Here is a 288,358-nt window from a genome sequence, read left to right on the forward strand (position 1 = left end):
AATATCTCATCAATGTGTCACTTAAGGTCTGGACAGGAAATTCTCACACTCTGGCTATTTTGAAATCAGTTCATCTCAGCACACACCTCCAGAATACAGGGGACTTTGGGCTCCAACTGAAAGGACAAACAGACTTCTAAGTGTGTCATTTAGATTGCCCATTTTTAAATGCTTCTGAGAAATTGTTTTCATATTCTACAGATATGGGGAAACAGAAGCTTAACCACCCATGCAGTTAATTTGTTTCCATCTCAATCACAAACACTGCAAATTTATGTCTGTTAAGTGTCTTAACTATTACTTTTAGAACTAGGTTACTAAATGTTGGCGTTAAATACTTCTTTTCATATTTTTACTTGTATTCATATTATTGCATTTGTATTACCGTGGAAATAAAATTCTGCAAATCACAATCCTACTATCAACAGATATTTAATAATATTACTCACTAATTACTCTGATAAATTACTATATTCCTAACTATATTGTACCTGGCACAAAGTCCATCGTTTACAAAATTGCATACCTATTTGTCTGTTCTAGTACTTGCCTTCAATTTTATTCTTTTTAAATAACTAATTTAATCTGCAGACTTCCTCTGATAAAAATAAATATCCCTAGGATAAAATGTATATAATATTGAACTATGCCTGACATGGAAATATTAAATAACTACTCATAATATTATTCAGTAATTCATCTTCCAATCATGACTAGTTGTCTATATTCACTAGGAATATTCGGTGTAAATGACAAACCCCATGTCAAACTATGTGGCACAAGATGATGTAATGCAGTAGCATGTAGTCCTTCATAGTATTGTACAATCCTTCGTATTTCTGTGGTATTTGTGGTAACTTCTCCTCTTTCATTTCTGATTTTGTTTATTGTGTCTTTTCTCTTTTTATCTTAAAGTGAGTCTAGCCAAGGGTTTGTCAATTTTATTATTTTCAAAGAACCAGGTCTTTGTGGCATTAATTTTTCTATTGTCTTTTTGTTCTCTGTTTCATTTAGTTCTGCTCTGATTTTTATTACTTCCTTCCTTCTGCTGACTTTGGGTTTCATTTGTCTTCTTTTTCTAATTTTTTAAGGTGTAATATTAGATTGTTTATCTGGGATTTTTTTTCTTTTGAGATAGGCCTGTAATAATATAAATTTCCCTCTTATTACTACTTTTGCAGCTTCCCAATAATTTTGATAGGCTGTATTTTCATTTTCATTTGTTTCAATGTTCTTTTGATTTCTCCTTTTTTTCTTTATTGACCCACTCGTTCTTTAATAGTCATTCATTTAATCTCCACATATTTGTGTTTTTCCTGCTTTCTTTTTCAGGTTGGTATCCAATTTCAAAGGCTTGTGATTAGAGAATATGTTATTCAATAGCTGATTGGATAAAGAAGATGTGGTATATAAACATAATGGAGTACTACTCTGCCATAAGAAAACATAAAATACTGCCATTTGTGATAACATGGATGGATCTTGAGATTATCACGCTAAGTGAAAGGAGTTGACAGAAAAAGTTGAGAACCATACGACTTCACTCATATGTGGGATATAAAACTGAAAGCAACAGAGGAACAAGACAAATAAAGATACAAAAACTCATAGATACAGAAAACCATTTAGTGGTTACCAGAGGGTAAGTGGGGAGGGTGGGTGGTAGATGAGGGCAAAGGGGGTCAAATAAATGGTGATGGAAGGAGAATTAACTCTGGCTGGTGGGCACAAATGTGATATATAAATGATGTATTACAGAATTGTATACTTGAAATCTACGTAATTTTATTAACCACTGTCACCCCAATAAAGTTAATTAAAAAAAGAAAAGGTAATTTAAAAAATATGTTGCCTAATGTGGAAAGCCAAAACAAAAGACTTGAACCACAAGATAAATGACAAGGGAACCTCAAAAAACAAATTTTTAAATTCAAAATATCTATAGTGTAGAAAAAGTAATTTTTAAATCATTCCTCATCTTGTATCAAGAAAAGGGAGAATGTTTATTCCCCATCATTACTAAGGATATTCACTGCCATGCAGCCTTTGCCTAGTGTTCTGCAAATTATTAGCTCTATATAATCCTAAAATGTGCTCCCTTTGCTTGTAAACCGCAAGACTAAATACACCTAGAAAACAATGGCCATTTAAATAAAAATATGCCATGCAAATAAAAATACTGATTCCTAAATTCCATATGAACATTAATACTCATTAATCAATCTATCAGTCAATCAATTTATTAGTCTATAGGGAAGTAAAACACATTTTTCTTTATGTTGATATAATAAACAATTGTCACAAATTTTACCAAAGAAATACGGGTATGTTTGCCTAGTTTTAACCTATACATATAAGAATAAGACATGTTTCTATGAAAAAGGACATTGCACTGAAATTGGAGAAAAGTAAGAATTAATTTTTTGAAACATGTGAGACATTAAAGGTTTTCCACTCAGCGAGGCAACAAGTATAAAGGCTCCTATGTGACAGCAAACTTGGTGTATTCATGGAATTGATATTATAGTCAGACTGAACTTAGAGAGCAAAGAAGGGAGTAGAGGTGGATAGATGAGCAAGAGTCATATCCTGTAGGACTACGGAGCGATTTTTTTCTATTTTAAGGCCAATAGGAAAACTTTCCAAAGACTTACTTTTAAAAGCCATGATTGTTTTGCTTGCAACATGAAGAAAAGATTGAAAAAGGTCTAGAGTGGTAGATGAGAGACCTTCTGGGAGTCTCTTGCAGTAATCTGAAGAAAACAGATGGATCTCAATTAAAAAGTACATAAAAATAGCTTTGCAATAAGCAATGCTATCACAATAGCCAAGACATGGAAACAACCAAAATGCCCATTAGTAGACAACTGGATTAAGAAACAGTGGTACAGTTATACAATGGAATCTTACTCGGCCATAAAGAAGCAGGAACTCTTACCATTTGCAACGATATGGGTGGACCTAGAGAACATTATGCTAAGTGAAATAAGTCAGATGGAGAAAGACAAATACCAGATGATCTCACTTACATGTGGAATCTAAAGAACAGAATAAATGAGCAAACTAATCAGAAACAGTCTCAGAGACCTAGAGAAAAAACTGAGGGTTTGCTAGATGGGAGGGGATGAGGATGAGGGAGAAGAATAGGGTATTAGAAAGCACAATTGGTAACCACAATATTGCCACAAGGACACGAAAGACAGTTTAGGGAATATAATCAATAATGTTGTAAAGATTTGGTAGGGTGTCACATGGGCACTTGTCTTATTAGGGAGACCACTTCATGGACGATATAGATGAGTGACCACTACAGTGTACACCTGAAACTAAAGTTGAATAATACTGAATGTCAACTATAATTTAACATATATATATATAGTCACAGGATATGGAGTACAGCATAGGGAATAAAGTCAAATGGAATTGTAACAGCTATATACGATGTCAGAGGAGGAGTAGATTGGGGGAAGGGGGTTATCACTTTGTGAGGGGAGTAAATGTCTAACTATTACATTGTTTTGTACACCTGAAACTAATAATAAAAAAAAGACAGAGAAAGTTGGTTAGAACATGTTATGCTTGTCGATTATTTGAATATGTTAAAATGGGAAAGCATGAGGATTTAAACTTTACCTTCAGATTTTAAGATTTGACAATGTGGCTAAACACTAGCATGTTCAATCTTTTTCATTTTGGTCAACATACTTCTGCCCAAAGTTCCTCTTTGACTATAAAAAATACATAGATAGATAGGTATAGGTATAGATATAGATATGAGTATGACTATAGGTATAGATAGATGATATAGATGTAGACATAGATATAAATATAGATAGATACAGACATAGAGATGGATATAGACATATGAGGCCTGACAATTAAGTTCGTGAACTCATCCTAGAAAAAAATGCTACATACCTCATTGCTGAATATCACTATGGTCACCTTTGAAGTGCTCCCCTTGGGAAGCTATGCACCAATATTAGGGCCTAGTCCACCCTTCAAAGAAATTTTGGAACTCTTTCTCTGGAATGGCCATCAGAACTGTCGTCATATTACTCTTGATGTCCTAAATGTCACCAAAATATCTTCCTTTCAATATTTCTTTAACTTTGGGTAAAGAAAGAAGCAGATCAGGTTACTAGAGAGGGTGTTCCAATACACTTATGTTTACTGGTTAAACACTCCCTCACAGTCAGTGAGTGCCTTGATAGCTGGTGCATTGCCGTGATGCAAAAGCCATGAATTGTTGGCAAAAATTCAGGTCATTTTCATCTAACTTTATCATACAGCCTTTTCAGCACTTCCAAATAGTAAACTTGGTTAATTTTTTGTCCAAATGGTACAAATTCATAATGAATAATCCTTCTGATATCAAAAATGGTTATCAACATCATTTTAACTCTTGTTCTGGACTAATGAAACTTTTTTGGTCGTGGAGAATTGGCTGACTTCCGTTGTGCACTTTGACGCTCTGTTTCAGGGCCTTAGTCCTGTTTCATTACCAGTGATAACATGGTCCAAAACATCATCTTGCCTCGCCAAAATGTTTTGGCAAACTTCAACCCTCCTTTGCTTTTGTTCTTTGGAGAATTCTTTCGGGAACATTTTTGCACACACCTTTCTCATGCCAAGATTTTCAATTAAGATTTTCCTGTTTCTCTATTGATGTTTACTTGGCCTGCTATGCTTCTCAAGATTTTGACATGCAATTTGGTGAATTTTGCTATGTTTTGGTCAGTTCTGCTCATTACTGGCCGCCCTGATCTCTCTCATCAGTGATGCGTTCTCTCCCTTCAGAAAAACGTTTAATCAGTTTTACACTCTCATTTTCTTTATGGGATGATCTCCATAAACTTGGACTAACATGTCCCTGATTTCACTTGGACTAACATGTCCCTGATTTCACTTCCACTCTTGCCAAGTTTAACAAAAATTTAATGTTTGTTCGGTGCTCTAATTCACGCTCAGACATTCTTGCGACGGCACAAAAAACACGCAACAGTAATGACTGCCACTCAGTGAGACACCACCACACGTCGACATGAACACAGCTGTAGAGACACTGATGCACCAAGGTTATGAAACCTTACTGAGCTGTTTGTGCAGTGCTGCCAATGTAAGCACAAGGTGGCAAGTTTGTGGACTTAATTGTCAGACCTCATATACCTGAGTATGAGCTAATTATTCCCAAATAATTATCATTACTCTCTATGAAAAATAGTTTGTTTTTATTGTGATATTTTAAAGTCTAAAGAGTGTTTAAAGATTTGGAATGTCATGTCGATATGAGTACTAAGTGAACTGTTGCTTCTCATTTTATGCCAGGATGATTTCTTCCCCTCTTTTCTAAGATTTTCACATCACTCTGCCAACCTTTAATTTATATATGGTTGGAATCAAGTTTTCACAAACATCAAACCAAATACTATTCCCAATTACAACGATACAAAAGAGGGATACTTAGATACAAAGAGAGAGACACACAAGGAGAGCAATGTGATGACAGAGGCAGAGCTTGGAGTAATGTGTCTGTAAGCCAAGGCCTGGGGGCTACACCAAAAGTTCAGAGAAAGGCATGGACCATAGTCTATCCTAGAGTCTTCAAAGTGAGGACAGCCCTGTTGGCACCGTCATTTCAGACTTCTAGCCTCCAGAATAGTGATAGAAAATTGGTTGTTTAAACCAGAAAAAAATGAAATATGTAATATGTTAAAAGGCAAAACAAATGTTCTATAAAAGCATTTAAAACAGAGTAAGTGGAATTGGGAGTGTCATTTGTGAGGGGGAACTGAAATTCCATTAGGATTCTTTGGGAATGTAGTGTTTGGACAAAAACATAAATTTGGTGAGAAAATTAGAATAGCAGATAAATGGAGAAGACCTTTTGAAATTGAGCAAACAACTGATGAAATTTCCTATTGAAGAAACATGTCTGAATATTTGAGGATCAGCGAGGAGGCTGACATAGCTGGAGCAGAGTGCGTGAAGGGAGCAGCCTTAGCTCATGCATTCCCAACAGGGGTGATCGTGTCAACAAGTGGACAAAAACTGATTTTTAACAGTAGTGAAAAAAACTCACTTTATGTATAAAGTGCAGATACACATAAAGTATATAAAGAAAAGTGTAATACATTGGTCGTTTTGAATTTTCAGGGAGATGGACCAAAAAAGCATATCTGTGAAAGCTCCTTAGTACTTGAGGGAGAAAATGGAAAAAAGTGTGTGTGGGGGGGGGGGGTGTTGAGAAACACTCTATTAGAGGATAAGATGCAAGAGGTAACAGGGCTCAGATCATCCAGGTTTTGTAAGGCTCAAGCTTCTTCATATTGAAGCATGGAGAGCGGCACCTAGATTTAAAAAGAAGTGGAGTTGTGTGATTTCTTTATATATTTTGGATATTAGCCCAAAATAATTGCAGGTATTGTTTGCAAACATCTTCTCCCATTCCATCGGATGCCTTTTTGTTCTGTTGGTTTCTTTTGCTGTGCAGAAGCTTTTAGGTTTGATATATGGTATCGTCATTTATTTTTGCTTTTACTTCCCTGCCTTTGAGGTCAAATTCATAAAATCCTCTCTCTTGAGGTCAAATTCATAAAACCCATAAATTTGGTACCTATACTTTCTTGTATACAATTTATTGTTTCAGGTCTTATGTTTGGACTTTGATCCATTTTGTGTCAATTTTGGTATATGGTGACAGACAGCAGTCTACTTTCATTCTTTTGCACATGGCCTTCCAATTTTCCCAGCACCATTTATTGATGAGTCTTTCTTTCCTCCATTTTATGTTTTTGGATCTTTTGTTGAAAATTATCTGCCCATATGTATGTGGGTGTATTTCTGGGTTCTCAATTCTTTCCATTGGTCTGTGTGTCTTTTTTTCACCCATATCCATGCTGCTTCGATTATTGACACTTTGTAGTGTAAATTGAGGTAAAGGATTGTTATATTTCTTGACTTGTTCTATTTTTTTTTAGGATCCTTTGGACTATTCAGGTAATTTGTGATTCCATACACATTTGATGATTTCCCCTCTCCTGAATATACACCCTCCAAATCTGAAAACATTTATCCATAAAGATATATGTACTCCATGTTCATTGCAGCATTATTTACGGTGGCCAAGACATGGAAACAACCAAAGTGTCCTTTGATAGATGATTAGATAAAGGAGATGTGGTATGTATAACAATGGAATGATACCCTGCCATAAGAAAAGATGAAATAATGCAATTTGCAACAACTTGGATCAATCTTAAAATTATTATGGTAACAAAATAAGTCATACAGAGAAAGTGGACAATCATATGACTTCACTGATGTGTGGGATATAAAACTGGAAGCAATGAAGGAACAAGACAAACAAATAAAGAAACAAAAACTCATAGACACAGACAACAGTTTAGTGGTTACCAGAGGGTAAGGGGAGTGGGGGTAGAAGAGGGTAAAGGGGATCAAATATAAGGTGATAGAAGGAGAATTGACTCTGGGTGGTGAGCACAAATTGTGATATCTATGATGTATTATAAAATTACATTAAATCAATAGAATGCTTTGGGAAATGGGCAATTTTTTTTTTAATTTTATTTTATTAAATCTATTGGGGTGACAATTTTAACTATGTTGATTATTCCAATCCATGAAGACACAATATCTTTCCTTTGTGTCTTCTTCAATTTCTTTTAATAATGTCTTACAGTTTTAAGTATATAGGTCCTTCACAACCTTTGCTATGTTTATTCCTAGGTATTTTATTCTTTTTTATTGCAATTTCAAAAGAAATGTGTGTTGCTTTTTCTCTTCTTTTTGTCTGAAATTTCATTGTTAGCATGTAGGAATGCATGGATTTTTGTACATTGACTTTGTATGCTGCATCTTTACCGTATTTGTTTATTGCTTCTAATAATTTTTTGGTGGTGTCCTTAGGGTTTACTGTATAAAGAATTATGTCATGCACCAACTTTGTAATTCTTGTACAGTAATCTCGAGGATCAATCAACAATTTATTAATCTCAGCTCCAAATCTGTGCTTCATTGCCCTCTCTGAGATTATGGAGCTAGATCCTATAACTTTTTCTTCATTATCAACTCGCATGATGTTGTTTTGCCAGAAAAAGTCACTGAAGAGATACTGCCAGGGAAAGAACTTTTGTCCCTGGTTTCACGGTGCTTTCTCCCCATTGGCTCTGTGGTGAGGTTGCCAGTTGCATGTATGCAGGACGTCCTGTGGTGTTCACCCTCCAGCAGTTTTTGTGGCCAGTCCCAGTCATAGTTCCCTCTTTTCCAACCTCTACTTGAGGACACTGTGGCAGGGAGGTGTTCCTGCTTGCTAGTCATAGCTTGAGAGTTGTCCTCACCAATAACAGCCAGCGGACTGTTGAGATGCTCGATCCAGGGCAACCCAGTGAACGTGTCAGCCATCAGAATGTCTGCAGCCACATTGTGTTCAGTGAAGTCTGAAACCCATCCTGAGAGAGTAGACCTGGCTTCCAAGTCATTCCACCTTTGGGTACTTATCTTTAACCCTAGGATATTCTGTATATTTTGTTTTATCTCCTGTTTGTAGGCTATCTCCCCTGCAAAAACTTAATAATTCGTTAAACCAAATTTTCTTTCTTTTTTGTCTTTTAACTCCACTATGACTTACACACTATGCCAGCCTGTGTTGTTGAATCCTCATTTTCAACATCGAGGGCTTTGACAAATGAACTACTTTGAAAATATAAATGGAATTATTCACCATATTGAGGACTAAGAAATAACAGCTCTTGATATTAAAAAATGTAATTTACACTTGATTTTATTTTAATAAGTAGCAAAAGCTTAAGAAACATATAACATGTACTTGGATATATTTTTTTTTAATTAATGAAAATATAGATTTAAAAATAATTCTACAAGACCAAGGTGAAGCCTCACATAAACTGTGGATTTAAGTGATTATGATGCATTGATGTAGAATCACTCTCAGTAGCAAATGTATCATTTTGGTGAGTGATGTTGACCATGGGGGAAGCTCTGCATGTGTAGGGATGGGGGGAATATGGGAAATCTCAGTATCTGTCTTAATTTTGTTGTGAATGTAAAGCTGTCCTCAAAATTGTATCATAAGAAATAATTCAAAGAAAATTATTGTGTGGTCTTTAAATAAATTAAAAATATGTTCTCTAGCATTACACCAACTTTAGATAAGCCTAAGTTTCTGGTGCTTACAAACATACTGTTTTGTTTGCAAACAGGATTCAGATAAAAGCTGGTGTGATTCAAACAGCACAAATGTACAATTCTTGCTCATCTCTGAAGATATTGGGAACCTGAAATACAGAGAATAATATATCATTAATCTGGTAATACATGACCTAATACTTTGATTAATAAATAATTTACTTAGTCTAATACTTATATACCTATATCTGAACAGTCCTTGTATTATTTTGTATGGAAATACTTAAATAATAGTCTTCATATAATTGTTCACATATAGCTTTTTCTTTCTAAGATTAATTACTTCAAGGCATAAAATATAAGAGTTCTCATGAAACTTACAGTTTGGAAGAGAAAGTTGAGCCATTTTGCCTCACCCATAAACTATTATTGGTACTGTTTGAGAGTCCAATCCATGAAAGAAAACGAAAGGAGCTCAAAAAATTCTAGTAGGAAACAAATTTTATGAGATGTCAGATAAAAGTTTTTATAGCAACATGAATTTTTAATGGAATATTGAGTTAATTCTTTCTATTTCACACTGTCTTTAAATTTACATTATATACTTACATTCTGAACACATTAGGAAAATGTATCATTATTACTGAAGAGGACAGTTGACACAAATAATTTCAAGGCTGCAACAATTTACCAAAGACTAACAATAACTTGTGACTTATTATTGGAAAAGCTCCTAGAAATTCAAGTAAGAATGGAGTAAATTTGTAGTCTTCTTGCCTAGGACTGCTCCCGTGTCACCCCCCACCCCCACCTCAATTCAGTGAGTAAGAACAATTGTCGTTTTTGTAATTTGGAGCAGGCTGCACAAATCACTGGTGTTGTTGTCACATGAGGAAACTTGATTAGCAATAGGAAAGGTGGCACTAAATTACTCACAACTTTTTCAGCTCTGAAGTGCTGAATTTACAAGGTTAAAAAGAGCAAAACCCACCCTTTTTCTAGTGCGAGCTTTTAGTCTCCTTTGTGTGCAGCGCAGTGCCAGCCACAATAATAATGGAGAGGAAATAAAAGGGAGAGTTCACTAGAAGAGAAGACATTAGCTCTCTACATGTTCTTGGCTAATGAAACAAATATGCACTTGTGCACAGGAGATAAAGATGATCCCAGTAAAAAATAAAGCCAAAGTGGACTTGAAAACGAATTGCAAAGTTATGAACTCTCCCCAGTACACACATACACAAACAAGCACATCAAATAACAGAGGGTGGAAGCGCCACTGACTGGCGGTATTTGAATACATTAAAAATATATAATTGTTTGTTGTCAACTGAGTTATGCATGCACAAGGGGGATCCCTAGGAAGCCAGGCTAAAAAAAAATAAACAATAAGAGTTTTAACTGTTGAGAAGAGATATAAGCAAGCACGCTCTAAAGAAAAGATTCTGCAGTAAAAGTTTTGCAACTTTCAAAAAAATAATAAATCGAAAACACAGGAAACAGAATCCCTGTTTACTACACGATATTATCAAACATGTCTAATCACAAAAGATTAGAAAACATACAAAAAAATGCCTTCTCTACTCAGGGAAAATAATCAGTCAAAGAATCTTTTATTGAGATAAGATGTTAGATTTATTAGAAAAAAATATTTTAGAGTAATTACTATAAACATATGCTCAGATAACTATATCTGAATATGATAGCAGTGAAAAAACATGTACCAAACAGAGAAATAAAAACTACATAAATGAATCTAATAGAAATTACAAATTGAAAAACATACCTAAAATGCAAAATTTACTAAATTTACATAAAATATGAGACACAGAGAGAGAATTAAAGAAATTGAACATGGTGTTTAAAGGATTATTTGGGCAGGTCCAGTGGCTCAGGCAGTTGGAGCTCCGTGCTTCTAACTCCGAAGGCTGCCAGTTCGATTCCCACATGGGCCAGTGGGCTCTCAACCACAAGGTTGCAGGTTCAACTCCTCGACTCCCACAAGGGATGTTGGGCTGCGCCCCCTGCAACTAGCAACAGCAACTGGACCTGGAGCTGAGCTGCACCCTCCACAACTAAGACTGAAAGGACAACAACTTGACTTGGAAAAAATCCTGGAAGTAGACACTGTTCCAATCAAGTCCTGTTCCCCTTCCCCAATAAAATCTTAAAAAAAAAAAAAAAAAAAAAAAGGATTATTTACCCTAAAATATAGAGAGAAAGATAAGCAGGTCCTCAAAACCTTTCAAGCAGTACCAAGAAAACGAACGTAGATGTAAATGTATAGTGAGAATATGAATAGAGACAGAGACAAAAAAAACAATTTTGAGAAATAATGAACAACTTTCTAAATTTAATTTTTAAAATATTGTATGCATATGAAGCTTAACAAACTACAAAGAAAATCAGCACAGGGAAATCCACTTATCAAAACATTATAATCAAATGACTAAAAAACATTGAAGACAGACACGAAGAAATAATCCTGAGGGAAAATCAGGAGTATGACAGATTGGGTCAGAAGGAAAATGTGAAAATGAGGGAATAGGTGAGATATTTCCCTCCTCCAGCAGCACGTAGACCCAATTATCTCATCCAGAATCTGCATTTGTTCTGAACACTATTCCAGATGAGGGAGATGAGTAGCCAATAGGGGTATACAGAAAATCTCTGTCTTGTCTCAATTTTGCTGTAAACCTAAACTGCTCTAAGAAAATCAAGTCTGTGTCTTTTTTTTTAATTGGTAATGGTGAATTTTATCTTAACTGTTTTACCGCAATGAAAAATGTGAAATAGAAACCAAACAAATAAAAATAAAAATTAGGTAACGAAATAAGCAAAAGAAAACTTACCCATTACATATAAGAAAATAACAATATGATTAATAGATGAATTCTTATCAAAAATAATGAAGAATAGAAAGCAGAAGTGACATATTTAAAGAGCTGAGAGTACTGGGGTGGGGGAAAAACACAACAAAACCTGTCAAACAAGAATTCTAAATTCAGCAAAACAATCCTTTTAAAAAGAAGTTGCAATAAGGACCTTACAACATACACAAAAACAGAGAATTTCTTTTTTTTTTTTTTTTTTAATTTTTTTTTTTTTAAATTTATTGGGGTGACAATTGTTAGTAAAATTACATAGAGAATTTCTTGTTATCAGAACTGCCCTCCAAAAATATTCTTCAACCTAAAAGTAAATGACATTGGATGGTAACTCATAGCCGCAGGAAGGAAGGAAGAGCAGCGGGAATGGTAAATATAGGAGTAAACTTAAGCATCTGTGTTTCTCATGTGATTTCTTTGAAAAATGAGATATTTAAGGCAATAATTATAACACTGCATGGTTGGGTCTATATCATATCTGGATGCAACTTTGTGCTGGTAAATAGGAACCTTGTTCTGGGGAAGAAAACCTTATCTGTTAACATTTGTTTATTTTTGTGGCATAGAAATCCCTAGAATGATTCATTTCAAGTCATCCTTGTGTAAAACATGAATGTCAGGTCACAAAAGGTGTGTATTATTGTTGTTTGGTCACAAACCAGTGCTGGCTGGCTCAGTACAACATTGTTAGAAGGAATAGTAAGACCCCAAAAGGGGGGGGGAGGGCGGAATGGAACTATGTTGGTGCTCAGTTTCTATATTTCACTGGAATATAGTCAGAATTAACTTGAACTAGACAGTGATGAGTTGAGGATATATTTGTAATATCTACAGCAACTACTAAGAAAATAAAAAAAACAAAAGAAAACCATCAACAGAGAATTAAAATGGAACACTATAATAATATGTGTTTAACAAAGATGCAGGAAATATGGAAGAAAAATACCGAAAGGCATGCACATAGAACGAAGAACAAAACAGCAGACCTAAATCCAACTATACCAATAATTATATTAAATATGAATAAAATAAATATTTTAGTCAAAAGATATAAATTGTCACACTGAGTGAAAATATAAGATCCATCTAGATCTTGTCTATCTTAAATACACTTTATATTCAAAGGTACGAAAAATGAAAGTAAACAGATGAAAAATGATATACCCTATAAACTGTAACCATAAGGGGGCTGAAAAGGCCATTCTAACATCAGACAAAATAGCTGTTAAAACAAAAAATATGATTAGAAATAAAAATAAACATTTCAAAATATTAACCGTGACATTATAAGAAGATAAAATAATTATAAACATACGTCCACCTAACAGCAGAACTCTCAAACATATGAAGTAGTAACTGACAAAATTAAAGGGAGATATAAATAATTCAATGATTATAGTTGGAGATTTAAATGCTCCAATGTCACTCCAATATCACCCCAATATAAAAATAAAAATTTTTGTTTCTTCATTTATTGTCCTGTTGCTTTGTTATTTTCAGTTTTATATACCATATGTCATTGATCATATGGTTCTCAACTTTTTCTGTCTGACTTATTTCGCGTAGCACAATAATCTCAAGATCCATCCATGTTTTCCCAAATAGCACTATTTCATCTTTTCTTATGGCTGAATAGTATTCCATCGTATATACATATATTGGGGATATATATATATATATATATCTCACATCTTCTCTATCCAATCATCTATTAGTGGGAATGCAGATTGGTGCAGCCCTATGGAAGGCAGTGTGAAGATTCCTCAAAAAATTTAAAATAGAATTATCATATGACCTAGCAATCCCTTTTCTGGGTATCAACCAAAAAAAAATCTGAAAACATTTATCCGTAAAGATATATGTGCACCTATGTTCAATAAAAATTTTTTAAAAGATATAAAGGTGACAAACAAGTACATGAAAAGATTATCAAGACAATTAGTCTTAAAATTAAATTAAAGCTGCTACAGATCAGACTTCTTGTTCTGGAAAGATGGAGTTGGATGCTCTTTATTTCTCCCTCTAAATACTCATAGAACTATCATCCCTTCTACATAAAAAAATTCAAAAAGGTGATAAGAAAGATGACAAAACTAGGAACTCAGGACCTGATGAATGAGATGGCAGTAACCTCTCTGGAATTTCTTTTTACCTTGTTTATCTCAGACTGGATGCTGGTGACGCCAGCAAACCACAAACACCCATGGGTACAAACAAAAGTCCCGAGAAAAGCCTTTCTCTCTAGTCAAAGGACCAAGAATGGAGCTGGCTAGAAAGACAGAAAACTTTTAGACACTAACTGCCTCATTCCAACCAAAAACCATAGAAAAGTCCAGCGAATATACCGCTCAAGAACGAAGGGGAAATCAAGACATTTTCAGAAAAAGAAAAACTAAGAAAACACGTCACCACCAGGCCCACTCTAATAAAACAGCTAAAGGAAATATTCTAAGCAGAAATTAAATGATAAAAGAGGGACTCTCAGATCATCAGGAAGGAAAATAAAACAAAGAATAAAAACTTACTAGACATATAGACTATGCATCTCCTCTTCTGTTTTGTAAATTGAGAGTTGAGGCAAAATTATAAGTTGAAGCAAATTGTAACAGAGTGTCATGTGATTCTCAATTTACATTGATAAAATATTTTAGACAATTATATTATAAATGGATACAGTAAAGGGACAAAAAAGGAGATAAGGTATCTCCATGTTACATAAACTGCTGTAGGCTGTGTAGACTGTGATTTACACACAGTAGTGCCCTCTTATCTGTGGTTTCCATTACCTGCTGTTTCAGATACCCACAGTCAGTCATTCTCCCAAAATATTAACAGGAAAATTCCAAAATTAAAAAATTGAAGTGTAAGTTCTGTGCAATTCTAAGTAACGTGATGAAACTCCCAGTCCCACTCCCTTCTGCGCTGGATATGAAGCATCTCTTGTCATCATATCTACGCTGTATATGCTCCCCATCCCTTAATGTTATCACATGGTTGTCAGATCCACTGATGCAGCATCTCAGAGCTTGTGTTCAAGTCACCTTTATTTTACTTAATAATGGTCCTAAATATGAGACTAATTTTACTGGCAATCAAATTGCCGAAGAGAGGCTATAAAGTGTTTCCTTTAAGTGAAATGATGAAAGTTCGCAATTTAATAAGGAAAGACAAAAAATCTTCTTCAGAAATCACTAAAATCTACAGTAAGAAATAATGCTGCATCTGTGAAATTGTGAAGGAAGAAGAATCTGTGCTAGTTTTGCTGTCATACCTCAAACTTGACGGGTATAGTAAAATAATGTATTTTGAGAGAGAAATGAGACAGACCACATTTACATAACTTTCATTACAGTATATTTTTATAATTTTCTATTTTATTATTAGTTAGTGTTCTGAATCTCTCACTGTGCCTAACTTATAAATTAAACTTTATCGTAGGTATTAATGTATAAGACAAAACATTGTATATATAAGGTTCAGTACTATCAGTGATTTCAGGCATCCACTGGGGTCTTTGAACATACCCCCCACAGAGAAGGGGAAAACTACTGTGTGTGTGTGTGTGTGTGTATGTATATGTACATATAATATTATATACATTATCATCTATATAAACATATATAATACATATTATCTATATAAAGTATATTTGTGCATATATGTATATAGAGAATTATACATGCATATATAGTTATTTATGAAAAGATAATCTTTGCTATAAATTATGATCCATTAGTTAGACAATAATAAAGGAAAACAATAAAACAGAGAGAGTAATGTAAGAGATTATCTTCATGAACCTTGACTGATTTCACAAGTAGGTCCAAAGTGATCACTAAAACCCAAAATGATATAGTAGACCCTGCTAACATTAATAAATTCTGGTCATTAAAAGACTCCAACATGAGAAAAAGCTATTTGTATCTCCTAAATTCAAAAACGAGCTTATATCCAAAATATAACAAGTACTGCTAGGAAGGAAAATGACAGGCAACATATAGGAGAAATGGGCAAGAGACATGACAGGTACTTGTCATTCTCACAGAAGAGAATGTCATGAGTAGTATTCTAGAAGGATATGTTCAATCTAATAGTAATCAAGAAAAGACCTATTAATGTCATCATGATACTTTTCTATAATGACAAGAAATTATAACATTAAAATTCCTCGTAGTACTAAGTTTTAGATCAAAGGCCTATTTGGTAAAATGTGTCTTTACTCAATAAACCAAAAAGGTGCTATAATAATTCAATATATTTGACATACACATACATTTATGACCCTGCAATTTTATTCTGAGACATACAAGACAATATATTATAATTACATCATATACAATTATAATAATAGAATTTTATTTATAAACACCTTTATAAACAGTACATGTTATGTAGAATATATTGTATTTACATAAATATTTACATAAATACAATATATTCCACATAACATGCATATATAATATATAAATTATAAATATATTATAATATTTGGAAAAATATGTACACAAAGATTTTCATAAAATATTATTTATAACACCCACATTTAAAAAACTATATTCTGAATACTATAGATTAAAAATGTTATGTACATAGAATACAGCAGCAAAAATTACTACAGATAAATGCAACAGTGTGGATGAATTGCAAAAATATCATACGGGAATGAAAGGAGACACATAAAATGCATCCTGAATGATCCCTGTCACATGGAGCTCGAATTTAAGCAAAGATAATTTGGAATATTGAAAATCAGAATAGTGGTTAAGTGGGGGGGAGGGAAGGTTGTGAGAGAATACAAAGGAGTGAGCTATTATGAACTGAAAATTTATTTCATGATCTGATTTGTGATTACATGGGTCCTTTCACTTTATATCAATCTGCACAATCCTGATATGTTTATTTTCCTTGCTACAATTTAAAATTATATAGCAAAATTAAATAGCAAAACTTATTTTAGACAAAAAGCATGTATACATGCATGGTAGCCTATGAAAAATAAGAACTGGAAACTATTAAATATACATTAATGGCATGAAATATAAATAACATATTAAAGAGTTAAACAATAGAATATTAACAAACTTTAAAATAAACTACAAATGTATGTAAAAATGTGAATGACTACTACAAATCTAATGCAGACCAAAATAATCTTTCAATAAAATGTTGGAAACATTTAAAATCTTACCATTTCTTCTTCATTATCTATATAAAACAGACTAGAGTTCTTGGAAGCACAGGCCGTCTGACTCTCAGTCCATGTTATTCTTTCGGTGCTAATGTAATAGCAGTTGCTGGAATATGTAAACCATTCCTTTGGACAACCACCACGACAACATGCTGAGGAAATTATTATTCAAAAACAATTTGAATTATAAAAGTTAAGAAAAAATTTACATATTTGCAATTAAAATACATAATTTACATAACTGTAAACATATATGCACATAAAATGTCTATGCACCCGAACTGACTGGTACATATCAAACAAAACACAATCACACACACTCACAGGAAGGGTCAGCCTCTCATCCTCTAATTTATGTGCCCAAATAAATAAAACACACAAACATAAATATCCACTTTAACATACATCATGAAAGTCAATGAACAAAACCACGCTTTTGGAATAGTAAAATTGTTTGTCTCATAGTATAGCAGGGGGAAATGTAAGCAAATTGGAAAAGAAAGGGTATTGTGATTTAAAATGACCATTTCTTCATATTCTTCCACAAGAAGGAGCATTCTCCTAAAATTATTATTTTTGAACATTTATTGCCCAATGTTATAATTTATATACTCAAAAAAAACCCTATTATTATTTTTGCCTACCCTCAGTTACAAACTATAAACTGTACTAATATCAGAACTCTGAAAATCATCCTGTACCTTCTTGGATCCTTGTTGTCAAGGGGGAATTATTCTGCTCTGGTTTTTCAGCTAGAAAAAAAAAAGTGATTCTTATTAAAAAGTTAATATTGATCTAAATAAGTCATAATACTTTCTGTTTCTTACTTTGAAATTTTGTGTAATGTTTAGGATTAGAATAATCTGAAATAAAATTAAATATACAGGAAAAATTAATGAATTAAAAGATTTGAGGAAAAATATTATAAAAGGCTAAAGTATCAAACTGCACTATTGTATTTGATTTAACCAATCTCAAGAATTAGTTTGTATTTCTCAATAAACTCTTTTACTCTCTTTTTTTTATTTTATTAAATTTATTGGGGTGACAATTGTTAGTAAAATTACATAGATTTCAGGTGTACAATTCTGTATTACATCATCTATAAATCCCATTGTGTGTTCATCACCCTCTTAAAGTATGGCTTTGAGTTATGAAATCAGGGTTTATATGTACATATATTTGTAAAATGCTCTCTATAATCATCCTGATATTTAGTCTTCGACAAATTCAGTCAACTCTTTCACCTTTAATCTAAATTCATATGTTAAAATTAGAGGCCTGTTCCATAATATTATGAAACATTTAGAGGCACTGAAAAATCAATCATCGAAGTGAAAAGTTCCCTTATAATCTTTCAAAACTTGACTTACAGGTAGTAACAGCTATCGTTACCACAGTGGACAGCAAGACAACACTGATGACTCCCAACATCCCTGCAAAGAGCTTCTCTGGACATGATGGAAAATCTACAGGGAGAGAAAGGGAAACACTGAGGAATGAGGTGGAGATAATTGTTTACACAGTTTACACACAGAGAACGTTCCTGAACAGAGAATCATATACATAAACTTGGACCCCAGACCCATATCTGCCATTGCAATCTTCCTCTCAGAATGTACCATTGCATTGTACTCCATGGAAATACAATGCTCCATGAGTTGCTGGTCAAAGACTACACACTACAATGATGCCTGAGTAACAGTAGTCCTCAGATTTCACATTAGAATGCTGTATTCCAACTTCAAACTCTGATCCCCACAAATAAAAAGTGTTTCTCCACATATTTCCTACTGTTCCCCACATCTGCACCCTAACTGCACGTTCTAGAACAGTTATCCTGTGTATCTATTAAATATTTTACCTTTGCAGTGGTAGCTCTTGTCATTCCCTTGAAGATCCTGAGAAGCATTTTGAAGATTTAATTCTGCATAGGTTATTTCCTGCTCAATTGCTGAAATGGAACTCTTAGTGCCCTTAGGTTTTACTTGCTGTCTCCTGGAGTCCTTAGCCCGACTCAGTTCTGCATAGGTTACTCTTTCGTTATTCATCTCTGCAGCTGAGTGGTGTCAGAGACCATGCTCTAAGTGTACTTAAGAAAGAATGGTATTAATATATGCGATGATGAGATCTCTTACAGTAAAAGTGGGTGGGGTAGAGGGTGAGCTAGGCTCATTTTCAGTAGAAGAATCTAAAGGTCTTGTTTTAAATACTTTACAGCATTAAATAAGTGTCTCATGGTTAAATACATTTTTAAGATATTCTATATTTGAAAATGTATTTTTGGTTGGAGCAATGAAAAGTGATAAATTAGTGAGGAAAAAAGAAGTTCATAAATAAAAATATCTTCCATTTAAGTGAGATGACAGAGAATTATTTTTAACACTATTATAATTTCTGTATTAAAAATTAAAATTATGTATTAGAAAAAAGTGACTCATAATATTTATGACAATTTTGAAATACAATAAGGTTAAAGACTGAGTGCTGAAAGATGGCGAATTAGTAGTGTTGGCATTTATAGTAATTCCCTGCACTAAATTAATTTCATTTAGTCATTTACATTTATTTATTAAAGGTAATTAGTTGTTATCAAATGATCTGTTATTTGAATGATTGTGAAGTTATGAGAAATTATTACCATTTTAAAGAAATATTTCCATCACCTTATATTTGATCCCGCAGAATTGTACACTTAAGACCTATAAAACTTTACTAACCATTGTTACCCCAATAAACTTTAATTTAATTTAAAAAAAATAAAAAAAAATATTTCATATGTTGAAAACTGTTAGACTAAACTTATTCAAAACCTAAAAGATATTGAGAACAAAATAACAACAATTTTTTAAAATACTTATGTAACACAATAAATTGTGATTTAATGGTAAAGATATACAATTATAAAATGATAAATACATGTCTGGATCATTTATAGAAGAACACTGCTGTTTTAAACTTCAAAAAAATTCCTATAACTGTGAAAGTCAATAAAAGTAGCTTTAGTTTTGAAAGCAAAGAAATGAATCAAATTATGTAATTGAAAAATTCAGTTAATGGGCTCTGTGGTCAGTAAATTCTAGAATTAAATTTGCCTCAAAATTTATGATATATGACCTTTAAATAGTTCCTTAGTGTCTAGCAACCTAGATTACTAATGGAAATTAGATATACAAATATTTAGATACTTTGCAGGTGAAACACTCGACATTCAATCTGGCTTCATAAATTCTCAAGAATATGTTACTTATGCTAATTATTTTAACAGATTTAACATGTTATTATTTCTAATTTATGTCAGTTAGACCCTAACATAATTCATTAGACAACCATCTCTTTATCAATGTGATGTCTTTTCTTGCAATGTTTCATTTAATTTTTTAAAAAATATTTTCGTTGTTTATAATTAAGCTTAATTTAGCATTTCACAAGAGCTACCTCATCTATATTTTTATTAAAAGCCAACTGCTTTTATTTAATCTAAGTAAGTTTATGAAGAATTATGTTTAACTTTTACAATTCAAAGAATTCATTTTAAGAAATTTTAAAGGCTGGCTTAAATACCAAATATAACATATAATTATATCTACATATATTAATTACAAAAATCCAAAAATAACTGTTCCTTGTCGTGATTTTCATGGGATTTTACTTTAAATTGTATTGATTTTCAAATCCAAATATGAATGAGTATACGCACTTGAGTAATTCTCCACAAGAAACAATTTGAGAAGTTTAAGAAATCCTCCAACGTATTTCATATTTTATTCTTGATTTTTGCAATGAATTACTGAAACAAAGATAGCAATGTTCTTTTTTATTTGCTTATTAATTATACCTCAGTTGCATCACATCTAGCATCTGTAATCTCCCACTAAATAAGATGGGCCAGTAGAGAGACAGGAGAGTAGAGACAAATAACCTTCTTTAGGCCAGGAAGGTGAGCATACTTCTGTGGGAGACCACATTACTCTTGTAAACAAACAATATCTGTGGTCTTCACAGGTTGCCCAGTGAAAGCTCAGAGTGAAACAAGGTGGAAAAAGCAGATTTCTCATTAATGTGTAACTTAAAGTTTGAACAGGAAATCCTTACACTTGGGGTATTTTGAAGACGGTTTATCTCATCACACACCTCCAGAATATAGGATTCTTTGGGTTGTTAGTGTCTCATTTAGCTTCCCCATTGGCAAGTGCCTCTGAGAAATTATTTTCTTATTTTAAAAGATTTCTAGGGACAAAAGTCTTGACCACCCATGCTGTTAACTTGCTGCAGTCTTAATCACAAACATTGAAATTTAGGCCTTATTGAGAGTAACTGAGATGTTTAATCTGGTCGTCTACCAATGGGCATTTCGGTTGTCTCCATGTGGCTATTGTGTATAGTGCTGCAATAAACATAGCGGTGGATAAATTTTTTTAATTAAGAGTTTCGGATTTCTCTGGGTAGATATCTAGGAGCGAAATTGCTGGGTCATAAGGTAGTTCCATTTTCAGATTTTCCATACTGTTTCCATAGTGTGCGATGTCAGAGGGGTAGTGGATGGGGGAGGGGGATTGTCACTGTGTGAGGGATATAAATGGTAAATGTCTAACTATTACATTGTTTTGTTCACATGAAACTAATTTTTTTTAAAAAGTAACTGAGATGTTTCAATTCTGCTCTTACGAGGGGCTGCTAAATTCTGGTTTTACACACTTTTTCTTAAATTCTCATTACGTCATTTCCATTATAACGAAAAAAATCTAAAATCATAATCCCATCAACAATAGGTATTTAATGATATTTGTCACTAATATTCTGAAGAATTACTATGTTTTCAACTTATGGTGACTGTCACAATGATCTTCAGTTCCCAAAATTATCTTCTCAATTTCTCTGCCCTAGTTCTTAAAATTCCTTCATTCCTTTTATTATTCTTACATAAGTTATTTATATTTCTTCTGATAAAGATAATATCTCTGTGAAGGATAAAACATGAAACAATATTGAACTATATCACCATGGCAGATATTGAAGTATTATATACCTACTAATTATATTTTTTGTTGATTCATCTTCCAATCATAACAGTCTTTCTTTTAATAGAAATATTTGTTGTAAATGACAGAATTCCAAGTCTTATTATGTAGGAGTAAGATAAAGGCAATTAAAAAATTTTCCCTTACCAAAAAAAATGGGAAGGGCAGAAAAAGTAGTTATCTATCTATCTATTTATTTATTTATTTATTTACTTATTTATTTATTTTTTTTTTCAATTACAGTTGACATTCAATACTATATTAGTTTCAAGTGTACAGCATAGTGTTTAGACATTTATGTAACTTACAAAGTGATCTCCCAATAAGCTAGTACCCTCTTGACACCATACACAGTTATTAAAATATTATTAACTATGTTCCTTATGCTATACCCTACATCCCCATGACTGCTGTGTAACAACCAATTTGTACTTCTTAATCCCTTCCCCTTTTTTGCCCACCCCAAACCCCCTCACATGTGGCAACCATCAAAATGTTCTCTGTATCTGTGAGATTTTCTGCTTTGTTTATTTTTCAGATTCCACATATAAGTCAAATTGTATGGTATTTGTCTTTTCTGTCTGACTTTTTTGAAAAATAGTAGACTTTAAGAATAAAATTAAATGACACATGAGCAACAAAATAAACTAAACTTTACAACGTCATGGTTTGATTCACAGGTATTCTGAAATGATTATGACTATAGGTTCAGCTAACATCCACCTTCTCATATAGGTATATTAAAAAGAAAATACAGATGAAAAGAGTAAAGGAATAAAAATTCTCCTTGTGAGAGAACTCTTAGGATTTACTCTCTTTACAACTTTACAATACAGTAGTTCCTCCTTATCCACAGCTTTGCTTTCCGTGGTTTCAGTTAAAAACAATCAACTGCAGTCCCAAAGTATTAAACGAAAAATTCTAGAAGTAGATAATTTATTAGTTTTAAATTGTGTGTGTTCTGCCATACACGATGAAATCTCACACCATCCTGCTCACTTGGGCCCAGGACTCGAATCGACCCTTTTTCCATATGTGTTTCCACACTGTGTTGGCTACCTGCCTGTTTGTCATATAGTAGGCGTTTTGGTTATGAGAGAGACTGCTGTGGTTTGCAGTGCTTGTGTTCAATAACCCTTATTTTATAACAATCATGGAATAAGATAACCAGATGGAATGCAGCATTCAAGTCACCTGTCTTTTATATTCAGTGCTTCAAATATAGTTTGTATTTAAAGATTTTAAAGTACCAAAACTAAAACTAAGTACAGTGGAGGTTTCTGGTATGTTGTTAATATTATACAGTGAAATGTGTAAAATGTGGTCAATTTGATTATTGACACATATAACCTGTTTACAAACAAAGTGTGGTGTTGATCTAATAAAAAAAATCCTTAGATGGTTTAAAATTTAGTAATATATTTGTAAATAACATATGGGCCCATGAAATTATCACAATGATCAACCACAATTTTTATGTGAATTACAGGGAAAACATAACAGCAAAACTGTCATGTGAAATATTAATTGCCTTAGTACATATCTAACAAATAAAGTATAAATAAATAAAATCATGCATATCAAAAAATTTAAACTAAAAAGATAAAATTATGTGAAATTAAATCCAAATGAAGAAGAAAAAAAATACAAAATTAAGACAAAGAATAAATTCCAGTAGAGAGGATCAACAGGTCAAAGTTATTGTCATTGAAAATACTTAATAAAATTGATAAATAGCTATTGAAAAAAGTGAGAAGATACAGATCTTTAATACCTGGAATAAACTCAGGAATAGCATTATCATTTTTACAGATACTATGGAGATAATTAAGACATATTATGAATACATTTTAAAATCTATATGAAATAGAAAATCATGAAAATGCAGTACAACAAATAGAAAATTCAGTAAAACTTGCATGTATTAAAGAAATTGAGTTCATTTTACAAACTTTCCTACAAAAAATTTCTTCATATTCAGATTGGATCAGTAGTAAAAAATGACATTAAAAATATGACAGTTCTCTTATACAAAGGCTTCCAGGTAATAGAAAAAGAGGAATAAATCCTGATTAGCCTTGATATTAAAACCTGTCATAACATAAGTAAAAATTCATTATAATCTCTTTGTCAATATGGATGAAGAAAAACAACTTAATCTATGTGCAATACATTCACTGATTTTTAAAGAGGGACAATACAGAATGATGTATTACAGAACTGTGAACCTGAAACCAATGTCACTTTAAGAACAATTGTCACCCCAATAAACCTTAATTGGAAAAAAAGAAATGCAAGATTGGTTTAACATCTGAAAGAAATAAAGGTAGTTTACTGCATAAACGTTATACAGAGGAAACATTTATCACTCCGATTGATACAAAAATAATAAAAATGAAACAATGATTAATTATAAACTCTGTCAGAAATATAGCAATATTATGGAATTGCATTTATATGGGGAAGGTATGATGCAAAAAACTTTAAAACGAACCTCATACTTATGGATGAAACATTTAAATATTTTCTCCCAAAATAGGGAAGGATAACATAGAACATTTACGGTCCTTTCTATTCAACACTGGAAATAAAACCCTAGCATGTGAAAATAAGTCAAGGAAAAAAGTAACTGCACCAGGGAAAAATAAATGAAAGTGTGATTATTTACAAATGAAATAACTGTTTAAAAATTCAGAAGAATATATATTTGAAATGATAGAATGACTACAAAAAATCAGTGAAGACATTGGATATAAGATCAATATGTAAACCTCAATTGCATTTCTGCGTAAGCAGCAAAAATTACTAAAGAAAATTCACATATAAGAATGCTACTTACAAAATCAGGACTGTGAAATACCCATGTTTGTGTAAGACTTCCATATAGAAAAATAAAAAATATAGTAGTGAAACTAAAGAAAACCTAATACAAGGAAGGGTAAAGCATGGTATTGATTGAAAGAGTCAATATTGCAAAATGATTAATCTTTATAAATAAAGTATAGTTAAAATGCAGCCCCAAACGTAAAGCCAGGTGGTTGTTTTTTAACAGTTTTATTAACTTTCTTTGAACCCAAGGTCCATAAGTTTAGTACCTACATTTTCTAAAGTTGTGATATATATATATACACAATGGAACACTATTCTGCCATAAGAAAAGGTGAAATAGTGCCATTTGCAACAAAATGGATAGATCTTGAGATTATTATGCTGAGTGAAATAAATCAGACAGAAAAAGTCGAGAACCATTTGATTTCATTGATATGTAGGATATGAAACTGAAAACAACAAAGGAACAAGACAAACAAATAAAGAAACAAAAACTGATAAAGACAATAGTTTAGTGGTTACCAGAGTTTGGGGGAGGGGGAAGGTAGATGAGAAAAGGGGTCAAATACATGGTGATGGAAGGAGAACTGACTCTGGGTGGTGAACACCCAATGTGATAATATAGATGATGTATTACAGAATTGTACACCTGGAACCTATGTAACTTCACTAACAATAGTCACCACAATAAGCTTTAATTTTTTAAAAAAAAAACAGTTTTATTGAGGTATAGTTTATATACAATTTATCCATTTACAGTGTAAAAATCAGTAATTTTTAGTATATTCACAGAGTTTGCAATCATCACCTCTATCAAAATTTAGAAAGATTTCCCGAGGATAAATGGGTGACGGGGTGGTAAAAGATGATAAAGGGGGTCAAATATATGGTGATGGAGGCAGAACTGACTCTGGGTGGTGAACACACAATACAATCTACAGATGATGTATTGTAGAATTGTAAACTTGAAGTCTATGTAATTTTAATATCCAATGTTATCCCAATGAATTTAATAAAAATATTTTTTAATTAACAAATTTTTAAAAAGTGGAAAAAAAAGAGAATGTTTTCCTCCCCCAAATGAAACAGTGTACCAATTAGCAATCATTTACTGTGACCAACACCCTCAGCCCTTGGGAACCATGAATCCACTTTCTCCTTCTACAGGTTTGCCTATTCTTGGTATTTACTATAAATTAACTCATACAACATGATCTTTTCGAAAGATTGAATGCCGTAAACATAACATTGAACAATAAAAGCCATACACTAAGAGTAACGATAGCTGTACTTTTGCATATGTATATAATTTTCCAATAATTATTACAAAAACTCTTTTCATTATTAGAACAAATAATATAATAAATTTTAAGTGTATGCAATCATAATATTATTTCCATTTCTTGAAAAATTAAGTAACACAACTGAAGTATTTTAACTCTGAAGCTTATGCTTGCAAAGATACATTTTTGAAGATCCACAATCACTTGATATGAGGCCAGGTGAGGATAGCATAGCACAGTCATCATTGACTGATGATAGTTCTGTTATCCTGTAATGGAGAAAAATGAATATTCTTTTGTTGTATCATATGGGCGCAATCCATGAAACAACATCATTTTCCATGTAACTGTAATAGAACAATATTTTCAAAATGGGTAATGACATTTTTCATATAATTAAAAAGAGTTGGTTATTAGGAAAACTGGATAGTCGTTTTTCAATATTTATATCAACATTTCATTACCATTGACCATTATTCCTCATGTTTATAATTCAACTTAAACAAATGCATTAATACCACTCTTCTGAAGTTTTCTTTTTTACATTTTTCTTCAAATAGCACTTAGAAAACAACTTACTTTAGTTTGAAAGATGAACCATTTATCAACATCCATTTATGATCACTGCTGTTACGGAAGACTCCAATCCATGATCCAGGTGATATGGAATTCAGAAATTGCTACCCAAAATAAATAAATTTTATTTGAATAATCACTAAGAAAGTTTATATTATTTTCTAAATGCAAATAGCGTATTCTTTCATAGGATCCTTAATTGCAGAACAAATTAAGAGTGTTGAATCCTAATCTAACACTAACCATATGTGTTAAAGACAAAAACCACATTTTACACTTGAAATTAAGTCTTAAACATTTAGGCTTAATAGTTCTGTTAATAAGGAAAATTCTGATTTATGTAATTTAGTAGTTACCCATGTTGGAAAAACTAACATAACAAGGCTTGCAATAAGTTTCCAAATACTTATTGAATGTATTTGATACTGTGACAAAATCAATGTAGTTTTCTATGTTTCTCAGAGTTCAGGTTTTAGAAAAAAATGAAGGGATTAAAATTAATGAAATAAATGACATGGTAGCCAAAATTTGGGTTTCTGTGCCCATACCTTTCTTTAACCTGATAAGCACCACATCAACCTATTTCTGTGTTGGTGGAATCCAATGGTCCATACAAGGTGTCAGAGACTCATTTCCTGCCACTCCCTCCTAAGTACAACTATAAATTCTAGAACTAATGAAAGATACAAGTAAAGAAGAACTCTGAAAGGTGGAAGAAGAAAAGGGAAATGTTCCCAGGATTGGGACCAACAGAGTGACAGAATATCTTCTATCCTCTCCCAACAGAAGAAAGTGCCCTAGGCCTGCTGGTGCCCAACACCCAACCTAGCGATAGGGGAGGCTCAAGGAAGGCATTCCTCCTCTGCTTTGGAGAGAGAATCCTGTCCAGCAACTTTCTCAGGCAACTCTGCACTGTGATCCATCAGGCACCTGCTAAGAGAAGCAGCCAGAGGAAGTGCTTCTCCTTCCTCCACCAGGGGAGGGGGCTTGGAGGTGGGACCAGCAAAGGGGTTCCTATGACTAAAGTACTGGGCCCAGGAAGCCTGTTTATCCTTGAGGGCATAAGACTCGTATCCCCCCCATCCAGAGACATCAGAGAAAATGGATTTTAAAATGTTGCTTTTACATAATCAGCAGTAGATATGAACACAGTGCGAATAAGTACAATAGTATGGATAAACTGCAAAATTGTCATTTGGAATTGAAAAAGACAGGATGATTAAAAAAGGGTGGGGGGTGGGAGATGAGGGTAAGGGGGATCGAATATATGGTGATGGAAGGAGAACTGACTCTGGGTGATGAACACACAATGGGATTTATAGATGATGTAATACAGAATTGTACACCTGAAATCTATGTAATTTTACTAACAATTGTCACCCCAATAAATTTAATAAAATAAAATTAAAAAAAAAAAAAGCATACTGTATGATTCCATTTATATGAAGTTCAAAAACAAACCGACATCCCATCATATGAAAAGTCAGGACAGTGGTTGAATAAGAAGGCAGGAAACGTAATAAGAGAATGAACAGGAGGAGCAGGGCTGCTGAGGGCTGGAAACTTCTATTTGTAATCTGATTAATAATTATGTGATTCTATTTACTTCATAATCAATCTGCACAATTATGATATGTTTAGTGGCTTTGATGTATGATAAAACTAAATAGCAAAGTTTATTTCAGAAAAAAAGATTTGTGAAAATCTGGTTTCCTATGAAAAGCATGAACTGGAAATTATGAGATGTGCATTAGTGATATAAAATATAAATAAAATATTACAGAGTCAATGAACTACTAATGGACTTTAAAATCAAAACTAAAAATATGTACAAAACTGTATGAACTCTGGTAATACAACATCAAATAAACAAGCTTTTGATAAATTTTTTAAAACATTTAAAATGTTACCTCTTCTTCTTCATTATCTATAAGAAGCAGAGTAGAGTACTTGGAAGCACAGGCCATCTCACTCTCAGTCCATGTTTTAAGTTCGTTACTAATGTAATAGCAATTGTTGGAATATGTAAACCACTCCTTTGGACAACGACCACAATGATGGACTGAGAAAGATTATGAATTATTTTCCAATAAGAATTAGAATTTTTAAAAAGCAAACATTCATCTACATATGCACATAGTTATAAACATATATGTGCATATCGTATCCATGCACCCTCAAAGGCTGGCACATATAAAACAAAACACACTAACACACTCACAGATAAGGGTCACCTTGCCTTCCCTAATTTACGTGCTCATCTAGAGCAAACGCATAAGCAAATATATCCATCTTTAATGTCCTGAGCGTCAATGAATTAGTCTACTTTTTTAGAATAGCAATGATATTTGTCTCATCTTATTAAAGCAGCAGGAAATTTGAGCCAATTGGCAATAATCAGTATGGTGATTCTAAATGAAGATTTCTTCATGTTGTTGCATAAGAAGAAATACTTATAATCATTATTTATGAACATTTGTTGCCAAAGTTTATAATTGTATTCTCCCCAAAAAATATATTTTGCATTCTTTGAGATAGAGAAAAATGTAAACTGTACCAATATCAGAACTTTGAAAATCATAATGTACCTTTCTCATTTCCTGTTACTGGGGATGAATTGCTCTGTTCTGATATTCCAGGAGCTAGAAAAAAATAATTCTTATAAAAAACTTAATTTTGATAAAAATAAATCATAATAATTTTAGGTTGTTAGTTTGAAGTTTGGTGTATTGTTTAAGTTGAGAAACATTTGAAATAAAATTGATTTTACCAACAAATAAAATAATGAAGATTTGGGGGAAGTCTATTTCAAAAGATTATAGACTCAAACCTCACCATTTCTTCCAGTATTGGTTTAACCGATCTCAAGAATTAGTCTGTATTTCTCAATAAGTTCTTTTAGTCTCTTAAAGAATGTCTTTGAGTTATGAAATCTGAATATATATATATATATATATATATATATATATATATATATAACCATTGTCTTTATACCTTTGACAAATTCTGTAAAACATCCACGTTTAGTCTAAATGATACTTAAAATGAGAGTACTAGTCCATAATATTATGAAATGTTTAGAGGCACTGATGATCATGAAATAAAAGGCTTCCTTATAATCTTTCAAAAACTGACTTACGGGGATTAACAGCTATCTTTACCACAGTGGACAGCAAGACAACACAGGTGACTCCTAGAATCCCAGCAGTGAGCTTCTCTGGACATGATGGAAAATCTACAGGGAGAGAAAGGGAAACACTGAGGAATGAGATGGAAACAGTTTTTTAGACAGTTTACACACAGAGAACCTTCCTGAACAGGGAATCATATACATAAACTTGGATCCCAGACCCATACCTACCATTGCAGTCTTCCTCTCAGAATGTACCATTGCATTGTACTCAATGGAAATACAATGCTCCATGAGTCGTGGGTCAAAGACTACACAATACAATGATGCCCGAGTAAAATCAATCCTCAGATTTCACATTAGAATGCTGTATTCTAACTTCAAACTCTGATCCCCACAATTAAAAAGTGTTTCTCCACATATTTCCTACTGTTCCCCACATCTGCACCCTAACTGCGCGTTCTAGAACAGTTATACTGTGTATATATTAAATATTTTACCTTTGCAGTGGTAGCTCTTGTCATTCCCTTGAAGATCCTGAGAAGCATTTTGAAGATTTAATTCTGCATAGGTTATTTCCTGCTCAGTTACTGAAATGGAACTCTTAGTGCCCTTAGGTTTTATTTGCTGTCTCCTTGAGTCCTTAGCCAGATTCAGTTCTGCATAGGTTACTCTTTGGTTATTCATCTCTGCAGTGAGTGGTGTCAGAGACTGTGCTCTAAGGTAAGGGTACTGAAGAATAATGGCACATGCAAATGACGAGATCCTTGCAGTAAAAGAGGGGTGGGGTAGAGGGTGAGTTGGGCTCATTTCCCTGTAGAAGAATCTAAAGGTCTTGTTTTAAATGCTGTAATGTTTTAGAACTGTAAATAGGTGTTATGGTTAAATAGATTTTTAATATATTCTACATTTGTCGATATATTATTTGTTGCAGCAGAATTAGTAAGGAACATAGTTCTTGAACAATAACACCCTCATTAATTTAAAGTCAGAGTCCACAGAAATATTTTAACACCATTACAATGATTGTAATAAAAATTTAAATGTTTTATTAGAAAAAGGAGACATGATGTTTATGATAGTTTTGAAATCCAAAGGTAAAAACTAAGTGCTCCAAAGATGGGTAATAGTAGTGTTGGTTTATATAGTAATTTCCTGCACTAAATTCAATTTATTTACTGAGCTACCTTTATTTATTGAAGCGGTTACCAAATGGTCCTTTATTTTGAATGGTTGAGGCGTTCTGAGAAATAAGTAAAAATTTAAAGAAATATTTTATATGTTGGAAAATGTTTCACAACACACTATAACTTTTTCATAACTCAAACAATATTGAACATAAAACAACAAAAATTGTTATTAAAAAGTTAACAAGAAAGTATTAAAAAGTTATGTTACAAAATAATAATTGATATAATGAGTGTGATATGAACATATAAAATGATAAATAAAGTATAGGTCATTATGGAAGAACACTGTTGATTCAAGCTTTCAGAAACAATCTTCGGTTGTCAAAGTCAGTGATGACCTCTTTAGTTGTGTAAGCATTTGTAATAATCCAGAAAATGTAATTTAATAATTCAGTCAATGGGCTCTCTAGTCAGAGAGGAATAACTTTGGACTTTAAATTTACAATGTGTGGTCTTTAAAAAGTTACTTACTGTCAGGTAACCTACTGAAGTAATTTAAAATGGAAATAATAATATGCAAGATCTGATGCATGTAAAACTCTTAACACTCAACCTGGCACTTACAAGCTCTCGATAAATATTAGATATTTTAATTATTATTTTAGTGACAATTTCCATGGTTTTTTTCTGATTCATATGAGTTATACCTTGTAAAAAAAAAAGTCATTAAGCAGGAGTATAATCAGTATAGTGCATCTTTTTTGTAACTTTGTTCAGTTTTTTAAAAGATCTTTTTTGTTTATAATGAAGTTTAGTTTAGCATTTTACAGAAGCTACCTCATCCTGAATTTTATTTAAAATCCAGCTGCTTTTACTCCATCTAAATAAGAATGTAAAGAATTGTGTTTGGCCTTCATCATGCAATGAATTATTTTTTAAGAATCTATACATAAAAGTTGGGCAAAATATAAATTAACATTTATTGTAAAACAAAACACCTTGCACTGATTCTAAAATCCAAAAGTAATTATTCCTTGTCTTGATATCTGTGGGTTTCAGTCTAAATTATATTGATATACAAACCCAAATAGGATGTGTATATGCACTTGATTATTTCCTGCAGGCAATAACTTGAATGTTTTAAGAAATCTTTCAACATATTTCATATTTTAACGTTGCTTTTTACTCTGAATTATTCAAATGAAAACAGCAATGTTCCACTTTGACTTTGATATATATTAATTGTACCTCAGATGCTTCACATACAGTCTTTGGAATCTCCCACTACCTGAGATGGGCTAGTAGAGACAGGAGAGTAGTGACACATACCTTCTGTAGGCCAGAAAGTCGAGCATCCTTTAGTGGGAGACTAGGTGACTCTCATAAAAGAGGCCTGCTATAGCTGGGTCATAAAAGAAGAAATTTAAAAACAGAAATTCAGGACCAAGTACAAACAACATCTGTGACCTTCATAGACTGCCCTGTGAAGACTCAGAGTGAAGCCAGAGTGGAAAAAGTAAATATTTCATCAATGTGTCACTTAAGGTCTGAACAGGAAATTCTCACACTCTGGCTATTTTGAAATCAGTTCATCTCATCACACACCTCCAGAATATAGGAAACTTTGGCTATAGCTGAAAGAACAAATAGACTTCTAAGTGTGTCATTTAAATTGCCCATTTTCAAATGCTTCTGAGAAATTGTTTTCATGTTCTACAGATATAGGGAAACAGAGCTTAACTACCCATGCAGTTAATTTGTTTCCATTTCAATCACAAACACTGCAAATTTATGCCTGTTAAATATCTCAACCATTACTTTTAGAACTAGGTTGCTAAATGTTGGCATTAAATACTTCTTTTCATATTATTATTTATATTCATATTATTTTATTTGTATTATTGTGGAAAAAAATCTGCAAGTCATAATCACATTATCAACAAGTATTTAATAATATTACTCAATAATTATTCTGATAAATTACTATATTCCTAACTATATTGTACCTGGCACAAAGTCCATCATTCCCAAAATTGCATACCTATTTGCCTGTTCTAGTACTTGCCTTAAATTTTATTCTTTTTAAATAACTAATTTAATCTGCAGACTTCCTCTGATAAAAATAAATATCCCTTGGAAGGATAAAATGTATATAATATTGAACTATGCCTGACATGGAAATACTAAATAACTACTCATAATATTATTCATTAATTCATCTTCCAATCATGACTATTTGTCTGTATTTTACTAGGAATATTTGGCGTAAATGACAAATCCCAAGTCAAACTATGTAGCACAAGAAGATGTAATTTAGTAGCATATAGTCCATCATAGTATTGTTGTATAATCCCTGTATTTCTGTGGTATTCGTGGTAACTTCTCCTCTCTCATTTCTGATTTTGTTTATTTGTTTTCACTCTCTTTATCTTAGTGAGTCTAGCCAAGGGTTTGTCAATTTTATTAATCTTTTCATAGAACCAGCTCTTTGTGGTATTAATTTTTTCTATTGCCTTTTTCTTCTCTATTTCATTTGGTTTTGCTCTGCTTTTTATTATTTCCTTCCTTCTGCTGACTTTGGGTTTCATTTGTTCTTCTTTTTCTAGTTCTTTAAGGTGTAATGCTAGATTGTCTATCTGGGATTTTTTTTGTTTGTTTGAGATAGGCCTGTAATTATATAAATTTCCCTCTTACTACTGCTTTTGCTGCATCCCAATAATTTTGATAGGATGTATTTTCATTCTCATTTGTTTCTATGGATCTTTTGATCTCTCCTTTTATTTCTTTTTTGATCCAGTTGTTCTTTAATAGACCGTTGTTTAATCTCCACATATTTGTGGTTTTTCCAGCTTTCTTTTTTCAGTGGATACCCAATTTAAAAGCCTTGTGTTTAGAGAATATGTCCTTCAATAGATGATTGGATAAAGAAGATGTGGTATACATACACAATGGAATATTACTTTGCCATGAGAAGTATAAAATACTGCCATTTGCAACAACAAGAATGGATCTTGAGATTATTATGCTAAGTAAAATAAGTCAGAGAAAGTCAAGAACCATATGATTTCACTCATATGTGGGATATAAAACTAAAAGCAACAAAGGAATATGACAATCTAAGAAACAAAAACTCATAGACACATACAACCATTTAGTGGTTACCAGAGGATGAGGGGGGGGATGGTAGAAAAGGGTAAAGAGAGTCAAATATATGGTAATGGAAGGAGAACTGACTCTGGCTGGTGGGCACACAATATGATATATAGATGATGTATTATAGAGCTATACACCTGAAACCTACATAATTTTACTAACCATTGTCACCCCAATAAATTTAATTTAAAAAGAGAAAAGGTAATTAAGGGGAAAAAAAGTCACTTAACTAATGTGAAGGGCCAAAAAAGAAGACTTGAATCACAAGATAAATGACACAGGGACATCAAATACAAATTTTTTAATTCAAAATATCTATAGTGTATAAAATGTAATTTTTAAATCATTTTTCATCTTGTGTCAAGAAAGGGTAGAATGTTTATTCCCCATCATTCCTAAGAATATTCACGTCCATGCAGCCTGTAAGAAATTGAGTTGAGATTCAAAACCAAATATTAAGTTATCTTACATCTAGAAAAATGGCATTTAAAGCCTTAGTTCTGTCTCTGGAATCAAAACTAATATTCGTGACATTAATAACAGTTGCTAAGGCTAGCTTGCTATATGTGTACATCTATTAATTATGTTTTATTATTTTTCATAAACTAAATAATCATATGTATGTATGGTTGTATGCATTTCTATTTATTAGAAATAATTGTATTTTCCATTTATTATATTTTCATGAAGTAAATTAATAATATTCTTGCTCTACTGTTGCTATTACACAAATTAGAGAATTAATACAATGAAATCATTTCTTGACAATGCCAAATAACGTGAGGCTCGCTATTGCTCTCTTAAAATTGAAGATACTTATGTCCACTATTTCTACAGACATCCACTTTGATATTTTGATTTAAATAATGATATACATCATACACTTGATTATATGCAATAATATGGGTTGATTCTTCTGGCATTTACACTTAATGACAATGATGATCAGACAATATAAAGACACAACAAAAATATCTCAAAGTCAATTGAAAATCATATAATTTCCCTTGAGATGTACAGAGGGTGCCAAAAAATGTATATACATTTTATGAAAGGAAAAAACTGTGTTAAAATGTAATACTCAATATACCGATAAGAAAAGATGAATACAAGTCATGTGTATACAGTTTCTTGGTACCTCGGGTATGTATGACTAAAGATAAAAACCACCAAAAACATGGAGTAGTTGGAATTTATTTTACATGATATAACTCTCTGTATATAATTCTCTCTCTCTTAAATTGATAGTATAATATTAATATAATTACCAGGGGTGCCAAAAAAATGTATACACATGACTTGTATTCATCATTTGTTATCGGTATATATTGAGTATTACAATTTAAATGCAGTTTTTTTTCCTTTCTTAAAATGTGCATACATTATTTTGGCACCCTCTATATTATAATGACATATAAATATATTATTAAGAAATATTAACAATATATTTAGTATATATAGCATGAACATATATGACTGACTATTGCTTATAATAGCAGAATCCAGTGTCCTGGGAGAAATGGCTAAAACAGAATTTAATATCTAGTCAAAATATCCTTCCAATATGATGGGAAAATAAAGTCATCTTTAAGGAATAAATTAAAAAGAGAATTTGTTACTAAGTGTCTTTAAGGAAATATTAAAGGATTTTCTTCAAACAGAAGAAAAACTTGGCCAGATGAAAGCTTGGAGACACAGAATGATGGAAAGAGTTAAAGAAAATAAAATTGAGGATAGATAGATAGATAGATAGATAGATAGATAGATAGATAGATAGATAGATAGATACATAGATCTATATATATGTACATATATATAAATGTATGTAACTAGTTAAAATATTAATGATAAAGATTCCAGTTGAAAAACATATTGTAAAATAAGCAAACGGGCTAACAAGCAGAATATAACAAAAGAGGATAGTAAGATATTTCTGCTGTTTGAGAATTGGTAAAAGTAGTAATTTGTTATATTTAATAAGAAAAGAATATAATGAAATATACAGAACTACTGAAAGTATACTTAAGGCGTATTGAATTAACAACCTTTTATAGCGGGAAGTAGAAAAATAAAAAATATTTAATCCTAAAGATGATAAAAGAAAAAAATGTATATTTGTAGTTACAAATAGAAGAAAATACTAAATGATAGACCCAAACAAGTAATTATATTAAATATAAATAAAATAATCTTAAATGCAAATATGAAACATGCCTTCCAGTGTCATCCATGTTGTTGCAAATGACAGGATTTCTTTGTTTTTTAAGGCAGTATGTTATTCCATTACATGCATACATATATATGTATGTATGCATATATATGTAATATATGTGTGTATGTATGCATGTAATGGAATAACATTACATATATATGTAATGGAATGACATTATATATATATATATATATATATATTATTTAATGGAATAATATATATATATATATCACATTTTTATTCATTCATATTTCCGAGACACAACTTTAATATAAACATAAAGGAAAATAATTGTAAAAAGAAAATGTATTTCACGTAATACAAACCAGTAGAAAATTGCTACACTAAAGTTATATTAATTTTAAGTCATTAAAAATAAATACAATTTAAAAATTGATTCCTTGGTTATATTAGCCATATTTTAGCAATTGATGTAGACCCTTTTTATCATCACAACAAATTATCTAACCGCAGTGTACATTAAATAAAAATCACTAAAAGTTTCTAGAAAATCCTTATATGATTTTAACTCAGTAATATACTGATAAAAAAATATGGACAGATTAGAAATCGTAATGCATGTTCATAATTTTATATGAATTACAATGAAAATGCAACATCATATGAATTCATTGTAAAATTTATTTTCTTAAATATATATATATATATATATATATATATATATATATATATATATGAGGGGGAAAAAGGAGAATATCAATACCTGAGCACGCATCATGAGAAATGAAAACTGAAGAGCAAATTAAAACAAAATAAAGTACATGGAAGAAAACAGTAAGAGTGGGACTCAGCAACCCCTCTTCAGGGTATCAACCCAAAAATTCTGAAAATATGTGCTTGCTTCGGGAGCACATATACTAAAAATTCTGAAAACATTTATTTGTTAAGATATACACACCCTTATGTTCATTGCAGCATTATTCATGGTGGCCAAGACATGGAAACAACCAAAGTTTTCTTCGAGAGATTATTGGATAAAGAAGAGGTGGTACATACATACAATGGAATATTACTCAGTGATAAGAAAAGATGAAATACTGCCATTGCAACAACCTGGATGGATCTTGAGATTATCATGCTAAGTGAAATAAGTTAGACAGATCCTCTTCTACCTCCTTCCAAAAGAAAAAAAAAAGTCAGACAGAAAAAATCGAGAACCATGTGATTTCATTCATATGTGGGATATAAAACTGAAAGCTACAAATGAACAGGACAAAGAAACAAACAAAAATTCATAGACACAGACAACAGTTTAGTGGTTACCAGCAGATAAGGGGAAAGGAAAGGTAGAAAAAGGTAACGGAGGTCAAACATAAGTTGATGGAAGGAGAACTGACCCAGGGTGGTGGGCACACAATGTGATATATAGATGATGCATTACAGAATTGTACACTTGAAACCTATGAAATTTTATTAACCACTGTCACCCTATATATTTAATAAAAATTAAAATAAATAAATAATTACCTATAATTATACAGTTCATATACTTTCCTCCTTGTCCCTCAATTTTTTAATCATCAGAGCACATAATGATTGATACTATTCTGTCATCCTATCCCCATGATTTAATCTTAGTTCTTTTGTCAAACATATTCAATGTCCACCAATAGTCCTACTAAAACTTTTCCAGTTTTTTGTTAAGACTAAAGAAGGACTTAAAGGAACAAATTCCAAGTTCTGACATATTTTAAGAGTATTTATGTAGCCTTTATTTGTCAGTTTAGCTAGCAGAAAATCCGTGGCTAGCAGATTTTTTTCTATCTTAAATGTGTTATTTTATTACCTTCTAGCATAAAATGCTTCTCTCAAATAAGTCTAATGCCAGTCTAATTTTTATTCTCTTATAATTAACTTGATATTTTTGCCTGAATGCTCAAAACTTTTTTTTCTCTAAAATCCAACGTTTTTATTAGAATATGACTCAATATTGGCTATTCTGGGTTGATTGTCACATTTACATAGAGAGTACTTTTAATACATCAGCTTAAGTCTTATTTGAGAAAAGTTTTCTTGAATTATAGTTTTTAATATTTGTTTAATTTATTTTTTTCTTACTGTATTTCTTTTAGATCTTCCTTGATTCTTATATATATGTGTAAGTGTGACTCTCATTCATTTATATTTCCTTCTTCATTTCTGTTTGATTTTTTTTTCACTTTTCCCTTTTGTATCTTGTTTTCCTTAGAATGCTTTCCATGTTAATCTCTTTCTGAAATATTTGTTTCTTTGATTCCTAATTTTCTCCAGAGTTCTTTAAGAATTTTTGTATGCCTTTTATTTCTAGCCATCTCATCTACGAGCTTTCCTAAGTCTGATTTACTATGTCTTTTATAGTTTACATACTTTTGAATTTCCTATAGTTCATTTTGAAATATTAGATTATAGTTTTCATCTGCTTTATGGCCATATTTTTCTGATATGTATGTCATTTTCTATAAGTATCAAATCTGTATGTCATTTTCTCCAGTAGTCAAATCACTATTCTATTATAGTCCCTTACAATATCCTGAATGAGGTTTTACCATAATCCTACTCTGTGTGATAGGTTTTATTGGACTTTTAAAGGAAGATTTGTGAGGCAAGGATAACTTAACTTCATGGCTCTAGGGTTTCCTTTTTCATTGCTGCCATGACATTTAAAAATGTGGGCTCTGTGTTTTAGTTACTCCTCTCTCATTTTTTCTATATGTGTATCCTGTGGTACATCCTTCCTTAATATCTGATTCTTTGTCCTTTACCCAAAGAGTGCTTGCCAGATCAATTCATGTCCTGTTCCTGCTAGTTCTGTGTATAGGCTCTATGCTGTCTGGGTGCTTCTGAGAGCCTTGAGGACTCAGATAACCTCAACATTTTCCGATCTTATCTCAGCCCCCTTGTCCTCAACAACAGATTGGAGCCTGTAAAGCCCCTCCCAGTTTAGACAATTTCTCCACTCTGAGTGAGGTGTCCACATCATAAGTACTTGTTGACTTCAGGGTCCACAGCCATATAAATCCCCTCTAGTTCTCAAAGCTGTGATGATCTGGCTACACCCACTGACATTCTAGGATTGTAGATATATTTTCTTATCTAGAGTTGTTTAAAATGTTTCTTTCCTAGTTACTCTATATAATTTTGTCAGGAAATTTGGGGAAATTCAAAAACTATGCCACCTCTGAAGCTATCCTCCCTCTTTTTTGACAATCTTTTTATTTTCCTTTTAAATAAACATTATTTTTTAAAGCAGTTTTAGATTCACAGGAGAAACTGAACTAAAAGTACAGAGCTCCAATCTTCATGTACCCCCCTCCTCTAACCCCCTTACTGTCAATATCCCACACCAGACAGGTACATTTGTTACAAATGATAAACCTACATTGATGCATAATTATCACTCACATCCATATAGTGTTGTGTTCAATCTTAGTGTTATACAATTTATGGGTTTTGACAAATGTATTGTATAATGACATACATCCCCAACTATAGCAAGATACGGAATAGTTTTATTGCCTTAAAAACACTCTGGGCTCTCCCTATTCAATCTCCCTATTCCCAAACACCGGGCAAATCTTGATCTTTTTACCACATCCATAATTTGGCCTTTTCCAGAATGTAATGTATTTGGAATCATAAAATATGTAGCCTTTTCAGATTGGCTTCTTTCACTTAGTACTACGCATTTAAAGTTTCTCTATCTCTGTTCATGGCTTAACAGCTCATTAACTTTTAGCTCTGAATAGTATTTCATTGTCTAGATGTACAACAGTTTATCCATTTACCTTCTAAAGGACACCTTGGTTGCTTCCAAGTTTGGGCAATTATGAGTAAAGCTGCTATGAACATCTGTGAGCAGTATTTGTGTGGACATAATTTCCAACTTATTTGAATAAATACCAAAGGTGCAGTTGCTGGATGATATGGTAAGCGTATGTTTAATTTTGTAGGAAACTGCCAAACTGTCTTCCAGTACTGTACTGATTTGCATTTTGCTTTGACATACCATATCTTCACCAGCATTAATGTTATGAGTCTGATTTGGGCCATTTTAACAGGTGTATGATAATTTGTTGCTTTATTTTGCATTTCCCTGATGGCAATATGATGTGGAGCATCTTTTCATTTGTTTACTTGCCATATGTATATCTTCTTTGATGAGGTGTCTGTTAAGATCTTTGGCCCATTTTTTATTCAGGTTGTTTGTTTTCTTATTGTTGACTTTTAGGAGTTATTTGTATATATTGGATAATAGTCATTTATCAGACCTGCTTTTTGCCAATAATTTCTCCCTGTCTGTGTCTTTTAATTCTCTTAACAGTATATTTTGCAAAATGCAAATTATTAATTTTAATGAAATCCAGCTTATTAATTATGTCTTTCCTGGATTATGCCTTTGGTGTTATATTTTAAAAAGTAGTTACCATACCCAAGGTCATTTAAATGTTCTCCTGTGTTATTTTCTAGGAGTTTTATAGTATTGCATTTTACATTTAGGTATATGATCCATTTTGAGTTAACATTTGTGAAGGATATAAGGACTGTATCTAAATTAATGTTTTTTGTATGTAGATGTCCATTTGTTTCATTCAGCACCACTTGTTTTAAAAAAAAAATAACTATATTTTCTTCATATACTGCCTTTGCTCAGTTGAATATATTTCTGTGAATTTATTTCTGGGCTGTCAATTTTATTCCATTGATCTAATTGTCTATTCTTTCACATTGTTCTAATAACTATAACTTGATAGTAAGTCTTGAAGTTGAGTTGTATTAGTTCTCTATGTTCTTCTCCTTCAATATTGTGTTGGCTATTCTGAGTCTTTTGCCTCTTCATATAAACTTTAGAATCAGTTTGTTAATATCCATAAAATAACACTAGTATTATGAGTGTAATCATATTAAATCCATAAATCAAGTTGGAAAGAACTAACACCTCAACAATATTGAGTCTTCCTGTCCATGAACATGTAATGTCTCTCCATTTATTTAGTTCTTTAATATCTTTCATCAGAGTTTCATAGTTTTCCTTATGTAGAATTTGTACATATTTTATGAGATTTATACCTAAGTATTTCATTTTTTACATTGCTAACATAAGTGGTATTGTGTTTTTAATTTCAAATTCCACTTGTATCTTGCTGACATATGGGTAAGCAATCGACTTTTGTGTATTAACCTTCATCCTACAGCCTTGCTATAATCACTTATTATTTTCAGGATTACTTTCTGGCCATTTCTTTCAGATTTTCTACATATATGATCATGCTATCTACTAACAAAGACAGTTTTATTTATTCCTTTCCAATTGGTATACATTTTTTTTTTTCTTGTCTTGTCTTATTTCATTAGCCAGGGTTTCCAGTATGATGTGAAAGAAAATAGTAGTGAGAGGAAACATTCTTGCATTATTCTTAATATTAGAAGGAAAGCTAGTTTTTCACCATTAAGTATGATGTTAGTTATAGAAGGTTTTTTTTTGTAAATGTTCATTATTAAGTTAAAGAAGTTCTCCTCTATTCCTAGTTTGCTATCATGAATGGATGCTATCATGAATAAGAGTTATTATCATGAATGGATGTTGGCTTTTGCCCAAGGTATGTCACCTGAACCACCCTCACCATCATCTTTGAGCAAAAGTTGTCTAGGGTTCTGCAAACTATTAGCTCTACATAATCCGAAAATATATTCTGCTGGCTAGTAAACTGCAAAACTAAATACACCTAAAGAAAAAATTGTCATTTAAATAAAAATATGCCATGCAAATAAAAATATTGATTTCTAAATTCCACGTGAATATTAATATTCATTAATCAATCAATCAATTTGTTAGTCAAGGGGGAAGTAAAATACATTTTTCTCTATGTTGAGATAATAATTGTCATAAATTTTACCAAAGAAATACAGGTATGTTTGCCAAGTTTTAACCTATATCTACAAGAATAGGACATGTTTCTATTAAAAAAGATATTGCACTGCAAGTTGGAGAAAAGTAAGAATTAATTATTTTTTGAAACGTGAGAGACTTTTGAGGGAGTCTTCAACTCACAGAGGCAGCAACTGTAAAGGCTCCTAGGTGACAGTAAACTTGATGTATTCATGGAACTGAAATTATAGTCAGACTGAACTCAGAGAGCAAAGAAGAGAGTGGAGGTGGATGGATAGGCAAGAGTCATATCTTGTAAGACTACAGGACTATTTTAAGACAAATAGGAAAACTTTCCAGGGACTTATTTTAAAAAGCCATGATCGTTTTTCTTGAAACATAAATAAAAGATTGAAAAAGGTCTAGAGCAGTAGATGAGAGACCTTTTGGGACTCTCTTGCAGTAATCTTGAAGAAAACAGATGGACCTCAATCAAAAAGGAGAGAAGAAGGTTGGTTTGAATGTATGATGCTTTGCGATTATTTAAATGTGTTAAAATGAGAAAGCATGAGGATTTAAACTTTACCTTCAAGTTTTAAGATTTGACAGCGAGGTGGCTAAACATTAACATGTTCAATCTTCTTCATTTTGGTCAATTTCTTCCCAAAGTGCCTCCTTGACTAGATGGATATGGATATGGATCTGGATCTGGATATGGATATGGATATAGGTATGGATATAGGTATAGATATATACATAGATACAGATGATATAGATATAGATATAGATAATATAGATATAGATATAGATCAAGCCTCTCTGAGTCTCTAGTCAAACATCAAGATAGACATTTCTTCTTTTACCAGTGAAGGTGAGACCATGAATTCCCTTAACTTGCCCACACCCATACCTGCATATTTATACATGTTATTCATGTATTTATACCTCAATGTCATTACTTTCCTTTTGTTTCAATGGATGAGCAATTTCTCTGTGGCCAAAGTCAAAACCTTTTTTTTATGTTCTCTTTATTCCACGCCACCTAGTCTCCTCTAAAATATTTATTTATTCCCTACAAGGAAATTTCTGCCTTATTGCCAGTATCTTCATCATCGCTTTCTATAAGCTTTATCATATTAGTCTATACATGGGCTCAAATCTCACAAAATTTAATATAATCCCTTGTTTTGCTTCATGGTGTTCTGCTTTTTATTGACAATTTTCCTATGTTACTGTTTTCAGCCAAAATTGTGAAAAATTTTCTGGACTCATTTTATCCCATGCTACAGTTTTTTCACCACCTTAACTCTTAGTTGTAACTTATAGTGCCTTTCTCCCTAATCAAACAAAAATCCCAATTGCTAAATCTGAGGATATAATTTTCCACTTGCACTTTACTAGACTACTATTTTTTTAATTTTTATAACATTTATTGGGGTGACATGGGTTAGTAAAATTATATAGGTTTCAAGTGTACAATTCTATAATACATCATCTACATGTGCATTGCATTTTGTGTTTTTAATTTGACAGTTTCTTTTTCTCCTTCTCTCTAGACATGTATTCACGTATACCTTTCTTTGGTCTTTCTCTATTCATAGAGAAATAAACTTTCTCTACGATAGAATTGTCACCCACATCATCTCCATAAGCAGCCTTACCTACTCACAAAAGTCCTGCACAACCTTTTCCAACCTCTCCCTGTACATCCATCCTTCTAAATCCAATTTTGTTACAGTCATTTTGCTCTGAGCTATCAAGATACAATTCAAATGATGTATAAGATCGGACTTTTACTGGGTTAATCATTATTTTTCTTAAGATGGGTAAGATGACTAACCACCCAAACACTTAAGCTAGAGAATTGTACACCTGAAATCTATGTAATTTTACTAACAATTGTCACCCCATTAAATTTAAAAAATAAATTTAAAAAAAAAGAAACCTTTTTTGTAATATTCTATTCATTTTCCAACTTTACCTCCAACATTCAATTACTCATGAAGTATTATAAGTTTTACCTCTGAAATACTCTTAATTTTTTTCTATAACCTGTCTTTGCTCTAACAAATTCTGTAAATTCTTTGAAGCTAAGTAGTTATTGCTTCTTCATCTTTACATGTCCTATAACTCCAGAGCAGGCCCATAAAAAATATCTGTGGGACTGAGTAGGACTGAACTGAATTAAAGGCTAACATCAAGAATTATTATCAAATAATTTAAAAATAACATGGAAAAGAAGTCTCTGTAGTTCTTACAAGTAATGAAATTTTGTAGAAGAATTATAAGTTTGAAACAATGTAAAATTGTGGCTGACTAGAATTAATGCTGTTATACAGTGGATAATCTCATTGAAGAACTTCCAGGCAAGATTTTAGATAAAAAATAATCCAATAATGACTTATGACATTTTGTTAATTAAAGCATGCGTGGAAAACTACAAAGAAAGTTCTTATGTAACTACTATTTGTCATTTGCCTCCCCCACAAAATACCATCAGGGAGTGAAAAATGTTGCTTTAGTATGCCGTAACCTTTCATATTTTGAAAACTATTAGATACATTACAGAGCTTTCAATTTTTTTTCAATTTACCTCCAACTTTACGTTCCACTTCTACTCAGTATAGGCCGTTGGCTATAGTCAGGATAGTTGTCCATTGTCATGCAAACACATTTTATTAATAACTACCTTTTTTCATTGGCGCATATATTTTCTTCCTGCCTCAGGTTTCTTCCTTTCTACTACAAACTGATCAAATAAGACTGACTCAAATATCACTTCCTCCGCTCCTGTTTTTCTCATGGAGATCCTTCTCATCCTCTGAGAATTGGTTTATAGCCTTCTTTTCAATGCTGTATCCCTAGTACCTAGCAGACTACCTGTCATGTAAATGGTGCTTAACACATATTTGTTGAATGGATTCAGGAGTAGATCCTGGATCATTCTTCTTATTCACTGTTTGTCTAGCACATATTACATGCTCAGTAAACATCTGAGTGCCTTTGAATCGATTAATTTATTTTTTTAATTTTTATTAAATTAATTGGGGTGATATTGGATAGTAAAATTACATAGTTTTAAAGTGTACATTTCTATAATACATCATCTGTATATCACATTGTGTGCTCACCACCCAGAGTCAGTTCTCCTTCCATCACCATATGTTTGACCACTTTTCCCTCTTCTACCATCCTCCCTCCTAACCTTCTAGTAACCACTAAACTGTTGTCTGTGTCTATGAGTTTTTGCTTGTTTGTTTTTCTTGCTTGTTTGTTACTTTTAGTTTTATATCACACATATGAGTGAAGTCAATATGGTTCTCGACTTTTTCTGTCTGACTAATTTTGCTTAGCTTGATAATCTCAAGATCCATCTATGTTGTTGCAAATGGCAATATTTCATTTTTCCTTATGGCTGAGTAATATTCCATTGTACAATTATGTATGTACCACATCCTCTTTATCCAATCATCTATTGAGGGTCACTTTGGTTGTTTCCATGTCTTGAGCACTATGAATAATGCTGCAATGAACATAGGGGTACATGTATCTTTACAAATAAGTGTTTTCAGATTTTTGGGGTAGATACCCACAAGAGGGGTTGCTGGGTCATATGGTAATTCTAGTCTTAATTTTTTAAGGAACTTCCATACTGTTTTCATAGTGACTGCACTAATTTACATTCCCACCAGCAGTGTATGAAGGTTACTTTTCCTCCACAGCCTCTCCAACAATTGTTATTATTTGTCTTGTTGAGAACTTTCAACTTAATATGTATGAGAAAACTATTAAATTTAAAGACTTCTTAATGGGAATACCCCCAATCAAGTCTGAGGCCTTAAAGGAAAAGGAAACTAAACCAAATTGCATACTGTATAAGACATTATATGGAACAAGAGTACCATAGGATAAATAGAAAAGTATATAGATTTGTCAGAATAGAAATTATATTTTTGGCTTTACTTATGGCTAAATTATGGTAAATAATTCTTAGTGATAGTTGATATCACAATCCATAGCATGATGTTTACATTTTGTTTATTATAGCCTATAATATAGTATAATACAATCTGCTATGTTATAATAAATAACTATATAATTTGACTTCACTAGTCATCAGCTTGTGAGTATAAAGTCATTTTACTATAAATGTCCAGGTTTGTCTCTCTTGTTAGTGTGTACCTAATAATTCAAAACCATAGTACTGATAGCACCTCCTCAAACCTCTCCCACTTATATATGAGTCCCATTAAAGTTCATTTCCACCTTCTCACTGTCATCTATATCCTCCCCAGCAGCCTTCTTATTCACCAGTGACGATCAATCACAACTTTCCAATGCATCAACCATCCTCCCACATCTTGGCCACTCAGTCTCTTTGCCTCTGCATCTCCAAGTGACTTCTCCACTCTGCCTCAGCAAACCATTCCCATGGGAACACTTTGGTCTTTGTCATACTTTTAAATGTTTCCTCTCAAAAATGTGTTATTAAAGCCTACTACCCTCCACAAACACCCTGACCTTTCTAGCTTGCTCATTCATCTCTTTCCAACATGAAAATGCTTTGATCACATTAGCCTCTCTAGCCCTGTCTCCAACTCTACTTTGTCTTATCGGTCCATCTGTTTCCTCCTTCAGCTTTCTCCGTGTCTGGCTTGATTCCATATGTTTCTGCCAATGCACGAACTCCCTTGAACCTCTTTTGGTCCCAATGTTTAACAAAATTATTTTCCTATACATGAAATTAATTTTCTGTTTCTTTCTGTCAGTGTCTGAGAAGCCAAGTGCTTTTAGAACAGTTCAGATGTATTGCAATATAAATTCATTGTCACCAACACGAAATAGATTTCATGCTGCTAGGAGCCCTGTTACTTTTTTCAGCTCACCACTCTTTCACATTCTCTAAAATTAATCTTATCACACATTATCTATTCTTAACAAATCTCTGACTCTTCCACATCCCCTCTTCTTCTCAGAAGATGACCTACATCACAGAGAAATAAAAGCCACCAGCTTATCAAACTGAAAATCTCTCAGCTTTCTCCCTATATATACATGCATCTTCTCTTCTGTTAGAAAGATGTGCTCTTCTTCCTCTTCCATAAGGCCAATGTCATCTGTATTAGTCATACACTCCTGCCACCCAAGATTCATACACTATTAATCACTCCTCTTTCCTTTTGAATACTCAGTGTTTTCTTAGTAATATCCTTCCCAGCAGCTTATACTGTCCTCACTCTCTATCACTCTTGTAAAAGGAAAAGTTAACAAAGTGCTGTCTGCATTTCATCTCCATTTCTTACATTTTACCCTCACTACTCAAGCCATTACAACCTGGCCCCTTCCCCAATGACTCCATGGCATCGACTCTCTTTTTGGTCATAGTGATTTCACTTCACTAAGTAGACCTTTTAATTTCTCTTTTAATTGTGCTCTTAATAGCATGCAACACTGTATGTCACTCCCTTCTTCTTAAACACCTCTTTCTTTATTCTATATTTTCTTGGCCTCTTTGCACTCATTTTTCAATTACCATCTATAACAAATATATATATATATATATATATATATATATATATATTTATATATATGCAATATATATTTATATAACATATATATACTTATATATATGATATATATGTGTGTGTATATATATATATATATATATATATATATATATATATATCTCCAGGTGTCAGCTCATTTATTTCCTTGTAAATTAACATTTCTTAATACCCCATATATTAACAACTACATAAAAATATAAAACTCCATACCTCCAAAATAAAAAAAGTAAGCAACATAATCTTTCCAAACATGCTCTTATATTAGTAAAAGTCACTATTTTTTTCATGGTGTAAAAGAGAAAGAAATCTGAAGTTCTACTTATCTCATTCTCTGCACATCTATGTCAATTACAAGTTCTATCCTATTTTAAATAAAAAATGATCCTAAAGCTGCCTCTGTTCTGGCCCTGTCTTCTCAGCTGCACCTGACACTACACTCGCCCCCATCTCTTTGCTCTGGCCACATCATTCTTCTTTAATTGAATGGGTCATTCTTACTAACATCAGAGCCAACCTTCACAAAGGGCAAAAAGTGTGAATAAACATAACACTAACACACACACACACACACCATACACACACACACACATACACACACACACACACAAATTGATTAAAATGTGAAAAAATGCTAAATTCTCACTGATAATAAGTGAAATGCAATTTAAGTAAGCTTTGGCCATTGTATTGGCAAAATTAATGTGCTCATATGATAAGATTGGCAAATGTGTGTTTTAAGGGTTATTTACAAAGGTTTGAGTGTACAAATCCACAGATTTGTTCTGTGCATAAATTTCTCATACCAAAGTCAAAAGTCCATAATAAGATTTTCAGATGTCAGTGATTGATGTCTTTCAAAGGGAAATGTTTAAATATGCATTGCGTACCACAGAATATTATAGTCATTAAAAGCAATAAAAATAATGTATATTCAATGGCTTTAAAATAATTCCTCTATATATATTTCTAAGAAAAAGCCATTTATTTACCAATATAGCTCATTCTGTGTTAGTGAGATACATATAATTAGGTTTATGGGGGAAAATGCCCTTTATTTATTAAAATATGAAAAATATAAATTACATAATTTGTTATATATATAAAACATACGATGAAGTCTGATAGTAATAAAATCAATTTTTTTCTAGAATTGTTAATTAAGAGTCTTTCCCACCAAAGGTTTTTAAATAATATGTTTGCTGTTATTTACTTTCAGTTGTCTCAGAATTGGAGCTGAAAGATGTGAAATACTACTCTGAGAAATAACCGAAACTAGGTATGGCAAAAAGAGATGGGGGGTGTGGAGGAGGACAAAGAGGAGGGGAGGAAAGAGGAGGGTCCATTGTGAGGGAGGAGGGACCACAGGAGCTGGGGCCTAGGATTGCATCGTGTGCTCACCACCCAGTCAGTTCTCCTTCCATCACCATGTATTTGACTTAGCTCTTAAAGTCTCCAAATAAAGAAGACCTGGACTCCAGCTTGGAATCTGTTCTGTTCAGTTCTGTTTCTAGACAAAGAAAACAAATCTTCATCGCTTCTTATCTTCTAAGTCTGTCTCAGAACAGAGATAAAGGTTCTAAGTTAGAATACTTGCTAAATACAACAGTATAAATTAAATTAATTAAATATAGCAATGAACACATTACTTTCAAATATACCCCAATTAAAATCTTGCTAAACTCCTTGAAATATTTCATGATTAAAAATAGCAAACAGAAAATTCCACAAAAGTTCTTCGATCTATGAGCATGTAAATTAATATAACATGTAGTTAGGTCTATAAATTCCAAGTCCTATAACAAATATATTTCAACAATTAAGATTTTCTTTTTCAAATAAATGTCAGCAAGTGACTAAATTTCCCAATAATAAGACTATATCCAATTGAAATACCAGTAGAGTTCAAATTGAACTTTATATTGAACTAAATTGCCTACTTTACTGTGTTCTAACACAATCATTCAAAGGTATGCAAAAATTTACCCTTAATTGATTAGAAAATAGAACACTTTGCATTTTTACTCTGAACTTATGAAAGCATACCCTATTCTTTTATAATATTTTTTGCATCTTTTATTATTACTCCTTTAAAAGTCTAAAGATTTTTTCCAAACTTCCCAAATTTATACACACCTAAGAATTGAAAAGCAAAATTCTACAACCATGTGTTAGAAAATTTTCTAGAATTTAGCTAGATTTTAAGCTACATGTTTAAGAAAATCTTGCCAGCCAGAGCTTTTAGGAACTTGGTCTTGTAGTTCCCCTTTGTTTCTCAATGAATCTGAGTTGATTTTGTATCTGGTACACACTCACTTCTGCTAGGCTAAAGGAATTTAGAAAAATCTATTTTACAAAAATGGAAAGTAAAATCAAAAAGCTTAACATTAAACACAGCATTAAATACAAACATTTAGTAGAGTAAATAGTTTTTTTATATTAATTCCCCATAAATCTCATCTCTGTGCACAGGAAATTTCAAGTTTGTAAAGCATAACTCTTTGGGTCTATAATTGAAATGCTAATTAACAAGACAAATTACTTTCAAAGCAAATCACTTTCAACCAGAAAAAGAGAGAGAGAGATAAAAACAAATGTCTTTTTTAACTTATTAAATTTATTGGGGTGGCAATGGTTAGTAAAATTATATGTTTCAAGTGTACTTCTATAATACATCATCTATATATCACATTGTGTGTTCACCACCCAGACCAGCTCTCCTTCCATCACCATATATTTGACCCCCTTTTTCCTCTTCTACTACCCCTCCCGCCCCCCTTACTCTCTGGTAACCACTAAACAGTATGGAGGTTCCTTAAAAAATTAAGAATAGAATTACCATATAACCCAGCAATTTTTCTCCTGGGTATCTACCCAAAAAGATCTGAAAACATTTATCCAATTTTCACTGCAGCATTATCTACAGTGGCCAAGACATGGAAAGACATGGAAACAAATTTATTTTTAACATTATTTTTTATATTTTAATATTATTTCTAAAATGAATATGAAAAAGTATAAAATATTATATACACAGGAAAACCCACAATCTCTACACACATACACCATTATACAATTAAGTGTTTTTTTTAAGAAAACATCATTCCTTAGTGGAATGAGATATTAATATTTGCAATAGATTTGTAAAGTCTCTTTCAGTCACTGACACACAATCATAGATTTAAATTTGTTTCTGGCAAATTCATTTTACAATACTAAATTTCATATTTGTATTATTGTGCTGGTAAATGTAATCAATGTTAATCGATTAATTCATAGATATTAGGTTGGTGCAAAAGTAATAGTGATTTAAAATAATTGCAAAAACTGCAGTTTCTTTTGCACCAACCTAATATTAATATCATTTAATTTTTGTATGTCATATACATAATCCCTAAGCTTCCAGATTCCTCTCCACTTACGTGTGCATGGGTAAACTTTGTATGTTAAGTATGAAAGTTTAGTCTTCTCTCTTTCTCTTTTCTAAAATATCTGTGAATATTTTTAAATCAATCTCATTTTCTCTGCTAGTGTCTTATTCACTTTATTGTTCTGAAAAGTTCCCCAATTTATCTTCCTTGTAGTATTTCTGTTGTCAAGACACATATTTACAGAAATAGCTTGATTTCAAACTTTTCCGTTAAGCAATTCACACATAATGTAGGCCATTCTTTCAGCCAAATTGTAAACAGCACCTCTGACCATGTTGACGTCATGGGCCAAGCTACACATCCCCTGGAAGCCACAGAGAGTCTGCCACAGGCACTGCTGGTGTTTGGTGTAAATCTACAGGTGTGAACGGAGACACCTGCTGCACACACCTACTCACAATGATTTTTCTATTTATTTTTCAATTGTATATATATTCAGCTTTTGTATAAATTCAATTGTATTGGTCATATTTCACTTGTAACTGCTTCCTGAGTGTAGGAGTTACACCACCTCCTTCTTCAACTCCTGAGAGTCAAATATATTTTATCTTGTTGTTGTTATTCAATAGGGCATTGGAAAAACACTGAGACAGAAAGAACTTAATCTTGAAGGCTTTCTGAGGAGATAGTGTAGGGGCCAAGAGGGAAAGCCAAAAGGGAAGCAGTGGCTAGGCACCCAGCTCCCAGTCTGAATTCCAGCCCAGGTCTCTCCAGTTCAGGAACAAACTCTGGCTTGGTAGCCCACCCATCCCAGCTGAGCGATCGGCACCAACCAATGGCACTGACGCCTCTCTAAGCTCATTACCCCTGAGCAAGTCAGTTTGAGTGTTAAGCTGAGGTTGAGAAGGGTATGTTTAATAGGCCAACGTGAAATACAGCAGGTCTGGTCATTTTTCTGGGTTAAGTGAGCAAAAAGAAAGACCGGGTTCTGTGGTGTTCCCTGAACAGCTATGCCAAGAGCTGGGATCACTTCTCTGCTGTGACAACATGGCTGAAGTCTGACCTTTTCACTATTCATTAGTCAACGCCTGCTCACAGGGAGTAGAGGGCTTCCTGTCAGACCTGGAGGGAGGGCCTGCCTCTTGCTCCCACACAATGGGGCCCTTATTTGCTTCCTTGAACCAGGAATTCCTGAGACCGACAGCCCCAGAGAGGATGTGGGTCTCGTGTCAGGTGCTCGAATCTTCTTGCTCATTAAGTATACTCTGCTGGAGCTAAGCTCAGGAGTTTCCTGCCCCTGCACATGTGCTGAATTTGTGCTTGTTTGTGGAATGGGGGGACCATCCTCATGAGGCATGTAGAAGCTCTGTTGCTGGGTCAGGCTCCAGCAGACAAGGCCTTATTCACAAAATTAACTTTCTTCCTCCTAGTTTTAATTCAATCCTTCAGGTTTGAGTTCTTTATTCTGTCATAAATATTGTGCTGTCTGCCCCTTCAGGAGTACAGTACTAACTCTCAAAGACGTTAGAAATGCTGAAACGTGACAGCTCCTTGATCTCAGCCCAAAGACATTGTCCCCAGTTTAAGACATGTGCCTCAACCAAAATCATTACCCTTCCTGTGGGGCCACCTGCATCTCACGCCTGGGTAATACAAAGATGCAGCACACGCCCCAATTTGAGATTGTTCTGAAGGACCTTCCCAGCTCCAGAAATCTTTGTGAAGTTGGCTGAAGTTCAGTAATGAGTTCACAGCTTATTCTGTCCCATCCTGTCCCTCTTTCCCACAAAGTGTTGATCCCAAGAGGATTTTTTTAATAAAACAACCTCTGTCTCAAATACTATTTCCCTACGAACCTGACTTACCATGTATTCAAAAAAAAAAACAAGTTGAGACTTCTGCAGTATATTGAGATATATTTCTAGGCCTAAAATCCACTAGAATGCCTGCTCTGATTCACGAATCTTAGCTGTGTCCTTTATATGTGCTTCCCAGAGAACATGTTCTTTAATTGTCACTGCAATTCTACTGCAAAACTGCAAAAGCCCGAATAGTTTTCTGAATTCCTCACTGTTTTGTACTAAATATGGAATCATTAAAATTTTTTGTTCATTGTTTGCTAAGGCTTCCAAGTATAATCTTACATGCCATTAAGTGGCATATTATACTTATACTGGATGCTTCCCTTAGTAGCTGTACGAGGAAAAGTATACATGGTAATGTGGTTCCGGAGATGGGTGTTAATATTAAGATGTCTGAGTTCAAATGCTAGCTCCACTACTAACAACTACTACAATGCTAGAAAAGTTAACCACTTCTCTCTTCTATAAAATATTGCAATCTACCTTCTAGTGGCATCTTGAGAATCAAATTGATTAACACATGCAAATCACTTGTAATAGGACTTGGCACAGAGTAAATTTTAAATATATGCTAACTATTATTTCATTTACTGTTTCTTAAAATTTCTAGGCTTTCTTGAGGAATGTATTTGATTTGTGACACCTTTTATTTGTAGAGGAAAAATTAGAGCATAATTGTAGTGGGCATCTATGCTATTGTCAGACAGCATACATCCTGAGAACGTAGCTCTCGCTGAGGTGGCCACATTGCGTAAGGCTTTGCTCTCCCTTAACACAGTATCACTTATTATTTTTTCAAGCGAAACTAAATGAGAAAAATTTCTCTCATGAAAGAAGCTATAAGATAGGAGGCCTGAGAGCAGTGATTATCTGTGTTTCCTATTAAATGGAAAGAATTCATCTTTATACAAAAAATAATAAATAAAAAATAAAAATAACCAACACTGAGAGAAATAGGCAGAGAAAAGTAACAGAGTGCTGGTAGAGTTCAAGTCCTTAGCCCCAGTTTTCCCTGTGGCTAAGCTGTATCACTACCTTTCTTATGGTTTGTTTATTCAAAGTTTTGTTCACTATATGTAATAACCACGCATAATTCCCAAAGCTTTCCCATTATGCCCAAGCTAGATTGAACCCTGTTTTTGTCACTTGTAATCAATAAAGTCTACCTGACATGCAGAATAGGTAAAACCTGAGAACAAAATTGACATAATCGATTATCAAAATGTTGAAATATTAATAAGATTGGCACAGAATGTTGAAACAGCTTATATATACCTGGGGTGCCAAAAAAATGTATACAAGTGGACACTTTAGTCAACGTTGCTCAAACAGTAGTTCGTCATGATCAGAAGTGTCTGGACGCTGATGGTAACCCCTCTGAGCACCTCTTGTAATTGCAGAAGTCAAACATGACTTGTATTCATCCTTTGTTATCAGTATATATTGAGCATTACAATTTTAATAGTTTTTTTTTCTTTCTTAAAATGTATATACATTTTTTGGCACCCTCTGTATATATAGTTATAGTTGTCTAATGCAATGTTTCTGGATAGCAATTTAGCAATATGTACTTGAAACCATAAAAAGGCCCAAATTCTTTGACTGAGGAATAAAAATTCTGAACTTCTTCCCAATAAAATACCAGAGATGTCCCCAAATTCATATATAATGAGATCTTCCCCACATTATATTTATTATGTGAAATAGTAATCAGAGCACCTAATATTAGAGGCATTTCATACAAATTGTGAATTAACTGGCTTTATAATTTATGAAATTGCTGCCAGTACAATATGAAATAACAAAAGCAAGAAATAAAAAGGTCTCAATTCTGTCTCAAGTAGTCATCTCTATTTTCTTCATTTCTTTAAGCAAAAGACATTGAAAAAGGAATAAGGAATTGAATTACATACTAGAAACTTACAGGCCAGGAGAAGGAGAGGGGCCACACTCCCACTTCCATTCATTGTCCTCTTGTTTATAAGACAGGCCAAGCCAAGTACGGTTTACTGCAAGTAACTTCATGATATTCTGCATGGAACCAAAATACACCAGGGTATTAAAGCAAAGGTGCATCAGAGAAGAGAAATATGGATTTTATGTCAAATGAGAAGTAAAAAAATATATAAAAATAAAAATAATGCAGTCTATATATGCCCACTGATAAATAAAACATCAAAAAAATTTCAGTACTGCAGTGTCTGTACATTTCTCAAACCAGGAATTAAATAAAAAGAAACAAAATAGTTAATAGAAAATCATTTATTCAACTCTGTACCTATTCTTCAAGCTTGTATTTATAAATGAACGGTATGTATAAAGGTGACAAGTGCTATAAAAAATTAACGCAGGGTAAGAAGGACTAAGGGTACAGAGGAGGGTGTCTGGGGGACACTGAGACACAGATTGCAATTTTAAATAGGACTGTCGGGTCAGGTCTCCTTAAGAGGGTGACAACTAAATAAATACTTGAAGGATTTGAAGCAGTTAGCCATGCTTCTATCCGAAAGTAGAACAATGCAGCCGGGAGGACACAAATGCAAGGTTTCTACAGTGAAGGCATGCGTGGTGTGGTGAAAAAGAAAAGTGTGCCCCAGTGGAGCACACGAGGAAAGACGTGCAACAAATTAAGCAAGAGAGTGTCTTTTTCCCTGATTTTGGATCTGCAGCTGAACCTTTCCTTTGAGTGGTGCCTGCTTTTTGTTCATATCCCAGAAGGAAAGAATGAATACAATCTCACCATTAATCTATTCCTTTCTGTCTTTAAAAATGTAGCATTCAAAGAGACACAAAGATGAGAACCGTTTAACCGAGAAACCATTTCCACACTTTGGTGGTAGCAGTGGTCTCTGTGTTGTACCCAGTGATGCAGAAGAGGTCCACACCAGTCTCCTAGGAAAGAAAATATTTATTACTCAGAGACCACAGAACCTCACAAACAAGGCCTTATTGCTTCATAGCTTTTCTCACTTAAAAGAATGAAGCTGTTACTAAGAATTATTATCAAGTCAGAATTATCTCACTTCCAAATAACCTTGTTTCACGTTTAGTTCTTGTAAAGCCTTAAGGAGATACTCATTCTGATTTTGGAGCACTCTAGGTTTTCCATATAGAACAGCAAGACTTAACAGTAGATGAGAATACATATCACATCTAATTTTTTCACTATTTCCAGAGCCATAATAATGATAACAATTAAGAGACAAAATACACAAATAATTTCAGTCCAGTTCCCTTCCCTACTGAATTAGTTTCATCTCTGACGGAAATAATCAGTTGCTTACAAACCAGTCCTTACTTTCTTCGTAAGTTGTAATTTTCAAAACAATACAAATAATCAATCATGACTATTAATATCTTGTGCAGTATTGCAACAAGTGGCTAGAAATAAATATTGTACATAAACAAAAATAGACATATAACTCATTGGGGTTGTATAACCTCATATGTATACTAATATACTGACGTATATTTGAGCCAGTGTGGTTGAAACCCACAAGATATTACAGATATAGGCAGTTCTCACAAGTTTTCTATCCTTTTATGTCCAGTTCAGATCAAAATGTCTTATAAGTAATTGTAAAACTATATCACATTTTTGTCTTTTAATATATGAAATATAAGGTTGGTTGACTAAAAAGAATGTTATGACACTACTGTTCACTCAAAGAGCTCAGTAAATTCAGGTAAGGAAAGCAGGGGTTTAATAAATATCTTACATTGATTTTTCGTGTGTATTGTAAATAATTTTTATTTTGTTTAGTTTCTGATTCTATATTTAAAATCTGATTACATTAAATTGGGTCAGGATTCAGATAAGTATAAGTAGATAGAAGGAAAAAGTATTAATCATTAATGTTTGAATATCACTTATAATAAACAATTATTTTAAAATATTATATGGACATATACAGTATCCTATTATGGCTCCATCCTTTTTATTAGAATGAAATAAACTTACTGTACCGTAGCCTTGTTATATGATTAACCATTTCTCCACTTGGGGAGTTATATACCTATGCATTTTAGAGAGAACTCTTTAAAGAATGAGCTAGAAGGAAAGGCTTTTTCACAACAGGTTTGCTGCCAGAGCACAAGTGTAGTGAAAACCACTGCTGAATCTAACCCAAAATGAGAAAGGAAAAGACGCACATCAACATCATCGTTGGACACGTAGATTCCAGCAAGTCTACCACTACTGGTCATCTGATCTACAAATGCGGCGGGATCGACAAAAAAGGCACATCTCAGGCTGACTGTGCTGTCCTGATTGTTGCTGCTGATGTTGGTGAATTTGAAGCAGGTGTCTCCAAAAATGGACAGACCCATGAGCATGCCCTTCTGGCTTACACGCTGAGTGTGAAACAACTAATTGTTGGTATTAACAAAATGGATTCCACCAAACCACCTTACAGCCAGAAGAGATACAGGAAATTGTTAAGAAAGTCAGTGCCTACAATAAGAAAATTGGCTACAGCCCCGACACAGTAGCTTTTGCGCCAGTCTCTATTTGGAATGGTGACAACATGCTGGAGCCAAGTGCTAACATGCCTGGGTTCAAGTGATGGAAAGTCTCCATAAAGATGGCAGTGCCAGTGGAACCATGCTGCTTGAAGCCCTGGATTGCATCCTGTCAACAACTCATCCAACTGACAAGGCTTTGTGTCTGTCCCTCCAGAATATCTAGAAAATTGGTGGTATTGGTCCTGTCCCTGTGGGCCGAGTGGAGATTGGTGCTCTCAGACCTGGCATGCAGGTCACTTTTGCTCCAGTCAACGTTACAACTGAAGTAAAATCTGTTCAATATGCACCATGAAGCTTTGAGTGAGGCTTTACCTGGGGACAGTGTTGCCTTCAATGTCAAGAATGTGTCTGTCAAAGATGTTCGTTTTGGCAATGTGGCTGGTGACAAATTCTGTAGGTAAGAACACTGTTCAGCCAGAGACTCTCTCTGAAAGACCCAAGGCCATTGTTACGACTGCATTGAGAAATCTTGTGCAAATAAACTATAGTAATATGGAGCAGTTCTTCCTGAAGAAAGCAATTCATCCAAGTCAATATGTGGGAATGGTATTCATTTCAAGGGCTCTATATTGGGGAAAATTCATCCCACAAGCATAAAATACTCCAACAATCAAATCTATATGACAATATAAAAGAGACTTTTTTTTTAAGAGCCTTGATTTTAGAGCTTGGTTTGTGTGATAATGCCATCTGGTGTCCACAGTGCAAAAGTACATACCCTCATAAAGTAGCAGTTTATGAGAATATATGTATTATTTTATTCTTACCAGCAAAAGTACATAATCAGAAGTGAGAAAGATCCCTTAAAAACTCTAGTAAGCAAAATTAAACATATAAAGTGGCCGCAAATATCACAAGTCTTATAAATTTTCAAAAAGGACTCTTGCTATTTGGATTTCTGAAAATCTCAGTAACTATATAAAATAAAGCTTATAATGTATTTCAAAGGATACTCATTAATTCATCTATTCAACCTGAATTTCTGGACCACCTTCCAAATGGTGACTGTCCTATCAAGTGCTGAAGACCAATACGAGTCACAGAAGACGACCTCAAGGAATGTATCGTTTAATATGGATACATGAAAGCAAACTGATCATTGCAAACCTGACATAAGGTTTTTGCAAATGGAAAATAATATTTACTCATATTCCTAATTTGAATCCTTATTTTATAAAATGCATTAATATCTAAGTGTGTAGGCAGCCTCTAAAACGGTTCCCAAACATCATCCCCCCCTCCTGCTATTCATGCCATGTTGCAATCCTCTTCCCAAGCCCCTGAGCTGGTTTCTATATCTTTGTCTCTATCTCTCCCACACACCCACAGGAAACAACTGCTATGATGTGAATGAAGCCCTTGGAGAGTCCATTGATGTCTCCAGTGGGTAGCCAGTGAGGACCTGAAGCCAGCCAACAGCCACAACAGAGTGCTTGCAAACAGATCCTAACCAGGCCTTGAGATGAGACCCCCAGCCAGAGCCCACACCCTGAGGGTAGCTATGAGAAGCCCTGAGTCTGTCACTCCTCTGAGCCAAGCCTAGCTGCTGACCCACAAAAAGTGTGAGATAAGTTGTACAGTAATTTATTACACAGAAATAGCTAATTCACTAACAGAGAATTTAAAGCGTACTTAAACATTTGAACACCAATTTCCATTTAATTACGCAAATTAAGTACCACACAAAACTTAAAATGCAGTTAAAGAGTTAGTCGAGCAAACTCTTTTAAACACCTCAAGAGCCTTACGTAGCAAACATACACAAAATTATTACGAAACCTATTGCTATTCTTATACTTAAACCTATCCTAAAATATAAGTTTTTAGATTTCATTTGTTTGCTATTCTTATGATTTTTTTTTACTTCTCTAAGACTATAATTGTACTTTCCAGTAGTTGCATTGCTATGTCCTTTTATAACTTCCTGGGCCTGCCCTCATATCCCTAGAGCAAAGAGCAAAATATTTCACAAAACAGTTTATCAAACAACCGGTTTTTAGTCAGAGTTTGGAACCAGTTTGCTTTTCCCACAGTGATTTAACTAAAGTTGCAGGCCATTAAGTTAGCTCTTATTTTAGAGTTAAACTTCATTAGTTACAAAAATAAGGCATTTTAAATTCTCACCCTTCACATAGGTTTTGGATTTTTATAACCTAATGTCTCCATTACAAATGATATTAGTTTTAAGTCTCACTTAGCCAACATTTCTTTTATATTATTCTATCATTATTATATATTTATATTATAGGTTATCACTACTACACATTATGTATGCTTTCTGGTATTGTGGATGAAAAAGAGGTTTCGCAATCAATCTGATAAGTCCAGTGACTGAAAGTAACCTCACAGGGTGACCTGGCCATGGTGGGTAGTCACTCCTCAGACACACAACTTCTTTAATAATAGGTTTATCTTTGCTGTAAGTAAGCCCTGCCCATTGTTTCTTTTTACAGTTGACATTCAATATTATTTTATATTAGTTTCAGATGTACAGCACAGGGTTAGAAATTTATATAATTTACAAAGTGATCCCCCAACTAGTCTAGTACCCATCTGACACCATACGTAGTTATTACAATATTATTGACTACATTCCCTATTCTGTACTTTACATCCCTATGACTATTTTGTAACTATCAATTTATATTTCTTCATTCATCTTTTTTCACTCATCCCTTTTTCACCCCAACCCTCCTCCCATCTGGCAACCATCTCTGTATATACAAGTCCGGTTTTGTTTTGTTTGTTTTGTTCTTTAGATTCCACATGTGAGATCATATGGTATTTGTCTTTCTCTGACACACCTTTGAAATGCCTTCTTTCAGACCCCTCCTTCTAAGACATAACCACCCTCAAGAAAGCACATAATCTTATCAACTATCCTGTAATCCAATCCCACCTTGTTTTCTCCCACCTTCATGTAATCTATCTTACCTTCCTTCCTTAATTCCAAATGTATAAAAGAAACTGCAAAACTGTCATTCTCAGTCCCATATGAGATCTTGCTTCCTGGCATTGTCATCAGTTTAGATCAAATGAACTCATAAAAAGTTTTTGCAGGTTTGGACAGTATTATTTAACTTTTAAGGCCATTAGGAATTCTATATATCCTATGAAAAAAAAGAATCACAGTTTTGAAAACAAGCAACTCAATTTAAAAATGAGTCAAAGTTCTGAAAATAAGCAAATGTAAAGACACTCAACATCATGTGTTATTAGGAAATTGCAAATTAATGCAAAAATAAGATACCACTACATACCTATTAGATGGCAAATATCCGAAACACTGAAAACATCAAATGCTGACAAGGATATTGAGCAACAGCAGCTTTCATTCATTGCTGATGGGACTGCAAGATGGTACAGCCACTTTGCAAGAGTTTGGCACTTGCTTAAAAACGAAACATACTCTTGCTAGATGATCTAGCAATCATGCTCCTTGCCATTTACCCAAATGAGTTGAAAACTTACATCCACAGAAAAATCTGCACATGAATGTTTATAGCAATTTTCTTTATAATTCCCAAAACTTGGAAGCAACCAAGATGTCCTTGAATAGGTGAATGGATAAGTAAACTGTGATATATTCATACAATAGAATAGTATTCAGCTATAAAAGAAATGAGCTTAATAAGCTACAAAGAGGCATAGAGGAAACTTAAATGCATATTGGTAAGTGAATAAAAGCCAGTCTGGAAAGTCAATACTGCATGATTCCACCTATATGACATTCTGGAAAAGGGAAACAATGGAGACAGTCAAAAGATCAGTGTTTGCCAGGGACTTAGAGAGAGAGGGAGGGAAGGACAAATAGGTAGAGAAAAGGGGATTTTTAGGGCATTTTGAAATTATTCTGCATCTGTATAGTGCAATGGTAGATACATGTTATTATACATTTGCCAAAGTCCATGGAAGGTAAAACACAGAGTGAAACTAACGTAAACTATGGACTCCAGTTAATAATAATGTCAGTATTAGCTCATCAATTATCATAAATATACCACACTAATGCAAGATAATAATAAGAGAAACCATGGAAGGGGGAGTTAACATGGGAACCCTGAACTTTTCACTCAATTTTTCTGTAAAACTAAAACTGCTCCAAAAAATTAAAATCTAATATTTTTTTTAATTCTAAGGAAATCATGACCTACCTATTAGTAGGGCTAAAATTAAAAAAGAAAAGTAATGCAAAACCAAATGAAGTCCAGGATGCAGATAAAATGAATACTCATACATTGTCGGTGAGTATGTAAAATGTTATAGCAACTCTGAAAAAGTTTGGCCTATTCTTATAAATCTAAAAATGTAGCTACCATAGGATCCAGAAGTTGCACTCTTGGGCATTTATCCCAGAGAAATGAAATGTGTTATAGCCACACAAAAACCTCTACACCTGTTAGAGCAGCTTTATTTATAAAAGTAAAAAAAACAAACAAAAAAATGCTGGGGGAAAAAAACTGTCCCTCAATAAGTGAATGGTGAATGGTTGATCAAACTTCGGTGCATCCATATGCTGGGATACTACACAGCAATAAAAAAGAATAAACTTGATACCTGCAACACGTATGAATCTCTTGGGAACCGCACTGAATAAAAAGGCCAACCCCAACAATCACATACTATATGATCTCATGTACATAACTGTCCTGAAATGATAAAATTATAGACACTGAGAAGGAGTTATGGATGAGAGGTGGGGAGAGGGAAGCAGGTGTGGCTATAAAAGGACAACAAAAAGGATCCTTATGGTAATGGAACTGTTTCGTATCTTGCTTGACTCTATAAATGTCAATATCCAAGTTGTGACATTATACTATAGAGTTACAAGATGTCACCAATGTGGGAAGCTGGTTTGCGTACAAGAGGTCTCTCTGTATTATTTCATACAACTCATGTGAATCCACCATTATCTCAAAATAAAAATTTAACTTAAAAAAAATTCTAAGAGGAAGAGGAATAAAGCTTCTGGGTGGTCCTAAAGTAGAGAAGAAAACTCAGAGTGATCGAAACTAATAGTATCTAAGCTTTACAATTGAAGAGAAATGTAAACAAGGCAAATCTGACTTTGACTATTAAACAGGGTGTCTGGAATAGCTCTGCCCAATTTAGATTAAATTCTAATTTTTAAAGCTCCCCATCTTACAGCAGTGTTTCTCCAAATGTAATCCTGGATTGACAACATTCATGTCACCAGTGAGCTTTTAAGGAATGAAATTCTTGAGCGCCAGCCCACACCAACTCCTACTAGATTCCTCGGGCTGCTATAAACAAAGGACCACAAACTGGGTGGCTTAAAACAACAGAAATTTATTCTCTCACTGTTCTGGACCAGAAGTCCAAAATCAAGATATCAGCAGGGTTGGTTCCTTCTGGAGCTCTGAGGGAGGAAATTTGCTCCACGCCTCTCTCCTAGCTTCTGGTGGCTACCAGCAGCCCTTGGGTGTTCCTTGGCCTGTGGCTGCATAACTCTAATCTCTGGTCCTCTCTTTACATGACTGTCCCCTCTGGGTCTTTTCCTATCTTATAAGAACACTTATCATTGGAGTTAGGGCCCATCATAATCCAGCAAGATCTCAAAATCCTTACCTTCATTGCTTCTGCAAAGACTGTTTTTCTAATTACGGTCACATACACAGGTACCAGGGTTTAGGACTTGGAAGACTTGGGCATATCTTTTGGGGAAGAACAATTCAATCTGCTGCCCTACTGAATTAGAAACTCTGGAAGTGAGTCCCAAAAAGCTGTGCTTTGACAAGCCCTCTAGGTGATTCTGATGTTCCCTGCAGTTTGAGATCCATGACATAGACCATTGGATACCCTGGATTCTTCGCAGGCTTGCCTGACTGCATGAACCCACTCCTGCCACCAGAGCAGCATCCCAATTCTACTCTTTCACATTTATGTGTAACTTTTTAAGCCAGTTTTTATGCTTCACCCTTTCCTGCTTCGTGCTGAGATGAGCAATCATTATCACATTCTACTTCCTCTATCCAAATAAGATAATCTAAGCTTAAGTTTAAAAGGTACAAAAACTTTTTATTAGTTGTAAAATATCACTTCTATGGACACTGAAAAGAAGCTATCCCATACATACCAAGAAAGTGATATTTTAGTAGCCAGGAGCATGCCGTGATATAATTCATTCATTCATCATTCATTGAACAAATACTTATTTAGTGTCTACACTAAGGGAATGACTCTTTATGGCACTGTGGATACAACAAAGGAAAACAAAGATATTTTTTAAGGTCTAATAAAACATCTAGACTAGTGGATGAGACAGAACAGAACTTTAAACTACATGAACCATAAGGTAACATAACTAAAAAAAAAAAAAAAGTAGACAAGTCACAATCATATTTGGACATTTCAAAGCCATTCTCTAAATAATTGATAATTAGACCAAAAAACATTAGGGCAATAGAAGATATGAACAAGTATACTAATCACCTTGACCCTATTGACATTTATAGAACATTATATTGCAACATTTCAAAATGCATATTGTTTTCAAGTGCACATGGAATATTCATCATGATAGACCATATAATAAGACATATAACACGTTCCAACAAATTTTAAAGAATTAAAATTATGAAGCATATTCTCTGACCACACAGAAATTCAATTAGCTATCAGTAACAAAAAAAAGGTATCTGGAAAATCCCCAAATATTTAAAAATTAACATAATTTTCAAACATGGGTCAAAGAAAAAATTACAGAACAAAATTTGTGGGATGTATGAAAATAATGCTTGGAGGGAAATTTATAGCTTTAAATGTTTACATATACAAAAAGAAAGATAAAATAGATTTCACTTATGAAGCCAGGAAAATAAAAGCAGTTAAACTCAAAATAGAAGGAAGAAAATCATAAAGATAAAAGATAAAATAAATAAGATGGAAAATGGACAAACACAAAAAAATCAATGAAATGAAAATGTAGTTCATCTACAAGATCAATAAAATTGATATAAACCTCTAGCTAAACTGGTCAAGAAAGAAACATACAATATATCAGAAATACAATATCAGAAAAGAAAGAACATGATTATAGATCCTACAAAAAGTAAACAGAAAATAATGGAATATTATTATTATGGGTTGAATTGTAGCTTCCAAAAAGATATATTTAAATCCTAATCCCTGCACCTATGAATGGGATCTTCTTTGGAAATAGAGACTAATCCAGTATTACTGGTATCCTTGTATGAAAAGGAAACTGCATGTAAACACAGAGATACACCGGGAGATGCCATGTGATGACAGAGGCAAAAATTGGGGGATTCAGCTGCAAGCCAAAAAACATCAATAATCAACAGCCAGCAATGGAAACCAGTAGGAGGCAAGGAAAGATTCCAACCAGAGTCTCCGAAGAAGCATACTGGCACCAGGAGTTTGGATTTCTGTCATCTAAAACAGTGAAAGAATAAATTTTGGTTGCTTTAAGCCACCAAGTTTGTGGTACTTTGTTATAGTAGCCCTTGAAACTCATACATCAATGAAAAACAATATGATAATGACATTTAAACAAAATGGACAAATTTCTCGAAAGATAAAAATTATCAAAATTGACAAGACACAGAAAGTCTAAGTAGCCAAGTCTATTAAAGATGGTATACCTAATTAAATAACTCCTCCCAAAGAAAACTTCAGACCCAGATTATTTTACTGGTAAATTCAATCAAACATTTAAGGAATGAAAATACAAACTCTACCCACCCCCCTCCCCACAAAAGATAAAAGAATAGATGGATATTAAAAATATCACAAATGAATATATAAGGCCAGTATTTCCCCAACACCATAAAAAAAGATTTAAATAAAAGAAAATAACAGACCAATATCCCTCATGAATATATATACAAAAATCCTTAACAAAAAATTACCCAAGCAAATCCAGCAATGATAAAAAAGGATAATAAATACATCGTGACCAAATGGGATTTATCCAAGTAGTGCAAGTTCTATTTAACATTCGAAAACCAATTGATGCAATTCACCATATGAAGTGACTAAAAGAGAAAATCAATATAATCATCATAATAGACCCAGAGAAATTATACAACAAAATTTAACTCCCTTTCATAAAACTCTCAATAGACAACTATAGAAGGGAACTTTCTAAACATGATAAAGAGGATCTACCAAAAAAAAAAAAAAAACCAATCTACAGCTAACTTCATATATGACAGTGAAACACTAAATACTTTTCTTTGTAAGATTGGGAACAAGGCAAGGATGCCTGCTATCATCACTTGTCTTCAACATTATACTGGAGGTCCTAACCAGCACCAAAAAAGCATAGAAAAAAAAATCTACAAAAAAAAAAAGTACTGGAAATAAGTAAATTAGTAAGATGATAGCATATCACGTCAATTTACCAAAAAAAATGTGGGCAAAATATTGAATAGATGCTTCAGATTAGAAGCTATCTGAATGGCAATAAACACATGAAAAGATGCTCAATGTCATTAGTCTTTAGGGAAAGGCAAATTAAAAAGCACAATGAGATACCATTACACACCCACCATTATAGCTAAAATTTAAAGACTGACAATATCAAAGAATGGCAATGATGTGGAGAAACTGGAACTCTCATATGTTGCTATTCAAAGAGTAAATGATGCAACCACATTGGAAAACAATCTAGAAGTTTATTATAAAATTAAACATGCACTTACCACAGGACTCAGCAATCAAACTCTTAGGAATTTAATAAAAAGAAATGAAAGCACATGTTCACACAGTGGCTTGCATTTAAATGTTCACAGCAGGTTTATTCATAATAGCCAAAAATTGGGAATACATCAAGTGTCCATAGGGGAATGAATAAACAAATTGTGGTGGATCCATGCAATGAAATACTACTCAATAACAAAAAGAATGACATACTGATACACCAAACAACATGGATTAACTTCAGAAATATCCTGAGCAAAAGGAAACCAAATACAAAAGAGAGCATGACATGAAATTCTTGGCAAAACTAATTTGTAGTGACAGAAAGCATATCACTGGTAGCCTGGGCCAAGTGGGTGGAGAGACAGAAAGGAAGTTTTGGAGATGAAGCAAATGTTCTGTATCTGGATTTAAGAGGTGTATACATTTGTTACAGACCCATTCACTTCCTGACTTAAAATGATGCATTTTATTGCATGCAAAGTATAATTGAATAAAGTTGATTTTTTAAATGTTAAGGTAAAGATAGATAAAGAAAGCCTGAAGAATTGTCCCAGATTAAAGAAAACTAAAAAGACATCACAACTAAGTGAATCACATTGAACACGGAGGAAAAACACCTATAAAGGACATTATTGAGACAGTTGACAAAATTTAAGCATGGACTATGGATGAAAGCACAGCACTGTATCAATGCTAAATTTCTTGATTTGATAATTGCACTATGGTTATACAAGACAAAGACTTTGCTCTTGTAAAATGTTTAGACAAAGGCACATAATGTTCCCAATTTGTTATCAAATGGATCAGGGGAGGGAGGGAGAGAAAAAGAGAGAGAGAGAGAGAGAGAGAGAGAGAGAGAGAGAGAGAGAGAGAGAGACTATAAAGCACAGATAGAGCAACATATAAACAAATGGTAACTACAGGTAAAGGTTATATAACAATTCCTTGTACTACTATTTCAACTACACAGTAAGTTTGAAATCATAGCAAAATATTTTTTTTTAAATATGAAAGGTAAAGATGGGGGCAAAGATAACTATTTTTTTTATTTCTTAATTATGCTATCTCTCAAAACCAGAGGATATTGAAATGATTGAGCCTATAGATAAGGACAAGATCCAAGTATTTATGAGTTCTCTAGTTGGCTCTGCGTGTAGTACAGGAAAATACAGAGAATAATTCTTCAGGCCCATTAAAGAGAGGGGTAACTGCTCTCCAAAGAAATCATTGTCCCCTCTTCCCCAAGAAGACAGATGGTATCTGATCTCTCATATCATAATCCAAAAGATAATTTTCTTCCTCTTCCAGCTTATCTTTGTTTCCACAATTGACTAAGGCCTGCAGTCAAAAACATTATTTTGTAAGTAACCACAAATTATTACAGGAAACAAACAAACAAAAAAAGACAAAATTCCATTTTCACCTTTTCTCCTTAGTCTTTATAAACCAGACACAATGCAATCAATTCTCTTCTCACAGATACAATTGTATCTTTTACTGCATTCAATACGTGTTAGTCTTGTTGAGCTTAAAAATGCACATTTTCCTCTCCCAGAAAACAGATTCCATAATTTAACATCACTGTAAAACAGAAAGTATACATGGTCAACTGTTCAATTCTGAAGCTTACAATAACATAAAACATAAGTTTTTAAGTCTGTTGTCTAAAGAACTGGAATATGGAAATGTTAATCATAACTTCATCACTAAAAAATTTCTTTCACTCTTAGCCCATTAACTACTAGAATCACAGTCTTTGGCTCACACACATAATCTCCCATTTTATTCCATAGTGGGAATTTTGATCAGAAGCAAAATTACCTTGTATATAAAATTACCTTGTAGATACCTTGTAATATTGATATGGGATTGTGATATGGCAAACCTGCTTTCTTACGTTAGTTTTTTTCCAAAAATGTGACAAATTAAAAAGAAGTGAATTTCTGTCACAGAAAACCAGGTCTCATGTGTGTATATTTTAAGGAGAAAAAAAGCAGAATTGGAACATAGTCAGAAGTGAGGTTAATTGATGTTTTTGTTTTGTTTCTTTTCCTTCCCTATCCCGTAACTAAGTTATTAGCTAAGACATAACAATACATTGAAAAATACCTAAAAGCAGGACTCCTATTTCAGCAAAGTGGTGGATTAGGTGCCAGAACTATCTTCTATTGAAAATAAATGTAAATGCTAATTTAAGAAAAAATTTAAACTTTCTTGAATAAATTTATGAACTGGCAAGAAGCAAATTCGTGACTTGAGCTGAGTGTTAAATAGAGGTGGGAACACAGGAAGGTAAGTAAAACACTGAAGCCACTTTTCCCCTTCATTGATGTAGTAGGCTGCATAAGAAGTCCTACCCACGATTCTAAATAGAAGACAAGCTGTGTGCTCTGTGTACAGAGTTGTGAGGCCAAAAGGATACATCTTCACCATAAACTACCTAAGAACTGTCTTGAACCTTGGATTTAAGCATATACCGCCCAAGAATCCAAAATCACAAGCCATCCCTCATGTAATTTGCATTTGCTGTATTATGTAAGAATATTCAAATCTGCTACAGGGAAAAAAACAGAAACAAACAAATCAGGAAGATAAATGAACTAAGTGGCTTTCGAGGCATCTGCAGAAAGCATAAAATATGTTAAGTATGGATAAGTAAATTTGTAACCAGGAGACGTGTTTAGTATAGATTCAGTAAGTGGGGCATCTGCATGCTTAACATAGAAAAGGAAGAACCAAGTAGGCACTAAATATCATACACAAAATATACATGATGCACATAGATACCCAGCATTCATGAGGTCTTAAGCTTGCTACCTTTTGGTGACACTCATTTTGGCCCTTTGCCAAAGAAACACAAATAAAACCTATAGCTGCTTATGGGGTTACTCAGAAGCTGACGCTGTAGCCAGGCTGCCATGCTCCTGCATCTCCCAATGGAGAAAGTGTACGTGCTAGTCACAAGAGCCTTCCGTCTGTTGGACCCCCTTACTCAAATGTCAAGTCTGGTGCTGGAAACTGTGCCATCATCAGGGAAGGGTTCTGCATGAAGACAGTATAACCCACGACTCAGGTGATCCTTTCACTTACATGTACCTTATCCTAAGTGTGACAACCTATCCCATCCCATCCATCCAAGTGTGATAAGCAATCCCATTTCTTCCCCTTTGCATAGTGCGTTGTGTTTTAAATTATTGAATTAACCATGCAATTCGAGCATCTTAATTTGGCCCATGAACCTTTCTGTTCTGTGACCTCTGATATAGTTTGCCTGGGAGTGTATTCATAGCCTACGATTACATCAAGGTAATTTCCTGCATGACATCTTTTGTAGGTTTACAGCTCAGAACTACACTACTTACAGGGCCCAAATTTAGAATGAAAAGTGGCCCAGATTTATAGTACCCCAAGGAATCCAACAAAAGCAAATTCTTTCTTGAGGAAGCCACCTTCATCTCAGATCTCAATTTCCACAGCAATTCAAAAAGAAAAAAAACAAATCACTAAACACAAAAAGAAAATGGTATCATGTACAAAAGCCGCCAGAAACAATAGATTAGATCCACAAAACTTCAAATATTAGAATTATCACGTATCAAATATAAATGAAGTATGTTTACTATCTTTAAAGAAATAAAAGACAGCTTGAAAATATGAGTAACTAGCAAGGAGATTTGAAAACATAAAATAGAATTCCTAGACATAAAAATAAAATAGTTAAGATTTCAAAAATATTGAACAGTTTAACAGCGGATTATAACTTAATGTAAACCCAAGAGTTTACAAAATACTGCACTTCAAAACAGAAGGACGATAGTGCAGGTGTGTGTGTGTGTGTGTGTGTGTACTCACATATATTTATATTTACAAATATATATAAACATATGTGTAAACTAATAAAGGCATTTCAAATGAATTTTAGGGATACTCAAAATACTTTGTGGCTACAGGAGGGATCACTGTGGCTAACGCAGGATGATCCAATCACTTCTTCATATAACTTTATGATTTTGTTTCATTTCTGTGTACCTCATAACACACATACTTTTGAGCATGTGGTTAGCATCATAATTTTATTATTATTCACTCTGCATGACACTTCCCTTCTTTTTTTAACTATACTTCCTAAAACACTTTCTTAACCATCCTTATTCTTACCAATAACCTCTATTTGAAAATGAGTTACGCTGTGTGAAATGAGGGAAGAAACTTTTTAGATACAATACTTCCAACCCCAACACCAGTGTTAGAGTTTGAATGCATTCCAGAGACTTACGGTCCAGGTGTGCTACTGTCAATCCATTCCCATTTCTTTTCTCTTTCATTATATGATAATCCAATCCAGTACATATTTCTATTAGTCTGGGATTGAAGGAAGGTCTACAAAGGAATCAAAACACATCATGTGACTAAATTCCCATCTGTTAGATGAAGAGAAAGATAGGTAAAGCGGCCAGCTGTTTCTATGGCGAGTATTCTGCTACTCTCCACATCATCCTGCATTCCTCCTTCTTAGAAAGCCCTCTCTCCCCTCAATCCCTGTATTTTCATTTTCCAACATAATTCCCTCCTACTAGATTATTTATTTTTGTCAAAAATGGCTGCCAGTGTCATAGATTATTTAAAACATGGAAAAAAATTATAATCTAAATATCTAACAATAGGAGACTTGTTAAATACTTTATGATACTTCATGAACTGATTCAAAATCATGTCCCCAAAAAATATTTAAGGATACAGTAAAAGAATTATTATATATTCTTAAGTGAAAGAAGGAATCTTCAAAACAAATTTATTAAAATAACAACTGTATGTGGGGAGGTATACAGTAGAGACTTTAGCCTCATAAGAGAAAGCCTTGCTGTAGTTTAGTACTTGGAAGGGGTTAAGGAAAAAGGGGCAGTATTTGGAAATATTTACTAGTCCAAAAATATATCAAAGTGACATATTACATAATATCTGATTAAATGACTCAATGTGTTTTAAAATATAGATTTAAATTTAACTGTATTTTACTGCACCAAATGTCGAAAATATTTTATGACTTGACATCATAAATTCTTCTGTATTATAATTTAAAACACCTACATAATAGATTTGCATATAAATTTTGTGTTGTTTCCTAAACGATAAACGCAGGTTTCAAGGCTGATCTTTGCAAACATTTCTCTGTAAAAACACATTGTGTGTATATGGATAGTGTTTATTAGCAATAAATTTAAAAGATACTTTTGATATTGTATTACTGTATTTTCTTTTCACTGTTCTTTTTGAAAGCTATAATTTTGATATAACATACAAGAATATTGATCTAGTAAATGTTACCTGAAGATGCGATGAAAAACACCATGAAGACAATTTGTAAAACGGTTATCAGTTTTATGTTTCTCATTATTATCTCCATTTTGCCGAGGGGGAAGCTGAGGCTCAGAGAGGTTAAGTAATTTACCAAGCAAGGGTCACCCAGCTAGTAAGTGCCAGAGATCTGGAACTGGCCGCAGGCCATCTGGCTCCTGTACTCCTTGCAGTAACCACTAAACCACGTTGCTCTGGGCTCTTAGTTGCCACCTTGTTGGTACAGATAACTACTCATTCCAGGTGTATTTACCAAATGGATAAGTATTACATCACAAGAAAGGCATACTTCTCTGTGAGTGGTTTTCCTGCAGATTCCTTGGAAAGGGAGATGACAGCAAAGACTCAAACTGCATCCTCAAAGGGGTTTCCCTTTTCTAAATAATAACGGTCATCATGATAGACAAAACGTATTGAATGCTTAGTAAATAGCAAGATCATGTGCCTCTTAGCAGGCAGTCTCCTGGGAGAATCTAACTATATGATTTTTGCTCACTCAACAGACACAACACGAAGAATAACTGAAGGTCCCTCTTTCTAGACTCCCCACTGTCCTTAATATTTTGGGTCTGAGGGTGCGAGTCAGAATCTAAGAGAATAAAAGGGAATGTAACCGTCCATGATACCTGTTCATCTGCATCATCTATCTTCAGAAGAGATAACCCATAATTCTGGCAAATCTGTTTACATTCCGTCCAGGTTTTATATTCAGTGGTAAAATAATAACAGTTTATTCCACAACAGGGCCAGCATTCTTCAAATACTTTGTCTATAACACATAAGGTAAAACATTAAACTTCTTGTTATCTGGCATTCTGTTAAGCAGAGCAATATATTTATCAGCCTTTAATAGCTATCGATAATGATAATATGAGGTTTATCAAGAGTCTATCAAGGTTGGTGCAAAAGTAATTGCGGCTTAAAATGTTAAAAATAATTGCAAAAACCGCAATCACTTTTGCATCAACCTAATAGAATGCCAAGAGATATCTGCACTGCCATGTTCATTGTAGCATTATTCACAATAGCCAAGATATGGAAACAACTCAAAAAGTCATTGAGGGATGAATAAAGAAACTGTGATATATACATGGAATGATTATTCAGCCTTAAAAAGGAAATCCTGCCATATGCAACAACATGAATGGACCTTGAGGACAATATGCTAAGTGAAATAAGCCAGTCACAGGACAAGTACTGCATGATTCCACTTATATAAAATATATAAAATAGTCAAACTCAAAGAAACAGAAAGTAGTATGGTGGTTACCAAGGGCAAGTAAGGAGGCAGAAATGGGTAGATGCTCACTGGGTGTAATGTTTCTATTGTTAACAATACTGTATTGTGCACTTAAAAACTTGGTAAGAGGATTTAAGGCATGTTAAGTGTTCTTACCACAAAAAAGAAACAAGGGACATGAGAAAACTTTTGGAGGTGATGGCTATTGCTATTATCTTAACGGTGGATGGTTTCACAAGTGTATGTATATGTTCAAACACATCAAACGGTATACATCAAATATGTGCAGTTTTTTGTATATTATTAATACCTAAATAAGCTGCTTAAAAATTATAAAATTCAAAAAATATTTCTGGAATGCCTTCTGAAAAAAAGAAACATGATTGTTTGGATTTTTTTTCTTTTTTCTCTTATATATTTTATAATATACCAAATATTAAAAATATTATTGATGCTTAATAATAGAAACAGTAATTTCTACTAATTACCATGCCTCAATGAGGTTAAATACACAAAAGCTCTTTGTAAACTCTAAGTCCTAAGCAAATATTTAGTAGTTGTTAAGAACCAGGTCAATTCACTCCATTGTTATGCATGATAACAGAGTTTTATTGTATGAGATTCAATATTTTTATCTCTTGGATATTTTTAATGGTATCATCACACAGAGGTGCCCACATACCAACACTATGGTGAATCTTGCAGGCGTACTGCAGGGAGTATACACTGATTACAAACAGACCAAATACCTGAAGTGAAGGCAGAATGGAAACACACATACAAACACACACGCGCGCACACACACACACACACACACACACACACTCACACTCACAATTATCTATACAACAGCAACCAAATAAAAGTTCTTGTGCTCATTTCAGCCTAAGTATATTTTATGTCAGTAACAAATAGAAGGGATTAATTTTCCTACAGATCCAAAATGATCTGAATTTCCAGGGGAGTTGACATACTATTAGGTTGGTGCAAAAGTAATTGCGGTTTTTGCAATTACGTATTTTTAACCTTTTAAACTGCGATTACTTTTGCACCAACCTAATATTTCACCTTCTGGGAGCAATAGGAATGAAATAATTGCCACTGAGCTTGGAGAAATACAGGGTTCTACTAATCCAAAGTTGCTCCTAGAGTCTCAATCCCATATTTGAAACAAGCAAACCCAAATACTCACAATATATCTAAGAGGCACAAATTAAAGTTTTCCAGTAGATCTATATCATTACATATATCAAAAGCCTGTTATTAGCTTTGAAGCTTCTACAAAAGAAATAATAAAAAACAATGCACTCTCTCATTAAAGATTTCCTCCATACCTGTATTTCGCAAAGATTTTGAAAAGATCTTTATTGTACCGCATCTGTCCTTTTCTGTTAAGAGTAAGGCCAGTTCCTTTTTATGCTGAATGGTTTTATTTTTGAGACTATCATATTCTAAAGTCTTATTTGTCAAAAGTTGCTCTTTTAAGTAGCTGTCATTTTGCTTTTGTCTGAGGTTCTGCAGAATTTCATCCTGTTGATGTTTTTCTTGAGTACACTGAAAAACTAAAATTAATAGAATAAATATAATACAAAAATGTACTCATAATACTTAAATGTTGCAATTACAAAAACAGAAAAAAATCTCACTTTGACAATCAACCCATTTCATTACTTTAATTAGCAATTTGACATTTAAAAAGTAATACCTCTGTAAATTGACTAAAAAATGAAATATCAAACCTCTTGCTACTAGCAACTTAAGTGCATAATAAATAAAATAAGGTATCTGAATAAAATTATGATGGCAACACCTTACCATTCAACTTAATTTCTTTTTAATAATTAGCACATTATTTGCAAATAGAAAACAAAGTAAAAACCATTCAGTCAACATTTAGTAACACATCTTCTGAGTATGAAAATCTACACTAAGAAACATGAAGAAATAGCACCATTATTATTAAATAGAATATCCATAGGAGGAAAGATGAAAATATAAATATGTCATTTTATCTGAGTGTAACATATTAGTGACTTTCTCTAAAGATATCAAGGAATTCAAATAAAAGATAAAAGTTGACAAATTCAAGATTCTAACATCCACTCATTTTACTAAATCATTTCTTCATTGTATTCTTAGAAAAATCAAGAGAAAGCCATAAGTTCTTGTGAAAAGTTTTGTCTCAAAGAATGTATATCTAAGATTCACAATGATCTAAACTCCAAAGGCAGAATATGACTAAGTCCTGTATCAAAAGGAATATTACCATATATCATACAAAATGAGGCAGCTCATTACAGCTGCAGAGTCACTGGAATAGGAAAGTAAAGTGAAAATCACACTGGGATATGTCAGGAAAAATCACCAAGAAAAAGCCATCTGGGACATTCCCTAATTATAGCCAGGAAACAATTGATGGTACATGGTTAATACCTACAAAATTAGTGGTTAGTGCTATGACTCAGACAGAAGGATGTATTTCAATTACTCACTCATTGTCCCCAGCACGATAACTGTCATCAATAAAAGTAAACAGAGGATGCCTAGAGTCCTTGAAATGAGATGCCAGCGTACTGAAAACTCTTTAAATAAAGAAGAAAGAAAATAATCATCAGGGATATAGCTTGGCCCATTACAAACCTTCACCTGGAATACCATTTGAAACTAAGAGACAAATGTTATCTAAAACTTTTTACAAAATTATATCATACAAATTGATTTAAATTTGTGATATAGTAATTACAGTTTTAAAGTTTCAGAGTTCTGACATATACCCACATGAGAACAGTTCTATAGCATTTCAAAAGTACATGCATCCCTTACAAAAGCAGAGGACAATAGGCACAACACACATTTAAGAGAATCCACACTGACGAGGGTACTCCTTGCTATGATCACAACCAATCATGGAGAGGAAACAAAAAGCAGTTACTATTCTTGAGATATTGGTAGCCAACAGTGGATATTCTGAAGCTGCAAATGTGATTGGGGTCCATCCTGAAAGATGTTTCAAGAAATCGACTTTCCTTTCTTTCTCATCAATTCTATTTTTCTCTGGACAATGCTATATTTATCCTTGGGTGTTCTCAGTATATAAAAGCTGTATCTCTTATTATCACTAAATTAAACCTATAAAAGTTATTCTCAATTTAGATTTTGTGACAATATTTGAAAGTAGAGAGAGAGAACAGAAAAATTAGAATGCCTCTTTTGATTTGAACATTTTGCAGCTTTATTGCCATTAAGCATCAGAAAATATTTAAGACACCTAAAATATCTTTTGTCTAAATAAAAGTGCATTTTTCATCTCTTAAACATTCTGTAAGACTTTTATTTCTCTAGGAAATGTAGTGTTTTCTTGAGTCTCTAGTCTGTTCTTTACTTTTAAAGGCCTCAAAAACTCCTCTGACCCAATTTGAATGAAAACATTCTGTTAGCTTCTCCAATTTAAAATAATTCATTGTTTTCTCCACACTCACAAACTTAGAAAAATTAAAATAAAAAAGACTTGCTTTACTATGCCAATTACGGTTTTTTAATTACCATCTAAGAACCTAAAGTACAAATAAGAATTTTTTTCAAATTTTAAGAGTTTGACAATCCATAAGAGACAGGTAAATCTAGATGCTTAAAACATACCTTTGTCATCACTTTTCTCAGGCATTTGAGTACCACCACGCCTTAATCTGTTTTGTGACTCTGAAGAAGACTGAAGAAATCTCGGGGTTGAATAAACTACTTCTTGATCGCTCATCTCTAGAATACAAAGAGAAAGATGTTTTGCATTAAAACCTTTGCATTGGGATGATTTCGAAAGAAAATTTAAAATGTCAGTCTATAGGAACATACCAGAAATGAGAGGTATGTGTGTATGTCTGTCTGTGATGTGGGTGTGTGTTTATTAACTACTTCAAGTGCCTAAAGCACATAGACTGAGACTGATTTATATAAGAAATTTATGTAAGATTACTGCCATGATTATTAGAAAACACAGAACGAAATTTTTCCCCCTTTTTCTGCCTCTCCGCCACTCCAGTTCAAGCCGTTGTTTCTCGGTCTAGTTGTATAGGACACAGCTCCCTGGCCCGTGCTGGTGTTATGAGCCTTGCACTCCCCCTGGCTGAGGCAGTTGGTCATCAGCTCACAGCAGCTCGCTGCTCATGCAGCCCATGGCAGCCCACGCAGCCCACAGCAGCCCACGGCAGCCCACAGCAGCCCACAGCAGCCAAGCTCCAGGGAAAGCTGTTGTTCACAGTCTTAGCTGAAGAGAGCGCAGCTCACTGGCCCACGTGGGAATCAAACCAGCGACCTTGGCATTAGAAGCACAGCACTCCAACCACCTGAGCCACCGGGCCAGCCCAGAAATTTTGTTTTTAATGTACTAATAGATTGAATAGGCTGGGTCCTATTCACCTAGGCAATCTAGCTCAAAATGTTCAACATACATATACAAATGTTAGGCCAAATGACTGAAACACCTTTAAAATTATTCAAAAAACAAAATTCTACATTTTTGAAATTCTGAAAAAATATAAATACTTTGGCTTAAAAAACAATATTCACATTCAGATCTATATATAAATATTAAAAACTTCTCAGTTCTAGACAAGATGGCAGAGTAGGTAAAAGCTGTGCCTGCCTCCTCTCATAACCACATCAAAATTACAGCTAAACTACAGATAAACCATTATTGAGAATCATCTGAAGTCTAGCTGGACAGAAGTCCTATAATTAAGGATATACAGAAGAAGCCACATCAGGACTGGAAGGAGGGGCAGAGACACTGAATGAGCTGCCCCACAACTGCATGTGACCATTAAATATTGGGAGGGATATCTTGGCTGTGGAGGACCCCCTGAGGAGCAAGGGGTCCCAGCCCCACACCAGGCTCCCCAGTCCACATTTCTAGTGCCAGAAAAAGAAGTCCCCACAATTTCTGGCCATGAAAACCAGCGGAGATTATGGTTGAGTGAGATGGAGCTTGGCTGGAATACCAGGCATTCCTCTTAAAGGACCCACGCGTGGACTCACTTGCTCTGAGCTCCAACACTAGGACTGTAGCTCAAAAGGCAGCAGGGACATACGGGGAGGAACTGAATTGTCTGGCTTCAGGGCAAAGACTGGAGGGAAAGCTTTCTCATAGACAGAAGTGTTGGAAGAAGCCATTGTTCCTTTGTTGAGCCCTTCCCCCTCCCAATGTGCAAGTGCAGTCTAGTGCCATATCTGAGTCTCCATCGACCTGGCTAACACCATTCGCCACACCCTGATGATTCCCTGAAACCCTGCTCCACCCAACTTTTGGAACCATCCAAGCCACTTTCAATGATTTTTCCATACTAATGGCCTGTCTTGGCTCATGCTGAAGACTTTCCTAAAATCTCTCAAAGGCTCACAAACCCCAAACAAGCAGCATTTAGCCTTGGCATGCCCTCTTAAGCAGCCCTAAGCTTGGCACTAGCAGCAGCCAGCCTCAGTTTGCAACACAGCCTTTCCCAGTCACCATCAGGCCCAGCACAAGTGGAAACCATCTGCAGATCAATTTTTAGCTCATACCAAGGGGCCATAGACAGGACACAGTAAGCAGTTGAACTTGGTCTGCAACACAGACCCTCCCAAGAGGCCCCAGAACCAATACACCCAATGGCCAGCTTCAGATCACACCAGAGCACTACCCAACCACCTCCAAAAAAACATGCCCAAAGGGCAGACTCAACAGGCACCAGAGCCCCATTAAAGTGAATCCTACTCCATAAGGTCAGCCCCTGCACAACAGCTCCTTTACAGTATTTACAGCCAGTCCTCATAAACAATCAACCTGAGAGTCAAGCCCTCCCCATGATGTGCAAACAGCAACCAAGGTTCAACTACAACAGGAGAGCACACAAAACCCACACAAGAGACACACCTAGAATACCCAGCTCTGGTGACCAGGTAGACTGCACAACTGGGCTCCATGGGATACCTACTACATAAGCCCACCCTACTAAGACCAGAAGACATAGCAGCTCTACCTAATAGATAGAAACACAAACAGGGAGGTAGACAAAATGAGGAGACAAAGAAACATGTCCCAAATGAAAGATCAGAACAAAGACCAGAAAAAGAACTAAACAAAACAGAGAACAAGTAATCTACCAGATGCAGAGTTCAAAACACTGATTATATGGATGTTTCATGATCTCAGTGAGAACTTCAACAAAGAGATAGAAAACATAAGAACCAGTCAGAAATGAAGAATATAATAACTGAAATGAAGAACACATTAGAGGAAATCAACAGCAGATTAGATGAAGCAGAGGATTGAATCAGCAATTTGGAAAATAAGATAGCAGAAAACATCTAATCAAAACAGCAAAAAGAAAAAAGAATCAAAAACGAAAAAATGAGGACAGTTTAAGGGGCCTCTGAAACAACATGAAGCATACCAATATTTGCATCATAAGGGTACCAGAAGGAGAAGAGAGGGAGCAAGAAATTGAAAACCTATTTGAAGAAATAATTACAGAAAACTTCCCTAACCTGGTAAAGGAAATAGACATACCTGCCCAGGAAGAACAGAGTCCCAAATAGATGAATGCAAAGAGGCCCACAGCAAGACACAACATAATTAAATGCCAAAGGTTAAAAACAAAGAAAAAAATTTAAAAGCAACAAGAGAAAAGTAGTTAGTTACCTACAAGGGAGTTTCCACCTGACTGTCAGCTGATTCCTCAACACAAACTTTGCAGGCAAGAAGGGAGTGGCACAAAAGATTCAAAATGATGAAATGCAAGGACCTACAACCAAGATTACTCTACCCAGAAAAGCTATCATTTAGAATTGAAGGACAGATAGAGCTTCCCAAACAAGAAAAAGCTAAAGGAGCTAACCAACACCAAACCAGTAGTACAAGAAATGTTAAAGGGACTTCTTTAAAAAGAAGAAAGAAAGAGATAAAAAATATAAATAATAAATGTCAATAAACTGCATATCTATTAACAATTACTTGAAATGTAAATGGATTAAACACTCCAATCAAAAGACACAGGGTGGCTGAGTGGATAAGAAAACAAAACCTTTACATAAAGAGACTCACTTCAGAACAAAAGACACACACAGACTGAAAGTAAAGGGATGGAAAAGATATTTAATGAAAATGGAAACAAACAAATAAAAAAAAAGCTGGGGTAGCAATACTTACACCACACAAAATAGACTTTAAAATAAAAGCTATAACAGCAGACAAAGAAGGATCCAGTAATCTTACATCTGGGTATTTATCTGAAGAAACACTACTTTAAAAAGACATACTGTATGCATCCATATGTTCATTGCAGCATTATTTACAATAGCCAAGATATGGAAGTAACCTAAGTGTCCATCAATAGATGAATAGATAAAGAAGAAGTAGTACATATATATAATAAAACATTACTCAGCCATAAAAAAGAATAAAATCTGACCATCTGCAACATGAATGGACCTAGAGCGTTTTATGCTAAGTGAACTAAGTCAGACAGAGAAAGACAAATACCATATAATTTCACTTATATGTGGAATCTAAAAATCAAAATGAACCAATAAATAAAGAGAAACAAACTCATAGATACAGAGAACATTTTGATGGTTGCCAGATCGGAGCGGGGTAAAGGGATGGATGAGAAAGCGACAGGGGTTAAGTACAAATTGGCATTTACAATATAGTCATGGGGATGTAAAATATAGCACAGGGAATACGGTCAATAATATTATAACAACTATGTATGGTATCAAGCGGATACTAGATTTATTAGGGTGATACTTTTTAAGTTATCTAACTACTGTGTTGTACACCTAAAACTAACATAATCTATGTCGACTGTAATTGAAAAATAAAAATTATTTTTTAAAATGTTCTCACATTGTTTTCAATTATAACATGACTTTACCAGAGTGTTTTCCAAAGTGTATGCTATACACCATCTGCAAAAGAATTATTCGAGAGTTAACATTGCAGATTGGTTAACTCTCCAGATTCCAGTGCCCCATGCAAGATGTACTGAATAAGAATCTTTCACATTGGAGCTCAGATACCTGTATATTTAATCCCAAATGATCGTATGTACATTACAATTTTAGAAAGAATTTTCTAGTGTATGATGTTGCCATAGAAGCCTATGTTAAAATAAAATTTTCAATAGGCAGTCATTAGGTAATATCCATAAAGGATTCAAGCTATTAATAGACATCAATATAAAAAGAAATTATTAAATAATAAATATTTAAAATGTACCTTGCTTCTTACATTAATCAATATGAAAAGATGATATTCAGGAAACAGAAAATATGGAAAACAAATTGCACATATAACTTTATTCGTTAAAAAAAATGTTTAAGTTGCAAAATTTTCTAAACTTAACTATTCATATTTTCTCCCATTTCCTAAAGAAGAGGAGTCTTTTCTATTACAGAATCCTTCAAGATGGATAAGGTAATATGTAAATCATTAGGTCCAAATTAAAAGGAATTAACCCCCAAATCCGTATTATTTTGATAACACAAATCGTGGCATATTTTAAAATACAAAAACAACTGAACTACAGTTTTCGCCATTTATTTCAAAGTTAATGCAATTCCAACGCAATCAATCTAGAATGCTTTCCTATCAACCCCATACTCAGGCCTAGTCATTTGTCATAAAATAACATATTCCCAGAATCTTTTTTCTTTAGAATCTTTTCTTTATAAATGGGACTAATAGGATATTCAGGTACAAAGATCTGAGAGAATAAAAGTCTCTGTTACCTGGATCTGTGCCAAGCAGTGATGCCGGTGGAGAAAGCTGACCCAAAAATGAGGCGGGAGAAGTTGGCCTCTCCAATCCTGGCTCCCCTGGGGGCATGAGAGGCTGTAAGATGGAAGGCAGAAATGAATTGCCTCTGAATAGAACTCCAACTCAAAAATTTCTGCCCCTCCTCTTGACCAAAGTGATAAAGGAAATTGTATGATGAAAGCTGATATTGACGGTGAAGGAAAGATGGTCATGAGCTACATTTTCCTCCATTTCAACTAACCAACTACTTAGTACTCTGCAAAATTGCGTTTAAAATCAACATTTGGGGACTTAAAAGATAAAGGAACACAGCTTTCAAAAAACAAGAACTAATATCTTTAACAAAAACTAGCATATCTAAAAGAAACTACTAGTAAAAACAAATGATTAAAATGAAAATGTATAAATATGTATCTGTACACATACATAAGAAATATCATGACATTTCTTTAACTCAAATAGTCTGCCAGAAATTTTTCTTTGTATGTTACTATTTACAAAAAAAAGATTATTTCTTGTTTCCATTATGTTTATTGCGGATAAATGTATGTAGAAATTATTTTAAAACATCCATAACTCAACTATAATTTTTTTTGTTTATTCTTCTAGTCTTTTATCCGTATATGACCAAAATTTGTTTTATGTTTACTATCAGTGTTGGTGTCACTTCACACTCAATGTTTTTGATCTATTATTTTCTAATAAATGTTTCCTCATTTAAAAATATTGGTCTAAATGTGATTTTCAAAACCATATAGTTATTACCCACATGGATTAGATCATAATTTATTTAGGTAATCCCCTACTGTGTCACATGCAGGTCGTTTCCAATTTTTTGCTAGTATAAAAAATATTTGGCTTGTACTTTTCAACATTTTCTTAGGAAAATTTTTAAACATGAAATTGGGGGTCAAAAGGTATATAAAGAACTTTGATGCATATTACCAAATGCCCTCCAGAAAAGTTGTTCCATTTACACACCACTAGTTGTGTGTAAAAATGTTCATATTTGATTTTTTTAAGAAGCGATACTAGTGAATTATTCCTGTACTTGAGTTTTGTCCACGAATATTACTTCATAAATACGCGTTATCTTCAACCTACCAGCTAAAAGAAATACATTTCTATAACTCGGTTTCTATGAGCCAGACCCTGTGAGAATATACCCAAATCTCTCATTGAGGTTCACTTCTTTTCATAAGGCCCTGCCAATCTTCTGACATACAGTTCTATGAAATCAGTTTAAAATGCTCTTCAAATCAGACGATTGTGGTTAACGTGGAGTGTGAGGGACGAGGAGTGAGGTGGGGAACAGAAGGGGAAATTGATTATGCAGGAACAAAGCCACCCCTATTTCAACAGGCTCTGACCAAATTCCTTGCTTATTCTTTTCTTCCTTTACCAACCTCTAGCCACCATTAAACCATTGTGCTTGGGATGGCCTCCCCATTCTTCAGTTTGCTCATGTCTGCCCCCTCTCCTCCAAACTACTTATAAACACAATCTACTGAATGTACTAAACACTAGGACCCCAGTCGAGGTTATGCTGCCCCTTGTTTGGCCCTCAGCGGGTCTACTTCTGTCCCCCAATGCGATCCTTAGTCTCTGAATCACCACTGAGGTCTGCCACTTTCATCATGTGCAACAGTGAGCTGAAATGTCTCGCAGAGATGAATTGCATTCAATCACATAAGCAAAGTTTCGTGGAATCTGGACACTTCAAGAATACTTGCTGCCGGTCATTTTCTTCTCTTTGCCCTTATCTTGGATTGGCTTCGTCGGTCTCGAAACAGAAAAAGGTCCCTACCTTCTAGCCCAATGCCAAAAATAGATGATAGATGATCGATACATAGATACATAGATAGATATGAGTAGATAAAGTTCTGCTGAGAGGAGATAAGGAGTTAGGGTGGGAGTAGTAATGACTGTGGAAAAGGTGGCAGTATTTGGGGACCTACTGTATGTATAACAATATTGAAACTTCCCAACACCGACAGCTGTTTCTTATTGTCCCCATTTTACAAATGAAGACATTAATATTAAGAGGTTAACTGACCTACCAAAGGACACATTATTGCTAATTCTTGATCCATGTTTAACATCAGGCTTCACTAATACACTGAGCACAGACGGACTATGGATTTAGAAGGGCCTGGATTTTCAAACCTCTTGCCACAAAGCATGAATTCTGGAACCAAGCAGATCTGGCTTGAAATGTCAGCCCCAGGTTAAATATGTGGCTTGAGGCAAGTCACTCAACATCTCTAACCCTTCGGATTCACCAGAGTAAAACAGTAATATTTGCCTTGCAAGGTTGCTGTGGGGATTAAGTGAGATAGAAAGTTCCTAACCAGAACCGGCAAATGCTATAGAGTAGGCTCTCATTAAATGTGAAATATTATTTGAAGTCCAAGATTCAAATCCTTCCCAATTATAAAAATTTGAATAAGTCATTCCAAATCTTCAAGTCTGTTTTCTCATGTTGAATAAGAGTATCATTCACTAAATAGACCTGGAGGAATTCAGAGATTAGCACTACAGATAGGATTTCTTAGACTTCAAAAAAGTAAATGCTCTTTTTTTTTCTCTCCCTAAGCCAGGACTGCAATCCAGAAATCCTGACACTGAGCTAGGTTCTCTATCCTAACATGTCAGGTTTGGAGTGTTGTGATGTGGGAGGCACATTAATACAATTTAGGAGCTGGGAAACATGTGGCAGCATACTGCTCTCTCCCTAGAAAAACGGTTCTGTGACCTCAGACCTGGTTATTTGTATCTTACTGCCCCCTGGAGGTATTGGTGATGTTGAGCCATTCTTCGGTTTTGATTTACATCCTTATAGCTGGTGAGAGGGTGGTTAGTCCTCATGACCGAGGCCAGACAGGTGTGGCACTCTGTTTCACACATACATAGTTGTTTGTCTCCTGTACAGAAAGTCCAGAGGGTGAGTTCCTCATCGACTTGTTCATTACTGCAGCTGCAGCACATAGAAAGATATGATGTCTACTCGTGTACTTGATGAGCAAGGTGGCTAAAGTTAACAGGAATTAACTACAAAACATAGATGTTTTTCATGATTTTAGAGAGAGACAGAATGAAGTTAATGATTAGAAAGCCAAATTGTGGAGCTGCTCCCTTTAAGCTCTACTTTTTGTTTATTTGTTTTGTTTTGTTTCTAGTTTTTTTTTTTTTTGGTTTTTTTTTCCCCTAAGCTCTGATTTCTGGAAAAGGCAAACAAATTTCTTCTTAAATGAGAAGACAACTAGCATCAGAAGAGAACAGTAGTAACTTCAGATGGGACTCAAACTCCTAGCATGGTCCTTTGATCAAACACGCACAAAATTGGAAGCACCAAACTTCATCACAACCACTGCTAATAAACCAGAAAACTGAGAAATTTGAAGAATGTTTTGAATGTTCTTGTACTTTGTCTTCCAAATTCACTTCTATGCCAAGCACACTTATGCAAACACAGTACGACTATATGAAGCATTCATTCTCTTCCTGGCTGTTTTGCTGCAAAGCCTTTTTTCATTTGGGAAACCACACATTTTACATGTCCCAACCCGATGATTAACTTGGTCAGCTAGAAGCTCAGCACACAGTTTACAGTCACACCTGCAAGCTTTGTGGTCACACCTTCAAACCTCAGTGGCTTATCATTTCACAGCAGCAAGCTGTTCTTCCTGTCCTAGGCTGAACTGAAGGATGTCTGGAATAACCACCAGCTCCCAGGAAAGATGGCGTGCATCACGCTATTGGGAAGAGTAAGTTCACCTGGCCTGGTTCTCATCTCCAAGGATATTTGTCCTAATGCCTAACCGTTATGCCACTGAGTGATACTCAGTTTCCTGGCTCTAACAGTAAAAAGTCAAAAGACTCTCGTTTGAGGTTTCCTGTTCCCCTAATTAGCTACTTCCTTTGTCCATCTTGTCTTTACAATAAAACCTATTCTACTGCTCCAAAGTTAAAATCCTCTGAATTGTCCAAACTGGCCTCTAGCAGTCAATCGAACAGTAACCATCCTTCCTCCAATTTCTAAGTAGCTGAATGAGAGGGCCACCTCAAGAACTAAGTTAGCATGCAAACATAATGGCAAAAAATGGTTTTCGGGTGGCTATATGGGCTTTGTGCCACTAAGCAATAGTCTATTCACAGGTTGAAAGGGAAAACAGTTCGGTGAAGCAGTACCATATTAAACATTTTGATTTTCAGTGTTCTCTCCACTGTATCACATGATTCAGACTCAAGCTCACCCTCCAAGCATTCATTCACCTTTCCTATTTACTTTTAATTGTTTTGGATTTTCTATTCTAGCTCATTACCACATAACATTAGAAAATAATCAGTAAACTTAAGGTTCACACAGAAGCCTGCATGTTTATAGCAGCTTTACTCATACTTGCCAAAATTTAGAAGCAACCAAGATGTCCGTCCTTCATATGTGAATGGATAAACGTGGTCCATCCAGACATGGAATATTATTCAGCACTAAAAAGAAAGGAGCTATCAAGCCATGGAAGACATGGAGGAAACTTACATGTGTACTAAGTGAAAAAAGTCCATCTGAAAAGGCTACCTACTATATGATTCCAATCAAATTACAAGTTGGAAAAGATAAAACTTTGGAGACAGTGAATAGATCAATGGTCGCCAAGGGTTGGGGGCAGGGAGGAATGAATAGGTGTCACACAGAGGATTTTTAGGGCAGTTAAAATATTCTGTATGATATTATAATGATGGATACATGTCCTTATACACTTGTCCAAAAGCGTAGAATGTACTCTGCCGAGACTGAACCCTAATGTAAAGTATGGGCTTTGGGTGATTATGTGTCAGTGTAGGTTCCCCAATTGTAACAACTGTACTACTCTGGTGAGAGACGTTGATAACGGGGGACCCTGCATGTGTGGGGACAGGGGTACATAGGAAATCTCTGGACCTTCCTCTCAATTTTGCTGTGAACCTAAAACTACTCTTAAAAAAACTATCTTCAAAAAAAATCCTATGAATCAATGGTTGACCTGAACAGCATTGTTCACAGGTCTCACACATTTCAAATCAAAACAAAGTAGTCTAACAACAGGTTACATAAAACAAATAATCTCAGCTATCATTTATATTCATATTAAGTGTCTGCGCAAGTAGACTCAGCCTGCTATCAATGAACTGTCTGCCTGAACTCTTAATTATAAGCAGAGGCACAAAACCCAGAAACTCAAAATAAAAAAATAGAAATAAAATAGAACGGTAGACCCTGCCAGGTCATCTCATTTCTCATCGGTCCTCTTCACTGTGCTGTATTTATTGCTTTGGTTGAACAATGAAGGTTAAAGTGCTCTACTCAGACTACACGTGAGAAATCAGGATCACAGTTGGGCCACATCCTCATCCAATGTGCTCAAATGTACAACTCTGCAGTATAAGTATGTGCATATGCAAAATTCAGGGCAATGGAAAGGTTTCCATAGCAACAGAAATGAATTATCTTGTATCTCAAACTAAGTTACAAAGACAATTTGAAGGCAGTAAGTACAAAAAGTCAACCAGTTCAATGAACTTTTTACAAAGAACCTACTACATGGATGACTATGCTAGCTGCTGGGTAGTGACACTCCATCCCACGAAAGGGTAAAAGGAGGGATGGGGGGGATGGGGCATTGAACCAACACTTGGAATATGTTTAATACAAGATGCGGGAGTGAGGACATGTATCTGCTCATCTGAGTGCTATAAAAATCTAGTTTGTCCTAAAACTAGTGCTGCACAAAATTTAATTTTTAATCACTGTCTACCAGCAGCTTACAATCAAGTAAGAGCCAGTCCAAAGAATGTATAAGGAAATCAGAGACAATATAAAATATTTACCCTAATGATCTAATCTCCAATCTTGATTTGAATATGAAAAACTTAGTAGACAGTGGGGACAGCGCATAATAAGTAAATCAGCACTAGAGGGAAGTTAGCGAATGAGGACAAAGAGTTAATATGCTAAAGATTTGTTAATCTAAGGATTATTTCTCGCCAACCTTGCTTACTCAATAGGAGTCACAGAATAACTATTATTTTGAGGAACAACCAAAAATTGTGGCCCCACAGGAGGTTCAAAGAACAATTATTTCTCCTTTTCTCCTCGAGATTAACATCTAAGAATTGTAACACGATTTTATACCGCACATCCATCAAGGCCTACCACTTGAACAGAAATGTTTATTTCCATCTAAGGGACCTGAAGGTGATGACAGTGTAGTATTGCACGATGGAGACCCGGTGACTTTCCCTGGCAACCCTGAAGAAGACGGCCATGCATTTTCCTGCAGTGTAAAGGAGCAGACAGCACTCCATGGCAAACAGGTTACCAAGCCATGCTCTAGAGCTACACCATCCAGAGGGTAGCCACAGGCCACATGTGACTATCTAATCAAAATTACATAGCACTAAGGAAAAAAATTGGTCTATTAGCACCAATTACACCAGTTATTCTACCCGTAAGTGAAAAATCAACAACAGGACATGCCTTATTATAAGACTTATTACAGTAAAAAAATATCAATTATAGAATCCACATTGGCATACGGATGTTCATTTTACAATTCTTCCAACAGTTTCCTATGTTTGAAATTTTTCATAATACAAAGTTGGGGGGAAAAATTCTAATAGGACTATAAATTCAGTTACACTAGCCACATAGCCACATCTCAAGTACTCAGTAGCCACATGTAGTTGGTCATGGCTACGCTATTGGACTGCACAGATACAGAACATTTCTATTAGCTCAAAGTTTACTGGGCAGAGCCACTCTCGTCTAGCTGCTCAGGAGTCCAGGCAAGACTTCAGGGACTAGTTTTTTCACCCTAAGGTCAGTCCTGACTGGTCCCTGGGGCAAGTGGATTATGACTACCAGGGCTACACATTTTTAAGGGGGGGGGGGAGGGTATGATGTTTCAGATGGAGGAATAACAGAATAGCAGGGCATGGTTACTGACAGGAGAAACAATACAAGGTCAAGTCTATCAGAAAGAGGCTCAAGGGAACTGAGAAATATGAGTGGGACCTGTGCTCATTACGAGTTACTATATATAGATACACATACACAAACACACACGCACGCACACACACATTTAAATCTAAATTTTAAATTTTTTTAAGCTGAGAACTCATTTAGTTTCTAGACACACAAAATATATTTGTGAAATAAGAGCATAATGAAAGATATGCCTAACTTGGGGTATTGGCTTTACCCTTGAGGAAATCACTGCTTATACCAAAAATATTTTAAATATAAATAATCCCTGAGTTTATGATAAATGTGAAAATCCAGAACCTTCTGTAAACAACCTCTATAAACACCACAAAATTAAATCCCATCAGGTATGGAAGAACTAAGAGAAGATCTACAATTGCCTTTAACGGATGGGAATCTGGCTACATATTCCTACCTGAAAGAACGTTTACCATAGTGTGTTCCTACGATAACAATTTTTTATTATCTTTAAAGTGAGCAAGAGACATAGCCTCCTGAGGGAAAAAAAACAAAACAGAAAAACACTCTCCATCCAGGCTTTGATAAGTTTTATTGGAGTGAAAGGTGGTTTTCATTTACAGATTTCAATGTGTGTGGGGACTGTCCAACCCACTTGGACACAAGTGAAGACAACCATTAAGCCTGTTTATGTATTTTCTTATTTTCAGTTTGCATACAAAAAAAAATTTATTTGCTTCACATTCATAAAAATCCCAATACTGTAAATGACAAATAAACCCTCCCTTACCCATCCCTTAATTAAATATAAAAACACCTTAAAAAAACATACAATTTAGATTGGTTTAATCTTGAAATGTAATCCAATAAGACTAAACACTAAACATTTCAGGTCCTGTACCAAATAGTAAAATACTCGAAGGCCTTCAGGATCCCTAAAATTTAAAAAGGTAAAAGTTACTTTTTTGTTCCTAGAAATAGTGTAATTTTAAATTAATTCATAAAACAAAACAAAAACCTAAAACAATTAAGTTAAAGACATACGTAGCTAAAGCTATTAAGCTATACGGGATTCTTTTTTTCATTTATTTGAGTATTACACCCAAAGAGGAAAATGATGTGATGCGCTATGGGACTAACAAGGCTAATATCCAATAAGGATTTTTAAATTTTGTGACACTGTGTCCAGATTTTTACTAAAAAAAGTAGCTAATAAAACTTGGGCATTATTATACATAGCTGTCAGATTAAGACTTTTTTTTAAAAAAAATCAATAAAATACACTGCTACCTTCTTTGATAACAAGTTTTTAACGACATAAAAATCAAAGTTTCATCTGCATAATAAACTGATAGGGTATCATGGAAATGATCTCAAACTGGCTATAGCTTTAAAATGAACCTCTCTAATAAATGTTATCAATTTGATGAAAATGCTTTAACATACTCACTTTGACTGATTGACATCAATAAGAGAACCTATTTTTGACGTCGTAAAAGAAATGTGTTCATCTCCGATTACAATTTCAAGCTCCTGAAAAAAATAAAAGAGATGTAGTTAATATAAAAATTCATCCCAGAGATATCTGTATTCTTGCTACTGAGAAGTCCCAGTTTTAGCTGCAGTTTTTCTAGCAGTCGAAGAAAAAGAAAAAAAGACATTTGATCTGTTAGACATAAACTATGTCTATAAAATAAAAACCTGATCACCTGTTCAGGAGTCCCCAGTATTAGGACTAACCAAAACTACTCTCCAGAGATCTCATAAAGATACTATAAAATGAATGACATACTTCAGAGAGACAATAAATGTTTCTTGTAATGTCAGTAAAAACTATTGGCATCACTCTGAAGCACAGTGTTGTAAAAATAACATGGTCTAAGTCTATTTTAATATAATAAATATAAACACACTTACCCTTTCACAAGGCTCTAAAGATAAAATGCATAATATAAACAACAGCACCACTTTAGTACCCACTATGTGTCAGGCCCTGCTGCTATGGACTTTACAGACATTATCTGTAATCCCTGAAATATGCTTCTGAGGTAAGCGTATTTTACAACTGTGAAATCCAAGACTCAGAAAGCATAGGAAAAAACTTGATATTCACAACCATCAATAAGTGAGGGTACTGATATTTGAATCCTGGACTGTAAGACTGAAAGACTCATACATTTTGACTTCACAAAACATTAAAACTAAGAACTACTAAAACAAATATAATGTAGATGTCCCCAGTGTGCCACAATTATTGTACAAATTTTTCTCTGTATTTTATCTGCAAATCTAAAACCAACAATTAAGAGGCTATGTGTGTGGTGATTTCTCAGGTTAAATAGCATGCCATTCAAGACAGTCTTAGCTATATCACTGATCAGAAGACCTAATTATGCACAGTTTATGGCACACACAAAATAGAGAATTAACTAAGGTTCTTAAATAATCATAAAATATTTGACTTAAAGATCCAATAGACAATTTCTGGGGCATGCCAAATCCTCCCCAATACCAACTCCACTGATCACATCATCAAGTGGGTAGATGAAAATACTGGGCGCTTCCTGAATTTAAAAGAGATAAACAGTTTATTGCTGTTGTTTTTTAGAACACATGTACATATGCATAAAACAAACTGAGATCAAAATTTGTGTTTTAAAAGTGTTTACAAGGCATAAAATACTCTTAACTATTACTTTTGTTTTCCTAAATGTTTCTTTAAATGGAAGAGTTATTTCTACAGAGTGTCAACATCTGTTAAAATTTCTCCACACATTTTCTTCTAGTCAAAGAAGGTGTTACAAAGTATAATCCTCAGGAATATACAAAAGTGAAATTATGTTTCTTCCTCCAAGCGTCACATCGCATTTCTCCAAGAGTTGAAAAGATCCAATTCAGAAATCAAACTGTCTTTCAACAGAGTGAAATTAGGTCTTCCGATCTCTTCAGAAGCCCTTTAAGAAACATTAATTACTCCGAAGGGAGTATGAGAGGCAAAGGCAGTGGTCGGTTTGAACAAAGAAACCAATCAAATCCCTCTCTGAAGCAGAAAGATACAAATAAGAGTTTTCAAAGTTATAATTTAGAGAAAGTAAATTTTACATGGTCAATGAGAATCCTGTCTCCAATTTCACAGACAACTGTACTTATTCCTAATAAAAGTGATTAACATATAATAGAAATTATTCATAACAGTGTAAAAACATCCTAACCTGGGCTGGCTGCCAGAAAGACTGTTCAGAAAGATGTCTAATGCATGGATTCCTTTACTACTAGGAAGCAGCACAAAAAATGAGACCAAGTAAAAGAAAATTAAAGAATATTTACTAGGTATCTACTAAATGAAAAACTAAAGAATCAGTGAGGATCTATTCTAAATAAGGAGAAACATAACAGTTATATTACCAATTTTTAATATTTATGCATTTAAAGAATCCCTAAATACAAACCTGTCGACCAACCCTGTCAGGAGGAGGCCACAAAGCATCATCTTCTTTGGTAATTTCACTGTCATCAATAATTCTCTTCAGTTCTTCCATTACACTCTTGTGTACATAAGCCTGAAAATAAGTTACAATAAAAATTTCATAATGCCTATTTCTTCCCACAGCTCAGAAGGAAATGATAAAATGGAGTTACAAATCCTAAATATTCAAATAGAATATCACAGAAAAACTTAATTCTGTCCCAAAGTACAAGATGGAAGGAAATCATTCATCCTTCTTAGGATTTTTCTTCTCTCTTGCCCTTTTCTTTTAATGTATATTGTTCCCTCTTCACATCACTTAGCCCCCTTTTAAACCGTTGTATTCTTCCTTGGTTAACATAGAACTCAAACATCTCCAAGTGGTTCATGGTGACAACACAAAATTTGAGGTGAACAGAGACAAATACTAGAACACATCACAGTGATCGGAACTTTTATCCCTAAGTTTGGAGACTTTCATTTAAAATTCATACTGTGTTTAAATCATGATCATTGTTTTAAATAGTGAATAGAGTAAAAAGACAAATTAATTATGAAGTGAATTAAATGATATGTTCAAATATGGGACTATAATAATATATTCAGATTGCTTCTTTTGTTGTTACAGATGCTATGATTAGATCTAATTTAAATAGAATCACTTTTCAATCTATGAAATGGCTTCTTGACAACACAGACTTATATGTATTTTTGTAAATTCAACACAGACATAAGGAAAATGGCAAATGTAAAAAACTAGACATTCAAAAAAAAATCTTACCTCTTTTCTGATCATGACATCATTTTTGTAATTGCTGTTGTTGGCATATCTAAGCTTTCCTGTGGGGAGTGGAAAAAAATTCAATCTATAACAGCAAAAACTGCTAAAAAAAAAATAATAAAGAAATGACACTGTAAGCAATTTTGAAGATAAAAACCATACTATACTACTACTTTTATTAATATGTCTTCCTTCCCAGCATAAGATTAATGCTAGACATGCAGGCACACAAAGATTTGCCGGTAAGTTGGCTACAGTTGAAGCTAGTCAAATTTTTAAACATTCCATGCCTTTGATATAATTTTTAAATATTCAATATAATTTTTAAATATTCTATGCCTTCAATATAATGGGAAGGCCATTTTTTAAGGCCCATTTTCTTAAGCTATGTCCTAAACTAGACAGGGAATCTGAAAACGGAAAAAACTTTTCTTTTAAAGTTTGTGTCTGTGTTGGTACCAAGTGATTAGACCAGAGCATTTAATCTAATCAGTAAAACAACCTTAAAAAGTGGGTTTTATTCTCACACCTATTGATAATTGAGAAAACAGTTAAGTAACTTGCCCAGGGTCACACGAGATTCAGTTCTAGATGTACCTTCTTCCAAGTACTCCAAAATTTGGAATAATTATTTTCCTTCAAATTAATGAATGTATGATAATATGGCACTGGTAATATTTTAGAATTGTGGTTAGGAAGCATACAAACTATCTGTTGCTTCTGGATAAAAGTTGGCCAGTTTGTTAGCTAATCTATACTTAATTTTAATCCATTATGACTTTTGTACTCCCTGATGCATGCTTCCCCTTGTGGCTAATCAGTTGCCCAGGTACAGATGTAATGTGCTCCTGACCCTCTAAAATGATATGTTAACCTAATGAGGTGAACGCCTTAGGAATCACTATTACTGATGGAGATATGTGGATGGTGTGATAGCTGATAAATGGATGAGAACCACTGTTTGGGCATGAAATTTCCCTGATAATATTAGACTACTTAATTTATGTGACTGGCTAAAAGTAATACGGACAAGCTGAAAACTATTCACAGGCAAAAGCACTGAAAAAACATCACATAAGGAAACAACAGATGGAGAATTCAGGTAAATTTAGAACAGACGTGAGGAAAACAGGAGAAAAAAGGTGATTGTCATTTCTAAATAATTGCAGGTCTGTAGTTACCTGAAATGTCTGATACTCTTCCCCTTTTCTAATATGTGATTCTCCCCTAAGTTCTCACAGACATTTGTCCAGAACATGAACATAGCACTTACTATCCATACTGCTTTATGGTTAGTTTCACGTATGTGTTGCCCATCAAGATGTAACTCCTTGTGGGAAATTAAAGAGTCTTAACCACTACTGTACCCTCAATTTTTGTATTTACATGCTGCCCAGCACATACCATGCATTCAGAAAAGAAAAGTCTATGCAGCCGGACTGTGCTTGTTGCAAAAAGAGTGCAATATACAATAAAACTCTCCAGAGAATCAGAGCTGTGGAAAGATAGAATTTGCTGTACACTTCCTGGGCAGCAGGCAGTTTTACTTCGCCCTCTGCTCACGCTGCTCTCACTGCTGTTTTTCCTGCAGAGGCCAAGAAACTCATCTATTTCCAGATCGTCTCAGCTGTCACCTTTTCTGGGAAGCTTTCCCCGCTCCTTCATGTAGCACTAACCACTCTCCTGTTTTAATTCTTAATTCATACTATGGGGAACAACTGTATTTAAGCACCCACAATAAAAATACACCATTACACTCATTTTTCTACACGTTTGGTCTTCCCCTTCAGAGGAGGCCTCATTCGTTTTTCTAGACATGTTGCCTTACATACAATGCCTGAATGAATAAAATGGATGAATGGGTAAATCCAAAAGTTACTGGCCACCAAAAGATTTTAAGCATCCATTAAATCAACGCACGGTGGGGATGTTCTTTAAAATGTTCAAGTTTTAGGTCGATACACTAGATGGCCTTTCCGGTCCTTTCCGGTGAGCTGAGTCTAGGATCCTGACTACCTTAGGTTCAACTGTAGCATCTGGCTGGATTACCTTTTCTGAATTAATGTACATCGATTAATTCTCGTTTAGTCACAAAATCTCTTTTGTGAATAGTTCATGCCTCTTGGATTCTCAAGCTCCTATTTACTTCGGCTCGTGCAGTGGCCTCAGTCCTCTTTGCACACTTGCACGCCCACCCCACTCCGCCTCCTCCGCGGCCTCGCCGCCCCGCTTCCCCCGGCCCAGCACCGCGCTCCATGGCGGCGGCCGCCGCCGCTCCTCCGCTCACCGTCCGGCCGAAACTCGAACTCCAGAAACTCATGTCCAAACTTGCCCTTGTGCCCTACATAGTAGCGCAGGTAGAAATCGCTGGCCAGAGACATTCTGGTCTCCAGAAAGCCCGCCGAAGGCCTGGCCTCCTCGCCGCCGGGCGCCTAGCAGTGACGTCAGCGGCCCAGGATAAATGCGTCACCGCGGGCGCGCCCCTCCTGCCTCCGGCCCTCCCAGAGCAGCGCTGGAGGCTGCAGCGCCTGTGAGGAGCCCGAAGCCGGCGGAGTGAGGGCGCGACGACCCGAGCTTCGCTTTACTGGCGACGGAGGCATGTTATTTTCAAAATTAAGTAAATCGTATATAGCAAAGAACAAAGTGTGAACATGTGATAGCATTTTTTATCGGCTTACAACTAAGGTTTGCAAGGCGCGTTTACTTTTCGGGTCACGACTTCTCGCGGCATCCTGTGAAAAGGTGGGTGTGGCATCACTACCCTTTAACTGGTGGGATGAGTCCAGGTAAAGCCCGGAGTCGACATGATAGAGCTGAAATAAAACCCTTTTCTCCTGCTAGGTTCCTAACACGGGGCTTTCCCCTTTGGACAATGCTACCTGTCCGGCAACTTGATGCCCATAAATAATAGACAACGTAGAATCCATCAGACGAGAGGTCTGAAATTGTGAAAGGCACATTGAAACTGAAAATCCCGACAGGCATGGTATAAAAGAGTTCCTTTTAATAGTAAAACTTCGTTCATTAAGTAAAGGTGAATCTTTAGTGGCCTGGGGAGTTTTCGCAATGTGACTTAAGATCAAATGGTTTAGCCCACGTTTCTTACCAAATAAAATTAAATTGGGGAGGGGAGGGATGCTTACCAATGGGTTTAGAAGGCTGGGCAAAGACCAGGTGAGCTTTCACACAAAGTCTGTTTTTCAAATATGATTCATCCTCCTTCCTTTACCAGCACATAGGGTAATCCTGTTGATGGCTTTTGACCTTCAGTGGGGTTTAGTAGAAAGAATGGCAGTCAGAAGACCTGGGATTCATTCCCAACCCTTACATCTACCTAACCTTGGTTAAGTCACTGTCTCTAAGTCTGTTTTTCCGTCAACCAAATGAATATACTACAGTCAACTTTGGCAAGCTCACAGAATTGAGAGGGCCAAATGAGACAATGCATGTAAAACAGATTTAACATGTATAAAGCATTATATAATGAGTTTTAACAGGTACTCTTATGTGCCAGAAATGGTTAGACGCTGTTAATAAAAAGATAGAGCCTTTGCATTTGCAGTCTAGAAAATAAACATATAGACGTATATTAGCACAAGGAAGCAAATGTTAGAAATAATTTTTTTTAATGCTGGTAGTACAGCAGAGGAAGCAAGTCACTTTATTGAGGAATAGGGGAAGCCTAGATGTGCCAAGACATGCTATTTGAATTGGACCTTGTGGGATAGGCTGAGCATATGTTCAGAGGGATGGAAAAGGCACTCCAGGCAGAAAACAACCTGAGCAAAGGCACAGTGGTGTGAAAATGCATGATTTGGGAAAGCCAAGAAATTCAGTATAGTTAGAACATGAAGTTCATGAAAGTGGAATAACTAGAAAGGCAGATTGGCCCAGATTATGTTGACTCTATATTAACAATTATGTAACTGTCAATATAGAAGTTTGTATTAACCATTGTATAAGTGTTTACATAGGAAAATTATTCAATTGCTACTGTACAGGCTGCCATTATGGAAAATATATAAGGAACATAAAGCACCATCCTTTACCACTAGGGCGACTAACCATTCCAGTTTGCCCAGGCCTGAGGAGTTTTGTGTGATGTGGGCCTTTCAGTTTTAAAACCTGGGAAGTCCCAGGTAAACTGGGATGACTCAGTCACTGTACCTACTACAAGAATAACCCACAGAAATTTGCTCACAGTATCTATGAAAATACAGGCAGTAATCCATTTGGTTTGTTTTTTGTAGGGAGCTTCATTCAATCTCGCTAGATTCCTTAATGCATTTCTTTCAGCTTTTTGACACATATGCTAGCATTTATGCTTACCTAAACAGCTACAGATATCAGATCTGTGACTGTAAATAGAGTTTATGGAATGCACAGTGTTAAAATCTTTATCTGTGGTCCAGTTACTGTCTTTATGCCCTGAAAAGACTTCTGAGGTCAAGACTAATCCTCTCTAATCCTGTTTTTAAAATGAATTGCGAAAATATATTAATCCTTCATATATTTAGCAAAAAACAAAAACAAGAAAAAAAGCCAAAATGTGGTATCTCTCATATCATAAGGATTGCAAAGTAATAAAGCATAGGCTGCTTTGTGGTCTTGGATGTTATACAACAGAGATATGGAAATGTTGTGAATGGCTATTGAGCACTTGAAATGTGTCTAGTGAGAATGAGGAACTGAATTTTTTTATTTTAAAATATTAATCTGTATGAATTTAGATTAATATTTAAATGCAACATGTGTCCTCTGGCTATGGTGTTGGACAGTGAAGTTATATAAGACCCGTTTCATACACTTTTACTTGGGCTGGAAATAGTGAAAATATTTTTCTAACATTAAGAAATCTCAATATCAGTTTTTGTAGGCTTCAATTTAGGGCATGCTTACTGGTATCACCACTACAGTTTATTCAATTCGTAATGTACAAATGCCCACACAAATATGTATATAATGTCTCTTACTTTCTAGGCTGTAATCAAAAGCTCTCTGTTCCTTTTATCCAACACCTAGCACAACATCTAACAGTGTTGTCCTTAAACTTACCACTCAATTTTTTAAAAAATATTTAAATAAATAAATATTTTGTAAATTTGACTTAAATGAATAGCCAAGAAACAATGAAATTCCAGAGGACTTCATCATTTTGTGCCAAGCCACTCAAACTTCCTTCTCTCTACTGCTACTTACCACCCATTTAAATCCTGACTAGTTCATTGCGGTATTCCTACAGGTGCAAAAATCATTACTTAATTGGATGACTCATCATGACTCCATCAGGAGTCTAACTTTTATGAAATTTTCAACTGCCAGTCATCTTTCCTACAGCCTTAGATGTCCCACCCAGAGTACCTGAGTGAGTATTCTTTAAAATCACAGATCACATGTCCAACTGAATTGTCATCATCATGATATTTTCAGGATTTTGAAATAGTAGGAGACTCTTCCCATCCTCCAGAAGCTCACACAGAAATGATTACTTCATCATTTTAGTCCTGTGGTGCTTGTACCATACCATCATCTTTAGGCAGGCCCTGCCTTGCAGTGTGACTGACAAACAGAGATTCTCTTCTTGACCACAGATTTTAAATAAAAAAGATATGAAAGATTCTAGAATAGGAAGAGAAAAAGGAAACTAACATTTATTGAGTACATATTATGTGCCAGATACTGTACAAATACATACTCTCATTCAGTCCTCACAACAACCCTGTGAGATAAGTATTATCCCCATTTATCCGTTTTCTGCCAATGTAGATTGTCTCTTGAATTTTTCTGTTGACGTTAACTTCCATTTATTTGCTTTTATCCTCCCTATTGTAAAGATGTTAGCAGCTGTATACTAGAAAAGCCCACTTTCACTAAGTGAATATTAATGAAATAAGTTTCACAGTACATCAACGGATGATTGAAAATCAGAAGCTACCATCCTTCTGTCTCAGGTGATGTCCTTTGCTAGCCCTTGTTAAAGACCTTCTGGCCTACTAAGCATTCTTGCTTGATTTCCACATTCCCTATTTGTTAAACACACACAGTATATCCATCATGAGCCTGACTCTCCAGTCTCAGTTGCCTTAGTCTTACAGGGACCAGGAAGCTGGCCTGATGAACACATGCTGAATGTTCCTAATCATAAAATGACCCCTCCAGCTTCTCGTTAAAAGTAAAACCACCAGGGTTCACCTGTGTTACTATTAGGGAAAAGGGGGCTATCTTTCTCTTACCTATGCTCAGGGGAAACTCAGAAGTTTTCCTTCACAGTTCTCCTCCAGCCCTGCATGAAGGGGCCAGGACTGAGGAATGTGACATCCTTTCTCCACCTTCTCTTTGAAGGATGACCTCAGTCCATCTATACCCCTGAGCAAACAGGACCTTTAATTTTCTCTCATCAAGTCCTTTATTGGCTTTCTAGTCCCTCATTTGACTCTTAATTTCTGTGGACCTTATAATAGTCTAGATAAAAGCATCCTTCAGGAGGAAACTAGCCTGTGGTGGGAGCAACCAGCTTATTTGTACTGTGCCCCAGCAAACATCGCAGATTTCTAAAACCTTCTGTGCAGTGAGTGACACTGGCTACCACTTCTACCCTGAGTCTTCAGGATTGATACAGCAGAAATGGAGTTGTATTTCTCAGCCTCAAGGGCGTGCAGCGTGTAGAGTTTCACCCAGCATCACTTCACAAATCTAGGGAAATGTATGGGGGAAATCCAGGATCCATGTCCTCTCTCTCTTTACGTCCCACTAGAAAGTCCATCCTCTGTTCTTGGAGAAATTGGTTCCAAAAGTATATGATCACCCATGGATGTTCCCTGCCCTGGGACCGTCAAAGGAAGCTGTGGCTGTAGGAGAGGCTGTCCACGCTGATGCCTGCCACAGCTGCATACAGCTCGGGTACCACCAGCTCTGGTACCTGCAGCACCGCCTTGTCATCTGCAGTTTGAGCAGCAGTTTCTAGGCGCGAGCGTAGCTCTCTGAGGGAAGGGCGGCTGTCCTCACTCCAGCGCCAGCAGGACTTCATAAGACCGTACCTGCAAGGGAAATGAGAGACACTGACTTCCCTGACCAGGCAAGTGTATGAGAAACATGTCTCCTAACAAACTTGAACAAAAAAGCGCTACAGTTCTTTAATCTACTTCTCATTGTCTTGTCTCTCATATTCTTCCCAGAGATTAATATTCATCTCATCTTCTTAATACTTAGTCTCTTAAAATCATCTTCTCAACAGCACCCTCTTTATAATAGAAATGACTGAAGATTCCTCAGAGTACAATCAGTATGACAGAACAGTTCGCTGTTTTTCCTTCCCCATTCTATTGCCAAATGCTCTTTCAGAAGTCAGGTGTTCTCATCTTTAGATGTTACTCACTTGCAGCATTCCAGACCATTGCTACAATTTATGTACCAGTAGAAGCTACATTAAAGCCAGGAAAATAAGAAGTTATGGAATAATATGATTCATACTAATTTCAGGTGTTCCCTTCCGTGTTAATCGAGGTCATTTGCCCTTTTTAATTTAAGTTCTTCCGGAAATTGCCTTAATCTAGATAAAAGTACTTTTATCCATCTTTTCTTCAATCCAGTTTAGAGAATGTATAACGCTATCTGTTTTCAAATACTTTTATCATGTACCACCCCTGCTCAAGAACCTACAGTAGTTTTCCACCGCCTACCACATGATGTCAACATCCTACCGCCAGCTGTCTCCCACACAGGCCTGGCCTAACTGAAGCCCTCTCCTCCGGCCCAGTGTCTTGCTATGTCCTACACGTGCTATTAACACCCAGCGCTGCCTTTGCTCATGCTATGCCCAAAGCCTTGAAATCTCCGTCGTCATCATTCCCTAGGTGTGTTTTAAATCTCAGTTCCTCTGTGAAACCTTCCCTTATAAACCTCAGCCCACCATGTTTCCCATGCTCGTTAACCTTGTACCATAAGACTTTGTGAAAGATGCTACTTTAATACTACTAACATTTACCAAGAACTTATTATATAAGGCATGGAAGTGGAACTTAACGTACATTGTTTCATTTTAGCCTCACAATAACAGAGATAGGATTATCATTTTACCTATTTTAAGATAAATAAACAATGTGCAGTAAAATAACAGGACTAGGATTGATCATGTGTCCTTTTGACTCTATGAGAGGAATCTGAGCTTTTAACCATTTTACTTACTACCTAACACTTTATATTGATTTTCATGTTTTTCAGGTATCTCCTTATCCAATGTTAAGTTCTTCAAGATTAGGTATTTTATTAGTTAAGTGTCTCCCCCCCAGTGTCAAGGACAGCCTTTTACACATAGAAAGTTTGCAAGAAACATTTTTCAACAATTTCGTTCTGGTATACCCAGCCAGTATCACTATACTGTGTGTATTTGTGTGTGTGTGTGTGTGTGTGTGTGTGTATTTATAGTTATGATAGTTAACATTTATAATCTGCTTGATATAGTAAATGTTTATTATAGGGAAACCCAGGTACTGGAAATTTACCCTTTTGATGCTGAAAAATTTGCAAAATTTATAATTTTAATGAAAATGTATATTAATATATACATTTATAAATAATCTAAACCTTTTCTTATGTCCTATAACCATCCCTTTTTGTATTTTATTGGTTATAAAATTCTGTACGCAACTTTTAATTTTTCCATTTTTTTGCTCTATATTGGTTCACCAGCTGTCCCTTTCTGCTGACAATATTGGATTCTCCTTCTCCTGTCTTTCTAATTTCTTCCTCTGGTTGGTTTCTAATGTGCTCACAGCTGGAAAAACAGATAGATAATTTTTAAAAGTTAAATATTAAATAAGAGCCAGTAAGTAACCTAGTGCAGTGGATTTTATGGCAAGTATATTAGAACTAAGGCTGGTAGTCTCTGACTGAGACTGACATTTCAACAAATAAAATACGCTGTACCTGCATTGGATTTGGTCTACTTCTTACCTATTTTAGAAACTTCTGGAGGAACTAAACTATCAAATTTAGATTCATAATATAGTTGCTTCAACATGGTGTGTGTGTGTACATGTGTATACACACACATATACATATGCAATATGTATATATATGATGTATGAGCAGATGTGTTTTACTGTGTAGGTTTGGTCTAAGGATGCACATTAGCACATAAAGGACAGCTAGGGATCAACTGATAGGCAGCAAAAAACACTTGGATTTCATTCTTCTTTATGGCCGAGTAGTACTCCAGAAGAATGAAATCTTATCATTTGCAATGATATAGATGAGAACATTATGCTAAGTGAAATAAGTCAGACGGAGAAAGACAAATACCATATGATCTCACTTATATGTAGAATCTAAAGAATAGAAGAAATGAACAAACTGATCAGAAACAGTCTCAGAGATACAGAGGACAAACTGAGGGTTGCTAGATGGGAGGAGGGTGGGGATGAGGGAGAAAGTGAGGGGATTAGAAAGCACAAATTGGTAACCACAAGATTGCCATGGGGATAGGAAAGACAGTTTGGGGCATATAATCAATAATGTTGTAAAGATTTTTGTAGGGTATCCGATAGGCACTTGTCTTATTAAGGAGACCATTTCATGGATGATATAGATACCTGATCACTGCAGTGAACACTTGAAGCTGAATAATACTGAATATACTAAATTATAATTGAATATATATATATATATATATATATATATATATATATATATATATATATATATGTAGTCACAGGATATAGAGTACAGCAATAGTCAGTGGAATTCTAACAGCTATATACGATGTCAGGGGTAGTAGGTTGGGGGAGAGGGTTATCATTTTGTGAGGGGTATAAATGTCTAACTAGTACATTGTTTTGTACACCTGAAACTAATAATAATAATAAAATACTTGGAATGAGAGACAAGTAGGCCTTAAATGCCACTTACATGGTGTGTGTGCAGCTACTGGGTCTCTTCATGATTTTCCTTCTTTGGAGATGTTGTAGAATACTGAGAGGAGGGACTTCGGGATATGGTGGTGCCCCTGTTGGTAAGGAAAGAATGAGAGTAGCAAGAGCACTGTAGGTCCGGTAGAACATCAACTATATCAACACTGTTCTCCACCCACCTGGGCTAATTGGCTGCAAAAAGTAAGTTAAATATAAGCCATAGGAAAAATACTAGATACTACATATATAGTTGCTCTCTAATGATCAAGTTAAGATATAACTTAGAAAATTGGGGGGGCGATGTGTTTTGGGGGAAAAAACTGATAATTTAGGAGAATGTTGAGTCTTTAGGAAAGGAACAAAGTAAAGCAAAGTGAGTAGTAGCACCTGCCCTCCCTTCCCAAATGTGAGACGGTTTTATAGTTTCTCAGTCAAATGGATTAATAAATCTGAAGACAACCTTTTTATGTTTGCTATGCAAGATCACTCATGGCATTATCCTTTGGATTTCACAACATCCCTTGGAATTGGTAAAGTGTTGAAGAAAAGAAAGCAAAAGAATGTTAAAAGGAGGAGAAGGATTTCATGCCAGCCCAGTTCATACTTCCGAGATTATACAAAAACCTCTTCTCATAGCATATATCATCCACGACCCCAATAAACATACTTGCATACAGGTACATACCTAGAGTCACCATCTCATAAAGCAGGATTCCAAAGGACCAGCTATAAAAGAAACAAAGTCATTTACTTAATTTCAATTTCTGCCTTTCCTAAAGAGAGCTCACATAAATATCAGAGGCCTTCAGTAAGAACTCTATAAAGAAGGCAGTGAAAGGGAACAGAAAGTGTCAATAAGCCAAGTAATAGTGCCATTAGAAAGCATTTCTGTCTAATCCCCTTGGAGGCTAATATCTTTGAGAACTGGATTTATGTCTCCTTTCTTCTATATTTCATATTAATAGATGTTTACTATTATTGGCTAAATTGTATGTGTGTGTTTATGCAAACACATTCATCCAAACATAAAGAAATTCCCCTCTGCTTATTTTTCATTCTTTCTATTCCTTCCTGCTGAAATACCAGCTTTTATTCTTAGTACAAAGCCAAGTGAGTTTTATCATTTATCTACTATTTCCTCAGCAGATCTAATTGCCCAAATCTAGGAAAAATATTAACAGAATAAGCCTTGTACATAATTGGAATAGGTATTTGCTTAAGCAGTATGATTTAAGGGATGTATTTCTCTATTCCATAATATCATCATTAAATGAGCAGTATTTCCTAGTTACGCTTATTACTCCCAGAACTCTGTTGAAAAGCAGATGTTAGTGCAGCAGCAATGGAAGTCTCTTAATTGACTCACCATATTAACCAACATTCTAAATTTCCTCTGCTGCTCATGACATTCGTGGCTAGTAAGATACTCTATGTTACGCCCATGTACTTCTCCAATCAGTTGAGTTATATGGTTACCAAAAGTCAGTTGTGATTCTTCACAGTCCTGTTTATGCCAATCATACGTGTAAATGTAATTATGTAACCAATTAAATATTATGCAAGCTGATTAAATATAAATGCAACAAAGTATTAGCTCCATGAAAAGTAGGTCGAATGCTTTGAAACTAGTCTATAAAAATAAGCTACTTAAAACAAAGTTGTGTCAAATTGTGTGGGTGAGACAACTGTAAAAAATTGGGGGAAATAAAAATAAATGTCTGCAGTCAAATTGCTTCACAATTGTTTTAAAGTTTTTCACTCTACTTAGACATCCCAAACTGAAACTCAAAAATAATTCATTATGAATATTGTTTATACAAGAAACAACATGTAACTTCATTTAGCAGGTCCATCCTCAGTAAAAAGTCCTTGGCTCTCCTCCAAAAAGATTGATAAATAAATATCCATTTATATGTTTTAAGGTAAATGTTTTGAAATACGTATATTTCTTTTTATTTCAATAGTTCCCAGTTTAACTGAACTTTTGATTAAGTGGACCCACCTCCTTCAGATAAAAGGTACTCTATTAGATTAAGTCCTTGGATATGAGTGTGAATAATCTTTTCATTTTTCTTTTTGCTTTCCTAATTATGGCTGCTAATCTAATACAGAAGGAATACTTCAAAAGACACTAAAAAGAATTGTAGCCAGTGCCAAATATGAGCTCTGTCACATAATACACATTTCTGCTTGAGAGTCTGTCTAACTTCTAAGTAGAGATTTCATTTGTAGACATAGCTGACAACACACAGAGTCATGGGCAGAGGACACACAGGTCAAAAGGGAAGAAATCCAAAGCATAGGAACAAACCGTACATGTCTCCTCTGATGCCAGCTGGTCTCTGCAGAAGCCGTTCTGGAGCGAGCCACTTGAGAGGTATGGTGCGAGTAGAGGAGATGGCCCCGTGGGTGTGGACTTCATAAGCCAGGCCCAGTCCACAGAGCTTAGCAGTAAGATCACATTGGATCAGAATATTCCTGGCTGCCACATCCCCATGGAACAGATGCTTATCCTGGAGAAATTCCTGTCAACATAAGATCAAAGATAGATCACTGTCTGAGGTCATGGCTTGGGTCACACACAAGGAGAAGCAGTCCTAGAAATCCTCAAAAACACAAGGCCATTTGTTACTCCAAACAAGTCTCATTTATAATGACTTCCAAGTCATGACAATAAATCAGACATTTTGCATTGTGATTACCAAACTGACATGAATACTGGGTTTGGAAAGTGTAATCACTCACTGTGTGTCAAGCTCTAACCTCTGCCTGATTTCACCTTCCTCTCAGATACAACCCAACTAGACACTGGAAAAATGGAGTAGGTTTCAAGTTTCTAAGAGCAGTCCCCCAAACAAGATAACATATAAAAAGAAAAAGTGAGAGTCATAATAATAAACTTATATAAAGTTTTATTCATCTCATTTTGTTCCTCAAATAACTAGATGAAGTGAGTTAGGGAAGTATCTTTTAGATAAATCTAAATGATTACATAAGGCCACACAGTTATTCAGTGGTAGTGACTAGAACCAGGTATTGATAATTCATAGGAAGTACTATAAATTCTACTGATAACTCAATCCAGGCTGAAAATCAGAATTGCCTGAGAGCTTTTTAAAAACGTAAGATTTTCACCTCCAGATTCACTTAGCCAAAATCGAGGAAGAGGAACCTAGTAAACTATATTTTTAAGAAGTATCAAAATGATTCTAATACAGCCAACAAGGCATCTATCAACCATTGTACCTGGATGGCATTGGTTTCCTGGAATCATTTCCCCCGACATCAAGCTATTCAAGGCATATGGAGAAGGGGAAAACCTATACATGACCAAAGAGCTAGAGATTGAGGTCTATGATTACTAAACAAGAACCTTATGAAAAATAAAAGGTTAAGGTGGTAATTTCCAATCGATGATGAAGGAAACAGTGGCCAGCAGTTTTCTGAACTTTTAGAACAAAGAAATTATACTGTAATGAGGAGAATTAAAGAATGTAGTGACTTTGAGATTGTGATAAGAAAAAAACAGTATGATACTGTTTTAGAACAGGTAACCTGGGGCCCTGATGAATGCTTCAGTGGGATCAGCGCCTCCCAGTGGGGCGCCTCTGTAATTACCGTTCAGAATCCAAGGTAGGCTATATAGTGATACTCTATTATAACTTTGTCAAGGGAACATACCAACAAGGCCCTCCAGACACCATAGATAACATTGATTTATGTGATGTGCTCTCGCCCTTGCCCCATGGGAACTTCATCTGTAACTACTGCTCTTTTCTCACCTCCTTTTTTCCTAAGCTTTCCCTGATTCCATTTAGATCCCTGATATATTTCACACCTTCAGGTGACATGATATATCAAATGCTTAAAGTAGTAGCTTTACAGAGGCCTGATTTTCTATAGCAAATGTTATCTTAAACAAAATTATCTAAATAATTTCATAGAAATAGTCATCTAAATTTCCTGAGTAATTCTAGTAAAGGTAAATGTTTTCTCTTAAACCCTGAGTTCTTTCTCTTACCTCTTTATTTAATTTGGTTTAAAATAAAGGAATGGTCTCACTGTTACCCTTTCTTATTCGTCCTCTTCCACCTGTTTCTCATTCTTTTTAACGTATATGTATTTCCTGTTATCTTCAGTATCAAAGCAAGTCTCCAACCAAACATGTTCTGAACTAGTATTTCTTGTTTTTCAGAAGGAAGTTACAATTGTATACTTCCTTCTGGTTCTGTAGCCTTTTACCCATTTATCTTCCCTTATCTTCTCTGAAATTGCTTCCCTTTTTGCCCCTTTTACATCTATTAATATTAGTATATATGTGTAAGCAAGAGTATCAAGCAAATGGATAGATAGCTCTTGGCCCTGGCTTTTGACCTTTAAGACTAAAAAGCCTTTTAAAACCCTTCCTGTACTTTCTAAAAGCCCTAAGTTGACTACTTTCTGCCTAGAATTACCAATCCTAAAGTATATTATCTAAATGATTTCATAAAGTTTTGAAAATAATTTATCAGTTCCTGAGTTTCTGCCCGCTAACTTCCATTCAATTTTCTTTATAATATATACCCCATTTGAGAATACAAATATGAAAAATATGACATCAAATACCACACTAACAAGAAAAATCCCTACCATCTGTTGTCATTTTGCCCCGCTTACCAAAGCCAAGAGGACCTGCTTCCCAATGTGATATATTTGTACTTCTGAGAGATCATAGGGAAGGCCATCCATGGTCATCACATCCTAAAGAGACAGAGAAAAAAACATTATATCAAAATGACATGCACAGATTTCAAAAATATATATATGGGCAGAGATATTATTAAATGCAGATATCAAATCTAAGGAAAAGATACAACAACATAGGAAGTATAAGATTCAAGGAGAGACTGATCTGAGAGATTCTCAGATATACAGAGAAGTACAATGATTTATTGGACTAGAGAAACAATAATGTAGATGAATAACAATGAAGGAAGAACAGAATAGCAGGTAAGAAAGACAAGTATATGTAAGACTATCCACTTGTATATATAAGACTATCCACTGGATAAAGCATCAGTTTTCCTGGGGTAATGTGTGTGTCTATGTGTGTGTGTGTGTGTGTGTGTGTGTGTGTGTGATTAATTAAGCACATTAACTCAACACATCTTTATTGAATGCCTTAGGAACTCAGAATATAAAAGTTAGCAAAATAAACATGTCTGCTGCTTTCTGGAGTTTATAGTATGACAAACATACATGAATTACAATCAATTAATCATATTTAAATATATAGTTGCATATCTATAAGTTCCATGAAAGACATGTAAAAGAGAGTATATGATGGTGGGAAAAAGAGAGCTGATTCAGTTGGAGGAGCAAGGAAAGCTTTTGATGAGATCTGAAAGAGGAGTGGGCATTGACTCTACAAAGAGGAGAAGGGAGAAGTTTGGTGTAATGAGAAAAGCATGTGAAGATTACCTAAAATCATCCATAGAAGCATAGTAATTTTGAAAAATAGAAAGAAGCTAGTGAGGTTAGAGCACAGAACAAGTTACAGATGGCTAACCTCTTTAACAAGTTTAAAATGCCTAAAGACTCGCACATTGTCCTATTTGCAGCACTGGATGGAAGATGTGAACAGGGTCCCTTTTTCATACACATTTAGTAGTAAAATAATCAGCATATTGAGGAGACTTGATTAACATTTAACTTGTCACTGGCAAGTGAAGAACTAACTAGGGAAACATGTAGCACTTCAGAATAAGAAATATATAGAGAAGTAGGGAAATTGTAAGGAAAAGGATTTGCACTTTAGTCAGGAAATTAATTTTTTTAAATATGAGTTTGAGACACAAAAACTTAAAAGCTGAATGTCTCCTCAAATCAGCCCTGGCATGTACAGTGATACTACAGAATGGAAGACACATTTAACACTAAGACAACAGAATTATAATCAGTACTAACAATAGTTGTGTTGTTGGGTAATTATTATTATAACAGCTATCATTTTGAGTACTTGCTATGTACCAGTCACTGCTATGTTTGTACATATGTAATTTCTTTTCACATTAATAACATTTATTCGTACTCTCATTTTATAGATTCGGAAAACTCGGGCTCAGAAAGGTGACTTAGCCAAAGTCACATAGCGAGTAAGAGGTGGAGACTAAAGTCCATGCTCTAAATCTGTACTGCCCATTATGGTAGCCATTAAACACCTGTGGCTATTTAAATGTGCATTACTCAAAATGATGTAAAAATAAAACTTCAGTTTCTCAGTCATGTCACCACATTTCAAGTGCTCTGTAACCACATGTGATTGGGGGCACCATATTGGACAGAGCAGATATGGAACATTGCTATCATTATAAAGAGTTCTGCAGGATGGTGATAGTCACTGTTATGCTATTATAATGACTCTCTACTTTGTCATTTGTCAGACTAATTGGGAACAATTAGCCTGACTGCTACTATAATGACTCTCTACTTTGTCATTTGCCAGGCTAATTGGACTCATGGGAACAGCTAATGAGTCAGGTCAAGCCTTTCCTTCTTAACACCTCTACCCTACTGCTCACCCGGCGACAGGTCCAGAGAAAGCTGAGCAGGTCCCCCTGGGCCATATCCTCCAACACCATATAGAGCGGCAGCCCTTCTGTGCAGCAGCCTTCCAGCTGTACCAGGTTCTGGTGCTTCCCCAGGTACTGATAGAATTGGATTCGCCCTAAGAAATCTTGAATCTCGTGGAGCCCAGCTGATTCTGTGGAGAACAGAAGAGCCATGGGCAGTGACCAGTCAGAGCATCACAGATAGGATGAGGTATGAGACAAGAAGCAACCTCAGATAAAATGAGGTATGAGGCAGGAAGCCACCTCAGGTGATTATTCTCAAGGCTCTACAGGGGAATGAACAGGGAGGAAAAGGAAATAGAAAGGGAACTAATTAAAAGATGATCCTCACTGGTCTTTTCTCAAAGGTAATATAGAATCATAGGTCTTATAGCTGAGTAGGCTTTCATCTGCCTACATAGTCATGTGTTCTGTTCACATTAAAAATTATCATGGATTAGACCTTTGATTAATATTCTTGCTTATCCTATACTTGTTCTATATGCATCTACCATTACTGGCCATATAGGGCTAAGCTACTCACCTCCTCAATGAGAGAGAGAGAGAGAGAGAGAGAGAGAGAGAGAGAGAGAGAGAGAGAGAGAGAGAGAGACTATTAGAGAAAGAGATCATATAGTGAAGAAAAATTAAGTAACAACCTCAAAATCCTCATACAAGTAATATCCGATTTGGAAAAATCAGTTTGAACCACCTCAATAGGCAAGGTTGAGCTAGGGAAAGACTCCAAGAATAACATTTCTTTTTCAAGTTTTCACTGTCTATTCCCTTCTTATTCTGCACACAGTTGGGATCACAACTATCTATTGATTGACATCTGAATGTCTGCAAAGCCTGTTAACATTCACTATTAGCGATGCACAGTAGAAAAGTAAAAAGGGCAAGGGAAGTCTAACACTTCCTCTGTTACCTTTTAAAGTCTTGAGGACAACACTCTTGTACTTGGCAGGGTCCCCAGTGTACATCTTGGATCGATAGATGGCCCCACAACTCCCATTGTAGATCTGCTCCAGAACTTCAGAGAGTTGCTCTCGGGGCACCTGCAGCTTAGCCAGGGCATGTGTGGAAGTTTTTAGAAGGCTTTCCACCGTTGTCTCCTTACGTGGCACAAACACGCTTCTTCTATGTTCTCCAGCTTCCTGATTTAGGCCCCTAGATGGAGGCACAGGGGCAATGCCTAGAACAAAGAGATGATACCAACCAACTTTACCCTACCCTCCGGACTCCAGGAAAGCAGAGCTTGGAACAAACTGGCAAGGAAGTTCCTTTAACAACATTGCTACTTCCTGATGTTTCCCTATGAACCAGCATCAATACCAACCTTGGAGAACTTTGATAATAATTCCATTACTTCCAAAATAACTCAAGATGGATCACTGAAAAGTAGTAATGACATTTCCTGTCTGGTTTTCTCAGGATCACAGTTTAGTATGAGTATAGAACAGAGACAATTAAGAAAGTTCCTGAATAGATACTCAAACCACAGACACCTAAAGGCGGTGGTAACTGCCAGTGGGGACTATCATTTAAGTCAGTCAAATGGCTCCCACGAGTAGAGGGGGGTATGGATAACTACTCAACTCTAAGCTATGGTTAGTCTTCCTCCCTCAAGTTGTTCCATAGTCAAATTATTCTGTATTTCCTAGAGTTTCCGTCAAAAATGTCTTTTAGTCCTTTATCCCTTCCTTAGCCAACTTTTCTCCATTGGAATAGATTCATTCTCATTAAATCTCCACTCATTCATTAATTCATTCATTTATTCAACAAATTTCACTTTCTACATGCCCAGCACTGTTCTAGGTGTTGGGAATGGGCAAAGTCCAGATTCTTATGAAGATTACTTTCTAGTGGTAGGAGAGAGGAAGCAGGTAATAATATACCAGGTGATGTGTGTTATGGAGGAAAACAGGGGAATAAGAAGCATCAGTGTTCTCTTTTATGTTTGAAGGTCAGGAAAGGCCTTTGTGATGACATTTGAGAAACACCTGGAAGCAATTAGCGAGCAAGCGTACGGGTATCAGGAAGGGTATTATAGACAAAGGGAACAAGAAGTGCAAAGGTATTGAGGAAGGAGCATACCTGGCATATCTGAAGAAAAGTAATGAAGTCAGTGCAGCTGGAATTGAGTGGGATAATTGGAGAGTTACAGGACAGGAAGCCAGAGAGGGCCCAGATCAAGTAAGGCCATTGAAAGTATTTTGTCTTTTTTCATTCTAAGATGGGAGGCTACTGGGGAGTTTCAAGCAGACAATTGACAGGACTTACACTTTAAATGAATCATTCTGCTTCTCTGAGCAGAATAGATCATAAAGAGATGGGGCAGAGCAAAGATACCAGTTTGGAGCGTATTACAATGATCTCTGAAAGGTGAGAGTGACATGAGTTTATTTTGAAGATAGCGTTAACAGGATTTGCTAATGGATTGGATATGGAGTGTGAGAGAAAAAAGAGTCAAGGACATCTTTAATATTTTAGACTGAACACATAGAAAGCTGGGTTTGCCATTTGCTAAGACGGGGAGGACTCCTGGCAGAGGATATTTGTGAAGGAATTTCAGGACCTTTGTTTTGGACATTTTATATATGAGATGTGTGTTTGATCCCAACTGCAAAGTAGGTGGTTTAATACAAGAATCTGGAGTTCAAGGGGGACCATAGTCAAAATAGAGAAAGCATTTGAATCTGTAGACTTAAAATGAGATCATTTAGGAAATGACTGGAGACTTAAAAGGAAAAACATAAGTGTTGCAAGAAGAAAGAAGTATAAAATTGTTTCAAATGCTTTTGACAGGTCAAGTAAGATGAGGACTCAACATAGCTGTCATTGGTGATGTTGGAAAGAGATCTTTTGGTGGAATTGTGGAGATAAAAGCCTTATTATAATATGTGCAAAAGAGAATGTGACAAGCGTAAGTAGTCAGAGTGAGTTTAGACAACTTCTTTGAGAAGTTTATCTATTATAGTGAATTATAAGAGGATTGGGATAAAATTTAGGAGGGAGTAGGGGTCAGCCACTATAAACTTTCACATTACTGTCAAATATTTTTTTCCTTTTTTTTACTCTTAGTTTCATGTATGAGCCAATTCTCTTTCATCACATGCTCACTGGTACTCCAGAACAGCATTTATCTCCTACCTAACACTTCAAAGACTATTATGAAAGCACCTCTTTTCATCATATATTCCAAGGACACAGAGTAGGGTGGGAATGTATTATAGAGTAAAATGCCATCCCTCAACCTGATAACAAAGCCCTTGGCTTTACCCACTAGGTCGTCCAGATCCTTAGACATTCACGTGGCCAAAGATTTGATAGTGCAGTAAGACAAAGAGCACAAAAACAGGTCATGTGAGTCCTCTCTTGCCTACTTGTGTTTCAGCCAACAAGCATATACTGAGTTTCTGCTCCTGACTTCCTAGAGAAGAGTTCATCCCCCTCTCAACCGCACAGGAGGGGACCCATGCTTCCTCTCCCATTGCAGGGACCTAGACCTCTAGACTTCGGCCCGTTGAGACGGGTTTTAGTTTTATGCAGTCTCCAGCTTCCCTGGGCCTCCATCCAGCCCCAGTTTGAGCTTTACCTTGGAGTCCAGGAGACTGTTGCTGAGATCTTTGTCCTCTGATAAAAAGCCACAGGATGACCCCAACAGTGATGAGGAAGATGCCAACCAGAAGGGCTGGAACAATGATGATTTCATACTGGTCATGCTGGACAACTGGATAGGAAATTAACCAGGAAGAGAAGAGATTGAAGAAGAAGCCTAAGCTGATGTCTACACAACCACCCTTACCCATCAGTCCTCAGCTCATCATCCTGAAATGATCACCTCTTCCTTCTTCCGCTCTACTTCTAGTCACTGAAATCCCTATTGGGAGCAACTCTCTAATCAGAAATGCCAATATCCCTGTTTCTTAGCCCAAGTGTGCTCTGTGCCTCTTCTTTCATTTTTCCATTGAGATGAAGATGTAGCCTCTGGATCTCTGATTGGTACTCTCCACCCTTCAAAGACAATGACCTCTAGTGCCCATTTCTTTATCAACACTGTCTTCATTTCTCCTAAAAGTCAAATTATCCTCCTCCTGGAATCTATCCAGACCCTAGTCTTCATTACTCTAAAATCAGAAGGCAGACATCAGTGGTATCTGTACTTACTACACAATTTGTCACTGAAACTGCATTCCAGTAGCATTCGTTTCATGCCCTTCTCAGCTCCCATTGCCACACAGCTGTCTGTCCACTTCTATGCCTGACCCAAGAGAATGCCGGGAGCACGGCTGAGGATAATTCCCATGGATTCAGTCGTTCTGAAAAAAAAATTAAATGGAGCACACAGAGAACTTTAAAACACATCTACAGATTACTTGGTATTAAGTACCTGGAATTCTCTGAGTCATACATTTATCTCTGTCCATCTACCTGATATTCAGGCTGGAAGAACTTTATATTTTCCTGGCGTTTTCATCTTTTATACAGAATGTACAGCCCGATTCTGATCTTAACCTTTCATGCCATTGTTTCTCAAAGTATTTTCAAAGGCTCCCCTCCGACCCAAGACTCCTGCTCCAGTGCTCAAGTACATGTTCACAGCACCTGTCTGAGCAATTGTGGTCCATGGCTGCAGTGGGGAAGGTCTACCTCCCCTGCAGTCCTCAAGCAGGTCTGATTTTCTCTTGCTGTGTATCACTTATTTTTTAAACAAAACATTCAATTTCACTTTTATACAAAGCTAATGAAGACAGTGAGTAAATAGTTGGCAGATTTCAAGAGAAATCCATAATACCTTTTTTTTTGTATTTGCTTTCTTTGGCTTTCCTTCTCCGCATCGTCACACTACAGCCTCACAACCAACAGAAAGCATTTATCAATAAAAAATATTTAATTCTGCAGCTCTCAAGAGTTCCAAGAATCTTCTCCTGCCCATCATATATAGATAGATGCAGACACTCATTCTTACTAGTATATAGATTAAAGGGAGTGTCAATACCAAACCATCTTCTTTCTCCTTTTAAACAAAAAGGAAATATATGGTTCAAAAGTAAAAAAAAAAAGTAAAATGATATACCATAAAATCTTTCTCTTAACCTATCCTCCTCCATTTATCCAGTTCCATTTCTCCTCCAATCAAACTATAGTTACTAGTGTCTTATTTAGTCTGGCCAGAGATTATTAATGGGAATTATTTTTAATTCTACTTAACCAGTATATATTTGAAAGGACACCTCCAAAAATCTGGTTCGCTCTTCCTGAAGACAACTGGTGATTACCACCCTTTCATATATCCATATATCTACAAACTTTGCCCTTTGCCCCTGACTCTATGGTCGGGAAAGCCTACTTTAATTCTGATTAATGTGAAACAGACTATGGTGATTTCCCACTGTCTAGGTACCTAAATATGTGATCTACTTTTATAATGATTTGATAACAAGGTAGTTTTAAAACTCAGAATTGTAGCTTGTATGACATACTATATTGTACATGTTACATTAGCTATATTACTCTGTCTTCCATTACATTACACATTGTGTGTTATTATTGGTACCAATAAACACAATGCTACCTATTGAGGCGAGTCTCTTAGGTCCTGAAGCACATATGTAAAGAAGTCTCCCAGCTCCCGCCTCAGCCCCTTTTCACTTTTCTTGAGCTCCATGAGCTTGTATGGGGGGATGAGAGTTAAACGATTTCCTTCTAACTCAGAAGAGAGACAGGTGTGTGGTTGGTTGACAGAAGCAGAGTAAACAGAGGAGTAGCCAGAAGGAGAAAAAGCGCAGAGAGGAGGGGGAAGTCCTTATCCATGGGTTTGTATATAGGAAGGGATCTCTGAAGTCAATGAATAATAAGACAGCAAAGTCCCTCTCACTGAGTCTGTAAGCCAAAAAGGCAAGGTGAGAGGTAGTTGAGAAAGTTCCTACAATTCTACAAGACCACATGGAAGGAAAAGCACTAATAACAGGGCAAGAAACAGAGTGCCTAGAGAGGGTGGAGTGAAGGAGAAGGTCTTAAAAATAAACAGCTCAGCAAGGAGAATTCAAAAGCTATTTGAAAATTTCTCACTGCTGTGCTCATTCTTATTTTCCTTCCCTCTTACTTCCTCTCTGTGCATTATCAAATGTAATTATTTTCACTCAGGGAGCAGCCAGTTTCATGAGCTCAGTTCTCTGAGGAATAGGTTCTGTGAGCATAACCTCTTAGCAGAGCACAAGTGGAAGAAAGGTCAGTGAGCAGCCAGCTCAAGCTTGTGAACTCTTCCCAGAAACCAAACTGCACACCCACGCATACATACTGAAGGAAGTCGTTTATAGCCCTGTGTGCACACGGATCCCCACACATGGTAGGCCACTTTCAGCTACAGGCACGTGGCCAAACATAGCGACACCCAATGACTCACACCCATGTTTATACCACTGCACCTGGATATCACATTATTATAGAGCACCCACCTCTGGATACGGTAAGACCTTTTATTGCATTTCCTGAAAAAACTTTTTCAACGTCAGTTTTATTTGTGCATAGAAAGTTTCAAGATGCTGGATGAAATGAAACGGATGCTGGAGCAAAGAAAGAAAGGTACGGTGTGGTGAGGCCCACTCAATAAATTGCTTTCCAGCTGTTTGTACAGTAAGCTCTTTCCAGTGATTACAGGTTGGCTAGATTCATTCATGCCAAATGAATCTAGAAATTTGCAGGTACACACACCACATATCCATGGAAGCCCATACAGGAAACCTTACCTCACGGAGCCCTCAAAGCACTTCTATCAAAAGATGCATATTCACTTGTAACAACAATACTCCTCTCGACATTGTTGTTCTTCCTGCAATTATTCAGTTACCACGTGTCTTTGCCTGCCTACTCTGTGTCGAGCTGCGAAAAGGCATGCCTTGATGCCAAACTCTTCCAGGATGGCTCTGCCTATGGGTTAGAGTCTAACCCATCTGACTATTACAAGAATGTTCCTGATCAACAATTCTATACCATATGACCAATACTCTGTCCCCTTCAATTATATCTAGACAGTTTTTTCATAGTGTTTAAAACAAAAAAGGTATGTTGGCTACTGTTTCTTCTCTTAACTGGACTGCAAAATCCATAAGTATATAAAACATTATACCACAGGCCTTATCCTTTCATGCCAGTGTTTCTCAAAGTATTTTTAAAGGCTCCCCTCCTACCCAAGACTCCTGCTCCAGTGCTCAAGTACACACACGGTTGCAGCACCTGTCTGAGCAATTGTGGTCCATGGCTTTGGTGGGGAAGGTCTACCTCCCCTGCAGTCCTCAAGCAGGTCTGATTTTTCTCTTGCTGTGTATCACTTATTATTTAAACAAAACATTTAATTTCATTTTCATACAGTGCTAATTGAGACAATGCATAAATCATTGGCAGATTTCAAGTTCTTACTTTAGAGCCACATATTGCTAAATTCAGGGCATTAGAATCAAGAATGTGGTGAAGTTGTAAAGTTGTTTGTTCTTATAACTATATTTGACGGCTGGTAACTATGTATATAGCGTGCCTACAGTTTATACATATCTATAGTGCCAAATCTCTTCAGGCAGGATTCTAATGAAAACAATATTATTGCCTCACTTGTGATGGTGATTCCTTATTTTTTTCTCTTCTCAGTTGCTTCTGACTTCTGTTAGCATATTTTAATTCCCCTTTTGAAATGGGAATCTAGACAGGGGAATAGCACAGTGAAGGAGGAGCTACACATAGTAAGAGAATGAGAGTGAAATGGGAAGTGAAGTCTGTCCCAAACCTTTGCAAGAGTATAGTCTGGAGACATAGAAGTTAATGATTATAACTAGAATTGAACTAAATATTAATAGTAACTCACCAAACTCTTACACATCCTCACAACGCAAGCATAATGTCACACTGCATCTCTGCATCTGTTTTACAACAACACAACTCTCACTAATGACATTTCTGTTCGGTTAGCACAAAATAGTCTCCCTGACATAATCAGCAATTTACCCATGAGTGTCCTGAAGAAATTCCTTACCAAAATACGTCTACAAGTAAAACTTTAAAAATTAGATGCATTCTCTTGTACACTGTCTATGTACTGTAAAAAACTCCTTGATTGACTTCTGTATAATATGTGGTCCTGTTCCCATAAGGTGTGATTAAATCTGTTATTCCAGCCTCGCCCTCAAGCTTACTGCCTGCATATGAGCACAAGTGGATCTGCCAGCCATATTCTTTTTATATAGACAAGTGACCCACCTTCTTAGATGCACGCCATACTGGGTTAAGGAAGTTATTAATAGCTATGGGCTATGGGGCACAGGATGCAAAGACTCAAAGTGAGGATGAGAAAATATATGGAGGTAGCAGCCCCCAGAACGAGAGTACGACTCCTTGCTCAATCACTCTGTCTTCCCTCTTCTCTTCCCCCTTTCCTCCTTACTTTGAGCTATTTAACAAAGCAAACTCATTTATTGGAATAAACATGTTAAGTTAGAAGCAAGACAAAGAACCTCTCAGATCTAAAAGATTCCACAATTACTTATCTCCAACATTCTGAAAACGATCTGTCCTTCCTGTCTTCAGATCCAATAAACATACTGAACAACTACCATGTGTCAGGTATTGTGCTAGGATGACACTGAGATTCAGACAGTAAGTTCTGAATTGGCCAGGGTTCTTTGTTGTTGTTGTTGTTGTTTTTTAAACGGCAAGTAAATGGCAGAGCAAGGTTCCATACTCCAGTCTTTTGATTTCAAACCGAATGTTCCATAAACTACTTTATTGCGTGTATGTACTTGTCACTCAAATGGACAAGACCAATAGTGTCAAGAAGGATTTACGTCAGAAACTAAAAGAATCACGAAGATCGTAAGGCTGAAACCAAATTTCACCACCAAATATATCATAAATTGGAAAGTACAGATAAGTAGCATCTGCCTGTAAATGTGTTATCTAAAGTTTTATAGTGGGACAGGCGGTGTCTGCATGTCTGTCTTCTAAATGTATTCTGAAAATAAGGGTAGAATCAGAAATGTTTTCCAGTTACTCACCAGATTGTGGAATCTTGGATCCTTTTCTTTGTTTGCTCATTTCCCTGGATCTGATCCCAATCCTATTTCTATTATTTGCTTTTGGAAGGAAAGGGCCTAGTTTCCAGGCCTAGTGATCTTTCACTGTGAGCCTGAGGATCAGGAAGAGACCAGAACTCCCAGAGGACAGAGCACTGGCCTGAGAATCCCACAGCACCTCAGCTCCACCTTTCTGCTGGAGCAAACTTGTGAGAAGACAAAAGTGAATGGAAGGTTCCCACTGAAGAGAGAACCTTCTTTAAATCCAGAGAATCAGACTTGTGTAGATAACTTGCTCTATCCTGCGTGATATCTCCTAGTGTGAATGAGACAGAAAGCGAGGAGATCACCAGAGGGAATTGCTTGTCCCCCTGTTCTTAGACGTGGAGGGGTTGTGATCATTCTCATCTTCAGTCACCCTCCCCCACCTTCTTAGAGACCCTGGGCCTCAAAGGCACTTTGAAACAGCTGGAAAAGAGGCTCTGCCACAGTGGTTGGAGTCCTGACACGTTCAACAAAGATCTTTTGACAATAAGACTGAGCATTATCAGTTTTTCTTGCTTCTTATTTTTACCTGTCTGCAGGAATCACTGAAGCACAGGTGATATTCGGCAGAGATGAGGAAGACTAATTTGTATCTTGGATCCTCCCCAAAAGTTTGCTCTATAGAGGAGCAGAGTGATGGCACACAGACAGGCCCCCTAATGTGTAGATAAGAAACACAGTGCTCAATAACTCTACAAGCAGATCGCATTTTGAATATGATCATATAGATGAACACATTGTATTTCCTTTGAGGTATTATACGAATTCAAGACATTTTATTTTTATTATAATTATCATTCTATTTCCCATATTCCTGATTCCAAAATTCTTCATCTACTACATCACACCTCAAAAGCCCAGAAATAATATATCTTTTTTAGTTAATTTTATTTGCTGCTTTATTTTTATTATCAAGGGAGCCTTTACTGAAACATTAACTTTCAGCCCAAATGTATATTATCATGATTCTAAAGCAGATGTTCTTTAGCTTTCATAAGATTCTCAAACAAGTTGTGATCTCCCAAAAAGTCAACAATGGCTTTTCTTTTTGGGGGGGGAGGCTCTATTTTCTTTGTGTGTGGTGTGTTTTTTTTAATTTTTTAATTACAGCTGACATACAATATTATAATACATTAGTCTCAGGTGTACAACATAGTGATTCAACATTTATATAACTTACAAAGTGATCTTACAATAAATCTATTACCCATCTGATACAATACATAGTTATTACAATATTATTGACTATATTCCCTACGCTGTACTTTACGTCCCTGTGACTTTTATAACTGGCAATTTGTACATCTTAATCCCTTCACCTTTTTTACCCATCCCCCCAATCCTCCTTTCCATCTGACAACCCCCAAAATGTTCTCTGTATCTATGAGTTTATTTCTGTTTTGTTTGTTCATTTATTTTGTTTTTCAGATTCCACATATAAGTGAAATCATATGGTATTTGTCTTTCTCTGTCTGACTCAGAAATAACATATCTAAATTAGATATTCTCTATGCTCTAGATTTTCTCTTCCTGGGATTACTAATCAACAACAATTTCCCCAGTCCAGAAGAGGGAAAAGCCAAGAACACCCAAAGGGCACCCCACTCTAAATGCGGGTTTGCCTCGGAGCCATCTGTCTCCTTTCTCCTACCTGATAACAGTCCAGAAGACACCGCATGGGCTGCTGTCCCGGCTTCTTTCAAACACCTTGTACCCACTGATGTCAGTGACGCTGTATTTCCAAGGATCAGTGCCCCTCTTTGCAACTCATCCAGCTGGGCTTTCCTTCTAAGAGGGGACTTCTGGTACATTAACAATCTTTTGGCACTTCCATAAGTGAGATCAATTCTGTTTTCTGGCCTCTCCTCCAGCCTATTCTAGCCCACTGCCCTCTGGCAGGGAGAAGGTTCCCCAGCTGAGGAGAACAGAAGGAAGACAGTCTGCAAAAGATTTCGGGAACACACACACACAGGCACGCGTGCCTGGGCACACACACAGTTTCTCGTTCTCTGATAATGAGTGCCCTACGCAGGGAGGCAGAGACAAATGGGCGGAGCTTTCACAATCAGGAAAAACAACGCAGCTGCTATTTACCTCAGTACTGTCATACAGGGTGTGTTACTCTAAAGATTCTAAATATAAAATGTAAGCCCAGGTAAACAAAAACAAATGCCTGGTAAGATGAAAAAGACACCTCTGGGAGTACTGCACAGCCACGAGCAAGTAGCAGACTTCCCCTGAGCAGTGGGTAAGGGCTTCAGAGCCCGGCAGCCTGTGAGCTGGAGAAAGTGGTTTCAGCACTGACCTGGTGCTTAACAGAGTCAGGCTTTGAAGTTCTAGTTCTAGTTGGTAGGTGATTCATCAGGTTACCTGGAGCCTATCACCTGACCATGCCATTCCTTCTCTTCCTAGTTTAGGGACCAGAATACCTGTTCGTTTCCTGAGGACAGTGAAGAACAGCAGAGGACAGCAGGAAATGAGTCACACCAGAAAAGCGGCAGGCCACGTGGCAAGTCCCCTCCACCAGTTATTCCACCTCACCATTCTCAAATTCTGAAGGCTCCCTTGGACCTTCATCTCCCTACCCGGATCGTGGCAGACCCAGAATCTCACAGGTTTTTGTTCCTATCTCTACCCTGCCTATAATTTCCTAGGGGTTAGTGGTAAGAGAAGGAGCTTTGGAGTTGGGCTTCTATTGGAATCTCAGTTCTACCATTCATCATGACTGTGTGTAAGTAATTCTAACTTTCTGAACCTCTGTTTTTCCATCTGTAATGTAGAGATAGGAATATCTACCTTCAAGACTGTTGAAAGTCATATGGGATAATTTATGTAAAACACCTAGTACAGTGCCAGGCCCATTCCAGACAATCAATGTGTATCATCAGTCTCTCTCTTCCTCCCTCCCTTCTTCAGCTGTCTCCCAGGTTGGGAGGTAGTCACATAGCTGGACCAAACAGGTACGGCTGAATTAAGCTTTAATTATTTTGTAATGAGAAAATGGAAAGCAAGAAAGGTAGGAAGGCAGAACCATTTGAAAGCAGAGATATCAAAAGAAGAAAACTGGCTGAGGGTGACAGAGAATACAGAAGGAGAAACAAAAAAGCTTTCTAAAGACCTAGTGATCAAAATCAAAGAGAGGGAGAATCACTAAGTCAAGATTTATGGCTTCAAAGAGGACTCTTCAACAGAGGACTCTCTTGGCCAAAAGTCAAGATGAAGCCTGGCGGTTTAACGAGTTCTTCCTTATTGCTTGCTAAAGGCATTATCTTTCCTAATTGGAATAAAGTTGGAACTGCCAGGAACAAAGTTAATGTGTCATCTCCAAGACTGTGGTATAGCAGAGAGAACGCCGAGCTGCAGGATGGATTTATTTCAACCTTGTAAAGCCTTGGTTTCCTGATCTATACAACTGAGATAATCATGCCCATTTACCTCAAAGGATTCCAATGAGAATTAATGAGAATGTAAAGTGCTCGTCAACCGTAGTAGTTACAAGTTCCTCTTCTGGCAAGAATTCATTTGTGTACCATAATTACTTTTCCAACCAAGGGTTCCAGCTTAGTTTTTCTGACTGTCACATTGGACTTGAGGTTCTCTAATTTTGATTACGACTGCCCCACCACAATGCTCTCCAGAGTGTGGCTTTCCTTCAAAGCACTGGCATAAATGTGATAAAATCCCTTTCCTCTTAACATAAGTGTAATACAATGAAAGTACCAAAGGACATGTTTGCTAAATATTGAGAGAGAATAGCTGGAAAACAAATTCAATGAGCAAAAAGTGCAGAACCACGGTATGTGCGTGCAGATGTGCATGTGGATGAGTGAGATGTGTGGGCACGTATTTTCTAAAGTAGAAGTTCGCAATTCTACTATAGCTGCTTTCTTCTCTTGATGGAGCCAGCAATTATCCCAACCTCAGCATTCCCTTTGTCCTTTACTTCCCTGCTCTGAATTCATATGCATGAGAAAGATACTGTTTTCAGACACTTCTTTCCTTAAGGTCTTTTATATCTTCCACAATAAAAGCCAAAAAGGCATATTCCTAGGACTCAGCTCACTTTCAATTTTCATTATAAGTCTCAGAAGCATAGCCCAGTGCATTTCTGAAATCCAGTATAACCGTCTCTGCTTCTAATTAGCTGTGTCCTCTTGAGCAAGCTGCTTAATCTCTCCTAAACCTCAGTTTTCCCATCTGTTAAGCTAGGTTTACAATATTATCTAACTCAGAGTCCTTGTAAGAATTAAATGATATTTAGAACAATATCTAACATTTAGTAAATAGTAGCTGTTACTAATTATTCCCATAATAACTATAGGAATAAAAATATCCCTATAACAATTATATTGTTATTATTCTTCAAATTATGACATCTTCGAACGACCTCTACTTTTGTATAGAACTTCATCCTATGCAGCATCAGTATCACAGCATAACAGAACACTCATTTCTGTTCTAATAATTAGAACACTCATTTCTGTACATCACACAAGAATAAGAGAATTATTTCCCGAGATCTAAGTTTAACGTGTCCTTACAGTACAGCTTACCTAGGCTTCTACTATTATCTTTACACCTTCCTTCTGCAGAGCATCTGCTTTTTGCAAATCTTAAAGTTTCCACTCTCCTGTTTGTTTGTTTGTTTGTTTGTTTGTTTGTTTATAAATTGCTTCAGAGTTTTTGAATTTAAAATATCACATACTTACACTAAAGGTGGATCTTGCAGACTTTGGACTTCTCTTCTTAGACTCTAACTCCCCAGACTTTCATCTCCCTACCCGGATCGTGGCAGACCCAGAATCTCACAGGTTTTTGTTCCTATCTCTACCCTGCCTATAATTTCCTAGGGGTTAGTGGTAAGAGAAGGAGCTTTGGAGTTGGGCTTCTATTGGAATCTCAGTTCTACCATTCATCATGACTGTGTGTAAGTAATTCTAACTTTCTGAACCTCTGTTTTTCCATCTGTAATGTAGAGACAGGAATATCTACCTTCAAGACTGTTGAAAGTCATATGGGATAATTTATGTAAAATACCTAGTACAGTGCCAGGCCCATTCCAGACCATCAAAATATATTAAGTACTGTTCACCTTCCCTTGCTCTGGTTCCCTCCTCTGTATGTCGCCCCTAACCTATTTTTGGACCTTTTTCCAGGACCCTGGTAAGAAGGTTAAATTTAAGTATGGTATCCTTAGTCCATATTATTCCTCCTTCATTTTCAATGTTGCAATGCCCAGGATGCATCAAGTAAATCAGAATTGGACTCTGGGAATGGGAACCTGGTACTGGGCTTTGTTGAATGCTCCCAAGGTTAATTCCAATATTAGGGAACTGGGAACTCGGCCTTAAACCCTCTTTACCTTCTTTTCTTAATTAATACAGAGGAAATTCACCGGGTGTTAATTTAATGGATAAATAGATAAGGTTTTAATGTGCAACCACATTTTAGTGTTTTCTCATCACTTCCCTGGGTTCTAATTCCTAATCTATAACATAATGAATCGTCATAATCCTGGCATTACCTAATCATAGACAGTCCAAGAAGACAAATGAGATAAAACATGTGGAAGGAGTTTACGGTTTTAGAATAAAAGTGTTTCAGATCCAAGGTAGAATTATCATGTTCCACCCTCCCACCCCCACCCCACCCCAACACATACCCACTGCCAACTCTTTGGAAGTGCCCTTGCTTCCCACAGTTAAAGCTTTTCTATAGCAAATGATTTGGGGATATGTTAAGCTGTTGTTAAAGTTCTGATATTTCAGAGAATTTCAAGCCAACTCTACTCATTGGTCTATCATTTGTTGATCATACTTTTTCTCCTCTCATATTTCACTACTAATAATTTTTAGGGACACAAAAGTTAATGCATGTAAAGAGAGGTAATATGAAATGCACTTTGGAGAAAAATCTGAGAGCAAATAAACTTTAAATAATGCTGTATCTGTACCAGCCTGGACTCCAATGTAATGAGACCCTGGCAATATTTTTCCTTTGGCTTCAGCTGTCTCCTGCCCTGGAATTTGCCCTATTTTCCCCACATAGATTATTTCTCAGTAGAAGGTTCTAGGAGAAATGCACAGTGAAAGGGAATGATCCTCTCCTAATACAGGTAAAGGAGTCATGAGATTTCAGTTATGGCCCTGGGTCACCAACTTCCTGTGTGTGACCTTAAGGAAGCCAGTTAACATCTTTGTCAGAGGGTTGTATGTAAAGGATTGTGAACTATATAAAGAGCAAAAATATCAGGCATTATAATTATTTATTGATATCCAATGGAGAATATCCAACAAAGCACAAGTATGATGAATCCAAGAACATATAAAATATATTTACATAGAAGAGAATTCAGATGTGTAAAACCAAAGGAAAGGTGGACAACAGTTTTTCTCTATCCTATTAAGGAATTTAATACCTTATATCCATCCCTCAAAAGGGATATGTACTCTAGTCCTTATAGTAGAATCTCTATGTGTTGTCAACAGCAAGAGCAACATCGACAGAAAAACCAAGAATTGTAGGTATCGCCCTACAAAGATGCAAAAAGCAGTTTAAAACAAAGGGATGTGAGTATTGCTAAAAATCAAAAACCCAGCCACCTTCCTGGGTTCTTGATTTGTCCTGGGAATAAAAATGTGACAGTGACATGAACTTCAAAGATTTGTTTGATCATACTTTTTGAAATGAAGACACAACAAAGATTCCAATTAAGACAGGACAGGAAAACAAAGACCATGAGTTTAGTGTCTAAATTCCAGAAGAAATCCCTCAATAATTTTTGCCTAATATTTATTTAAATTGAACAACAAAAATATATTAAGTACTGTTCACCCTCCCTTGCTCTGTTTCCCTGCTCTGTATGTCTCCCCTAACATATTTTTGGACCTTTTTCCAGGACCCTGGTAAGAAGGTTAAATTTAGGTATTGTAGCCGTAATCCATATTATTCCTCCTTCATTTTCCACTCACCAGTTCCTTTAGTCAGATGGGGCAGAGTTCAAATAATAAATCAAATGTAGCAACCTGCTTTGGACTCCAGCGTGCTCCTCCTTAACTGACATTTATGCTCAGCACAGCTTCCTGGATACTGGTTTTTGCTTCCTACCATGGCCTAGTACATTTTATGGAGTACAATTAAAGTGGCAAACATTTCTGTAGCACTCGCCATATATTAGGCACTGTGCTAAGTACTTTACATATAAAGAAACTGGGACACAGAGAGGTTAAATAACTTACTCCAGATCACACGGCTAGTAAGCACGGATTTGGAACTTGAATCCAGGTCGTGTGGCTTTAGAATCTACGTTTCTAGATTGTACTATATATACTCCCTCCCTAGTAGATTCTGGTAAACTTTTTTTTTTTTTTCAAATTAGAATTACCTTTAATATTGTCTTTGGGTTTTTGATTGAGATGTAATTCACATACCATAAAATTCAACCTTTTAAAACATACAATTTGGTGGATTTTTAGTATATTCACAAAGTTGTGAAACCATCACTGCTATCTAATTTTGGAATATTTTCATCCTCTCCATAAAGAAACTGATACCAATAGCAGTCACTCCTCAATGCTACTCCCTGGGCCCAGCCCCTGGCAGTCACTCATCTATTTTCTGTTTTTATGGACTGGCCTGTTTTAGACATTTCATTTACATTTGTGGCCTTTTATGTCTGGCTTCTTTCACCTTAGCACGTTTCCAAGGTTCATCCATTCTGTTAGTCAGGGTTTTCTAAAGAAACAGAACCAATAAAAATAAATAAATAAATACATTATAGATATAGATATAGATATAGATATAGATATAGATATAGATATAGATATAGATAGATATATAGATATATAGATATATAGATATATATATATATATATATAGAGAGAGAGAGAGAGAGAGAGAGAGAGAGAGAGAGAGATTTATTATAGGAATTGGCTCACAAAGTTATGAAGGCTAAGACGTCCCACAATTTGCCATCTGTAAAACCAGGAAAGCAGGTGCTATAATTCCACCCAAGGCTGAAGGCCTGAGAACCAGGGGCTGCTGTTTAACTCCTAGAGTCCAAAGACCAGAGAATCAAGAGCTCTGAAGTCAGAGGGCAGGAAAAGATGGACGTCACAGCTCAAAAAGGAAGAGAGAATTTATCCTTCCTTCACCTTTTTGTTCTATGCAGGCCTTCAAAAGATTGGCTGATGCCCACTAACACTGGTGAGGGCAGACCTCCTTTACTCAGTCGACTGACTCAAATGTTAATCTTTTCCAGAAACACCCTCACAGACACACCCAGAAATAATGTTTTACTAGCTATCGGGGCATCCCTTAACCCAGTCAAATTGACACATAAAATTAACCCTCACATCCATCTTGTAGCATAAATCAGTACTTCATTCCTTCTTGTGGCTGAATAAGATTCTACTGTATGACTACACCACTTTTTGTTTATCCATTTATCAAGCAATGGACATTGGAAAGGTTGCCACTTTTTCATGATTATGAATAATGCAGGTATGAACTTTCACAAGTTTTTGTATGGACATATGTTTTTATTTCTCTTGGGTACAGACCTGGGAATGGAATTTCTGAGTCATATTTTAACTGTATAAGTTTTGAGGAATGGCCACCTATTTCCCAAAGTGACTTCATTCTCACCAGCAATTTCTAAGGGGACCAGTTTCACCACATCCACTACTGATTCTCGCTAACACTTGTTTTCTGTCTTTTTTATTATAGCCTCCCTAATTGATGTGAAATGGGTATTTCACTGTGGTTTTGATTTGCATTTCCCAGGTGATTAATAATACTGAGCATCGTTTCACATGCTCATTGGCCATTTTTGTATCTTCTTTGGAGAAATGTCTATTCAAATCCTTTACCCATTTTTTCAATTGGACTATTTGTCTTTTATTGTTGAGTTATGAATGTCCTTTAGGCTAAACCCTTATGTGATACATGATTTGCAATATTTTCTCCCATTTTGTGTTACTTTTTCATTTTTGATAGTGTTCAAGCACAATAATTTCTAATTTTGATGAAGTTCAATTTATTTATTTTTATATTTTTTGGTTGCTTGTGCTTTTGGTAACATAGCTAAGAAACTATTGTCTAATCCAAAATCACAAAGATTAACATCTATGTTTGTTTCCTAAGAATTTTATAGTTTTAGTTCTTACTTTTAGGTCTGATCCATTTGTAGTTATTTTCTGCATATGATGTGATGTAGGGGTTCAACTTCATTCTTTTGCATGTGGATATTCAGTTGTCCTCGCACAATTTGTTAAAAAGATTCTTCCTCCCCTAATGAATTGTTTTAGCACCCTGTCAAAAATTAAATAATTATAGGCACATATGGGTTTATTTCAGGACTCTCAATTCTATTTCATTAGTCTATATGTTTATCCTTATGCCAATAGTACAGTTTTAATTACTTAATTGTACAGTAAGTTTTAAAATCATTCAGTATGAGTCTTCCAACTTTGGTCTCTTTTTGAAGATTGGTTTAGATATTCTAAGTCCCCTGTGTTCCTATGTGAATTTTAGAATCAGCTTGAATATTTCTGGAAAAAAAAAAAAGCCATCTGGAATTTTGGTAGTGATTACACACACACACACATACACACACACACACACACACACATATATATATATATACACATATATATTTATATATATATATATTACACACATGTGTGTATACATATATATATATATATACATATATATGTATGATTTCAAATTAACTTCTAGAACTCACCCTAGAAAAAGTGCTACATACCTCATTGCTGAGTATCACTATAGTCACCTTCAAAGTATTCCCCTTGGGAAGCTATACACTGATGCCAGTGCCTAGTCCACCCTTCAAGCAATTTTGGAACTCTTTTTCTGGAATGGCCATCAGAGCTGTTGTCATATTACCTTTGATGTCCTGAATATCATCAAAATGTCTTCGTTTCAATATTTTCTTTATCTTCAGGTAAAGAAAGAAGTCATTGGGGGCCAGATCAGGTGAGTAGGGAGGGTGTTCCAATACAGTGTTTTGTTTACTGGCTAAAATCTCCCTCACAGACAGTGCCATGTGAGCTGGTACATTGTCGTGATGCAAGAGCCATGAATTGTTGATGAAAAGTTCAGGTCATCTAATTTTTTCACTCAGCCTTTTCAGCACTTCCAAATAGTACACTTGGTTGATTGTTTCTTCAGTCGGTACAAATTCATAATGAATAATCCCTCTGATATCAAAAAAGGTTAGCAACATTGTTGCAACAAGTTCGTGAACTTAATTATCAGACGTCATATGTACGTGTGTGTATATAGATATATATACATATATATATCTCAATTTGGGGAGTACTGCCATCTTAACAGTATTGTCTTCCTACCTAAGAAAATAGGATGTCTTTCCAGTTATTTATATTTTCTTTAATTTCTTTCAATGATATTTTGTAGTTGCAGTGTACTTCAGTCTCAGTACTTTTGTTGTTGATGATAACATTTACATTCCATGGCCTCAAAAGGTTAAGCAAAAATTTTTGTATGATATGGTGATACCACAGAATGTCTGCCTCTAAGAAAATCAGTTCTAGAACAGGTTGGAATATACATGCCTCCTAAAGGATGACCAGACATGCCATCTATATGTGTAGGACCATGACATACTGATCTTGCTCATATCTCTCCAAGTACACAGACTACAGAGCACCGTATTCTGTAGCTCTGAGTGTCAGGACCCACTTTATCTTCTTTGACAGCTCTGAGTTGGTCTAAATTTCTCAGGCTGCCGTGAATTCATGGAACTAGAGAGAATATCCAAAGCATCATGTCTCTAAATTTGATCAGCATCAATGCTTTTACATATCTAAGCTACAGAGACTGCTGCTCTTTGGGTACCCAAAATATGTTTGGTTGAGGTTTAAATAAAAGCCACAAAGTTACAACCCTCAGTATGGCTGTTGAACCCCGTAACGCAGGTATGAAGATATGGGGATTTCCGTCTAGCACAGAAACTTCCATCCAGGGTTCATTGAACTTCTTTTTGTGAGCCATTTATATCACACACTATCTGAAGATCTATAAACCACGACCTGTGGCCTTGCTAATACTCTCAAATCTTTATTTCTAATCTGTTTGTAGATAATCAAGCTTGTACTTTTGTTTTTAAGTCAACTTGCTTCTATTTCCCAGTCAATGTTAACTCAGTGAATTAAAACTAATCAATTTTAATATCAGCCTAAGAAGAGCATACTTAGAAAGATAGATGTGGTGGTGAAGAGGAGGTGATTTGTAGATAATTATAAAATCACATTTGAGTTATCTACATTTCTTTTTGCCTAATCCTGAAAATTAAATTATTCTTGAAATTTATGTTCAATTTAATAAGAGAAAGCCACTTCAGAATAATCCATGGCTGTTTTAACAATCTCATATTGCATGTGGAAATTAAGATCTAAGTGAAAAGGTGACTTGCCCAGGGTCAGAACATAAATCAGAGATCTAATAAGATGCAGGACCTCCTGATCATTAATTCATAATTAGATCATCCTAAGAATGGAACATGGGTGAGAACATGAAAGACAGGGCATGAAACCAAGGTAATTTGGGATTATGGGAGCTGCTTGGGCTTCAAGAAGGAATGCAAAGACAGCAACTTCAACTCAATGTCAAAAAGCCATTTTCTTCCCACACGGTAAATGAAGTAGCCATATCGTCTGTGCCACTGTAGTCATACCTCCCTGCTATAGAAACTATAAGAACAGCAACCCGGCCCTCCATTTCTTATTCTGCCTGACAAACACACTATGAAATGCAATGTGAGCTCCACAGAGGCCATAGAATTCTAAATGTGTACAACCAGAGAGCCCTTTGAAAGCAGCCGAAAAACCTATTCCATAACTCACTGATGAGGAAACTGAGTCACAGAATTTAGGTATCTCCCCTCAGCTAATTAGCACTTAAGGTAAGACTAGTATTGTGTGTGTTGAATCTCCGTCTGGTGCTCTTTCACTACAATTTTCTACCATTCCTGAGGCTGATTGGATATTTGATCTCTTTTTATTCAGTTAAGTGTTGAGGGATGAGGATAAGGAGGAAGATCCTAGTTCTTGGAATTTGTAATAAGCATGTACTTTCATCGTTTCTTCTACCTTCCAGGCCTTTGTATCTCAACTGGCCTCTGGAAATCTACCCCACATATGTCCAAGATAGAAGACTAGAGACTTTACACTCTAGTTGTATTTTCACTGTAAAACTATAAGGCTTTGAGAATATTCTAGTGACTACTCTGCTTCTTTCTTCTTCCTCCACCAGAACTCACTTTGACTCATACTAAGATATCAGCCCCAGGGGATGCTAAAGGGTCAGGCATGGAGACCTACGGGGAAAGACCACAGAAGTAGGAGGCGGGGCAGCTTCAGATCAGATTGACTGCATTTGTGGAATCTGCTTATAAATCTGATGGAAAACGAGGCAGTCAAGATAGAGTTTCAGCATTCCCCTAGTCCCTTTCCTCCTTCCTTGAACAAGCCAAGCCTATCACTTCTACTACTCAGATAAACAAGTCCTTTCCTGCTGCCGTAGCCTCTACCTGGCCAAAGGCAGCACTAGATTTGGGCCCAGGCTGAAGGAGCATCGTACAGCACAGAGGCTCCCTGTGTCAGGCCATCAGTCCCATCTGACTTAAGAGGAACTTGGGAGAAGTTGACTCTAATGACACCAACTAGGGGTGGCTTCAACACACACTTGGTCCTGATAGCTAATTATTCTCAGGAAAAAAAGAAAAAGTGCTTAGGATCATCTTCTCTTAACTACAAATGACCATCTTTGGCAAATACTTTTCATCATACACTTGATAGCATCATATGAATATAACATAAACAGTGTCTAGTGGAGTTGCTCAATGCCCTGCATTTACCTGACGTACAACAATATATAGTACATCTGGTTAAATCATTCAACAACTGATTATAAGAAAAAAGCTAATGATTTTGAAGTTTTCTCCAGAAAACTACCTGGCTTAAAATGCAAGTATTATAGGTGTATTATTGAGCTTTTACTATTTGCCACAATGTACATTTTGAAACACACTTTCCTTAACCTTTAGCATCTGCTACAATTTATTCTTAATAGAATTCTCACATAGCTTATAATTATATACATATAATCATTTTAATTTAGGTCAACATTCTAGAAATAGCACCATATCTCTATGTATTTTGTTACCTAACAACTTTAAGAACCACTGTTAAATACGTAAAGATAAGGCAATTTATGATGTCTGAGGCTATAAGATATTAACTGCTATAGAAGGAAACATTAAAACAAGATTCCTTTTCACTTATAATTCTTGCCAGTAATTACTCCACAAAAGTATAACTAAGGAGATAAGTGCATTGTTCTTTGCCCACAAAACCAGTGCCAGAGATTAAAACAAATTTAAGGTCCCTAAACTCAGGACAGAATCCCTTCCACCCTACATTGGTGTCTGTGCAATTAGCCACTTTTTCTTTTTGTACATTCATTCCCTTCTACTTTCATTTTCCCCCATTAGAAACTGTGTCAAAGAAATGATATGCTAGTATAGAGCACTGAATACATAATCTATGTATTCAGTTCTTAATCAGTTTGCTTATCATTATCTGTTTCTTCCCAGCTAGATAGTAATTTTCTTCAGGGCACAGTCAGCTTCTTTACGTCCTTTATGAGCACAGCAAAGAAACAGACACAGAGCAGTGGCCACATCTCAAGTCAGAAGGCATGGTGGGGAGCTCAGACCTCGGCTGGTGGCCAGGACAAAAATGAAATGACAGAGTTAGAGGAAAAAGCATGAAACCTTCATGAGAACAAGACTTTAGGGACTTTGGCTATTTTCTTCATCTCATATTCATTTCATTGTTGTAGCCCTAGCACCTAAACTAATGTCTGGCACATTTTGGGATTCATATACTCGTTCAATAAATAAATAGCTAAATTCACCCTTAAAAATAGCATTGGGTCTGAAATAAATTTTTATAGGAAAATAACCTACACAAATTAATTGGGTATGAAGGATTAAACTGTAATGTTAAAGTATAAGTGGGGATGGTGAGTAATTTTTAACAGTGTTACATGGGAAGTATCATGGTACCCAGGTTTCTGCTCAGTGGGGACACATTTTTAGTTCTATCATTAGGCAGGATGCTGCTGTTCTCTATGAAAAGGGATATCAAGTTTTTTACGACACATAGCAAGCAAAACATTCATCCCTCAGAATAAAAACAAAACAACAAACCCAATAAAGAAAACCTAATCACTGAAAACTCAGCATGGTAGGCAGGTAATGTCCCCCAAAGATGTCTGTGTCCAAACCTCCAGAACTATGAATATGTTAGTTTTTAATAGTGTTAAACTAGCAAAGAGGAATTAAGATTGCAGATGGAAGTCAGCAGCTTACCTTAAAGTAGGAAAGTTATCCTGGATTATCCCGTGAGTCAAGTGTCATCACAAGGGTCCTGAAATGTGGAAGAAGGAAGCGGAAGCATCAGCGTTGGCATATGGGATGTGAGAGAGACTTGATGTGGCTTTGGAAATGAGGAAGGGAGTCATAAGCCAAGGAATGCAACAGTCTCTAGAAGCTGGAAAAGACAAGGAAACAGATTTTCCCCCCGAGCCTCCAAAAGGAACACAGACCTGCTACCCATTTCCAACTTCTGACCTCCAGAACTGAAAGATAAAAATCTGTGTTGTTTGAAGCCACCAAGTTTGTGGTGATTTGTTACCATAACAATAGGAACATAGCACACTTGGGTTAAAACAAAAACAGATGGAGAATCACATAACTCCCAGAGCTTACAGGAGTTGGTTGTGAGGGGTTAGGAAAGGTGGGGAAACAAAGTTTCTGCAGAAAATAACTGAAATGGATGTGATGCTCAACTGACTTTGAGCGTGGGCATAATTAAAGAACTAGTCATTTTTATGGGTTGAAGTATGCTGCACCAAAATTCACGTTGGAAGTCCTGGCTTCCAGTACCTCAGAATGCGACCTTATTTAGAAATAAGGACTTAATAGAGGTAATCAAATTACAAGGTCATTAGGGTAGGCTCTAATCCAATATAAATGGTGCCCTCAAAAAGTGGGGAAATCTGAAGACAGACACACGTGCAGGGAGGATACCGTATGAACATAAAGATAGCCATCTATATGCCAAAGAGAGAGTCCTGCGACAGATCCTTCCCTCAGAGCCCTCAGAAAGAACCAACCCTGCCGACACCTTAATTTCAGACTTCTAGCCTCCAGAACTGTGAGAGAGCAAAATTCTCTTGTTTAAGCCACTCAGTCTGTGGTGCTTTGTTATGGCAGCCCTAGCATACTCCTACAGTGATGAAGGTACTGAAGAAAGAGAGTATATGACTGTCACTGAAGTGAATACTTTGTCATGTCTCACTTAAAGACCTGGATAGCCCCTAGCTGGCTGTGAGCGGAGTCTGGTGACTGAGGAGGGTAAAGGAAGTTGACAGCACAAAGTCCTGTTTCCAGCTGCATTTCAGTGTGGGTGTGCTGCACATTACAGTAGCCTTTATTTCCACAACAACTGATGGCTCTCACTAAGTAGTGGGAAGAAAGCTTGGTCTGAAATGTATGAGAAATTCACATGGGGAAAGGATTCATAACAGAAGGAGGCCACGATCATAGAAATGAAAGGGAAAAAAAGGAGACAATGTGGGGCTGAGGTTGAGGGATTGATAGTGAGAAAGGAAAGAGACAGAAAAAGAGAAGACAGATTAGGAGAAAACAAATTCTGTCAAATGGGAGCAGCATATCCCACTGTACAGTTTTTAACCGTGGTTACAGGAATTACCTCACTTAAATAATCACAACCCTGCTTTACAGATGAGAAAGTTGAAGGTGAGAGCAGTGAGCCCAAGGCCACATATCTAAATGACTATATAGTCCTGTCACAAGTAATTCCTGTACCCTGCTTGTTTCTACCTCCCCTCTCCCCATCGCCCCCTCACCAGGAACACACAGAGGCCCCTCCTCACTAGGCTTTCTGGCTGGGGCTGCTCTTTGCCAAAATTGCTGATGCAAATTCAGTTTCTTGTCATAAAAACACAGAAGCCAAAACCAACAAGATGCTTATTCCAAAGAAATGCAGATTCATTCGTCTGGTGATTGTTTGCTCACATGAAATGCAGACAGCTGCTCACAACCATCCCTATCCCCGCCTCCTCCCTCTTGTTCTTTCCAAAAGCCAAAGTCCACCCCTAGCTGTGTTGCCACTTTCCCCCACCCACTCACTCTTCATACCCCCAAACCCCCACTCACTACCTTGTCCTGGTTTCAGATGGAACTGGCCCAGCCAGAAAGAAGGAAAAAAAAAAAAAAAAAGACCGGTTTGGGTAGGGCAAGGTGTGCCAGCCTCAAGGAAATGCTTTTCAGTCCCTCCTTCCTACTGTGGGGCGTGGCTGCCAGCAAAGGATGGAGTTTGGGCTGGCTCCCCACAAAGGGAAGTCGGTGGGCACTGAGGTTTCTGGGGCTCACCACACACTAGCCAGCCGGAAACCTCTGCTGAAATTGTAAAAGCTGGACTTGTTGCTGATCTATTTATTCATTTCCTCCTCTGGTGATCGATTGGTAGATGGGCAGGTACAAAGGAGATTTCAATCCAAGTGAAAATGGAAAGTCATGATAAAGCACAACAGCGCCACCTCAGGTTCAGCCCCACAAGCAGGTACCTTCCTTGGTGCTCAAAATGGTCAGAATTTGACATTTAGTCTGATTAGTCCCCTCCAGGGACAATCGCAATCCCAAGCTGTTGCTGGGTGCACCACGTAGTACTGACCACTACTGCGACATGAAGAAATCGATAAGGAATACGTGGAAATAAAAATCGCAGAACTAGGCAACCACCAGTCATAAGCATAAGCTATTTAAATACTATACGTACCCGTAGGGAAGGGACTCTCCTCTAGGGACACAGCTGAGAACAAGGCAGTCGGTGTTACCTGCCCACATGGAATTTACAATCATAGGAAACACTAAGGAAAAAATACACAGCTGAAGGAATTCCAAATTAGATACTAACACCTAAAGGAAGTTCAATTAAAGAAACCAAGTGTGCCGAAAGTGATACTGGGGACCAAAATGCAAATAAAAGCACATTCATCAATTTAAAAAAAAACAAAAAGAAATATAGGTCATCAGTAACTTGAATAGGTGAGCAATTTTTTCCACATCAATAGCATACCACACAGAGAGGGGCACTCATGACTACAGAATAAGTTTGGATACACTGTAATGTGGAGTATTTAGAGACTGGAGTTATTTAGTATTTAGGGAAACAGAGCAGTTATGATGGAAGCTATATGTAGAGTCAGCAGCGATGCCCGGCCCCTAAGTGGGGCTTCTCAGACACTGGAGAGAGTAGTAGACATCAGCAGAGGGAATCTAGGCCAGGGCAGGAAAATGGAGAACTCTAGTCTGTATAAGAGCTGGGGTTTGGAAGAGTGGGTGAAAATTTACGAGGTATTCCACTGCCTTGAGGAATGACTCCCAGGGACAGCTAAGGAAAGGGTTTTTAAGATAAAGCAGAGGTTCTGCACCGACCTAAAGGCAGAGACAAGACAACATGGACTATCACTTTCAGTGTGTCCCCATGTTCACCCCAGCTTGGTGTATTCTTAGGGAATGTTCATCATGGGTGTTTGACTTGCCATGTATATGTTGTTCCTTTTTATATTGTGTATTGGTTGCTGATGTAACAAATTACCACAAACTTGGTGGCTTAAACAATATGAAATAATTATCTTACAGTTCCGTAGAAGTCTGATATGGGTCTCTCTGGACTAAAATCAAGGTGTTGGCAGAGCTCTTTCCAGAGGCTTTGGGGGGAATCTGTCCGCTACCTTTTTCCAGCTTCTAGAGGGCTCCCACACTTCTTGGCTCAAGAACGCCTTTCTCCATCTTCAAAACCAGCAATGGCCAGTCTAGACCTTCTCACATTGCATGTGTGTTTCTCTGACTTCCTCCATTGTCCCATCTCTTTCTCTGGCCACAGCTGGGAAAAGTTTCTCCACTTTCAAGGACTGATTATTAGATTGGGTCCACGGTGTAATTTCCCACCTAAAGCTCCATAACCTGAGTCACATTGATAAAGTCTTTTCCGTCACGTAACATAGTAACAGGTTCTGACAATCAGGGTGTGTACTCTTTGGGGAGCCATCATTCTGCCTACCACACATTACCTGGACGGACTTTGAGTATAAGGTCCATCTTTCATACCTCTTTGTACTACCTGTTTCCTACAAACAGTAAGAGGTCAATAAATGCTTTTGACCATAAAAGAAGTATCTCAATTGCCAAGTACTTTTATTCTGGTAAAGAACAGACTCCCCCTGGGGAAAAAAATGTGATGCTTTGGGACATTATGCCAGTTATCTGCTCCACTCATTTTTCTTCCCCTTTTTTTCCCTTCCCCGTAGTCTCTCCATCCCTTTCATATTGCTGCCAGAACGATCTCTTTTACAAGCAAGTTTTACCATGTAATACCGCCCATTAAAAATCCTTAAATTATTGCAGAATGAAATCTCTTTATGATTGCACATCTCCATAAACCTTATTTCTTTCAATCTCTCAGTATCTTCCAGTCATACTATTCACATTCCCTACAACAAAAAAATAAACAAGCATTAAGACCTCTCACCCCACAAGTATTTGCATGCTGTTTCCCATGCTAAACTTACCTTCCCCTCCTAATTTACCTAGTAATTAATTCCTCCTGATTCTTTAGGAGTTGGCTCACCTCCAAGTGTTCCTTGATCTTCACTTCAAATCATCTAGATTGTCCTCCTCTGTCTTCTCAGCACCCAGAGTGGTTCTCATTTATTTAATAAAAAAATAAAAAGTTTGTTTCTTCTATTAGGCTCCATTTTCCCTGCGGGCAGAGACCGTAACTTATCACTATAGCTAGACCCTAGCAAAATACCTGGCACACGTTTGTCAAATATGGGAAGATTGGAAAAAAGTGATGGTCTTCAATATACTTTTAATTTCAACATCTTGTTTGATCTCTGTAACAGGTTTATGAGGCACAGAGGACAGATATTTTGAAGATCGTGTATTTTTATTGTACTTTATATACACTTCCCCATCCCATCTGAAAATCTGGGTTACTCTGGAACTAGTTTGTCTGATGAAACCCTGGGAAAAATGGCAAAGCTGAAGTCTTACCTTTCGCAAAGTTAATTTTCCAAACTCTGCACTACTACATTTTATCCCTAGAAATAGAATAGCTGTAACCCTGAAACAGACCAATGGTATTTGGCTGTAAGAGTGTTGGAATAAAGTGTTTATAACTGCAATTTTTAAAAACCCTCAATATTCAATAATAGAGGACTGACAAAATTATGGAAAGCTACATAATTGAATGTTATACAGGCAGTACAAATGATGAGAGGACTCTACACACTGATAATGGAACGGTAAAAATACCTGGTTGGGGAAAAGAATCTCAGTACCAAAAACTGTATGGCACATTCCTTTTAAGATAAACAATGTTTGAAACACTCCTTAATAAAATTGCTTTAAAATAAGCAAGAACAGAAAGTTAGAAAAGAGAGGACTGGGTGGGCAGTACAGTAACATTACCCATAGAATTTTAATAATGATATGCCTCAAGTTAGTTAACTTGTTAGGGGAACCACAATTAAAACCCTTTCCCTCTTCCTGAATTTATATCACTTTACTAATTACAGACACACACACACTCTCATGAACATAAAACATCTGAAACATATTTTTTATAAACATGGTAACCAGAATTTTTTAATAAAATACTTTATACCTTTGAATATTTTTGCCTTGTGTGTATCACCAATTTTGGTTGCTTTTTAAACTTGCAAGGCAACACAAGGTTCTTGGACAACCCACTTTCCCCTGCTTGCCATTTCCTAACCAGGCCAAGTATGGTCCCTCCTTAGAGTCGTTGTATCTGCTCCCCCTGCCTGGAATGTTCTCCCCAGATATTCAAGGGGTTATTGATCTTCCACCTCAGGAATCCATTTATATAATCTCTTATCATTCACAAGGAGAGACACCCCCCCACCCCAACTCGAGTTAAAATAAGCATACCTCCTGCAATTATGCCAGTCTCTACAATGTTTTATTTTCCTTTCTAACATTTATTGCCACCTGACATTAAATTTCATATTTGTTTATTCTCTACATTCACTCACTAAAATATAAGCTCATTGGGACTCGTCTTTTGTTCATTTGTTCTCTCCTATCACTAGAATGGTGCTTGGCACCAACCTAGGGTCAGTATGTACTTAAGTGATAATTTGAAAGGTGCAGTGGATATGAGAAGTAGCTACACAGTATTGACATATGCTGTAGTTTCCCAACTTGGGGCACCATCTGCTCCCTGGAGGGGAAGAAATTTGCAGTGTTGTTGCAAAAAGCCCCCCTTGCTTTTTCTGAAAGACACATATAAACATACAATACATCCTCCGATTGGAACTTCAAGGATGTTCGAACTCTAGAAGTTTATGACCTAAATGCCATCCAGTCACCTCAAGGAGGACAACTCAAAAGATAGAGCAAACAAAGCACGACAACTGCCAAACTCAGGCATGCACTTCTTCCTTCCCAGCTGCACATTCCAAAAGGAACCCCATTTTCTATTCTCACAAACCCAGATGCCTACATTTATTAAATAGCACTAATGCACCTTTACTTTTGGCTTTGAGTTTACTAGTAAGTCAAGTGAATGAAGTGGGAAAAAAAACACAAAACGTGCTAAGATAGGAAGACATACTCCAGTAATACATCTTTTCCTTTCAAGGGTAAAAATTTTATTTTTGAGGAACTTCACACTGCACATTTTCAAAGAGAGTCACATAGGAAAGCAAAAATGTTACCCTCCCCTCATCCTAGAAATAAATAAGAAGGGCATAAAATTTCTTTTTAAATCACGACACTTGGAAGTTTAGCACCAGCATCCAAAATGAACAGAAAAGGAAAAACAAGCATTTACTATATATTTCAGATTTCTTTGGTAGGGTTTTACCCCATGTGGTATTAATATTTCTTCTTTCAATTCATATTACCAAAACAGTAAAAAAACCAGGAAAAAAAATAAACCTAGTGGTTGCTGAAACTGGGGAGGTTGCTCTCTTATCTTCTGTGCAGATATTCCCGGATAAAATGCTGGAAAATTGGTTGACATCTTCCTTTTGTACTTGTTTCGTAAAGAATAACAGTAAACATTCCAATGTCCACATCTTAGTTATTCGTCTTCTACTTTATTGCTTCGATGTTTCTTTGGTGTTGGTAAGGTCATGGTATGCTTTTTGCTTTATTTTTTAAATGATCATTAAATTCTTTAGGTCACCTGGAAAAAATTAAAATCAAACTTATAAAGTAACAAAATGACCAAGAGTTAAAAGACAAAAAGGCAAAAATGATTGGTTTTTTAATGTAATTCAAAAAACACTATTTCAAAAACTCTAAACAATACCTACACATGTATAAAGCTTCCAGATTTGTACACTATACATTAATCCAATGGAAACTCTTATTTTTTCATAAAATATTTTTATAAACCAGAACAATCAGTACATAATAGCAAGACCACAATAAAGATAGTAAGCTAACCTCTATAAAGAGGGTAAATGATTACCATGGCTTGTTTAGTGTTATCTCACTAAATCTTTGCAATGACCTCAGTGGGGAAGTCTAGTTAGCATCCCCGTTTTCACCAGCAGCAGATATTACTGAAGATAAATAAACGGCTTAAGATCACCTAGCAAACGAGTAATAGATCCTGGACTGCATATAAAAACCTCTTGGTCCACACACATTATACTGTACTGCCTCCAAATAAAAAATATTGGTTATCAAAGGAAAAAACGAAAGGAAAAAACACTCTAGTTTATTCTATAGATCAGTCTCCCGTTATTGTCAGGCACTTTATAATTATCAAACTGGCCACTAGGTGTCCCAAAAGTAAAACTTTCAAAAGTTTTCTCACGTGGCACACCATATTAATACTATAATATACAATAGTTAAAAACTGTCTGTCTAGAAAAAAGAATGTGCCTCTCATTAACTCTGTCTAAATGTTTATGCCCCTCCATAGCCTAGCAACAAAAAGTCACTCCCAGAGATACTTAGCCATCCAAACCCCTCTTTCTTCAGAATCCCAATGGAGATGAGGGGACTGCCCAGGTGAACCACAGAACTAGGTTAGACTGATCAGTGCCACTGTTGAGAAATCAATGACACTGAAAAGAAAACAGCAACTGAAGCCTGGGCTTCCCAATCCTGTACCTGCTGATGGTGAAGGTGCCTGGGGAGCCTGGTGTTACTCAGCACTGCTCTGCTCGGTGACTGGAGCAGGGTTCTCAGATGGCACTTCATCTGCCTTTGTCTGAAACACAAAACAAAACCACAAACCAGAAATGAATCAATTCAGGTGACAGTGGAAAGTTCAAGACTAAAAAGTCTCAAAAGTTGGAATCTTCCTGCTTATGACGGCAAATCACTGTACACAATTTTAACTACTCTCAAGTGTAAGTTAAAAATCAGTACCGCAGAAAATTGGCCTCCAAATGACAACTAAACACCAAAATGCTCCGTAACAAGTCTACGATATACAATTACTTTCCACACATACTCAGAGGCAGGCTCCTCTCTGTAAATGCTGTCTTTTGTTTAGACAGCCCTGAACATTTTAGCTCTGAATCCCTACTGGTATGGATAATTCTTTCAGAGAGTGCTGAGTTAGTTGAAATCAAGTATTTGGTTTGTGTTATGTGCAGAGCCTACTCTATATATACATGGATCTTAAGTAAAATGTTAATATACATGTAAAAATATATATTATGTCAATACATAATATATAAAATGTTATGTGTAAAATATATATAAATGTCATTATAAATAACATTTTGTTATTATATAAAGATATATTTATACCAGGGGTACCAAAAAATGTATACAAGTGGACACTTTGGTCAACATTGCTCAAGCAGTAGTTCGCCGTAATCAGAAGTGTCTGGATGCTGATGGTAACCACTTTGAGCATCTCTTGTAATTGCAGAAGTCAAACGTGACTTGTATTCATCTTTTGTTATCAGTATATATTGAGTATTATTATTTTAATACAGTTTTCCTTTCTTAAAATGTGTATACATTTGTTTGGCACCCTCTGTATATTATACCTGTTTCCCCAAAAATAAGACCTAGCCGGACAATCAGCTCTAATGCATCTTTTGGAGCAAAAATTAATATAAGACCCGGTCTTATTTTACTATAAGGCCAGATCTTATATAACATAATATAATATATGACCAGGTCTTATATTAATTTTTGCTCCAAAAGATGCATTAGAGTTGACTGTCCAGCTAGGTCTTACTTTCAGGAAAACATGGTATATATGTAAGTGTCAGTTATCAGATTACTAAACCACTCAGAATAAACTAGAATATTAAAGTTTGACATAATTAAGGATGATCTGGCAACAGCCCCTCTGGCTGGATCTACCTCTTTGCCATCTTGAGCAGGAGCATTAGGAGGACGGGGACGACGCCGATAGTTGTACGGGCGCCGGTATCCACGGCGAGCAGATGGCTGGTTTGGACCATTGGCCGCTTGTTGATTCTCTTTATCTTCAGCCTCTCCTACAGCTGGGGCAGGTCGTGGGCGAGGAGGTCCCCTAGAGCACAGAACACAAAAAAAGAGAAAAAGTGCAAAGGGACAAGTGTCCTCAAGAACATAGGTTTTATTCATTTTTAAAGATTAAAAAGTCATGTGACCGGTACTTATTGCTAGAATTATGCACAGGCTAATGCAGCAAATGAAACAAAGTTTTGGTGAAAAAATCCTGTTTTTCCATAATCTTCCTCCTTCATCTGAATACCTACTTGTAGTGAATAAACATATACTGAAGGCATACTATGTTCCTACGACGCACTTTGATAAGCACTGAGGATTGGAAAATAAAAAAAAGTGTTGTTCTGCCATCTAGTCCCTATCTGCCCTCCACGAACAGTTTAGTGGAAACGAAGGGGATTAAACACAGGGAGAAAACTAACATTAATTACTATGTGCCAAAACCTGTGCTGTGTGTTTTCATGTTAAGTATTTAATTTCAATGCTAATTCTGGGAGTTAGATTTATAGTTAGAAAACCAAGAGGTTTAAAAAGGGTACGTACATATCTGGTTGAACCTTACGGGATTGCTGCTTTTATAGGTAAAAAAGGTCAAATACAACCTTCCCAAGATCACACAGCTAGGAATTGACAGAGCTGGGATTCACATATGGTCCTGTCTCCTCTCTATTTTCATTAAGACATTTCTATGAAGTCTTTTATTAGCAAGTCCTTAGGAATTAGTCATTAGAGTGATTATGTCTAAAACTGGAATGAATCTTGTGAGAAAAGGATGTAGAATGGTACAAATTCTTTCCCCAAAAAATACACTTATTCTCCTTTTAATAAACCCATATTGCCAAAGTTTAAGCAGGTATAAATGTCATTCAGGAATGACGTTTGATTGTTTGTTTTTCACTTACCTAAGGATAGGGTAAATGAACAAGATGGCTTATAACATAAAACCTGAAAAAGGACCTTAGGGAGTCTAGCCCAATTTGCAGTCTTCACAGAGATAAAAGTACAGATAAAATATCCCCTCCTTCACTAATATTAACATCATGGGTAGTAATAATATCTAATATTTACTTAGGACTTACTATTGGCGCCATACTAATTATCTTAGATGCATTATTCATTTAACCCTGCTGACAATTATAGAATATTCCTTAATGTCCATTTTATAGACCTGGTGACAAAGTCTTAGAGTCCAGAAACTTGCAAAAGAAGATACAACTACTAATCGCAGGGTGGGAATTTAAACACAGACAATTTGATCTGCAGCTTGATTTAACCCTTATACTAGACAAGCTCGATTAACAGAATATTCAGTATCCCAAGTACTCTCTGGCACTCAATTCTTCCTCCATTTGTAGCACGACCATCAAATTACTCATCAATTACTTTCAGTTTATTCCATTAAATATAGTATTAAATAAGTATTAATTTATATCCTGTAAAAATTATCAAACGCAAATAATGCTTTGGTACCGGGATAACTAAAAATTCTAATTGCTTAAGTAGAGGGGAAATGTCACAAGGCCATCTGAAAACATGTACTGCAGGGTCCCCCCAAAACTTGGACATACAGTCAAAGCAGCCACATCTTCTACTGCCTAAATCCACAAAACAGACCCACAATATCCTCATCCATTCTACTGTCACTCAGGTCCTATAGCTGATCGTGAGTTAGTGGAAAATGTTAACATACCTACGGTACCTTGGACGATAAGTTGGATTTCTATGAACCGGTCCCTGAAGTTGTGCACCCTCTGGGACTCCATCCTTCATCTCTCCAATCTCACCAGCCTAGAAGGCAAAAGAGCTGATAATGAGTGTCATGCTACAGGATAAGAGAGACACAGAGCACACAGCTGCATTCAGAATTTTTTTTTAAAGTAAAAAATAAAATGCTTCCTTGCACAGCTGAGGACTCTCAAGTATAACATGGAACTATTTACTGATTAGACCTCTGTGAATAACAGGAAAGAAAGAAAAACTCACGCCCACTAGAACAGCCTTATCCCAAAGCACCTAATTTTATTTTACAATATTAATTTAACATTTTCAGTGCTCTATTCATCTCTTGAAAGAAAACCTAGTATAAAAGGGAAATGGAATGACACACTACATTGAGCAATGAGAATCTTTTCAATTCTTCCAAATTCAGACCCGGCAATTCTACAAACCGGGTAAACCTTCAACGCCATGAATGGTTTCTACATGCAAAGCCTCTCCCATACCACTTAACCATGACTTCATCTCTGATTTCTTTCACAATTTCTTCCTTGTATCTATTTGCACTATTTATTTAAGTATCACATTTTAAAAAAATACACTGTCTTGATAAATTTATTGTAACCTAGGGGAACAAAATAATTTATTGTAACTTACAGGGGAAGAACTTAAGGCTAACAACAACAACAAAAAAACCCACCAACAATCTGTGAAATTCTTTACAATAAAGCCACATCTCAACCTTTTTTTCCTCAAAACATCCCTTCCTTCCCCATATTCCCCTAAGAAAAAGAAGCAATCAGAAAATAATTTCTACATTCTTTCACTATCAAATCTACCAACCTACCTACATTTGTATTCATTTTCTTCTCCTTACACTGGATAAATGGTACAAGCTCATATCCAAAGCCAACCGCTGTCTTGCCTACTAGAACTCTTTATTCCTCCTTCTCTCCTTCACTGTGGATGTTCTGCCTTCTCTATTCCAGCATTTCCATCCAGCCACATAAACATGCTGAAACAACACCCATCGTTTCCAATTATTTTATTTTGGAATACTCACAAACTTACAAGAAAGTTGAAAGTATAGAATCTAATCTTTAAACCCCATCCAAATTTCACCAGTTGTCCCAGAAATGCCCTTTACAATAAAACCATGTACTAAATTTAGCTGTCTGTCTGGGACAGTTCTTCAATCTTATTTCCATCATCATGACACTTTTAAAGATTACAGACCAGATAGTTTGTAAAACACCCTTCCATGTGGGTTTTGGTGTTTCCCATGATTTAGTTGATGCATCTTTGGTGGGGAAGCCACAGAAGTGGCACTGCATTCTTCTCACTGCAACCTGTCAGATGGAGTATGGTTTCCGTTTGTCCCATTACTGACAATATTCATGGTGAGGAATAGTTAAGGTGGTATCTGCTAAGGCTCGTCTGCTATAAGTTTACTCATTTCCCCTTTATAATTAATGAGGATTTTGTGAAGAACTACTTTCAAAGTCTGTAAATATTTCATTCCTCATCAAATTCTCAATATATGTATTTATTTGTATCTGTATAGATTCATGGTTTTCTATTTTATTCAATGAGTTATAATCTGTTACTATCATTATTGGCCAACCCTTTCATGCTGGCCCATGTCCTTTTGACATGTCGCCAACATTCTCTGAGTACTTCCTGGCTTTCTGGCACAACAAGATGTTCCAGGCTCATATTGTCCTTTCTCTGGCCCAGCTCTGAAATCAGCTAGTTCTCCAAAGGAGTTTCCTTTGATTGGAGAATGATTATTTAGAAACATCAATGCTATCAGGTGTCATTGATTTCAGGCCATTTAATAGACAGAAGGAACATACACACACACACACAACTATATGTGCACACACACATTACACATATATAAATGTGTGTGTGTGATTTGATCTGCCCTTCTAATGGCATTAGGAGTAAGTTGTTGATGAGGGAAGGGGTAAGGAAAACAAGGAGAAAACTCGCTCAATGTAAAACCAAATCAAATCAAACCAAAAGCTTGCCCTGGCCCCACATCCTCCTCCAGATACTGCCCCATTTCTTTGAGCTCCTTTACAAATACACATGCACACTAAAGAAAACCCATCACCACCACCACAGAAACCTCCTCAAAAGGAAAGAGAACACCTCTTATTCCTACCCTTGGCACTCTCTTAAATTCATTCTAGTCACTTTTGTCCTCATACCACTAATCTCCAAGTTACCCAAACCCAGTTATCAATTTTCAACCCAAATTCCTCTACTTATCAACAGCATTTAACATAGTATTTCCTTCTTGAAAAACACTCTCCCTATCTGTTCCTTGTCACTGTCCTTTGCTGGACTCCTCTTCCTAATCTTTATTTGTTGGTGTGCCCCAGAACTCAGTCCTAGGATCGATTTTCTACCTACACTCATTTTATAGTTAGTCTAATCCTACCCATGCCTTTAAATATGTTTTTACATATCTACACTCTCGTTTCTCCCCTTCAGGCTCCCTTCGGCCTTTGTACTTGCCATTCCCTCTGCCATGTACAACTTTCCCAATATCTGAATGACTTTCTCCCTTGCCTCACTTAGGTCTCTTCTCAAATATAGCACCAAAGACTTTGTTAACCACCTTATCTAAAATGACACCTTCCTAACTCAAGCCACTTTCTACCTCTTGACTCTGTTTTATTTTCTGCCAACTTGACAGCCATACTTGGAGGTAAAACTTAATGTGGAAAAAAGACCTCCAAATTTCCACTTCTCCCCCAAACCTGATCTTTCTTCAGTATTCCTATATTTGTTTAAACCAAAAGCCACAGAGGTATCTTACTCCTCACACCACACATTTACTCCAGCATCAAATGCAGTCAATTTTATGTTTAAAACATTTTCTAAATCTGACCACTTATCACACCTCTGCTAGCACTCTAATCCATGCCATGATCATCTCTACAGAGGGAAATTATAGCAGCTGGTCTCCCTACTGGTTGCCTCCTACGGTCCAGCTTCTATGAACACTCAATGATCTCTTAAATATGGTTCTTCTTTGTTTAGAGTCCTTCACTGGCTTTTTCTCACATTTCGGGTAGGTCAAAAGTCCTTACCATGGTCCACCAGGCATGCCTGGTCTACCCTAAGATATCTCTCAAATCTCACCTCCTACCTTTCTCCTCTCCACTCATACCATCCCAACCCCGTGAGCTTTCATTTAGTTCTCTGAACAAGCGAAGCTGCTTCTTCCTCAGGAACTTTGATTTTTCCATACACACACACACGAGACAGAAACAGCAATTAACATATATAAAGAATGAGAGTTTACTAGAAAGACCAAATGGGAAAAGCACTGGCAGACAGAATGAGTTTACATCAATCTCTACCACTTCTTACCCAGGCAACCTTAGGTAATAAGTTGCTGTTTTTTTTAAATACTCAAATCTCTTCATCTGTAACAATAGCAACAACAACATGGAAACCACCGTGAACTTCATAAAGCTGTAGGGAAGACTGAATAAGAATTGATTTCAAACATCTGCCACTTGGCAGATGCCAAACAATGTTGCTCCCTTTCCTCTATCATATAATATTTTTCTCAAAGATTACAAAGAGCTGATATTAGCTCAGTAACCAATTCTACTTAATTTTCAAATACATAGAATTATTATCTTTACAAAATGGAAGTTATCCGGTCACTGATCATGCTATAGTATGTCCTTGTTACATAAGGGAAATATTACTGGCCTGTATAGTATCATTTTTTTCTGTTGTGTCCAATAAATTTCATAGTTTTATATGTAGTAGAAAATGTTGGCAGACTCTTCTATTTAACCTCAAGAATTTTTATCATCCTAGAGATCGCGCTATACTTTTAAGCCACTACACTGACAACCTTGAGGTAGCCTAGGTATATAGAAGAAACTTCTAGGGATTTTCACTTGATGCTGTTGGTTAAACAGACCTCTTACTCACTGAACATCCAAACGTGGTATGCGTTAGAAATATTCTAAGGAAAAACTACTAAAGGAATCTAAGACAGCTTTTATTTCAGATATGGAAAGGGTAAGAAATTCAGCCCAAGTTAAAACAACTAAATGCAGTTATCAGAAAAAGCATTTTTCAAAATTTGTTTATAACCAGCTTCTGCAAATGATGTTCTACGTGGCAGTCAAAAATCACCTTCGGTTCCTATGGTGAAATATACTTTATTTCAAACCCTATGGAAAAGAATCAGCATGTTCTCAAAAAACATGAGACATATGTATATACTAAATACTAAGAATGATTATTTCAGGAAGGTGCTAACATACAAACATTAAATGTGTATTAAAACCTCACTGACTCTTCCTGTCCTCATTTCCTAGAAGCCCGGAAGTGCTGCCCTAAAGAAACCTACTATGCCTCATGAACCCAATCTCTCCATATACGTAAGTCTACTCGTTATTTTTAGCACATTTGTCAGGGACAGCTGTTAAAGAGTGTAAGGGAAAAAACAAGAAGCAATGTAGAAAGAACACAGTCATGCATGATAGGATAGGAGAAGGGTAGCAAAGAACAGACTGAACATAATGTTCAGTCAAAACACTTAGTGGAAAAACAAAAACCAAGGACACAAAGAGGAAAAATTTGTCACAAATGATAACAAAAATGATGTCCTATCCTGTTTTCCAAGTTTCCAAGGACTGCAAAGTTGGTATAAGGTCAAGTTCACAATAGCTATATCAATATTTTGCAGTAAAAAAAGGAAAGTCAATCAATAACCAACAATCCCCACTCTATGGAAGCTTTTCTTAATAATCTGCACTCTCTCATCTAAATGAAGGACTTATCAGATGTTAGCTATCTAAGGCATTATGCTAAAGTCTTTACCTTTGATTTAATCATCACAACCCAGTGGTGAACACATTATTATCCCCATTTAATGCATGGACAAGTTAATCTCTCTAAAATTTGGTTTTCTCAAAAGCTCCCAAATAAAAAGTAGCAGAGACAAGATTCAAATCCTGGCCTGCCTGACTTCAGAGTTTAAGCCCTTAAGCATACCATCTCTCTCTCTCCTTTCTTTTATTTATTCTTCCATAAACTAGAAACAGGGTCCCCATTAGACGCATGGCTCATGTGGTTGTGCTTTTAGAAATGTTACTAGAATGAAAGCTCTGAGACAGCAGACTAAAGGCCTTGCCTAAGCTTTTGTACCATTGAGGAGCCATAAGCAAGGTTTTATTTCCGGCAGCTGGTGTTGGAGGAGGAGGAAGAAGAGGAGGCAGAGGAAGGACGGAGGGGTGAGGACTGCTGAAGAGAAGTCCCAGGTGCAATTTTACCTGCATTCTGTTGGGATGGGGAAAGACCCGTGAGCGACGGTCAAAGGTCTGTCCCACGTGGTAAGGCGGGAACCGCCGCCGGTACTGAGGGCGATACTGGGGGCGGCGAAGCTGACTCCGGGCCCCAGAGAACTGCCCATCAGTGGCAGGGGGCTCAAATCCTTCACTGCTGCCGCTCCCTTCCTCCTCCTCCTCCCCAGCGTACTAGCGAAGCAAAGAAACAGAGATTCAGAAGAAGTTTCAGCAAGAAAAGAACCAAAGAATACCATTTAGGATGAATATCGCCAAAAGAAAAAAATCTCCCCCACAGGAATAATCCCTTCTATTATACAGACAAAATGCATTTAACCCAGATCATCGTGTGATTACCTGGGATAAACTACATTAAGATTAAAGTAGACCTATGCAGATAAAATACCAAGAAGCAGAAAAAGCAAAAGCAATCAACCTATAATGAATTTAACAGTCATCTAACTAAACTGATGAATATTAGTTGACCAACCACCCCAAGAACACGTACAACATTTGCAATATTTAGCTCCGCCAAGTGTGGGTCCCCTGACATCTGCCATCCACCGAGGCAAAGTCAGGACAGTCAAGAAAAAACGTATTTTGTAATGCTATCAACAGTTTGTTCTAAATGGTATACATCCTGCAGCTGTTCTCCCAGTATGGAAGGGGTCTCCGAAACCCTTGGAAACCCTTCAGGGGTAATCAAGGTCAAATTGTTCTCATAATGCTACGAAAATGCGATTTGCCTGTTTCCATTTCATCCTGTTTTGAGTGTGGGGTGGGGTCTCCCAGAGCTACAATGACATGGTCTCTCAGTGGACTGAATGCCAAAGGCGATCTGAGAATCCAGCTGTCTTCTAGTAAAGCAGATATAAGAGATTTTGCAAAAACATAAACAATACCACTCTTCTCACTCAATTTAAACATATATAGTCTTCATAAAAAAATGTTACTTATATTTACATGTAAGGAGTATTTTACATCAACTGAGTATCTTTTAAATTTCTGCTTTAATTTCTAATATAATAAATATTAATAGATATAAACACACACAAACAAAGACTCTGGGATCCTCAATAATATTTAAGCATATAAATGGGTCCAAAAACCAAAAAGTTTGAGAACCACTGACTTGTGGCATGATTTTCTTCACATGTTTAGAAATTAAGTTTTAATGGCACTTTGATACTCTTAAGTGATAGATACAGGCAGTTTCTAACAAAGGCCTTACTAACAAAGGGAATTATTGACTTATTTTACACTTCTTCCTGTATTTAAACCACTATAGCATATACTAATATTTTATATTAAAAAATAAACAGCCAAACATCCCTCCAAGAATTTATTTCAAATCTTACTTTAAAGGGAGATATGCAAATGCCAAAGTTAGTCTTAAGGGAAATAACTGTAGTTTTAAAATGAATAATTTAAAAATTAACAAAGTAATGACCTATTTCTTTTGGGGTGACAGTATTTAAAATTCAGAACCCTCTAGATCAAGCCCACAGGGGAGCAGTAAATTCCCCAAGAGGAATAGCTTCAACTAGAGCCTCAGCTAGGCTAATTTCAGAAAAATCAAGCCATTCTATACCTTGCAAAACTTGTATCAGATATGATCCCCAATTATATAAAGACACAGACTTCATAAATTGTTTTCCTTTTTAGGCTTTCCTGTACCTTTTTGTTTTATACAGCCAAATCGTTCATTAAGAGTTTTACAAAATAAAAATAATGGCAGCACCATTGCCAAACATGCTCTTGAGCTGTAAAGATTTAAAGACATTACAATGAAAACCTTGATCTAGTACACTTTCAAAACTTTGACAATTTTATTTGTAAATGTCTTTTACGTGCATGACTTCAGAATTCCCAGCTGAGAAGAAAAATCTTTAAAGGAAAATTTTCCACTAAAGGCTTTCTGCCATTTTTACTTCTGAATTAATGTAGCAATCAAAATTATCACAACTAGAGCTATATGAATCTAACGAACATGAATTAACATGGCATAGGAAATGCTATACTAGCTCATTCCTACTCCCGCCCCCTGCAGTTTATTAAAAATCAAACAGAATAAGCAAAACATGGGTAAGAAAAATACAGACACAGAAACACAAGGTATCATAAAGAATCTGATAAATATCAATTTGGGCAGGGTGTGAAGACGATAGAATGAAGAGAGAAAGCTTTCTGGTAAGCAGAAAGATGTAAATCTATTAAAGCATAGAGATAAATCATTCTCAATCTGCAGATATTTTATTCTGATGAGATTTTTCAAAAGTTTTCCTTGGATGACTTATATACCCACAACCCTGGGCTCACAAAGCATCTTGAATTTTAGTCTATGACGCCAATCCCAGGTACTAACTCTAGAAACATCAAAAAATGACTTGCATCTATAGGATCCTCATGACGACAAATGAATGGGATTCTTTCCCGGTGCTCTGAGAGTACTACAAATTGAGTCTCCTAAGAAAACTCTAGCCAGACTTGGTTGTAAACCCTTTCATTTGGATTGGTACCAATCTGAAAAACTGAAACTCCAGAGAATTACTAACTACTTCTTTACTTTAAAATAATGGGAAAATGCTATGCTAAATAAAATAGCTTTTTAATTGAGATAAATTTAGTATTTGTGTGGCCAGCACTGTTTATTGTCTATTCCTAAACTATTCCTCATTCTTCCCTGCCAACCAAACGCTGATTTTCTTAGAGATCAACAGTGCCAGTGCCAAGGAATGAACAGATTTAAGCCAATCACAGAAATCCCATTCCACTTTCCCAGTAAATGCCATTAAGACTAGGTCCTGACCAGATAAAAGAGCTAATGAAGAGAATGCCTTCTTGACAACCTTGTACTAATTAAGCCTTCTTGATGCAAGATAATTCACCATTATTTGCAACCAAATACATACAAATTGATATAGCTTTTGAATGGCAAGTTTCCAATGAGATCAGTGGCTATGGATAAATTCTGGGCACAAAAAATTTCCCATAAAAAAAAAAAAAAAAGAAAAAGAAAAAAAACATTTATTTGCTCCAAGTACACACACTTAATTTTAGATGTGAACGTTTTTCTAATTGTAGGAAGACACCAACATACATTACGGGGAGGTCCACGGCGTCTGCCATAGTAGCCACGTCTGTAACGGCGCCGATCAGCAGCATAACGGCTCCCTTCTACAGGAACTCCATCTGGGCCAGTCACATTGGCTGCTTCTGCACCCTGAGATAGAAAATAAAGATGGCCTCAAATTATAAAAGAAATTAAATTAACCCCTGCCAAAAGCAGCCTTAGACAGCCAGAGTGTTAAAGATTGGCAGAACATACAAACAATTCCTATTGTGACCTCAAAAACACACCCAAGTTTTAATAAGACGAGCAAGGTATTGCTGCCCTGATTGAAATGTGTACAGCTCGTTTGCTCACACATCCTAAACTGGGCCTTCTTGCTTGGTTATACTAAGTTCAAGAGCAGTATATACCTCTTTAAAGAACATAAACTGGTTAAAAAAAAAAAAAAAGTATACATATAATGTAACTGTAAAAGAAGTAATATTAGACCAAGGATATGCCTTAATGAAAAATAACAGATAATGTTATCTTCCTAGAAAATGTTGAAACCTATGTTACTCTAAGAGATACCAAGAAAATCCCTACTCAGGGGCTCACGTGTCTGTGCAGCAAAGACTTACTGAGAGTGAAACTGCTCCCATTTTGGCAGCAACAGGAAAGGGGCCCTGATTTAGTAATACAGATTCCCACACATGTAGACCTTCCTATTTTTCTCAACACACTTAGTGTTCTTATCCTCAGATGTACAAATGAATTAAATAATGCTTCAAAAACATAAAAAATTCAGACAAAGGAAATTCAAAAATATATATTTCACATGCTACATCCATTTGTAAAACCTCAAGTTCTGGAAACACAGAGATGCAAAATTAACCTGGCAAAACAAACTTTCAAGAGTTGGATGAGATATTAGAGATCACTACACGGCAGCATTTGCAAGATACCCTGCGGATCACATTGGTAAACACATCATTTAAATTTCTATATGAACAGTTTGGGGGCCACTAAGAATAGAGACTATGGAATGGTGTGTGTGTATGTGTGTGGGAAGAACACATACATGGAGTTAACAAGCCATTCACTTAGTTTATAATTCAGGTGCCACCAGTAACTGCCATAGCAGTTGTACCATATATGGCTTTAAAATGTTTTTATTCTTATTCTGTATTGTTTTCCTGATCTCTATAATAGACTGCTGATTAAAGACAAAGCATAAAAGACATTACTAATATTGGAATTCAATATACAACAGCATAAAAATATTCTGTAGACATACTTCAAGATTACCCATTAGCTTCATCTGAACAAAGTTGTTATACAGTGTATCAAGATGCCTTCAGCTTTCCAAAATCCAAGCCAAAGAGAAAACACAATGATTATATTCAAATTTGAATTTTTTATTGAGATTAAAACATTCTTTACTGTGCATTGTTTGTAATAGAAGTGCTTACAAACCACATCCTGAAAATTTTATTCTTATTTAAAAAGTTAAATTTTAACCTACACTTGAATATATATTTGGCACCAAAATAAAATACGTCATTTTAAATCTTCAGAAATTAGCTTTTCCTTCCATAATTACATAAGGTTCGTCATGTATTAAATGATAAAATGTCCTTTTATAATATATCAAAGAATATAATGACATCCACTAACCAGAAATATTTCTATTTAAAAGTCACTTCTTCCTGACGTACAAAAAAATCCAAAGTAATGTGAATTAATAAAGGGCTGAGAGACCATTTGCTATGCAAGAAAACTAAGTGTCAGCATACTTTGATACCCAACCACGACTTTCTCTCACCTTCTCTCCTTCAACCACATCAAACTCGACTGTTTCTCCATCTCCCACACTGCGCAGATATTTCCGTGGATTATTTTTCTTGATGGCAGTCTGTCAAGAGAAGAGAAAATTCTACATGAAGTATATGTCAATGTTGGTGACAGATTTCATCACTTTCAAGTTTACTGGGTATACTGAAGAAACTGTTGACCTATTATTACTTTTAAAAATTATCATTCTCCCACTACGCTGAAGCTCTAAAACAACAAAACAAGACAAAAAAAGAACTACAAAAGACTTTCACATTTACTTTTTTGATTCATGTTATCCTTCAAAATTCATGTTGTTAAGTGGATTAAACAGAATGTGTAGTTACTACACACTTCTATTACAGCCTCATCACCTGGTCATGATGCTGCATGTATTAGTTCCCTCAAACTATTAAGCTAGCTCCACGGGTGGGGAAGAATGCCTTCACGAACACACACACACAGATGCACACGGACACATTTTAGGTATAAAGGTTTCTGTAGAGAAGAGAAACTGCTAACCTCAAAAGATATTTTAAAAAGTGTGAAGTGGGGGGAGGGATGCTGATAAATAGGAAAAAGGAATTAGAAAATGCCAAGTGGTAAGTACTTCTGATGGAATACACAAAATTACCTCAGGAATCATAACATTTCTGATAATCTGGCCTTTCCCCCACCCTCACTGCCCATTTTATGGATGAGGGAACATGAGGCTAATAAGTGATTTATCTGAGATCATAAAGATGCAGCCTGGGGAGAGGGGGGGTGGGGGGGAATTCATATCCTGGTACGGTATCTATATATTTACTCAATATTTTTCCCATCACACCATGCATATGTCCCTGATAATACATTAAAAGGTCAATGAAAATGTCCTGTATTAAGTATCTGCACCTAAATATCTACTTGTGGATAGACCTTTCTTTTTCCAACCAGTAGAAGGAGGCAGACTAACTCCTACAATGAATTTCCATTTCTTTAGCTGATATCTCTAAATAGTTAAAGGGGCTCTGAGTTTCTATGGAACTAGGTCAACCTTATTTTATAAAGCGATTAGGCATGTGTAATCCAGCCCTTCCCTTACTCTGAGTAGGAGGGAGGGAAAAAAAAAAATTAAAGAATGAGCCAATAGGGCAGAGACTTCACCCACAGAGGAAAAAGGCAGTTCAGGGCAGGATACATGCGCACGCAGTCTGAACATTCAGCCATTCCAAAGCCAGCCCCTCCCTGCCCGCTTGTTCCCTTTTCCTGTTAAACTGGGCAGGCCCCAGCACAGTGAGGTGACTCACCACACAGCCTCACAGGGGCTGGAATCAGGTCAGACTCTCACAGGCGAACAAAGCCACCAGCACAGAAACTCGCGAGGTCCTTTTCCTCTAGCAGTCACCAAACACAGAGTTCTGACCCCAAGAGGTCTATTAACCTCTTGGTATTATAAGCAACACTTCCTTTCAGTCTATTACGACTTTAAAGTATGTAAACAAACAAAAAAAAATCTACTCAAATTTCCTAGGCACAACTGGAATATATCCAGTCAAGCAGAAGTATTAACGCTAGAAACCACAACTAGAGAGCTTCTTCTGACATATCACTTATCTCCAGTCACCACACCCCATCCCAATACATACACAATCCTCAACAGAAGGAAATAAAAACACTGAAAACCAGATGCTTGGCTTGGCGCAGCATGAAGGTAAAGGTGCTGGCATCGGTACCTGCCTCCATGCTTCCCTGTTGTTGCACACTAAGAACTACACATACATTTGAGACAGTTCATTGAAAACTGAATATACAAAAAGAACAGTTCAAGGGTAGGATCTTTTTTTATCCTATTTTGTAAAGCAAGTCCATCATACATGCGAATAGCAAAAATAACACTAACATAAGGAAAGACTGAGATAGCGGTAGCAGAGAAGTCCCTATTTTCTAGTTTCCCCCTTTTCTACATTGGCTTCGAATCAGAGAGTGTGAGCTTTTTGACCGGGCCATGTGCTAACCATGCCTACCTTCAACAGGAGTAAGGACTGTCCTGGGAATTGTGAGTTTCCTCACATCTGCAGACACACACCCTAACCCTCTGCTTCGCTGTGCTGTTTACTTTAAGCTAGAGCCGCTCTAACAGAGGAGCTTTAACCAAGACCCACCCAGGCAACAGCCGGATGGGTTCCAGCAGAACACTAAGGGGGAACCACACAATCAGAACAGGACGCCAACATGGAAACAAGAGGTTTTTTGCTAAGGACTCAAGGCTTTAAAAATTAAAAAGTGGTCTGAGTACTACTTCATTCTATTCAAAAATAAAAACTGTTTGAAAACAGTTAATATGATGGGATAGAAAAGCTTATCTGCCAATCTTAAAATGTGGAATTGAGCTCTCTTTCCAAAATAAAATCCCAGAAAGAGTGGAGAGTAGAATAAGGATGTACAGGACCACATCTGGGAATGGGACAAGCACATTCCTCACACCGCTCTCTTCACAGATAAAATGTAACATTTATTACCCATCTTACCTGATGTACAAATACATCTTCTTTGGTGTCATTTCTGTTGGAAGACAAAAAGCTCACAATTAAAAGGCACTAGCTATGTGAAAAAAACTTAACAAGAACAGATGTTTTACAATTTTAGATCCCAAGACTTCAAAACACAACATAAATTTTTGTTTAGTCTCTAAATTCAATTCAGATGCCCGGAATCAATCCCCATTAAAAACTTCTAAACCCCCAAGATACCCACCTTATTCCTCCACATTTCCACAGTGCTTAGATCCAAGTATACAGATTCAACACACAGAAACATCCCTTTCCTCTCATGTCTTTCTAAATCACGTGGTATGTAATCAGAGCCCCAGATTTCCCTCCCAACGAAAGCAAAGCAAGACAGTTAAAAGGACAGGGCACAGCTGTGAACTAGGCTCTCCTTACACTGAAACCTAAAACAGTCCCTCAACTACCATCCCACCCTAACTCCTCCCTCCCCCACCAAAACAGACAAGGAAGGAGCTGGAGGAATTTTTTAAGAAGTGTGTGTGTGGGGTGGGGGTGGAAGGGAGAGCAAAGAAAATGAGAATATCAAGTAAAACCGTAATACTCCCAACAGCTTGCACTCATATTCTCATTCCTATATGGTTACAAGGTACCATGGTTTAAAGAAAACACTACAGTTTCTACACAGGACTTGGACATGACCTGGGTTACAGCTCCAGCTCACTCACTCACTAGTTGTGTGACCTTAGGAAAGTTGCTTAACCAGTCTAAGACTCCATTTCTCCATCTGTGAAATTATGGACATGGTCTCAGTTATTCTAAGGCCCTTCCCATTTCTGATTTTCCCCCCATTTTTTTTAAACAACTAGATTTTATAAAATAAGCTATTTATCGGTGTTTTGGAAATGCATTTTAATTAATATTTAATGACCAGTATCTTAGAAATGAGAATATTTACAGTGCTCACAAATCTTAAAACTTATACGAAAGCTATTAATAAAGAATTTTTATGTGCTGGTGCCACAACATAAGTCTGTATTAAAAACGTAGAGCTACACACACACATACCGATTGATAAATCCATATCCATTTCTGACGTTGAACCATTTGACAGTGCCAAGGACTTTGGTGGCTAAAACAGGATTAAGCAGATAAATTAGTAGCTGACCTACAAAGATAAAGCTCATATCACTAAGGTCTTGATAGCATTATATAAATCCTAAACATACCTGAGGAAACCATTAAAAGCTTAATTCCAAAATATATTAGAAAAAGAAAATAGAGCAAGTGAAGATCTTATAGGGAAATACTTTTCAGAAGAATAAACCTTCCTTGTTATATTTTTCAGTAAAGTCACAAGATCCTAAGGAGTGGTCATAAGTCTATACAATTCCGCAATAGTTAAAATTGAGAAATACTCTTTAAGGAAAAACAATGTTCTTTAAGATTAAAGTTTTAACACAGAAAAATGTCCTAAGTGCAAGAGAATGTTCACAATGAAAGAGAACGTAGATGAATAAGGTAAGTACAATGACCTTAACACATTATTTTCTCACTTTGAAACACTGGTGAACTTTATTACGTGAAATAGTAGTTGCTTGTTAATAGCTAATCTACAAAGACATAACATAAAGTAACCTGTCTAGTTGCCAAATGGGGGCCTATCAGAGGAGTCAAGAGTAATAATAGAACTGATGCTGTCTCAATCCAGTTCTGTACTCACCACCCTGAGACATGATGTAACAGGCCTTTTCAAACCACAGTGATGAATTTGTGCTTCTGTTTCACTGTTTACCCTACTCTCTGCAGTTGGTGGGAATTAAACTCAGCATTTTCTGTAAAATCCCCCTCTTAAACTTGATTATCGCCTCTACTTTCCGTCATGAGGAGGACCATTTCAGTACAACACCAGATTTTAACAGAATTTAAGAGAAGTCATCTAAACAAATGGAATGGTCATACTAACTTGTACTTTGTAGATTAATATTTATTTCACCCATCAAATATGATCTGAGATGACTCCTTTGGATCAATTCTGAGTGCCAAATTCCGTACCTCTAGGAAATAAATGTCAATGTCTAAATTCAGGAAATGCATAAAGCAATTATCAAGACTCAATGAAACAGGAAATCTGACAATAGAGTACCTTAAAAAAAAAAAAAAAGTAGAGAATGAAAGTAACAATTAACATTAATCCATGCTGCCTTTCCAAGGATAAACAATAAGGATTCAGTTTTTAAACTCAAGACTAAAATAGCAATTAGGACTTGTTTTGTTGTGGGCAAGGTTAGTTCTGTTTTGCTAGACTGATATGCTTAAGGAAATATTTTAGTTCTCTTTGTAAAAAGAAAAGAAAAAAAAAAAACACTACTCTTTATGCCTCCAAAGACATTCCACCACCATTGACTGGGCAATCTCTAGCTCCAATTCCAAGTAAGGAAGAGCTCTCCAATGAAGAGATTAAACCATCGGAATCTTCAGTTTTAGGCCATTGTAACTGGAGCAGCAGGGCAAGAAGAAACAAATTATGTTTTAGATCCAAATGTACACAGAAGTGGTCTATTTGATAAATCATATGCTTTTAAGTCACACTTTCTCAAATGATATTTTTTTGTGGCTCTTTCCATCCCCCCCCCCCAATTAATGACCTATTAATACATAAGGAAATATAAAGATAGGAACTGTTTTTGATTCATTTTCATTTAAGTTAATGTCTACCATGGTCCATTACAAGGGAAGTAAGCTACCTCTCCTAGCCCATGGCTGTATGTACAGTTAAGTTAAAGACCCTTTGTAAAAACTAGGATGGGAGAATCCAAAACCCAAATTCCATTTCAGTCAGCACTGTGCTGGCACATTTTAGGCACCCATGTGTTTGCTTGGCAAAGGAAAAGGGGATGGCAGAACACAGTGGACAGAGACAAATAGTGTTGAAATGTCATGTAGAAGGCTGTCCTTCATTTTGAGAGTTGGAGTTACAGTGGAAAGATGAAACACCTTCAGGCTTAACAGCAATTGGTGGCTGAGAAAATTAACTTTATCTGTTTCCTTCAAGTCTAAAGTTATCTGCTTTAAAATACAGAAAGTTAATTTAGATCCAGAAGGGTACAAGGATTAAGTAAAACACTGCAAAATTCCTTCATATATAAATAGAAGTGCAGGGGGGGGGGAATATCTTAACACCACTTTGGATAACCCATCGGTGTCTCTCTTAGACATTTTGCAGAAAGTGTTCCAAGAAACACTTGTTGGAAACAGTATCACAGTTCAATACTGACTAGACTTAGCAACTTTTAGTCTAGGAAAACGAGGGGCTATTTTGTTTCTTAACCTACACAGGTTACATTTAGCATGTTGTTGGCAGTGAGCAAAAGCCCTAAAAAACAAGAAAGCAGGCCTCTCCAAGGGGACCGGGGAGGACAATGGAATCATATGCTTTCTTCACACTATTCCCTCAATTTTCTTCTGAGAAAATTGGTCAGGCAAGGCTCAGAGATTAAACACACCCCTCCCAAAATACTGAAAATTTCTCTGAAGCACCCTACATCATCTCTTAACTTTCCTGTTTCCAACAGAGGGGATGATAGAGGCACACACCCTTAAGAAAGCTTATTCACCACCCACCTGCTTTGTATGCCTGTTTCAGGCCTCACACAGGGCGTTACTTGAGAGAAGGTTGAAACACATGACAGAACCAACTACGAACTACAAACCCTTTCTAATACTCTGCTCTCCCAAACGTGAACATCTCATCTGCCAACTTCCTAAGTTCCAAGTCCCAAGATAACGATGTTCTGAACACACGTCATACCCACATTTCCTACGAAGTTTTTTCAGCTGCTGCACCAAGTGCGTTCCCACAGTCCAGGAAGAAGAAAATGTGTAGCGACTAGTAAACAGAGCACGGTTCTTCGCAGCAGTGGGCACAGAGAGGAAGGAGGACGTGGGACCAAGACCCAAGAGAATTGCAACACCTCTTTCCCGGCATGTGGCCGACAGAAGCATGGCGCCTTTCCCGTGCCCATGTGGGAAGGGCGTCAGGGACAGACACCTGAGCCTCCCCAACAAGAAGCCTTTCCACCTTTCCCTCCCCGTCTCCTTCCAGCGCCTCACTTTTCAAAGGAAATCCTCTCTCCACCCAGGTCCTAAGGGAAGACTCCCAAGTCGCCGCCCCACGTGTCTGTCCCTCCCCAACGTCCCCAAGCATCCCTACCCTGGGTCCTCTCCCCCAGTGGCCGCTCCTTTCCTGTCCGGACAGAGGCATTCTCCACTTGGGGAATGTGCGACAGTGCCTGCCTAAGTGACAAAGTTAAGACCCTAACTGCTGTCCCAGGACCGGGAGGGAGGCGCACCAGGCGGCCAGGAGCGCAGGGCGCCACGCGCTCACCTGGGAGCGCCTGCAGGACGGAAAGGACCGCCGTCACCGGCTCTGGGGACCCCACACGGCCAGCTCCCCGCCCCAGAAGGAAATGAGGCGGGAGATACCCACACGTGCTCGGCGGCCGGCGGCGGCCCGCCCCGCCCGGAGCAGCCCCTACCCTCCCGGGCCTTACTCACCGAGAACTTTTTTCTCCGCGTCTTCACTGCCGGCGGGGACTGAAGAGGCGGGGGCCGCGGGGCCCGTGGCTGCAGGGGCCGCGTCCCCACCGGGGTTTCCTGCGACGTGGGCGGCGGGCGCCGGGGCCGCGGCCTGGGGGGCGCCGCCGCCCACCGCGCTCTTGGGCGCCGGGTCCTGGGGGGCCGCGGCGTCCGCCTCCGCCGGAGCCTGCGGGAGGGTGGTGGTGGTGGTGGCCTCGCCCGCCTCGCTCATGCCGCCTCCTCTGCTCTCACTCGGGCACCTCGGTGGCGGTTGGTCGGCGGTTAGCGCGGCTGGTGGTCGCGGCGGCCGGGCTCGCTCTCGGGGAGCTGCGGGATCTCGCGGCGCAGGCCGGGGTGGGGTCTCGCGGCGGAGGCGGCTCGAGCTCTCGGGCTGCGCGCTCGCTCTGGGGCTCCTCGCTGGATCTTACTGCCCCAAAAATGGCCCCGCACAAGTTTTTCTAGGCGGCGCACGGGCCGGGGAGGGGAGGGCGGGCGAGGGAAGAGGGTGGGGAAAGTTGGCTTCGGAGTAGGGCAGCGACTCTCATTAGCATTTAAAGGCGCCTGGTGCCCTTTACAACCCACCCATCCGCTGGGGACTGGAGCGCAGGAGCCGAGACGGGGAGTAAAGGAAAGCCGGGGTAAATCTGAGGTTTGCACTGTAATGTGGCGTTTTCTGAGGAGCACGGTCTACTGGTCCTTTAGTAGGAGCGGGGAGAGGGCTCTCCTCCCTTACAACCTTATGACACCTGAAATTGACCTTTAGGAGAGGTAAAATTAGGCATCCAAATTATGCTGCGCTTCTCTTTCCCAGACACTTGTTTCTAGATACATGTATTCATTCAACATTTATCAAGCATCAGAAACTATTTCTGATATAGCAACTAAGAACTGGAATAATAAATTCTTAAGACTAATTGGCAACTTACTCCTGAAAGATAGTTTACGGATAATTTCATCTATCACCGTTGGTGAGGAAGCTGAAATCCAACCCTCAGAAAATGCATGTAAATATCAGAGTTTACACCCATTTAACAGAAGAACTAATGAGCAATTAATATGTATTTAATACTACATTTGGGGATAAAAGCTGAATAAATCCACATCCTACCTTCTGCTCCAATTGCTTCTGCCAGCTGGTGAAAGCTTAAGCAACTGAGCCCTCTTAGCCTCAGGATGACAGGTACCGAGCAACGTCACCCAATAAACGGTGTTCCCAGTTGGAAGAACCCACATGGCCTTTAGAGAATGAACTGGGTTATGCTAAGCACATGCCAGAGGGACTGTGGCCTGTACCCCAAAACTCTATGGAATACAGGACTATTTGTTGTTCTTTGCTTCTAAGGCCCAGAGAGACTTAAGTATAAATTTCTACTGCTGGCTTTATTAAAGGAGTTAGCTTGGGCTAGGTATTCAATGTCCCAGAATCTGTTTCCTCCTTTGTAAGAGTTTCCCAAAGGTGCAAGGATAAGTATACAAGATTATCATATGTACCTCCAGGATCTAGTCCCACAAAAGCTCCTTTTTTTCCCTTCCCTATTCCCCCAAACCATATTTTTTTTTCCTGGAATTATGTTATATGACTGCCTGCCCCACATCAGGTAGGTAACTAGCTATCAAGGATAATTCATTATATTTCCACTGGTTAGCACAGTACCCTAGCATAAGCTGGAACAGTAAATATTTACTAAATGAAAACAAATAAACAAAAAGACCCGAAATTTCCAATCTTAATTACCAACACATTCATTATCGATAATTATGAAACTATCTTGTATTATTACTTTCTTACTCCACCCACGAAAAATAAAAACTAAGGAAAATTAATTCTTAGAGAAAAATAGCAAAATATGGAATTTTTGACTTCTCCATAGAATTCATCAATATTTTTTAAATGACAAAGTCCTAAATGTTGGAGTCATACTTTAGTTTGACTTCAATATAGAGCATACAGTAATGCCATATATATATATGTATATATATATATATATATATATATATATATATATATTCTAAAAAATGCTGATCTAATTCTAAGCATGATCAAATTGTTAATTTTTTTAAGATTATAGTCTTCAATAGAATTAAAGGCATGATTTATTCTGGTGAGGACTAGCCATTGACTTTCTTATACAGCAAAATGATTATCACTGCTATTTATTATGCAAATTTAAATTGCAAGGGAAAGAAATGAGAGGACTTGAACTCTTCAAGCTCTGATCCAATAATCAAGCCCCTTTAATATGTATGTATATATTCACCCTTAGAGGTGTGGCCTCCAACCTCTGGAATACCCTAAAATAATTACAGATGCATCCTGGAATTTCCTAGAATTTGTGCTGGAATGGCTCTGAATCTACTTATTTTCATCCAAAAAAAGCAGTGTGCAACTGGGAGTTCTTGACACTGAGCTAAATAAATCTTGAAAGAATTAGAACAAACATGATCTATATTGTTTTAATAATCATGACTAGAAAGCAACTTGAATACAAATGCTCATAAAGTCATCCATTCTTTCACTCACTCAATTCACACACTAACTCAGCACATATTCACGAAGCACACACTATGTGCCAGACAAAGTGCTACATTATGAATATCCAGTGTTTAACAAGATGGAACTTACCCTAAGGTTTTATTCATGTGATGTTAAATAATTATTTTCCTATCATTTGTAGTGTAGAGAAATGCCATTTATTAAATTTGAGATTAAGTGGAACAACAGAAAAAACGAATCATAATCTAATTGTTGACAGCAATCATTTTTAAGCAATGACTGGTTGAGTCATGGAAACAAAAGCCACTCTGTTCTTAGTATGAAGGGAGTTAGAGAGCCACAACTGTTGGAAGGGCAGGGGGAGAAAAAGTCAGAGAAGCTCTACTGAAGATCTCCAACTCCAGCCCTAAAGCCAGTAATTTTCAGGAGGTCTCTCCTGAAGTCACTAGAGTCACAAGATCTCTGAGAGGCTCTGAAACAGTCAGGGCCAAGTGTTGTGAGCCTTAAAGATTATGCAATTTAGAGGGCTCTTTTTAAGAACAAATAAATAAAATTATAAATAAAATAATAAATTATAAATAAAAATAAATTAAAAACTAAAGCCACTTCCTGAGTCCTAAAAAGGGTCCACGCAAGACAGAAGCCCTGAAATTTTAACTTCATCAGCTTTACTGTGAGTCCACCCACATCAGCTGTCAGTCAGCAACATAAATACAGGAGTTCCTCAGGAAATTTATCTGGAAGCAGCTTTGAACCTTCCTCTGCCCACGCATCTTCCTGTCGCTGACTCCAGAAAACAAGAGGCAGAACCTCTTCTGCCTTCTAAATCTTGAGCAAGTGCTTCTCATTGACAGACTCCAACTTGGAACCATACAGGGAAGGAGGTTCTGGGAAATGTAGTTCCTGCCGTTCAAGAGGCTAAGGTATGATGCTGAGTTGACAAAAATTTATTCAGCATATCACCATAAGGAAAAAAATGCAATTAGTTGACTAAGGGGGTTAAGGAGAGTTTAAACCATTCAAGGGACTAGAGCATAAAGTATGAAAGCATTGATATATTAATACACCTGAAACTAGAAAACAGGAAACGATTCTTATAAACCTCATCGATGCTAAAACCACATCAGTAAATGGTCAGTTGAGAACACAAAAATAGAGGAATAAGAGAGCAAAGGTTTTTCATGATCTCTAGCTATGTTCAAGGGAGTAGGGACTCTGATTATATGGCTCTGTTTGGCATTCAAAGCATAGAGTGACCATTCACATGAGGTGCTAAGAATAGTATGTGGATCAAGACTAGAATGACCCTATGTTCAAGGGTTTGATGGTCCAGACCAGCAAATGAGCTATAATTTGAGACCCAAATATGAGCCACATATGTAATTTAAAAATTACTGACAGTCAAAATAAGTAAATAAAAAAGAACAGATGAAATTAATTTTAATACATTTTACTTAACCAGATACAGTCTAAGTATATATATTATCCTTTCAATATTTAATCAATATAAAATTTTAATAATACTTTACATTCTTTTTTAAATCTTTGGTACTGTCTCCAAACTTTGGTGTGTATTTTAAACTTACAGCACATCTCCATTTGGACTTGCCACACTTAAAGTGCTCCACGTGGCTAGTGTATTGAGTTGCACAAGTTTTCTACACAACTAGAAGTTTAGCCTGAATAATTTTCCAGAAGCCTATTGTGGAAAAGTTCCAGCCCTCCAATCTGGACCACACATTGGTCTATGGAAACCCATCAAGATAATGCTACATGTTGGGTTTGCTTTAGCTTACTTATGACATATAATACACAAAGAATTTACATGAACCACAACTCCATAATTCTGAGTAGTTGTATGATAATGTCACTGATAAATTCCAGGGCATGGAAATAAAGTTAATTTACAATATCTATTCCATGCCACCACTGCCTTTGCAAACATACACTTTCCTTCTTTTAACTTTAATTTATATCGGCATACCAAAGTAAAGATATATTATGAGTGGTCTTCATTTTCATTAAGAGAACTAAGAGCTGGAGAAGTAGGGTTGGGGAGTGACTGTGACTTAACCTTCTTCTATGGGAAACTGGATTTAGGATTTGGAAAATGATGCACCTTTAGAGCTGAGATTATTGAGAGGGCAGAAGCAATTATTGAGAAGTTTAAAAAGCAGGTTTTTAAAACCTTGCTTATTTCAGCATATGTTGATTTTATATAAAAGTTCCAGCTTCTAAAAAACTTTGTTGTGTTTGTTTTGCTTCTTTTGTTTTTTCTAAACTATTTAGATACATTCTTAATGTTTCTCTAAAGACTAGCAAATTGGCTTACTTGTGGTTAAAGAACTTGAAAAGATTGTCTAATAGATAAATAAGAACTGGAAGGAAATCTTAAAAAGTATCCATTTAAACCCCAGTCATTTTACAAATGAGAATCAGGAGATTAACAAACTATCTCAAACTAATTCATCTATTTAGTGGCAAAGCTAGAACCAAAACCTGAGTTTCCTTACACTCAATCCAATGCTCTTTCTGGATTGAACATTACCCTTCTGGTTGGAAAAAAATCCCCATGTTCTGGTATTGTGTCTAGTGGTGTTTGATCTCTCCTCTCTAGTTAAGTACATAATTGAGATCTGGTAAAATGTAAAACATGCAGAGAACTCTGTAGACACCCTGAACTCACCTTGAAAAATAGAGCCAATTGAGCAAGGCTATCTGGCCACCAGAAAATACTCATATCTTTTCTATTAGGCCCCTTGGTGGGGAAACTAAACAGCTGTGTAAAATTGTACTTTTTAGCATTTAGGAACTAACTCTGAAATAATGAATAAAATACACTCTCTTCTTCCTGAGAAAGCTTTCTTCTGTCGCTTTCTGCACATATCACTTTTTTTTTACCTGATTTAATTTACTTTCTCTATTTTCATCTTCTTTATTACTTCCCTTTATATCCTCACTTGTTTAGGAATTAAATTTCATGGGATATCTGAACTAAATTTTTGTCTAGAAGATCTAATGACTTACTTTTTTTGGTAGGTATGATAATTCTGGAAAATAGATTTCAACTAAAAAGAGAAAAAAAGGAAAAACATCCAATACATGTCTTCTTCAGTTTTTGCTCTTCCAAATTCTTTCTTTTATTTTTAATTTGAACTCTTCCTCTTAGTCAGACTTCCATTTGATCACTATTAGCATCCATAACTACTCACTGTAATGATCTATTTAGTACTCATGTTTTGAAGACAAATTTAGTTTTGATAATCCCCCAAGCACAGGAATTTTTGGAGTAGAAATTGAAAATGAGAAAATTTGGGAGGTAAGGAAGAGCTAGCTCTTTAAAAACGGGCAAGAGAAAATTACTAGTCAAGTGCCATTAGAGTTTCGACTTCCCTATGATAAGGTCACAATGTTGAAAAAAAGATACACATACACACACACACACAATTACCATAAACTAGCAATATTTGCTAGTGTAGATCTGAGTGTGTATTTATTTTTATATTATGAACTAAATATAAACAAGGAGAGTAATATCCACCTTGTCCAAGTTTTTAGATCTCTAGAAATCTTACTGAACTGTGAGCAAACTATTTCTAGTCCTCTTCCTTTTATTCTGCCTTTACCTGAATCTCATATACCCATCACTATCAGTCTTGATCTTTTAATAAGTATCGAATGCTGGAGAGCAGAGTTTGGGCAAAAACAAGTATTACAAGATACTTGTGTGGTATTTTACAATTTACAATTACAAATAAGCTTGTTGCAATTTTCAGAAACACACCCACCTATACTGTTTTGCTTTGAGCCATGAAATATCATTTCAAAAACAGTTTTAGTGAAACAAAATGTCTTTTATTTGTGTTCCTGTTTAGGCAACTTACAGTGATTTTCAAGTGATTTTTCAAGTGACCACACACTAGGGATCCCCACAGTAAGAGTTTACGTGAAAAACTTACAATGAAACACTTAAGAGTTGTGAAATTTCAATAGGAAAACTTAAATTCTGGTAGCTAATTTTTAAAAATGAGATTTTAAGAATCAAGTGGAGTGGTTTGTTTGTTTTCTGAGGAGGTTACTTTGTTTTGTTGGTGGTTGGAGATAATGTTTTTTGCATGTGTGTGTGTTTTATGTATATATTATTATATTATTATTATTATTAAACTCAGTTAAGCTAAAAACATGTCTTCAGGATGACAGATGATATAAAGAAACATGTTACAGTAAAGGAAAAGAGGAAGAGCAAATATGAGATGGATTGACTCCACTACAGCAGCCATAGGCATGAGTCCACAGGAGCGGAACAGGGCTGTTGAGGACAGGATATTGTGGGCATGACTCATTCATAGGGCTGCCAGGAATTGGAGCCAACTCAACAGCACATAATCCATACACGTTATAGTAAAGATATACATTTCACTGTTTGGCTGTGGCCACTGCCATTCTCCTTTACCTCAATTTCATGAGTTTTTGTTCAGATTCAAGGTTCATAATCTATAACTATAATGAAATGAAATATTGTCCTAAAGCTAAAGTGTGGAACCTGACATTTAAAGGGAGCTAGAAGGCATATCACGGACTTAGAAAGTAAAAGAATGCCATTTCCTTTGAATTTCACTAATGTATAATTATGCTAGCCAGCCACTTTTGTTATCTCTAACAAGAGTAAACCAAAAGAACACAAGCTAAGTTGTACCAAAAAGGATCTCAGTTTACAGCACCTAATTCTGAGATGGTGAGAAATTGAATTGTGTGGCAAAATGACTTTGATGTGTCCCTATGTGAGAAGGTTCTAAAGACAATCTTTGTAGGCACGTGGTTGGTGATTGGATGGCCTTGACTTACTTTGAAAAGCCCACAGGGATGTGTTTAATTGGTATTTGTATTACCCAGGTTTGACAGGAGCAAGAGTCTGCTCTGGCGGGTGATACACACTTCACTCCACCACTAAATTCTTCTTCATAGTTTAGGAAATAATATTCACTATGGCTACTCAACAGGTATAACCGGGCACACCTTAGCCCTAGTTTCTGATCTCAATGTATTCTGGTCCCTCAAGATTAGTTGGCATTTTTCTGCCCTCTATTATGGCTGAAACTCTTAAGCAAGCTGTACATACCTACAAAAATAGGCCACCATGTTGTTCGAAATAGAAGTCTGTCAAGAAAATGCTGGATTGGGATTACCAATGCCTTTTCCTCTGGAGGGGGACGAAACTCATTATTATGGTCTAGGTGCTAGACAGAAGCCTCGTTTTATCACTTCTACTCCTTACACCAGCTATGCAAGATTGGTGTTGTTATCCTAATGAGGATACCAGAACTCAGAGTGGTTATGTGAGTTTCCTAACATCATAGAGCTAATAGATCAAAGAACAATGATTCCAACTCAGGTCTCTCTTTCAAGGTTCAAGCCAGGACCATTTATTCAACTCTACACTAATGCTTCCTCTGGCTGTTATCCATATAGATTATGTGAGGCTACCAGCTCTGGAAAGTAATCTAACATTCATTCAGAGAGGCAAGTTTACTTGAAAATTGTAGACGAAGTCATATCATTGTATGGTTACCTTCCTCCTCCCACATCCTTCCATTTCTATCAAACTCAAAGGCTTAGACACATAGATGCAAAGTGAAAGGGGGAAAAGATATATGTAGAGTATAATAAGTGACTAGGCTATGGCTGTTTTCCTGTCTTTTTATACACTGAATATATGTGTGTGTGTGTGTGTGTGTGTGTGTGTATATATATATATATATATATATATATATATATATATATATTCATCAACAAATATATATATACACATATATATTCATCAACAAATATATGTATATATGTATATACATATATACACACATAAATATATGCATATATATATATATATATACACATATATATACAAATATATGTATATACATATATATACACACATATATTTGTTTCTGTCTTACATGCCGGGATTAAATTCCCTTTCTGCTATAGTACCCCAACACCATTTACATTTTCAATTTGATGTAAGTAAATTAAGTTGCATGTTATTTGTGTTGCAATAGAAGAATCAGAGAAAATTCTGACTGAGTTTGTTTCTGTGGGTTTCTTTTTTCTTATTCCAAAATGAAAGCCAATATTTTGGCAGTTGGTAGTCTACAGGACTGAAGGCAGAAGTTGACTCAAGAAGATCTCTCTTTATGTTGTGAAAATCCAAACCGCTAAAGATCATATGCTAGGGTATGTTGAGTGGAAGAGGAGAAGAGCTAGTGTCTTTATGAGGAGATATGCAAACACAGAAGCCAAGGCAAGAAGATTCTCATACCTGGGAAAGGGACAATAATAGCATGTGGTGGGTAAATAGGACTATGGCCGGCTCCCTCTAGTGCCCTCTGGAGGGACTTTGTGGTGTGGGGGATGTCTGCATGGTGGGCACATTTGGGTAGCATCACCTTCCTCGATGTTCTCAATTCTAGTAAAGACTCCCGTGAAGGCTGTGGCATAAAGCCACAGAACCACCAGATTGATTGTTCTAGCAAGCTTGGACAATGCCCATTTCAGCAGCAAGTGTAAATACAGTGCAGACTAAAGTTTGCTCTATGGAGTAGGGGTCTTATGTGGGGTGGACATGGGTGGGGAGGGGAGGCAGAGTTCCATTAATGCCTGAATTTCTTATAACTTTGGTGGGATGGGTCCTCCAAATAAGACTACTTTTGAGTTAAAGGAAATAGTGTAAGCTGAATATTTTTGTGCTTTAGATCCATTCCCCACCTTTTTTCTTCTCTGCTCTGTGCTCCAGGGGCTAACCTTGCTGGACAGCTTCTACAGACTTCTTTGCCCTCCTGATTCTTGTTGTGTCCAGCCATTAGGAGGCACGGGTAGGAGATCAGAGGAAGAGAACAGAATGATTCGAGATTTCCGAGGATCCCTTCCTATAGGTTGACTGGGTCCTTTTCCTGAAAGCAGCAGATCCTGTCAGGTGGGCCTCCTTTGTAGTCACTCTCTGGCTGGGTTCTAGTAACCATTCCTTCTTCTTGCTCTCTCAAATCTAAAATCTTTAGAAGCTTCTCCATTCTTGTTAGCTTGCGATAGGGACAGGGGAGCGGCACTATTCCTGGTTGACTTCCCTTAATCCTATCTATACCTTTTAAGTAATTTCTTTGTTGAATCCTCCTCAGTTAATTACCTTTTATTGTGCCATCTTTTTCCTGCCAGGACCCTTATACATTATATGGCTTTCTTTTTTCTTTTTGTTTTCCCTCACATCTGAGCTTGTGGACTCATAACCCTATATGTACATTTTTTTTTTTTTTTTTTAGATTACCAAAACCCTTGTGTGATCCATACCAAGAGCTATAGAGCTATGAGTAGATTACAACTCTTAGCACTGAACCCAAATCATTTTGAGATGTTAGCACTTTGAAACTCCCACATCCTGGGAAATGCCTCAGTCCCAGGCCAATCGGATGATTGGCTAACCTAGTTATGACTCTGGTGTAGTTGGGTTGCACTCTCAGAAGTCCCTAGTGATTTGTGTCTAGTGGAGTATGATGAGACAGGGTTCAAAAATTACTACATAATTCTATATATATAAGATTGTCTAGAAGGAGATGAAGGAAATTAGGATAAAAGCAACCTGCTCAACAATTGTTTCAAATTTTTTAAAATTATTTATTTACTTTTTTCAGTTACAGTTGATATTCAATATTATTTTATATTAGTTTCAGGTATACAGTATAGTGGTTAGACATTTATATAATTCATGAATTGGTAATTACAAAATAGTCACGGGGATGTAAATAAAGTATAGCATAGGGAATATAGTTGATAATGTTGCAACAATTATGTATAGTGCCAGGTAGATCTAGAAAAATATTTTTTAGTGTGGTATGCTTTTAAGACCCTCATTTCAGAATGAATTATTTAAAATTAAGCCACTTCTTGAAGATGGAGGAGCAGTGTTTTCAGAATCCTGGGTGAAAATTAATCTCCAAACCTGGACATGACATCTGAGGCATCGTTCAACATGTTGAAATAGACGATAGAGCTAGGAAAAGGCCATTTAGCTTGTGATGGAAATGACTACCAGACACAGAGAGGGTTTTAAGAAGATACAGTTTCCACCCCAAGAGAAAAGACAGTTCTGTATTGGGTGAGGCACGGGTAGGTGAGGGATGGCAAGGAGCTGAGAAAAAGAACATGATCTATGGAATGCCTGAGGAAGTCAACCTGAAGGGGCCACTAGTGCTCTCAAGTAAAACTTTTCAATGGCTGTGATTGAGGTACTTGAGAGCTGGTTCCAGAGGCTTAGATCAGAAAATATGGTAGGTAAAACTCCTAAGTGTTGCCAGAAAGTTAGGGAAAGCTGACTATACAGTAGTCTCCCCTTACCTGCAGTTTTGCTTACCACATCTTTAGTAACTCAAAGTCAACTGCGGTCCAAAAACATGAAGTGGAAATTTCCAGAAACAAACAATTCATAAGTTTTAAATTGTGTGACATTCTAAATAGCATAATGAAATGTTGCACTGTCCTGCTCTGTCCTGCCTGGGATGTCAATCATCCCTTAGTCCAGCATATTCACATTGTATATACTACCTGCCCATTAGTCACTTAGTAGCCGCCTCAGTTGTCAGAGAAAGAGAGATCACATTCACATAACTTTTATTACAGTATATTGTTATAATTGTTCTATTGTATTAGTAGTTATTGTCATTAATCTCTTACTGTGCCTAATTTATAAACTTTATCATAGGTATGTATGCATAGTAAAACAATCTATACAGTATTCAGTACGATAAGTGGTTTGAGGCATCCACGGGGTCTTGGAACATATCCCATCAGATAAGGGGGAACTACCATATTCATAGTAAGGTTAGAGACTTTGTTATAAAGAACCTGCCCTTAGATCCTGGGGAAGAGTGCAGCTGACCCACTTAGCACAGGTGTGGGCAGGAGCAAAGATAAGCATCTTTCCCTGCAAAAAGCTTAACTCAACTGAATTCAATCCCTTTCCAAACTTCTCCCAAGTAGTGAAGCTGGTAAAAAGGGGAGATGAAGACGCTGTTTCCTTCAACAGCAGGGAGGTGGAGTTCAGAAAGATGGGTCTTTTTCAGTCATGTGGCTCAAGCCCTGCAAGAGAATAGATCAATGTCCCTGCTTTGCTTCCATGTCTTCTCTACAAAAGTCTTTCTCTTAGCTCCTGTCAGTGGAATACTCCTAGTCACTTCTGGTTTGGCTCTGCATGATTTAAATAGACTTTTGTTCTAACAAACTCAAATATTTTAATATGCCTCAGTTTATCGTTAGTACCCCACACTGCTGCTCTATTATCTAAAATTTCAAGTTATCTGAGGCTAATATAGCCTGAACCAGCTCTGTCAATGGGTAGATTTGGGGCTGTTCTGGAAGAAAGACATTTTTCCAAGAGGACACAGTTCCTGAAAGGGACAGGTAGGAAATATCCCCCTATGCTCAGCTTACCTATTCAGCTCTTTGGGAAAATATTGCTTTGATACTGTAATTTATAATAACAAACATGTATTTGGTTTTCCTCCCTATTCCTGGCACAGAGCTCTTAATATCCTTGCAATTTCCTAAGTGATGAGAGTAATAAAGGTGTATTTTGCTATTCATAACAAGCCCTTTTAACCACAGGGGAGTTTATGTTAATGAGGTAACTTTTGGAAAGCCCTTGAGGTAAGGGGACTACTTTCCAGGGGAAACAATCAAGTGATAAGAGGGTTGGAACTCTCAGCTCCATCCCCTGATTTACAGGAAAGTGACAATGGCTAGAGATTGAGTTCCCTCAGCAATGGCTAATGACTTAATCAATCACACCTATGTAATGAAGTCTCCATAAAAACCCCAAAGAATGGGGTTTGGAGAGCTTCTGGTTTGGTGGACAAACATAACTATACCATAGAGTCAAATACGTTTTTCTGTCCTTACATATTACATTTACTTTTAAAACGTATAAATCTATCAATTGCTATGATAAAACCGCAGAGGAGTTGGAGTAGTTCTTAGTAATACACCAAGAAGGCCTCAAAGCAGACAATATGACATCTTTATAATTGGTTATGATAATCATCATCACTTGGCGGGTGGGGAAGGGAGCAAAATGAGGGTGATGAAGGGAAGAGCATAATGTGAATATCTTACTACATCTAAGCACCCAAATTAAAATATACAACACATTTTATATATATATATATATATATATATATATACACATATATATGTGTGTATATATATACATATATATGAAATATGGGCTCTTATATATTTGACATATTGTGTCACTTATCCATTTAATATATGTCAGATTTGTAACCTGTGCAGCATCTAACATATGGTGGAGATTTAATAAAATTCCAAGATAGTTAAGAAAATAATATTTTATTAATTCCTGTTGGTCAATTATAATACTCATGATCAAATGGCAAAAGAGATCCTAGTTGTAAGAAAGACTCCGCTATTAATTGTCAGCTTTTCAGAAAATAATCAACTTAATTGTAGCCTTGTTTTCCTGTTTGTTATGGAACTTGGGAAACAATATACCTACAGAAAAGGGCTCCTGGTTGCTAAGTGGGTTCAAAGTTAAAAGCAGAGCCTAACAGCCATTTCTAAACAGGGGCCTCTCGTGCAAACCGCACTTCAGGGAGAAGCCTGCACAGAACTGCCTGCCTGCATTGTGTTCCTGCCATCTGAGCCAGCCCTTACAAAAGGAGTTCCTGGAATAGTAGTTCAACCAATAGGACCGAGGCTTTCCCCATCCAATTGGAGCTACACAGCTATAGGCCTCAGCATCTTTATCGACCAATCAGAGAGGCTCCATTCTGACAAATGAGGACAGGGCTCTTTGGACCAATCAAACTACAAGGAATTGGAGTCCTCATTTGCATGAGGACAGACCAATCAGGGACTAGGGGCAGGGATTTCTGTATATATAAGCCAGCTCCCCTCTGGCTTGAAGAGCACATTTTGCCTTTCTACCAAATGTGGAAAACTGTGTTTCCCCAGCTGGAACTAGAGCTAGACCTGACTGGGGCTGGAGCTGGAGCCAAAAGATGGAAAATGTCTCGCAGACCAGTGCAGGGCAGAGTGGACCAGAGTGGACCAGACTGGAGCAGAGCAAAGCTGTCTAGAGGGAGAGGGGTCTGGCCCCAGGGCCATCTGGCCCCAGGGTCACCTCATAGCCATGCTGTGCTGCTTCATAATTAAGCTGTAGCATTATTGAGCTGTTCTACAGTTGTGCTATTCTCACAGCCATGCTGTATCACACTTGAGCTGTTTGCACTGAATGAAGTTTCTTCCTTCACCACACCCCAAACTGGGGATTCCTATTGGCTGGAATAGGCACCAGCAATCATTAGTTGACACTATAAAGAGCCATAACAATGCTGACCCATTTCTCAGTATTGCTCTGAGGAGTAGCTTGTAAAACAGTGTAAAAGACTTCAATAACTTAGGAGTTTCTCATAAAACTGAGTTAATAATGACAGGGTATCTCTGCCCCATACAGCACCATATAGACTTTGATTAAAAAAGATGTAGTGAGGGGGAACTGTGAAGACCCACCTGCCTGCCAGAGGCAGTAAAGACCTTCATGTGATATCGTAGGTGAATGCTGTGACAGTAAAGACATAAGTTACTGTTATTATTTGGGAACATAATTGCTTGAGCTGTGCACAGTGTACCTAAGCAGAATCAAATGAATAATGAAACAAAATTTCAAAACAGTTACCAAAAGGTAGGCACTCAGATAGCCCAAGAAGTTTGCTTTCCATGCTTAAAATTCCCAGAGCTTGACTCAGCACACCCTTTCCTTGCTCCTTTACTCTTGCTCTCTCCCAGCCCCTGGTCAACCTTCAGCAATGCTAGCATCTCTTTACTTTTACCTGACATACAGACAGAGGCTGCCTGTCACCAGTGAGAACTAATTTGAGTTATTCATCCTAAAAGCTTCTTCTACGACATCTGCCCCACTGGACTGACATTCTACCACATAGAAATTTTTACATTTCAGTTAGGGTATTTTTGGCAAACAGATTTCATATTTGTGCAAACTTCAGTTGTTCAATAATGGCTGCCTGGACTGCCGTGTTGAGAAGGACTCTGAAGTAAGAGCTTGTCCGAGCTCAGCAGACAGGAGAACCTTGATGGATTAGTGATGTCTAGCATGGTGGGATAAAGGCACTAGTGGGAGCATTCCTGGATCAGATCTGGCATTGTAAGTAAATGTATTGCCTCTTCTGGAAATCTTTTTATTTATGTGCTGTCATGTCTCCATGCATTTTTACAGACTGTTTCATCTATCTGGAATACCTTTTCCCCTTCTTCACATCTGAGAGCTTTTACTATTCCTTCCAGACTGTATTCAAACTTTACTTTCTCTATGAACCCTTCCCTAGCTTCCCCAAGCATTTTCTGAGATCACTAGATTGTGAACCTCTGGAAATCTGGTTCGTGGTCCCCTTCACCATACCACCTCTACAGCGCCAGCAGAGTGTCTGACTAAATCAGGCATGAAAAGAATGATGAGCCAGTAAATGTTAACTCTCAAGAAAAATCACATTATATGGGAGACGAGAGAAAACAAGTAGTATTTAATATAGAAAGTTGAGTATGAAAACAACAAGATACAGTACCTTAAAGCATTGTGGGGATTTGGAGGCTAAGAAAAATTGGGGAATAAGGCAAATAACCATGTAGAAAATGACATTTGAGCGACACCTTGACAAATAGATAATATTTGACTGGGAGAGGTGACAGGTCTATCTACCTCGTCATAAAGAGAGAGGAGGATAAAATGCCCTCCAAAGGCATTTTTATCATTTGTATCATTAACAATACAATATAGACTAAATTATGCTATAAAGCAGACTCTTTTGTATTGACTAGCCAGAGATGGTGAGCAATTATGGTGTAGAAGTTCAGGATCAGCTTTCCCCCCCCTGGGAACGGGGTCTAACAGCAGAAAGACGAAAGGATTATTGGAGCAATGTAGATAAAAATGGAGACTAGATGATGAAAAATAAATTTCCCCACATCTTATTTTTGTCTGATTAGGTCTGCCAACAAGGTCTTTATAGATTAAGATATAAAAGTAGTGAACATTACTTAGAGGAAAGTAAAAGGCAAGGCATGGAAATTGACTAAATGAGGAAGCAATTCTGCAATGAAAACTTCTGGTTTATAACTGTAGCCAAGGAACATGAGATGGGAAAGATAAAGGTGATATGAAAATTCATCTTTGTAGAAAGGCAAGCATTTGGCCTCAAACTGTTTGGGTTTGCCTCAAGAGTTTGACTGAATTTTTGCCCAAGTGATCTTGGGATTCTGTTTTCTTGTTTGCAAAATGGGAATGATGATGGTTATAATGATGATGACAATTCATGGGGCTCTTGTGAGGATTAAACAAACCAATGCACCTAGCTAAGTGCCTTGCACATGATAGGACTCTAATATATAGTGGCTAATACATTTGAATGCCTACTGTGTGCTAGACATTTTAATATGTTATCTGTATCATATAAATATATCTATATCATATATGTGTGTGTGTGTGTGTTCTCAACATTACTTTTAATAGGAATTATGAAAACCAACATACAAGATTCCATACTTAGTAAATGGCACACCTAGGCTTTATAAACTCTGGATGGTCTGATCACAAAATCTATAATGATTCCATTATACTATGATCCTGCATAAATATGTGACAACCTGAATACATATTTCCTTGCCTTCCTTTTTGCCTAGTATTAACCTTGACTCCAGCTTCTGAGCTTTCATTCATCTTTGAGGGAATGTGGGATGTCATTTGTAAATGTGTGCGCCTGTGTGTGTGTGTGTGTGTGTGTGTGTGTGTGTGTGTGTATTTAACTCTCCTAACCACCAGTATCCCCATCTCCAATTTGGATAAACCTGAAAAGGACCCTGAAAAGTAGGCCTGTAAAGGATTTTGCTGTTTGTTTACTTATAGTTTTTGGTGCATTTATTTGTATTTAGTGTAATTCTGTATGAACCCAGAAAAATACTGGTTAGAAATGGTTCTCCTGTCCTGAGCTTAGAGCAGTTCTCAGAGTTCTCAGAGCTCTTTGATATCAGTCTTGGCAATGATTTCTTGGATTTGACACCAAAAGCAAAAGGAAAAACAAATCAAACTAAAAAGCTGCTTTACAGCAATGGAAACTATCTATAAAATGAAAAGGCAACCTACAGAATGAAAATGAAAGAAATCGGAGAGTAGAAAAGTAGTTATCAGGGGCTGGAGAAAATAGGGAGAGGTTGGTAAAAGGGTACAAACTTTCAGTTGTAAGATGAATAATCCTGAGCATGTAAAAATGTATAACATAGTGACTGTCATGCAGGGTGTCAGGCGAGGTCTCTGATCCCGCTCACCACATAAGAACGCAGGACATGGTGAAGCCAAAAAGGAATACTCACAAAGCCATAGATAGGGGAGTCATACCACTATAGTCTCGCTGGTGGCTGGGTTGGAGACACAGGAAGCAGGAGCCACACTATCCGCAACCTGCTGTCCACTTCTCTCCACCACTTACTAACTGCAATCCCCCATGCTAACTGCAATCCGTGCTTGCTAGCTTAGCCACCATCTTCTTGCTAGCCCCCATTTGCTGCTAGCATATCCACAGAGTTATATTAGTGGCCAGTGGCTCACTGGTTACAGCTGACGGCTAACCAGCCACAGCTGATCACCATCCAATCACAGTTGATGGCCATTTACTACCAGAGCCAGCACCTTTTCACATGAGGCCAAGAGCCTGGAAACTGCACTCCTGGCTCTGTCCCCACAGTGACTATAGTGATAACACTGCATTGTGTAATTGACATTTGCTAGGAGAGTAGAACTTAAATGTTCTCACATTAACAAATAAATGAATGAATGAATAAATAAATAAATGTGAGATGATGGATATGTTAACTGACTAGATGGGAGGATTCTTTCACAATATATATCTATATCAAAGTATCACTGTGTACACTTTAAATATCTTACAAAATTATTTGTCAATTATACCTCAGTAAAGCTTAAGAATAAAAGACAATTAGCAAGCTCCAAGGGTCTGGATGTTTGCACCCATTTAAAATCACACTCTGCATTGTGCAGACCTTCTGCACAGACAGGCGTGAATTTGGTGAGAAAACCATACCACAAACTGACAAAAGAGCAATAAGGTGATCACCAATTGAGATACTAAAATACAGACTTCCATTAATTTCCAGGTCCCACACAAGCTCTCCAGCCTCTCTGTTAGCTCTAGCATGAGTGTATCACCAAGGAAAAAACTTCCTTTGCTTTTCATAATCACCTGAGTCCCCCAGAACACACTGAGCAGCATGGATGTTGACACAGCACACTGCTGAACTTCTTAAATTGAGCTGAATGTGAACATGGAAACAAAAGAATGAAAGAGAGGGAGAGGGATGGAGAGAAAGAAGGAAGGGAGAGAGGGAGGGAGGAAGTGAGGGAGGGAGGGAGGCAGGAAGGAAGGAAGGAAGGAGAGGGGAAGGAAGAAGGGAGGGAGAGAAAGGATAGGGATGAGAGAGAGAGAGAGAGAGAGAAAGGGAGGAAGGGAGGAAGGGAGAAAGAGAAGAGAAGAGAAGAGAAGAGAAGAGAAGAGAAGAGAAGAGAAGAGAAGAGAAGAGAAGAGAAGAGAAGAGAAGAGAAGAGAAGAGAAGAGAAGAGAAGAGAAGAAAAGAAAAAAAATTTAGAGCAGGAGTTCTCAAAGTGCCATCCAGGGCTAGCACATCTGTGCCAACTGTGAACTTGTTACAAATACAAATTACAGATATCAGATCCCAGCCATATCTACAGAATCAGAAACTTAAGGGGGTGAGAGGCAGTGGGACAGGTGGCAATTTGTGTTTCAACAAGACTTCCAGGCAATTCTGAAGTGCGCAGCAGTGCAAAAATCACTAGTGTGGGGTATAAGCAGCAAGTAATTTAACTTTTGATAGTAGCTTACGTTTGTAACATATTGGTAACTTTTACATTTCTCTTTTTCTAAATAGAATAAATTTTGGTTGTAAACAACTTAAGAATGTTGCTTAAAAAAATTCACTAACCTGGTTCTAATCAGGATATTATATATCCTTACTAGATCTTCTTTGTTATTTAAGGGCCATCTTCCAGAGAAGTGTCCTCTGCAAATGACAACCTGTTTCAGTGACTTCAATTTTAATCAAGCGTCTTTCTGTATGTTAAATTTAAATTAATCTTTTGTGATTTTTTTAGTGTATTTCTACTTGAACTGTCATTAAGTCTCATTTTTAATTTTACAATTCATTTTAAAATAGGCACGCAGAAGTATAGATATTGTAAGTATAAATTCAGAATTTTATAATTTTGGCTTAACTTTATTCTGAAAAATTATCAAAATTTTTGTCTCAAATTATGGTTTGATAGTTATCACCATTGGCACAAGGGGAAATGTAGACATGCCAATTGGTTTAGAATTTCATTCTGATGTCCTTTCTAATTTCTTGTATAATTTCCCAGAAATATATTTAGCCAATCATAACATACATTTTCTGGGGTGTCTGCCCGGCTCAGAATATCGTTCTTCAATAATCATCACTCTTATTTGAGCTTAGTTACTCTACATAGCCAGACTATGTTGGATTCTTTCTCTCAGAGGTTGGGAATCTGGATTCAAAAATGTGAGCCAGTCTCTACTAGTTACTGGAGCTGAGAATGTGTGAATTCAGGAATTGTGGGGTCTAGAAAAGAAAATAAAGCCAGTTATGAGAAGAGGCAATAGCCTGAACATGCCAAGAAAATCCTGGTCTAGAAAACGTGGAGAGAATAAGTATGAGCAATTGCTGTAATTCCTCACGTTTTTCTGACTCTGGACGGGATTTTCTGTATCACCTAAAAGAACTTCTTGCCTTTGGTTTCCTTAAAATGAACCTTCATTCCATTGGGAAGCCATCCCCCTTTTTTTTTTCTTTAACCAAGTTTGAATGAAATCTGTTATTTGTAACTCAAAGTACCTTGATAAATATGACAACCAATGAAGAAATATCCTGCTTCATTTAAGTGGTAGGAAAGACATGTGAGTGACCCTGAAGTAAATCTGAAATTGCTATAGTGATCAAACCATTACTTAATAGTGTAAAGTGATTTACACTAAAGTTATTTATACTGCACTGGGAAAGTTATTTATAATGCCCTGTGCTAAAAATGAATCCAATTTTTTAAGCATCCCTTCAGTTATAAAGAAAGTAGCAAACATCTCATTTCTATATCAATAAAGAAGATGGTTAGGAAGAAGGGGCGCTTTGTGTTAACCAAATGGGTTTTCTTTAGAGCTCTCAGCAAGTGTGGGAAAGGACGATGGACTTTGATCAGAGACACTAAGTTTTGAAATCTGGCTTCATCACTTACCACCTCTGTTACCTAAAATAGTATTTTTCTTTCTTCATAGTTTCTTCTGCAAAATGAGGATGAGGATGGTAAAGTCTCCTTTGCAACACTGTGAGCATTACAAAGGGTCTAAATCACAGTTGGTTCTCCAGTGGGAGCCGTCACCACTTCCTGCTGTTCTCCCAGCTTCTCCGGGCTTGGTGACATCATAAAAGCAGGGAAAGGGAAATCTGTAAACATTAGTCATTAAAGAAGTCTGATTCTTAGACTACTCAGATTTTTACTTTTAGTTTACTGTTATGGCCACCCTGTGGATTTCTTCGGTAATGAAACAGTCTGAGACGGTAAAATGGTACTTCCTGTTACTTTAGTACATGTCAATTATCATTGGGAGAACCCTCTTCTCAGTGCTGGTCTGTAAAGTTAAATGTAGGGCTGACAGCATGAATGAGACTGATGATTAATCTGCTCTCCTCCATAGATCTTCCTTGTCCCCAGTTTTCAAATATAAACACTGAATCCCAAATAATTTGAATTTCAAGGCTGGCCAGTAGTCAATCCAAGAAGAGAATTTAGGGCTCCTGACTTCCAATTGAACACACTTCCCACTTACACAATTGGATAATAGGCGCTTGTATTTACATTAGCTGATGGCTATTTTTTCATTATTTACTTATTTTATAGGCAGTACTCAACTGATCAATTAATTTACCTTATAGCACTGCATTTACGTGTGAGCCTGCTCTCTTCTAGTCTGTTTCCTGGAGGCTGCCAATTTTCTTCATTTAGAAGCATATTCTTGTTATTATTTTTTGTGGAAGTATTGGATGATAGTTTAAGAGCCTGTCCCTAGTCGCTGAAGGTTTCTTGCGAATTTCCACCTTTGTGTATTTCTTCCCACTACCTGAACTATCCCTTCACTTCTCTGATGTTTGCAACATCCTATTTTTCTAGGCAAGTTCAAGTTCCACCTACTTCTCCTGAGCCTCTCAGACCACAATGCTCATGCTACCTCTGTGGGGCTCATATCACTGACTTACATAAGTTATTTTAACATGTATATCATTGTTTGTTTAGATAGAAAATGATTTCTTTGAAAGCAAAGACTATGTTTTAAGAGTATCACTAAGAGCACTTGAGTTCCTAATATATACATACATGATTAATATGTATTGTGAGTATCCCTGGTTTCACTTCCCCTTCCTGTCACATTTCCATTATTCCAAGCAAGCAGAAAACAACAACAAACAAACAAAACTACAATCCATGTAAGTAGTAACAGATTATTGCTTTTTGTTTCTACTGGTTTTCACTTGTGGCAACCTGTTTCCTCATTTGTGTGGTGTGTGTGTGTGTGTGTGTGTGAGTGTGAGTGTGTGTGTGTGTGATTTTCCCCCCTAACTTTCAGTTCAAGCAACTTATCTATGGGTATTCTTTGGGAATCTGTGTTCCAGTTGCTTTCCTCTACTGAAGTTGTCTGTTTTACTTCTTAGAGGCAATTGATGGTATCACCTTAAAACAAATTCTCAGGTTGAGATTTTGAGCACTAAATATTGCAAACACGTTTGATGGTTAGTTTGTGGTTATGAATTCTTAGTGAAGATTATTTTCCCTCTCTCCCCTCATTTCCAAGGTTGAAAACTATAATAAATTTGTTTTTCCCTTTTCTGAGAAAAGTTTTTTGTTTGTTCATTTATTTTTTTAATTTGTTTGTAATTCACCATGATAATGAGAGTACAGCCTTCTCGTATTCCAGGTGTGTATATGTATGTGTATGGGTGGTGGTGGGGTGGTGGTGGGGGGGTCCATTAGCAGCCTCCATCTTCACTAATGATTTTTCATTAGTGAACCTGAGTACTCCATTTTCTGTCTGTCATTTTCCCTCATGGACTGTAAAATAGAGGCTCAAAATTATCCTGGATGGGCAGATTCCTTTAAGTCAGGCCCCAATTTCAGACTTTGACTTCACTCCCTGGATTTGCTTTTATTAATACTTTGTTTTGTTAAATCTCAAAGCATTTCCTTTGATTTTTGCTAGTTCAGCCATGCACCGAAGTTTTTATTTTTAAATTATATCTAGAGTTCTCAGTTATTTGAATTTGGACAGTTGTCCTTAATGTGCTTAATGATCACTTACTTAATCTCTTAGATACAATTTAGAATCAATTTGTAAATTTCACAGAAAAACTCTGTTATGATTTTGGCTTGGGATTTCATTGAAGAATTCAGAAAGACTTAATATCTTTACAACATTTATTTTTCTCATTCTTAAACATGGCTTATCATCCCATTTATTTTCATCTTCAGTATGTCCTTTAGTAAAATTTATATTTTTCTTTTAAAGCTTTTATATTGAAGATTTATAAACTACTTTTTAAAATTGGTCATTGTCGTATAAATAGCTAAGACACATAGTACTTACTATGTGCTAGGCATTATTTTAAATTCTTTAGTGATTTTTTAACTGATGAACTTGTTTATTAACTTGAATAGTCTGTCACTTGACTTGTCTTGAAAATTCTAAGCTCTTGAAATCTAATTTTCTTTACAATAGTTTGAGGGTAGTACTATAATAACATACAGATGAGAAAATAGGAGATGAGGCCATTAAACAATTTTCAAAAGTGACACAATTAGCTTCTTACCTGTAGTTATTGACATTTTCCTCACTTTCTTTTCAATAATTGTGTCTTTTATTTGTTTATTTGTTTTTTCTTATTGCTGTTTTATTTGATGCCCCTCTTTAATGAAATTGTATTTCCCACGTATGCTTTGTTAGTCTTGATTGCAGGCTTATATTTGCATTTGAGAACTTTTTTTTCCCTGACTGCGGACAATTTTTAAATTTACTCTTGCTTGACTCCAATGTTAGAGTGGAGACAGTTGGAATCTACTAATACAGAATCTTACAGTCATTCCCATGAGGATTTTTCCATTCCTTTTGGGTGTTACCAGCCACCTGGAACACTGTATTTTCTCTGTGACCTAGTTATTCATGCTAACTTCTCTAATCTGGAAGCAGATGTTGAAGTGTTTACTGCTTGACTGCGTGTGTGTGTGTGTGTGTGTGTGTGTGTGTGTGTGTGTGAGAGAGAGAGAGAGAGAGAGAGAGAGAGAGAGAGAGAGAGAGAGAGAATGTTTATGTTTGCGTAGGAGGTGTAGAAGCAGAGCCAACCTGCCTAACTGCTTTACATTCCATCTCTAAGCAGTCACCCTAATGATTGTCATTGACTTCCCATTTCTCTTTATTTTCATTAATTATGAGTCAGAAGAGTCTTTAAACCAATCTTGCTCATATAAGCCATTTTATCTGGTGTCTATCTTTGAGCCAAATGCCCTTCCTCAATTTAATCCTGTTAGATTTCTATCTTTTAGACATATATAAACACTTCCAGTTTTCTAATGATATTCTTTCTTTTTTCTAGTGTGATTCAGGACTTATTCCTTATTTTTCAATTCATTTCCAAGGACTCGTTGTGAGGTGAGGTTTATTGCATTTGCCCATTCTCTTACTAGTTCCCACTTAATACTCACTTATTAATTGTTTTCCTTATTTCTAGCTATTTCTTACTGGCTTAATTGCTAGTAAAACATATATTAACAATACCATTAATGAAAGAATGTTTATATTCAGCAATCTGTGATTAGTACATAGATCAGAAAAACACTGAATTGAATAAAAATAAATAATTGTCATAGGCCTATATAAATTGATATTATCTTGCATTTCCCAAAACATTCATATCACCAGATTTTCTCCACAATCTGAAATAATTATTATAATTTCAAGTTAAGAAAAACACGTCCAAAGATTAACTGAGATTCACACTCTTAGTATGCAACAGAGACAGACTCAATGCCATGGCAAGCATAGCTGTAAAAAGCGCAAAATTTACAGCCAGGCACTCTGGGTTCAAATTTCACCTTAGTTATCAACTGGTTGTGCCATCTTTGAAAATTATTTAATTTCCCCATCTCTTAGTATCTCATCTGCACAATGTTAATTATAGTAATGCCCTCAAAATATTGCAGTAAAGATTAGATTTAAAGAGCTTAGAACTGTTCTAATCACATAATATGCACATAATAAATAGTAATTATTTTATTATTATTATTATTATCACTATAATTTGAACTCACATCCAGCATCTTTTACTACATTCTATCATTGTATGTGAAGTAAATTTAAAGGTCCTTTTGAATTTAAGGATAAGGTCAGAAAAATAAATAGTACTCTCTGAAAGTACGATATACACAAACACACACATCCACACATATATCAAAATATTGCCTAACTGTTTTCAGTGGTAGCTCAACCTAGTGCTTTCTAGGTTCTAGAAAATACAAAATATGTCAGGAAAATAGTGCTCGACAGGAAAGATACTCTCATCTCCCACTGAGCTTACCTACCAGAAGAGGAGACAGATGACCCTAAAACAAAGTCATTACAATTGTACTCAGGGGTTTAAAGCAAGAAATCACTTGGCAATGTACTGCTCAAAAGACTTACAAGTACTCAAGTTCAATTACAATGACTGGGCTTTTATCTCCCTGAAGGCATGTCTGGAAAATAATTGCTTCTTAAACTGTTATAAAACTTTATGGCAGACTATCCATGGCTTCTATTAAAATAATTGAGAACAGAACTTTATCATTTTTATCTTGTACTATTCAAGCGAGGGAAACAAAGGATAGGTAGACTCATTCAGGTCTTTGAAGACAGGTAGCTATTGTGAAGAGAGGGGCGGGGTTCTCTGGTTGCTGTTGTTGCAAGGTTCTGGGGGGAGATGACTAAAACAGAGCGAATATGTATCAATGGTTCACGGATTGTAAGCAGTATGTTAGGAAATGACTATGGTCTGGATGTTTGTGTCGCCCCACCCAAATTCATCTGTTGAAATCCTAATGCCAAAGATGATAGAAATAGGAGGTGGGACAGTGGGGAGGTGCTTAGGTCACCAGAATGGAGCATACAAGAAATGGAATTAGTGTTCTTTTGTGTGTGTGTGTGTGTGATTATTTTTTTAAATTAGTTTCAGGTGTACAAAACAACATAATGATTAGACATTAACACCCCTCACAAAGTGATAACCCCCAAGTTTACCACCCCTCTGACATCACAGATAGCCATTACACTACCACTGACTAAGTGGAATTAGTGTTCTTATAAAAGAGAGCCCACAGAGTTCCCTCGACTCTTCCAGGTGAGGACACAACGAGAGGTTGGCAATCGACAGCCCTGAGGAGGGCCCTCGCCCAAGCATGCTGGCACCCTGGTCTTAAACTTCTAGCCTCCAGAACTGTAAGAAATACATCTCTGTTGTCTGTAAGTTACCCAGTCTGTGGTATTTTGCTAAAGCAGCCCGAATAGCGCTAAAACACATCAAAAGTAAAAACTTCCTATGTATTGATTAGAAATTGCTAAATACAAATTTTTTTCCTTACCTGTATCATTAACCTATGTTTTACTTGCAGTTGAGCCAATAAGAAATAGCCTCCAGTTTCTCCACTATATCCTGACTGCCCTAGGCACATTTCTAGGTATTTGGGGCATGTGAGTGAGCAAAACAGATATAGATCTCTGACCTCAAGGTACTTAACATAAGTCAACAGAAAAGACCACAGTTCTCCACCTACCCTGTCTTTGTGGAAAGAGATGAAAAAGGAGCATGAGCCTGCTTCTGATAACAGAACTAAGGGCAAACTGAAGATAACCCAGCTCCAATGAAGGGAAAGGACATCTGAGATGTTCCTCTTGCTTGTTTCAGTGTATTTTGTGGACCTGACCTATCTTCACAGCTTACCCCTTTACAAGTATTTATACTTGTGGGTTCAAGTATATTTGCAGACAGGTATATTGTTCAAGCAGTCACTAACTAACCATCCCAAGCATCACAGGCCATCTGTCCTGGCAGGCTATGCAGGGCATGTGAACAGGATGGCTGATTTTTCCAGAGGAATGTTATGGAGTAATGGGAGTTGAAGCTAGTATAATGGATCAGGAAGGGAAAGATTGTTAAGGGAGTATTTTTAGAGGACAGTGTGAGATTTACTGACTGTAGATGTCATTAAAACAGTCATGCAGGATCCTGCCATTCAGATTTTTGCCTCAGGTTTCCTGACTAAAAAGCTTATATGGAAAAAGAAGTGGACAAAAGAAAAAAGCGTATTGCAGTGGAGATGCATTTAACACAAAGTTAAGAATCAAAGTCAGAACACGGTGAAAAATCTTGTGCTGACAGAATTACCCATGATAATCCTGTAATTGCCCCACGTTAAAGTACTTACCACAGGTTTTTGATTTTCCCAACTATATATCAGGTTCTATACCCTTTGTTAGTCAATGTTTTTAGTGCCCTTAGTTAGTGCTTCAAACTTTCTCTCAAGAATATTGACAAATCCATCATAACTCACAAGTCTGGCGACATGAACCATGCATTTCTTTTCCTCTTTCTTTTTCTTTCTATGTCAAAAATCCTTTGACTCAAATGCATATTATTTCCTTAGGTTTGCTAATATACGTTGACTCCTTTCAGCTTGATGTACTTCGTATAAGTGATGATCAATATATGTATATACAATATTACAATAAGTTAAATGTGTATATAGAAAGCTTTCTTTGTAATATTTGAAATTATCTAGGTAAGTACTGGGTAACGCAGGAGTGTTTGGTATAAACTAGATGGGAAGTACAGAGGTCTAATTGAGGCTTCTGACTCTTTAGCTTTCTGTCAAAAAGGCTGAGCTCAAGAGGGGACCTTGCCTACTTATTGACCCAGTCAAATGATGGGGACAGAAGAGAATGATCAATCTGCTTGAAGAGAGTCAGCCCAGCTAGGATTTACTCCAAGAAATAGATGTTAATAGAGTGTACTCTTATGATTCTAAAAAAGCAAATCTTCCCCTAAAATATCTCCCAGTGAATATCCTACTACCTTTGGTTCTGAACAGGAAGGTTAGCAAATCCTCCTCTCCCACAAGGGAGCAGAAAAGGATGTTGTGGGCAGAGGGGAGAAAGTGTAAGAGAAAGAATTAGAAACAAAGTAAAAAGAACAAAAATATATGGAGAAGGGTAAATAAGCCTCTCTTCCCATAAGTCCCCACTGCAAACCCACTGTCTTGTAATTACAAAATAAACCCAAAGTTTACAGTGAAACATACCACCCAAGAAAAAAAATGCCTCCTGTTATTAATTTTTCAAGGAAAATTTTCCATGCCTTATAATTAAAATCCTAAAAAAAATCTAAATTAGAAAATACTCTGCTCTTTCAGGTCATCTTCTGTTCATCTTATTCAAGCTATTCAAATACCTGGTTAGATTCCATTTTCCTTTCTTTGTAACAGATCATGAGCCCTCTTTCACTTGAGTAATTATAAGTTCTTGACTTTTCAACATTGATAAATATCCCCTGGTTTTCCACCCACACTTTCTTATATGTTCCAATTTTCAAAAAGCAAAATGGATAATTGCACATAAAAGAATATTACAAAAATATATCTATAGTTAAGTTTAGAAAATTTGCCTTGAGCAATAACAATGAGCAAAAAAGCAGCATTCTCTCATTACGATGGCTAGCCACAGAGGTAGGGGGAAAAAGGAAAAACAAAAAAAGGAAAAATTATTGTTTTCAACTTAGACAATATCTACTAGATGTTCATAATCCACAAATTTTGAGCTAAAAATCAATTAGAAGAAATAACTGCTTCAAGAAGTTAATTGTGATTTAATGCCTTATCTATATATTCTCTGTCAGAGGGTGGAATGTGAAACTCTCTCTTTAACATTTTATAAACATTGTCTATAGTTTACTGAAGTGATTAGCTCCATCAGTTTATGAGAAACCTCCGAATTTCCATTTCCTTTTTGAACCTCATGTTCCTAACAACACCATATTAAATAGAGTATGAGTTCTTTCCCAGTACTTTTTTAAAGCATGCCATCCTTATTCGTATTATAATAGGTAAGTCTCAGCAACCTTTGCCTTCAGTCACGTCTTCTCCGAAGATGTAAATGTTTGTCCCCAGCAGGAGTTCCACATCTTTCAAGCTTATATTACAGTGTCTGTCACTGCTGCCTCCTAGTGAAATTCTTTGTGCCTATAAATTCTGTCACCTAGAGGAGGCTTTTTTTCTTACCCCCAAGTTCATTTCAGCTGGAGAATTACTCTTCCCTTATGCTTTTAATCAAGTTATTTCTTTACTGAAGCTAATTTACATACACTATAGTGCATAGATTGTAATTCTATAGCTGATGAAATTTTACATATGAACATACTTGTGTAAAGTCCCTCCCGGATTAAGATAAAGAACATTTCTGTCAGTTTATTCTTGAAATGAGCTCTTGGTGTTTGCAAACAAAGTCAGTGTCCCCAGGTCAGGCAAGGAACAGTGTATCTCTTTCTCTGATCGCTCTTCTTTCCCCCAAGCATGTTTTCTTCTAGCTTCTGATTTTTTCCGGCTGTAAGTAACTTGCACAACTTCAAGAGCAGAAGAAATATCTCTGTATTCCAACTTCTACCCTGAAGAAGTAGACTGGATCTCTACTGTTCTTTTTTCTTTTTAAGAAAGCTATCCTCTATTTTTTCTCCAGCATATCTAATTACTTATTTTAATTGCATTTCCATGATGACTAATGAAGTTGAGCACCCTTTCTTATGTTACTGGCCATCTGGATTTACTGTTTTATAACGTGGCTGTTCAAATCCTTTTCCTATTACTGTACGAGTTTTCTCACTTTTCTTATTGATTTGAAGGAGTTCTTTCTAATTTCTGGATACAAGCCCTTCTCAAAGCCCTTCTTTTTTTTTTTTTTTTTTTTCATCATTCTATTGAATAACCAGTACTTCACTACAACACCAGATTCTCCTCCATCTTCACCATTTATAAAAGTTCACCGTTACTAGGTCAGAGAAGCTAATTTAACTTTCACAGTGAAAAATAAAAAGAAACAAAATAAAAAGCTGAAATAAAAATCCTCTGCTATCAAAGCCATGTTCTATCCAAAATGTAACACATAAACATTGCACATAACTTTTGAAATTAAGCCTTGTAATTATATCATGAAGAATTAATGATAGATGATCAGAGAATTGCACCATAATGAAGGTTGTTCATTTTAGAATACAGAAGAGTGAGGAATCTATGTACTTATATGTCATAAGGATGAATAAATATATCAAAGTCAGCATAAAGGAATATAACCATATAAGGCAAGAAAATAGACCACAAGATGCTATGTCATTATTCATTCATATCTTTGGTACTAAGTTTCTTCATTTAAAGAAGAAATATGACTTCCTAGAAATAAGACTTTAGACCTTTAGGTTAAGTAGTTGTTTTAAACAACAACAACTGGGCAGACATATTAGGAAGCTCAGCATATCTAATTTAAATGGATTGGCCTCAATGAAAAGAATTGTATTCGTTCTTAAAGTTCTAATCTTTTTAGGCACCACATCTTCTTAATCAGCAAAAATAATGACAGTCTCTTTACTTTCTAATTTTGTTGGAGAAATATGGTGGTTGGCTTTGAAGATACTCTCAGAAGCTCTGTGTGGTCTAAGTATAAAGTGAGGAAACTACAAGATGAAAAGGCTAATTAACTCTTTTATGTAGGGTCAGGAGCCTAACACAGATCATCAACTCAGTAAAGTTTGAATGTTCTTTTAGAACATTCCTCTCTGATTTAGAAATATCAGATAGCCTTGCTGTTTTTCTTGCTGTTCCACCTAGTGTTATTGATTTTTGCACTTTAACCTTTCCTGACATAGCTCTGTTCTGCCCATTGCAACAACCTAGGGAAATCTGAGGTTGCTTTTCTAAATCCTGAGTTGGAAAACTTTCATAATGAGGAACCATTGCATATCGAGAATGAGGCTGTGCATCAATCATGAATAATCCGTGACAGTAAAATACTAAAGATAATATAAGGATGCTGCGACTTTGTCTCCTTGTTCTCGTATTTTGGGACACTTGTAGGACTCAATTCAGTGTCCAGAAATAGGTAACATTTCGCTGATTATTGCTGTATACACACCAATTCCCAGAGGGTTGTGATGGAGACTTACCATTTTTAAATGAAAGACAAAGTTAATAAACCTTTGAATTCAAGGGAGCACTCAGGTAGGGCCAAAAGCCCCCAAAGTCATCTATAGTAACACCTATTTCCAACTGTCATAAACATATATGACACATAGAAAGAAAGCAATCTTGGCAGTTGAGACCCAAGTTTTAGTTCTGATTCTTTTCCCATAACAAGTAATATGAACATGGAAAAGTCATTAAAACACTCTGGGGTTTCCTCCACTTTCTTCACCTTAAAATGAAAAATTTGGGAAAAATATTCTCTGGTAGTATTTTAGGATTATCATTTTAAGATAAAATGTAGATGTGTAAAGTTGATTAATAAAAGTCTAGGTTTTAAAGGAGAAAATGAAAGAGCTTTATCTAGTGGGAGATAACTGGTTTTAATTATTTTATAGGTACATTTATTCACATATACCAGACACAAATTAATATTGTTTTATAAACACAATACAAATGATAGAAGTCAGTCTAGAAGACATGTTTGATTATCCATGGATAAAACCTGCTGCTCTTTCTCAAATTCAATCCACTAGATGGAGTCCTTGAACAGCCCTTGAACAGCATTTCAGAAGATGGAACTTCCGAGGGTTGAGATTAGAAATGGAAGATTCCAATCCCCATAAAAGGTCTTGGATAAATAGGGTTCTAAACTAAGCTGATGATTTCCCCCTCCTTCTATTACTGGTTTTCTTATTCTCTTTATAGTGCTTTGAAGTTAACTAGACAGCTTCTTTAATTTTCTAAGCTAAAATTCAAACAACCTTTTATCCAAATTGTGTGTGGCTCAGGGCAAAGAACCACAGTCTATTTACTTAGTATTTTTTCTAGGAAAGTAAGATGGATAGTGAGTCATCTCAGGAAAGCCAGTGTGATTTAAGCAGGAGAAGATGAAGTTCAACAAACCACAGATATCTTGTATGTTTTTTTTATTATTATTATTGCAATTGATTACCATATACCTTTGGGCAATTCTGAACTTCAGTTACCTCACCCATTAAACGGGAAAAATTTCACCCAGATTTCACGGTTTTTGCAATGATTAAATGACATAACAACGCCTTGTGCATAACAGCTGCTTAATTAATGCCCGTTTTATTTCCCTTTCCAGCTTGTTTTACATCCATTGTTAAGTAATTCAAATACCCATCATAACCAAGACAAGAGCTAAAATGCTGAGGGTTTTGAAATCAGGCTGCCTCAGTATGATTCTTAGCTGTGTGACGTTGGAGAGGTTTTAGTGCTTTCATTTGCAAAATGAGAATAATAATAATACATACGAGATGTTTATAGGGATTGAATGAGACAAGCTTATAAAGTGCGTAACACAATGCATGTCACACATGAATTCTCAATAAATGTTATCACTTAAAACAGTAAAGAACATGAAAAAATTGAAATAGATATTTGGATTAAGCTTTATGGTATCTGTAGAAATTCACCTAAAGGGCCATATCAACATAAAAATGCAGGATTTAACAAAAGACAGTCCTAGAACCGCAGTGTGGAATTGGTCCATGTTTATAACTGTTGCTCTGTCGACTGCCGGATAAGACTCCTTTTATGTAACTTGCAAAGATACGGTCATGTTCAGCTGGTCACTGCTCCCTAAAGACACTCTGCTCACCCTGCAGTGTGCTCCTGTGCCCTACCACAAGCTGTCCATCTCACACCTAAGACTATACTGCTCTCGAATCTCTCCTCGACACTGACTATCCTATTTGTTTTCTAATTTCCGCCCTCCGCTTGTCTAAAAGTTAAAAATAAGAAGACGGTTGGTTGCAATGTTACCGCTTCACTGTGTTAGCTGTGATTCTCCTCTGTCAACGCCCCCAGCCACCCAACACATTATCTCCACTGCCATGATTTCCCGCTCTTGTTTCAACTTTCTCCTTGGCTTTCTTAGCAACTCAGCTCCTCTGGGTCCCACCCACCCCACACGTTCCTTGTATACAGTTATATGCTGTCAGTCGATGGGAGTAACAACCCTCTCTTTCATCCGACCTTAGATACCCAAAGGGAAGACTTGATGCATTCTAAGGAACATTCACATCATTATCATCGTCTTCCTCGTCACTGATACTTATTGAACATTCACGATATGCCAGGAAAAGCACTTTATTTGTGTAATTTCTCTTAATTCACACAAAGTGTCGTGAGTTAGTTAATAGTATTACTCATTTATAGATAAAAAGAATGAGGCTTAGAGAGGTTAATTAGTTTTCCAAATTACACAACTCATAAATGATGAAGACAGACTTTGAAACACATCTGACTTCAGGACACAAACATGTCATTTAACCCCTGTATGTATTGTATTCCTTAAAACTAAAGGAAAGTTTTCTTTTTTAGGTGCACTCTTTCAATCAAGCATTTTTCTACTGCCTATAAAATAGTCTCTCTTTTTTTTGCCATAGAAAAATTGATAAAGTAGCTGTTTCCTTAAAACCTTAAAGTAGCAGTTCCTTAAAACCTTGGTTCAAACTTCCAGCATGTGACATAAACATGTTTTTAGAGAGCATTTAGTTTAGTTCTTTCAGTTATTGCTTAAGGTCAAAGAGATAATAAATGAAGAAGCCAAGTCCTGAGTTCATGGAAATCATTAGATTTGACCTTTCACGTTAGTGCAAGAAAACCAACTTTTTTTTTTTAACTCCCTAAGTTCCTTTCACTGAAGCCAGTTGGTCTCAAATTTGCTTCCAAGTTGCTGTGACAAGTGCCATCCTCCTCAAGTGACCAACTCACCATTTCCAATATTTTGCTAAGGGAATCCAATGTTACAAATCTTATCTTCACTTCTTATCAATTTCTATAGGCTAAATTAGATTAGTATATTAACGTGGGTATTTTCTTTATAGACTCTTGCCCTGCTACTATTAGTGAACTGACAAATCAGAAAGTTCTTTTTAGATCCTCCCCAAAGTAGTTCCTGTATCATCAAGCAATTACATATGTATTTTCTTAATCTCTCTCTTTTTTTTATCATCACAGTTAAAGGAGAGAGCAGAAGCCATATTATCATTTGACAAATTTGATAACATAGAACACAGTGAGATTGGTGATAAAATCATATAGAGGAAATGTTCTGGTTGAAGCAATCCCTCAGGTAAAAGACTGGAACCTTTCCTATGTAGCAGCAAAGCATATTTCCTTATATGAACACTATCAGTGAGAAACCTCAATTTTCTCCAGAAGAAAGGACAATGTAACTCTGATTTTAAAAATGCATTCCTTATTTCTTGTAGTTACTCTGCTGGCTTTGAGCACAGCCCAGCAAAAACTTCAAGACCTAGAGTGGTAAGTCCAGTACGGTAACAGGTATGGTAAAGTTTTGATGAGCACACATAGTTTATCCTCATTTTTTTTTTTTGGGGGGGGGGGGCGGGGGGCTTTCCTTTTTCCTAAAGCAAACAGAGAACGAGAGGTGACAAAATTAGATTAATATATCATGCGCAATTCCAAAAAAGCAACTCACTAGTAACAATTTACTCAACAGATAACTTATAAACCATGACTTTTTGTTCTTTAAGTCTATTGATCCTTCTATCAATGATTTAAGATGTTTATTATTCTAATCACTAGTACAAAATAAGTACCAATACAGAAGTTTCTCTTCTTCCCTCCTAAGAATTGTGCCCTATAATTCGTGCCCTATATGGTACTGAAACTTTAGGGAGAGATTTGATTTATTTTGAATAGTATTTCTAATAGGTAATTGTGACTTTGGTCAATAAAAATAGCTTTATACAATCTTAAATAATTAATTCGATCCAATCACTTTTACACAATTTTGAAGATATAGCCTTCTTCAATCTAATGGCTTTAAATTAGGATGTATTTATACAGAGGATACGAAAGAAATATGTGATTGTCCTCAAGGAACAGACATTTTTCATGGGAGAGTAAAACTTGAATACATATAGTAAGGTAGCGTATATATAAATAAGTACTAAATTCAACATTTTGCTCCTGGACTATATGATACAAACAAATGATATGCATCCCCGTGTACCTGAAATACGAAGACAATTATTAAGTTGTCAGGATTGAATAAAAAGAGATTAAAAAGGACCAGATGAAATGAGCAAGAGTATACTTGATTGGGTGACTCTTTCATAGCTATATTTGCAGTTTTTATAGTATGTGTGCTATCAGAATGAATATGAAAAAAGTAGTGCTGGAATAGATTGATACTAACTAATGTATTACTCAAAACTCTACCTTATGAATTCCACTATTTTAAAAGGTCATACATTTTTTTAAACATAGAAACAAAGTAATATAATATAAAAGTTAACCCACTTTACAAGTTAACCTCAGGCATCACTATAAAGTATTCAACTAAATTTTTAAATTATATATTTGGGTCTTATAACCCACTTTTTGATTCTTACTACTTTACCTCAATTCCTTTTTGTATATTGCATTGTTTATTTGGCCTTATATTTTCTTTTACTGTTATGTATTACTCAAAAAGAAATTTAAAATAGGAAGCCATGTTAAGAAAAAAATAAAAGGACCGTGCAAATGGTTGCAGTTGCTATCTAGAAATATAATGATGTATAAAGCAGATGGTATAAAAGTTGTACTAACAATGACCACAGTGTGGCATCCAAGTATCATGCATGACATCATAAAACTACATCTAGAAGCATAATCACTATGCAGTAAAAACTAGTTCAAATTGTTGTAGGCTCTTCCCTCCAAGGAAGTCATAACAAGAAACCATGGTTTAAGCATTGTGCTTAGTCGTTTGATTTTTCCCTGACTCATATCTAGTTTTACACTTCTTTTAGCAACAGCGCTCTTCCTAGTCAAATCTCCTTCATCTAAAAAGAAAACCTAATACTACTTCCTCCTCAAGTTCTGTATTAGCTCACTAACTTCTTGAACAAATATTCTTCAATTTTAGAATCCACTTTGTAAGTACTCTTCAACCAATAGCAGTCTGGTTTCCAGTGCCATCTATTGAAAGTAGCTTTCAAGGAGCCTCAAAATGAGTTTGTATTTGACACTATTATTCATTTTCTCCTTTTGGAAACTCTTTTCTGTTTTGGCTTGGTGATATTATTCTCTTCTAAATTAGTTCTTACTGTTAGTTTGTTTGTATTTAATCATTTTACTAGTTCTTTCTCTGCCAATGGTTGCATCTTCCAGAATTTTACAACCAAAAGGTCTGTCAACTAGGAAGTCTTATATATGAGTACAGAAGTCCAGAGAATATGTTTTTATCCATCCTTTACTTCAAGTTTAAGGGACTCAATCCAATTAATATTGATTTCAGAAGATAATGGGTTTTGGAGACTGAATGTCCTATCCTTGAGTTCCATCCTTGATTTAAGTTTTTTGTCCCTAAGGCTCAGAATACAAGATTTAGAGGATAGAGAGCTCCCCACCCTCACCCCCGAATCTTCTTTCGCAGGCTCATACACAGCCCTCAGTGTTTTTTTAACTTCTTCACTGACCCCCACTTGTGTCATCCTATTTCTGGTCTCCCTGAGTGGGCATTTCCTGCCCTTTTAGTTTCTGCTGTTGAATGGAGAGAGAAAAGGGCCTTGGGTCCTACATGTGGAGGTGGGTAGAGACTATGAAGAGAAAAACAACTCAAAGTGAGGTATTACCTTAGGTCACATTTTTTAGAAGCCAAGCCTGAAAGGGAAATGTTTTCAAAATATTTGTGGAGGAGTTTTCCTGGGAGTGGAGTGGATGAGCAAAGCAGGGTAGGACAGGAGATAAGCAACAAGGTAGTCTTATTGGGAGAGTAGCTTACTCTGACCCACAGAGAAAGCTCTGGAGCATCAAGTGCTCCCCTGAGTTAGTCCTGCCCCAGGCCAAGAGATCAGCCTTTTGTACCCTCCTGTCAGAGAGTTGCTGCTCAGGGCAGTTATCTGGAGAAGGAGGCAGCTGTGAGTGTTAGCAGCCAATACTCACAAATGGATGGTGGGGCACCGGTCATAGGGGGGTCAAGGAAGAGCACCCACAACATTCACACTGCCTATTACCGTCAGCTGGAGGATCTGAGAGTAAACATGTCATACTTTTTCACCACAAAGATTAATCCTTGCCACGATGCTGGGCCTAGATACATATCTGTCTTTGTCTCAGTATTGAGTCACATTACAAAGACCCCATTCAAGTATGGAAAACAAAAAGTAGCAACAGTACAGAGGAGAAACTTGGCAGATACCACCTTAACCCAGTGATTAAGTTAATGTCATGAATACAAGACGTGGCGCTAACTAGTGCAGGCAGAAGGGCATTTCACCTCCGTGGAACTCTCAAAAAATCCACGACTATAGTTTAATCATAAGAAAGCATCAGATAAACACAAATTGGGGAACATTCTAAGTACAAAAATACCTGACTCATACTCTACTGAAGTATCCAGATCATGAAAGATAGGGAAAGACAGAGGAACTCTCACAGATTAAAGACTAAGAGGTGAAAACTTAATGCAACATATAATCTTGCATTGGATCGTGGAATACAAAAGGAACATCGGTGGAAAAACTAGGGAAATCTGAATGAAGTGTGTAGTTTAGTTAAGAGCATTATGCCAATGTTAATTTCTTAGGTTTTTATCATCATACTATGGTTATTTAAGAGAGAAGAGAAGCTAGGTAAGGGTACACAGGCACACTCTGCACTGTCTTTATAACTCAGGGGTGTCCAAACTGCGGCCTGTGGGCCAACTGAGGCCCACAATCCATTTTTTATTGGCCCACAGCAAATTCCAAAAATATATTTAGTTTACTTAAATAAACCAGGTGAGGCAATACATACTTCACCTCGAGTGAGTGGCCTGGCTGTTTGTGTATTTTACCACATATGGCCCTTGGTGAAAAACGTTGAAAAAAGTTTGGACACCCTGGTACTATTCTGAAATTTAAAATTATTCCAAAATTAAAAGTTTTTGTTTTAAATCCCTATTCTATTTCCTTAGACTCAGAAGTATGGCATTAGGACAGTGATGAAGAAAAATCTTGTGTACATGCATGAAATAATATTCCTTATGGACAATGACAAATAAATAACATAAAAGAATAAATTCTTTATAGCTTCTATATTACATATTCAGTGAAGTGAATTATCAAAATTAAGGAGACTGATAAAAGAAAATTCTATAACATGTATAACTCTTTCATAAAAAGTATTAGAAGCTGCTTCCAAACTTTATATTCCAATTCAGTTACGCTCCCTATCAAAGAAAAATAATGTTTATAGAGAAAAAAGAAAGTGAGTTTTAAGTTAAATTTAATACCTAGTTGAGTCTATAATTCTATCATTTTTCTTCCTTTTCCCTTTAGAAAATTAATTCTATGACCAAGTCAGTTTAATTTTTTTTATTTTCTATAATTAAAAATTGTTTTTTACTCTTTTTTTCTTGTGTGTTTCCTATTCTACGGTATAATGATCAACAGGGATTACTATTTTCATACATTAAATTTTATTTTTTATATTGTCAAAATGCCATAGAATTATTACAAAAATGTATAATGCTTCCTGGCATTTATTAATTACTGATCATATTTACTTGCATTTTAATAAACAATTTGTAACCTAATTGACCTCATGGAAAGGAGGAGCATTATTCCTGTTATGCTGGTAAAAGTTTGATCAGTGCTTCTTGAATGGCAGTAAGTGTGAATAAACAAGATTTACAGTGGGCAGAAACTTCTGAAAACAACGGATTTATGTAGATTAACACTTATATTACATATAATTATTTATAACCAGAATTAAAGAATGAAAGACTTGGGATTGCAAGGAATTTTTAGGGACCTCCTTTCCTGTCTTAATTATTCTCTTTAGCAATCCTTTGTCTAATATAGCATGTATTTTACTAATGTATCCTTTTTATTATATATGTCACCTACTCCATGAAAGAAAGGACTTTTGTTTGATCTGTTCACTATATATTGACAACTCTAGCATATGCAATTAACAACTCTAGCATATGCAATTAACAACTCTAGCATATGCAATTAATTTCAATAAATATTTTTAGAAATTAATAAATGAGTAAAGAAATGAATTAATGCTATCTACACCTGGTGTTCATACACAATTTAGATTTCCCATACATATTTCAATTAAACCTACATTTGAACATTTCTAGTGATTAAAAAATTATATATGTACAGAAATATTTTGTTAATCCTATGCAGAAGTGCAATAAAATTCTAATAAAATAGATAAGCATAAATTGAAACATTTTTCCTTATTGTGTAGTTTCTTGCCTCCAATTTATTTCAAATATATGTATTTCAAATATAGTTATATGTTCTAAATGTATATAGTTTTTGAATATATATTTCCACATATGTATATAAATATTCCAAATATATATGTTCTAAATATATGTATTACATATATATCGTATATCATTTATAGCAAAGTATTAGGTTGGAGCTGTTCTAACAAGCCAGTTTATAATTGCACTTCAAATATACTTGTGAATGCTTTACAGTGCTTTTAAGATACGACTTAAGGAGAGAAATGAGCTAACAGAAGAGCATAATTAAGGAGACTATGGACATATGATTAAATCGCTTGTAGAAATACAGAGAAGGTAAAAATCTCAGTTACTTTTTTCTTTTACAGCTGAAGAGCAGCTGGGTGTATGTCATGGATATACACAATCTTTTGAGACAAACTAACAAGAGTGACAGTCAAGACTCAAGTCAAACCAAATTTAGACCCCATCCTGGCAAACAGAACTCTAAGCCAGAATCTAATCTTCACATTTATTGTTCTGGGGATCCTTGTACAGAATAAACAGATAATGACTGCAAAGTTACACTGAAAAGCTGTGGTACCCCTAGGTGTGGGCTGAGGTGTGCACACCTTCTTTGGTGACCATGGGATTTTTAATTCACCTCCACTATCTAAGGCATAAGTATCAGGCAACATGAACTCATCAGTTCTTTAACTCTTTCATCTTAAAATATCTTCTGTGTCTTTTGTTTTACATTCTTCTAACCCAGACTCATACTTTACATCCAATTTTAACTATAATATAAAATTTACTTAGAATGGTCTAGAATTTAGGCCACTTTCTCCATGACATATATAAAGGCACGCCATCTTAGAAGAAATTTTTATGTATACTCCACCTGATTTTTTTCATTCAGTCATTCATCTTTCACTTATTCATTCATTCAACTAACATGTATTGAATGCCCACAATATGCGAGGCACTGAGAATATAGTGATGGCCAGATGCAACCACTTTACTTACATAGTTGATAATTTTAGCGATGTTCTTTATTCTTCACTGAGCAACCTGGACTTTTCTTTATGTTCCCTACTGCTCCCCCTTTCTTTTCTAAGGCAACATAAATCCCACCCCATCTGAGAGTTTGAGGTCGGTTTTCAACTCTTGATTGAATTATTGCCTTCTCTGTTTTTCTCCCCTAGATAATGGATAGAGAGATGTGTTCAGAAGCAGGTATTATTGCACCTTTTTAAATTATTTTTATAACTCATCTCTGCCAAAATATTACCCTCTCAAATGTTTTTCTTAAAATCCATGTGTCATTAAAACTCAACATCATCTATACTTGAGCTCTGTGTTCGACTGATTGTTTTAATTATTTTTGAGTTCTAGGGTACCAGGAGTAACTGGATTGCAAAGCATATGGTTTCTGCTGCCCAGAAGGGGATCCTTGAGAACTAGTAGGGAATGCCCAAAGATTTTGTAGAGTATGACCTCTAAGGTATTTGAGGACATTTTCAGCCCACACACACATCAATTTCATCGCTGAGTTGCCTGTAAATAATTCTGAAAGTTTAACAAACTGTACACGTTTTTGTTTTGTCTTGTTATGTAATTGGTATTATTTTAATCTTTCATCTTATATTGATCTAATTTTTTAATGCTTGCTTTGGGAACTATATGGAAGAAGCCCAAGGGACTGACATTTATTAATTTGCTTAAGTTAAAGCATGTAATAGACTTAGAAGATCCATGAAAGTCATTCCTTATAATGTCAACTTCTGTATAAGTTTTTCCCACTTGTGTAATTTGAAACATTAAGAAATATTTAATGAACACCTACCTTTTGCATAGGCATGCTCTGTAATATGGCATAAAGGTGTATGGATCATGATAGTAACTTGTATGAACTCAGAGAACAAAGAGATCTCTGGTATAAACAATAGCTGACTAGCCTGGCAAATGTTCTAATTTGTTTGCAGTGGGAAAGAATGAATTCTATAAAGATGAATTTCACGTAAACGACAATTAGTATATTTCTTTTATGTGTTTTCAAAGAAAACGTCTTTGAATTCTAAAATAATTATCTTTGGTTAATAGGGCATTAATAGGTACGTACCAGATAAGAAAACCAAAAGAAAAAAATAAAATAAAATTGTGTTTACTACAAGTTAGTGGCCAAACTTTGCTCAAGACTTGTATTCAGTGCACTTCTCTGCAGAGCTACAATGCTGATTTTGCTTTACTGAGTCAATTAGGAAAGAGATCATTGCATTCATATAAAACTTAAGTAAAAGTGAGTGTATACCAGAGGTGATGAGGTGAGGCTAATCTTGCTTCTACTCCCTATTTGGCCCTAAACATAGCGGACCTTAGACGTCTTGAATATTGAAGGGTAGGTTGATGATAATGCTAGTGAAAAGTTTAAATTAGTTCAGTTATCAACTGAAATTTTATAAAATATATTTTATTTATTTTGAATGCTACAAATAGTACATAAATTCATTCTCAGGGTAAAAATATTTTTTAAATTACTGATAGAGTAAAAATCCCACCTGACTTACCCAGAGGTTACTACTGGAATCTCTTTGATTTATCATCCAAACAGACCATCTTTTTGTGTGCATTCCTATATATAAATAGTTCTAAATATATAGTGTTGTTTTGTATACTTACTTAAGCATATGGTATATATCATAGTGTCTATCTTTTGTTTTGCAACTTCCGTTTCTCACTTAACAATATGTCTTGAAGATAATCCCATGTCAGTTTATACAGAACTGTCTTATTTTTTTACATTGCTATTTAGGATTTCATTCTATGGAGATATTATAATTAATTCCACCATTCCTTAGCTGGGGACCATTTACATTGCTGTAAATTTTTTGCTATCATAAATAATTTTAGTGAATATTCTTGTATATAACTGTTTTATTATGATTTAGATATAGTAAGGCCAACAGATCAGGAGATGACTGCCATTGAAAGATAGTTCATTATACTCACAGTTTCCAAGAGAAGGAGGTACACTTTGCCATGGGTGCCACATGGGGAAGAATGGGGAAGGCTCAAGAAGCAGAGGGGAAACCATGGGCTTAAACTTATATTGTGGTTTAAGCAGGAAGGGATGGGTATTGCAAGGTAAGAAGGTTTAGGAAAGGCTAGTTTGGATAATTTCAGTGGGCTCTCCCTAATTTGTACCTGGTCCTGGGTTGATTAGAGAAATGTGACAGCCTGATGAAAGAGTTGATGGAAAACAACCAGCATCATTAAAACACACATTTCCTATAAGATGAATGTCAATATCAGAAAAGAAAAAAGTACATTAAATATTTCAGTTTTAAGATTGTTTTTAAGGGGATTTAATGACACTGTTTTCTTAGTCTCCTCTTTGACACTTAGACACTCCAAATTGAGATATGGTAAGCAAACACAAATTATAAAAACCAAGAAAAGCAGAAATGGTGCTGGTTAGCAAGAAAGAGGTGGAGGTATGACCTTCGGAGCCATTTTGAGACAAAATGAATTTTGAACGAGTTGTTAATAGTCACTACTGCAAATATAAATTTAAATTCATTACCAGTAGGAAAACAACGGAGTTTAAGCCACTAAATGATCAAGAAAGAGATCAGAATGCCCTCTGGGAAAGAGTGGTCTGAGGAATATGTGAGACCATAAGACAAAAATAAGGAAAAGCACATTAGCAGAATGAAAGACAATACAAACAAGCTTTAATATTATCGAAGCTTAGGCTAACTACTCACACCTTCCAAATCTTTTCATCAGTGGACCTTCTCAGCCTACAATAGAGGCTCCTACCTGAGGTTCTCCATATTTGTTCTCTTTAATGCTGCCCTTAGCAACATATGTTTTTTCTACAGCTTTCAATTCCACTGTAAACCACTGCTCACTTTGCTGATGGACAGCACCAGGACACTCTGAATATAGTCCCCTTGATTTATTACTGCTTCTGTCCCAAAAATACCATTTAAGAAGTAGGTGGAAGTCAAAAAATTCTTCCCCTTTATCCTCTTTCCTAATGCACACATATATTGAAACTAAAAGTTTGGACTAACGAGAGCGTATTATAATGTAGAATAGGAAATAGTAAAACTGTACTAAAAGTAATTTTGAGCAGGTCTTAACGAGAAAGCACCTAGGAATCCCTTCAGGATTCTATCAAGTGACCTTGCCAAAATTAGACAACCTTTTCATAAAGCAAAGTTAAGCTATTAGAATGCTATTTTTTTTTTTTTTTGGTACAGATTTCTCAGCCTCAAATTCAATGACGTTTGACCTGACCATAACAACATCAGCAAATTGATATTGCATTTATTTTATTTTATTTTTTATCAAACTCACAAAATAGAAAGAAGTTAATGAAAATTCAAAAGTAGAAAGCAAATGCAATGGAGTGTCCCCTTACTTGTATATTCAGGGTTCCAAGAACAGTGACAAAATATTGCTAGTCCCTTTGAGAAATTTATAAGCAAATAAAAACATAAAATACAAATAAAAATATGAGGCAGATTATAATAAATGTTGGGCAAAATCTCATATGCAGTATAATATAGTAATTAAAACCATGGACTCTGTCTGGGTCAAATAGTACTCATGTCAAATCTCAGCTCCAAAATTTACAAGACAAATACAATCCATGTCTCAATTTATTTACTTATAATATTAGAATGATAATATTATAGGTTGCCAGGACTCAATTAAATAATACAATGGCTGAAAGAGCTTACACAATGCTTTGGGCATTGAACCCAGGTTTAGTAAGCCTTAAATATCATTAGATATTGATTTTTGGTTTCAAGGGCAAATGGACACTGAAACCAATGTCATGACTATTATCAATTCTAAAGAGCAGGGTGTTAAAAGTAAAATTACACCCAGAAAGAAGGCCTGCAATTAAGAAACAAAGTGAAGTTCAATTATCAGGTGAAAGCAGGTAAATGTCAATGATGGGTACAGGTGGAGTTAAGAGTTGAAATGATTAATTATCAGATGACAGAAAGGAAGGTGCTAAGTGTTGACTGGAACAGACTTGAGGTCTTGGTTAAAAGCCAGATCTTATCTGGCAGGAGCAAATGAGGAAGCAGGAAGTTGAGGCAAATTGTGAGGCTGTCCTCACATTCTGTGAGACTATAGCTTGCTGGCAAGGGTCTTCATTTTCATTAGTATTTTTTAAATATAAAAACATTATAAAAAGTTTAAACAATACAGAAGGATAAAGAAAAAGGTGGTCTTACTCATCATCTTCACCACAATTTCATTTCCAGAAAAAAAATCACCGGTAAAATTTTGTTTATATTTTTAGATATTTGCTGAACACAGCCTGCTTGTTCTATCTATACATATAGATATAGATATTTGTCTATATCTATATCTATATACATAGAGATATAAAACAGATTGTATATAATACATATGTAAATATGTAGCTATATAAATACACATATTATAGATTAAATAGCTACATATAATATATAACATAATATATTACATATATTTTTTATATGTAAAAATAGATATGTGGATATATAAAATAGCTATATTATAGATTATATATAAATAGTTATATGGAAAATTGAATATAAGATAGATATATATTATATATAAGATAAATATATATTATGTGTATTATATATAATAGGTATATAAAATATAGATTATATATAAAATTGCTATTTATATCATACATATTTAGAGAGAGTTCTTTTCTTTCATATAGAAATGGGCTCATACTAAACTGTTGTTTGGATATCTTTTCATATGCATTTCATATGCATCCCACACATATATACCCACTGAATTCTATTTAATGATTGAATTGTAACCCATTGTATTGGTGGTCCATAATTATTTAACCAGTTACATCACCATTTATATTGTTTGCAGTATTTTGCTGTCACAAACAGTGCTGCAATAATTTTTGTTTACTTATTTATTTACCTACATATGCAGCAACACTTACAGGATAAATTCTAAGAATGAGGTTTCTGGATAAAACACCAGGTGCACTTTGATAGATCATACAACTTATCTCCTCAAATATATATAAATTTGAATTCCCCAAAGTTATAAAGAGAATGATTGTTTCCTATATCATTACTAACATAGTTTAAATAATTTATGTAATGTACACAAACATATCATCTAAATTACTAACTTATAAGTAAATATATTTTGTTAAAGTATAACATGCCTATGGAAAAACGTGCACATTATACATATGTAAATTGACAAATATTTACAAAGAAACACAACCATGTCATTAAAATCAGCTCAATAAATAGTATATTAATAATATATTACAATACCCCAAAAGGAATCCTTGTGTCCTTTCCTAGACAATAACCTCTTACTGTTCCTACACACACGTCTTTGCATAATGATTAGTTTAACTATTTTAAAGTTTATATAAAATATAATAAAATAGTACGTACTCTTCTGAGTTAGGTTTCTCTCACTGAACATTTTGTATAAGGATGGTAGCAGAATGCTCACTTTTGTTGCTGTATAATATTCCCTCTTATGTCTGTACTTTAATTTATCATTTTGTCTTTTGATAGACATATGGCTATTTATAGTTTGGACTGCTTCAAATAAGTCAGCTAATTATTGTACATATCATACTCATATATTGATTCCGGTAATGTTTGTTCGGCACCTGTTTTCTAGGTTCATGTGAGACATTAAATGTTTTCACTTGGATCTTATACGAGGCACCCTAACCCTTAATCTCATCACATACATTCCTCCAAACCTGCCTTATTCTTTGATTACCCATTTTGGTGAATCCTAAGTCTACTCATTACATTAAAAAAAAAAAAAAAGAAACTAATTTTAGAAAACTCTACTTATTTTACTTTTAAGTCTATCATATTTATTCTACTTCTAAAATAAATCTTTTAGTATTTCTTTTTCTTTATCCTAATCAGCACTGCCCTAACTCTAGTGCTCACTATGCATTTCTTGGGGAATTGCAGGAGACCGCTCCTCTGACCACAGTTACCAGTGTCATCTTTCTAACACAGTCATCTAATGATCTTACTTTTTCGTGTGATATTCATTAATTGTCCCCCTTCTGTAAAGTATAATTTATACTACCTCCTTTGCATGGCACACAAGACTTTTGTCATATGGTTTTATCATTTGGTCTCTACTTGTATGTCCAGTCTTTTCTCCTTCCACTTTAATTGTTTTATCTCTTATGACACTATAATTCAGAAGTAGCAAACTACAGTAGTCCCCCCTTATCTGTGGTTTCACTTTCTACAGTTTTAGCTACCTGAAACAGTCTAAAAAAATATTAAATGGAAAATTATAGAAATAAACAACTCTTAAGTTTTAAGTTACACAGTGTTCTGAATAGTGTGATGAAATCTCATGCCATCCTGCTCCTTCCTGCTGGGATGTGAATCGTCCCTTTGTCCAGCATATTCATGCTGATTATACTTCCCACCCACTTAGTAGCCACATTAGTTATCAGATCAATTGTCATGTATCACAGTGCTTCTGTTCAAGTAACCCTTATTTTACTTACTAACAGCCCCAGAGTGCGGGAGTAGTGATGCTGGCAATTTGGATATGCCAAAGAGAAGCCTCAAGTGTATATAAGTATAGGAAAAAAACAGTCTAAATGGGGCTCGATAATATCTGCAGTTTCAAGCATCCATTGGGGGCCTTGGAATGTATCCTCCTTGGATTGGGGGGGTGGCTACTGTACATTCAATCTTCCAAATATGGTATGTTCTCTCACACTTCTCTGTTTTTGTATACATTTCCTCTTCCTGGAATGTGCTCAGCATCCAGGCTGCCATCTGACATTTAACTACGATTTCATGACTTGCATTGAAATGCTATGTTCTCTGTGAAATCTTCCCTGATTTTCACAGGCAGACTTTGGTGCTCCATTTACTGCGTCTCACTTTTATTTGTATGTGCTGGCCTAAAGAAATATTTGCATTATGATCATCTCTGTATATATGTTTCCAAGTGAGGTTGTAATCTTTCTGTGGGCAGAAATTTCATTTTTGCAATACAACATCTAGCATAGGCCTGGAAATGAGAAGGACTCAATTTCTTATGCTATGAAAGAATGAAAGAGAAAGATGTGTAAAACTGATTCTGATATTGGAGGCACACAGAGTGTGAGTTGGTAAAGAAAGAGTACATTTTGAGGGAAAGATGACAAATCTAGTTCTGGACACTTGGATTTTAAGGCACTTGAGAAGGTCAGTTATAAAAATTGAAAATTTAACTGATGTCTCTGGTTTTATAAACTAGGGCATAAAAAGATCCCCAGTGGTAAAGCAAAATGTAATTCTTGAGCACTCACCATCTGTTTGATAGCAAAACTCCCAGCTTCTATTTCTTTAAGCACCTGTTCTCACTCCTATACCTTTAGGAATCACAATGATAAGGGTCATTGCTCTCCTTTTAGTCTCTTTGTACTAAAACTGGGACACAGAGGTATGTTCTTGAGGCTAGAGAATGCTGTCACCACAGATTTTCGAGATTGATTGTTCTAGGAGACATTAGCACAGCACCTGAATGGCAAGCTGGGTGACTGGTTTGGCAGCTGCCCCTGCTGAAGACTGGAAGTATGCTGCAAAGGTCAGACATTCTTTGAGGGGAAAATATCCCAATCCTCTAGTTTTCCCTCATTCAAGAGAACTTCATACCAAAAATAATATGGACTCTCAAGTTTGCAACTCATTAAACACCTTTATACTGAAGAAGTACTGGGTTCAGAGAAATAAACATTGTTGAAATCCATTCTCATGTTGCGGCCCTGTATTGCAAGATGGCTGTTAAACTTTAAGGAGTTGTGTCTTTATTTCAGGCAGCAAGAAGAGGAAAGGCAAGTCATATTCTGGAAGTAGCCTTCCTAAAAGTACCACTCAAAGAAAATTCAACTAACTTCAGATTTTCTGGAATTATGCCATATGGTCACACCCTGCAGCAATGAGTCTGAAAATAAATATTGTTTCGCTGGACACATTACCACCCTGATCATTATTGGGGCTATGCAAACTAACTGGTAAAAATGGATAGTAAGTGAGCAATTAGCAGTATCTTCCATACCTCTTAACTAATAAATTTATTTAAAAATGAAGATTTAATGAAGCAGACAAAATTTTAAAAAATATATAAAAAGAATCAGGAGATTTATTTTCACAGACATCAAAAGAAAAAAGACTTTAAGAGGGAAGAAATTTATAGAAATATAAAAGTAGTGGGTATTCCTATTAATAGAAATCGAAAATATGGAAGAGAATAAGAACAACTTTGCATGTAGAACAAGAACTACAATGGCATTGACGTCGAACGTGTGTTTAAGGCTCTTGGTGGATATCCAGGCAGTGCCATTTGTAAAAGACACACAGACTTAAAGTTCAGGCAAGAAATCAGGCCTTAGATTTAGATATAGTATCATCATATAAGCAATTGCTAAAGCCATGCGTAGGATGGGATTGCCTCAGGATAAATAGACAAGTGAGTAAATATTAAGATTGAGAGAGTAAGTTAGAGAATAAGATGAAACTTGGGAGAATATCTCACTTTTCAAAATTTGTAACAATATTTTTATTTGAGTATGTATTATTTTATATCCTCCATTATACCACCAGTGATGGAAGCCAATATGCACCCATTAAATATTTGTTGAATTAGTTAATGACTGAATGGAGAAAGAAGAGCCATCGAATAAGACTAAGAAGAGAGTAATGAGTAGAAGAATAACCTATTGACAGAAGTTTTGTAAAAATCATACAAAGGAAGGATATCAGAAAGTATTTGGCAGTCAACAGTGTCAAAGGAATCAAGAGATAAAATACATATTTGGCCATGAAGGTATTGGAAACCTTGACAGTGAAGAAAGTGCGGGTGCAAGTCAAATTTCACTGAGTTGTAAATATAAATTTATATGTGTATGTAAATGTAAATGTGAATGTAAATGTGAAACAGGTTAACATATCTAAAGCTTAAACTATACATACAAATGCCAAATAAGAAAATATTTTAAAAACTAAATTTATATAAACAGTAAATGAGTTAATATGCATTCAGCACTTAGAACAATGCCTGATGTAAAGTACTCTAAGTGGCCTTATAAAAGAGACCCCAGAGAGCTTCTTCGTCCCTTCTACCATGTGAGGGCACAGAGAGAAGATGACCACCTATGACCAAATCTGCCAGTGCTTTGATCTTGGACTTCTCAACCTCCTCAACTGTGAGACATAAATTTTTATTGTTAAGCCACCCAGTCTATCATATTTCGTTATAGCAGTTTTAATGGACTAAGACAGATGGCAATCTAAAGGAGCATCAGTATAGCCTCACGTGGAACTCCTCACCTCAGACAATAGCTAAGGAGGCCTAGTGGATAGTCCTCGGCTAAAATTGGAACAGAAAAACAATCTGTCCATCTTGAGTTTAGTGGAGTCAGCAGATAATCAACAAAATTTAAAATTACCTAAAATAATTTAAATAATTACAAGGAATTACTTCACATTATTTTATATTATCTTCAAAATATCCTCCTTTTTCAATCAATAGCTCTTTGGTACCTTCCAGAACTATACACACAAGATTGCTCTTTATTCTACATAATTAAGTAAAACTAGCACACTTAGTCATACTCTTCTCTTTCTAAGATGAAACCCTTAATTCACTCAGTTATTCCTTGTACTATATTGTTTTCTCACTATTCTGATCATTTTAGTTTAAAGATTCCATAGTCCATACAAACCATGAATTCAAGCATAGTCTGAAGATGGTTTTAATCTCTTACTGTCAACTGCTTTCATTTTTCAAGCCATGTCAAGATAACTTATACTAATCTTTCTTGACCCTTTGTTGTTCTTTCATCCTGTGATTATATTTCTGTTATTTTAACCTTTCATTTCATGATGATTCTGTTGGCTCATTCCGTAGGAAGGGGATGTGAAATAATTGACATTTGGACAGCTTGAACAATGTTAGGTAGGGTAGTAAAACAAAGAACCCCAGTTCTGAACTAAATATGACAAAATGGAAGACAATTATTAATATCTATAATTATAACTAGTAGTTGAGGAGGAACAATTATTTTAAAGGGTGTGACCAATTTATGGCTCTCCATTGAAGAGTTTAACGAGCCCTTCAACCCAACAGGCTGGCTGAGGCCCAAACCGGAGATCAGATATGGGTAAAAGGTGTCTAACCCATGGGCTTAAATGGTGATATTGTTCTCTTTGGTCTTATAAAGGAGTGTTTCTGAGGTTCCTGCAGCACCGAGAGAGAGAGACACCATGGCTTCTACCAAGATGTTGCTGCTCTTGCTCTCAATGGCCTTGCTGGCCCTGAGCTCAGCTCGGGACGTCAATGATGGTAAGAGGGGGAAAGGAGGGATTGTACAAGGGATGGCAGGGTTAAAATTCAATATCTCTCTGATAACTTGGGCCTCAGCCCATCATCTTCGCGGTGTGACTTTTGCTGGTTTTAGATATATGGACTGTCAGTTATTTATTCTGTGTGAAACGCATTCTTCTAAATTGAGTGAAAATTCTATAATTCATTTAGATACCTCATTTTCTTAATATCAAACACTAAAACATTCAGAAATATTAAGAATTTTGATTAAATTTTTGTTTCTTTCATCAAAATATTCACATAAGGCAGGCACTATTAATTTTTTTCTCTCTATTACATTACTTATTCCTTTTAAATACTTATAAGTCTGGTCACGTAACCATTTGGCAGGCATGTATTTACAGTATTTATAGTAAATCTGGTGATTCCTAGGAATAGATAATTTCAAGCAGTAATAAAGGAATTTATATACAACAGAAGAGTAAGGCTAATGCTTTATCAACTTGTAGCTCTTTTAAATAGAGAAGATATATGGCATATCTTAATGATACCAAATGTCCAGATACAAAGTCAAACTCCAGATACTCTTTAAAATAACTGCAAACTTTCAGATACCAGACTTCTTGTAAAACAATTAGAAGTTGGAATAAAATTTTATTTTCTTCTTAAATACGTATTTTGTCACTATTTAGAAGTAGCCTAAGTGAACAAAGTGGCAATATTAAACAAATACATGAAATTCTAATAGATTATTTGAGTTTTAACTTGTTGCCATCTGCTGAGACAAAGTCGCTATTCATGGAGAAGGTAATTCTAAAATGGTAATTTCAGATTTCTCTGAAAGGTGTGTAAGTATTAACAAGCATCTATAAAATGGTATTTTATGATAAAGTTCTTTGCACCTCAAAGTCTAACACTTTGTGATAGTTTTGGTATGAGATGGGAATAACAGTAAAACTCCAAGGAAAGATTTTTTTTTTTAAAGTGTATACTGGGAATTTAGTCTATGCCTGGTCTTGTACATATATTATGTCATTGATTATTTGCTACAACAATTTGAAGTAGATATTATTATCCATATTTTATGTTTGAACCATAACTTCAGAGTTTAAATATTTCTGAGCTTACACAATTAGCAAATGATAAAGCTGGTTTTTAGACTCAGCCCTGTCAGATTTCAAATCCCATGATCTTTCTACCTCATTCTGTGACCTCTTTTAGCTTTTGCCTCATCTAAAATGACTTGAAATTGTCTTAAGTATGTTGAACAATTTCAAGTTAATATCTCTATTCAACACAGAAATTCCTTTATTCCACATCTCTGCTTTGTTCCCAAATGGATTTCCCCCTTGACAGCCATCCCTAACTCACTCAACTTCTCAAGAGCAGCCTTACTTACAGTCTAATAAAGTGCAGTGCTATGTTTCTCTGAGTATTTCATAGAACATTTATTTATCAAAATGTGAGTAACTTTCAAGTAAAACTATAGCTTAAAATATTGTTAAACATAGGATGCCCCAGAACACCAACAAAACAATCTGTCATGAGGCAAAGATAACCTTACCCTTACTTTGGTAAGAAAAGTGCTGTTTTACCTGTAGAGTGCCTCTGAGGGAAAAACACAAGGTCGGAATCTTTAAAGATAAGGTTTAGGGGTCTAGTTTAAGGAGAGCTTTATTAGGAATAGGTAAGATTCATGATTTAAGAGTTTAGGAGGGAAAGGTTCTGAGTCTTGGAGAGAAAACAATTGATGCCACTGAAAAGGTGAACAGATTAATATTTGTTTAAACAGGTTTGGGGCAAATTCCTGAAGTAACAAATAATTACTTGAAACATTTATTTTCACGGGCAAGAATTTCCCAGAATAGTAAAGTCACATTAGTGTAGACAGTAAGTAGTATTGTTGTAAATGCTTTCAGTTCTCAAATTTCCTCTGTTGCAAGATGTCACATAATCTTTATTTGCTGGAATCATTGTGGCTTTCCATTTTATTATATATAATATGGAACTAGTAAAATATTTGACACCCTTTTTATCTCTGCTTCAGAATCAGTGTTTAGGTCTAGGGTTCTACTTTGGGAAATATTGCTCCATTGTATCCAAATCTTTTATTATTATTATTATTATTATTATTATTATTAGTTCTCTTAAGCATTTTATAAGTTCTTGTGTCTAAATTTACTTGTTTTTCTACAAATGTACAGATGAGGTCTTATTAAATTATATTTTAAATTTATCTTTTTTTTTTTTTTTAATTCTAGGTACTGAGGTTGAAGACCTACGTGAAGAGCTAGGTAAATCCTTTTTCAAGGATGTGTTCCTTTCTTTTTTCTTCAGAACCTAGCATACTTTTTACTTTGTTCAGTGTTTGTCTCTTGAAAACTTGCAAAATTGAGCCTCGAGAAAGGCAAAAAGGGACAACAAACCCCTAAGTTTTAGGGGTCCTCAGTCATATTGTTAGATATGGGTCATTTCCTTCATTTCCACACTGAAATATTCTGTGTCAGATATGTAAATAGTGTCCGAACATCAGCAGATCATGGCACCCTATTGATTTGTAAATGCTGTTCTCTAAATCACAGACTAATAATTGAACAACACAAATCGCTTTTGTTTGTAAGGGCATTATCTCCATTGACATTTAACTAATTTGAATGCAATCATAAAGATACTCTTTAATTTAACTAAAGTACTTCTATTATTCAACCAGCAAGTTTACAATTGCACCTTATTTATATACTGCACTAATGCTTCATTCTTTGGTTATCAAAGCCTTGATATCTGTTTAAATGGTAAGATGCCTCAGAGTAGATGAAATTTAAAGCCATTATTAGCTTTACACACTCCAAATGAAAAATTTGAAGTCAGTTTTAACGACAAGGGAGAGAGTGTGTGTAGGAGGGAGGATGTTAGAAAAGACCATAGTACATGAGAGAGCTAATGAATTATAAGTTATGTCACCAAAGAAATAGCAAATTGAATAAATGAGTCAACTAAAACTTTTGCTGCTTAAAGAAAACCTTTACATGTTTAATGATTTTCCCCAGTTCGTGACTTGTCAATGATCCTTCCTCTCAGGTTATGATGTCATTGAACACGTTATAGTTTTTTGTTGTTCTTTCTTTGCAGAAGTCCCTCAAGACGAAGAGGAAGAATCCCAACTCTTAGGTGAGTTATTTTGAATTCAATTAACTTATTTAGAATTTTTCTAAATGGATTCTAGGAACCTCTGGTCACCGTTTCTACAATTTTTACTGTAATTTAGAAACTCATGCTTAACCTTTAAGATTTTCTTTCTCAACCATTCCATATAGTTTAATATTATTAGTTCCATATTGCAGAAGGAGCACAAAAGACCAAAAAAAAAGAAGAAAAAAAGAAATGATTTGCTTTAGATTTAAGGGTTCTCTTCGGTCTAGAAAATGTGGTCACTGCTTTCCTTCTGATTTTTTTTCTTGCCTAGGTTACCTGGCCTTGGCTGTTTTTCTAGGGGTATGCCTATGAGGATTCCTGGTGGGGAAATGCTTTGACTATCCATATGCTCTACCCCAATATTATTTCAATAAAATTTAATACTGAACAATAACCATGGCAGGGTCCTATTCTTGGTAGCAAGTATACAAAGATAAATGTCCTTTAGGAACTCAGGCTCTAATGGAAGGTTTAGCTTGGCCATAATGATGATGACTATCAGAAAAGTGGCAAAAGAAGGTATGATGGAAGCTCAGAGCAGGGGGGCAAAGGGAAGGCCTCCCACAGGAGATGCCATGTGACCTGGACCTTGGAGAGTGGAGGCATCGGGGGAAGCAGAGTGAAATGCACAGCTACATCTGTGCATATAACATATTATTTCAATGGTGTAGGAACACAGAATAATTCAGTAACGTTAAAGTGATTATAGGAAGATAAAGCTGGAGATGTGGGTTAGTTACAGATTGTAAAGGATGTTGTACAGGGGAAGCTGAATTTGTAATTTATTCTACGGGCAACAAAGAGATTTTTGAATAGAAGGGTGACACAGCCATTTCTCTGTTAACCTGGCAACAATGAGGAGCAAGCAGCTTGAGGTCACATGCTGTGTCTTTTAAGCTTGAGCTCTTAGTTTCTGACGTAAGGCACAATACAGCATGTGTATAAACAATATGTGTTGAATCCATAAGAGAATGTTTGTAAAAGTGATGGCCATGAGATCATGAAGAAATGATTGAAAGTTAATGCAATAGATGGGACTCAAGTACAGGTCCCAGAAATTTGCAAAAGGAAACAACATAAGGTGAAAGTATATTTACTTATACTTTCTGTTTGTCTACAGACTTAACAGTTTGTAGAAGGTGCTAGAAGAAAACGGAAAGAAGGTGTTATATGATTTATCTGCCATTGGGAAGGCCAACGTGGTTGATAATTTCCCCCTGTTCAATAGATTTCTGCCAAGATATCATGTATACGAGGATCTATACCAGGAGTGTCCAAACTGCAGCCTGTGGGCCAACTGAGGCCCGAGATCCATTTTTTATTGGCCCGCAGCAAATTCCAAAAATACATTTAGTTTGCTTAAATAAACCAGGTGAGGCAATACGTACTTCACCTCGAGTGAGTGGCCCGGCTGTTTGTATATTTTACCGCATATGGCCCTTGGTGAAAAACGTTGAAAAAAGTTTGGACACCCCTGATCTATAGGTAGATACAGTGACTCCATCTTGTGGTTTCTCTCAGACATCATGAGAGAGCTGATGGTTTAGATGATTTCATATATATCACGGCAAATTCAGGATAGATGGCAATATAGAATAGTGGCAGAAACATCAGAAAAAGGGAGAGTAAATGGTGATGGGACAAACAAGAGCTGCTAAGCTAAGCATACACACTCTGAAGAGGCCAGGATTTCTCTGCCCCTCCTTTTCTAGGCACCGGTCACTATCTAGTACCATTCCAACCAGTAATACATTACTTCTAATTAAACTGAGTCTACAGTAGGTTCCATACTTGCCTCATTTAAGTTTATGGCTAACCTCTTTTTTCCTTGTTTCTTTCTGAATCTGTGTTCTCTTGATTAAGCAGATACTGAATCACCTGAAGAACACTCAGAGGGATTGCGAGATAAATCTCAAGGAGAAGAACATGGAGGTCAGCATGGCAATAAGGGCAAAGATGGGGAAAAAGACCACGGTCAGCCTCGCGAACGTCACAGCCAGAAGGACCAGGAAAGCTCATATAGAAGAGCAAGAAGAGATATCCTAAGTGTCCAAGATGGTCAAGATGGCCAAAGTGGCAAAGATGGTCAAGATGGCCAAAGTGGCAAAGATGGTCAAGATGGCCAAAGTGGCCAAGATGGTCAAGATGGCCAAAGTGGCCAAGATGGTCAAGATGGCCAAAGTGGCCAAGATGGTCAAGATGGCCAAAGAGGCCGTGATGCTCAAGGTGGCCCGCGTAGCCGAGGTCGCAGAGGTGAACCGCGTGGCCAAGGTGTCCATAGAAGCCAGCGTGGAAGAGATGGCCGGGATGGTCAGAGAGGTGACCAATGACAAGGAAAACCAACTAAAGATGGCTTCCAGTGATTCCCTAGGTATTAACTGCATTTTTATTCATATATCTAGGGAATTTTTCTTAAAATTTTTAACTCTTCTTTTTCTTTCTGTTCATTTCTCTTGTTTTTAATGTTGACTTTTGTTTTCAGTCTTGACACTCTTAAACTCTTTATTCAGATTTGTCCTTGCCACGATTCTCCTTGCCTCAACCTTGCACATAGAAAAGCTCTTCCATTTTGAGAAGAGCACGTGTTATTTCCACCTTTGGTTTTTGGGATTTTAATTTTTACTCCCTTATTCTTATATTAGCCTATAACCTCCCCAGTTTCTACGTTCCCTCCCCTCCCCTTCCTCTCTCTTCCCTTTACATTCCCCTCTGCTGGTCTCTTCTTCCCCCTCCACCTCCCACTCTTCCTTCTTCACCTCTATCTCTTAATGTAATGCGATGTCTTATAATGAGACTACTTAATAATAGAGATATGAGGCATAGATCATGCTCAGGCCAAGCTACTTCTCTCTAAACTCTTTCTCTTTGTTTCAGAATTGATAGAAATCAACTGGGGACCATCAACTTTTCAGTGGTGTGAACTTCTTGGCCTTTCCTTTCCCCAACTTTAAATCATCAATAAAGTCATCAGCATTAAACATTGGCTCTTGTTTTCCTTTTAGGGTTATGGTTCTCAGTCAAGGGACAAGAGGGACAGGCTGGGAGGTACAAAGCTCTGATTGGACTCCAAATGTTCTGTATTATGCAGCTTTATAGGTAGATCAGCTTTTCATAATTTTGTGAGGACTTAACTACCAGTATCTCGGAATATGATCTTATTTGGAAATAGGGTTGTTGCAGATGTAATTAGTTAAGATGAGCTCACATGAGAGTAGGGTGGGCCCCTAATCCAGTATGACCGGTGTCCTTGTAAAAAGGGTAAATTTGGACATACACGTGCACAGGGAGAACACCGTGTGAAGATGAAGACAGAGATTGGGGTGCTGTAACAAAAGCTAAAGAGAACCAAAGATTGCCAGCAAACCACCAGAAGCTAGGAGAGAGGCTTGGAACAGATCTTCCTTATAGCCCTCAGACTGAACCAGCACCTTGATCTTGTGATAAAATAAATTTCCATTGTTTAAGCCACTTGGTTTATAGTACTTTGTAACAGCAACCTTAGCAAACTAATACAGTGAGAAAATTTACTTACCAGATTTTTTAAATGAACAAGCACACATAGACTAATTACAACACACTTACTCCATCTACCTCCAAAGCTTCTGAGTGGAGATCAACAGAGAGAGGTGTGAAGTATCTTAGTTGGTTGGCTCAGGACAGTCAGGCTAGGAGTTGTGCCTAACCTGGAAGCTCTTTGTTTCTCTGAGTGCCAAAATTTGATTATGGAGAGTCACCCATCGAATGCTGGCAGCCCAAGAAGATTGACTATGAAACTAGGTGAGGATAAAAATGAAGGCTCTAAGGGACATTACTATCAAGGCCACAAGTAGTTTGCGTTTAGTATTCGTATTAATGAAAGATCACAATGTTTCTGTTAAAGTAACAGACACAGAAATTAAACATGTTTAAGATCCTTTACTCCCACATTCACTGCCAGATTCAGTTCTGGAATCAGATCGAGAACTGGCCTTTTCCTTGGAAGCAAAATTAGTCTCTGGTTGTTCTGGACTTTCGATCCAATAGTTTCTGACGTAATGTGATTATTCTGCAGATGGACTTGGTATGTTTCACAAGGCAAAATGTATAAAAATATATAAGCCTGTGAGTAGAGGCAGTTGAAACTGACTTGGGTAAGGAATCAAGAAAAAATTACATCTCTCTCTTTACCTTGCAAGCAGGCTGGAAGCCCCCAGTTGTGATCTTTCCCAATTTTCCATTATTTATCAAAAGCATAGGGGAAAAAAGTAAAACCCAAAAATCTCATAATAGCACTAAACATCAGAGATAAATGCCAATAATTTACTAGATAATGGGTTGCTCCCATTTCAATCGTAATACTGGGCAGCCAAGTCTCATATCCAAATCAATACATTTTTGCATAACACAAGCCTACTGAATAGTCAAAGATGTTCATAAATGAACCACTTACTGTCATGCTTTATTTTCAGAAAGAGATCCCAAACTTGGCTTTCCTGGTTAAAAACTACTGCCTAGCAACATTATCTTCATTTCAGGACTCAAGTCCCCATTTCTTCTTTCCTAATATCATACAAAAGAGCTGTCTCCCAGCCCACCAGAGGTAACTTTCAGTTTGCACACATTAAAATAAATCTCTTGATAGAGGTAGCTCTTATACTAAGACAAAATTTTATGTTAACCAATTTATGTCCCATTCTGAAGTATTTGCAAAGAAATGATCATGCAACACCATTCTGTAAAAATACCTTTGTTGTCCCTGAAATAAATGACAAATTCAGCTTCCCATTCACCACATCTTTCACAACCTGGAACTAACCCCCATCTCCAGCATTTTCTTCCCATATTCACTTCAACATTACTGAATTATTTTGTTTTCCTAGACAAGTGAAATACTATGTTATATGCATCGATTTAGCCATGTATTTTTCTCTACTTCCCTCCACACCCCACTCTCCAAGGTCCAGGTCACATGGCATCTCCTGTGGGAGGCCTTCCCTTTGCTCCCCTGCTCTGAGCTTCCAGCATACCTTCTTTTGCCACTTTTCTGATTGTCATCATCATCATGTCCAAGCTAAACCTTCCATTAGATCCTGAGTTCCTTAAGGACAAGAACAGTGTTTCATTTACCTTTGTATCCTCAGTGCCAAGAATAGGTTCCTGCCATAGTGATCATTTAAGGACAAAGAAGAAAATGCTATTGATTTGCATGTTTGACCATGGGCTTAATTATATGATTCTAACTGAAACAGACAAATGTTCCCTAAAAATGAATTTCTTCTGCCATATTTAGAGTTACGGGCAGCAAATTTCTAACAGTTTCAGTATAGCTTTTTATTTCAGCCACACTTAAATGCCAGTCACAAAGAAGGGTCTACTACTCAATACTTTTGTAAGAATAAAAGTGGGCATTGGTGTGTAAATTTTAATTACGTGTTTTAAATTTTACCATTCAGAAATTAAATATCAGATTACCTTGTACTTGTCTAGATACTTAGGGATCCTGATCTGATTTGGGGAAGAGTTTTCCCCCAACACAGTGATGATGGGCCTGGGCTGAGACTCACACTTGGTTATTTGCACATATTTTGTCTTTTGAAATGGAGCCATATAGTTGGTTCCAAAGCAGGCAGAGAGACTGCGGTCATCACGATGGTCTGTCCAGAGAGGCAAGCATTAGACTGAGCAAAAACCTGACCATCCACACATCACTACACAAGAACTGCTTTCTGAAGAAGCCAACTTTATATGTATTTCTACCTCTTTAGCACCCAATAGTACCTGTCTCTCAACGTCTACTCAAAACTTGAATGGCTGAAGACAAAAGCTTTCTGACATCCACTGATGTGTCATTCTGTTCACCTGAAATTTAAGAGCCTTCAGTGCTGTGTTCTGACAGATGCTAAGTACATCTATTTCAATTTTATTCTTGAGAACTGGGGAGATAACCACAGAGTGGTTATGTGAGTTTGTGGACCCACTGCAGAATTTGTCCCCTCTAAGCCTCCATTCTCACTGGAAGATTAATTTGATGGCATTTTTACTGTTCTGGTATTACTGTCAGGTCAAATTCTATATTTAACAGCTCTCAAAATATCTAATTATCTCTCTTTCCCCAGTTCATACTCTGTCAAATAAGCACAGTTCCCTTTGGGGAGAATTGAAGAATGAGAAAACATCTACCATGAAAACTTGCAGTGCCTTTGCAAGGTCATTCCTCAGTGGGACCCAGTCTCCTCTTCAGTTAATGGATTTTTTTGTGAAGTGACTTAGAGCTAGAAGCTTGAGAAGAAATAGATTTTCTAATGCAGTGACTCCTTGGAATTTTATTTTTTTCTTATATAATACAGGAAACACCTTATTTAACTGTATATCTATATGAATTCTAGGAATACCATTTCTACTAGTTCTCACCACAGATTCCTATGGATCAGTGTATGGTGATCAGCACCCTGGCTGGCCTTGCTGTCCAAAGTGATAATGATGGTTAAGTGCTGTAAATGGCAATTCTAATGTACTCAGTGACACTAGGGACCCCAGTTTCTTGGTAGCCTATCCCACCAGCCAATTCTGGCCTACAGAGAACATCCCATCATCGGGGTTCAGTATGGCCAGTGTTCCCCACTCAGAGCATGCATTATTGCCTCAGTGAATGGAATATTCTGAGGGATGTCCTGGGAATCATAGTTAGGTGGTGGTTTGTATCTCATGTAGTCAGTCCTTCCTGACATTGCCATCTCTCTGAACTTTCTGATCTTTCTTAATATCATGTCAAAGATATTGCAGCACCTCTACCTTATATACAAGGCCATCATTGTGTCCAAGCTTCATAGACGGAATATTAGCACTGGGTTTATGTGCCCTTGCCAGAATATTGAGTCCCAAGTCATTATCGACAGACTCCATGTCAATAAATTCTTCTATCCAGACTAAATAAAGAGGACTTCGTTTTCCACTACCCTCAAGACCCATTTCCAGTATGTTCTCCTATTCTTGCTGATATGTTAACAATGTGTGCTAATATTAGATTGAAGATATTTTCTTTCAGAACAAAACTGTACTTTCCTGATTGGGTTGTGCTAGAAACTTGTCCTGAAGTAATGAGGCGTGATAGTGTATATCTTTCTTTTTAATTCTTTTTACTTTTCAGTTACCATTGACTTACAAAATTATATTAGCTTCAGGTGTATAACATCATGATTAGACATTTATGTAACTTATGAAGTGATCACCCCGTTAAGTCTAGTACCCACCCTGACACCATACGTAATTAGTACAATATTATTGACTATATTCCCTACGCTGTACTTTACATCCCTGTGACTGCTTTTATAACCGGCAATTTGTACATCTTAATCCTGTCCCACTTTTCACCTTTCCCCCCAACCCCATCCTATCTAGTAAACATCAGTTTGTTCTCTGTATCTATGAATCTGTTTCTGTTTTGTTTGTACATTTATTGAGTTCTTTAGATTCCACATATGAGTGAGATCATATGGATTTGTCTTTCACAGTCTGACTTATTTCACTTAGCATAATACATTCTAGGTCCAACCATGTGGTTGCAGATGGCAAGATTTCATTTTTTTTATGGCTGAGTAATATCCCATTGCATATATGTAACACATCTTCTTTCTCCATTCATCTATCAATGGACACTTACGTTGCTTCCATATCTTGGCTACTGTAAATAATACTGCAATGAACATAGGGGTGCATATGTCTTTTTGCATTCGTGTTTTGGATTTTTTTCAGATAAATACCCAGAACTGGAATTGCTGTGTTACATGGTAGCTACATTTTTAATTTTTTGAGGAACTCCATATTATTTCAGCAGGGCATATCTTGAGGAGAACAAATGTTAACCTGCCTCAAACTGAGTTAACTGAACAGTTTCCAGGAGTGGCAAGGCTCTTCTGCTCTTTTTAAAGGTAGGGGTCTGTTTCTGGTGGTTGGGAAGCTTCCTGGGATTCCAAGGTTCCAAATTTTGCCTTATCCACTTAAATATCCCTATTGCAGGTGTGAGGGTTCTATATTTTTATGTCAGGGCCATGATTTTAACATAATTATTCCAGCAATTACCACTCCTCTCCTATATTGTCTTCCTCTCTACTGACTCATTTCAATTTGTATGCACTCACTGTATCATCCAACTTAAAAATAAAACCAATGAAATCACTAAAATTTTGCCTTGCTTCCATGCTACTTTCTCTACTCTCCTTAATAAGACTTATTAAGTTATTACATATTCACCATGTCTGTGCTTTCTCACATTTGTTCCTTTCTTACCCTTCCCCCGAACCTAGTTTCTGTCCCTACAGTTCACGAACGGTGCTCTTGTTAGAGTCACCAATTACAGATGCTCCTCAACTTACGAGGGGGTTACATCCTGACAAACCCATCATACGTTAAAAATATCATGAGTTGAAAATGTATTTAATAACTAATTTACCAAACATCATAGCCTAGCCTACCTTACATGTGCTCAGAACACTTACATTGGTCTACAGTTTCACAATTATCTTGAATTTTATTTCAAGAATAATTGTCTACCTCTTTTTTCACCAGAAGCGGGAGACACAGAGGGGTATTTTGTACACATAATGGGATGTGAAAACACAAAACACACTGGCAACATAGTACATTGTAGAGTATCAGTAGTTTACCCTCGTGACCGTGTGGCTGCCTGGGAGCGGCAGCCCACTGCCCAGCATCACAAGAGAATATTGCACCGCGTATCTCTAGCCCAGGAAAAGATCAAAATTCAAAACCTGAATTATGGTTTTACTGAATGCATATTGCTCCTGTACCATAGTAAAGTAAAAAAAAAAAAAAGTAAATCTAACCATGATAAGTTGAAGATTGTTTGTCTATCCATATGGTCAAATCCAAGGCTTATTTTGCTATATCAGTTTTACTGTTTTTCTCTGCAGCATTTGAAAGTTGCTCTGTTCCTCCTTATAACACAGTGTCATCTCTTATTTCCACTTCACCAGACTTTCCTCGCTTTATTCTTATCTTCCTAGGAGTTCCTTCTTGTTATCTTTTGCTGGTCCTTTCTCTTCAATTTCACCTCAAAAGATTTGAACATCTCAGGGCTCAGATCTAGTGTCACTTCTCTATCTACAATTTCTTTTAGATAATCCCATTTATATGTTGAGGACTTCCAAATGTATATATCTTTTCTCTATATTCAGTTACATATTTACATATTCGATTATCTATTTGACATTTTCACCTTGGTTACTTCATAGATTTCAGATACCAGAAGCAATGTGTGACACAGAGCATTGTCATGATGGAAGATGATTTACTGAACACTTTAAAACACACCTTCTCTCAACCGTAGCTCACACCTGACTGAATGCACGAAACAAGTTGAAACTTGTCACACAGTTACTAAGGTTTGACGCGCCACTTCCCATATGGAAGATTCCTGCCTTTCCATTGGACTGCACTCGGCAGCAGCATTTGCTGTATTTTTCGATCACAACAGAAAGGCTCCATGTCACACATCGCTTGTGGTCGGCAATTTCTGTCAAATACAGTGTCTCTTCATCCACTTGATTCACCGGATCTGGACCACATGAATTCCGGCTCTTTCCCAAAGTCAAAATAACCATGAAAGGTAAACGTTTTGAATTAATTCAGGACATCGAGGCCGCCACGACAGCTCAACTGAAGACACTCACGAAAGAGGACTTCTAGAACTGCTTCAGAAAGTGGTAAGTACGATGGGATGAGAATGTTTGAAGCACGGAAGAGTATTTTGAGAGGGTTTAATGGCAATGTGTCTTTTACTGTAATAATTTTTTTTCAATTTAAACATTAACCATATTTTTTTATCACACCATGTAGAAAACATCCATTAAAAAATTTCCTAGTTCTATTGCCAGAATCTAAATCTGAGCCACTATGATTTCACATATGGACTACTTACTATAACTTACCAGATGGTCCCTTTAACTGTACTCCTCCCCACCCCTAACACATACAATATCCATTCTTCTGATAACAAAAATGAACTTAAATCTATATATAAGTCAAATTTTGTTATACATGGTTTTCATTCCTTCAATGTCTTTTCATTGCACTTAAATCTAAATCCCCTCTCGTGATCTACAAGGCCTTCATGACCTTGCCACTCACCCTTTGCTCACCATGCTTTGATCATTCAGACCCTATTGCTCAAAACATTTAGTCCTCAGGGTACTGACATTTGATTTGCCATCTTTTGCAAAGGGCTGTTATTTGTCTAGAATATTGCATGTCTATTGCATGAATATTGTATATTTGTTATGCAAGTCTCAGCTTGAAACCTCATTTTCTGAGGTAGGGCTCTCCTGACTATGCTATACCAAGCTAGCTCTCATTTTCAGGTTTTCTCAGTTACATCAATCATGACTTGTAACACTTTGTTTCCTTGATCGTTACCTGTCTTCCATAATGTTTTTCATGACTGTGCATGAAGGTACGGACTTTGTCACATTTCATCTGTATTTTAAACACTCAAGATGGTACCTAACACTCAGACATTCAATGTGTGAGTGGATACATATTTATTAAACAAGGAATAAAAACAGAAAGAAATCTGCCTACATAGATAAACCACTTGAGTTGGCGACATCACTTTTATCCTACATATGCCAGTAAGGAGAATTATGTACAGTAAGAGGTCTCTAATATGGCTTCTGTTTTTACCTCAGTATCCTTTGCCTGGTTACAGACCACAGAAAAATTGAATGTTGAGGTGCTATGTTTGTGAGTAGATGACCAAGATTCTAGAGTCCACAATGTGAAGACATGAGACATGGAGCTTCCAAGATTCCCATTAGCCCACAGTTCTTTCATTTCCATGCCTATAAATCCACATAAGCTGGCCCCTTTTTAGGTGGGGAGTAGGGACAGGTATTCTTTAAGACAGTATTTAAAAAATGTAAGCTTCACCTATGCATCTAATTTTCTATTGTTTCTTTAACTTACAAAGCACTCAGTAAATCTTTCTAAATTTATCAGTTTAGATAAATTTAAATCTCAGTAAATCTGTCTAAATTTACCACTTTTGCACTGTCAGATTCACAGAAGAAAAGTTAACATGAAACTAGTGTAAACATAATTTTTATTTTTAACAAATTTATTGATGAGAATATTTAGAAACATTTTTTCTTCTGCACACAAAGTCCATGGCTTCTCTAGGCTGGTTAGTAACAGTCGATTACTCCAAAATATCTTTGCCACAATGTAAATGATGTACTTTTGATGGAATTTCCAAAATAGATATCTCATAGATGACTTATGTATAATCTGAATAATATCCTCCTGGTGTATAGAGATGACCTGTATTGAATCAATATCTCCTTTGACAGTTTGGGTATTTTAACATCTCGAAACATAAGTTTTTGATTGAAGGTCTCATCTTATCAGGGTGTCTTGACAATCAATGTCTGATACAGTCCTTGTTTGCTGAAAGCAAACTTACACATGTCTTTTGTGTAAGAAATATTATTCAATAAGCAATACATAGTTCTAGTTAGGCTCTTTATTTAGTTAACTATATTTTATAGAAACTTGCGATATAAATGATTCTCTCACACTTATCGAGTGTCTTTCTTTCGTTGATCTCTGATCCTAATTTTTGAACTCACTTTGGCAATATTTACTTTAATCACAATTGATGCCTTAATTGTGATTATAATCAGTATTAATTTCTTCTACATTCATAGAATTGCATAGAATTTGATTAAGAACTGTCACCTGATTGAGTCTTTTCCAAAGGTGGAGCTAAGTTGGATGATCTAAGAAGAAAAATCTAGGTAGGACCATGAGAACGAGCTAGCTGCTTTTCATAGGGATGCAAATAACAGCACGATGCTATTACAGTTGTTCTGAATTAGTCATACAATTTTGCATCTGGAGAAATGATTTAGAACTAACTATGAAAATTCTCTTCTCACAGTTAGTGTTAGAATATTAACTTCTGTATATTCTGAAACATGTCTTAAAAAAAAAAAAACTCTGAAGGGAGGGAGAGAAAGAGAAGAGAGAGAGACAAAGACAGAGACAGAGTAAAGAGGCAAAATCAGCTCCATATGAGATTTTCTAAGTTTTAAGTATACTAAACACATTTTAAGAGTATCAACCATGTGAAACCAATATTAATGCAGGAACTAAAGATAGTTAAGAAACATCTGTCCTCCTTTGTCCTAGAAAATGATAGTTTTCCTTCAGATTTGTTTATGTTAGAAATTTCTTCTTTTCAGAATATATGTTACTTTGCATAGCATGCTTAGAAATGCTTGTCTCAATTTACTGTTCCCCAGAATTAGGATAAATGAATGGCTTGAGGGATAGATTAGAGCTATCAACTCACAAACTATCACAGCTAAATCAGACTTCGGTATAAAGTAATTGAAGGTGACTACGAGAAAGGACAAATAGTAGGCAAGGAAAAGCAGGAGGAAGGAGATGACAGCTTTCATGGCTCCCATGTGGGCTTCTATGCTGGCATCTCTGAACCCTGTGGCACTGAGTTGCATCTGCCTGGTGTGTCTCCACAGGGAGAGGATCAAGAGGAGAACTGAGATCAGGGACACAGAAAGGGGGACTAGTGTTAATAGGTTGAGACATACCTTGATGGAAACATATTGATGTTTATTTACTCTGCATCTCAAAGTTAAGTTTGTTTTCCCCTTTGTCTTGACACAACGCCTGAAATCATCATTCCAATTCTCAGTGACGGGAAGGCTAATAACCACAGAGAAGACCAAGCACACCAGCAGGATCCTAGGAATCACCCTGTCAATTCTCCATTTCATCCAGAGGAAAAAAGGATGGAAGAAATTAGCTATCTTGAGGAAATAGAAAATACTGAGGCAGGCGGCAAACCAGACATTTAAATGGCTGGTCAGTGTCCAGAAGAAGTCAAGGATTCTCATTTGTTGACCGGTGGAATAGACATCTGGATACAGCACCAATGTACAAGAGTCTAACATTATTAGGCACAATAGACAAATTCTGGATATGGCCAGACTGGTGAGAATTAAATCAACGGAAGCAATCTTCCTGTTCTTCATCCAGTCCATGCAGTTTACCAATCCAATGAATGCATTTCCTAAGATCCCCACTGAAAACTCTCCAGCAGCTATGATCATTAAGGTGTTATCTACTTCATCTGACATCGCAGAACAGAGGAATATCCAATTTGTTTCTATTTGAATTGGTGTAGTTTGATATCTCCACCTACGTCTGAGATTTTGCTGTAATTTTTTTTACCTCTTTTATTGTAGTCTGTCTTATGATGAAGACTGGAATGGTAAATGAAGACTGCAGCTGTCTTCATTAAAACCTAATTAGTCTTGAAAATGTGGTTGGTGATCTCTGGCCTGGTCGCTGTATGTCCGTTTACCTTCCCAGCAAGTTTTGCTTTTCCACATATGGTTGATTTAGGCTGAGCTACAGTTTACTAAGATGTAAATTAGGCCGATTCCCTTTCATGGTGTGCGCTTTCTCAAGCTACATACTGCAAATTTTAGATTCATTAGTCAGTTATGCGTACTAGTAACTCAACAGGCCTGCCAGATTTAGCAAATAAAAATACAGGACACTCAGTTAAATGTAAATTCCAAATAAACAATAAATACTTTTTTAGTATATATCCCAAATGCATGATAAGTACTTCCAGAAAGTATTGAAATTCAAATTTAACTGGGTGTCCTGTATTTTATCTGGAAAACCTAAACCTCAAAGATTTTTTGGCAATTAAAAATGGTCAAAAATTGAAATTTGTAGAGGAATCTTCATTTTACTGAATGATACTATCAATTACTGCTAAAAATCCAAAGTTTTGCTTAACATTGAGAGCTATATATGTTCAGGGAATTTAAAAGGCGAATATATAGATTATGTGGTTCTAAAAAATATTTTAGCTCATTTTATCTTGGATGTTCAGAGTAACAATCAAATGGCATAAGGTTTCTTAAAACAGTGCATTGTCTTATTAGTTAAGTGACATTTAATGGTCACTTAGTTTGTCATGCTATATATAATAAGGTGAAGGAGCCATGATAAAGAAGAGTACTGATTACTTTTAGGTTTTTCCTTTTCATTTAAAATGTTCCCAAAGTCACTTTTATAAACAAGGGTAAAATCCCTTGTTTATAAAAGAGAAAGAGAGTAAAATCCCGTGTTTCATTCTACTCTCTATCCTACTCCAGCCCAAATTGACATTGAGTATTTAGATCTTTAGCTCTTGTAGCTTGTTAGGCAGATGACTGATAATTAAATTTACCTCATTTCTACAGACATACTTGTTTTGAAATAGCTTCTTTAAATTAGAGTTACTGAGAAACACATTACTACATAGTGTTTCCATGGAATAATTCTGGGATATTTATACCTTTCTTGGGAATGCAATTCTTCTCTCATCCTTCTTCAAAGGCCAAACCTTTATTCTTGAGACGTAGCTCTGATGATGGGACAAACTGCCTCATGTAGCATGTTCACAGGTGACCACTTTCCTCTGGAAATGATCCCTGACCCAGGTATATCATTTTCTTTCCTATAGTGTCCTGATAAATAAAGTACTCACAATAACTATGATAATACCCATACCCAAATAAATTTTAGACTAATTTTTTTTGTTTTACAAATAAATATACATTTTGTGCTTACTAGTGTGGTACAGCAGGGAAGTCATGATGCAGCTACTACAGAAAACCATATGAAAATTCCTCATAAAAATAAAATACAACTGTCCTATGATCCAGCAACCTCACTTCTGGGTATACATCCAAAAGATTTAAATCAAGATCTTGAAGAGACAATTTGCACTCTTAAGTTTATTGCAGCATTATTCGCAATAACTAAAATGTGGAAACAATCTAAATTCCATTGACATATGAATAGATAAAGAAAATGTGGTATATACATACACACATACAATAGAATATTATTCAATCTTTAAGAAAAAGCAGGAAATCTTGCAATATGGAAATACGTGTGAGCCTGGAAGACATTATGCTAAATGAAATAGGTTAGTTAGGGACAGACAAATACTGTAAGATTCCTCTTATATGCGGTTTCTAAAACAATCAAACTCATACTGGTAGAAGCAGAGAGTAAAACAGTGGTTGTCTGGGCCTTAAGGGAAGGAGAAGTGGAGAGTCGCTATTCAACAACTATAAGTTACAGTCATGAATAAATTCTAGAGATCTACTGCATAACATCTGCCTAAAAACACTCTACTGTACACTTACAATTTCCTTACTACAATTAAAAAAAAAGCAAATAGAAAAGCATTCTTCTGCAAGAGTGCATTTTGTCAAATGCCTGCTGCTTTGAAGCCCAGCCATCCGTCATTGGAGACATTTGAAACATTAGAGATACAAAGAGCAAAACATCGAAAAAGACTAATGCAGGAAAACCTCCCCAGAAGTACTAATCATATAAAACATTTATTTCATCTACACCTGCAGAAGAATGTAAAGTTTATCCCAGCATTGAATTTACAGGTATTTTATAGAATATAGTATTATATTCCATCACAGGAATATCAATACACCTGTCTTATACAACAAATAGCAACATAAGTAGCTCGCATATTAGAAATATACTTGATGAAGTGTATGTACTTAGACTGTAACTACCAGTATTTTATAGAGTGAATTTACATAATCATATGCAGAAAAATTGATAATCTTTAGGTAATTAGTATCTTAGTTATAATGAAAGAAAATGCATATATTGAAATAGGCCAGAATTTGACACAGAAAATGGTGGGAGCAAAAATGTAGTCCAATCAGAACAGACATGTCCTTAGATGTGCCAGATCAAGTGTTTCAATAACGCTCTAGTGAGGAAGGATTTGATGTTCACAGTAGAAGCACATTTTATTAATGACTCTTTTTTTTTTTGTAATTTACTCTGTATGGACATAGAGTGATGTTTTTAGTAATAGTATGTAATTACTGCATTGTGTATAATAATTTCTTCCCAATTAATTTCTTTTTTAGAGTCCTGAGTGAAAACAACCCCTGCAGCTCTTATTAAGGAAAGAAATTTGAGTGAAGCAGCCTGACTGATATTCGTTACCTCCATCCAGATTGTGAAGAGCACTTAGGAACACCCCTTAAAGGGAGATGTTTGAATGGGTATTACTCCTATCCTGGTACTGACTCAAATGCAAGTTGTTTGAAAGGAAATTTAATTTCAAGGGAATAAATAGGAGATGCCAGAGAAAGGTCAACTAGGAAATATTACCTGGAAGACCATCTAAAGCATCACTCACTTGGGAGGAGAGAGATACAAAACTGAACCAGAGACAAGACAGATGAGAACTAAGTTCATGGTTAATAAGCCAAATGTGAGTGATTCAGCAGAGCCATGAAGGGAGCTCAGTTAAGGGCCAGCAATGAAAGTGTATGATAGAAAAAAGTGAGAAACCAGTTAGTGCAGCTCAGGTGTGCTCTAGTATTGGCCAAAGTCAAATCTTAAAAGAATTTAACTAAGCATTACATGCCTAACATTTGCAGTGAGAAGACAAAAAGAGAAGTGTAGGCCCTGAAATTCTTGGAGGGTAAAGAGTGTGAAGATGAGAATGTCTGGGGATATAAAGGGATATAAATGATGTCTTCATTAGTGTGCTGGTGGGTCTCAACAACACTTAAATATATATACCCAAAATAAATGTAATAACTGGAAAAAATAAGAATGGACCTGTAAGAAAGTTGTATTTTTATCAGAAAATAAGATTTGCTTTTAAAGTTCACTTTTATAGCCAAGGTTTTACATCACACATGCTGTTTTTCCACATCTGAGCATCCTGACACATGCCTGCCTTAACTTGTTATTTCCAATAATTAAAATAAGTGACTGACCTGAGGGCATGAGAATTGCTATAACCTCTCCAAACATCACAGCTAACTTGCTTTCTTTCATATGGTAGCTAAATGTCACTAAAAGAGAAGCCAGGTAGTAAAAAAAAAAAAGGAGGAAGAGAAATGAAGTCACAGTTTTCACGGCTCCCACATGGACCTGTGTGCTGGGGTCTCTACAGCCTATAATATTGAGTTTCATTTGCTTTGTATGTCTCCATAAGACAAAATTAACAGGAAAAAAAAATGAGATTAATGACAGTAAATGGGACAATTGCCAACAGATTAAACATTGAAAACATGCTGAAGTTTTTGTTTGTTTGTTTGTTTTTCTTATTGGGGAAGGGGAACAGGACTTTATTGGGGAACAGTGTGTATTTCCAGGATTTTTTTCCAAGTCAAGTTGTTGTCCTTTCAATCTTAGTTGTGGAGGGCGCAGCTCAGCTCCAGGTCCAGTTGCCATTGATAGTTTCAGGGGGCGCAGCCCACCATCCCTTGCAGGACTCAAGGAGTTAAACCGGCAACCTTGTGGTTGAGAGCACACTGGCCCATGTGGGAATGGAACCGGCAGCCTTCGGAGTTAGGAGCATGGAGCTCCAATCGCCTGAGCCACCGGGCAGGCCCAACATGCTGAATGAAGTATTGAATTTTACTCACATGGAAAAATTCAGTGAAGTTTCTTGTATGTTTTGCAATTTAAAAAATCTGCATTTTTCTGATATCATAATTTGATATCATTTGAGCATAAGGCTGTTCAACAATGAAATCACCAAGCACACCAGCAGGATACAGTGAAGCATCCTGTCAGTTCTCCACTTCAGCCAAAGAAAAAGTGTGTGGTAGAAACTGGCTGTCTTGAGGAAATAGACGACATTGAGGTAGGCGGCAAACCACATGCTTAAGTAGTTGGGGAGTGTCTAAAAGATATTGACTATTTTTAGTTTATCATATTTATAAATATTGGGGTAGAATACCATTGTGAAGCCATTTAGCACCATTACACAGAGCAAACAAATTCTGGAGATAGCTAACCTTAGTCAACTGAAGAAAGCTTTTTCTTCTTAATCCAATCAATCCAATTTACTAGACCAATGTATCCAGTCCCCAAAATTTCTCTCATAGTTTCTCCAGTTATTATGATCATAAAGATGTTATCTTCTCTACTGAGCATGTTGGAAGAGAGAAGACCATGACCTCAAATATCACTGCAGATGAGCTAATCTACAGATAAGCAGTTGGAGCATAATAAATAAATTTTTCAAATCATGGAATAATGTTTTCATTTGTCATTATTTTGACTTTGATGTCATTCCAGAAGTGCCCAGCTCACCTCTAAAATAAGATTGCTTCTATATTCATAAAGAATAAACCAACGGATTGCTTGCTCCAAACAAATTGACTAACTTTGTATCCTGGGCAAATTATAATTATCACTCTTTAGTGAGCGATAACAGAAATGTTTGGTTAAAATTGCTCTTATACAAATTAAAAGAGATCATATTTCATGAATTTGCAATACACTTCACGCTGGTAAGCTCTGCATATTTGGACCAGTCAAATTGAGTTTCAAACAGGGAAACACAAAAAGCAAACAAAAACATGTATTTATTATAAATCAAAATCTGTAAATGAAACATCATTTTCATCACCATCAGTTGTCAATTTCCCACAAGTCAGTTTTCTTAATGGAAATGGATTTTAGTTTTGGAAACAATCAGAGCAGTCAGATTATAGAGAGTTAAAATTCACTCAGTAATTTTTGTTTTCATATAAAATGGTTGATTAAGGAACAATATAATACAAATCTAATTATAAATGGGTTAGTGTTATTAGGCAGGCACATGGCAAACAATTACTAAGAATTTGCTCTCTATGTTTATTAGAAGTGAAAAATGCAAGATAAAGATTTGTTATCTTTAGTTTTATTTAGTATGGGAAATGCTGTCCATGACAATTTACTTTCTGAAATGTCTCTTGGATAATAAACATTTTCAACTAAAATTAAGAAATTCACACTTTAAATTACTCTCGTTACAATTAACTCCTATAAAAAGATTTATGATCTCACATTCTACACTGTAAGTTAAAAAATGTTTTGTTTTTTTACTAAACAATATTTCAAGGGAATAGGACTAATTTTACTATTAAATTTAATTTTTTTGTTTGGGAAATATAACTTAGATGACATTAAATTTGGATCTAGGTACACAAATTACATAAATGAGGGTTCTTCTTCTTAGATTTAAGTAGTTCTACAATGTAAACATCATATGTAGTATTTTCCCTATTTCTTACATGTGTATAATGTGTAGAAGGAAAGCATAAAGTTAATAATTTTCAAAAACCTTGTTATTTGCAAAATATTACCTGAAACAGAAAATAGAATAATGCTAAGGGAAAAATGCATGTCAAAGATTCTTAAGTCTAGAAGGGTAGAGAGAACATTTCAAAGAATGCTTGAGAATTGACTCCTAAAACTGGCATCACCAGCTAGGGTTACCTATGGAACAATTTGACCATTGGAATTCTCAACCTTCTTTCTCAAGTTTCTTCTAATGTACATGTGCCTAACTTTATAACCTAACTGCACAACTGGTCAAACCTTCATTCTTGAGATCACACCTCTTTTCCCACATCATATTTCACCCTAGACAGAATCTCACCAGAGTGTTTCCCCTTTTTCCTGATAAGGATGAACTATTCCAGAAATAGAGGTAATGATAGGGCAGAAAAGAAAACAACTGACTATTGGTTCAGACTAAGTAGGCAATTTTTTTATAGGAAGGGCTAATATGTTTTAAAACCTCATCCCCATAACCAGTTTTCCTGAAATACTCCTATTCATTGAGCAGAAAGTCTTTGCCAGGATATGGCAGAAAGAAGTAGACCCCCTTAGCATTTAGGCAATGATATGAAATCTTAGCATGTGATTCAGATTGTTTTCCTGCAAAGACAAAGAAATGTATGTGGCTCAATGATAACCTTAGATTCAAAATTAAACAAGTAAGAACTGAGAAGGAACACAAAGGAAAATTTAGAATAATTCTAGGTATTATTTCCCATAGCATATAATTTAAAAGTGTATGCAATCAATTGGGAGAAGGGAGAGAGTCTTTTGTTTCCTTTCTCCTTGATTCAGGATTCTCTATAGAACAAAATATTCCTTCTTTTGTAGAAACCTTTCACAATCCTTAGCACCTTCAGAAAAAGCTCCCTCAGTTTGTTCCCCATCATAACGATGAATGAATGAGTGGCTTGATGGATAAATGACAGTTATTATACCACATCATCAAATGTTTTCCCTAAGGAATCACAAACATCACCACAAGTTTTCCCGAAGGAGTCAGTAAGGTGAAGGTTATTAATCCAGTTAAAATGTCCATATTACCCAAAGCAATATACAGATTTAATGCAATCCGCATCAAAATACCAATGGCATTTTTTAAGGAAATACAACAAAAAATCACCAGATTTGTATGGAATCACAAAAGACCTGAAACGCCAAAGCAATTCTAAGAAAAATAACATATTTGGAGGTATCACACTCCATGACTTCATTTTATACTACAAAGTGACGATAATCAAAACAGCATGGTATTGGCAGAAAAACAGACACACAGACCAATGGAATAGAATTGAGAGCTCAGAAACAAACCCACATATATATGGGCAGATAATTTTTGACAAAGGAGCCAAGAATATACAATGGAGAAAAGAAAGCCCCTTTAATAAATGGTGCTGGGAAATTGAAAAGCCACATGCGAAAGAATGAAAATGGACTGCTATATGTCATCATATACCAACATTAACTCAAAATGGACAAAAAAACTAAATATAAGTCCTGAAACAATAAATTGCATAGAAGAAAACACAGGCACTAAACTTATAGACCTTGGGTGCAGAGAGGATTTTACGAATTTGACTTCAAAGGCAAGGGTAGTAAAAGCAAAAATAAATGAATGGGACTATATCAAACTAAACAGCTTAGGTGAAGCAAAAGGAACTGTTAACAAAACGAAGAGGCAACCAAATGAATGGGAGAAGGTATTTGCAAAAACACCTCCAATAAGAAGCTAATATTCAAAATATATAAAGAACTCATACAACTCAACAATAACAACAAAAAACACAAGAAATCCAATTAAAAAAATGGGCAGAGGACCTGAACAGATACTTCTCCCAAGAAGAGATACAAATGGTCAACAGATATATGAAAAGATGCTCAACTTCACTAGCTATTAGGGAAATGCAAAACAAAACTACAATGAGCTACCACCTCACACCTGTTAGAATGGCTATTACCGTGTTTCTCTGAAAATAAGACCTAACCGGACCATCACCTCTTTCGGAGCTGATGCATCTTTTGAACCAAAAATTAATTTTAAGACCCGCTTTTATTTTGGTATAAGACAGGGTCTTATCTAACATAATATAAGACTAAGTCTTATATTAATTTTTGTTCCATAAGACGCATTAGAGCTGATGGTCTGGCTAGGTCTTATTTTCGAGGAAACATGGTATCAACAAGACATGTAATAGCAAACACTGGAGAGGTTGTGGAGAAAAAGGAACCCTCATACACTGCTGGTGGAACCGTAAATTGGGTACAGCCACTATGGAAAAAGTATGGAGGTTCCCCAAAAAAGTAATTTTCCTTAAGAAATGGAGTTACATACGACCTAGCAATCCCTCTTCTGGGTATCTACCCCAAAAATCTGAAAACATTTATCCGTGAAGATATACCAGGTGTCAGGTCAATGTCCACGTGGATGGTATCCTGAGGGTAAGGTGTCTGAGTCTCGGGGAGCCAGAAGAACATGCATGGAGCTGAAGGCAAAGTAGACATACTGTATTCACAGGCCTCCAGGGATACAGCCAGGAGTTTTTACTGCTGTGTACAGCTGGACATTCTCATGTTACAATCTGTAGCTAGGAGCAGCCTCATAACTCACAGCAGCCTGCTTCTCAGCAGCCCACAGCAGCCACCTTTGGGCACGGGCCCCATAGGCCCACTGTTGGTCATAGTCAGCAACACAGTATGTAAAGCACAGCCCAGGGTCTCTGCCGTGTCTCTGCCTTAGCTTCTCTGTCTCTGTGCCAACCTGGTCTCCATGCCAGTCCCCTAACATGGCCGGGCCCTTTATACCCCACAGAGACAAAGGTGGCATACAGCCAAAGGTGCTTCCATAAGAGTACAAACAACATCTTCAGGATGGACAGTGCTTGCAAGACCTTATATCTTCTCGGACTAGCAGGCCCCATCAGTCAATGTCACCAGCTGGCGGAGGGGGCGGGGATGCCTGATTATTCTCTCCACATCAGGGGTGCCACACAAATGTATACACATGACTTGTATTCATCTTTTGTTATCAGTATATATTGAGTACTACAATTTTAATAGTTTTTTCCTTTCTTAAAATGTGTATACATTTTTTTGGCACCTTCTGTATGTACCCCCATGTTCAGTGCAGCATTATTCACGGTGGCCAAGATGTGGAAATAACTGAAGCGTCCTTTGATAGATGATTGGATAAAGAAGATGTGGTTCATATATACAATGGAATATTACTTAGCCATGAGAAAAGATGAAATACTGCCATTTGCAATAACATGGATGGATCTTGAGATTATCATGCTAAGCGAAATAGGTCAGGAAAAGTTGAGACCCAAATGCCTTCACTCATATGTGGGATATAAAACTGAAAGCAACAAACAAACAAGACAAACAAACAAAAACTCATAGACACAGACAACAGTTTAGTGATTACCAGAGGGTAAGGGGGGCAAGGGGTAGTAGAAGAGGGTAGAGGGGGTCAAATATATGGTAATGGAAGGAGAATTGAGTCTGGGTAGTGAACACACAAGGCAATATATAGATGATGTATTATAAAAATGTATACTTGAAACCTATGTAATTTTACTTACCAATGTCACCCCCAATAAATTTAATAAGATTAAAAAGGAAAGAAAGCTGGAGCTTACTACAAGAAGGATTGCATGATACATACTGAAGAGGAACAGAAAGATGATCAATGCCTTTATGGCCCTCATGTGGACCTCTCTGCTGGGGTCTTTGGACCCTGTGGCATGAAGTTTCATCTGCTTCGTGTATGTAAATAGGGAGAAAAGTAACAAGAGAAATGAGATCAGACAAAGAAGGGAACTATAACCCCCAGATTCAAGATAATCTATTGGAAAGCCTTTGGGGTTTTACTCACTTTGTATTCCCAAGTTATGTTTTCTGGAATCCTCATTCAATGAAATACTAATAATTAAGGAGAAGGAAAAGACACCAGAAGGATCCCAAGGATGACCCTGTTAATCTTTAGCTTCAGCCAGAGGAAAACCAAGTGAGATGTATTGGCTATCCTGAGTAAACAAAAGATGCCTGGCAAGAGGTAAACCAGACAACTGAATGATTGCTGAGTGTCCAGAAAACATCCAAAATGTTCACTAGCTCACCATGGGCATATGTATCTGGAGAGAGCTGCATAACAAAGCCATCTAAAGATATTACAAACAACAAACATTATTGGAGATGGGTAAGCTGACCAGAATGATGTCAATCAAGGAGATCTCTCTCCTTTGGAGCCAGCCAGTGCAGATAACCAATGAATCCATTTCCCCAAGTTCCTGTAGTCAATTCACCTGCAATCAAGATCTATGTATTGCCTCCATTGTGCTTGGCATATCAGCAGAGAGTTCTGATTTTAGATATCGCTAATGATGAATTGACTTTCAGTTGACCAGTGGAGAATGGTATATGTGTCTGCCACTTAGGTCATGCTACAGTTGTCTTTATCTGATTATCTTCTTTTTCAGCTGTTATCCAGGTCAAGAAGACATTTCTGCTCTGAGTTACAACTGCCTAAAGACTTCACTGATTGAAGCCAGTAATTTCTTTGTGAGGAGTGATGATTGAAAGGCTCTAGGATGCAAATAGGAATGGATCTGATTTCTTAGATTTGCACATCTTTCTCATTTTAAGCTTGGCATATTTTGGATTCATCAGTATAAACTGTTGACCAGAAACTTCTAGAAGGAATCAATTACTTGGAAAATACATCTAAAATTTAATTTGGAAATGTGGCACTTTTTACCATTTCTAATAACTTGCAAAGTATCCCAAAATTGTGGTCCATTTTGTACAAATTCAGATTTTGAAGCTTACAAACAACTGTGAATTTAGTGCAGACACCTGACACTAATAATTGCAGCCCCAGAATAACGTATTCACTTCATTAATTAGGATCGCTCAAGTAGGGTAACAGTGCTTTTCAATTTTCTTGAACAGACAACTATTAGACTTCTAGCTTTCACCCTGTAATGTGGAGAACTGAGCACTGAGGATACTCTTGTTGTGCCCCTGGTTATTCAGTTTGATCTCAGAATTTGTATTTGTATTTAAACTATTATAGTTAAAATATGAGTATCATCTTCTTTATAATACATATAATGGATACCATTTCAAAGACAAAACATATTAGATCAAATTTTTATTATTTGTATACTTATTTTTTGGTTTCATGATTTAAAGCACATAACATCTAAATTCATAAAGTAATAAACCAACTATATTGGTACTCACTTGCATTGACTTTAATATTTTACCAACTTAACATATAAGCTGGAGGCTTTCAGGTTTTGCTTTAACTGGAGGAGCTGCCCTGTCTGAGGGGAAGAACTTGAGGTGTGATGACCAACATAATTTGCACATGTATTTTAAGGATATTGGCAATAGCAGACACTGAGTGTAGGAACTGGAGACAAAGAATCCCATCCATTAGGGGGTATTAGGAGAAAGTATCTTTTCATCTTAAAAGCCATTTACATTTATTTTTTACAAATTGTTTATAGTCTTTGCTCATTTTTCTATGTTTTTATGAATTTCTAGGTCTTTATATATTAGAAAGATTGGCACTGCTTTTATGTTGTGAATTGACAGTATTTTCCCAATCTGTTATTTGACTTTAGTCTTTCCTTGTATGTTTAAAATGCAAACAGAAGTTTTCAAATTTCATATATTTGTGTTTATCAATCTTTTGTGATTTCTGGATTTGGAGTTATAGTTAGAAAAACCTTTCCATTAAATTTTCCTATATTTTTCTCTATTGCTCTCAAGGTTTGCTTTTTTTAATGGAAAATTCTTAAAAATTGATTTTCTATATATACAAATATACATAGACATATACATATATACAGTCAAGTATAGATCCAACTTTATTGATGGCTATCCACTCATTTCAATTTGGTAATTAATCTTGCCCCCCTGCTTTGAGACAGCACCTTTATTTGAATGATAATTTCCCTTATCTATTTGCAAATCAAATGGCTAATGCTTTTGATTCTTACTGTATTAAGGACTAAAAGGACTGTGAATGGTATGGCTATTTCTAACTGCATAGGACAACTTATCACAATTCGAGATTTTAAATATTCAGCTTGTAATGGTCAAAAAATCAAGATCGTCTATGGTGGTCCTGAAAGATCCTCTTATCATTTATCGCTGTAAGTCAGATCTAAAAGTTAATTGTTTAGGGGCAGCCAGATGGCTCAGTTGGTTAGTGCATGAGCTCTGAACAACAGGGTTGCTCTTTCGATTCCCACATGAGCCAGTAAAGACAATGAGCTTCCAATGAGCTGCCAGAGGGGACACCAGATGGCTCAGTTGGTTATAGTGTGGGCTCTTAACAACAAGGTGGCCGGTTCAATTCCCACTTGGGATGGTGGGCTGCGCCTAAAGATTGAAAACGGTGACTGGACTTGGAACGGAGCTGCACCCTCCACAACTAGATTGAAGGACAATGACTTGGGCCTTGGAGAAACACACTGTTCCCCAATATTCCCCAATAAAAATTTTAAAAAGTTAATTGTTCATATATGAGAATTATTATATACAATGTATTCACAGATTTACCAAGTCTTACCAAATGAAATTTAAAGCAATAATGGGAAAACAGTGGAAACTTGACACTGGGAATGACAAAAACTACATGGACTTGCATAAATAAAACTGAGAATCTTGAAATCTTGGGAAAGTTGCCACACAAAGGGATTCTTATTTTCCTCAATATCCAATTCAATCACCATTTATTGGCTTTAGACCCATAACCAAAGTCACACATCAGCATGCTCAAGGCAATCAGGGGAGGAAAAAAGGAAGGAAGGCAATTACAAAGTCTGATCAAAAAGGGAAACATTTATACTCCAAAAAGAGTGTAAGATTTTGCTCATTTGTGATGACAGACACCCAAAGAATACATGTGAGAATGGATTTTAAGGGTTTTAGACCAAAGCGGATATAACACTGGACCTGAGTCAACATTGATATACCTGCCTCTTCACAGATTCTGGATTTAATGTGTGAGCTTGTATAGACAGCTTTAACAGTTTACATGCTTGGTTGTCTAAAGCTTGAAATAATTCTTATTTACATTAAATGGGGTTTAATGCCAAAACTCGCAGAATTTAGAGGAAAGAATCTAACAGTTTAGGAATACAAGCATATTAAAGTGAATTTATCCTATGTAACTTTTCTTCTCCCCATTATATGACCCAAGAGGGCTAGAAGGACACTTCATTTACTAGAACATTGAGAAATACATTATTGAGGGAATTAGCAGTATCTTTGAAAAGCTCTGTAGAATCTATCTTCTCAACAGAAGGTATGATAGTGGTAGATACTTGAGATGAGTTTCCCAATTTCAATGGTGATGATGGAATCCTGGAGTGTCACTGCCTAAACAATAGATGCAAAATGGACACAAATACTATCGAACAGCAAGGACCCAGCGGTGATCAGAATACTTTGACCTTAAAATACCTTTGGTGGTGCCCAATTGATCATGATGTCTTTAGGACTGAAAGAGATGGTTAGCTACTAAAATCCTACTTGATCTTTATAACAGGAAAAATTCTGCATCTGGTGACCAAAACACTAACTTGAGTTGCCACAAGGGAAAGACCTGATTTCCAATCCCAAACCATTTTACAAATCCAGAACCCTTTGACTGAAGAAAAGCCCATTTCCTCTAAAGTATATTTTTAAAAAGTAACAAAATCAGTGGTTTTTTAACATAGACAAAATAAAATTTAAAGCAAAAACCTACATGAGTAACAAAGAAGGTTTTTAATATCAGTAAAGAAAAGAATAATAATAAAAGTAATGACCGCCAAATCCCATACAATTATCACTATTACTTCAAGTTAAATACAGCTATATATGAAAAAATTATGAGCAGACACAAATAATTGTGAATGTATGTTTATTAATTATTTATTTCAAATTGTCATATAATAAATGGATAAAAAGAAGCAATGTCATTAATATGGTTCATCTAATGTACATAAATTTGAAGTCAACATCATTAAATGACTTTCAAAAAAACATGGACTAGTCACAAAAATAGATCATATATTAGGTCAAACAAATCTTATCCTAGGCTAAATATCATACAAATATGTTGTCTGATCCAACTTCAATAAAATAAAATTTCAGTACAAAAATTGCCTTTATATATCTCATATAACTAGAAAATTACTCTGATTAATAACCCTTGAATTAAAAGAAATCATAATACAAAGGGCACGCATCAATGGAGGGCCACCTTACGCTCCACCAGCTGCATGGCCCTCAGTCTTGGCTCATGGCATCTCTGGCCATGACAACATGAGCGACAAAGAAGGATCTGGAGGATTCAGGGAAAGGAAGCATGACAATTTCCTATATAACCAGGGAAAGATGGTAGTTGATCTTCAAATCATTTCAGCAGAAACTTGATGCAAGACGTGACAAATATAAGAAACTTGTAAAACAGTCGGGATAAAGCTGTAGTAAGCATAAGAACAATTTTTCTCCTCCATACGATTACGAGTGCTTCTGATACGGGAGAAATATTGACTGAATCAGAAATTATGTCAGATGGTGTCAGACAAAGATATTGCAGGTGACCCAGGAGCTCAGAAGACAGGCATCAGTTCCAGAGAGCCATTACTGCTGCCCTCTTCTGATTCTCAGGATAAACAGTTCGGTGTTCGGAGACTGGAAATTACAACTGTTGATTACCTTGCAGGAGTGGCTGACTTAACTGAAGAGGTGATGCGATGTGTATTAATAGGGCAGGGAATGGGGACATTGACACCTCCTTTGAAGTGAGCCAATGTTTACCTCAGGTTTATGATGGGTTTTCATTCATTGGCAATACTGGACCTTATGAGGTTTCTAAGAAGCTGTATATCTTGAAACAAAGTCTGGCCAACGTGGAGAATGCTTGTTGTGCCTTGAAAGTCAGAGGTTCAGAAATTTCAAAACATATGCCGACAGATGTCTTTTCAGTTAAAACAGAAACGATTGATCAAGAAGAGGGTATTTCTTAGGATAACATCATTCAGTTATTATTCTCTTGAGAGACCAGTTTGTAAGACTGTTATTTAGTATTTTATTTATTGTGGCTTTTACATAGAAAATTTTCAGTTATACTTGTTTTAAATTATATATAAGCTATACATAAAATTATCAACTTAATCCTTTCTTATATCTAACTCATGAAAGTTTGCATATAAATGTTCACATATATGCTTATTTGATTTTTTGCTGGTTAAATTTTATCACTTCTCTTTGTAATGTGAACAAGTTTCAGAGTGCACTTTCTGCCATCCTTGTTTTAATTTACTTTGTGTGAATTTTGGTGTGGTGATAGTTTAAAAAAAGCCATTTGTAAGTTAAGTTGGTGATTTTGTTATGATAGAAAAGATTTCTTAGTTATACATCTGGACTTGAGCTTTTCGTTTAAATTTCTTGGTAATATTGTACCAGGCTTTTAAAGTAGGCTTATTCCATAGAATAGAATAAAAAATTACTAAGGTATCAACAAACTTTAACTTTGTGAGGCACTGTAGTGAGAATTTGTATTATATTTCAGATAATTTTAGGCAATTTTGAATCCATATGAAACAGTTTTCCAGAAAAATTGACAAATACCCAGATGTTAGTTTCTGCATTTAACTTTTATCTTTTATCACAAAGTGTCTGGTAGAGAATTGGAGCTAACATTGTAATATTTTCCTTGTGTTGGAGTTGAATTATATACTTGTAAATACAACTGAAAAGCTTATATTAGTGATTATTTAGCAATTTTTTTCTTGTCCATTCTATTACATTAGGCACGTTTAGAAACTTTCCTATTCTAGCATCTATAAGAAATAACATTTAAATAGTTATAATGAAGTTTTGAAAATTTTGAAGTACTTAAGTTAATGCAAACCTTTATAGTTGTCCAATTGTGTTCACTGATAGTATAAAAAGTCACCAAAGAAAACACATCATGTACAATTCGGTAATAAGACAATTGTCAACACAGTTGGGAATGACAATGGCAGTCTCTAGTTATATTTGGAATTGGAATTCGCCTACTGAAATTAGTTATAGATGATTCCTTGTGATGCAAAACTGACTTGAGCATGACACTATTGGCCAGCAATCAGACATTTTCATTTGGTTTTGTGAATTTTGAGACTCTAGATACTAGATTTTATTTTTTGAAAGATTAGATGCTCTGTAAGGGCTGATTCTTTGAAAGCATAATTTCCAAAAAAAAAAAAAAAAAAAATCACCTAAAGGAAAATAAAATATAGACATGCCTAATTTAAAAAAAAAAATTACAAAGGATATTTTGAAATTTTTTGAGCAAAATGACAACCTATGAACTATGTGTCAATACTGTGGAATGTATCTAAATCAATATTTAGGCAGAAAATGCATAGTATTGGATATATACACTGAAAAATAAGAAAGATTGAAAAGAAGCTAGAAAAAGAACTCTTGCTTTCAAGAATATGACAAACCAGGTACCTGGAAAAATTCCTCCAGTTCAAAATACATAAAAATATGGAAAAACAAGTCTTTAGAATTACTTTAAGTGCACGGCCCAGATGTCAGGAAAGTTAAAACATTTCTCAGATGTCAAAATTGTGGGAAAGTACAAATTTTGAAAGAGAAAAAAGTGTTGAAAATAAAACCTTTGGGGCACTTTCAACCTTTTAAACTAGAGCTTAAGTTTTAAGTGCTTGTAGGATAAGATACCTAGCTTGGGCCTCTCCAAGACTGGAAATGAGGTTGGATACTACTAATAAACCCAGACCCCTGCAAGGCAATTCCTTAAAGGGTGATGAGAAAATAGTATATGCCCAGCAAAAGGTTAAAATTAGGGGTATTTACTTTTCAACAATGACACTGAATTGAAGTAATAATGTAAAAAAGAGTTGTTGCTCTGAGAATTTCTAATAATAGCTTTGTACACATGTATATTTGGGACCAGCATTTGTACTACTTGTGTAGCCTTTACTATCTCTGTGGTAAAATAACAAACTAAAAATTTAATTAAAAAAAAAAATTTAATTTAAAGAAGTCCAAGACTGGTGAGGTCCCCAGTCGGCCTCGCAAGCAAAATCAAATTGTTTTTGGCAAAGTACATTATAAACTTGACCTCAAAGAAGTTCTACAGATAAAGTTCTAATGAAACTGAGTTCAAGATGGAATCACAAAATATATGATGACCAGGAGTCATAATGTGGTATATAAAACTGAAAACAACAAAAGAACAAGACAAACAAATAAAGGAACAAAAACTCATAGACATAGACAATAGTTTAGGGGTTACCAGAGGGTAAGGGGGGCTCCAGAAGGTAAACAGGGTCTACTATATGGTGATGGAAAGAGAACTGACTCTGGGTGGTGAACATACAATGTGAGATATAGATAATGTATTACAGAATTGTACACTTGAAATCTATGTAACTTTACTAACAATTGTCACCCCAATAAACTTTAATTTAAAAAAAAAGAGCACAAACGATAAACTAAAAAATCAACCTTAGATGTTAGACCAGCAGATATCAGAGTTAGTAATTACCCAGTTTATGAAAATTCTGAGTAATGCTCTTTTCCTCCTTTCTCAAGGAAAGTTAACCAAACAGATTTTATTCATGTATCTTGTCTTTTATTTAATTATATTTCCCTGATTACATTAATTATTGCAAAAATTATAGAAAATTTAGAAATTCACAGAAAACTAAAAGAAGAAAACAAAAATAATCTACAATCTTATCAACATACCTATGTATGTATATCTATCTTGAAATTTAACTTGAAATTAATGTTGGAACATGTTAATAATAGTTGAGTGACAAATATGCATAATCTTAACTTCTTCAGAACTTTCTGTGTTTTTAATTTTAGGTACAATGAAACTAAAATTTTATCAGAAAAAGATGGAGCTATTGGTAAAAGGAACGTGTTATAATAAAACTAAACCAAAACTTGCAAAAATAGTACTAGAAGAAACATAAAGGGAAACATATCAATTTGAGTTCATACAAATTACCAACTTATTTCTCCAAATACCACGAATTAAGTTATTTACAAAACAGCAAATTAAGAAAAAGATTATAACATATATATGGCATAATGATAACATATAAAGTATCACAATATTGGTAAGTAAAACCATAGGCATGAAAAAATAAGAGGAAAACGAATAATTCTAAAAATTATACACCATTTGTTAATGAGTCTGTAAAAATGCTTAGCTGCATTCATAATCAAATATATGAAAATTAAAAAGATGTTTTTGTGATCAAAGTAATGACATTAAACATAATAAACTTGAATGGTTTAAAGATTGGAATAGAATGGGTATTTTTCCACTACTAAAATATTAGCTTAATATTTCTGCAGGGCCATTTATCAATTCTGGAAGGAACTTATAAAATTCTTCCTTATTCGAATTTCCCTTAAAGTAATTTAAAATACTGCACTCTCTATATAGTAGTCTTACTGGACTTTTCAGTTCCTGGAATGCTCTCTGTTCTTCTTGCCTCAAGGCCTATGTGAATGCTGCTTCCCCACCTCAGATCTCTCCTGCTCTGTCCACTGTACTCTTAGACCATTTTCACATCTCAATCTAAACTATCTCAACCTCAGTGACATCTTCTCTACTCCCAGGACCAAGTCAGTTTATTTTCTTAGCATCTTTTAGCTTTTCTCTCCCAAAACCATATATATAATTAAGTTATTGCTATTCATCTTGTTTTTCTATTAAAATATCTTATCTATTATACTGGGATCTTGTTTAGTACCATATCCTCAGCACCTAACAGTGTTAGTGCTCAAAAAATATTCATTGAATGAATTAAGCCTTTATTTTTAGAAATCTTTCAGGCATTAGGCTGTAAGTATAAGGCAGTGTACTTTGTAAGCTGAAAAATAAGACAGTTCACATCCTGGGTTGGATATAAATATTCATTTTAAAAATCAGCACTTGAAATATGTCTGTGAGGGCAAGTTTGTGTGTATCAGTATATGTGTGTGTAAGAAACCCTAGAGCACAACATTTTATACTTCACACTCACTCTATTCTGGGTCAGTTTGTGTCCTCAGTAACCATAGTAAGTCCTTTGGATTTATACTTCTAAAAGAATCTTTACTTAACTCTAATTGGTTCATGATTTTGCTTCATTTCAAATCAGTGGAAATGAAGACTCGTGTTATCAGTGTTCTGATTCCTGCTCCCCCATGTGGACTCTGTTTTCTGAGCTATTTTTCACAGAACTACATCTGCTGCTATGACTACTGCTACTATACCAAACACACATCAGTGGAAAAAAAATAATAATAAATATTAGGATTTAAACAGTGAAGACAAAAGAAATCTTTTAAAGAATTAAAATTGCAAACTGAAAAGAAGCACTTCTGTCTGTCTCTAACTTCCATGTTCTAAATATCACAACTGACTATAACTTTCTTTGTTTTTGTTTCTTTTCCTTTGGGTCTTCTTGGTGAAAGGGTGCCAATGCTTCAGGAAAGTCAGGTAAAGCACAATGAAAAGTCTGATATTAGACGCTTACTCCCACTATCATCAAATAGTGTCTCCATGCTGTTTTTTGCCTCTGGGAAGAAAAAGTTGCAGGGTAGGGAAGCTGACTGAGCCACTCAATCTGCACGTGGGATTAAAAATCTCATTGAAAAATGAAATTTCCTGCGATATAGTCAAAATAATTATGGAAGATTTTAGTGATGTCCAACAACACAGTTAAAACCAATGGAAGAATGTGTTACGACTTCAGGCATTTCTTCACTGGATGATTCTCATAGAGCATCCATGTCTCCCCACGCCTGTCTATGGAGTTCTGAGAGGTTTCTCTCTCACACAGCACTTTAAATGTTGTACTACCTTTGAAGAGGCTTGCTTTAGCTTGCTGTTTCCTAGAATTAGGATAAATGAGTGACCTGAGGGATAGGTGACTGTGATTGCCACACCAAAAATAAACAGCAATTTGTTTTCTGACAGTGAAAAACATGCTATTTCTATGGCAATGCCTATAAAATACAAGATAGAAAGGATGATAAAAGATATCAAAACTTTCATTGCTTTCACATGCACTTCTGTACTGGGGTCTCTGAAGCCTGTGACATTCAATTGCATCTGCCTGTTGTGTCTCCAAAGGGAAATGGTTAATAAGAAACATGTAAGCAGAGATAGTGTAACGAGGAAAATGGCTCCGAGATTGAGCAAAATCTGGTTAGTAAAGAATTCATTTTTACTCGAATGAACGCTGAGTGTCCACGTTGTGTTTCTATTCATTTTATGATCATTAATAATCTTCACAGTTAATGGAAAAGTAAGTGACCATAAAATAAGCAAGAATCCCATTAGAAGGAGAATAATCCTATTGATTCTACCCTTCAACCAGAGAAAAATGTGGTGGGAAAAATTTGCTATCTTCAGGAAATAGAAGACGCTGAGGCTGGTGGCAAACCCGATACTTGATTGATTAATAATCACCCACAAGTAGCTAATATATTCAATTGCATTTCCAGACAGATACATATCTGGTGAGAATATCTTTAAAAGTCCATCTGTAATTATTATCCATATCAGAAAAATTCTTGAAGTAGCTAAGCCAATGAGAATCAAGCCTATTACAGAAAACTTCTTATTCTTGACACAGTCAATGCAGTTTACAAGTACAATAAATCCATTACCTAACATGCCCAGTATTGATTCAGTAACTACAATGAAAATGAGGAGTCCTTCCACTGTACTTAGCATATCTGCCAAGCCCTAATATTGTTTCTATTACATGTATTTTAGATTACCTGCTGCAGGATGAGGTATATATAGGCTGCTTGATGGAAGAATGATTTTCATTTCTTTCAGTACATAAAGACTTAAAATTGCCCCAATTAATACCTTCTGATGGAACCTGAAATATCTTCATAAAGACACTTCCAGTTACACGTATAGCTTAGAGAATGTCTCCAGCCTGAATGCTACCTACAATTTGTTAACATGTAAATGAAAGTTTGCTGTATGGATTTTACTTGTCCTCCTGGGACTATTTTGCATTTCTTTACCTGAATTGTGGAGTAGGAGTACCATATATCTATATCTATAAGAAACAAAACACGACAGAAACGAAAATTGGATTTCTTCATCTTTTTCAATATCAACATTAACATTATCATTTATGTTAAGTTTATAATAACAGTTTAGATACATAAAGAAAAATAGTGTATAAAAGCACAATGTGCTCACAATGAAATATCATCAAGCATAGAAACTATGAATGAAAGTCAGCAAAGTAAACACAAACAAGCAGCAAACATAGACTTTACATGGACTGCAAATTTGGAATGAACAAATGAGAATATCTGTAGATATCACAGCTATGTATGAACTGCTTTTAAAAAATAGAGAATGCAATTTCAAGAAGATGTAGTAATAAGAGACTGTCAAATTTGGCGACAAAACGTCTAGAAATGAAAAATCTAATTATATGCAATGAAAATTAACCAACTACTCCAAGGAAAAGACTAATATTGACAGCCAGGATTTAAAAACTCCAAAAAATACATTGCGTATAAGAAATATAACTTAAAGACATACAAAGCTAGGAATTAAAATGATAGACACACTATGCAAACATTACCCAAAAGAAATCTGTCATAGTTACAAAACCATATAAAATAGATTTAAGGTAAGAAGCAATATTAGAGAGAAAAAGGGGAAGGGTATTTTGCAATGATAAAATGCTCAATTCAGCAGGATTATATTGCAATCCTAAAATTTATGCACCAAGTAATCTAGCAAACATTTACAGAATTATAAAGAAAAAGAGGCAAACCTAAAATCGTAATAAAAGTATTGAAAATTATAATTCAATAGCTTATAGTGCATGTGGACCAAAAGTCAATAAAGATAAAGATCTGAACAACACAATTAATGAACTTGATATAGCCAACAATAGAATAATTTATATCCTTTTCAAGTACACATAGACTATTTTTTTTACCAAAATTTGCCATATGTGAGGCTAATGAATATCCCAGAAATACTAAATGAGTAAAACTTTTCAGAGTATGTTCCCTGACTACAAAAGAATAAAACAAAATTCAATAATCGACAACAGTAATTATCAGGGAAATGCAAGTCAGAACCACAATGAGATATCTATCACCTTACACCTGTTAGAATGGCTATTATAAAAAAGACAAGAGATAACAAATGCTGGTGAGGATGTAGCAAAAAGGGAACCTTTGTGCCCTTTTTGTGGGAATGTAAATTGGTACAGCCACTATGGAAAACAGTATGGCGGTTCCTAAAAAAATTAAAACTAGAACTACCATGTGATCCAGCAATTCCACTTATGGATATATATATCAAAGGAAATAAAAACAGTATCTGGAAGAGATATCTGCACCCCCATACTCACTGCAGTATTATTCACAATAGCCAAGATATGGAACAACCTAAGCATATGTCAACAGATGAATAGATAAATAAGAAATGATATATATGAATACATATGAATATTATTCAGCCATGACAAAGGTGGAAATCCTGTCTTTTATAACAACATGGATAGAAATTTAGGACATTATGCTAAGTAAAATAAGTCTGACAGAGAAAGCCAAATAAAGTATGTTCTCACTTATATAGAGAATCTGAAAAAGCCAAACTCATAGAAATAGAAAGTAGAATGGTGGTTTCCAAGGGGTGGGGGAAATAGGGAGATGTTAATAAAAGGATACAAACTCTCAGCTATAAGATGATCAAGTTCTGGAGATCTAATGTACAGCATAGTGACATAAGAAACAATACTGTATTATATACTTGAAAGTTTCTTGGAGATTAGATCTTAAATGTTATCAACACACACATACACACACACTCACACACATACGCAGTTACTATGTAAAAGGATGGAGATGGTTACTAATCTTATTATGGTAACCATTTTGCAATATACACAAGTGTCTAATTATCACATTATATATTTTAAATTTCTATATATTATATGTCAATAATATTTCAATAAAGCTGGAAACATTCAATAACAAAAAGATGACTAGAGAAAAACGCAACTTACTGAAAATAAAAAAAACACTTCTAAATACTCATTGCGTCAAAGAAGAAATAAAAATAAAATTAGAAAAGTGTTTTGAAGTAAATAATAATGAAGAAATGACCTACCAAATGTACACTTGAAACCTATATAATTTTACTAACCGTTGTCAACCAAATAAATTTTAATTTTAAAAAAATGTGCATAATTCAGTTAAAGCCATTCTCAAAATGGATCATAGACCTAAATGTAACAAGTAAAACTGTAAAATTCCTAGAAGCTAACATATGAGAAAACTTTAGATGACCTGGAAATGGTGATATCTTTTTAGGTAAAACATCAAAGGCACAATCCATGAAATAATTAATTGATAATCTGGACTTCATTAAAATTTAAAATTTCTGCTTTGCAAAAGAATAAAAAGATAAGCCACAAAATGGGAACAAGTATTTGCAAAAGACATATCTGAGAAGCAACTATTATCCAAATATACAAAGAACCCTTAAAACGACAATAAAAACAACCAACCAACCAGATTAAGATATGGGCCAAAGTTTGAATATACACCTGTCATGTGGGGCGGCCTGCGGGATCTCTGGTCCTGCTCCCCTCATAAGAACACAGGATATGGTGAGGCCAAAAAGGAACACCCATGGAGCCATAGATAGGGGAGTCATACCACTATATTCTCGCTGGCGGCTGGGGAGGAGACACAGGAGGCAGGCGCTACACTATCTGCAACCCGCCATCCACTTGTCTCTGCCAAACAATCTCACTTGCTAGCAATCCACTTCTCTGCAATCTGCAATCCACACTCTGCCGCTTGCTAGCTCAGCCACCATCTTCTTGCTAGCCCCCATTTTTCTGCAAGCGTAGCCACGGCAGTTATATTAGTGGCCAATGGCTCACTGGTTACAGCCGACGGCCAACTAGCCACAGCTGATGGCCATCCAATCACAGTTGATGGCCATTTACTACCTCAGCCAGCACCTTTCCACATGAGGCTGTGAGCCTGGAAACTGTACTTCTGGCTCTGTCCCCACACTCCACCCCTACAGGGTCTCGCCTCACAATCTACGCAACAAGCGACTTCCATGAGGGGCTCTGTGCGAGGAGCCTGGAGTTGAATCCAATATCCTGGACACAGCCAGGCTCTCTGGGCATAGCTAGGGTTTCTCAAGGCACCACCAGACCTTCTGGGCATGGCCAGATTTACTGGGCTTCTTAGGATACCACCAATCTCCCCAGGCACAGCCAGGGTTCTCAGGGCACTGCCACTCTCTCTGGGCACAGCCAGACTTCCTGGGCTCAGCCAGGACTCTCAGGGCACTGCCACTCTCTCTCTCTCTCTGGGCCTCTCAGGGTACCATGCTGGAACAACAGCGGCTCACAGTCAAGGTGCTTACATATTCTCCATAGCAGCCAGTCAAAACACAAAAGCAAACATCTGCCAGTTCCACTACATGGTGGTACGTTCCCAAGCAAACAGTCAAGGGGTCCATTAAATTAGGGAGGGAAGGCAATTCCCCATAGTCCATAATCATTCGCCAGGGCTGTCCTGGGGATGAAGGACGACCTTGACCTCACCCTCATCTCCCACAGAGGACTCAGCAAGTGTTTCCTCCTGGGACTACAAGTCCTGCATCCGGGCTGCCTCAGCAAGAACTTCCCAGCCCACAGGGCCGCAACGACCTTCACTTTCTCTGTCATATACTGGTTGGGGAACCATCCACGTCTTCCCACCCCTACACGGGGGTCCAGCTCTCCAGGAGCTGCTCTTCCTGGTCTTCCTGAGACTGAGTGTTCATATACACAAACTGCTCCACGCCCTTCGGAGAGCTTTGGCTGGCACTGTACCCTGCTCGCTGTGCCATTTGTCGTGCGAGGCGGCCTGCAGGGTCTCTGGTCCCGCTCCCCACATAAGAACACAGGATAGGGTGAGGCCAAAAAGAATAACCCACGGAGCCATAGATAGGGGAGTCATACCACTATATTCTCGCTGGCGGCTGGGGTGGAGACACAGGAGGCAGGAGCCACACTATCCGCAACCTGCTGTCCACTTCTCTCTGCCAACCAACCTCATTTGCTAGCTGCAATCTACCATGCTAACTGCAATCCGCACTTGCTAGCTGAGCCACCATCTTCTTGCTAGCCTGCATTTGCTGCTAGCGTAGCCACGGCAGTTATATTAGTGGCCAATGGCTCACTGGTTACAGCTGATGGCCAACTAGCCACAGCTGATGACCATCCAATCACAGTTGATGGCCATTTACTACCTGAGTGAGCACCTTTCCATGTGAGGGCGAGAGCCTGGAAACTGCACTCCTGGTTCTGTCCCCACATCTATCAAGGCATGAAAAGACATAGAGGAATCTTAAATATTTAAAAAAAACTGCTAGGTGAAAGAAGTCAACCTGAAAAGGCTGTATACTATATGATCCCAACTACATGATATTCCATAAAAAGACAAAACTATGGAGACAATAAAAAGATCAGTGGTTGTCAGGGGTTAAAATGGGGGAGGGGTGATTAGAAAGATTTGACGATTTTTAGAATTCTATAGCTTTAATAACTGTATATAATTTGTGTTCATTGATTTGAATATTTCAATTTTTTTTTCTCAGTTAAGGGAGAATTTTATTTTAGCATCTTTACCAAAGCCCTCTAATTTTCTCTATTCTCTAAAGAAAATTCACTTCTAGTATTACCACACAAACTCAGATGCAAATGTCCAATACTAGCATAAAGAGAATTTCCATTTTACCAGGAACCAAAAGTTTATGCAAAGTAGATAAAGCTTTCATGGTAAATAAATGTCAGGCATTAAAACACTACTTTGGAAGGAAAATTTTAAAGTAACTTTAAAAAAACATTCAATAGAGTCATGATCTATGCATAAGCTTGGAAATCACCTAAATAGCTTTATAAAAAGAGCCATTGTCAATATTTGGTTATATAACTCTTAACTTTTACATGTTTTTTGAGAAACACATAGGACATATTGTTCTGTAATAATTCCCCACTAATAAATATGTAATTGTCATTTTCACATATTAATATTCTCCTCTATCATGATTGTCCAAAAGAGTCAATTATTTTTATTTTGATTCCTTAATAATTCCCCTTCTCTTAAAGTTTAAGATGTTTTCAATTGTACACTACAGGGTTTCTCAATACACACATTCACATTTGGGACTGGATAATTCTTTGCCCTAGGAAGCTGTCCTACCTGTAGCATGCTTGGCCGCACCCCTGACCTCTACCCACAAGGTGCCAGTAGCACCTCCCCAGTTGTGATAACCAAAAATGTCTCCAGACATTGACAAATGTCCCTGAGGAGCAAAAATCAACTTAGTTGAAAACCACTGACACTCTACTTCCATTCCTATATTGACAAACAATTATGTATATGTGTGTTTGCAAATATTTATGTCGCTTTCTTTACATTAAAGCATGTTGGCAATAGTTTAAAAACTATGACCCAAAAATGTTGGCAATACGTCAAAACTATACATATCTTAAGCAAATTACATCCCCCTATAAAACTACACATATTCTTGCTTTCCAAAATGAGATAATAATTCTAGTACAAGTAGAATGGATACTAAAATTAAATATGCACTAGATCACAAAAGAAGTCCTTATAAGTTTTGAAAGATCCACATGCAGACCATATTCTTACTGTTGTTGGGCAACACATAATTACATTAGGTAAGTGAGAAAAATTCATTAGTAAAATCCTGACAAATTCGTATAAAAATAAGATACAACATTATTTTCTAAGTATACAAAAAAATAAAATAATACAGGAAAACACATGCAACTGAATGGCCTAGAAATGACCTACCCAAATTGAAAAGATTTAACTGAGAGATAAAAATGGAAGTTTTGGATAAAAGAACAGAAATAATGTGTTTCTGAATTGGGAAACAAAAATTGTAAGTAGAATTCCAGTCAAGATGGCAGAGTAGGTAAACTCTGTGCTTCCCTTATCTCACAACCACAACAAAATTACAACTAAACTACAAAACAATCATCATTGAGAATTGCCTGAAACCTTATTGAAATGAAGCCCTGCAACTAAGGACTTGCAGAAGAAGCCACCTCGAGACTGGTACGAGGGGTAGTGACACGAAGCAGGCTGGTCCCACACCCACATGTGACCATTAAAATTCAGGAGGGATATCTCAGCTGTGGAGGTCCTCCACAAAGGAGCAAGGGGTCCCAGTGCCACACCAGGCTCCCCAGCCCAGGGTTCCAGTGCTGGGGAGATAAGTCCTCATAATTTCTGGTTGTGAAATTATCTTAGCAGAGATTATGGCTGAGTGAGACGGAGGGCAGCTGGAGTCCCAGCCATTCTTTTTAAGGGTACCACGTGCAAACTTACCCACGGGATCACTGGCTCTGAACTCTAGCACTGGGGCAGCAGCTGGAGAGGCAACAGGCACATACAGGAGGGAACTCAGTTGTCAGGGTGAGGGCTGGGGGGCAACTTTCTCCTGGAGGGAGAAGCTGGTGGAAATCATTGTTTCTTTGTTGAGCCCTCCCCTTTCCGGCGTGCAGATTCAGGCAGATGCCATATCTGCTAACACCATTCCTTTGCCATGCCCTGGTTATTCTGAGAAACCCCCCACACCTCAACTCACCCAACTTTCAGGCATAACCAAGCCGCTTCCAGAACCTTTTTGTACAAACTGCCTGTTCTGGCTCATGCTTCAGACTTTCCTAGTGAGGGGACAGAGTCCCAGAGAGCAGTTTCCAGGCTCTCAGCCTCACGGGGAAAGGTGCTAACTTGGGTAGTAGATGGCCATCAGCTGTGACTAGTTGGGCATCACCTGTTACCAGTTAGCCATTAGCCACTAATATAGCTGCCGTGGCTAAGCTAGCAAGCGCGGATTGCAGCTAGTAAGTCGGGTTGGTTGGTTGGCCGAGAAGCAGACTGCAGTTAGCAAGGGGTTGTGGTTGGTTGGCAGAGAAGCGGACTGCGGATTCCAGTTAACAAGTGGGTTTGGTTGGTAGAGAAGCAGATGGCAGATTGCAGATCGTGTGGCTCCTTCTTCCTGGTCTCCAACCCAGCCGCCAGCAAGAATGTAGTGGTATGAACCCCCTATCCATGGCTCCATGGGTGTTTCTCTTTGGCCTCACCATATCCTGCATTCTTGTGTGGGGAGTGGGACCAGAGTCCCTGCATGACACCTAGGGTCTCTCAAAGGTTCGTGGAACCCAGATAGGCAGCATCTGGCTTGAGCATTGTCCCGTACTGGCTGAGCAGGCCTCAGCCCAGCATTAGCAGCAGCCTGCCTTGGTTCGCATCTTGGCCTCTCGAGGCAATTCTAAGCAGGGTGCAGGAAGCAGCCATCTGTGATTACTTTGTGGCTGTGGGGACAGAGCCAGGAGTGCAGTTTCCAGGCTTTCAGCCTCACATGGAAAGGTGCTGGCTCAGGTAGTAAATGGCCATCAACTGTGATTGGATGGCCATCAGCTGTGGCTAGTTGACTGTCAGCTGTAACCAGTGAGCCATTGGCCACTAATGTAACTGCCATGGCTACGCTAGCAGTAATGGGTGCTAGCAAGAAGATGGTGGCCGAGCTAGCAAGCGGTGGAGTGCAGGTTGCAGATTGCAGAGAAGTGGACAGCAGGTTGCGGATAGTGTGGCTCCTGCTTCCTGTGTCTCCAACTCAGCTGCCAGTGAGAATATAGTGATATATCTCCCCTATCTATGACTCCCTAGGTGTTCCCTTTTGGCTTCACCATATCCTGCGTTCCTTCATGGGGAACAGGAGCTGAGACCCTGCATGACAAGTTCCAAACATGAAAAACTCCCAAACATACAAGTAAGAATCAACTTGATTACTAAATGAATCTTTTGCCATTGTCATAGGCTGAATTTTCATTTAAGAGGTTGACTGAAAGCTGAGCTTATATTTGCTAACAGACAAATAAGGAGATGAATCTATGACACTGTTTTATGCTTTCTTCCTCTTCAAGCAGGAAATTTTAAATTGATTCATGTAGAAATTTAAAATAACAAACTATAGCTCAAATTTTGTGTGTTTCCTTATAAATTCTTATTCCTGAGATTAAATATGGCCAGGATCCTGAATTTCTAATTGGTGGCTACAGCTTTAACTACAGGCTCCTTAAGGGATACAAACTCCATGCTCAGCATTTATACATTTTTCATTAGTAGCTCAGGCCCTCCGGTCTTTCCTCTCCAGGGAAAGGCCATGCTAGGCCTAAGCTACCCACCTCCTCACAGAGAGAAAGAGCGAGAGACCTAAGTAGGTGTGTCCACAACCAAATCCTGGTTTTCAAATACCCTTTTACACTAAAATAAATCAGCACTCCTTGGAGAAATAGTGAATTTAGGGCTGGATTAGGGAAAGTACAAAATGAACCTAAAATAATTTGTTGTGTCAGACTATAAGCAAACAGAAACAATCATGGAGACATGTCAGTAGGACACAGGAGCCAACTTGAGTGGTTCTTTGTTACAAACCTAGAACAATATGGGCATTAAAATAAATAATGATAGAAGTACATAATAACCCATCAAATGAGATATAGATCTGTAAGTCCATATTGATATAAATAAAGGAATGAATAAATAAATGGGTAATTTCAAGTAAGTAATCTTTGTCAGGCAAGGGAAATATTCTCGTTTTTAAGAATATGTGGCAAAAGACTTTCAAATGTAGTAAGTTCCTTATACATACTAATACTCATTAATATAATAAAGTGACTTAGGAAGATTTCCACAGTATATTTCTAGGAGACTTTACCTTTTAGACACAGGATTCTGGTATCTTTTACGAAATAGAGTTCCCCCTTCCCTTCCCTGCCTCTCACTCTTTTTCATTCTCAAAATCTACCACAAAAACTCCGCTTTATATAGCCAGCCCTTCGTTTCCCTTTGTGTAGGAAGTCCTTAGTGATATCACCATAGTGATATTCAGCAATGAGATGTGTAGCACTTTTTCTAGGATGAGTTCGCAAACTTAAATGCCCAACTTTGTAGTCAACCATCAACCATCAAGTATTGACTTGAATCAATGCACCCCAAAGTTCTCCCAAAATAACTACTAAACCAAGCTCCTCCCCAATTATTCTGCCTCTCAAATCTTCATACAAACATCTTTGCTTTCTAGTTTAAACTCATGCACTGCATACCTAGAAGGTTTCAAACACCACTATAGGGAAAATGCCAAATTCCCCCTCCAATACACTGTTTATTTATTATAACCAAATCAACGAGAAGCACCTGTTAATCAGTGTGCTGCGAAGGCCTATGCAAATACTGAACTTTCAATTCTTTTTAATAAACTTACAGGATATAGATATAGATATAGATATAGATATAGATATAGATATAGATATAGATATAGATATAGATATAGATATAGATATAGATATATCTCCTTTCATTTTGTGAAGGTTCATTTTCCTGGCTATGTTCTTTCCTGTTATCAAAACCAGTGGGAACCCACTATGTGAAATAAATACAACGGAGATCATCTTTTAAGAACTGCCACCAAGCCCAGGGCTTAATACGCACATCTTTAAGGCAATCACTTGCTACAGCACTTTAACTCAAGGATAACATACTCCTCGGGGGAGACACCTGTATCCTCAAACATTCTTCCTGAGGCTGTATGTACCACTACCATAAAAAGTTCTTGCCTCTCCACAGTAGGAACAGCCTGCTTCTCAAAACCGCAGGATACAGAGGATTTAACCAGCCTGACTTTGGTGCAGATTCAATGGGAAAAAAAGCTTCAGTACATGTAAAATGCTGCATACTCCATTTCTGAACACTCAGTAAAAATAACTGAAAATTTTTCTACCATTTTCCCCAAGTTTTCTGTTGTTAAAATGCTTTCTTTATCAAAGCATATCATCAACAAAGTGAAAAGACAACCCACTAATTGAAAGAAAATATTTGCAAATTATACGAGGTGTGATCAAAGAATACAGTGAATGCTTCCAGGGATTGTTCATCATGAATTTCTACCAACTGGACAAACAGTTAACCAAGTTTACTATTTGGAAGCGCTGAAAAGGCTGCGTGAAAAAGTTAGACAACCTGAACTTTTCCCCAACAATTCCTGGCTCTTGCATCACGACAATGCACCAGCTCACACGGCACTGTCTGTGAGGGAGTTTTTAGCCAGTAAACAAATAACTGTATTGGAACACCCTCCCTACGCACCTGATCTGGACCCCAATGACTTCTTTCTTTACCTGAAATTAGGGAAATATTGAAAGGAAGACATTTTGATGACATTCAGGACCTCAAGGGTAATATGAGGACAGCTCTGGCATTGGTGCATAGCTTCCCCGGGGGAGTACTTCGAAGGTGACCATAGTGATATTCAGCAATGGGGTATATAGAACTTTTTCTAAGATGAGTTTGCAAACTTAATTGTATAGAAAAGTTCTAACAGCTCTGAGACGTAATACTTCCTCTTTACTCTTTTTCCCTTAGTTATTAAATTAGAGCTCTATCCAGGTCTAGAAAAATTTAAATGATACTCGGTGATACATTACACATGCATATGGAAGACTGCAATGAAGCAAGGCAGATTCCACAGAGATGTCTACTTGACTTCTCTAGGAGGCCTACCTATGTAGCCGAGGGTGCCTTTCCTTTCAGGCCATGGTTCAGGTGCAAAGGAATCCTCAAGAAAGCTTTCCTCATTTGGCTGTTCCCAAAAATCACGACATTTGAGTGACCTGAAGGATATAGATTTCCTAACATATAACCAAGCATCACAACCAGCTTTTTCTGTAGCAAAAAATGTCCCCAAAACATCAGGAAAAAGGCAACATGGTACAGTGCAAAGAACACAAGAAATAAAAATGCAGTTTTCATCGCTCTGAAATGGGCCTCCATACGGACATCTCCGGAATTCCTGATGTTGATCTCAATGTGTTTCGTGTGTCTCCACAAAGAAAGCAGCAACAGTAAAAAGGAAATCAAGGAAATAGAGAAAGGAGGGAAGCACCCAATCATGAACATAATAATTTAAATTTTTATTTTTACTCACATTGAATAGCCCAGTCATATTTCGCTCATATTTTGAGGGGACATGATACCAGAAGACATCAAAATGATATGGCAAAGGAAAGCTAATGAGCAGGAAGGGCACAGATAGCAGCAAAAGCATGAAAACTATTTTGTTCTCCATTTTAGCCAAAGGAAAAGGGCATAGGAGAAATTGGCGATCTTCAGGAAATAAAAGACAGCGAGACAAGTAACAAACCAAGTGCTCAGGTGGTTGGCCAGTATCATCATACTAGAAAGGACATGGTTTCCTTCCTTGGTGTCACAGATTTCCTGATAGACCAGCACTGAAAACAAATTGACAATTGATAGCCACAGCAGATTGATTCTGGTGAACGCCAAACTAGTAAGAATGAAGTCAAGCAAGCATAGCTTCTGATTTCTAATCCAGGCAATGCAATTTGTGAATCCAATGAATCTATTCCCTAAAATCCCTATTATAAATTCTCCACCTATTACAATCATGAAAACCCTCCAATGTATTCAACATGGCTGCAAAGACAAAATTCTGATCTGAGGTTTGTTGATTGACTAACTTCCAGATGATTTGCTAGATAATGACATAGATTTTATGTTTAATTATGCAGTAGTATTCTTCTCCTTGTGTTTTGTTGTGACTCTTTCTTTCAGCTATAAAGCCCAGCAACCTGCAATTAGACTGTGGAATCACTCTCTATAACACTCAATGAACATTTCCAACCAGCTCTGCTAAGAATTTCCAGTCTTGTTCCAGATTGTCAGCTACAAACTGTAACATTCTATGTATAGAGATGATTGGAAGACTACATTCTCATTTGCTAACATGTAAATAAAGACATAGATTAATTTTCAGTCTTTTGAATGAAACTGATTTCTCGTCTCCCAAAGAACTACTTCATTTGATTTACAAATCTGAATTGTGAAATAGGAACCTCAAACACCGATTTTCACCACATTAAAATAGTTCAACATGTAGGTAAAACTAGCAAGCCCTGCATGACTGATTAATTATAAAGCTTTCATAGTGTATGAAGGTCACTGCATTACAGAGTAAGACATAAAGTTGGAAATTTTCAGAAAATTGGTGGACTATATACGCATCTAACCTCAGTATCATAATTCCCAAGGAAAGCTTTTTCTCTTTTTTATTTATTTATTTATTTATTTATTTATTTATTTATTTATTTATTTTTTGCTGTAAAAATGTGGGCCTTTCAGCTCACATCAGTAGCATTTATACACTTTTAAAAAACGCTAAATCTTGTATGAAGCATAAGCAATGCGAGCTATACATCATAAAAGCTGAACTTCTCTTGTTTCCTCAAAAATCTTCTTTGAAGTATAAGAAGAGTCTTCAAATTTATTTTTCCATTGAGAGTAGGGAGTCTAGGAAAAAAGAGAAGCATTAGCTAAAATACGGGAATTTTCCCGCAGAATATTGTTAAGATTACTTTATGGAAAAAATGCTTTAGCAGTTATAACTATATTTAGGATTTATCTGTTGTGTATATTTCTGTTTGAAATAAAAAATGCCTAAGGTGAATCTCTTCTGATATTTGAAATTCACGAGAAGAATATTTCGATTTACTATTATCTTCAATGCATTTGAATCAATAGTAATTAGATGTCATTACCTACTTTTATGACTGGGTTTTTGGAGGAAATTAATAGTGAAAAAAACTCAAATTATGACCTAACTAACTGAGGGAGGAGACCCTTTGAGACCCTGTTCCTGGAAACAGAAACATGTACAGGTAGAACTGCATAGAAAACCTCTGCCATTTAGGTGATGCTCTGAGACTAATTGAACCTTGGCACTTCAACTTCTAAGAACAAACAAATTTACTATGAATGGGGGCCCACCACAACCTAGATATTGTACAAGAAGAGTTTTATCATCACATTTGTTGCCAGCAAAATACATTCTGAGGAAGAATGCACAGACAATCATTTTATGACCAGAGATAAAAATAATCAGGGAATAAAATATTAATGATACCTGTTTTTGTACCCCCACTCTCTGATGTAACAAAATAGGTCATTTTTTTCATTTATACCTGGGTAGTGTTGAATGACTCACTTCATAGACAATGGAGAATTCACAAAATCTAGTCCTTAATTTCTCAAACAAATCCAGGATCAATTCTGCAATTATAGCTCTAGTCCTTTTCAAGTTATCTATTCACAGAAGCCAGAAATCTGTGTCAACCTGATTTCACCTTTCACATTTATTTGGTTTCTAAATCCAGTTAATTTTATGATCCTAATATCCCTCAAATCTATCCCTTTTTCACCAAGCCTGTGGAAACTTAGTTTGGACCCTCATCATTTTTGCCACCGAATATAAGAATAGTTTCCTTATTGTTCCATCTACTTACAATTTTGTTCTTTTGTAGCAATTCTTCCCATTAAGTAGAGGCTCTTCCTTAGCGAAAACCTGATAATTATTTTCAGGATAAAGTCCAAATGCATCAATATTTTCATGCTTTATTCCTGGTACTCATCCCTTCTTTGGCTCTTGTAGATACTATTTTAGGTACAATTCCTTTGGGGAAAATGCCCCTCATTAGCCAAACTTGAATTTGATGCCCTTTCTATTACCCTGTATCTCTCTAATTATAACATGTTTTGCACTTTATTTTCACTGTTTCTGGGCTGTAATTTTTTGGAAGGGAGAAAATTTCTAATGTTTCACTGTCAAAAATCCTCTCACTAAGTGCAAAACCTGACAAAGAGTGGGCATAACAAATATTTGCTAGGTTGAAAAAACAGAACCATCATAGGAAGTTTGAGAAATGTATAAAAGTAGATAGAATTAAAATAACAATTATTTACATATTATTTACACTGGTTTCCTTCCAGTGAAGGTTTAATGTCTAAAAAAACTAATTGTATGTAGTTTTGTTGACCATGTAGTTTTGTTGACCATTGTCACCCCAATAAATTTTAATTTAAAAAATGGGAAAATATTTTTTACAAATTGAATGTGAAAGTCCTTCTAAGAGCTTTATTCAAATCCCAGAAACATAAAAGAAAGAAATGATGGATTAAGCACAATGATTATAAAATAATTCTATAAAAAATGTGCAAAATGTTTTAAAAATAATTTATTGGAAAATATTTGTAACACACAAATATTCAAAATTCATAAAGGAATCTGGTAAGTTAATAAGAAAAAGCTCAGTAGTCCTATAGAAAATGGACACAGTTTATGACAAGACAAATAACTAAATAAAGAAAACAATATTGTAGTACCTCGGGTGTTTTCAAGGTGTGAAGGATGCCATGCTTCAAAAACAAGAAGTCCATTCACCATAAAGGAAATTCTGTAAAGTCTTTATTCCTTTGTCCAACATAATCATCAGACCCAGGGTTTTCTAATCAGGAAACCCTGTAGCTTCAAGGCAACTGGTGACTTTAACTAGAGCTGAGGAAATTGAGTTTAGCTCCCTATATTGACCAAGGCATATCCTAGATTAAAGTCATAAAATCAAAGACCTGAAAGGGCTGGTTTGGAACATAAATGTGTGTTATTGCTGAGTGACGGACCACTGAAAGTTTTAAGATGGAAAAGTAGAGAGATGGGCTGGCCTCGTAGCTCAGTTGGTTTGAGCTCCATGCGCCTAACTCCGAAGGCTGCCGGTTCGATTCCCACATGGGCCAGTGGGCTCTCAACCACAAGGTTGCCAGTTCAATTCCTGAAGTCCCACAAGGGATGGTGGGCAGCGCCCCCTGCAACTAAGATTGAACACGGCACCTTGAGCTGAGCTGCCGCTGAGCTCCCGGATGGCTCAGTTGGTTGGAGCGCATCTTCTCAACCACAAGGTTGCCGGTTCGACTCCCACAAGGGATGGTGGGCTCTGCCCCCTGCAACTAGAAAAACGGCAACTGGACCTGGAGCTGAGCTGCGCCCTCTACAACTAAGACTGAAAGGACAACAACTTGAAGCTGAACGGCACCCTCCACAACTAAGATTGAAAGGACAACAACTTGACTTGGAAAAAAGAAAAGGCCTGGAAGTACACACAGTTCCCCAATAAAGTCCTGTTCCCCTTCCCCAATAAAATCTTTAAAAAAAAAAAAGAAAGAAAGAAAAGTAGAGAGACTAGTTCACGGTTAAAATTATAAAACCCTATGCTAGCCAAGTGAAAAAAAACAAAACTAAAGAGAAAGAAAGAAACAACAAAAATCACAAAATGATACTGGGTGGTGAACACACAATGCAATATATAGTTGATGTATTACAGAATTGTACACTTGAAACCTATATAATTTTACTAACAAATATCACCCCAGTAAATTTAAAAAATTTAAAAAACACACATACATGAGCTAAATCTTGCCCACTGATTACACCAGCACATATATTTAAAATATAGAATATTGAGGAAAATCAAAATAATGAAAAGAATTATTAGACTAAAAAAACAAAAGAACTAACCTTTTAAAAAATGCAGTTAATGCAGGGGACATAGACTATTAAATAAATATTAAAGCACAATTGGTAGATCAGAGGAATTTGATAGTCTTGCATAACTATACAACAGTAACATTCTTCTATAGTAAAAAGACAACCAAAATATTTGGGAATCAATATCACATCTGTCTTTTTTTATTACAGTTGTGTATATCAGGTTAATGTCACACATATCAGGCAGAACCAACATACCACTATGTCCTGATATAGATTAAACATTTATTCACATGACATTCACTGTCCACGTGATATGAGCTTGCCATCATGTGATCTGAGCTGGAATTTCTAGCCTAATAATTGACATAACATGCTTCAGAAGAAATAAAAACAAAAATTCTAATAGAAATACAAAGTGATCCATAAAGTATGATATAATATAAATGTCTATATGTTGTTATTTTTAAAATAAAAGAAAAACAAATGAGAAGAAATAAATAAATAGAAAAAATTCTTAGTTAAATAAAACTCTAGATTAAAAATATAATTCAAGTTCTAAACTGAGGACATGCTTAAAGGTTCAATAGAAAAAGCACACCCATTCATTATAGTAATAATAAAAATAAAAAACAAGCAAAGCACAGTGATCAGGCATCTACACAATCTATGAAGTGATCCCCCTGTGTAGATGCCTGACCACTGCACTATATACCTGAAGCTGAAGTAGAATAATACTGAATGTCGACTATAATTAAATATATGTAAAGTACAATATAGGGAATATAGTCAATGGTATTGTAACAGCTATGTACGATGTCAGAGGGGTAGTAGACTTGGGGGTGTTATCACTTTGTGAGGTGTGTAAAGGCCTAATCATTACATTGCTTTGTATACCTGAAACAATATAATAAAAAAAAACAGTAAGTACACAAACTCCACACCTAGATATATCTTGGAGAAATTTATATATTGCAATAATAAAGATAAATGCTTCAAACTTTCAGAAAGAGGTGGGTCAGCCCACTAAAATGCTGCGTGATCCATAATTACAGGCAAAACTTCAATTCTGGTGGCCAAAATCCTAACTAAAGTTCCTACAATAGCAAACCATAGTCTTTCATCCAGTTTCCAGCTGCTGTGTCAGACATGGTATCTGTATTTAAGCAGATAAATAGTCTCTGATAGCTGATATGCAATTGTTGATCTGTTAATGCTTGTTTTTTTTCCCCATAGCAATGTAGAAGAGCCACTAGAAGCAATTTGCTTTTACCCAGCAGCCCAAATGGTACAATTTTATAGTCTTGCCTAAGACTGTCATCCTTCCTGCTGTTTAGTGGAAATATTCCACCCAACATACGCTGGCCCACTGAACTGATGACATTGTGCTGGTTGTATCTTATGATCAGGAAGTAGAAGTACCTCAAATGCCTTAGTAAGACGTATACTATTCAAACATGAGAGCTAAACATCACAAAATTTCAGAAGATTGTACCTCAGAGCAATTTCTGGGGAATCCTATGGCCTGGAACATGTTGAGATGTTTCCTCCACTGTGAAAGACAATTTGCTGAACTGTGTATCACCTGTGTATTAGTAAAAAAAAAAAAAAAAAAAAAAAAAAAGGCACAACATTTAATTGGCCTTTTGGATTTCAGAATCAAAAAAAATCTGAGTGTACTACTTTGACCTGTTTGTTGACAGAGTAATCAAAATGCTGCCAGTTGTGAGTAGGGACCTGAGCAAGATAAAGTTCTTCAGACAATCTAGGCTCTTCCATGTGGATCCAAAAAGCCCAATGATATGTGAAGTGTGAATTAAGAGATAGCAGGTAATGTAGTTGGAATTAATATTAAAGTGGTCTGCAATTTACTTGTGATTTTCAGATTTGTTCAAGTTGAATCTCTTATATAGCTTCCTAGTTAATAATAGATTACAACTGTCCATGGCCAACTTTGTGGCTTGGTGAATTATATAACATGATACAGCAAGCTCAGATCATATGATGGCAAGATCAGATCACATGAATAATGAATGTCTCATGCTTAAATATTTAGTCTACATCAGGACTTAGTGGAGTGTTGGTTCTGCCTGATGTGTATGGCATTACAGATCCACTCAGGGAGGCCATGAAAGACATTGGTGAAGGGAAATCCCGTTTATTTGGTTGTCCATTTGTCTAAATGTGGGGAGCCATGGTTACAGCTAACTCTGAGCCTTAACAGAATGGCTCGGTTTATGCTTAACCTATTTCCTCCCCCTGAGGCAATTATCTCTGCCTGCACCTGGAGAGTGCTTGCAAGCTGCTCAGGAATGTGGTGGGAGCGGCCAGTTCCCGGACACAGAAGACTGATGGCTATTCAAGGCAATTGATAAGGATAATTGCTTTTGGGAGTTTTAGTTATTTTGTAGTTTCTGTGTCTAAAGTTAAAGATTTACTGTTAATGAGGTAATGCATTTTTGTGCTTGTTAAACTGCACGTCCACAGAATGTATAAATTCTGGGGACAGAATAAACTTAGTGGCTTCAGCATCACTGGAGTCCAATCGATCGCATCATCATTTGTGTGAGTGTCTTTTTTCATTCCCACTCCCCTTTTCAGGAACCGTTCGACTCGTGGCGGCTGGCTCGCCGCATCTAAATGAAGAGATGGCCAGAAAACATATCTACCCTGGCAAAAGCCAGAATAGCCTTGAGAGAAAAGGGTGTAGGAAAACCTAAAGAGTACCTCATGAAAGTGAAACGTAATCCCAGCAAATAGCGTCCAGGTACAGTACAATATCTGAGCATAATAATGATCCAGTACCAACATATCAGAAAACATCAGATGGGAGGGTATATGTGAAGAGATTTCAATAAAACCCCCTATTGTTTTGAACTCTGTCTCTGGTAGGTTGCTTTCCTCCATTTCATTTAGTTCTTTTACTGGATTTTCATTTGGAACACATTTCTTTATTTCCTCATTTTGACTGCCTTTCTGTGTTTGTTTCTATGTATTAGGTAGATCTGCTCTGTCTTCCAGTCTTGGCCAGGTGGCCTTATGTAGTAGGTGTCCTGTGGGGCTCATTCTCCCTGGTCATCTGAGCTGGGACTACAGGAGTGTCCCTGGTGTGGGTCATGTGTGCTCTCCTGTCATAGTTGAGCCTTGATTGTTATTGGCACATTCGTGGGTGGGATTGACCCTCAGGCTAACTGTGGGGTTTGGCCACATCTACAGCTTATGGGCTTTGTGTGGGAAGCTTACCCCAGAGTGGGATTCACTCCAGTGGGCTCTGGTGCCTGTTAAGACCACTCTGTGTGTGCTAATTGTGTGCTTTGTGTGGGGCTAATTGAATGGTGCTCTGCTGTGGTCTGAAGCCGACCTCCAAGTATGTTGGTTCAGGAGCCTCTTGGGAGGGGCTCCAGTGTAGGCCCAGGTCAGTCACCACCTGTGATTGCCCAGGGGCTCCCTGGTAGGAGCTGCAAAGTGATCCACAGCTGTTCACTGCCTTTGCTAACCCTGGAGACTCATGGGAGCGCCACACTGAGAACCGAGGATGGATGCAACCAGTACCAAGCCTGGGGTAACTCCGCTAAAAGCCGACACACATGGAGGCCTGCTGCCACCTGCTGGCTCCCTTAAGTTTCAGCCACTGATAAAGCCTCATTTAATACTTGAATTGGGTGAGGCAGGGAGTCACTAGAGTGGGAACAGTTGTGGTCACCAGGATAATGTAGACTATGGTTTGGTGCCGGTGTTGAGCCAAGAGCAACTTGGCAAAAGTCTCAGAGTACACCGAGGCCAGTTGCTGCCCACCTGGGGCCCATGAACTCCAATAGTTTTCCAAGAAAGAGTGCAATGTGGGAGGGGCTAACTGCTCATGTAGAAAGTGCCTCCAGTTGTGCGGAAGTTGGGTGGGGCAGGGTCCCCGCTGAATGAGCAAGGCAGAGCTCACCACGCCAGTCAGATTCAGATTTGACCTATGGGGGAGGGCTCAATATAGGAAAGATGGCACCCGCCTGCCGGCTGCACAGAAGGAAAACCCCTCACTGGAAAATGCTGACTGTCCTCCAGTCCTCCCCCAAAGCCACACACCTCAGTTTGCTCCCCGTATGTCTCTGAGGACTCCTGAGTCACCGCCCCTGCGCTGGAGCCCAAGGTGAGTGCCTGTGAGCGAATGAGTCTGTGCACGGTTGTTTAAGAGGATGTCTAGGTTTCCTGCAGGCTTTTGTCCCACCCGAACAGTCAGAATCCCCACTGTTTTTCACAGCCAGATATTGTGGGGACTCCTCTTCCCAGCACAAGTACTCTGGGCTGGGGAGCCTGGTGTGGGGGGCTAGAGTCCCTCGCTCTTCTGGAGGGAACCTCCATGGCAAAAATATCCCTCCTGAGTCTCAACCACCACACAGAGGTTTTGGGCTTGTTCCATGTCTCCGCCCCTCCCTGATGATTAATGATGTAGAGTATCTTTTCATGTACTTGTTGGCCATCTGTATGTCTTTCTTGGATAAATATCTATTCAGATCTTCTGCCCATTTTTGAATTTTATATATATATATATAAAATTATATATATATATATATATATATATATATATATATATATATATATATACATATATATATATATATATATATATATAATATATATATATATATATATATATATATGTATATATATATATATATAAAATATATATATAATATATTGAGTTGTGTGAGTTTTTTATATATTTGGGATGTTAGCCACATTTAGGTATTTCTCCACATCCATGCCAGCATTTGTTATCTCTTATCTTTTTGAAGATGGCCATTCTGATAGAAGTGAGGTGATATTTCATTGTGGTTTTAATTTTCATTTCCCTAATGATTAGTGATATTGAGCATCTTTTTATTTATCTGTTGGTCCTTTATATATATTCTTTGGAGAAATGTCTGTTCATGTCTTTTGTCCATTTTAATTGGATAATTATTATTATTATCATTATTATTATTACTATTGAGTTGTGTGAGTTCTTTATATATTTTGGATACTAACCACTCATCAGATATATGGTTTGCAATTGTTTTTTCCAATTCTATAGACTGTTTTTTTTCATTTTGTTTGTTGTTTCTTTTGCTGTGCAGAAGGCTTTTAGTATGGTGTAGTCTTATTTATTTTTGCTTTTGTTGCTTTTACTTTCAGCGTCAGATTCAAAAAATTATTGCCAAGACCTATGTCAAAAAGCTTGCTGCCAATAATTTCTTCTAGGAGCTTTATGATTTCAGATCTTACTTTCAAGTCTTTAATCCATTTTGAGTTAATTGTTGGTTATGGTATAAGATTGTGGTCCAGTTTCACTTGTTGCATATGGCTGTCCAGTTTTCCCAACACCATTTATTGAAGAGACTTTCCTTTCTCTATTGTATATTCTAGGTTCCTTTGTCATAAATTAATTGACTGTATATGTGTGAGTTGATTTTTGAGATCTCTATTCTGTTCCAATGATCTATGTGTCTGCTTTTATGCCAATACCACACTGTTTTGATTACTATAGCTTTGTAATATAATTTGAAATCAGGGAGTATGATGACCAGCTTTGCACTTCTTTCTCAAGCGTCTCATAATTGTTTTGGCTACTCTTTCTTTAGTGAATTTAAATCTTTAATGTATATGGATGCCCATGATTTTTTTTTCGAGGATTTTTATGAAATGCAATTTAGTGTACTGCTACTTCCAACTCCTGAAATTCCCATTTTTTGACATATGTCCTTGTTTTAATAAATTTCTTACACATTGAATTGACCCTATTTGCTTAGTTGTCTTTAATTCAGACGAGGTGTAAATAAAACAACAGCCATCAACATTTCAGTTTTGTTGACAATTAATTATTGAGGAGATTTTTACTGCTCATATGAAACATAAGATAGCTATGCTGTAGCATCCAAAATGTCAGCTTCATAAAACATTTATTTTTTGGCTCACATTACATAACCAATTTAATTGAAAAGTGCAGGGTGGGTCAGAGGCAGTTCCACTCCAAGTAGTCTCTCAGAGCATTTGAAAATATATCTATATCACCTTCATTCCTGAAGTATATTTTGCTGGATATAGAATTTTGGGTTGACAGTTCTTTATTTTTAACACATTAAAAATGTCACACTGTCTTTGGCCTTCATGGTTTATGATGAGAAATTTGTTGTCATTTGAATCATTGTCTTTGTATATACTGTTTTGTTTTTCCCTGGACTCATTTGTTTTTTCTTTAGAATTGGTTTTCAGCAGTTTAATTATGATATGCTCAAGCATAGTTCTCTCTGAGTTTTTCTTTTTGAAACTTGCTGAGCCTCTTGAATCTGCAAATTTATGGCTATTACCAAATTTTGGAAGTTTCAGACATCTTATAAAAATATCTTTTCTACAATACACCTTTCTTCTTTTTCTTTGAGATTTCAGTGATATCAATGTTTGTCCATCAGACTAGTGACCAGGAGTCATCTAGTCATTCATTTATTAGTTTATATATAATATAAATATGTAATATGTAATATTTATATAAAATAAATAATAATGCCTCCTATGTGCTAGACTATTCTAGGTGAGGGATAAATTTGAGGAAACAAGACAGGAACAATTTTTGTCCTTAAAAATTTATACTTTTTATAGGGTGGTGAATAAATTTGAAAGAAAAATGACAGTTATCTTTGACATCTGAATATATGACCTCCAAGAGTTGACTTGAACAAACAGGTTGAAATTACAGAAAGGCATATTTTAGTGACTGAAAAGAATAATTATCTAAAGAGGAATTATTCTCATCAAGGTAGTGAGTTCCCTATCACTAGGGATGATAGGCCCCTTGACAGTTGTTGAATATAAGGAAAAAAACTACCCTTATATTTTAAAAAAAAAAAAAAGAAAGAAAACCTTGAATGTATGACTGAGCTGGATACAATTCAAAATACCTTGAGACCATGAGACTACTTGATTCTGTACCATTGGATAACATATGTAAAAAGTAAATGAAGTAAAAATATTATGTTAACATAATAACAGAACCACAACTCCATAATAATAAAAATCCTTAAATTATAACCTTATAATTTTATTAGATCTCACCTTATCAGAGGACTGGTTCCTCTTTGGGAGTCAGCATGTTAATGACCTAACTATATTCAAGTGATGAGAAAGAATAACACATTTCCAGAAAGTGAAACCAAATTATTTCAATATGGTGACCAACTTAAGCCACCAAGTAGCTGCTCTTTAACTGACTCTGTTGGAAACTGAGGCACATAAATATGGTGCCATGAGTCTTGGGTGAACATCTAGAAGAGTCTCCATAATTTTAGATGGTCAAGAACAAGTCAGAGCTTCTAGAGCAAAGAGATTACTCCTGCCCCTCCATAACTTTATAACTCCACTGCAGTTCTCTTCAAAGAGTGTGCAGATTCAACTGAACATATTTGGGAATCAATTCTTGCACTTTTCTTGGTTAGGAAAACATCTCAGATTGTGGCTGATGCAGACAGAATTCCCAGTTCTTCCACTGGCCCTTGACTTACTGCATTATTGTCTCATTTGGCTCCTATTGTTTGCTGGTGTTATTTGGGTGCAAGTTTTTCATGAGCTTCTTGCTTGCCAAGACTGTTGTGTTTGGGTTACACGTCATTGCACAGGGCTTGCCAAGGAAATCTAGTTTCCAGGAAAACAAAATGTTCTGCAGTGTGTGTCCGTGTCCCTGCCTTCAAGGTGAAGTCTGTGTGAGGGCCACACTTCACAGGACAAAACTGGCAATGAGACCAGGGAGACAACTGGGCTGGAAGGAGAAATCGGAGAGTGGTTGAAAGCATAGGCCGCAGCATCAGACTGCCCACTGGTTTGCTTCCTGATTCTATGACACTTACTGTGAGACCTTGCGTAAGGTCCCCAACTCTGTGCCCTGATCTCTTCATCCAGAAAGGAGAGTAATAAGATTACCTTAGCTTTGGTATTGGGTAGAATAATATATACCTGTGACACATAATTAAGCACTTAATAAATGTTAACTGTTATTATTCCTATTGCTGAGAGGTTTCTCTCAGTGATATAGTCAACCCTGTGTGTTTTGAGGAACAGGAATCAGCTGTGACTTGTTAAGTAAAGAAAACAGACCTAAAGGCCTTATGGGAGTTTGACCCTCTGATGGGAGTTGCGCATCTGCGTTAAAGACCTCCTTTCCAGCTAAGGGTCATGACTTTTAATTGAGCGCTGAGGCTAATTTATGTGAGCTAGTGCCTCTTGCATATGCTCAGCCTACTTTGCATCTACTGTGAGGGTTGTGGTCTGTGCTTCAGCCAAGGAGCATCACAGCTTCCTACTGCCCCCTAGAGGATTGGGAAGGTCACTAGCAGGAGCCAAGCCCACACAACCAAGGACTTGATGGTAATGACATCCCTGAGGAACTTGAATATCCTCAGGTGAATCTGGAGCCATTTAATCTCCCAGCCTCTAGTTTCCTCATCAGAAAAATGGGGATAATAATAAACTCCCACGTCGGATCGTGGTGAGAATCAAATAAGATAGCAGTGAATGTAGAAATCTCATACTTTCAGATGTATCAGTTATTATAGTAACATAAGAGGAGCAATTTGAGTTTCTTCGACAATTCTCTTTGAGAACTGGCTGAGGTTAGAAAACTGTTTACAATAGAACTCTCCCTTAAAGTCAAAGCAATCTCTGACCAGGATTCTTAGTTCCACATTCTGATATAAAGCAGCATTTCAGGAGTTCATAAAGCAATATTTGGCTCCAGCCTAGTTGACAAACTTGCAACCTTGGGCTAGGAGCAGAGTCATCTGTGACCTAGTGGAACTAGAATTTCTGCCCTGCCCTCTGAAAAGCAGTTAATAGGTGCTAATGGCAGTGGGGGGAATGCAACCCAGACCTTATCAGAGATTTTCCCCAAACTCCTCCTCACTTCTCCCTCCCCTCAGGTTCCTTGCTCTGGGGGCATTCTCATTATTTTGTGTTGGCAAAACTTGCTTTTTGTTGTTTTTAACAGCCACCTGGGAATGCCCCCTTTAGAGATCTGGGGCTGAGAGTTCTATAAAAGCTGAGAAAATAGCAGTATTTCATCTTTCCTAACTTTGAGTTTATTATGCTAAGTGAAATAAATCAGACAGAAATAAGTCGACAACCATATAACTTCTTATGTGGGATATAAAACTGAAGGCAACAAAGGAACAAGACAAACAAATGAAGAAACAAAAACTGATAGACAGAACAACAGTTTAGTATCTACCAGAGGATAAGTGGGGAGGGTAGTTGTAGATGAGAGTAAAGGTGGTCAAATATATGGTGTTGGAAAGAGAACTGACTCTGGGGGGTGAACACTTAATGCAACATATAAATGATGTATTATAGACTTGTACAGTTGAAACCTACATATGTAGTTTTGTTGACCATTGTTACCCCAATAAACTTTAATAATAAAATAAAAAAGCTGAGCGAAGCTCTCAGTCCAGTGCACTCAGGGCCTGCCAGCTGCCTCCCCACCTTCTCCAGCCTCCTGCACTCCCGCCAGCACCACAATCAGGAAGACCCTCATCTTGTCTACCTAGTTCGTCCTGGCTGTGATGTTTCCTGTATTACCTCCATGTAAGTGGACCACTGGGAGGTCTTTGGGAGAACAGGGCTAACACCCTTTAATAGTGTGTGCGCCTGTGTGTGGGTACAGAGACAGAAAGACAGAGAGAGTGCTGCCAAGAACGTTGTGAAATGCGTGAAATTTATATTGATTTTGTCTGAAGGTGGGGGTGGGAGGCTGAGCTCTGAGGCCTTGGGGAGTTGAGTGGCTAAACTAAGATTTGGGTTCTGTATTTGAATTAACATCGTGAAGGGAATAAGGCCTAAGGCTGGGCCAGATGCGATTAGGTTAGGTGATTAGAGAGCTAATGAAGGTTTTCTGTGGTCTCCTTCATTACTGGGTGGTGAAGAGGCTTTATTCTGCTCAATGCAGTTTAAGAAGTCCTAGGGTGTATCCTCTTTTCCCAACAGTAAAATTCAAAGTGCTTTAGTACAGCTCAGTCACATGCAATGGAGATCAGTTGGTCTGGAGTGGAAACTTGTGAATCACATTGGGAAAGGAAAGAAATAGGTGTCCTCATGGACCAGAGAAAGGAAGCTTTCCCCCAAAGGCTTTCTTGAGAAAATAAAAGAGACTGAGGCCTGTGGCAAACCGGTTGCTAAAATGATTGGTCACAACCCCAGCAATACTAATAAGTATATTTTCCATTCTATTCATGTATAAAGATGGATAAAACTCCTTTGTAAACCATCTGATCATTATTACCCAAATCAGACAAATTCTAGAGATGGCTAAAGCAGTCAGGATTCCATCAGCTGAGGAGATCTTTCGTTTCTTGAGCTAGTCAATGCAGTTCACCTGTGTTATGAATCCATTCCCCAAAATACCAACCATAAATTCTGTATTTACTAAAATGGTGAGGAAGCTATGCAAGGCACTTACCATATCTGCAAAGAGAGAGCTTCAATGTCTAATTGCAATGTTGATGATTTCTTCATTTACCACATTTAAATAGTATATATACTCACTTCTTGGATGTGCAGTTAATTTCTTTCTTTTAAAAAAATTGTAGGCTTAATATCAAGTCAGAAAGCACTAAGGTATGCTAATAAATGGACATATAGCTCCCTTTATAAAAATAATTTTCTCCCATACAGTTAGCTATACTCTACACCAGGTACTTTATGTTCTCAACATAAAATGCATTTTTTGGGGGGTGGGGGTGGATACCCAGGAGAAGGATTGCTAGGTCATATGGTAATTCTATTCGTAATTTTTTTAAGTCAAGTTGTTGTCCTTTCAATCTTAGTTGTGGAGGGTGCCATTCAGCTTCAAGTAGTTGTCCTTTCAGTCTTAATTGTGGAGGGCGCAGCTCAGCTCCAGGTCCAGTTGCCGTTGCTAGTTGCAGGGGGCACAGCCCACCATCCCTTGTGGGAGTCGAAACTGCAACCTTGTGGTTGAGAGCCTGCACTCCAACCAACTAAGCCCTCCGGGAGGCAGCTCAGCTCAAGGTGCCATGTTCAATCTTACTTGCAGAGGGCTCTGCCCACCATCCCTTGCAGGACTCGAGGAATTGAACTGGCAACCTTGTGGTTGAGAGCCCACTGGCCCATGTGGGAATCGAACCGGCAGCCTTCGGAGTTAGGAGCATGGATCTCTAACCTCCTGAGCCACAGGGCCGGCCCCAAAATACATTTTTTTATACTTGATGGTGAAAGAAAAACTGAACTCTCATTTGCTAACATGCAAATAAAGATGTATTCTCTTTCGTTATTTTGCAATGCCTGCTTTATTTAATCTCTATATAATTTGTTCACCAATTTCAGCTGTTATCGATAACATTAAAAAATTCAATGCCTAGAGCTCTAACATACAGTAAATATCTATATCAGTAGATGGAATTTGGTAAGCACTAAAATCGTCACCACTGAGGTGCAATGAAGAAAGACTGAAGGGACATTTCCATAGTTTATCCAAACCATTCAAGTTTCCTGAGTGAACCCAGGAAAACCAGAACTCCTGAATGCTAGATGCTGATAATTTATATTTATTTACCAATAAACTCTTTGTAGGTGCCCAAACACACACATCTTGCAGGAAAACCTTATGGGAAAGGACTTCTTTTTGACAACAAGAAAATGAGGCTCAGAAAATCCAAAATCTTCTTGATTCAAAACTTTTTGCTTTTCTCTAGACTAATTCATAACTTTCATTCCTTCATTAATATTTATTAAGCTTCTCTTTATTTTAAAAATCATATTATGTAAGGATTTTAGAAAACATGATTACTCTTGATGTTATTTAATAGTCTTGTGTTATTTAATACCTGAAAATATTCAGCAAACTTTTGGAACCATTTAAAGGGCTTGTGAGAAGCGATAGAACTCTATCCAGCAAAACAATCTCTCAGTTAAAGCTAGATATGGGCAATAATGAGGGGTTCATCTTCAGAGCGTGAATTGCCCTCATTTAATGCCTCTCCATCTCTCAGTAATACCCATCCCTCTACAGTCAGCAAAGGCCTTTGAGTTTTATTCAGTTTGTTCTTACATCTTCCCAGAAACATCTGCTCTCTGTTAAATCAAAATTCAATGTAAGTAAGTAAGTACACGTTTCCTAAACAAGATGGTGAAATAAAATTATAATACATGTTCTTGCTACTTCAAAACATTTTCAAAAGCAATAAACCAAATCAACAAAGTCCTGTAAAATTGTCAATATTACCCTCCAAGTTAGAGGAATCCAGACTGAGGAATTAAACAGGCAAAAATGGGGAATTTTAAGGAAAATCTTTCAAGATTAGAAGCTCCAACATACAACCAGGGCAGAGGTAGGATAGGCATTCCAGGCTTGGCAACTTCTAGGACACTGAGCTGAATTTGAGGAACATACCACTCCCACAAAAGTGTTAACAAAAATGGCATAATGGAATGGTCTCTGAAACAGAACTTTCATGGGACTTTAGAAGATGAAATAGCACCTAGGTCCCAAGAAAGGTAGGACTCACCACCAAAAGATTGCTCTGCTATTACTGTCCTACCCTCCCACTGCACATACACATGCACGAATTCAAATGTTCACATGTGTGCACACACACACACATGCTGTAGTCTGCATTCAAAAGGTAGCCCTTGTGGAAAGACAAACCAGTTTCATATGAGGTACATAGGGCAACAAGGAGAACACATCATATCACAATAAATAGAAGGTCTGGGACTCAACAGACAGAAGAGGAATAGAAGTGAAGAGATTGGATTCTTCTAAAACTGCAAAGAGAAGTTTTCTGTAGATGCATACTTGTGTGTAGCTTCCCTCCTGAATTGTTTTTAATATACTTATTGAGGTATAATTGAGATACAAATAAGCTCTACATATTTAAAGTGTACAATTTTATGAATATTACATATTTATATTATCTGTGAAATAATCACTTACTCAAGAAAACAAATATATTTTACCGCCAAAAGTTTCCTTATGTCCCTGTGTAATTGCTCCTTCCCACTCTTCCCTATCCCTTACTGCACCCTTCCACCACCATCACCATTCCCAGGCAACCACTTTCTCTCACTATAGGTTAGCTTCCATATTCTAGAATGTTATATAAAAGGAATCATACATCATAGCTCTATCTGGTGTCTTTCACTGAGCATAATTATGACAAAATTAATCAATGTTGTTGCATATATCAACAGTTCATTCTTTTTTAATTACTGAATAGTACTCCATTGTATAAAATAGTTATCCATTCACTTGTTGATGGATATGTGAATTGGTGGGAATATAAACTAGCACAACTACTTTGAAGCAAACATACATACATTTCTTTAAATGTTAAACATACACCTATTGTATGATCCAAACATTCCATTGCTTGTTATTTACCCAAGAGAAATAAAAGCATATGCCTATGCAAAAACTTGACAAGAATGTTCATAATAGCTTTATTTTTTAATGCCTCCTAAATTTTAACTGGAATAAGAAACTATTTAGTAAAAATTGAGTCCCTAAGAAAGTATTTTGTATTACTGCCAAAAGTTCTGGAGACCAGAAGTCTGAAAAGAAAAAAAGTTATTATAATAATTGCATTCCAGTTGTCCAAAAGCTTAAGATACAAGGAGGGTATAATAAAGACCCAAATTGAACTTCTAGAAATTAAAACTACAATATCTGAGATGAAAAATACACTGGATGGGATTAACATAAGATTAGACAGTGCAGAAGAAAACATGAGTGAACTTGAAGACATAGAAATAGAAACTATCTAAAATGAAACAAGAAGGTAAAATAATTTTGAAAAAAATAAAAAGCATAATTCAACTTTTGAGACATTCAAGGGGGCTAATAGATGTGTAATTAGAGTAGCTTACAAGGCTAGGCAGAAGAAATAATGGCCCAAATTATCCTAAATATGATGAAAACTATAAACCCATAGACCCAAAAAGTTCAATATGCCCCACGCACAAGAAACAAAGCAAAAACTACACCAAGACACATCATAATCAAATTTCTCAAAGTAGTTTTAAAAAGAAAATATTAAATAGCCAGGAGAAAAGTTATGTTTAGAGGAACAAATAAGGATAATAGAATATTTCTTTAAAGAAATAACATAAGCAAGAATCTATGTAACAACATCTTTAAAGTACTGAAAGAGAGAAAAAAAACTCAACCTAGAATATTCAGACAAAATATTTTTCAAAACTGAAGGAGAAATAAAGACTTGTTTAGACATAAAAAGCAAAAAGAATTCACACCAGCAGACCCACACTCAAGAAATATACAAGAACATTGTCCAGGCAGAAAGAAAATGATGCTTATTTTACAATTCTTTGTAAAATAAGAATTTTACAAAGGCATAAACATCAGATATGGTAACTGTATGGATAAATATATAAGATTTTCTCTTTTTAATTTTTTAAAAAATGTAATTGTTTAAAAATAACATGGAGTTTTAACATATGCAAAAGTAAAATGTAATATTTTTCTAAAGTAGCTAATAATAGTGACAATACTTTTCAAATTGGATATGATACAGACAAAAGGAATAGATAGTTTAATAAATTCTTCTAAATTGGACACTGGTATTAACACCACCCAGGTTAAAAAATAATGAAGCTCACTACATTCTCCTTCCTGATCACACCATCTCTTTTACTCCCAAATAGAACCCACCATCCTTTGTGAAAGTAATTTCCATAATTTTCTTTGTTGTTTTACTACCTAAATATGATTTCTAGATACTATGGCTTAGTTTTGCCTGCAACGAGGTTTTAGGAAAATAAAGTCACTTATGTGGGTTTTTTGTTTATTGATTTTTTTGGTGGGGGGAGAGGTCTAGTTCCTTTCATTTAAAATCATATTTAAGTGAAACAATCATCTATGTGGTGGTATGTGATTTTAGTGTATTTATTTTTGTTATTGCATAATTTTCAACTAAGTGCATTTACCACATTTTAATGATCCATTCTACTGTTGATGGAATATACTCATAATAACGTTGTTATGAATATTTTTATACATGGATCCTGATGAACATAAACACATTTTTGAAATATTCATTTAAAGTATTTCACAATTTTAGGATTATTCACGATATCTATTCCCAATGACTCTCCATAAAAATACAGTATGCCAATTTAATTGAGTTATTCATTAAATCATTTCCAAACTGCAGGTTAGTATCTGACATCGTTAAAGATGAGCTTTATCAATAAGGTATCTTAATATACACAAGAGTATTAACAGGTTAGGAAGTATGATTAGTAGTATCAAATAAAAAGATAACTTTTCTGCTTAGTAATTAAATCTTACATAAATGTATATTTATTCACATTTCATTTTTAAAATGTTTCTTATTTTAATGTCTCCAAATAAATGAATCTGAATGGAAGTAGGGCTGGAAAAGCAAATTAAGTCAAGAAAAAGAAAAAGCCTTCGACTCGTAAAAAAATTATCTAGAAAAGTAAGTCTTAAGTAAATCTTTGCTTTTGAATTTATATGTGATTTTCCCTCATAGAAGTTCTATCATAAAGAAACTTATAACATCAGTAACAGTTCACGGCTATGATTTTTCTTCTTCATCTTTCTTACACAACTTGAATATCCTAAGCTTTTTACCTGCCTGTATTAATTTTAATCTTCCTTATCTGTACCATCAAGTCAGTATTATTTATTGTCACATAAACACAGTTTACAAAGATTCATTCTGCTAGGAGACACATGATGCCCATCTTATTTCCTTTCTTTCAGCCAGCACCTCAGCTGCCACAGAAATGACAGAAAAACCTGTCTTAGCTTTTTATTTCCCCAAATCAGGATAAATGAGTGGCCTGAAGGATACAGGACTCCAAGAACCTCGTAAAGCATGAGAAGTGGTTTGTTCTGCAGAGTATTAGAACTCCAAACTGAGACGATTAGAGTCACAAAGTAAATAGCAAAAAGCAAGAGAAAGGAGATCACAGTTTGCATGGCTCTTATGTGGACCTTGGTGCTGGGATCTCGGGATCCTTTGCCACTGAACTGCGTCTTCTTGAGATGTTTCCACAGGGAAAAAATTAACAGCACAAACGACGTCAGGGACGTAGTAAAGGGTATGATGTTTGCTAGCGTGAATACAGTCCTATCTGAAAGTTGCACGATGTCCTGCAAATTGGTCTTCCAACTGATGTTTCCTTCATATTTATTCATCTGCATACTTATATTTGTCACGGCAAGATGAAAAACCAAGAAGACCATAGTGCCCAACAGTATCATGAGAATTACTCTTTTAACTTTCCACTTCAGGTGAAGAAAAAGAAGGCTAGAGAAATTGGCTATCTTGAGCAAATAAAATATGCTGAGGCTAGTGGCAAGCCAGAGGCTAAAATGGTTGCTTATCGTCCAGATCGTTTGAAGAATAATTCTTTCCTCTACGCTACGAAACGTTGGACTAAACATAGTTGCATACCAATCTACTACTATTAACCAGAGTAAACCAATCCTGGAGACCGCCAGAGCAGTGAGAATTCCATCAGCTGAGGAGATCTTTCGTCTCTTGATCCACTCAATGCAGTTCACCAGTGCTATGAAGACATTAGCCAAATTTCCCAAAACAAATTCTGTCGTTAATAGGATGGAAAAAATGATCGGTAATAAACTTATCATATCTGGGAGGACAAAAAGCCAATCTGGGGGGTTAGGGGGAAAAGCCAAACCTAGTATCACTGCGCGAGATTTCTTAATATCCTCAAGTTCCTCCTGCACCTGGTTTCTAAATGTGCAGTAAAGTTCTTGTTTTTTTTAAATTCTGAGATTAACGTCAAGCAGAACACCAAATTCTGCTAATGGATGAGTTCGAAGCTGTCTTTATTAAAAACGTTTCTCAAATAATTTAAATGAATTCTTGTGTCCTTGCCACAAGCTGGAATATTTCATAGCTGATGTTAAAATGAGAGCTGAATTTTCATTTGCTAACATGCAAATAAAGACAAATTATCTTTCATAGTTCTGCAGTTTTTTGCCTTGTCTCACCTCTACATAATTTGAATTTATTTTGCCTAGTAAAATTTTAAATCTAATGCTTAGAACATGCAGCAGTTGTCTAAATTAGTAGATGGGTCTTATTTTAACAAAAACATTAGATCCATGCAGAAAGACTTAACGGAATTTATCTATAGGTTTTCCAAGGCTTTCTTTTCAAAAACTTTCTAGTTTCCCTAGAACCATTAGGAAGGCCAATACTCTCTAAAATTGGGTGCTAATAACTAGCATTTATAAATACCTTTGTTGTTTACAAGCTTACACACACATACACACACACACACACACACACACACACACACACCACCTATACATTTCATTTGATCTCCTGAAAAAATGATTTTTGTAATTGCATTGCACACAAATCCAAGGGTTTGGATACAATTGCTCTCTTAGGAAACTGATTCTATCCACTCAAGACCATGGCACATATCTACATTTGTTCAGATCTTTTATGTTCATCATTATAATTTAATAAACTTCAATAAAATATGATATATTACGTCTGAGACTTATTTCCTAACACCTTATAGTTCTTGTTGCTATTATGAAAAAGTTCAGTTTCAAGTATCATACTCAAATTAGTTATTATTGGTGAATAGTGCCTTATTTGGCAATTTTGCTAAATTTACTTATTAGATAAATTTATTACTTATTTCTTTGTGGATTACTTTGGATTATCCATAGGTAAACCTGTTGTCTGCAAGAACAAAATCTGTTTCGTCATTTTCATTCAAATTCTCATATGAGTTAATTTATCTTTTCTCATTGTATTGGCTAATACCTCTGACACAAAGCTTTTCTTTATCCTGGCATCAGCAAAAAGATTCTACATTTTACCATTAAGCACAATATTCTTACTTTTTTTTTGGTATACACCTTTTATCCGATTATTGTCATTTCCTTCCATGTATACCAATTCAGTAAACAATTTGGTCAAAAAGTATTCCAATATGTGTTAATAGTCAGAGTTCAATCAGGAGACAGACCACACAGAAATTTGATGACAAAAAGTTTAACATAAAGAACTATTAACTATAATGGGATTGGAGTAATGAGGGATTGACTAGAAAGAAGTAAAGAAGACTCTACAGAATATAGAAATAGCAAATAAAAGGAATAGTCATTTTTCCAGGGTTAAGATATAACACCCAAAGAAAAACCTCCACACAAACTTACCCACTCTCCAGGCTAAGAACCACACCGTGTTGAAGATGGCACAGCTATGGCTCACTGAGCTGTGCCACCAGCAACTGCTGGAAATCCATTGTCTAGACCTTGCCAGAAATTTACCTCCTGGGGACTGGGAAAGCTGTTCAGGGAGAGCGGTGTTACCACCAATGCTCTGCTGTAAACTACTCTAGGGACATGCTGGAAAAAGCTGTTGACTGCTGGGTGCTGCGGACCAGAACACACCATGGAACAAGACACTGCACTGGAGAAGCTGCTGCACTATGAGCCAAGCACTAAGATGTTGTCCAATTTATCTGAATTTTTTAATTTTTTGGTGAAAAAGTGTGCTTATATGCATTTAGTTTTTATTTTACTAAGTACAGTTATTACATTTCTAATGTTATATATATTTGATTTTTGTCTGTTTATTGATTTTCATAAAGAATCTTTGGTTTTACCCTCATCTATATTTTGTTTTAGTTTTCTATGTCTTTAATTTCTTCCTTCATTATTATTTGCAGATTACAAAGGAGTTAAGAATGCAAGTTTGGGAACCAGATTGCTTATGCTAACATTTTTCGATTTTTTTCTATTTTCTATTGTGTGACCTTAGGCAAGGTACTTAACCTTTTTTTAATTCCTCAGTTTCCTTATGTACCAAATGTAGTATAATTATTTTCAGGATTAAATGTGATAATGTATGTAGAGCACTGAGTATAGTTTTCTATATACAATAAAACTAAGTAAACATTATTCTATTCCTAACCTTTTTATATTTTTAAATATTATTTTGTCATTCATTTCCACTTTCATTTTTTTGATTGCTTATTTCCATTTAATGCAAATTCAGTGAGCACAGGGAATAAAAGATCATCTTACATGCCACCAATATTTTGCTTAGTATTTCAAAAATTGCATATTGACAAAGGTTTGAAATGTGACATTTTTTACATAGTTACATATTTTCTTCTGTATCATCAATGTACTTCAGGCCAAAGTGCCTTCAGAGGAGACTTCGGGGTTGGCATTGTGTATATAGCCCAGTGTTTGAGAATTTGTAACACCGTGTTCGTTTTAGAATATATTTATTAAAAATCCTTTTCTTCTTTATTGCTTCATGCTCATTTGCATTTTTTTTTCACTGCATGGTGGCATGTGGCTTGATTCCACATATATTCATTAGTCTCTCAGCATTGCTACTATCTTGAGTTAAATAATTGGCCCATTCACCTTCTTAATCATTTTTTAAAATAAATGCATTCATAGATATGAATTTTCCAGCTTTGGCTGAAATTTTCAAGCTTTCATTTAGGTAGTGCTTTTATTCTTGTTTAGTTCTAAATTTTGGATTAACCCCCAGCATATTTTTGTTTTGTTTTATTTTACCTATGATTGAGTTAGTCAGTAGTTTACTTTCTAAATTATGGAATATTGTTACTATTATTAGTAGTATTTTTATTAAAATATTGAAATGTGATTATACGATAATATATTTTGTGTGATAAATATTCTTTTTTACTTATTGAGAATTTTTTGCCTATTATTAATATATGATCTATGTGTGTAAAGTTCAATGTTCCTTTAAATAATTTTGTATCTTCTGTTGGTACAGGATTCTACCAAATTAAACTTTTTTTGTTATTTACATCCTCTTAACAATTATTAATTTTGCTTGATCTATCAGCTTGTGAAATGTTTAATATTTTTACTGTGTATTGATTAAACATTTTGTCCATTTATTTTAAATTTGGTTCATTTAATTTGGTACTACATTTTAAAAAGCACTCATGCCCCCAATTATTGTTTCTTCTTTACTGTTTTTTTTTTTATTAGTTTAAATATCTTTCTTTAAATATTGATGAATTTTGCCTTTAAAATTATTTAATCTGATATTAGTTTTACTCCACTAGCTTTTGTTTGGTTGAACTGTTAGTTCAGAATTCAGCTTCATATTATAAAGCTAAATAAATAAGTAAAAACATATTAGTAATTTAATTAGATAGAAGTTTATCTCTTTCTCACCTACAAAAATGTCCAAAGTTAAGTAGTTTGAACACACAGATGCACAACATAATATTAGGGTTCTGTCACTTACCAAGAAGAAAAGAATGAATATTGGAGCACATCTACAGTCCTATGACCATTGTATTCGTACCTCTTTGTCTATGTACTTTCAACCATTTTGCACTTATTTTTTTCAGATGTGACACTGATATATAGGATAAAATTTATAATTATATATAAAATTTATAAACATAAATATATAAGATTTTATTCTATAAAATGTTACATAATATCATGCATATTATATATATTTGCCAATGTAAAGTTTCAGAGTTTCTACTTTTTAATGACTAACTTAATTCATTTAGTAACTTCTGATAACTTTGGACTCATTTTTGTATTATTAAATTTATTGGGGTGACATTAGTTAGTAAAATTATGTAGGTTTCAAGTGTACAATTCTATACTACAACATCTATATGTTGCCTTGTGTGTTCATCACCCAGAGTCAGTTCTCCTTCCATCACCGTAAATTTGATCCCCTTTTCCCTCTTCTACCACCACTCCCTTGCCTCTGGTTACCAATACACTGTTGGCTGTGTCTATGACTTTTTATTTGTTTGTCTTGTTTGTTGCTTTCAGTTTTATATGCCACATATGAGTGAAATCATTTGGTTCTTGACTTTTTCTGTTTGACTTATTTCACTTAGAATAATAATCTCAAGATCCATCCGTGTTGTTACAAATGGCAGTATTTCATCTTTCCTTGTTGCTGAGTAATATTTCATTGTATATATGTACTACATTCTCTTTATCCAGTCATCTACCAAAGGACAGTTTGGTTATTTCCATGTCTTGGTCACCATAAATAATGCTGCTATGAACATAAGGATATATATAGATAGATAGATAGATAGATAGATAGATAGATAGATAGATAGATAGATAGATAGATAGATAGATATCCATATATATAGATATAGCTATAGATAGATGGATAGATAGATAGATAGATAGATAGATAGATAGATAGATAGATAGATAGAGCTAGATATAGATAGATATAGATAGATAGATATATCCTTTATGGATAAATGTTTTCAGATTTGGGGGATAGATACCCAGAAGAGGGATTGCTAGGTCGTATAGTAATTCTATTCTTAATTTTGAGGAACCTCCATACTTTTTCCACAGCGGCTGTACCAATTTACATTCCCACCAGCAGTGTATGAGGGTTCCTTTTTCTCCACAACCTCTCCAGCACTTTTTATTACTTGTCTTGTTGATAATAGCCATTTTAACAGGTGTGAGTTGGTATCTCAGTGAGATTATATTTGCATTTCCCTAATAACATCTTTGCATATATCTGTTGGTCATTTGTATCTCTTTTGGGGAGAAGCGTCTGTTCAGGTCCTTGCCCATTTTTTAATTGGATTGTGTTTTGTTGTTGAGTTGTATGAATTCTTTATGTATTTTGGATATTAACCCCTGATCGGAGGTGTTTTTCACAAATATCTTCTCCCATTCAGTTGGTTGCTTCTTTTTTTGTTCTCGATGGTTTCCTTTGCTGTTCAGAAGTTCTATAGTTTGATATAGTCCCATTCATTGATTTTGCTTCTACTACCCTTGCCTTTGAGGTCAAATTCATAAAATCCTCTCTAAACCCAAGGTCATGGTCTCATTTCTAATGTTCTCCCTGTGGTTTTCCAGTCATACTTTCTCTTTTCTTCTCTAATTTCCTTTGTCTACTTTGTCTTATTTTGATGGAACTGTTGTTGTTTCTTTTCCCCAACTATCTATTTAGAGTTTATTTCTTTTTCCTATTTTTATTAAGTACAACACACATGTTAATATATCTTTGCTTTAACCATGTTTGATGAAATTTTTTTGTACTTGTCACTTCTTATAATATGCATAATGTATATATTTTTGTTGTATTAACCAGCTTTGTTGAAGTGCAATTTATATAAATAAAATTTAGCAATGTTTAATGTGCTGTTCATGTTAGGCAGAATTTTACAGGAGCTTGCTTTAAACTACAAAATATCAATTGCATTACAACTTATACACAACAAATGCTTTCCTTTTTTCTCAGCCTAATTTAACATTTAGTTTGTTCAACATTGCTCTTTCCATTTCAATCCTTCCGATTGATTGATTGATTGATTGATTGATTGATTGATTGATTGATTTTTTGTCTTCACATTAGTCTGTTTGGGCTAATACCAAATACTGGGTGACTTAAATGGCAGAAATTTATTTTCTTACTGTTCTGAAGGCTGCAAGTCCCAGATCAAGGTGCCATCAGGGTTGGTTTCTGGTGAGGCTTCTCTTCCTGGTTTGCAGATGGCCGCTTTCTCAGTATATCCTCACATGGCCTTCCTCTGAGATTCCTGGTGTCTCTCTTTTTCTTCAAATAAGGATACTAATCCTTTTGGTTCAGGGCCCACCCTTATGTTATCAATTAGACTTAATCACCTACTTAGAGACCCTATCTCCAAATATAGTTACATTGGGGGTCAGACCTTCAACATATGGGTTTGGGAGGGGACATAATTCAGTCCATAACAGTCTTACTGAAGTACACCCATTAGTAGCATTTTCAGTGAGAAGGTATGTGTAGTAAATAGCCCCAGTCTTTTTTATTTTGAAATGATACCATTTAATTTAATCCCCAGAACAAATGTTTAGCCAAGAATTCAGGATTATTGTTACATTCTTCAGCACTTTGAAAATATGAATCAATTGTCTTCTGGCATATTATTTTTTGATGAAATTTCAAATTGATTTTTGCCCCATGGCATATTACCTTTCATTACTTTGTAGTTGCTTTCTGAATTTCAATTTTCCTTTGATACTTGCAATTTTATTACATTTTATATAAATGTAAATATGTAGGTATTTTAATAAATCTAGAATGCATAGACTAGAAGATGCACCACTGTTTCATGTACTACTTGTGTTTCCCCCCAAATAAGAACTACCCCGAATTTAAGCCCCAGTTAAGATGATCAGCCAGACGGATGCATTTAGTACGTAATGATGATGTTCCAGAAGAAGATGACATGACTGTATTTGAATAAATGTAGATTGTTGTACTTGAAAAAAATAAGACATCCCTGAAAACAAGCCCTAATGCATCTTTTGGAGCAAAAATTAATGTAAGACCTGGTCTTATTTTGGGGGAAATACAGTATAAGACCCAGTCTTATTTTCAGGGAAACATAGTACTGGTGTGTATCATTATTTTATTAGTCAGAAAAGAGGGAAATACATGATCATCTTAAAAAACAAAACCCACATTTGATACTTTTCATGCAGGTTTTATTAGAGTACCACACATGGAAATATATGAAGAAAAAAATTCTCTCTAAAGATGATTTTTTGAAGTATTTACCCCAAAGCTATGCTTATTGGTGAAACACTAGAAAACCCTCTGTTTATAAACAAAGATGCCTGTCATTACTATAATTACTTAATATTTTGAATTTTCAATCCATTTTATAATACGAGCAACACACACACAAAGAATCATGAAGAATTTAAAGGAGTAAAACAATCATTATGTGCAGATGACATTTTCTATCTGCAGAGACAAAAGAATGAGCTTTTTAAAAAGCATATGTGACCACTTCATAAGGCAACTAGCTTCTAACTCAACAAACAAGCAAACAAAAACAATCACCTTTCTGTAGACAAATTAACTAAGTACAAAATGTCATAGAAAAAAATTAAGAATATTTAACATAAGCACCAAAATTACAAAAATTTTACATGCTTTTCACACCAGATTCTAGATGTGGCTGTAAGCAGCCTCTTTTTGCTATTCCGTCTGAGTCGAGGGGATAGCCCCATTCTGCTGGGGATTCTTGCTCTAGCTCTGTGCTTGCATCTTCGTGCACTGCTGCACAGTCATTTAACGTCTGAGAACTTCAGTTTCTTCATACGAACGATGGTATTATGCACAGGTGAATATTAACAAGTTATGAAGCATATAAATTACCTGGCACATAAATATTGTAACTTTCTCTTTTCAGTGGCTCCCCATTGCATACATCCACTTTATATTCTATTTTATGGCTTATGTTTCTTATTTAAATGTCTCCAAAGGCACATAGAAAAAAAAAATTCAACATGTATTATATTGGTGCAAAAGTCATTGCTGTTTTTGCAGTGATTTTAAACAGTGTAGACCGCAAGTACTTTTGCACCAGCCTAATATTGATTCAGTGAATAAACGAATGAATGAACTACTTTAGGAGAACAAGAAAATCTGTTTCAAACACAAAGTCTGCACTTTGAAGAGATTTCTTTGTAAGCCACGAGTAAAGAATTCTTCATTTCTAAAAACATACAGCATTTTATCGTATTCACATATGTGACCATGATTCC

The 288,358-nt window shown here is 36.1% G+C and overlaps 12 protein-coding genes, 1 long non-coding RNA gene and 1 pseudogene across 34 annotated transcripts; 2 read left to right on the forward strand and 12 right to left on the reverse strand.

Moving 5' to 3' along the window:
- Nucleotides 1–8,785: 8,785 nt before the first annotated feature.
- Nucleotides 8,786–19,353, reverse strand: LOC109454231 (NKG2-A/NKG2-B type II integral membrane protein-like). Its single transcript, XM_088797971.1, has 6 exons — nucleotides 19,106–19,353; nucleotides 18,615–18,710; nucleotides 17,943–17,993; nucleotides 17,242–17,393; nucleotides 9,550–9,653; nucleotides 8,786–9,317 (listed from the first exon to the last, which is right to left on the reverse strand). Exons 1-6 carry the CDS (start codon nucleotides 19,290–19,292, stop codon nucleotides 9,188–9,190), a joined length of 720 nt encoding a protein of 239 aa, XP_088654097.1. The 5' UTR covers nucleotides 19,293–19,353; the 3' UTR covers nucleotides 8,786–9,187.
- Nucleotides 19,354–25,275: 5,922 nt separating this feature from the next.
- On the reverse strand, nucleotides 25,276–35,026 carry LOC109454232 (NKG2-A/NKG2-B type II integral membrane protein-like). Its single transcript, XM_074326008.2, has 6 exons — nucleotides 30,581–35,026; nucleotides 30,090–30,185; nucleotides 29,539–29,592; nucleotides 28,861–29,012; nucleotides 26,954–27,054; nucleotides 25,276–26,643 (listed from the first exon to the last, which is right to left on the reverse strand). The coding sequence occupies exons 1-6, from the start codon at nucleotides 30,888–30,890 to the stop codon at nucleotides 26,526–26,528; spliced, it is 831 nt and encodes a 276-aa protein (XP_074182109.2). The 5' UTR covers nucleotides 30,891–35,026; the 3' UTR covers nucleotides 25,276–26,525.
- A 20,136-nt stretch (nucleotides 35,027–55,162) lies between these two features.
- Nucleotides 55,163–61,544, reverse strand: LOC148759036 (uncharacterized). Its single transcript, XR_016020496.1, has 3 exons — nucleotides 60,697–61,544; nucleotides 55,979–56,130; nucleotides 55,163–55,269 (listed from the first exon to the last, which is right to left on the reverse strand). It is a non-coding gene; the product is annotated as an uncharacterized LOC148759036 (long non-coding RNA).
- Nucleotides 61,545–66,519: 4,975 nt separating this feature from the next.
- LOC109454249 (killer cell lectin-like receptor 2) lies at nucleotides 66,520–89,287 on the reverse strand. Its single transcript, XM_019744702.3, has 8 exons — nucleotides 81,809–89,287; nucleotides 76,685–76,801; nucleotides 75,538–75,627; nucleotides 74,380–74,607; nucleotides 72,432–72,574; nucleotides 70,727–70,830; nucleotides 67,874–68,031; nucleotides 66,520–67,788 (listed from the first exon to the last, which is right to left on the reverse strand). The coding sequence occupies exons 1-7, from the start codon at nucleotides 81,903–81,905 to the stop codon at nucleotides 67,890–67,892; spliced, it is 921 nt and encodes a 306-aa protein (XP_019600261.3). The 5' UTR covers nucleotides 81,906–89,287; the 3' UTR covers nucleotides 66,520–67,788; nucleotides 67,874–67,889.
- A 104-nt stretch (nucleotides 89,288–89,391) lies between these two features.
- On the reverse strand, nucleotides 89,392–95,516 carry LOC109454274 (protein mago nashi homolog). The gene is made up of 5 exons (XM_088798015.1): nucleotides 95,353–95,516; nucleotides 93,066–93,124; nucleotides 92,268–92,378; nucleotides 90,269–90,351; nucleotides 89,392–89,753 (listed from the first exon to the last, which is right to left on the reverse strand). The coding sequence occupies exons 1-5, from the start codon at nucleotides 95,444–95,446 to the stop codon at nucleotides 89,654–89,656; spliced, it is 447 nt and encodes a 148-aa protein (XP_088654141.1). The 5' UTR covers nucleotides 95,447–95,516; the 3' UTR covers nucleotides 89,392–89,653.
- Nucleotides 95,517–95,558: 42 nt separating this feature from the next.
- On the forward strand, nucleotides 95,559–217,040 carry LOC109454273 (uncharacterized). Of its 16 annotated transcripts, none has more exons than XM_088797999.1 (10): nucleotides 95,559–95,807; nucleotides 98,308–98,430; nucleotides 121,086–123,484; nucleotides 148,386–148,448; nucleotides 194,515–194,566; nucleotides 210,748–210,869; nucleotides 213,113–213,145; nucleotides 213,981–214,019; nucleotides 215,910–216,414; nucleotides 216,918–217,040. In XM_088797999.1, exons 6-9 carry the CDS (start codon nucleotides 210,791–210,793, stop codon nucleotides 216,371–216,373), a joined length of 615 nt encoding a protein of 204 aa, XP_088654125.1. In that variant the 5' UTR covers nucleotides 95,559–95,807; nucleotides 98,308–98,430; nucleotides 121,086–123,484; nucleotides 148,386–148,448; nucleotides 194,515–194,566; nucleotides 210,748–210,790; the 3' UTR covers nucleotides 216,374–216,414; nucleotides 216,918–217,040. The 16 variants fall into 16 exon arrangements, with proteins under 16 accessions (XP_088654125.1, XP_088654135.1, XP_088654110.1 ...); XM_088798009.1 differs by lacking the exon at nucleotides 121,086–123,484 and adding an exon at nucleotides 184,612–184,667; XM_088797984.1 differs by lacking the exon at nucleotides 194,515–194,566.
- Nucleotides 98,439–133,236, reverse strand: STYK1 (STY kinase 1). 4 transcript variants are annotated; one of them, XM_074326003.2, is made up of 11 exons: nucleotides 120,325–120,457; nucleotides 119,203–119,329; nucleotides 113,734–113,885; nucleotides 113,162–113,296; nucleotides 110,492–110,758; nucleotides 109,534–109,715; nucleotides 107,630–107,713; nucleotides 105,290–105,498; nucleotides 103,659–103,699; nucleotides 102,972–103,068; nucleotides 98,440–100,102 (listed from the first exon to the last, which is right to left on the reverse strand). In XM_074326003.2, exons 3-11 carry the CDS (start codon nucleotides 113,795–113,797, stop codon nucleotides 99,898–99,900), a joined length of 1,284 nt encoding a protein of 427 aa, XP_074182104.2. In that variant the 5' UTR covers nucleotides 113,798–113,885; nucleotides 119,203–119,329; nucleotides 120,325–120,457; the 3' UTR covers nucleotides 98,440–99,897. The 4 variants fall into 4 exon arrangements, with proteins under 4 accessions (XP_074182106.2, XP_074182104.2, XP_074182105.2 ...); XM_074326004.2 differs by lacking the exons at nucleotides 119,203–119,329; nucleotides 120,325–120,457 and adding an exon at nucleotides 133,093–133,236; XM_019744733.3 differs by lacking the exon at nucleotides 119,203–119,329 and having other exon boundaries at nucleotides 120,325–120,463.
- On the reverse strand, nucleotides 139,462–161,775 carry YBX3 (Y-box binding protein 3). Of its 4 annotated transcripts, none has more exons than XM_019744737.3 (10): nucleotides 161,283–161,775; nucleotides 157,794–157,857; nucleotides 156,750–156,783; nucleotides 154,232–154,321; nucleotides 152,455–152,577; nucleotides 149,343–149,546; nucleotides 144,011–144,099; nucleotides 142,183–142,354; nucleotides 140,968–141,067; nucleotides 139,462–140,029 (listed from the first exon to the last, which is right to left on the reverse strand). In XM_019744737.3, the coding sequence occupies exons 1-9, from the start codon at nucleotides 161,533–161,535 to the stop codon at nucleotides 141,002–141,004; spliced, it is 1,095 nt and encodes a 364-aa protein (XP_019600296.2). In that variant the 5' UTR covers nucleotides 161,536–161,775; the 3' UTR covers nucleotides 139,462–140,029; nucleotides 140,968–141,001. The 4 variants fall into 4 exon arrangements, with proteins under 4 accessions (XP_019600296.2, XP_019600294.2, XP_074182107.2 ...); XM_019744735.3 differs by having other exon boundaries at nucleotides 144,002–144,099; nucleotides 161,283–161,772; XM_074326006.2 differs by lacking the exon at nucleotides 149,343–149,546 and having other exon boundaries at nucleotides 161,283–161,773.
- Nucleotides 217,041–226,258: 9,218 nt separating the features above from the next.
- Nucleotides 226,259–227,197, reverse strand: LOC109454263 (taste receptor type 2 member 7-like). Its single transcript, XM_019744712.3, has one exon. The coding sequence runs from the start codon at nucleotides 227,195–227,197 to the stop codon at nucleotides 226,259–226,261; it is 939 nt and encodes a 312-aa protein (XP_019600271.3).
- Nucleotides 227,198–230,801: 3,604 nt separating this feature from the next.
- Nucleotides 230,802–232,061, reverse strand: TAS2R8 (taste 2 receptor member 8). The gene is given in 5 exon segments (XM_019744710.3): nucleotides 230,802–231,153; nucleotides 231,155–231,193; nucleotides 231,522–231,588; nucleotides 231,591–231,926; nucleotides 231,929–232,061. Coding segments are annotated over 5 exon segments (927 nt in total).
- A 1,964-nt stretch (nucleotides 232,062–234,025) lies between these two features.
- TAS2R9 (taste 2 receptor member 9) lies at nucleotides 234,026–237,580 on the reverse strand. Its single transcript, XM_088789948.1, is given in 8 exon segments — nucleotides 234,026–234,144; nucleotides 236,501–236,510; nucleotides 236,816–237,045; nucleotides 237,048–237,281; nucleotides 237,284–237,421; nucleotides 237,424–237,500; nucleotides 237,502–237,553; nucleotides 237,556–237,580. Coding segments are annotated over 8 exon segments (885 nt in total).
- Nucleotides 237,581–241,559: 3,979 nt separating this feature from the next.
- LOC109454261 (translin-associated protein X pseudogene) lies at nucleotides 241,560–242,266 on the forward strand (annotated as a pseudogene).
- Nucleotides 242,267–247,065: 4,799 nt separating this feature from the next.
- TAS2R10 (taste 2 receptor member 10) lies at nucleotides 247,066–247,998 on the reverse strand. Its single transcript, XM_019744683.3, has one exon. The coding sequence runs from the start codon at nucleotides 247,996–247,998 to the stop codon at nucleotides 247,066–247,068; it is 933 nt and encodes a 310-aa protein (XP_019600242.2).
- A 31,504-nt stretch (nucleotides 247,999–279,502) lies between these two features.
- On the reverse strand, nucleotides 279,503–280,510 carry LOC109454257 (taste receptor type 2 member 46-like). The gene has a single exon (XM_019744709.3). It carries the CDS (start codon nucleotides 280,412–280,414, stop codon nucleotides 279,503–279,505), a length of 912 nt encoding a protein of 303 aa, XP_019600268.3. The 5' UTR covers nucleotides 280,415–280,510.
- Nucleotides 280,511–288,358: the final 7,848 nt, after the last annotated feature.

Source organism: Rhinolophus sinicus, chromosome 1 (assembly GCF_057876585.1).
Source record: "Rhinolophus sinicus isolate RSI-liver-muscle chromosome 1, RSI-T2T, whole genome shotgun sequence".
NCBI lineage: Eukaryota > Metazoa > Chordata > Mammalia > Chiroptera > Rhinolophidae > Rhinolophus > Rhinolophus sinicus.

Coding starts and splice junctions, on each gene's coding strand:
- LOC109454231 (XM_088797971.1), bottom strand. CDS start 19,292: ATGAATAACGAAAGAGTAACCTATGCAGAACTGAGTCGGGCTAAGGAC. Junction 18,711..19,105: donor CAAGAGCTACCACTGCAAAG/GTAAAATATTTA, acceptor CTCTCCCTGTAG/ATTTTCCATCATGTCCAGAG. Junction 17,994..18,614: donor AACGATAGCTGTTACTACCT/GTAAGTCAAGTT, acceptor TTTTTTTTCTAG/CTGAAAAACCAGAGCAGAAT.
- LOC109454232 (XM_074326008.2), bottom strand. CDS start 30,890: ATGAGCCCAACTCACCCTCTACCCCACCCCTCTTTTACTGCAAGGATC. Junction 29,013..29,538: donor AGTAACAGGAAATGAGAAAG/GTACATTATGAT, acceptor AATCTTTCTCAG/TCCATCATTGTGGTCGTTGT. Junction 26,644..26,953: donor GGTTCATCTTTCAAACTAAA/GTAAGTTGTTTT, acceptor TCTCCATTACAG/GATAACAGAACTATCATCAG.
- LOC109454249 (XM_019744702.3), bottom strand. CDS start 81,905: ATGCCCCCAGGGGAGCCAGGATTGGAGAGGCCAACTTCTCCCGCCTCA. Junction 75,628..76,684: donor TGAGAAAAGTGATGACAAAG/GTATGTTTTAAG, acceptor CTTTATTTAAAG/AGTTTTCAGTACGCTGGCAT. Junction 68,032..70,726: donor GACAGTAGCACACCTGGACC/GTAAGTCTCTGG, acceptor TCTGTTTTACAG/TGATGTTAAATTATGGAATC.
- LOC109454274 (XM_088798015.1), bottom strand. CDS start 95,446: ATGTCTCTGGCCAGCGATTTCTACCTGCGCTACTATGTAGGGCACAAG. Junction 90,352..92,267: donor CTGACAGGGTTGGTCGACAG/GTTTGTATTTAG, acceptor TATTTTTTTCAG/GAGCTTGAAATTGTAATCGG. Junction 89,754..90,268: donor ATTGATGTCAATCAGTCAAA/GTGAGTATGTTA, acceptor TTTAAATTTTAG/GGATCCTGAAGGCCTTCGAG.
- STYK1 (XM_074326004.2), bottom strand. CDS start 113,797: ATGGGAGCTGAGAAGGGCATGAAACGAATGCTACTGGAATGCAGTTTC. Junction 109,716..110,491: donor TGTCCTCAAGACTTTAAAAG/GTAACAGAGGAA, acceptor TGTTCTCCACAG/AATCAGCTGGGCTCCACGAG. Junction 105,499..107,629: donor AGCAGGTCCTCTTGGCTTTG/GTAAGCGGGGCA, acceptor TTATGTTGACAG/GAATTTCTCCAGGATAAGCA.
- LOC109454273 (XM_088797984.1), top strand. CDS start 148,426: ATGAACCCAATCTCTCCATATAC. Junction 148,449..210,747: donor AACCCAATCTCTCCATATAC/GTAAGTCTACTC, acceptor GGTCTTATAAAG/GAGTGTTTCTGAGGTTCCTG. Junction 210,870..213,112: donor AGCTCGGGACGTCAATGATG/GTAAGAGGGGGA, acceptor TTTTAATTCTAG/GTACTGAGGTTGAAGACCTA.
- YBX3 (XM_019744735.3), bottom strand. CDS start 161,535: ATGAGCGAGGCGGGCGAGGCCACCACCACCACCACCCTCCCGCAGGCT. Junction 154,322..156,749: donor AAGATGTATTTGTACATCAG/GTAAGATGGGTA, acceptor TTCTCTTGACAG/ACTGCCATCAAGAAAAATAA. Junction 141,068..142,182: donor CTGCTCAAGATGGCAAAGAG/GTAGATCCAGCC, acceptor TTTGTGTTTCAG/ACAAAGGCAGATGAAGTGCC.
- LOC109454263 (XM_019744712.3), bottom strand. CDS start 227,197: ATGTCAGATGAAGTAGATAACACCTTAATGATCATAGCTGCTGGAGAG.
- TAS2R10 (XM_019744683.3), bottom strand. CDS start 247,998: ATGCTAAGTACAGTGGAAGGACTCCTCATTTTCATTGTAGTTACTGAA.
- LOC109454257 (XM_019744709.3), bottom strand. CDS start 280,414: ATGATAAGTTTATTACCGATCATTTTTTCCATCCTATTAACGACAGAA.